The following is a 288,358-nucleotide window of genomic DNA, read 5'->3' as shown; positions in this document are numbered from 1 at the left end:
ATTAGTCTCCGGACTCTGAAACAGAGGGTCGTGGGTTCGAATCCCAACCATGGCGTAATTTCCTTCAGCAAGAAATTGATCCACAATGTGCTGCACTCCACCCAGGTGAGGTAAATGGGTACCTGGCAGGAATTTATTCCTTGAAACGCAGCGCGCGTAACAGCTGCACTGCTAAAGCCAGGGTAATTATGCTGCATATACTGTAGAGCGCTTAGAGACATCTGACAAAGTAAGTGTTAGGCGCTATATAAGCGAGTATAATAATTATTATTATTGGTTGATATAAATACAGTATGTAAGTGATAAATGCACGAAGAAAGATAGAATGTGAATATACTTGCTTAAGACGTTTGCCAAGAAACCAGTTTTCATTACGCATTAATAATTGGAAGCATTATGCTGACAAGCACTGAAAGATACCATGGTAACAGTGTCTCCTAGCCAATCAAAACCAAGCATTCAATAATTTGCGACATTTAATATCGCGCTTATTACAATGTCTATATTACCCCGGCTTTAGTACAGCTATCCTGATCGGACTCTCGAGCATTCGTGGAATTTCTTTCTACCTGGTACCTATTTACAACACCTGGGTGAAGAGTGGCAAATGAATTTTACTGAATTTGTGTATTTCACTGAATTTATGAGTGATTGACAACTTGTCAACTTTGACGAAAAGCTCCCCACAGGCGACAATAATTAATCCGACATAAGTCCGTCATCACTCTTCGTAAAAGCACACATCAGAAGAATAGGTATGTATGTATTGAACGTTGTATATGACGAAAAGCCCTCTTAATGGCCTTAAGGAGGCGACTAATTACTTTTTCCTCAAGACCTTGATAATCTGACACATTTGAAGATCTGTTCATAAAAAAATGACTTTCTAAGCGTACTCACTAAGGACTCTATTGTATTTAGGACATAAATGGAAGTATTCCCCTATAGGTCCAATTTAGCATGTGAAACGATCAAAGATTGCATAGAAAATATATAGTTATTGTTGCAATTTTTGTAATGAAAATATAATAATAATAATAATATGAATGATAATAATAATTATAGCAATAAAAATTATAATTATGATAATGATGATGATGATAATGATGATGATGATAATGACAACATTAATCATAGTAATGAAGAGTGAAAGAAGTAAAAAGGAGAAGAAGAAGAAGAAGATGAAGAAATGGTAGTAGTAGTAGTAGTAGTACTAGTAGTAGTAGTAGTAGTAGTAGTAGCAGAAGAAGCAGAAGAAGAAGAAGTAGTAGCAGTAGTAGTAGTAGTAGTAGTAGTAGTAGTAGTAGTAGTAGTAGTAGTAGTAGTAGTAGTAGTAGTAGTAGTAGTAGTAGTAGTAGTAGTAGTAGTAGTCGTCGTCGTAGTAGTAATAGTAGTAGAAGATAATACGGAGTAATATAACTTAAATTCTAATACATTTTAAAGAATTGAATCGGAATCGCTTTTTAATCTATTTTTTTCTTGTTACAGGGTCTCTTTAAAATGCCACTGCTTTTAAAGTCATTATTATCTTAATTAAGGACACGGGAAGGTTTTTAATAGCTGAAGACAATGGATTTTGATCACGCACGCACGCACACCAGTGCGCACACTAAACATTAATGCAATGTCTATTGATACTGAAGGATTTTTGTAAAATATTAAAATCTGACAATGCTCCGATTGTATCACCAGCTTAAATCACTCCCAAGGGCAGGGTACGCATGAAAGGCACTGTATTGTTCGGGGAGAAAAAGAAAGAGAAAAAAAGGTTGAGGAGAAAGGAAGAGAGGTGGAGAGGGATGGAGAGAGAGAAGGAGGGGGAGTGGAGATTGCAATTGGCTTATTGTTCTTAAAGTCAAGGGGATGGGAACTTGATATGAAAAGTTAAAGTCTATGGAAAAAATAAATAAATCGTATTTATTCTCGTGAAGGATGTCATTTCAAATATTCATCTATACTTGATTACAAATTTACGACGCAATACTCGAAGCGTGCCCTTTTGTTTGTTTAAACGTTAAGAAGAAAAGGGGAGGAGGGGAGGAGAAAAAGAGGAGAGGGAGAAGAAGAAGAAGAAGAAAAAAAGAAGAAGAAGAAAAATAAAAAGAAGAAGAAGAGGAGGAAGAAGAAGAAGCCCAGGATGTGCGTACTGCGTACATGCTTGAGAGAGGGAGAGAAAGAAAGGGAGTGATGGCGTTTCGACTTGTGATATAAAACTGAAAAAAAAATCTGGCTAATAAAAGATGGTAAGAGTTATAACTCCCCCGTCAATATTCTTTCCAACCTCTACCCCCCCCCCCTCTCTCTCTCCCTCTCTCAATCTTGATTGGTTAATTCTACCAATATTGCTCTTTTACGCCTAATAATTACTGAATGAGGAAAAAAATCACCCTGCTACAGATAATCACGTCGTCCAAGCCGCTAGAAAATATCATCATTGAGCCCCTTGTGCAAAACAGAAGTGCTCGAAATCAAATATATTTACTGGGGTATTTATAAAACTCGATTATTCACTCAATTGGTTAAATTAAGGGGTCTTTTGTGAGCGAAAAGAGGTGATTCCTATTTATATTTCATTCTAAGAAGTGTGCGGAGTATAAGGTAGTTACCTATACAATAGGCATTTAAAGAATGACGCAAATCATTTATCGTCAGAAAAAACAACTTAACGATGAATTTCCTTTTTATCTGTTGGTTCGTCGGATCTCATTCTACTTTGAACGAACCATAACAGATTACAATAGATGAGGTCATATTACTCTCGTAAAAAATATAGCTTATCGCAAAATATACGTGATGCGATCATAAAATATTTTGTTTGACGCAAAGTATATTTAGATTCTATTCTAGAAATGACACAATTCAATAACACTACAAACTAATTAAATATTCAACATACAATTTATACTCTGATTAATCTATCGAATTATGTTTTATTTATCATTTATTTCAGCTTGTTCTTATGAATGCAAGGGGAAAAGGTTTTAAGATTTATAGGCGATTGGTACGTAGTCTGGAGGCACAGACCCTGATTGAAACTTTGATCAACAAGTGGGTCTCCACGCAAAGACTAGCACATACAAAACTTGCTGTTTCAATTCGAGAGCTAGAGCGAGAGGGTCTTGAGAAGACACGGTATTAATAGGCTTCCCATTCAGACCCTTAACACGAGTGAAGGGTTTGCACAGCAGACTCATTCGTACACTGCTAAAATCTAGCCACAAATATTCTGCCACAACCAGGGGCGGATTCAGGATGTTCCAAAAGGGGGAGGGGCATATTTTCTCGCTGAAAATTTGACGATAAAAAAAAGGTTTTTAATTTTGAGTACTGCTCTCAAGAGGGGGGGGGGGGGGGGTGGTACGGGCCGGATGTGCCCCTTGGATCCGCCAATGGCCACAACAAATGAACGTTTAAATTGCTACAAAAAATAAATAAATCGCACAAAAGCTGTTCTATCGAATAGGCTCATACAATTAAATTTAAATTATTATAATACTAAAAATATCACCATTTATACCTGTAAAAAGGAGATATTTTGAGATAGGGAAGAGAGGGGGGGGGGGTGGCGAGTATTCAGGAAAGCAGTCTTACTGCCGACATCTTTCAGTGAAAGAAAAGGAGAAAATTACCAGTTATACTCATTGAAGGGATTTACAAGTCTATCTCTCTGCACTCACGTCTACATAAATTCTCTGTTCTATAGTCGCTTGGTGTTTGTAAATATTAACGTTACTGGAACAAACGAATAAGAAAAAACTCGTTAGGTCTGATCCACGAGACTAATTAACCTATACGGTTTGCGTCATTGCCATGGTGATGATAACACCCGAAACTACTAAAGATGCAGTCTTTCTTCATTGTACAAATTTGAACAAGCTTGGGGAGAAATTAACGACAAGATAATGCTTCAGAGATTAGAGGCGACTGGTTTCTTTTTATTCTTAAAAGTTCAGGGTTTCCTCCGATGGCTCCCCACTGATAAATGCTATTATGCAAATCTACATTGTCTAGAAACAAAATAAGATGATATGGGCGCAGCTTCTGAGAATGTCGTATGTCTACTGCTAAAAGTAGAATATATACAAAAAAAAACAACAACCGGCAGTTCATTGTATTATAACTGTAATTAGTCATCATGAACTCATCATTAAAGTGTTTGTCATAACTATCCCCATCACTATGGCAACCATCACCATCGTCATCACTATTATCGTCATTATCACCACTACCACCGCCACCACCTACTCCCTATACAACCAACAACAACACTTAACTACCATCATCTCATGGTCTTCATCCTAATTCCCATTTCCGCCATGGTACCATTAAATATACCATCATAACCATCATTTTCATCATGCTCATCACCAACGGCAATATCTCTGCCATAGTCATCGATTTCCCTCACTACTACTACAACATCAGCATCACCACCATCATGCACCACCACCACAGTCATCGCCACCAGCACCACAATAAAAAGCACTGCCATAATAATCATCATCATCGTCACCACCACCATCATTTTCACCACCACCACCACAACCATCATCACCACCACCATCCCTTTTACCATTATTATCATCGCCAACATCATCATCCCCACCTCCACAATCACATCCCGCACCACCACCACAACATCAAAACAATTATCCCCATCATCGTACTATTTACCATCAAATATATCTGAAGTAGATATGAACTTAAGATTATTATTACAATGTTTATATTTACTTGGTCTATAAGTAGTTTGTCTACATCTTATGGTCAATGGTACCACCATAACTACCACAACCATCATCGTCGTCACCACCGTCTGTCTCTTTTACCACTACCATCATCGCCAACATCATCACCACCATCTCCACTACCATCACCACCACCGCCACCACCAACAGTACCACCATAATCATTACGACAATCATCGTCGTCACCACCAGCGTCACCATCGCCACTGCCACTACCACAACCACCACAACCATCATCGTCATCACCACCATCTTTTTTTACCACTACCATCATCGCCAACATTATCACCACCACCTCCACTACCACAACCTGTACTTCCATCACCACCACCACCGCCACCATCACCACTACCAACACTATTACCACCTCCACCACCGCTACCTAAAGCATTATCTCCATCGTTGCACTGTTTACATTCCAATATATCTAAATTAGATATGAACTGAAGATTATATACCACTTAATGTACGTGTTCACTTGGACTACAAGCACTTAGTCTACTTTTTATGCAGATGGTCTATAATTAAAAAAAATGGACTAAACTCATTGGTCTACTATCGATGTAGTCTAATTGCTGTTAGGTCCACTGCACTTGGTCTTATACACGCTAGGCCAAACTGCCATCGATTCTAATACCCAGCTGGTCTAATTTCCACTTTGCCTTCTTGTTATTTTGTATTTTGTCAAATAAAAATTTGATTCATATAGACAGTTACTTTTAGTAGTGTTAGACAAGGGGATATTAGAATAAAGTAATATGGCCTAACTAGAAATTAAACCAACCGGCAAATAGACTAAATGGCAACTAGACCACACGGTTGGTAGGCTAACTGGTTGTAAACAAACCAGGATTTGTCCTTTAATATTATCTTATCTGTAGCATTTTTTGGAAACTGTAGAGATTTTATTTCTATTTGATATCATCTTTCCCTGTCACTCTTAAATTCACTTCACTGGCTTCCTATTAAATAGAGAATTATGTTCAAATTACTCTTGTTTACAAAACACTGAATAAACAGGCTCAATATAATTTGATATAACTGTTTGATGCTGTAACTAGTGTAGTTGGTTTAATCAGCGTCAAACATTTATTCAAATTATCTGGAGCTTGTTTATTCAGTGTTTTGTTGGAGCACTTCGGACGGCCCTCCCAGTCTCAATAACTCGTACATAAGCTGGTGATTGAACTTTTACTGCGTCAGTTTCAAAATACTGGAATTATTTGCCTCTAATAACACGACAGTCTCCATCAATAGAAATTTTAAAAAAGGCATTAAAACTCGTAGTTGTATAATTTCATAATTTTAGCATTATATAATTCAAAGTATTTTTCTTTGTAAGAGCTTAAATCACGTCTTATGGGAAAAGCATCGTTTTGAGACGGTTCTGTCGAATTTGATCTGCTGTTGTTGTTTTTTTCAAAACAATTATTGATACTATTTGCTGGTTTAGCAATGATGTGTGAAATTGTGTTTAATAGCTTTTATGGGCTTTAATAGCTGAGTTATATGGGCTCACCTTTGCATCGATTATTTGCAAATAGAAGCAACATTTTTATGGGAAGAATGAGAGAAAAATGAGTGATAAAAAAAGGATTTAAACATTCGAATGCATTTTCATGGTTATAACGTTCATCAATGGTCATAACGTCATGAAAATGACGTGCTCATTTGAAATATGACGATAAAAATAGGACAAAATGGATGAACTCGGCATTATATAATTGGGTTAGGCACAAAATCCATACTGCCCCCCCCATCCACCTCCACGAACACATTAGTGTCAATTCTAATAAAGCTACCGCCGAAACCGTCTTCGAAACAGAACATTATCTACATCGTTCAAGCAAACAAACTTGTTACATTTTAAAGACTCGTTCTCCTTGTCTCGTAGTGCAAACACTTGTACTGCTCGTAGCTCCGACAGGGGTTATAAGTATAGGTAATAATTACATTATATCGAACAAACCACAGATAATGCAATACAGGATCCACAGACAACGAACCTAATGCATATATGGCAACCGAAATAATTATGAAAGTTTTATTAAGATATTCATGTTTTTTATTACAAAATATTGCACCCTCTACGCTTGCTCATAAGGTCTCTATTCTTCTTTTTTTCTCCATGTTCTTCATTTTGGATCCTCTTTATTGGAGGCAAACATGCATTTCTTTTAAGTGTGAGGTTATTTAATTAATTCTATTAACACTTTATTTTGAAATTCGCGTCAGTTTATTATTGCCCATACCTTCATTTTTAATAACTTAAACAATCACAAACAGTGAAAGTAAAAACAAATCTTCCATCTGTATGTAGTCGCTCGAATTCCTTTATCTTGGATCCTCTATCATGTCTCTTAAAAAAAGAAATTTCTTTTTAAAGAACTTCCTTTTAACAACAGCCAGAAGCGATGTAGAGACCGTGAATATACACTCTAAAAAGAAATCAGTTTAAAATGACTGGTTAATAGGGTCAGCTGGGAGCAACTGTTATTCCAGTCATATTTGACTATTTTCTAGTCATATTTTACTAGAACAGAGTTATTTCTGACTAGAATATATGTCAGAAATGTAAATATCAGTGATTGTCATATCAGTTGCTCCCAATTGACTAATGGTCTAGTCAATTTGACTGATTTGTTTTAAGAGTGTAGGACTTCCTGATATGATTCTCTTCTTTTTGGAAGGCAGAAAATGGAAGTCACGTGATTTATATTGCCCCAAAACCAAAGTACTCTGCTACCGCCCTGTTTAGATGTATTAAACACTGGTATGGGCATTACAGATGAAAAGCAGAGTCGCCATCCACCCCCCCCCCCCTCCCACAGAAAATTGATCTCTGCAAATACTGACGATATGGAGCGTTGTGGCCCAGTGGATTAGTCTTCGGACTTTGAAACAGAAGGTCGTGGGTTCGAATCCCAGCCATGGCGTAATTTCCTTCAGCAAGAAACTGATCCACAATGTGCTGCACCCAACCCAGGTGAGGTAAATGGGTACCGGTAGGAAGTAATTCCTCAAAAAGTTGTGTGCGTTATGAACGCCTAGCTTGGCCGGGTAATATAGGAGCGCCTTTAGCACCTAACAAGGTGGATATGTGCACAATATAAATACCCTATATTATTATTATTATTATTATTATTATATAGACTGGATTGGTTTCCTTTATTTAGTTGGCTTAGATCCATTCGAATGTAAAATATCAGTTACCATTATAATTACTTTGCATTTTAAGAGATAATTGTCTCTTTCAACAACATTGAATTATATATATGATGACGAGGTATTATTGTCTATATAGGAGACTCATTTAAAACAAATCGCACACGTTTCGTTGTCTTCGCCCCCCCCCCCCCCATTCCCAGCTCGACCTTCCTGATTATCCATTGCCCCTGGTCATTGTGACGAGAGGGAGAGAGAGAATTTGAAACAAATGACGGAAAAATTTAACGTACAGTATAACATCATCATCATCCTCTGAGGGTATATTCTACTTTTCAAAGGGTATTCCTCCTCTTTGCTTATTTATTTTCGCTTCCTTTGTCTCTGTGTTTCCTATTCCAACACCGAGCCGTTGTTTTCGACGCTGATCGAGCATTGTATCGTGACAGTGGATTGTATAAGAACAGGACGGATGAGTCTGCTCAAAACGAAAGGCAGCAAAACAACTTGTCTATTTTGTTTATTCTATTTTGTGTTGTGCTTTTATTCCCAGTTGATTAATTAGCCTAGAAAGAGCACAGAGAGAGAGAGAGAGAGAGAGGGGGGGGGGGGGGAGATGGAGAGAGTGGGGGGGAGATGAAGGTGGAGATGAAGAAGGTGGAGATGAAGAAGGTGATGAGGGAAAAAGGGGTGAACATACCGCTCTCCTTGATAGAGGGAGAGAGAGCGAAAGCGATAGTCCGTTACCATGGCAATGAATACGTAAACGCAATAGAACCTTATTTTAAAATATGGAAGAGATCCTCAGAAACTGAGAAGAAGATAAAGAAAACGATGTCGAGGGTCTCTAAACTTTCTTCTGCACGTGGCTTGTATATAATTTTTACAACACGTGGCTACTGATTAGTTTTTATCTGGCCATCGTAGTTGAGCTGACAGCCACAATATAATTACATAAAGAATAACTTCCATTGCATTCGCATCCTGTAGTGTCTTTACAAAACTTATTAAACCTTTTTCTTTCACTGTTTTTTTTTTCTCAAAGATTATGTGGAATTAAGTCGTTAAATTCTTAATCCGCTAATGGGTCTGCCAATGATCATGTCATTAAAAATATTGCAAATTAGTTTAAATGTTAATTTAAATTAATGAGAACTTACAGTATAACGCAGAAGATTTCAATTGAAAGTTTTGTGAAAAGTATTAGATTTTCATGGCATATACTTATCCTCTCTCCCTCTTTCCGCGTCCTTATCCTCTTTGTTTTCACTTCTTTCCTCCCCGTTTTAAACTTAATACATTGTATTCAATCCGAAGCGCGGGAACTTTCAGTTGCTGCTAGTTGAACAAATTTGGCACATCGGGCATTTCGATCAAAATTATTCCCCCAGTTGTCATATAGACCAGTACAATATGGAACCAGTTGATTCCAGTTGATACTGGTTAATTTAACTTGCACACCAATCATTGTGGTACCACCTGATACCAGTCAATACCAGTTGAGCCAATTAGCACATCGACCAGTTCACTCTTTTCTATGGAAAATACATCGCTGTACTTTTTTAGTGGCTCAGTCCTGGAAATACAAGCTTGCCAATAGTATTTGTTTCAAATACTTGTTAAGGGTAGGGTTTCACACGCCAATACTTGTTAAGGGGTGCATTTTCAGAATATGGAAAATACGTGTTTAGGGTGCTTTTCAAGACCCCGGCGTGGTCGCGCATGGTATCCACTCGTCGATGGAAGTGCACCCCCCCCCGGGATAAACCGCCATATCGACCAGTACACTCTGGTAAATTGTTTAAACTTGCACAGACCAGGGGACCGATTCATGAAAGTTGTCAGCACTGACAGGTTGTCTTTCTCCGACAGTTACTATAGCAACAGTCACAGCCAGTGCCTTTCAGCCAATCAAAACAAAGGATTTCTCTGAAATTGTCAGCACTGACAATTTTGTCAGTGCTGACAACTTTCATGAAACACCCAGCAGTTCACTCTGGTACCGGATGCTTCCGGTTGATACCAATTGATAAAACTTGCACAAAGACAGCTGGGCTTAGTCGATTCCAGTTCACACCACGGGTCGTGTGGTCCAGTTGTTTGAGCATTGGACTCATAATCGCAAGGTTGTGAGTTCGAATCCCAACTCTGCCACTATGGCTGATTAACCTGGACGTAAAATGTTTCCAAGGTAACTGGTTATATACCAGCTTGGCGTTTACCAGCAAAAAATGCTGTCCTGCCGAGTTCCTACGGGAGTTACCACAAACAGAAACAGAAACCATTTGATAAAACTTGCACCCCTTCAATCTGCTACCAGTTAATTCCAGTTACTATAATTAAACTTAGACATAAACCCGTTCAATCTGGTACCAGTTGATTAAACTTGCACATAGAAGTTAAATGTGGTAAGTTAAATGTCGATTCCAGATGACTCCAGTTGATCCCAGATGATGAAACTGGTAAAAAGACAGTTTCAGTCGAATGGATTCAACTGTGCCGGCTGGTTCAGGTTATTTTAAAGATAATATTTAACCGGTAAATTACCAGTGAGAGATCCAACTGCTTTAAACTGGTTATTTACCCGGGATGGCAAACTCTTTGATACAAAGGTACATCCACATACATTATCTGTTACGCGATAATCTCTAGAAACAATCGTTTTTAAAAGAAACGTCTGCCAAGTAAAGTAAACGAAGAGTCCATATGTCATTTTATTGTGGCTGTGTGGGTTTCACTTTCATTTATCATTTATATTATATCATATTCTGTGTAATATTAACAAATCTATTGAAAGACTACTATGGCACATTCTTACTCTATACACGTTTTTTTTTCGAAACCGGAAAGATTTCATGCGTTGTTCTCAATTATCTCAATATTTTAAAAGGAGCCAGGAATGTGATTTCACCTTTCAGCTGTTCTATTATTTATGCTAAGACGGGATGACGAATGGCAGGGGATCTACGGCTGTAGCCAAGCTTACCCCCAACCAAAATAGTCATTAATATTTCAAGGAGACAGGATTTAGATTCCCCGAAGATGACAATGGGGTACCGTGTATCCTGACATCCAGAGATTCAGAGTAATCTTCTACTGCAAGTGACCATGATCATGACAGTGACGCGTGAAGAATCCATGGATTTCTTTCAAATCCTACAGTCGTGCTTCATGCGTACATGATGGAAAGGGAAAAGGTGACACGTCAAAAACCACAGATTTCCTTTGAAATCCAAAGCCATGCTCCATGCGTATGTGATTGCGAAAAAAAAATTAAACGAAAGGAAAGGGAGAATATATCTTATTAAAGTATTTTCGATTAATTTTTTTAATCTGACAGGTTGGGTGATCTCATTTCGAAAAAAAGAGGTCATTGGCATAGTCGTCTCGGTACTTAGGGTATAAAAGGGGTGGATGAAAATGTGTTTCCCTTTTTGGATGAGGGAGGGGTCAATTCCCCCCCCCCCCCACAATCCTCACTTCCCATGCGCCTGTTAAAGTTGTTCTCCGTTTGTAGAACTCGAAGTTGATCACGTTGCTCAAATTGATCTATTCACGTGGGAGGACAAAATTTACTAAACACCGCTCATAGCCCATGGATTTAACCCCATGATGTAGCCCTTCGAAGGTCAAGAGAGATTCAATATAAGAGGTTGCGCAGATTGTGTCTTAGTTAATCTAAAGTAAGAGGTGGCGCAGCGAACACTGATATAAATATATATATATATATATATAATGTTCGATTTTGCCCCTCTATACATCGAGAAGAGTGTATCTGCCCTCCCCTTGTCCCCCTCCTTCTCCTCACACACGCTCTCTGTGCGTGTGCTTATGACCCAGTCAGTTACACTACGTGTAAGGGTGTCAAAGAAGGAAATTACCTTATTCAAATATTTGTACTGACTTTCCCTGTCGATTTTTAAACGCCCTAAGAAGCATCGATTTTTATTCCCTCGCTCTCGTGGTCATAAAAAAATTGTCATCATCATCATAACATTGTGAGCAGTAATGAAATGAGCTCCCACCTCCCCCTCCCCCAAACATTGATCAAGCCAATGTTGTGATAGATTTTCACAATTCATTTAGAAAATAAAATCGTATTTCATCCTTTCCCTTTCTTTTTTTCTCCTTTTTTCTTGGTCGTGGGACTTTCGGGGCCGTGGGCTGCAAAATTAAGAACATTTCATCCAAGAAAAAAATTGACGAGCAAATAAAAAAGGTTTTCCCAAAAAAATTAAAGACATTTCGTCCTGATGATTTTAAAATGATTTAAATTGTATACGCGTTGCTATTGAAATGTCGGGGAAAATCAAATCAAACAAAAACTTGTCTCGTTTTTTTTTTCTTACCATCAGTCAGACAAGAAACGTGGCACGCAAACCCGTGGTGGTATAATTACAGCAACAGGCTCTGGTTGTTAACAGTTATACTCTTTGGTGTTAAGTTCAATCTCTAGAGTGTAATTATAACACCTCGGGGCGTGATCCTCTAGGGACATCACTGCTGGTGTCAATGTTAACACACCTCAGCATTTATGGTTTATACTGGGCTCAAACTAGAAAGAAAGGAAGGAGGAACTGAAAACGTGCTTGCTCAAAAAATGAATTCTAAGATCAGACTGATTGAAAACAAAGTGTAACTAGTAAAGAAAATTTCAAACTGCCATGCAAGCGGGTATGTAGGGTTTTATTTGTCCTTTATACCGATCTAAGTCTGATATGAACTGACTGCACTGCAAAAGGGTGGATCCAACTACCGGATGGATGGATGTTTTAGAGACACTCAAAAATCAACCGCTATTCTCTCTCTTCTCATCCCCATCTCCCTTTCTCCCCCTCTCTCTTTCTGTGTAAGAAAATGTTTACTTCGAAATTAACACAATTTCATTCTCATTTCCAAGGGGCTTGGGGCGCATGAGGTGACGCAATATTTTGCCTTCCCCGTTCCGCGTCTCAAACATGTCAAATTCCATAAGGTCAATATGCCAAGCACTTAACTACAGACGTGGGAGAGGAGCAAAGAGTACGCTACTTAACAAGGATGTATCCAGGATACACCCCAAAAGAAGGGGGCACTATAGGGTTCTTACCCCCCCCCTTCTCCTCGTATACTTGCACCTGACGGAGATTGACTTGATGCACGATAGATCTACATTTTAAAACGCCGTTCGTTCTTGCATGCTATGAATACAGTCTAATGAAAGCTCCAAACGCCGGTCGTACGTGTTTTTTCTTTTCTTTTTATTGTATACACATTTAGCTTTAGAGGAGGACTAATTAATTTGCGATAATTAATCCCATGAGTATCCTTAATACGAAGCTCGTGGGTATCATCGGTATCGGAGTATCAGCTGATCACCAGATTTCTAATTACTTAAGAATCCTTGTTCTGGGAATGTCCGTAACTAATTTCATTAATAAAACACAATTGCCACAACCACCAATCCCCCTTTAATAGGACATGTTGGAGTGGGTGGCAGTATTCAAGCCTGGAGTGTTTTTTTTTAACGAATATTTCTGATTTTATCGCTTATATACGACATGCCTAGGACATTATAGTCTGCAAAGTCATTAGATTAGATTGGGGCACGAGATAATAGAACCAGCCAAACAAATGGGTGAAAACCATGACAACGGATAGATCAAACTGATAGGGACAGGGAGAGTGGGAAAAGGGGAGCTCTCTCCCTTTGCAGCAAAGGGAGAGAGAGAGAGTAAGAAAGAGGAAGGGGAGAATGGGGGGGGGGGTCTGACATGATGATGGATATGTATAACTAATCTAAATATATATGCGAGCTAGATGTGTACATACATATAGGCTGTACTGACGATGTGAATGGGGGATGTGACAGGAACCTGCCTGGAACTACATAGGCCTTATCAATTTATTCACCGTGATAAGCAGGAGGTGACAAAGGAACTATTCCTTTTTTTAGTGAGGAGGGCGCGGAGGGGGGGGGGGTGCATGATCATGACGATGTTGATGACGCTTCCTAATGAAATATTAATTGCAAGCACGATGGTGCAAAATGTCATCATGGAAACAGTGATTATTGCGGAAGATGAAACTGAACATTTTCGAATAATCTCAATTATATTTAAATAAGATATTGCAAAGTAATTCATCCATAATTAATTTCAACCACGATTTGAATGAAAATGCATGATTATCATCAACGTGTTCCTGAGTACTGAGGGATCGCAGATTATTATGTTCTTTGAGGCAGTTGATAATCTTCCTAATATACCTTTCTTTATAGGGGCAAGAGTATTGTCCCTATTGTTAATTACTATAAAACAAAAAGGAAGAGGAGAAACAAAAATAAAAGGGGAAGAAAGAAAGAAGAGAATACAAAAGAGATGCTTTCACTTTAAAAAAAGGCGGAAGAAAAATGTAATAACACATCAAAATATTTTATAGAAATAATAATAGAATAATTCTGTAAATTGTTATGATAGGAATATTTCTGTAGTTTAACATAACAGGTCTGTTTTTTAAGTAAAAGGGGCTTTATTACAAGAAAAATTTTAAGGTTTCATAGTGCACCGAATACCAATTTTCTACAATTTACACTATACATATGCAACATTGTAGTAAGATTACTGGTGTTCCCGAGACTCTGTTGCAAGTACTTTTTTTAGGATAAATTTTCTAACAGTGTGGGTCATGCACTGTAAGCCTATATTAACCGTGTTGTTCAATCAAGGAAAAGGGTTGACGTTATTTTAGGTCGTCATGCCCCCCTTACAATTAGCAACCATGTCCTGGCGCCTCCCCGGTTTGACTCCAAATTACTTTCTTGATGGGAATGGGGTTGAACGCATTACTGAATATACAGAGAGTGATGTTTTCATAATTTATGCTAAGTTGAAAGAGGATGACACAATTTGATTAACTTCACATAGAAATCCGAGCACGAACGAATTTCTTAATTTTGACTATTTTTTAATACTCGAGTACAGTCCTGCTCGTAGCTTTTGAAAATCGATAATGGCTGTCGTATACGGGCAGTGCCGTGTTTATCGCCGTAACGGAAAAGATTTTGTGGTGTATACAAGAAAAAAGGAAAGGGGGGGGGGTCCGTGAGATGATGGAGCAGGCGGCTGGGAATACTAAATTATAAGAAGTATGATAAGAGGGAAAATATACTTTGACAAAAAATTAGAAGAAGAAGATGATATTGTTTCAATGCCTCTTCTATCAAACACAACGATATTTTCACTATGCTTCTATTGCCAACTCACACCACTGCCCCCCCCCCCTTCATCCGAGAATCATTTTCTAAAATCCAAACATGACATTGGCATGTTGTAATCTCATCCATTAATCGCGACTAAAATATCGCTACAGTATGCTTATTACTGAATCCGATGCTTTCCCGCCTCGACAATATACAATTTATTACATTTCCCCATTAAACCTTGGGAATAATATGTTAAGACTACTTTGCGCCCTGCTGATAAAAAGACCTGTAAAAAATGCATGCGTCCATGCCTATCGCTTTTAAATTGAAGGACCGGTAATGATTTTCTTGTTCAAAATTGATACAAATAACACAATAACTTGATCATGATAAATTCAATAGTGGCGCACAAAATGGGGGAGCTTGGGGCACTCGCCTCCGCAAATTTTTAACGACCAAGACCAAAAAAAAGAGAGAAAAGGGAAAGAAAGGGAAAAGAGAAAGGTGAAATAGAATATTATTTTCTAAATATTATATCAAAATCTATCACAAAATTGGATTTTTGTAATAAAAATGTCGGCATTTTTGGTCGCTGGCTCGCAATTCTTAGAATTTTTTTGACCAATACGCCACATCTGTTCCCCTCAAATTTTTTGGCTCATGACGCCTCTGAAAGATAGATAGATATATTTAATTATAAAGCTTACATATTTGAATTTAAATCTTTTGAAGTGATTTAAATGTTAATCCTCAAGTTCGAAAGTAAATCCAATATTCGGCTGGTCACAATCACAATCGATTTGAATTTATTTTCAATCTTTGAAATTAGAATGAGCCATGAATTCCTATTCATAGTTCCTTAGATTTATGTTTTTATGTTAGTAATCTATACATTTATTTTACATAGATATGAAAAAATATTGATACGAATATTCACAAAATGTCCATAAATATGAAGTTTAGTCCCAGAGACGTACTTTCTTCAATTTTGACGTAAGTGGGGTAAGTCTATATACAGTTTCGTATAGAGATGTCCTCTTGGTCAGTGGCGGTTATCTCATTTTACACTCGTTTTCAGAGGACTACAATTTTGGGGGGTTTTTTAAAGAAAACTAATGCAAAGGTCTTTATCATTTTTGGGGAGGACTGCGTTGCCGAAAGAGTTTCGATCACCATTCTGGAGACTGAAACTTTTTAATTAAAATACCCACGCCACAAGGGCTTGGAAATCTCAATATTGTATAACTAGCTACACATTGATTGGAATAATGTTCAGCGTTATGGCGGGAAACACTTTCATTATTATCACAACACCAGTAGATTGAGTTCGATTGCACGGATCATATAGAGTGTATGAAAATTTCAATATTGCATTATAAAAAATGGCAAATTTGATTAAATTTAAATTGTTCGTTTGATAATTGCACACAAAGTTGAGAAATATCGTTTGCGATGGCCGAGGTGCTGTGGCCGAGTGATCTAGAGCGCCTGACTCTACCAAGTCCGTGGTTCGATCCCGGCCGCGGTACCAATGCCCGTGAGCAAGGCATAGTAATTTGCAATGCTTTTTTTTATCCTGTATTCAAATGATAATGCTATACGCATTCTTTGTAACTCGGTGTGCACTTCTTATAAAAAACTACTACAGTAAGTAGAGAGTTTTCAAAGTTACTACGGTGCCGCTCTCTAAACTCTCTACAACGCACCAATTCATATGAAAGTGCAAGCCAGATCACAATGGACAGCTGAGAAGTTTTTGTCGAAAGTTGGTGGACCGGGGCAGTAGATCGTCTAAAATTGCAAATATGTCGTTTGTCGAGTCAGAGTCCAGGGGGGCGTTTCATGAAAGGACTTGTCGGACGTTTTATCCGACAAGTCCCATTTTATCCGACAGTTACCATAGGAACAGTGCCTCTCAGCCAATCAAAATCATGGAAAGATGTCAGATCTGACAACTTGTCGGATGAAAATATTGATGAAACGCTCCCCTGGACGACACTGCTGTTTTGATTCACCGAGCTTTGTCAGTGTATATTTTCTCATGGAAGGGCTCTTGACAATAGATTCTCTGTGATATGGAAAGCGTCTGCGTAGCGATTGCAAAAATGTCCTACTGTTCAAGACGAAAATTTCATTCAAGGCTATGGACGGCCGTGGGCCATGGATACCATGTTGAATGGCCCTGAAGCCCTTCTCATTGGCCTCAGAAAAATGAACGTAATTGAAAAGTGATTAAAAAACCGGCATTGCCTTTAAAACATTGAAGGGTTATACGCATAAGATGAAAATTTTCACAAACCCTACTCCCAAATACATGAAAATTAATCTTCATTAAAACAGAAAAATATCAGAAACAAAAAATGATGACCACCACAACAAGAAAGACAAGATCAGTTCGACTGTTTCGCTCACGCTATGACATTTTAACCATAATTAATTTTTATCCTGTGAAGAAATATGTCATAATGACAACAAATCCAGTAATCAGCTGGTAGATTGAGTGAGAACGATACATCTACATCCTTTCAAACTCTTAAAATATTTGAAACCTTACAAAAGGCACTTAACCACCCATCTAACTTGAAAAAAAAACACTTTCTCTCATGGTTTGGCCCAAAACATCATAACATAGGTCTTTTAAAGAAAAAATGCATAAAATTTTTTATTCATGTTTAGATCAGGGTTTCTTTGTCTTTTTTTAAAGTAAAGTAACTCCCCCTCCCCCTTTCTTGGACGAATACCCATTTACGCCCGTACTCATTATACTTTCACGTGATTCATGAACACGTTCGCGTCACGGAGAGACTGGTACTTATCATATCTCAGTGTCATAGAGGACATTATACTATTGATCTCGTTAGCCAAAACCAGATAACAGTTCATTATTTACAGTGATGGTGTGTGAGCTCTCGTATTACCGAGATTTGAAGAGATTTGTCGACATTCGATCATTTTTCATAATTTCATTTTGTTTAAAAAATAAATATATGAAGCCGTTGATCTATCGAGAAAAATGTCGAGAGAGATTTTCACACTTTTTTTAATGGAATAAATTGCGAATCTGGTCAAAAGAGGAATATATCGGACAAGGTAAGCTAATAAAAAGGAAACACCTGCATCAAGTTGTTTTATTAAGTAACATTTGAATTTTCTGTTCTTTTTATTCAGTGTATTCTGTAAGAGGAGCACCATTGCGTGCACCATAAGAGAATGAAGTAAAGAAAAATCGAAATAAAAATTCACACATACAGAAAAACCCGAAATAATATAGTCTTTGTTGGAATAACGAGCAATGATAAAAGGAAGATTTGTGGTTGAAATTTATATATTTTCCCCTCTTTCACTGTGAAAATATGAAGCAAGATGTGTATTTATTATAAAAAATAGCTTTATATCTTCGTTTCCAAATAGAATCATGATATTTTTATACAAATAATTTTTTTATAGTTCAAAATCCCAAAAGCCCCATGAATCATGTCGTAATTTTTCTTTTGTTGTAAGAAATTGTATTGTGTATTAATTATATAAATTAAGTTGATTATATTACATTTTTTTCTATCAGAGGACGCAATTTTTACCAGTTTAAATCCAATAAGATACGCTGATTGAATAGTGAACTTTTCACTTTTTTTTCATTCCACTTTTTAGTGCCGTCATTGGTCACTCAATTTGGGGTAAATTTAGAGTAAACATGCGAATGATTCAATGATTTTTTTTACTAAGAAAGAGTAAAATTCATCAAACAACAAGCGGAAATCACTCTAACTCTAGTGAAATTTATTCACTCCCCCCTGAGGAGTGAAGTATTCACACATTTTTTAGAGAGTGTTCACACAATTTTTAGAGAGTGGAGTATTATGTTTCATAAAACTCCACTATACACACTAAAAAATAAAGGTTCAAAATTGAACCCCGAAAGGTTGATGCAAAATCAGCACCCTATATGGGTTCAAAAATTGAAATGCGGTTGAGGTTCATTTTTGCACCCTGCGGGTTCAAAACTGCACCCCCTAAATTTTAAATTGAACCCCTAGGGGTGCAGTTTTGAACCCGCAGGGTGCAAAAATGAACCCCAACCGCAGGGTTCAATTTTTGAACCCATAGGGTGCTGATTTTGCATCAAGCTTTCGGGGTTCAATTTTGAACCTTTATTTCTTAGGGGGTATTGCAAGAAAATGTTTGCGATCAATTGCAAATATTCTGTTGAACTTTACGATTGATAGATCAATGTTAGTTATAGCAAATCAAATTAAACTCCTTGTTTCATGGAGCAGATTAGCAATCAATCACTAATTTACAATTAATTCCAAGACATATGATTGATTTAGGAACCAAAAATAGACTTGCAATTGATCGCAAGTATCTTGCAACACCCCATTAGTGTGTAAAAGGATGATTTTACTCACCAACAAATGAAATATACTCATAATCTAGTAAAATTAATTCACTCCCTCTCAGGAATGATCCGACTTGTAGAGAATGGAATTTATCACACGAATTTTTTCACTGCTATCGTTAAATCATCAACATAACATCATCATGATGGGTAATGAAATCTACACTCTAAATTCCAAGGATTTAAAATAAATTCAGATCGGCTGTGAATAGTGACCAGCCGAATTTTGAATTCATTCTAAATATTAAGGATTAAAACTCAAAAGATTTAAATTCAAATCTTTTAGATTTATGTTTAAATCAACAAAGTTTAAATCTAAATCTAATATTCGACTGGTCACTATTCACAGCCAATCTGGATTTATTGAAAATCATTGGAATTTAGAGTGTATGATCATCGGGGAACCTCTTCCCGGGGGCACCCCGTGGATTCGCCCTTGATAATCCCTCTTATCATCATCCTACCACATCGTACCAAATGAAGGTCAGATTTATCATTGTATGCATTAATCTTTATCAAGGTCGATATTCCACCGCTAATTCTGGGAGCATCCTCTCCATCGAAAAAGATCTCTCTGGTTTCCGTAAAAATATGAAAAAAACGAAAATTAAATCAATAAGCGGAGCGCTATTTACACGAGACATAACTCGATATTTCTGCAAATACACAAGCACACTCGTGGCATGCCTGCATCCACAAATACCCTGAGCATGTTGTATTGATATGTAATCATATTGTGTATAAACTGGTGATGTGTATTCCCTAAGAGAAGGTTAACGATAAATGAATTCATTCCTTAAACCCTGGACCTACATTTGACATAACTCCACTTTCCTCATACTCTACTCTTGGCTACCAGAATAAACGCCATCCGTGTTAAAAACTTACGATTTCACAATTTTCTTCTTCTTTTTTATTCCAGAGGAAAGCAAAGGAAACTTTCTTGATTACATATCTTTTCGGAGTCAATTCAACTTTTGGACGATTTAGAGAAAATAATTGAATTATAGCATTCTAAGAAACTTTTTTTACATTTTTTAATGTAGGCCTTAAGTGAAAAGTAATAGTGGTATGACATCGCATAAACCAAAAAACACGTAAAAAGAATGTCTTTTTCAAAATAGGGCATGTTGCGTACGTAACGTAATAAGGGTGTCAAAAACATTAAAATAATGAAAAAAGGTATCTATTTTCGATAGGAAAGCTACGTGTTTAGGGTCAAATTTGCGAGGGCATAAAATATTAAGACTAAAATGTTTCATAACATACTTTCTGCCCCAAGAGTCAACACTATACGTGTTTAGAGTACAATATTTGCGCGAGGTGTGGGGGTGGGGTTGTACTGTAGGTAAATGTAAAACCGACGACCGACGTCGTCCGTGCATGGCATAACAATTGAAATATCGCTGTACTTGTTTAGGGGTTCAATTCAGGGAATACTTGCCAAGAGTATCGTTTTGTTTTCAATACTTGTTAAGGGTAGGGTTTCCCACGCCAATCCTTGTAAAGGGGTACATTTTCAGAATATGGAAAATACGTGTTTAGGGTGCTTTTCGAAACCCCATGGTCGCGCATGGTATTTACTCGTCAATGGAAATGCCCCCCCCCCCCTCGGGATTCATCAAAACAAACTTGCCATACAGTATTTGGAAAAAAAAAGTGAATTGGGCAAATATGTGGGCACATGTCTCCCCAAGCAAACCCTATGGCCCGTTTTCTGAAGTCGGATTTGATTCAAACTCTGGTTTTAAATTGAGGATTAACTATGGAAAGCCAGTTGTTGCATGAATCTATAACAGAATAGAGGTTCAATGTATCTGTTTATTTGACTCCCAAAACAGTATTAACTACCTGGGAAGGATAAGTATGACAGTTGTAAAACCATTGTCTAAGTTAAACCCGACTTCAGAATACGGGCCTATGGCTGGAAAAGAGTGACAAGTGATTTTTTAAAGACTGATATTTATAAAGAGGATGGATGTAATAATTAAGGGAAACGATTCTCAGATCTATTTATTTTTTTCTCTCATCTTTCTAGCCAATTTCACTTCTTTTTTCCTTGGCCGGGGTTCCACTGAAAATCCCTGTGATATATTCAAATCTGTTGTATTGATGTTACTGTGATTTTATATGAATAAATCTCAACTCTCAATGTTATTGTGGTGTATTGAAGACTAACTCGTTTCGCAGTATAGGCCTATAATGAGTAAAAAAAATATGAATTTCCCAGGATAGAGAGGAGTTTATTAAAGTTGCACTATTATTAATAGCTAATATCAATTATTTGTATAATGTTAACATCTGATCACGGTAACTCAGTGCAGTCAAAAAGGTGTTTTAATTTGTTTTCTCATAATAACCATAATCCGAATCATAAATTCCGAGTTTGTCTTATTATTATCATTATTATTATCATCATCATTATTATTATTATTATTATTATTATATTGTTGTTATTATTATTATTATTATTATATTGTTGTTATTATTATTATTATTATTGTTATTGTTATTATTATTATTATTATTATCATTACTATTATCAATGAAATTATCATTATTATTTGTTTGGTGTCACCTGTGCCTGGGAGGCGAAAAGCGAACTAAATCACTGTGACCCGCGGGTCTCTCCTCCCGATATTTGGGGGAGTGAAGTTGGACCACTACACCGGGGTTTCCCCCTACTTTTATACAAATAATGCAGTGGGTTCTTAACGTGCAAAGGTGCTGACTCTCCTCTACACGGGGCCTCCATTTAACGTCCTATCCGAGGGACGGAGTGATTCTACTGTAACATTGCTTGCTTGCATCTATGAAACATGGGAGAGACGTTAACACAACGCACTGGCTTCAGTCATCCGCCCGGGGTGGACTCGAACCCACGATCTTTGGTCCGACGGGCAGACGCGTTACCGACTGAGCCAACTTCGCTCTCCATTATCAATATGCATCTATCAACATACATCCCCATTATGAACATACATCTCTTATTATCAACATGCATCCACATTTTTTATGTTCAGTCTAATTAAACTGTATCCATGGTGATTTCGTTTAGAAATATATTCGAGTAAGACTGACATTACCAAAAGCGACTGCATGGTGCCATTCCTGACGTCACAAATTTATTATACAGTGATCATGAAATATATATTACTGATTGATTTCAACCTTCACCTATGATGTTTTGTAATGAATTACATGAACATTACAGCGTATGAAAAAGTAGTGATATACGTTATGATATCCTGTGTTTGGATTGTATTTAAAAAAAATTGCTAATATAAGATGTATGTGGGCAGAACGAGGTTGTATAAACGCTAGTAAAACACTAAAACAATGTAGGATTTGTTGAAGCAAGAAGTATAATTATCTTCCAAAGAAAGGGTGAAAATGTGCAGATATCAATTAAGTTATTATGCTCTTATTGATTTGTTTGCTTAATTCATCTTATTTATTTGGTTTATTTCTTTTTTGTACTTGGGGCCCTGTATACAGTAAGTTAATACATAAGTTTTAAAAATTATAATGATATAAATCATAATAGATGAACCAATGAACATAATATATATTTCATATTATTCAAAATTAAATTTAATTTTAATTCCTTAAAATTCAATTTCCTTTAAAATGGTACCATACACGACATGTCTGTGTACCTTCAAATGAAGGTACACTGCCTTTAAATGTATAGGGCAATGTCAAAATTCAAAAGTTGCAAAATGAGATATTGTTCTTTTTTTCCGTGGTGATGGTTGAGTTTCTCAGCGGTTTATTTGTTTTCATGCACATTAACATCAATATTGACATGGAATCAAACACACCTCCGCACAAGCAAACAGCTAACAAACATGCATGGGTATTTCAAACCATCTCACAGATCCAAGAGGGGGGGGGGGTTCGGAGGAAACTTTTGACAAGCAAAAAAAAAAGTTTTCAACCACAAATTAAGGATATTTCGTACCCGGAAAAAAATGACAATCAAAAAATAAAAAGTCTTCAATTTCAAAGGGGCACACCTCTGTACTTTTAATGGCATTTTTACATAGCAAATTTTAATTTTGCGTCTCAAGGGGGGGGGGGGGCTCTGGATCCGCCAGTGGGATTATCAATCAAAGTCAGATTTTCAAACCTTTTTAAGGGTTTTATATATGTGTGTGTAGAACATAAGACTTTATTAGAAATATAAATTGAAAAAAAAAGAAAATGAAAGATCTCTCTGATAGAAAGCATATAGATCTAACCAGGAAGGAAAACTACTTTTGATAAAGTTCAGACATACTCGCAAAATAATACGCAACCCCCATTATACGGATAATCACACAATTATCACATGGATTTCAGGAAATGGATTTTCACTTCATCTGCCGACTATGTCATGAATTTTAAGTGAAAAGGCCTACGATAAACGCAACTGCGTGGTATGTAATGGTTTATCCACAGACGTGGATGCCAATATTTTGAGACATTGATGACATCATCATTATGCACGCGTCAAAGAAATGTATATCACGCTTGAAAAATTCGTTTCCGTCCTGCATTTGCACATGAGCAAAGTCATGCAAGTACCATTTTTATAATGTATAGCCTAGGTGTATAATACTTGCAAGATGATATTTCATTTACTTCTTCTTCTTTTTTTTCTTCTTTTTTTTCTTCTTCTACGTTTTTTCGTCTTCGTCTACTTCTTCTTTTTATTTTTCTACTTCTTCTTCCTCTCCTCCTTCTTCTTCTTCTACTTCTTCTTATTCTTCTTCTTCTTCTTCGTCTACTACTACTACTTCATCTTCTTCTCCTTCTTCTCTTCTTCTTTTTCTTCTTCTTCTTCTTCTTTTTCTTCTTTTTCTTCTTTTCCTCCTTCTCCCCTCCTTCTCTTTTCCATCCTCCTTCTTCATCTGTATCCGCACTATGTGGATTAACTTTATTGTACATGCATTTAATTAGTTTTCAACATGTTCAAAGTAAAGAATTAAGCGCTGAATCGAGTAGACAATTTGATTATGAAAAGTAGACTTTGGTAAATTGCTCTGCAACCCAAAGAAATATCATCGTGCATGTTCAGCCAGAAGAGAAATTAAAACTATTGTCATAAATTATAGTCTGGAATAGGCCTGTATGGATCGCGGGGATAAACTCCTGATTAACGCCGCGCCTGAAGGCGGCCGAATCTAAACATTCACTTAGAGCTGACAATCAAATTGAATGTCACAATGATTACTGGATAGACCGTTAATAATTGGTTTCAAAAGCAAGGTATGAAGTGCTGAATCGAATAGAATCGCTGGTGTGTTTATGATTGTGAATATACTGGTGGGGTGTTGAAAATCTGTCACAACTCTCACGGCGGTGAATTTGGCTCGCGGCTGTGAAACACAAGAACTCAACATCTGTTAATGAGGACTGTATTGTCCTTGGCATACTGTACCTTTCACCAGCATTTTGTTCATAAACTAACATCCACATACCACTCTCGCATCGTTAGTCGGAAATAAGGTTTAAAAGTGTAGCAATAATCGTCCATTGTAATCACTAATTTGGATGAATGAATTCTCCATTTTGGACTACTCCATCTATATTTTCTCGGGGATGGCGATCCCATTCGAGGTAGGTACATGGTGTTTATTTCCATTTTTTTTCACGTTTCTTAAACACGTCAGCCTTACATTTTCAGGTGCTCGTATTTGCATTTTAACGTAATTTTTTTTTCAAAGTGCATCCCTTGTTTTACGTTTTCGCTTTGGCCGCGGAACTTTGGGGGACCAAGTGTATGTCAGTGACATCTTTAAGGATGTTACTCTGGTACAAGTGACGATTTTATAGATGCATTCGGTGATAATTTGCACTGTTCGAGTTTCATTCAAAGATTACCATATACGCCTGTCCACAGGCGTATCCCTCCACAAACATGTGCTTCTAGGGACCTACGCCTCCCTCTGTACACATAAGATGTAAATATTTATATTCTTTATGGAAATTTATTTCATATGAATTCTTGTTAACAAAAATGCAGAAATTTTGTAAAATGGAGGAAAATGAATATTTATTTGAAATGAAATATATATATTTATAAATATATATATATATACATATATATATATATATATATATATATATATATATATATATATATATATATATATATATATATATAGTTATATATATACCTTAAAAACTTCATAAAACCTATATCAACATTCGATGAAATCATAACGTAAGAATATTATTAGTGAAATTACGAATTACAACATTCTCTTACAATAAAATAGAAATGAATTTGGATTCGATCGTTTATGATCAAAAGTTAAAGTATCGTGTCCAGGCCTTGGCCAAAAAGTGATAATCATTGCATCTATTTTCCATCTAGCAGTGTTTGTCACAATGATTGTCAACTGGGTTGAGAAATTTATCCAGAAAAGTTCCATATATGTATTATACATAAATATATACATTATGTACACATTGAACTTATTTTTTTCCACAATAAAACCTGACATCAAACTTTTGAATAAAGAACGCATGCTTAATATAGCTTAATATCTATCCATACAAAAATAATTAAGATAGCAGACTATATTATGGTTATTATCTATCTATCTATCATGTCATCTAAGACTCATGCATACAACAGTAGAGAGCGATATTGTAATATAAGTTGTGGGGATGAGCAGAGCGTCAATGTTGAAATAATCATCGTCCTCAATCTGTGCCAGGCCAATAATATCAATTTGCTAACCTATTTTTGCTTGACTTCTAAAGCCTGTCGAGTTTTATTGATAGTCGTTCTTAAGGCCTAATGGTATGACTAAATTTCAGTTGATACCATTAAAATACTGTTCAGAAAAGTACTCAAATTGATGATGAGTTCCAATGGTGCATGGCATTTATAGCATCGGTAAATTCATGAATGCAATGAGCCTCACCTCCCCCCCCAAAAAAAAAAATGAGGGGGCATAACATGGCGTATGGGTGAAATTCCTTTAAAATTATTTCACCAGCGACAAAGATATTTTTTTTTAATATAGTGATAGGTATTGACCTAATTATAATTAAATAATATCACAACTCACCCCTTTTCTTAGTCGTTACCCCCTCCTTTCATCTTTATGGGCATGGAAGGTCTGAATCTATTCCACTTATCACGGTGATGATCCTTGGAAATTATGTCATCATATTGACGCTTGTGCTTATGTTAAAGATAGAAGACTAGCAATACATCATTTTTTTACTTTGCTATAAATAAGGTATAACCACACACTTTCTAACGATTATAGGAAGACGCGACATGTTTAGCCGGGCCTTTAATCCCAAACCTTTGCATTGTCAGTCAAGTAATAACATCATTATCAACGAAAGGGTTTAACAAAATTCAATTTCTAATGTCCATTTAAAATAATTCACTATAAAATTTTATCTTCGGTAGATATGAAGTTATCAAGTTCTTATTTGACGAATGATATTTTCTTTAACATTCAGTTTTGCTTTATATATGCACCGTCACATACCATTACCGAATGGGGAAAAGCACACGAGAATGACAAGGAGATAAGAGAGAAATAAACAAACAAATAAATTAGTAATCACTCCAGAATAGGATTCGTTTTCTTCAAAATGGAGGTCTTCACTTAAAAAAGTAATTCAGTATTTTCAACCTGACTTCTAAATCAGGGCTCATTTTCTTTTTGTACACATTTGGATAAAAAAAGTGGGCCTGCGCCCCCTTTATCCCAGCCTACCCCCCCCCCCCCCCTCTTGATCGGCCTTCCTTTTTTTGCCTAAAGACAAAGCTCCCCCTCCATTGCCAAACAACCAATAATAATAATAACAAATAATAATAATAATCTAAAAGAGCGAAGAGAAAAAAAAAGATAAATGAATACTGAAAAATGAATAAAAATATGAAAAATAAGGTTTCCTAATTGACATTCTCTCAAATTTCGCTTCATTTCCATCATGGGCAGTAATTTTGATTGGTACATTTCCGATTGTATTTATATTCCTATACATTTTCAATAGGGGAGAAGTACGACGAGACAAAAAAATAAAACTATTAAAAACAGACAAGACAAAGAACAAACTGACCCCAAATTAGGGCAAAATGATAAATCACTGTTAAGGTATTGTTGTCCCCTTTTTTATTAGCATATCTTTTCGGCATGACATGACTTTACCCTATGCCTTTATACAACAGTTCAAGTCAATTTGCGTCATCACACAAAATGGAAGATTATTTTTTATTGTATTGGAAACGTTGTCTTGGTAATGATGCCACACCACAATCAACCGAATGATAATATCAGATCAGCTTTGGCTGGCTTACCGAGGTCAATATCATGCATAATTCATCACCATGTTGCATGTTGAGAGTTGAACAGATTTAAGACTAATTTGCTGGACGCCATTGCGCATTAAAATTTATACAAACGAAAAAGTATTTACCTTTAATAGGTTTGTCACATAAAACGTTGCCCATTTTGATTCGCAAACTTTTCTTACGAGTGTTGCAAGTTTTTACGTCGAATGTTTGTTCGTGATACTAATATCTATTTGTGAACTGCTTTAAATCGGGAAGAAATGTGTTTGCTTTTTTTTTCGAAGCACATTAAAAAGCAAATCAGTGTGTCTATGTTGTCATTTTGGTCGATATCATTGGCGAATAAGAGACAATTTAAGTTATATCTTCTTACAACAGCTTGGAAATTCTTATGACTGTTTTGCGAAGTAAGCAATTGTTTGGGGGGGGGGGGGAATTCGAATAGAAATTCGAATATGTTCAATTTTTTTTGCAACAAGAAAAAAAAGTTTGTTACAACAAGAAGACTACGTACAAACTTTTTTGCTACCTTTTATGAACCTTTTGCAACCTTTTACAAACCCTAGCGAAATCTCGAATTCGCTACGTTCGCAAGCATTCCCCGCACAGTGAAACTGAATGGTCGAATGCATAGCTTCCCTGGAAGATGTTTTTTCGTGATTTCAAGTATATTAAATGTTACTGCCAAAGAGTTCTTCTCCCTTCTAATACTGATTATTCATTTGTCCTCCTGTGGTAGTTTTCTTATTTCATTCACTATACAAGAATTTGTGGTTGCGAAATATAGAGTAAAAGCTATATGACGGCATTGTGGATAATACCCAATAGATAACTATTGCCAAGGTATGTTACTATCATTGTTTTGATTCTGCTTAGTGTTTATATATAAAAGTCCAATTCGCTTATTAATTTCTTTGTAATATTCTTTATTAATATCGACACAATGCATTTACAATTTATCATAATCAATTATACTCATCTTTTATGTTAAATAGTTCACATAGTTTGTAATTTTATAACGACATTCTTTTAATATACCTGATTTCCAAAGCGTATGAATACCAATGACTCTGTTAATAATTTTTCAGGCTGAGGATTCGGTTTGAATCTTGAAACATATCCGTTCATAAAGATGTTATTTTCTCTTCGTTATTTTGTCTTCATACACCATTATAGTTCTAAGTATTTAACAGTTGATATCGAACATGAGTTACAGTCTATCCTTTGTGTATAATGGGTTCAAAATAAATTATCTAAAACCATGAAAAATATGGAAGGTCTATACACTCTTGAGGCAGTTACATGATGCTCTAACATTAAATAGATGAATATAACGCACGCCTCGTCGACAGACATTGTGAAATAAAGAGAATATAACCGGGCGCTTTAATTAGGCCTTTCGGGGGCAATAAAAAGCTGACAGGCGACAGCATATTTATCAATGTATTTGTACGATTCGTGATAGTATTGTACGTGATAGCAGTTACATGGACATAAATCAACCTGGCGTCAGACTTCACAGAAACAAATTTTTGACAAAACTGTACAATGCCACAATTGTTCATCAAAACGGTTCTAACATTTTAGAGAAACTTCCCTTTTCCCTCATCACTAATAGTTTGATCCGAATTTTGTCGAATGATCAAGGAAAGTATAATCGCATGTGTAATGACTTGATGGTGGAATATACTTAGTATGCATTAAACTATTGTTACTTAAAACGTATTAATTCAACATATGCAATTTTAATGACGGTCAGTACTCCACGCTTCATTCGTATAATGTAATATACGGGCCGGTAGAAAGCTATGTTTTCCTCGAAATGAGTTTTGTTTATTCCAAAGCGACTTGGATGAACGCCAATGAATATGAGTATCCGCAGATAAATCGGCTCCTAGGAAACACATTCATTTGCAGAGTTTATTCGACTGCTTGTGGTGATGCATGTTTACTGGAAGCGTTGAGTCATGATTGACAAGTATTGTTTCCACTCTTTAATCGGAATTCTCAGGATTTGGAAATCACATATTCCATTAAGCTGTTAAGTGAAGCACGCAATGCAATGTGTGTCAGAATTATATCACTAATCTGTTCAAGAAAACTTCTCAATGTAAAGGCCTATGCATTTCTTAAAAATGACAACTTTAAAGGTCAAGTCCACCCCATAAAAAATGTTTATTCGAATGAATAGAGGAAAATCAAAAGAGCGAAATGCTGAAATTTCATCAAAATCGGATGTAAAATAAGAAAATCACGACATCTTAAAGTTTTGCTTATTTTTCACAAAACAGTTCATAATTATGCACAACTCAGTAACATGCAAATTTCAGAGTCGATGACGTCCTCTATCACAATTTTTTTTTTCAATTACACCATATTTCAATTTTCACAAGACAACGAGAAGATATTTAAAATATGTAATATTTTGCATTATAAAGTACAAAAGAAACAGTGAGTGGATGACGTCATCGGTGCCCTCATTTGCATACCGGACAAGATGTCCACATAACTATTTTATGAACTAAAAGTGCCATAATATTTCTGATTTTACATCCGATTTTGGTGATTTTGAAGTGTTATGCTTGTTAGATTTTTAAATTTTTATTCAAATCAACTTTTTTGTGGTGGACTTGTCCTTTAATTTCCTTTTATAAGTTTCATACTTCGAAAAAAAGATATATTGCCTGTCCATCCAGCATATACTATAGTGGAAATTCGTATTCAAAAGATATCAAGTATCACCCTAATCCTCATTAGTATATACCTGAAGGACAGAGAGCCCCCCCAAAAAAAAAAAAAAAAAAAAAAAACCACTACATTATGCTTTTCAGAAAACTTGGGACGGTAGCTTTCTAAAATGATCTATAACCTTTTATTTTTAACTGTCAGATATTTTCTGACTCAGAAGGGCATCTAACACTAACATTTTACATGTTTCAGTTGTCAGAAAATGCCCCCCCCCCCTCCCGACAAAGTTTCGAGATACGCAAGTCACCCGCCTTCGAATGGCCAGTTCCTCCGACATATTCGATGGCAACGTAGACATGCACGCTTCTGATAGATGTAGAAACTTCGTTTCTTGCATTTTATTTAGCGTGCCACGTTCAATGCCGGCCAGCAAGCCGACCTTCTTATAAATTGCAACCGTCCATGATATTGAAATGTCAAGAAAGCAACAAATCAATCGTGATATACCATCCCTCTCCTCTCCATTTGTTTACATTATCCCGAAGCAGAACCAGTAGCATATACTTTTGAAATAAATTACAAGTTTCATGACGAAATGCGATTTGTATCCCTTTATACCTGTGACTATGTGAAATTACGGAGGGGGGGGGGGGCAGGTGGAATAGTCACCCCGGTAACTTAAATGAATGAAAGGGGAGATAATTTTTAAAGGGTTAATATATATTTAAAAAAACAGGTCTGGATTGTATAAATCTATAATTTCACTTTTACTCAATTAATACCATGAGGGTTATTATGAGTCCATCCAACATTGGGCATTACTTTTGGGCATTTTTATTTATCCAGTGTGATGAAAATTTTGCCCATTCTAAAGTAATTGTTGCTTATTTTCTAACCTTACTTGACAATATGTTTCCCGCATTGGGTAAAATACTGCCCGAAATTGGTTGGATACATAGTTACCCTCCTGCTGGTTAAAATTTTACCCAATGTTAAACCAAATTATTATCCCCCAGCTAAGATACAACTTTGTAGTAATAACAAATGGAATTTCGAATTTTGAATGATAATCAGCATGTCATATAGGCTTGCCTTAAAAGTGTGATGAAAATAGGTAAGCCTATACAATATCCTGTCGAAAATGAAATGATTTGAAATATTTTGATTAAAGGACTTTCAGCTCCCTACTCACAGCTATCACTTTTGATGGAGTCAAATGTAGCATTTTATCGTTAGGAAAACTCGCTTGTAGTTCGTCTTTCACGACGTGCTTTCGGGGAACCTCCTTGGGTGCTCTTTTCAAGATATTGTACTCTGAATCAATATGATTATAATCTAACACGTTCGATAAACGTCAGATTGTGACGTTTGCATTAAAACGAGAAGGAACGGATATGGCATCCTTGACATTGAATGCAAAAATGTGAGTGGAAATGTGGGCGAAAAACTCCAATATCTCAGTCTTACCATTAAACGCAGGGTGGAATATACGCTTTTGAAAATGGAATGCAAATTATTGGTAGTATTAGTTATAGTAAATCGGAGTATTATTAGTAGTAGAAGTATTCGTACACTCTAAAAAATGAAGTGCTAATTCAGCTCTTAAAGAGCGTGTATAGTGACTGCACTTCGGAGTGCTGATTTTTCTCGTTCAAATTTGAACTAGACAAATCAGCACTCCGAAGTGCAGTCACTATACACGCTCTTTAAGAGCTGAATTAGCACTTCATTTTTTAGAGTGTATTATTATTATTTTCATAATTATCATTCTTATAAGTAGTAGTAGTAGAAGTAGTAGTAGTAGAAGTAGTCGTCGTAGTAGTCGTCGTCGTAGTAGTAGTAGTAGTCGTAGTCGTAGTCGTAGTAGTAGTAGTAGTAGTAGTAGTAGTAGTAGTAGTAATAGTAGTAGTAGTAGAAGTGGTAGCAGTACTAGTACTAGTAGTAGTAGTGGTAGTAGTAGTAGTAGTATAGCAGTAGTAGTAGTAGTAGTAGTAGTAGTAGTAGTAGTAGTAGTAGTAGTAGTAGAAGTAGTAGTAATATCAACAGTAGTAGTATAGTAGAAATAGTAATATTGTTATTTTTATATAGAATTATTATTATTACAACATAATATTGAGACTTGCCAATCGTTAGATTGCGCCGTATCAAAGCTATATATGTCAAGTAACTAAGATATGAAAATGATAAAACCTTATTACAGTCTTCTATTTTTTCTTCAGTAATCCAGACCGAACTAAACGTATAGGAGATTAAAAAGTCGTTATTGAGCATGTTGATTACGTAACTCATATTTCGGTATAATTAATGGTCAAGTATCTTCTGCAACAGAATTATATGCATGAGCCTATAATGGTGTGTTGCTTTTTAAAGCCTGAGACATCTGAAAACTAAAGGAACATTGCCATAGAGGATTCGATGATTTATCAATCAAATGAAAGTAATTTTCAGACCGAAATCATTTGTTATAGCTTGATTACATAACAAAGGTCGGTATAATTATTGCCAGAATATACGGTCGAGTGTCCTCACGACTATATAAGGATCTATATTTAATGTATAACAAAGTGCGAGTTGTACTTTTGTTTCTTTCACTTACTTTCCTGTCCCCTCACATTTTCCTCTCTCTCCCTCTATCTTTTGACATTTCTCTTCTTCTAAACCCTTAACCCCCCCCCTCTCTCTTTTCTCTTACTCTCTCTCTACATATTAAAATTTATATAGCGCATCTTTATGTGCAACTCACTTAACAATATAACATAATGAATAATTGTTCTCTCCAAGCGCTTACGATAGATAAATGTCTCTATACATGTATCAGCCTCTCTCTCTCTCTCTCTCTCTCTTTATCTCAGCTTTGTCATTTTCGGTTATACCCCCACCCCTTTCCCTCTCTTCAGTTTGTATCATTTGATATTCTGGCGATCATCTTCTTTATACAAGGCCTAATAAATTCTCTTCAATCGACAGTGTGACGTATTTACTTTTTTGGTTTCTTGAATAAAATTGATAGAATTATTGCCATTCGTAGAAATCAATGTCATGTGTAAAATGTGTTTATAAAGATTTCTCTAAATTAACCTAATATCCATAATTCATATGCTTAACAGCTTAATAGATTTCTACAGCACATAACAACACATCGTTGTTCTTGTATATACTGTCATCATTACTATATTTTTTTATATTTTGGATTATTGATATTCAATAAGTAAACATATTTTATACATATGTAATGTATATACTAGTATACTGTATATTTAGTTTGAATTGTGTATCAAAACAAAGTTTACACTTTGAAAAAATCATGTAAAACTATGCATTTGTAATATCCTGAAGATTTTCCACATTTAACATTGGTATAGATCTATTTAAGCAAATAAAGATAGAACTGTCGAAAAATATTTCCGCTTGAGTATTACTTACTTTCGAAAAATGATTTGCGCAGAACCTTGAAGTAGTTATGCGAATAAAAGTAGAACTTAAACATTAAGAACACGTGGTATTTAGCAAGTAAATTGATTTGAAGATATATTTTACCTTTTTAGACTTGTTTCCTTGCCAAAAACACTTCGAAGAGTGCATTGCGCCCTACCCCACTCCCCCGTAAACCGAGACCATCGTGACGATGTTTGCTTTACACTGAGCTGTGATTTACATGAAATGGCTTAGGCTTGATTTTCATTATGTTAATCATTGTAAGCTTGGGAAAAGTGTGGAGAAACAAGTATTAAAAGAAAAATGAAATATAAACCCAGCTGGCACAAAAAGGGTAAAGTTTGTGCTTACTAAATGTTGAAATTTCAATTTTGATGGCAAAATTGTTACAAAATGTTTGAATGTATCTGTTTTATTTCAATTGACTATAAGTGCAAGGGAAATGTCTGAAAAATGTTTCTCAGGGTAAGTTGGATTTCGCCCTTTCCCTTGACACAGCGTGAAAACAAGCATTTTTGCGCAAACAGATTTCTACGTGCTTTACAAAAATGGACAGTGCTCCATCAATTGTAACATTCTGTCAAAACTTTTCCCTTCATTGGATAGATGAGACCGAAACCCAATATTATATGCGAAAAAATTACTCACATGTTGTATACATTTTAATTCCCAGGGCTTTTTCAAAGTGTTAACTTTTTTTGATATGCACTGTAGAAGCAAAGAAAGATCAAATAAATGACCTTATACATTTATCTTTCATCTTTTGAATATTGCAGTACTAAGAGGAGGGAGGTGGAAAAGAAGCAAAGGAAACTCCATCAGGCGGGGGACCGCGCACTAAGCAACATGAGACGGAGGGCATACGACTCCTTCCTAGTCACATCGGGGGCCAAGGAGCACGACCTCCTATCCAAGGACGAGCTCAACTTCCTCCAAGCTGCCGAGATCGGCGACCTCCCCACCGTCAAGCAGATGCTGGAGAACGACGACCTCGCGCCCAAGTTGCTCAGGTGTACGGATTACAAGGATAGAACAGCTCTGGAGGTAAAGGCCGATACATACACTGAAAAAACTCCGGTGTTGATTTAACACCAGCCCGGAGTCTACATGTGTCCACACCAGAGAAGTGTTAAACAATACCAGTTTGGTTTTGGTCTAACATGTGTTTATACAACACTAGTTAGTATTAAAACAGCATCGGTTTGATTCCAAACTGGTGTTATGTCAATACTTCTCTGGTGTGGACATAATAGATTCCGGGCTGGTGTTAAATCAACACCGGAGTTTTTGCAGTGTAAGTGTGGAGTTTTAATTTTGCTCTCTTTGTATCTGTAAATTTACTTTGAAGGGACTCAACGAAAATCGGAGTTTGTGCTCATTGGGCTCCATTTTTTCAATTTATGCTCAATTTTATAATCCTTTTTTTTACGAAGAAAGAATGTTCATCCGTAAAATTGTATCTGATTTAATTTACTTTGTACACTGTAAAAAATGATGTGCTAATTTAGAGCTTACAGTGCTTGTATAGTGACTGCACTATACGAGTGCTGATTTTCTAGTTTAAATTTGAACTAGAAAATCAGCGCGCGTAGTGCAGTCACTATACAAGCACCATAAGTGCTAAATTAGCACTTCATTTTTTACAGTGTATTATGTTTTGAATGGAAATGGAATAAAGAATTAAATTGAAATGAACAAGTAAATAAATAAATAAATAAAATAAATTAATGAAATATACAGTGCGTCCCAGAAAAAACAGAAACCTAGAATTATCTATGATTTGTGGAGCGTTGTGGCCCAGTGGATTAGTCTTCTGACTTTGAAACAGAGGGTCGTGGGTTCGAATCCCAGCCATGGCGTAATTTCCTTCAGCAAGAAACTCATCCACATGGTGCTGCACTCAACCCAGGTGAGGTGAATGGGTACCCGGCAGGAAGAAATTCCTTGAATGCTTGAGCGCCTAGGCAGCCCAGCTAAAGCCGGGGTAATAATAACAGGGCCCACTGGAGAACAGTTTTCGAAACTGAAGTGGCTACCCTGGGTAAATATGTCTATATTATTATTATTATTTATCATAACTTATACAAAAACGACAAATTGTCTATCATTGTATAGCTTAGAATCTCTTCTTTCACCTGGTATAACTTAGAAGATTCCTCATTCACGCATGTGTGGGTACAAACAATTTAAAGAAAGAATATCATAAAGACGCTTGTCCTGGGGGTATCTATATCTATTATCAAATTATTGTTCTTAATTGTGACGCAATATTTTTATTTTTTCTATTACAAAGAGAAACCATCCCACCCGACACTTCATACTTCGGGCTGAAAATTTCTATCGAATCTCCGCTATTCTGATATTTTTAATGTATTTTTTTGTGTGTGTTGGAAAACTAGCTCATAACAAGGCATATTCTATCATTCCTTTTTCTAAACATGTTGTATATTAGTAGGCCTAATTGAGTAATGACTTTATTCCTTACCCAATCTCGCTACGTGGGCGTATGACGGACGTAATTCACGAATGATATGAATATCTGATAACCATTGATCTGGTTTCTGGCACAGTGACGTCATTTGGAGAGCTATAAGACGAAAAGATGTAGATATTGGAGAAATATCAGTGAATTTTCAGCCAGAGTGGGATGTTACCCATGTAGTGAAAAATTGCCATAATTATCATAATCACCTTGCATCCGATGACCATTACCGGGCTGGTTAAAGATGCCAACACTTGAAGATGTCATTAATGTGCTCACTACAAATTATTGCGTCCACTCGGGCAATGTTTATGATGCTATAATAAAGATGATCTTTTTTTTGTATATGATTATGTATCTTTATACATGTAAAAAGAAAAATCATGTTTATGGAAAAAATATGAATATGGTTGTGTGATTATTTTTCATGATTGCTAATAAAAAGTACAAATAATTATAAGCAAGTAACCAGAGGACCGACGGCTTAAGGTCCTCTCCGTGGGACCTGGTCATGAAGATAATACCAAAGGACACTAGCGCGCCAAGTGGGAATCGAAACCGGGTCACCGGGATACGAAACCCCGCTCTACCGACTGAGCTAACACGCCTCAAATTAGGTTTAAAAAATAGAGAAAAATAAATCAAGACGGTATACACTTCCTTTCATTCTAGGTTTCAACGGAAAATGAACATCTTGAGATTGTGGAATTCCTGGTCCAGAAAGGAGGCCGAAAGCTCGACATCCAAGCCATCCAAGAATCTCTTATGTTGGCCATCAGCAAGGGGTACCTACGGATCACACAAGCCTTGTTGAACCATCCCGTCCACCAGCGAAGCAAGGATAAGTTCAGACTAGGAAGTCTTACCAACTACTACCAAAGAAAGAATAATAGCAAGTTTGAGCAGGTAATGTCGGATAGATACATGCATACGCCCTTGATTGGCCGTGCTCATTAGGCCCGGGGGGGGGGGGGTAGTTGCCCCATAAATGTTAAAACTTACTTTTGGCAATACGAAAATCATAAAAAAGAGCACAAGATCCTTATTTTCACATTAAATTGCAGCCGAATTCAATCAACACTATGTATGCTCCGTCGTTTCATTCCCTCTCCCACTTTTTTGCGTATATTCTTGACCACATTTTCATACATTCTTGCACCTTGGGTATGGCCTCTGTGAAATACTAGGTAAATTTGTAGCATGAGAATGGGTGTCTTGCACAAATAATTATTTGAAAAAGTGTTGGCAACATACTAAGTGGCGTCAGGTTATGTGGATAGAAGACAAAAAGAGTGTGCACCCAAAATCGTAATTATACAAAATGTTAAACAACACTGGACGAGTCCGAACATGCACTAAAAACACTGAGTAAAGTTTTACCAAACATTGGGTAGAAAGTGAACATGCATGTTTGCTGGGTATTTTCTTTACCCCATATCGTGCTGTTTCAACGCAACATTGCATGTTCCCATTTTACCCAATATTGAGTAAACCGTTAGAATGTGGAAATAACTCACTGAATTCCGAGGTCGGGATGAGGCTTCTTCGAAAACTCCAACCCTATCGCGGTAAAAACTGGCGATAAAACTCTGACAGAAACAGGCAAATATAATTGATATCATAACTGGGTGTTTCGTATAGCAGTAAATAAGTTACGAACGACATTTTGTTGTGGTAAATGATATACAACGAATTTTCATTGACGTTGACTTAGCTCCAAGGAAAAGAAAGAAAATTGTTAATTGGCTTCATGACAATTATACCAAGTGGTTACATTATTGTTTATAATTGTACAAATTAGGAATAGGCCAAGCAGGTGGGACAAAATGTAAAGTAGACGTAGAAAGAAAGTGGAGATCAACCAGCAGTGAAATAATCTATCATATCTATGCCTTTACCCAATGACCCCCCCCCCTCCCCCATCCAGGACGTCACTCCTCTGATGCTAGCGGCCCACTGCAACGAAATCGACATCATCAGGTTGCTTCTCAACCGCGGCGACACCATCAAGAAGCCCCACAACTCCCTCTGTCAATGCACCTACTGCAGCAACAAGAAACAGTTCGACCCGTTGAAACACTCCCTGGCTGGGTTCAACACCTACCGTGCCCTGGCCAGTCCGGCGTTCATAGCACTCACCAGCCCGGATCCCATCCTCACCGCCTTCCTGCTGAGTCAAGAACTCGCATCCAACGCCCGGATTGAGAAAGAATTCAAGGTAAGGCAAGGGCCTGGGAACGATTTTCTAAGAGAAGGTGCTGGTTTGTTTAAAAAAAAATACCAAGCAAGAGAGAGGGAGAGAGAGGGAGAAAGGTTTTCACTCCCGAATGAACGTGATATTAGTCAGAGGTAACTCTTTCAAAATGGATATGACAGTGACTCTTGTCTTTGTGTCTCTGGTCACCCCTAGCACGTCACAGGGCTATGAGTGAAGGATGTCAAGAGAAACTCTAAGAATTGTAATAACAGAAACGCCGTTTTTAGACAACAATAATGTAGGGCATTATTGAACATTTACTGATGCAAGGGTGTAGAAAAATGTTGAAAAATGGGAATGATCTTAAACGTATCATATCAAGACTAATCGAATTCCTCATAATGTGAGGTACCCACGCCCCTCCCCCCCAAAAAAATATCTTTGTTAACTATTATCTATTCTCGGAACATCAGAGAGTGTGTTCGCCCGTATATGAAACACTGTTTTTCTAATATTCAATGCTCTTTGACCAGAATGAATATCGAGACCTTGCCCGACAATGCAAGGAGTTTGCCTCGGATCTTCTCGACATGTGTCAAAATTCAGAGGAGGTACGGACCATCCTGAACAACGAGGCAACAACCCTGGACGAGTCTGAACATGGAAGAGGAAACAACTGGTTGAAATCCGAGGTCGGGGATGAGGCTTCTTCACGAGCTCCAACCCTATCCCGGCTAAAACTGGCAATAAAACTCCGACAGAAACAGGTAAATATGATAAATGGGTGTTTCATAAATATGTTGATAAGTTACGAGTGAGTTTACGAACGACTGATAAGCATTTCCTGAGGTAAAATGTTATACAACTCATTATCCTCGATAAGTCTCTCGTATATAGCTTACGAACAGCTTAACATAACACCTAGCAGGAGCAACGTACGTATCTCTTTAGAATTCATAAGGATTTAGAGAAGTTACTCTCGGGCCTTTTCTTGTTTGGTTAAAGTGGAGTCAGTGGCAGAGCTGGGATTTGAACTCAAAACCTCACAAATAATAATGGGTCCAATGCTCTAACCAGTAACCACGAGACCACACGACCCAAAAGTTTGAATGAAATTGTTTCTAAAATACCAAAGACAAGAATTCTTGAATTTGGAGCTTGAGCTGAATCATCACCAATCTGTCTACCTCATGTATTCTGTTCCAGTTGTTATCATGCTTGATGTCCACTAACTTGTTTCACTCTATACGTCTACATGGTTACGACTGATTAATATTTAACTCATTTTTTCTCGCTTTAGTTCGTAGCGCATTCTCACTGTCAGCACGAGCTAGCTACACTGTGGTATCGTAATTTTCCCAGCTGGCGATTGATGAGCTTGCCCAAGAAGGTTTTTGTCAATGTCCTGATTGTTCTCGGACTACCGTTCTTTACCCTGTGTTACTATCTGGCTCCATATAGCAAGGTAGGTGAGATCGATTCATATCAGAGGGCCTATTCGCTGTTTCGTTGCCCTAACGTTCTGGACCAAGTAACACAAACCCTAACAATTGTATGCTAATATCTAAGATTGATCATAAACAGTAGCCAATGCAATCATCAATCTTATAAATTTGCCTCACAATCAATCGCTAAGTTTTATGCTACACAGACCTGGGCTCCGATTTTCCATGTCTACAGAATTGACAATTTTAAATATTATGGTGCTTCGTTTTTGTTTCCTAGCTTGGCCAGTTCGTAAGCAGTCCGCTTGTCAAGTTCATCCTGTATTCCGCCTCCTATTTCGTCTTCCTCCTCGTCATCTTCATCGAATCCCTCTACGCCCAAACCTACACCAACTGGTACCATGACCAGAAGGAAAAGAGACTAACCTCTCTCTTGCGAGAGCGACTCAACACAACCACCAATACGTGTCTCTCAATCTTCCCCGGTTTGGAAAAAGAGGATTACATTATTCAGCTTCGTTTCTTCGAGCTCACGCCCCTAGAAATTGTTATACTGATATTCCTCATGGGTATGTGATGAATTCATTGTCATCAATAATACTACCACTTTATGATTGCATGTCTTATTCAATTCCTTTTTACATGTTTTCCCTAATAAAGTAATTTATATAATTTTCATCAAACAAGGCATAATATTCCTCTGGGGGTATGCTAAAGTAGTAATTGATGGAAGACGTAACAAAAAAACCGAAGGAAAAGACTGTGATCAGTATTTCATTTCTCTCCTTAGAGACAGGGTTTTATTGGTGCGAGATTAAAAACAAATGACTGAGGGAATTCCAGCTTTATAATTTATGTGAATAGTTTTATTGATATAATTATTATATGAACACTAAATTGATGGTAGGGTGAAATAAATAACTGAAAATATGCTGCTCATCATTACACATCTCTCCATTGCTACGGGGTTTTCGTGGCGAGATAAAAAGTAATAATGGGCTGAGCAAAATCAGCTTTGAATTAATACAAATTTACATAACCATGTCATATGAACAATGAAAATGGTTGGATGACGAAATAAAAAACAAAAAAGTAAAAGACACTGATCATTTTTTTTTACAGTTCTCTCCATTGTAACAGAGTTTTACTGATGCGAGATTAAAGCAAATGGTAGAGGGAATTCAAGCTTGAAATTCATTTTATTGATATAACAATATACTTTGAACGCCAAAACGATGGTTGGGTAACGTAATAACAAAAAAAGAGAACGGAAAATACGCTTGTCATCATTACATATCTCTCCATTGCTACAGGGTTTCTATGGGGTGAGATCAAGCAGCTATGGGCTGAGGGTCTTCGCGCTTACTTGGCATCGATATGGAACTGGATCGATATCGCCATGTTGAATCTCTACCTGGCGTCATGCACACTCAATATACTTAGTGTGACCAGGGCCCGTCGGGCCATAGATTTCTTCATGACCAATGTCAATGCGCCTTGTTTGTATAAGCACGGTGACGACTCGGTAGCACAAGCGCATTTCTATTTCTTGCAACGAGGTAATGTTTTTTTTTTCTTCAATTCATACTTTTTCTGGCCCTGTATTACAAAGAGTCGCAATTGATCCGATCAACCACAACTTTGTAAAACCAGCAACGTCAAAATAAAAAATACATTTTTATTCAAAATATGTTCTAAATAGGATGTATGTTAAATCATCAATCGTTTCCTACATCACGCATTACAAAGGACATGTCCTGTAAAAAAAAGTTGTGACATTGATGAATTTTCGTATAGTTGAGGTTAATTGGATCAATCGTAAATCTTTGTAAGACGGGGCTCTGCTCTACCATTATGTATTCAAGAAGAAATAAGAAATGAAAGTGGGATATTGGAATATGTTTTGACATAATATTCTGATATTGTATCACACTTTCCATTTCCTTTACCGTCCTTTCTCCTTTTTCATTCCCCTTTGTCACATTTGTTGATATGTTTGATGAAGTACCCAAAGCTTCCCCATACGCCAGTGATTGTATTTCATGAAGTATTTTCTAGATTTCTTCTTTTCTTCTTCTAAGATTATTTTTCCATTGATTTGCCTGGAACCCGTAACTCTTGGTTGTGATTGGTCAAGTTGACTCGTTCAAGATTTCCTGGTCTTGTTTTCATACAGTATATCAATTATCTAATAACTCTAAATGAAGTATTTCTTTTCTCATATCCCTCAAAACATAAACTCAATATATCCATCATTATCATAAAATTCATATCTTTGCAAATTTCGAGATGGGATACTCTTTTTAAACAGATATTCTTCTAACAAATAAATGAAAATGCCAGATATACATGGTGATTATGATCCATGGTCTCTATGTCCTATAAAAGTATAAATATATTTTTTTGTGTAATGTATATAATTCTATTTTGTTCTGTCAGAACGTTCAATGTGGCACAACGATGATCCCGTCTTTGTCTCAGAAGCCCTGTACGCCCTGGCCAACGTGCTCAGTTTCTCACGCCTCTCCTACATCTTACCGGTCAGCGAGTTCCTCGGTCCACTCCAGATCTCCTTGGGTCGGATGCTGGGCGACATCCTCCGCTTCGCCGTCGTCTTCATCGTCGTCTTCCTGGCGTTTTTCTGCTCCATGTTCAATCTATATTACTCTTACGAAGATTCAAAGTTCGGCAAGTACGTTATCATGGGTTGTGATCACGTGACGTATGTCAGTCACTTAGCAACTTTACTATCAACTTCACTTTTCTGCATTTCCACCAAACGTCAGTCATTTTTATAAATTGAAGAACAAATGTTAATTATCGTTGAACAGAAAAATTATAACAAATTCTGAAATGAATGAGTATTATGGTATATTCAAACGACAGCGTTACTGACATCAGACATGGTCTGGGAAGTTGCTGATATTGAGAATCCCTGATTCATTCATCAGAATTCCCAGGACAAACTTCAGCATCTCAATCAATAATCAAAAGTTTGTTGAACATCTTGACACCTCAAGAAAAGAAAATTCCTTTCAACGTGATTATCTTCCGCATCCTTATCTCTGAGAGTTGTGTATAGGCTGAATCAAAGGGCAGGCTCTGTATTTTGTTAATTCTAAAAATTGCTTAGATATAATGGTATGATATTTTCTTCATGAAAACTCTAAATATGAAAAGGTGGAAATGGGTATATCATCCCTTTGGAGGGTCGAGGAGTTACAGCGATTTTAATAAGGTATTAAGGGCATGAACGGTGAAAAAACTATTACACCACATGCATTTTATACCTAGTTCCCCTTTTTATTTTTAGAGTGCATGATTTTCACGCGTAATCTTAATTTCTCCAACTAATCATGTCACTAATCAACCATCTTCTCTCAGTTTTGGTCAGGCGTTCCTGACCCTGTTTTGGGCACTGTTTGGCCTTGGCAACCCTGCAGACCCCAGGCTCCACCACAACAGCACCAGCAACGCCACGGTGTCGATGACGGCGGGCGGTAAGGGCGGGTACCTGATCACCGAGTCGTTTGGGACCATGCTCTACATGATCTACTACGTGGTCATGGGTCTTGTCATGCTGAACATGCTGATCGCCATGATGAGCAATTCCTTTCAAGAGATCAATGTGAGTTGTTTTGTTTCAATTCATTTTATTTCTCATCTCTTGAAATTAAAAATGATATGAATTATTCACAAAAACTATAATATAAATACATGTACTTGCTTTACATGATCAAGAAGCAAGAAAAAAAAGAACAATTTAACACATCAAAAATGAAGTTAGGCGGATATGAGGGACAGAAAGAACATTGGCCTATCGAGGTCGGTCCCTCTAATTAACATGAAAAGCGAATAATAAGTGATGAATTCCCCATTAACGGAGGAGTGCGGCAGGGAGATACAATTTCACCCAAACTGTTCAACGCTGCACTGGACGAAATGAATCGTAAACTAGACTGTGAAAGTCAGGGGGTGAACATTGAAGGAGATCGTCTTCATCACCTGAGATTCGCCGATGATATCATTCTCATGGAACGCTTTTGAGCATTTCAATGACATCATGAAGAGCAATTAATGTGCGTATTTGCCTTAAGAGAAATGTCTTTAACCAATGTGTTATTACCTATGGTTCTGAAACCTGTTATGTAACAAAGAAAATATAACATAAACTAAACACAGTGTGGAACGTACAATGCTATACTGATTTCAAAACGTGACAGAAAAAACATACAATGGAATAGGAGCCAGTCTAGAATTATAGACATAATCAAACAATTAAAGCAATGAAATGGAGAGGGACTAGCCACCTTGCAAGTTCGCATGATAATAGATGGACCAAATGCATCGCAGAATGGAGACAATGGCTAGGATCACGAAATCGGGGTAGACAAAAATTGAGATGGAGTGACGAGCTCATTAAGTTCATTGGCATGAAGTGGATTGCATCAGCACAAGACAGACACCTTCGGCACCGACCTGAGGAGGCCTTGGCATGGCAGTGGGCTGATATGATAATGATGATGATGAACAATTTTTCTTGAGGGGTGTGATACCATAGGAAAAATCAATGATAAAACAAAACGTATCATGTAGGTGTGATTTGGCGGCAGGCAAGAGTAGAAGTTGGAAAAGATCATATTCATGTTGCTGATACAGAAAAAAGAATATTCAATCTTCAGGCTTTTAGCAATCAGGAGCAAATTAATTCAAATCATTCACTATGCGCATAAGGAGTAAAATTGAGAGAAAAAATAAAAGGGCGGAGAAGAAAAAGCAAGAAAGAAGAAAGAATAGGGTTTTAAAATATGATGGGGCTGCAGCTACAGGGGCAACTGCTTCTATGATATTTCATGTAGTGGAGGAAAAAGGTGAGAGAAAGCAAAAAGGGGAAGTAAAGTAAGAAAAGAGATAGAAGATGGTTGACTCGGTATTGTGCCTATTATTCAATTGATAAAAAGGTCAACATTTGGTCTCCTTTTTGGTCATCTTGTTCCCTTCTAAACACACACTGGTGTCGCCCCTGATGTGTTTAATATCATTATTACTGTTTTATTATTTGATTCTTACCATACACTCTACGTAATGTATGTAGGTCGATATTTTATTTGCTTTATCTAGCAGTCTGCTTTGTGTTTCTGTGAAAGCACCTATTGAGGATCAACTATATGTTATTATCATACATATCTAAGGACAAATAATCTTAAATTACACAATGATGATAATAATGATGTAATGATAATAACAATAATAATAGTTATAATGTACATAACAATTAATACATTGTTTTAATTGCAATTGATATTACTACGGTCCTCAGATCTTGGCATGCCCTTTCCTTCATAATCTAATTTCAGTGATAGGTAATAATAATAATAATAATTGGAATTATATACCGCTTTTTCCAGAGGATACAAAGCGCTGTTGGTTGCATAAGAAAGGTTAAGGTTCATTGTTAAATAAGTATGTTAAACTGCGAATAAGCAAAAGCCGTTTCCTTTGATGAGTTTTAAAATTCTATTTTCTTTTAATAAAACTATAGAGTGAACAAGACGTAGAATGGAAATTCGCTCGGGCTCAGCTCTGGATGTCTTACTTTGAGAAGGGCGCCACCATCCCTGTTCCTTTCAACATTATCCCATCACCTAAATCATTCTATCATCTTTACAAGTGGGTGGTAAAACAGTTGGTGAGGTGTAGACGAGGCCCTCCATCCAGGGACAGTAACCAAGTACCATTAGGAGAACGGGTAAGGACAATTAGGGGCCTCGAAACCGGCCCCTCCCCCACTTTTTTCCAAGACCATGTGTACAAGAATGTAAAAAAAGGACCATCTAACTGCGATTTTTTTGCATGGTTAGCCCCCCCCCAACACTTTCACAACACCTGAGGACAAGAGCCCATATTGATGGTTGATTACACTCTGAATTTAAAAGATTGAACATAATTCCAGATCGGCTGTGACCAGAAGAATATTTGATTTATTATCAATCTTAAGGACAAACCTTACATTTGAATTCCAATCTTTTAGCTTTATGTTTAAATCTATACAGAAGCTTCAAATCTAAATCCAAAATTTGGCTGGTCACTCACTTTTCACAGCCAATCTGGATTGATTTTAAATCCTTGGAATGTAGTGTGTACCTTTTTGTCATTCATGTCATTTCTGAATATTTTTCTTTCTACGAGCCTATGCCACGTATTGATAGTCGTTTACATTTTGGCCAGTTATGACATTTCTGAATAATCATCTTTCGCCAAGCCCATGTCACATATTGATGGTTGATTACCTTTTTGGCCAGTCATGACATTTCTGAATAATATCTTTTGATTTTAAAGGGATTTTGAGCGTTTATGAATTCACATAATTTTTTTGTGCACTATAGAAAAGATATACAATGTATGACAATTTATATGACAAAAGTTATAACATTCACCAGAAAGAATACCGATTCTGACATATCTCTGAGAAAAGCTAAAATATCGAGAATCCGTGACTAGAGTTTTGGTGAGTTTTATAACAATCTGACAATTGCTAAACAGCAATATCTATCACAATTTTTCTAACAATTTTTACTTACTCAATTTGTTTCATTTGTGTATCATCACAGAGAAATGGTGTTTTCAATATCTTGAATAGACTAGAACTACGGCGAGATGAAAGCACACACGAGGTAAGAGATTTGTTAAAGAACTATTGTCATGACTAAAATATACAATAGTTATATATCTGATAAATAGGAATAAACAACAATCATATGCTTGGATTGCGTAAACTTGCAATTTTGTGAGTTTCATTTGCAATAAAGTATGCAATATATTCACTATTATTTTTAAATGCAATTAAAACTAAATCCAAATTCAGTTCAATCTTATTTGTTTCTTCAAATATTAGACTATATGTTATTGACATTGACATAAAATCAGATTGTTATAAGAATATAAAACAATAGTTACAAGTAAAACAGATAGATAAAAAGATCAATTTGAAGTAAGCAGAGCATTTGAAGTGATAAAGGCATGCATATGTTTTAATCAAACACGTCAGTGAATATAAAAGTGGACTGATAATCTCATATATACATTTAAGAACTGCCGAATACCTGTCATGTTTTCTTCTTTGTTGTAATGGAATGCTTAGTTGATTTTTGAAAATGTTTAATTCTAACATTAAAGCTAAAATTGTTTTATCTTATTTACAGAGTATTACCAAAGGCATAATCAAAAGATATCTCTTCAAATTACAGAGGGATAAAGAAAATGATGAAGTGAATGAAGGTACATTTCAATTTCTTGTTTCCCTTTAGTTAAAGACAGACCAATATTTATGAAAGTGTGAAACTGTGATTCAGGAATAAAACAGCTAGAATAAAGGGGGTGCCCATGAGCATTGCATATCTATGTGGGTGTGACGTTACAAAGAGGAGGGGGAGGTGGCAGCCCAGTAATTCTTTCTAAGTATTCAAAATGAGAGAGAAAGGAGGGAAAAGGAAAAGTCACTCATCATCATTACGCATCTCTCCATTGCAACAGGGTTTTTGTGCAAGACGAAATGAAGGATTGTTGTAGAGGTCTTGGTTTTGTCACCCCAATTGTTCAAATCGAGAACAAAATGACATCCCCTCCTATTACGTCTAGGTAGCATTCCCAGGTCATAGACAGAGCTGGGACCTTTTCCATACTGCACACTATAAGCTCCACTTTGGTTGTGGAATACTTTATTGTTATCTTATTCAATATTCAGAACAAAGAAAATGGAAACAATTTTTTTAATGTGTAATTCTTCATATTTCATTGTAAGTTTAAACTTTTGTCCTCAATTATTAGATTGATCAGAATCACCTGTGCAGTGTACATATGGTAACATGCTACAAGGTTTAAAGCAAAGCACATTTCACTTCGTACCTACTTTTGAAAATACAGCATATTTGATCAGTAACTTGCAGACAGTGTGGGAACGTCATTGTTTGTAAATTAAGTTTTTGCTATTCTTTGAGAATTACTAAAAACTCTGATCAAGTGATAGGAAACACAGTTACATAATACAAATCATTATCATGGGAGAGGGTCAGAAAAAGTGGGGCTGGTCTTGAATGGGCTGTAATTGATATTGTAATGATATTCTCATTAATATTTATCCCTTATAGGAGAACTGGATGAAATCAAGAATGACATATCAAGTCTTCGATTTGAGCTCATGGAGCAGCTACGGGCCCCGAAGACGCCCAGTGCGCCACTAGCTCCCTCCAGTGCTCCAGCATTTACCTTCTCATTTCCGAGTGCGACGACTGGTTCATCGTCCACAAAAGGTACAGACATTAGCCATGAGCTTAATGCTCTCAAGGCAAAGGTGACAGAACTGACTAAACACATAGAGACCCTTACCAATGCCACATTATCACAGCAAGTAGTTGCTTACAACAGTAGTACCAGAGGTAGTCATGATAGGATAGGCCATACAGATCTTGGTACGCGTTGTGGCAGCGCAAATAGCTTGAGGACATTGGATAGCGATTGCAGTAGGTTTGAGTACGACCTCCAAGGCAGACGGAACTCATCTCCAAGAGTGTTAGATATTGGGGACATCCCGTTGAGCTATGATGACAGTGAGCGTCAGCAGGATGTGATTGTCAGACGTCGGAATCGATCAGGACGAAGAACAAGTGCCGATAGTGGTGACACACGGCGCGAATCGTTGCAAAGGGCGTACGATGTGACCGACATTGTTGGGTATGGAGATCATGACAAGCAACATAACAATAACAACCCAAGACAAGGTTATGGTGGCAGAGGGGTAGGTCACACAAGCGACAATAGACGACAATCAAAACCAGCACAGAGTGGCAGGAGTGGGATGTCACATGAACCTGATAAAAGAAGCATATCCAGGACACTAAGCCGTGGTAGCATCCATGTAGGTTTCGACCTTGAGACACGCCATGACCCCATCTTGCGCGTTGTTGATGAAGACGCGACAAGGATGGACTTTGAACCTGACATGTCTTCATCCCACAATGTGATCCACACAGCACCTGACATGTCAGGGGGCAGCCAATCAAGGGACTTTGAGAGCAGCAAAGAGGTTGGTGTATCTTATGACTTTGATGAACACCATGCTGATGGAGGATTAAGAAGTGGTGTGAGGAATGGAAACACAAGGGCTCGTTACACACAAGAACAAGACACCCTCGGTGTGCCAACAGGACATTATAACATTGCATTCTCTTTAGATGCCTGAAACAAGAATTCTACTTAGCTAACACTGACTTTTAAGCCCTGTATCGATTCCACGGAACTGCTCATTTCATAGTTATCTGGCTTGAAGTGTGGTGACATAGTGGTTCCTTTGCACAACTCCTAGATCAAGGGTTTAGGAAGCTAGTCTATTAAAGCTGGGGTTATTTCATCGACCAACTCCACAACCCTTACGATACATGGCAATATTGATAAAGCAAATTGCCTCTGTCTGCAGGAATGACAAATTTTAGTATGTCAGTTTTTTGTACTCCAGATGATTTTATTTTTTATTACAGGCTGAAAATGAAATGGAATTTGTAAACAATATTGTTTATTATTGTAAGGCCAAGGAAATGGAAGTGACATTCTTAAGACAGTAATGTACTGCACAATTTACCCTGGTCACATTTGTTCTACGGCGGCCGTACGGCTAGTAAAAAACAGCCGTTTTAACATTTTTGTACCAGCTAAATATAGGTGGGTTTAATAAAAATGAATAAAACGGCTGTTTTCGACTCGCCGTACGGCCGCCGTAGATCAAATGTGACCATGGTATTACCTTGTAAGCTAGAACGTTATAAGGTGGGCATCAGAAATTTCAAGTCCGAAAGGAGAATCATGATTATGCGGCTCACCTTGATTTATAAGATAAATAACATTATTTTGGAATACATATTTATGACCAAAGATTATTATACTATAGTAGTCCAGGAATTACATATTCAATAGCTTGTCTATAGCCAATACAAAACAATGGGCTACGCATGCAGAACATATATGCACATTGGCTTTGTGATCACTTATGTTGAAAGTTGTATCTTATAAGCGGATCTTGCAATGGTATACATAATAAAAAAAAGGGTTTTTTTATTCTTGAAAATGATTTTTCAGAAATCATATTCACTGATATGGGTAAGAATAACTTCTATAATAAGCGGCTTGATTTATAACAATTCAAGATTGCATCTCTGGATTTGACAGCATGATGTTTCTTTTAGATGAGCCAGTAATATTTTTCATTTATATGTTGTTACATCAAGATTAAAAGATGTCATATTAATTACGCAAACAAGGTAACATCAATGTCTATGGTGGGAGAATCACTAAAAAGCATATAAATGGCTTATTGTCCATTCTACACCTATAAAAGATTTAGGCCAATATGGTCTATATAAATACTGTACACTATTTGTTAAAGTCTGGCTAATAGGTTTAAAAATTGCCAATCTATGGCAATTTCAACTTGAGTTGAATTATATTACCCTGAAGGTCAGAGCATTTAATTTTTTGGTGGGCAATAATTTACCAAAGTTAATTAGAGTAAATGGACTTCCTCTGGAATTTTTTTAAATCTAGAAATAGTAGGGGCTATGTGCAATTTGAATAAGAAACAAATCATTGATTTGTGGTATTGCGGTATTTTACATATAAAAATGAATATGTGCAATATCATGTTAGTAATATAATCCCTCAATCAATGAAGTGATATCATTCTTTGACAATTTCATAAATATGGCACAAAGCTTTTAACAATGTGATCAAGCATACTGATCCATATGTATACAAAGGGTTATGTAAATCAAAATACATAGATATTTTTTCCTTTTGATTGCACATTGAATTATTACATTTGATAATTATTTTTCTGCATGAAAGAAATATATGTATGTTCACAGCTGAACCAAATTAGACAAGAATAATATATAACATTATGTAGTATTTTTTATCAGAGACTGACTGAACCTAAAGATTGTTTATGGCAGGTGTTATTAAAAGCTATCTGTAAACTACATAAAATAGTGGCAGCACTCTGGGGTGGGACCGTGGGAGATGGGGGAATCGGTGAAAATGCCTATTTTAGAACCACCATCACCCCCCCAGTTGTCCCCACCCTAAAATGTTGAAAACTGAAAAAATAAGGAGAGTGAATGGTAAGCAGGCCTAAATATCATATATGCAGCCTGTTCAGACCATGAAGTGCTCTAAAGCCACTTTCAATTCTTTATCTAACTCATTTGCTGTAAGCCACCCTCACACATAAATGATTTTAAAAAGGTTTCAATTGGGGGGGGGGGGATACTGCTAATGCACTGCACATCGGCAATCACATAGCCTCTTTCCATTTGATATTGCTTGGAAGACATTTGGCTGATAGTTTGAAAGTCATCTTTCAGATGTGTGAAGTCCTTTTTATCTCAAACTAGCCCCTTGGGCTTTGATTACCACCTGACATATCACCAAAATAAGCATGTTATTTTTACTCTACGAGAGGTTGTCAGCTTTCTACCTGGTTTCCACTGATAATTCTCTAATTTTGTGAATTCTGTTTAGTGTGTCACAATGCCATGGTTCCCAGCTTTTCAAGAAAACTAAATTCCCTGATTTTTCCCTATTGAAGTTTGAAAATTCAGATAATTATTTAAACCAATTCCCAGTTTCGCCTGTTTTCTAAGTTGTTGAAGTGAATTACATGTATTTTTCATTATACAAAAAATAATGTAAAACTAATTAGTACTATCACACAGGGATGTTATGGCCTCCCTTCTCCCCTTACAGCCATCTACCATAACCATAATAACCAGTCATTCAATGGATGTTGTTAAAGGCATGGTCACACCGCCCGAGCGTTGTTGGAGCGGAGAGAAAAAAATCATCACCGCTCGCTACCATTCACCATTTTCGATTTCAATTGTTTTTTTATATTTTCGATTTTTTTGCAATTTTTTCCCACAATTTTGAAAGCGAAATTCGACCCTCTTTCCCCACCGCTCCACGACCGCTCCAACAACGCTCTGGCGGTGTGACCAGGCCTTTAGATATGCAACAAAATATAACAGAGCCTGACTAACTGCCATGCTACCGTGCTTTCAACTTTTGAGCCAATCAAAATTCCCTGATTTTTTTCCCCTCATTTGAGGCATTTTTCCCTGATTTTAGGTATTTTTCATCAAATTCCCTGATTTTTCCCTGACGTGAAAAAGTAAAATAATATTCCCTGATGGGTTGGGAACCCTGAAATGCAAATGTTAAGCCCAAAACATTTGTGCTTGGCTCTTACACACATGAAGGTAGCTTGTCCTAGGCAGTCTTCAACAAAAATCTCATTGTAAACACCTAAAATAAATGACTGGACCATTTCTAAGATGATTAATAAATTCTGACTTATTAAACACTCTGGAAGTCAAGAGAAGTGAGGATTGACTTTGAATTTTTTTACTAGAAAAAGGAAGAGTGATTAAGAGAGGGAGAGAGCTGGGGGGGGGGGGCAGGGGAAGAGAGTAGGGAGAGAGAACCAACTATTCTGAAATCAGAATTGAATCATATAACCACTGTTCCTTTTTTTTCCCATTATCGGTCCATCTATAAATCAAGGCCAACTTTTTACTCACAATGACAAATCAATTAATCAATCATCGAGAAAACATATAACCTTCAGTTAACTTTCGTACTTTATTAAAACTTCAAACAATAATAAAATGTCCTCCAAAACATGTGGTTACCCTCATTCATGTCAAGTAAAAATGCATCTCTGTATCATAAATATTGTCATACCACTATCACTGCCAATTACGATAATATTGTAACACGAAACGAACATTAATGATATAAATTTATTGAATCACTTTATTTCAAACAGTATACTCCAAGCCAACAAAACATAAATAGTGGACAATTACAGACAAGCCAATTTCATGCAAGCATATGTTTGTATCATATCATAGGTCACATAATTTTTTTAAATCAAAGTTGGATTGAAGTATTGTTGCTCCACTTAGCTCAGTATTACCACTGCATTGAAATCAAATATTAAAAGCATAGTAGACTTTTACTTCAAAAATACTTTAAACAATTTAAATAGAAGCAACATGTTCTAAGAATACTTTTAGTGCCCAATATATGAGTTGATAATGGGAGTGTAGATGAAGGAAAATTAACCTTGAACTTTTTTTACAGAAACTGAAAATATTAAGACCAAAAGGAAAAATTTAACAGAAAATCAAGAAATGTGAGTAAAGTTATGAAATGAATATTATCATATTAAACAGTGTTAAATAGGAGGGGGGAAATCATATGGAATGGACTCGTGCTTGGGTGAATACGATATATAAATTCAATAGAGTGCAAAACTGAATTTGCAAGAGCGTAAACCCCACTGGAATATGCCATTCTTTAGTGAGTAAAGAGATAAACATTGATTAGACATCACTATCATTAACTCACCCAGATACATTGTGGGTTCTTTGTAAATAGCCAAAATAGTAATGTGGTTTTGTGATGTGCATTGGTTGGTTAGGCTTGAAAAGGAGAAATATTGATGTTATTAAAATTGCTTGAACACTGTGGAAGCATCATGGTCAGGAGGTCTGGGTCCAGAAACACAAAGATTGTGATTAATCGTATGTTTGATTTTCACGATTGATTGTAAATCGTAACCAATGTAATAAATCATGAAAAAAAAATTGATTGCTACGCTTTTTGTGCGATTCGGGCCCGAAAACAACAAGACACCAAGATTGGGGAAGGCTAATGATGACACTAATCTTGTTGAACACTTGGCTGAAAGGATGTGCATATAATCTTACATAATTATCCTTAATCACTACTTTCCTGAAGTAATTGTGCTTTGCATTTCCGTTTTGATTTGTGATTTTAGCTTCATAGAAACAATTGAACACATTCTGAGTCTAATCAACAAAAAGTAATCTATTATTGCATTTTGAAATAATTGAGCATTACACATATTCAGAAAAAAACAATGAAGACACATAAAGAAACTAAGACCTACTTTTGCAAATAAATGCAAGAATCCAAATCAATTTACTAGCCTGAGTTTATTCAACTTTATACTGTCCAAACTTTCATTGAGCTTCAAAAATCTTAATTCTCATTCAATGCAAAAATCTGTTATCATAAATAACATTTTTGTAAACAATAGTTATTCACACTTGTACTTTGTGAAGGCCCATTTTTAGATAAAAACAAATATGTATTCCCTTCAAAAAGAGAATAAAAAATCAAATCATTAAACTTCATTCACCTATATCATATGTCAATTCTAATTTCCTTTAAAAATTTGCACAAAATAATCATGTATTATCAACCTATAAATATATTAGAAATACAATAAACTAAAGACACATATACACAAAACAAATAAGAGACAGTATGTATAAGTGTTACATTTTTTGAAAAGCTGACAAAAACCACATTTCAAAATATGAAGATTTTTCAGTATTGTTAGATGCTCTCACGCCTTCCCTATTTGATGACACCAAAAAGGCTATGTTTCCATACCTGAGCAAACAATAAGTGTAGAATAACACATTGATAAAGTGGACTATTAGAATTGAAGATAAAGCTATCTAGATTTTGCAGATTTCCTACATCATAAATGTGCTCATACATGACATCATTTGAATACCTCAAGCTCACTCAGCCTAAAGAAGGATTGCGATAAAATTGTTCCTATACAACCAGTTTTTAGTGACTTTGCACAAAATTATAATGCAAGTTGAATGATGCATTCTCTTTATCATAATTACAATTTTTACCTGAACTCAGATACTAATATTGGTGTATGTCCTAACAGACAAAAAAATGAATAAAGTAAATGGAAACGTAACGAAGAAATATTCACTTAGCCTCAACTGTATATATGAACTGAAAACTGAACCAAAACGGGTAAGGATTCTGTCATGCACGAACAAAAAGTAGTCTGTTTGGTGGCATCTGATAGAGAAGAGATTAGAACATCTTTTAATACAAACAAACTCTCCTTCATATTATGTAGAAACATGATTTCAACAGCTCATTAAAAAAAATGTAGCATTACACAGACAGTATACATGAACCAGATGGGTGTTTCATAAAGCTGTTCAGAAGTTAAAAGCGATTTTATGAACGAGTGGTGATCCTTTCTTGTGGCAAGTCATACAACCAAGATTTCCATTCGCAATGATTTAGTTCCTAAGAAAGGGTCACCGGTTATTCATTAAGTAACTTCAAAAGCGTTATGAAACACCCACCTGGACGATCCCACTCAAACAAAACATCCTGACACATGATCCAATATGTCAGTCTAATTTGTGGAGTATCATTTGTTGATTCAAATGTCACAAAAATCGTCCGCCTCGAAGGGAAAAAGAAGCAAGAGCAAGTTTCCCTTTGTATAACTTTACACTACAAAAATTTTTTTTTGTTGAAAATTTTGATGATAATTACTTATTCATAAACTTTGAAGAGTAAGAGGTACATGTAACAAAGATCAATTACAAATAATAATTTAAGTTTAACATATCATGGGCCCTGTCTAACAAAGATTTACGATTGATCCAATCAACCTCAACTATATGAAAATCCATCAATTTTTTTTAAAGAAAATTTGCACAATGTCCTTGGTAAACATAGAGAAGCACACTGAATTTTCAAGAGAACAATGAATGTATGAATAAACGTATCTATAATATATTTTGAACATGCAGTTGAGATGTTGACATCGATGGCTTTCCGTAGTTGTAGTTGATTGGATCAATTGCAAATCTTAATGAGACAGGGCCCTGATCTGAAATATTTGAAAAAGTTGATGAGCCGTGTCAAGACAGGAAGCAACATATCAATGCTTCTTTTTAATATTCTGGTGGGTGTTTCATAAAGCTGTTCGTAAGTTAAGAGTGACTTTAAGAATGACTGGTGATCCTTCTTACGCGCTAACTATCACCAACTTAACTGACCAGCAGCTTTATGAAACACCCACCAGGTCGGAGTGTCATAAAACTGTTCATAAATTACGAGTTTTATAAATGACTTACGGTCCTTGCTTTAGCGCTAAACCATCATCAATGAACATTTGGTGTATATTATTTACCATAAGAATGGATCACCGGTCATTCGTAAAGTCGCTCGTAACTTATAAACAACATTATGAAACACAGGTGGGTGTTTTATAAGGCTGTTCGTAAAGTTACGCACAACTTTACGCTCAACTGGAACATGATCTTAGGTGCTTACTCAATTACATAGGTATATATCACTTGGCATAAGAAAGGGTTATCAGTCGTCCGTAAAGTCATTTGTATCTTACGAACAGCTTTATGAAACACCCACCAGGCATCGTAAGGCAAATGGCCGACTTTGTCTAATCAAATCCCCATTGTACATTTCGAGTCAAAAGTTATGTATACAAATAGATAACATCACCATGACATCATAATGATGTCATCACGAGTCAAGTTTCATGAGTCCATTATGTCACAAGTCATTATAAATAATGCTTAAACATGTACTGTTGCAAGTCAAAGAGCCCTGGGGTACACCATTGCCCAGAGGTAAAGCAATCAATTCACAACCATCTATGCTCACAATCCGTTAAAAAAGAACACCCCTTTGCCTTTATTTTAATGAAAATATGGAAAAACAAGAGGGATACAGATATTTACTTATCCTAATTTTATCAGAGATATTTTAGACTAATAATAAGCGATGCATCATACATGTATCTCATCTCTTCTATTTGTAAGGGATACATCTGATGCAAGGGATACATCTGATGCATAAGACTATGAAAAGCAGAGTCTGCAAATCAGCCACAGACTATACATTCCCGTCTTACCTTTTAGTTGTTAATTATTTTATCAATCAAGATTTGTTCTTTGTATGAAAAACTGCCAATGTGACTGGACATTCTTTGATAACAAGAAAATGACGTAAGTTATACAGGAGAAAGCAGCCACTGCTCGCAATCTTCCGAATCAGATGTTTTGGGTAACTGCATTATTAGACTTGTAAACGCAAAGACAATAGCTGCAGACAATGCCTTGGTCATGGGCTGCTGTCTGCCCTGTATTATGTCAAGTTTGGTCATCATTGGAGGGTGGGGTATTTGAATAGACCAGTTCGGAGTTACATGTACCCCACGACCGTCAGATGGTAAAACGGTCTATCTCTAAAATCGCTGTTCTGAGAAAAATGACTTTAAAGTTTAGAGGTATGAGCTTTTTTATGAGATGGGAATAATGCATTTTTAGCAATGGGAAAGGAAGAAGCATGATATACACTAATAACTGAAGAACTTTTTGCTTATTTGGGGTTTTAATTGTGAAATAAATCAAATTTTTGTGTAGATAGACTGTATAACCACAGCACATGTCTACACTCATACTACACATCGTAAGATGGTAAAATGGTCCATCATCTAGAAAGACCATTTTACCATCTTACCCCCAAATAAGCACAAAAATCTTCAGGTATTAGTGTTATGCTTCTTCTTGTCCCTTTGCTAAAAATGCATTATACTTGTCTCATAAAAAAGCTAAAAACCTCGACTTTAAAGTCATCTTTTTCAGAACAGCCATTTCAGACCGTTTTACCATCTGACAGCCGTATGACGTGCCGGTAAACTGGTCCAACTCGAAGCTAGACCATTTTACCTTCTGACAGTGATGATTCAAAAATCCCAATTAAGGTTTTACCTCCGAACGATATTACCGACAATGGGCTAACTCAAATATAGACCATTTTACCATCAAATCTGAAGGAAAAATACAAAAAAGTACCAAGATAGTGGAAATTATCTCTAAATCAAGACATGATGGGATTTTCTCGATAGCAGTAGCAGTAGCACCATTGGAAAGAGCGCCCACACATTACCAGGAAAGTGAATTTACCTCAAAAAGTCAAATTTTCGAGTTAGACCATCTTACCATCTGACGGCCACCCATGGGTAATTTTGGTCAAATGACCTTTCATTTCTTTCATTATGACAGGCAGATTTCAAAGCAAGATATTACATAAGCATGCCTTACATAGCAGAATGCAGATATTGCATACACCAGGTGACTTACAGCCTTTTCACACGAGAATCTTAAATCGTGATGATTGCAATTCGTCTGTAGAATCATTGTACCAATCACACGTTCACTCAAAAACTGTGATTTGAATTCCTGAGTGAAGGCGGTACTGTGTCCTTAATGACTTGTCTATCAAACCAGTTCAAAGCACTGCATCGCAAAAAAGAAAATACGATGAGTGCATGACAACTGTGATATAGAAAGTGCTTAAAAGGTCACCTAAGCTCCGCCCCTCAAAAGATGATTTATAGGTCAACCCTTTTAAGACCTAAAATTTTTACCGTAATTAGAGTGAAACTGAACTGGAATTCACCTCCGGAGTAGAATTTGAGACCATGATTGTGATTAGCTTTCGTGATTCTAGTTTGGTTTCACACGTGAAAAAATTGTCATTAGACTTATTTTTCACTGAAATCATCATTCAAATTATAATTTTGGTACCGTGTGAAAGGACAGTAGAATAACACCATTAAACACTCTATGAAGGCATTTGTTACATTCCTACTTTGAATGCATTAGCATGTTGTTATGTACTTGGCCTACTACGGAATACCTATCGCCAGTGGATGCATTGTTGTTTTTTGTAGATCTAATAAAAAACACAATTCAAAAGAATATATGCATGATCAATTCATCAAAGTCTGTGCTTATCTCACTGAAAATTAAACCACCATGTCACTTATAAATCACATTCTCCTGATCATGCGCAGAATGAGATTCTGAACTGGCTAATTAAGGAGTTGAATTTCTTTGGAGGAGTCAGTAATTCATGCAGATGCTAATGATTTTACTACAGAACAAACATTGACATTTGGAAGCTGCATCCAGTGTGGTGGCTCAGATGGTAGAGCGTCCGCTTCACCACCAGGAGGAAGGGTGTTCAACAAACCAAACAACATTAAAAGATAGGATCTGGCGGTGCTCAGTGACTGCTGGGCCCATGATCACTTAGGCAAAGTGAATTTTTGGATGGTTTCTAATCCCGATGTACATATTTCAAATAACATATGAATTATAATCATAATGATCTCATTGTTAAATCTATCTATGGCAAGCTATAAACTTAAGATCCTGAAATCGAACAATCTGATTGGCTGAGAGCAAAGTCAATCATGAAAAATAAGCATATCTTTGATTTAAAATATCAATGAAACCAGGGGCACGTAACACAAAATCTTAGCAATCATCGTAGAATAATTTCTGACAACTGATTGCACTGACTACAATGTACAATTAATCAAAAGGATCAAGCATATAATTAATTGCTAATCTTTGTGTTATGGTACCAAGATCAAGGCAAACCATCTCTAACTCATCTATGCAATCACTCAAAGACACTCCCAGACAGAATCTGTCCCAATAAACTCTTGGCCTGTATTATGAAGTCAGGTTTCACTTAGACCACGGTCAAACTCTGTGCTAAAATTATGGGGAGCCAAACATTCAAAAATTCTTTTTATATTGTATATTTCTTATGTTGGCTATTTTGTTTCCTTTTGCTTTCATAATGAAGAAAAATACTCAGTTATCATTCCCAGACAATTATGAACAATTCGGGTGTCATATGATTTAATAATTTGAATGTGTACTGTCAAGGATTTGTACTCCAATTGGCTCTCCATAGATAAACCACAACTTTAAATCAGGGTTTAATGTAAACCTGGGTTCAGAATACCGGCCTTTATCCTTTGGCTACTGTTCAGAAGAAAGTAACATTTAAATGAACATTCCATAAGATACCATCACATCCATTCCCAAACACCAAAAGACACCCCTTTCATTCATGTATGAGCGCTCAAAATTTGGCACTCTGCAATGATCACTAAACGGCTTATACTCGCCTTGATGCAGAAAAAGTACATGGTACTGACAGTGCCAGCGGTACCAGTATTTTGAAGAAAAAAAATGGGGAGTGCAGATTGCTATTTTCCTAGATTCATCTATATCAATATCCTTGCATAATGGATTATAGCATCGGGGGAGGGGGGCGTATTCCTTGTATCCCTGCTTTTAATATGCCACTGGTACTAAGTTGCAATACTCCGGAGGTCAAAGCAGCCTCCACTCATCAGCTACAACTGTAAATTAATGCATTTCACGGTGACAGTCGGCAAATTTGGAGATAAAAACAGGCAACATTGTTGGCTTTGATATCCTTGCTTAGTACCTCTCCTGGCTCCATGTGACGCTTGGAGGTCGGTTCTCACAATGATCTTCCAAGACAGCTTGTTCCGGCATATCACACCCCAAGCTGTTTTAATCACTTATATCCTGAACATATAACATTTCACGCTGGTTCAAACCTGCATCGCCTATAGAGGGCACCATTTCATTTTCCTCGGTGGGTAAACATTGGAGTACCCGGCGAGGGTAGTTCGTTTGGAGCTGGAACTCGTCTGGCACTTCATCTTGGACAAATACATAATCATACAGGACCTGGAAGATCAATAAAAAACATTTATAATAATAACAATAAACTGATTTATAAAGCGCAGAAACTATGTGCATATATTCTACTGTGCTGCAAGCTAGTGAAATGCATGAGAAAAAATTTAGAAAAGGGGAAAAAGAAATGTATGGGAATTATTTGAACAGATACGTTTTTAGTTTAAGATTGAATGTTTTTAGTTAAAGTTTGAACGTTTCTACTGATGGACAGGATCTTATTACATATGTAAAAACCATTCCATATTTTTGGGGCTGCTCAGGCAAAAGGACGATCTCCCAAAGTTATCTTTGTATTATGAGTGGGGATATGAAGCAGCAAATTATTATGAAAACTGCACCCTGTTTGTCAATAATGCATGGTTTTACAGGTTGCTTATTAGCAATATTCAACAGGGACTTCACAACACGAAATAACTGTGTTTGATCACCTTTGTTTTCCATAATTAAATCATTGTGATGGATTCTGCGGGCTTCCTTTAACACATGCAACATGTGATTGCGTAGTGACTTATTCAGTAAAAAAAAACAATTGGCATGGCACCGCTAGGGTGACTTACTAGTAAGAGAGAGAGATGTACATCAACCAAATAAAAGGTTCCATGACATTTGCTCCATCAATAATCCTTTTGCTGTAAATTCCTCACACTAATAAACTGACTAATTTAAACCGTGGATGGAACACTACAGGTTTATCCCATTTTAAACCTGACCCTAGACCTTACATAAAACCATATATTGCAACCTTAACCATGCATCTTACATGAAATAAAGCCTAGAGCAATAGTCGCCAAAGCAAATTTTGTGTCACCAATAAAACAAATATGCAACACATGTCAAAGGTCAAGAACATACCTCTAATGAGCAAGTCTTCAGGAAGCTCCGTTCTAGTCGCCTGCCGTTGGGAAGTTTGAAAAGAATCTTAACAGCATCCGGGCTGCTAGCATCTGGCTCATCCGGCAAGAGAGAAGCTTTCTCTATCCTACGTTTTGCTCTCTCCTAGGCATTCAAGAGCATAGATAACAAGACATGTCGACTCAGAAGAAGGGGCACATACAAAGAAGTAACCCGCCCCCCCCCACAGACATAGACCAGGGTTCCGTAACACAGAGGTTTGCGATCAATCGCTAAATGAATTGACCAATCAATATCAATGTTACACAAGTATTAGGCTTAAAATACTGACCAGGGACCAATCAGTGCAGTTCTTTCATATTTGCAATTCATCACAAACCTTTGTGTTACGGAGCCCAGTGATGTATTTGACTCTCAGAAACTATCTAAACTAGAAGTATCACTGAAGGTGATCAATAACCCGCCATACGCCATTACCATGGCAACAGTTTTCAACACATGGAAAAATATGTCTTGCCTAGTATTACCCTAAGACATGCTAAATATCATGAGGATTGGTTGCATATATCGACCAGAACATGCATTTTACTGTTTTGTAAAAATATTAAAGCAAAACTTTAAAATGCTTTAACTCTTTTTAATATTATTTTACATCCAATTCTGATGAAATTTTCAATTCTATTCTTGTCTGAAATTTTCCCCCATTTGTCCAAACCAACTTGCTGTTGGTGAGGACTAAACCTTTTAACAAGGTCCAGTATTTGATATAACGTGTATTTCCGATTCTGGGCGACTAGTAAGAAAAGACTAATCATTCAAACCCGGGCGAACGAGCCATCCACTGGGCCTTCAGGAACCTGACTTGGATTTCTTATGTTAACCACTGTTCTTAGCTTGAATATGCTACCTGAGAGGTAGCAACCAAACAGCGGGCCTATCCTTCATGTCCATGAACAACGTATGACCCTGTACCATAGAAACAAACGTACAGGACCCATGATGTCATCAGGCATCAAAAGTGCACATTGGCATGCTCATGAATAATTCATAGTAAGCAGTGAAAGCCCGGTTCCAAAAGGCCTCGCGACTGACCTCGCTAACGCGACTCGATCTCGCATTCAGTCAGGTTTCGACAGCTCTCTTTACTTCATTGACAGATAGTCTTGTTTCAGCCACTACTTGACGAAGATCATAACCAAGGGAGAACTTGATCTTTGAACTCACCTCAATTTGTTTTTGCTTCTGTTCCTCCAGTTCTCTTTCCTCTTGCTCTAGCTTGCTCTTCTCCTCTTCCTCTTCCCTCTTCTTCCTCGCCTAAAATACAAAGAAAAACAACAGATACCAGGGGAGCGTTTCATCAATATTTTCATCCGACAAGTTGTCAGATCTGACATCTTTGAATGATTTTGATTGGCTAGGAGGCACTGTTCCTATGGTAACTGTCAGATAAAATAGGACTTGTCGGATAAAACGTCCGACAAGTCCTTTCATAAAACGCCCCCCAGGTATCATAAAGCCACAACAGGCATGCACATGGGGGGAGGGGAGGGCTTGGAGGCCATGCCATATTTGACATATTTCACATTATCTCCTCCTGACCTGGACATATGTAATGTGAATAATCTTTTCCCACGACATATGTTGTGCTCAGGAGGCAAGCTGCGATTTGAAAGATAATGAGAAAATCTGAAAATTTGTGTACAAAACAAATGGAGAATTGTCCACAAAATCAGCCATTTCGAAGCACGTTTGCCAATTCGGGGATCCCCATAGAAAGTACAACAAGACTTTTTAAACGTTCATAACTTTCTTATTTTACAACCGATTTTGATGAAACTGTTTTTAAACTTTTCCTCTCAATTTACTCTTTCCAATAAGACTGCTTTTCTTCTTGGGTTTTGGTTTCCTTTAGGTAAAGTAGTTTAAGTACATATTACTGATGAATAAGTCACTTATTTGCCTGGTTCATAGCATATCCGATTTAATGAGGCTGATTGTGTATTCATAGATCATATCTATTAAAGTTTTAGAGTAAAAAGACATTCATTTTAATATAAAAAAGAGAGAGAGATGATATCAAGTAGTAAAGTAAAGTAAACTTTTCATCATCCTTCAGAGTGTATACAAAAAGATTAACACATGATGGGCTGGCGTTGCATAACATGCACTAATGGTATCTACTTTTAATACTTCAATCAATACTGTCTGCTTTGATGTGAAGAAAACAAAAAGAGTAAAAAAATAAATCAAACTATATTACCAGGTAAAAAATTACAAAGGGGCTCAGGAATATTTCGCACTTGAAATGCTAATAGGAGCCCTGGAAAATCCCCATTCATTGCAATATTAAAGCTTATCTAATGTTGCTGATTTAGGCAGAAAGTTATGAGAAATAGCCCCCCCCCCCCTCATAAAAAAGTAATATTTTGGCCTGTATGTTACCTTTTCTTGATCTTGTCGGAGGGATTCCCGGTAGGCTTCATCTTGCTCCTGTCTCAGTGTGTTGGCAAGGTTTCGTTCCTGCCGCTCCATCCTCATGGCCACCAAATAACCCTCCGTCTCGCTCATCGTTCGTTGGACCCGTTCTATCAACGATTCACCACTGACGGCGCCCTCTATCCTCAGCACCACCGTCATCTTGTTGTCCCGTAGGACGATGAGGGCTAGGAAGGGTAGGTGTTCTCTCGAAGTGCTAATGATACTAGAGATAAAACAACAATGTGTATCAGAAGTCACATGGAAACAGCAGAAAGATAATTTCACAAAAATAATTAAAGGACAAGTCCACCACAACAAAAAGTTAATTTGAATAAAAGAGAAAAATCGAACAAGCATAACACTGAAAATTTCATCTAAATCGGATATAAAATAAGAAAGTTTTTAAAGTTTCACTTATGTTTCACAAAACAGTGATATGCACAACTAGGTGAGTCAGTCGATGATGTCCATCACTAACTATTTCTTTTGTTTTTTATTGTTTAAATTACAAGTATTTAATTTTTTACAGATTTAACAATTAGGACCAACTTGACTGAACCATATAGTATTAAACAATTCTAATACCACATGTTCAGGGAGGAAATGATCATTGTTTCACTTGTTAATGAAGAGAAAATAAAAAACTTCTTATTTCATATAATAAAATACAAAAGAAATAGTGAGTGGATGACGTCATCAGTCTCCTCATTTGCATACCGACCAGGATGTGCATATAACTGTAAAATGTCATAACTTTCTTATTTTACATCCGATTTTGATGAAATTTTCAGTGTTTTGCTTGTTGGATTTTTCTCTTTTTATTCAAAACAACTGTTTGATGGGGAGGACTTGTCCTTTCATAAAAAAAAGAGGCAGGCCTGATAGGGAGTAGTCTACACTCTACAGGCATAGAGTTTGGGTTTCTCATGGAGCATAATAGTCCAAGATAAGAGGCATAGCCTTGCTTTTTTTATATACAATATGTGATATACATTTGTAAAAATGTTGTTTTCTTTTAAAATCGAAAGTATTTTCAATTGTGGGGTTTATAAATGAGTATCAGATGCTGACTCTGCATTATAGTCCAGGATAGGCCCCATAGAAAATTGACCAAACCTTGTTTTTTATATATACAATTTTTTTTTTATGGTTTCTTGTCAATTCAAGGGTGCTGATTACGAATCTGAATGATGCCACACAAATTGGTAAAATCCAATATGGCCGCCAAAATATGCAAATTACCCATGAAAATCATAAAATTGTCCGCACATTGGCTATGAAATGCATTAAACTGTGTGGCAGGAGTGAAATACGCTCTGAAAAAATAATTTTTGACAACATATCGATTTTCCTGATATTCAAAATTGCCGCCATAGGCCATTGTATACTCTATTATGTACAATATGAATAGGGAAAACTAATTTTCACAAAAATGAGCACTAAACTGCAAAGAATCGTGATGTATGAAGGAAGTAATATATGCAAATCATCATTACTAACAAGATATATCATTTATTATATCATATATGTGAATATTGCTGTATTTTGACATCTAAAATAACTGCCATTGGCCCAAACAGTAATGTGTACAATGGCAATGGGGGCCAAGAAATTCACAAGAGTGGAAAGCTGACCAAAAACATAATTGTTAACAAAATATATTATTAATATGCCATGCATGTGATGAATGTTGTATTTTGATATTCAAAATGGCTACCAAGGCCCTGTTACAACGGAAAATGTCGCAGCAACGCATATTGTCACAGATTGCGACATTATGCCAAGAGCGTCCGAAGCATTATGTAGCAGTCAACGCATAATGTTGTAGTTTTTCTAACGCGTAACGTCACATGTCGCAACGCATAATGTCGCAGCAAATTGTCAACACATAATGTCACATGTCGCAACGCATAATGTCACAGCGGTATTTTCTTCAGGACTCGAGCTACAGATAAGAAATAAAATATGCTTTCACTAAGTATTTTGAGACACGAGAAAGAGAATTAAGTGATTTGGAAATCAGGTTTAGTCTTTGTATGGATATTTATCGGGTTATTGCCATTTCGTCTACTGCCCTTTTCCCCTCGATCGCATGGTCTGATATCATTTCGTCTACCATTAGTTAGTCAACTATCAACATAGTCCAATAACCATTTCGTCTAATAGCCAGTTGGTCTAATAGCCGTAGTATAGCTCGTAGTATGCGACGTCACAAAATCAAAACATTAAAAAATTTATAGCTGTTTATTCTTTAACAGAAAAATAATAATTGGAATTTGTATAGCACTTATCAATTAACGACTGCTCAAAGCGCTTCACAATTATTACCTGGTCACTGGATTCAAAGCATTTCAAGCAGCCTGTTAGGCGCACACTTCCTAAACCAACCACAATGACGGTTGTTTCCTACCGGTACTCAATTAGTACCTGGGTGAGAGTGACGAAGTGTGGATTGACGCCTTGCCAAAGGACGCTAAGCCATGGTGGGATTCAAACACACGACCCTCTGATTATAAGGCGAGAGTCAGAACCGTTACACCACAGTGCTTCCACCGACTGATTTCCATCAATTCCTCACTAATACTTTTCTCTAGTTTTTCTTTTTTTATTTTTTAATTAGTTTATTGTCAGACTGACCTTCCGCTTCAATGCTGCTGCTGCTGCTGCACTTCATTTCTCGTACCAATACAATGAGTCATGTGCACCACGACTTAATGAATAATGACAATGGAATTGGTGAGACTTTTGTACCAACAGTTCCCTGTGAAATGGGGCAACTGAATGTGCACTTAAAAAACATTTGCATATAAAAGCAGGGTAATTCAACCTGCTGGTAGTGTAGCGGATTACACAAATGGAACAACATGAAACAGTCATACAACAGACACAGGAAAAGAATTCTTACCTCTATACCCTTCAGGAGAGTTGACAGACGCAGCCCAAAATATAAGACTAGCATTGATAAACTCTATGACTTCAGCGTTACCTAAGGTATCTCTGAAAAAAAAAACACATGTACATGGTGAGGTGTAAAATTTACTGTGTAAATGTATAACTTTATGATGTATTTTATAATGAATAACAAAAAGGGCGTTCTTGCACCAACGTGACAAATTATGTCACCGAGCTCCTCAACAAGGAGTTAACCTCTCAAGATATTTAAGTTTATAAATGAAATTCATATTCTTTATCTCTAAAGGATTAGACTAGCTATTAAAAGTCAAGTCTACCACCAAAAATATTTATTTGAATATATGGAAAAAAAATTAAATTAGCATAATGCTGAAAATTTCATCAAAATCTGATGTAAAATGCGAAAGTTATGACATTTCAAAGTTTTACTTATTTTCACAAAACATGTTTATGCACAACTCAGTGACATGCGAATGAGATGATGTCCCTCACTCACTATTTCTTTTATTTTTTATTGTTTGAATTATACAATATTTCAATTCTTACAGATTTGACAATAAGGACCAACTTGACAGAGCCATATAATATTAAACAAGGCTAATTCCACATGCTCAGGGAGAAATTAATCATTGTTTCACTCGAAATTGAATGCAAAATTATTTCTTATAAGAAAATACACAAAAAAAATAGTGAGCAGATGACGTCATCACTCTCCTCATTTGCATACCGACCAGGATGTGCATATACCTGTTTTGTGAAATTAAGAGAAATTTTAAAATATGACTTTCTCATTTTACATCCATTTTGATGGAATTTTCATTGTTATTCTCGTTGGATTTTTCTCTTTTATTCAAACCAACTTTTTGTTGGAGTGGATTTGTCCTTTAATAACACATAGTTGGTAACTCTTATATTTTCTATAACATTTTTGGGGGCAGGGACCCCAGGAAAACTTGGTCCACTGACGGGGTTACCTTCCAGGGGTAAATAAAAATCAAATCAAAATAAATAAGAGACAACACATAAAGTTGGGCCAGTTCTCTCGCCCTTTAATGACCTTATTTATGTATTCCAAAATGAACAGAGAAAAAAAAACAAAGAAATTGTAATTATTGCATGGTACTTGAGAGTGGTTAAATCGACCAGTGTATCTAAAACCGATTGGCAATTAGACCAAAGTGATAGTAGACCAAAAGGTTTATTTCCCATTTGCCAACTCGTCGACTATAATTTGGTCTACCATCAGTTTGTCACTTACCTCATGGTCTACTTTAATTTAGTCTGTCATTTTGTCTAATAACTTGTTGGTTAAATAGCTAATTAATCCATATACCATTTGGTCTAATTAAACTTGAGTGGTAACTTTACAAAATGAATGAAAAGAAAATGGGTATCAGACCAACTGGTTATAGATAAAATGGTCATGGACGAACTGGTGATCAGACGAAGTGATGATTAGACAAAATGGTTAATGGACCGAAATGTTGATGATGGAATGGCATTGGACTAAATGAAAGTACACCGTGTGGTGAGTGGACCAGTTGGCAGTGGACAAATTGGCAATTTGCCGCCACATGGCCTGTTTTCTGATTTCAGGTTCAATTTAAACTCTGGTCTAAAGTTGTGGTTTAACTATGGATATACCATTGCGATATACAGGTAAATCTCAAACAATAGAGGTTCAATTTACTAGCTCATTTGACTCTCAAATAATGTCTGGGGAGGATGAGTGAGATGGTTGTCTTTTGTCTTCACCACTGAAGTATTAGGAAAGAGAACAGTAAACATACAATGTAATCAAAATTTTGACATTATCAGCTCCTCATAATTTTAGCACAGGATTAGACCATGGTCTATAAAGTTAAACCCGACTTCAGAATACGGTCCAATGGATTTAGCCCATGTGGTGTTAGACTATCTGAGATGGAGACCAACCACTTGTAATGTAGATCCCAAGTGATCATAAATCTTTCCATTTATCAAAAAGAATGAAGCATTATAAGACAATGGTACTCACCTACAAAACTGATCAGTGTCTTGATGATCGTTGCCATGGAGATATACTAATAAAAACTTGAGGTCTCTCTTGGCGTCACTTAATGCCTGAAGGGTATGATAAAGAAAATACAGGTAACTTTGCACAGGTCTGAGAAAAATACAACTTCAGGTCAGGGAAGAAATTACATAAAGACTCGGCGATTTTGTGACTGAAACGTTCAAAAGAGCACTGGAAACTCAAAAAGATCCTCAGGGATGTCCCGGTAAGCGGGGTATAATCTAAATATAATAATAAAGAGTGCTGGAGTCAAATGTTTATCCATCTGGTAAACGACCGCCCATGCCATTAACTGTTTTTAATTTGATGGTTTCCAGTAAACAGAGATTTACTGTCAGCCAGGGATTACACATTGTTTGTGTAGCTACTTGTAATATTTCAAGTTTTTCTGACTTAATTGTCATCATAAGTCAACTCCAAGACTGCCGATGCTGTGTCTTTACTAGTGATCTTTCTTAACGAAAAGTTTTTAAACTACGTCCGCTAACCATCGATAAGCTCATCAAAGAATCGGTCCCTCACGTCAATCGTATGTCGTGGCATGGACGTGGGTGAAACAGCACCTCCATACTGTATTTCACAAGTGATATACTAGGATACATACTACGCGCACTTGATTTGTTTACTGGCTCGCGATCGCCACCAACACATAAATATCTAAATTCCGCAAAAAGTACTATGAGCAGAGATTTCGAAGTCAATTTGAAAATCGGGAATCGCCCAAAGAGGTCGCCTAATTAATTGCTGATGTGTCCTATCGGCACATGTACTTTCGATGTACAGCAAAAGTATACTCTTTAAACTTTTTAAATTGAGAAATAAAAATGATTGATACCTTCAGCATGTATAAAAGAATGGCTACTTATGATAGGCGGCAACTTTGGCAAAAGTGAAATGTTTTCATTTATCTGAAAACCGTGATGATACAGCACTAATAATAGCTGGATTTATATAGCGCTTTTTGCCTAAGGATACAAAGCACTTGCTCAGTATTACCCGGGCTTAGGTTCTGGCTACTATCACCAGCGCTCAGTGCATGCAAGGAATTAATCTTGCCAGGTACCTATTCACCTCACCTGGGTCAGCAGTGTGGATAAATTTCTTGCTGAAGGAAAACACGCAATGACTAGGATTCAAACCCAAGACCCTCTATTTAAAAGGCGAGAGTCAGAACCAGTAGACCATGATGTGCCCACAAAAATACAGTGTTATCTGTGTGAGATAAACACAGATTATACCTCGCTAACCGGGACATCTCTCGGGGGATCTGTGTGTGGCTGTAAGAGATAAACACAGATTATACCTCGCTAACCAGGACATCTCTCGTGGGATCTGTGTGTGGCTGTGTGATTGACTGTTCCAGTCATTTAAAATTTTGACGCTAACTTCCAGAAGCTTCTTCATGATTAAGCCAATCACTAAACAGCCCATGAAAGACATGTATTTGTAATAAACTGGGAAGTTTGTTTAGTCCTATCTCATTTTTATTTGCCTTTCTTTTTGCCATTTTGTGACTTTGGATTCAGAAACCAATTTATGAGTAGGGCTACAGCCTCTCTGTGGTTGAACCAATCTCTTAATTATTGTCATGAGCTTAGTACAGACCTGAAAACCTACAACAAAAAAAGTATTCAAAGGTACTTTTGACAAAAAAGTGTATTTTTTAAAATTTGGCTGAACATGACAATCGCCAGCCTGTTGTAGTGAGATCAGTAATAAAACATGTGACATGACTCTACTTGAAAACTTGATAATTCTCCCTTTTAAACGTGTGCTCGTAGGCGAGGATTTACTTGTTCTTTTCATGCAACAAGTTACTGGCCCGACAGTAATTTTTACTGGTCTGGGACTGTTGAACCAGCGCTAGTGTCACGCGCTGTGTATTTTATAATACATAATCCATGATCAGAAATTTTAAAAAGGAATAAATTATACAAACAAGGCAAAAGCGATTTTGTGTCTCGCCCACTTATGAAAATCACCAAAAATATTGTGATTTGTGAGGGCACGCAACAGAATTGCATCGAAACTTCATTGTGAAATGACTGGGACGGAATAACACTCGTCATACGAGTCTTGCACCTAAAATTTTATGTTGACCTCAAAATGAACTTTGACCATACCATGTGACCTCCCAACACAATAGCATGCAGGTCCCCTAAAGTACATCTACCATCCAAGTTTGGTTGAAAAGTGATTTATGGTTGCAGAGTTGTGTCATAAGGGAGTCTTGCACGGAAACTTTAACGTTGACCTGAAAAAGACCTTTGACCTTACCATGTGACCTCCAACTACAGCATGACATGCAGGACTCATAACTACATCGACAATCCAAGTTTTGGTGAAAAGTGACTTGCGGTTGCGGAGTTAGGTGTCATAAGAGAATCTTGCATGTAAACTTTAATGTTTACCTGAAAATGACCTTTGACCTTACCATGTGACCTCCAACTGCAGCAAAACATAAGCGTCGCCTAAGTACATCTACCATCCAAGTTTGGTTGAAAAGTGACTTACGGTTGCGGAGTTAGGTGTCAGAAGAGAGTCTTACATTATGCAAACTTTAACATTGACCTGAAAATGACCTTTGACCTAACCGTGTGACCTCCAACTGCAGCATAACATGCAGGTCCCCCATTCCATCTACCATCCAAGCTTGGTTGAAAAGTGACTTACCGTTGCAGAGTTATGTGTCATAAGGTTTGTGACCGACAGACGACGGACGGATGACAGACAACGGACATTTGGATCCCTAAGTCTCGCCTTCACCTCTGGTGGGCGAGACAAAAAGTATTGGTGTATTCATAGCGAAAAAGAGGAACAAATATTCTAAAAGGGGAACAGTTGGCATGTCTCTTAGTATAGATTATTAAAGCTAGCCTGTGTAAAATACTTTGAGTGGAGTTTGCGCAGTGCCCTTGTAAAAGTTTGATCAGCTTCTTTGGAACCCAGTTTACACACCTCACTATAACTTCCCCTGTAGAATTCTGGATGAGCTGCTCCGTATCTCTCCTCGTACGACGCAATGAACGATAAGACGTCTCCGCGTGGATCCGTAACAATACGCCTGGGGTCGGGCCAAATCAACCTCAGTGTCCACCGAACTACATCGAAAATTGTGGAATAGAAAAAGCGGAAGGGGAAGAGGATCATCATGTAACTCCACTGGAACCAGGAGGAAGAAGGCCTTGCAACTGTGAATATCCTGTGATAAAAAAACAAAGAGTGAATTAGGCCTCCAGTAATGTTCTAACAGTCAGTGCATTCAATCAGTGTACCAACAGTTGGCAACCAAATACTACTTTTTACATGAATTTTTATTTTAATTGAATGTTCGCTGGATACTGATTTTGACACTTCGATTATCAAAAGTACAAGGCTATTGCATTTGAACACAAAGTGCAAGATAACAAATGAAATGTATGGTTTTGGAATTTTCATTCTTCTCAGAATCTTCTTAAATCATATAGATTTTGAATCTCTTTAATATCAAAATATCAGCTTGAATTTTGCATAATTTGAATACATGGGCCCAATAATGGTTGTGATACAAAACAAAAACAACAGCGGCACTGAATTTTTGGAAAATAACAGACGACTTGATACTTGATGAGATAATTCCTCTTGCAGCTCCAAAAGCTAAACTGGAATAAACTTTGCAATATGTCATGAAACGTTGGTGTCATAGTGAATAATAATAATAATGATTAACATTATTTGTACAGAGCTTATCACAACGTGTCTCTAAGCGCTTAGGAAAAAACAGAAAGAGAGAAGGAATTTCAGCAAAGTTACATGTAGTGAAGATCTATATTTTACAATGAAAGGAGAGTGCGTTGTTCGAGTAAAAACCTGGAAACATCTGAAAGAACAAGAGCTGGACGCTGCAGATTTCTAATAACCTTTATCAACAAGTGTAATTTACACCCCCAATAATCAACACCTGTGATCAGGCATGGCCAAAGCCAAGAAAATAGTCACTTGATAATGTGAAGTGAGCATTTGACAAGGGGTACTGCATCTGTGATTTTCACTGACTGGTTTGTTCCATGCCAATCAAACTTGTGTATATTTTCATAGTTAGATATTTTAAGACAGTCAGTGATTTTAATGACAAAGATATTGAGGGTACACAGACAGTGAGGTTCAAGCTATCATTTTATCAGCTTTTCAACATAAGTTTTCCTGATTTTGAAAAAAATAAATAAATGAAAAACAAATAATATATATATATATATTTTTTTTGGGGGGGATCGCATTTTGAACCTACCTTTGATCTGATGGGTTCATATTGACCTCCGGTGTGCGTACCGTTTGCTGGCTTGCCTGTATGGTCCTATTGTAGACCGTTGGTCGACCTTCAGATACATTCAATGTGTCTTGAACAGCAGTCTGCAAGAAAACAATTCAGAAAGTGTCCAGTGATGTTCTTTGGTTGCTAGTTAGACAAAAACAAACTGATGTATAGGAGAAACCCGCCCTACCCTAAATATATCCCTGACCCTATCCATTTCTTTTTCTTTTGTACTGTTCTCGATAGTATCAATATCATATATAATTTTCAAATTTTCCTGTCATGTCATGTACACGTACTGTATGTTCATTTTTATGAGTTACGTTCTTTGTTGTAGAATGAAATCATTTATGGTGGATGCAAAAACAAAAACTAAAACTAAAAATCAATATCTTATGTTGTGCTGACTTTGCAATCAAATTGAAAACACAGAATTGCTGTGGACAGGAAATTGATTTCCCTCAATCCTCAAAAAATTGTCAAAAATTGAAAATTCACTGTGATATGTCTTTTCAAAAAGCAAAAAAAAAAAAAATAAACAAATACAGTGTCACTATTTACTCTTGAAAATGTTGGTGTTTCATATCTTGGTCTGTTGTAAATATGAGGCGGTAAATAAGATATCTAAAGCTGGGGTGTATTGGTTACCAGTTGAAAAATGATCTTGTCTTCAGTGAAATGTATGCGAGAGTTTGGTGTGTGTAAAAAGTGGTACATGTATCATATATGATGCAGATTGGGGGACCCCAAAATGACCTGTTACTCCAATACAATTTTTTTTTCTCTTTTCTATATTTGGGGGAGGGGGATTATGCTGAAGGGTTGATTAGTTTGTGTGACATCCATGTATGCCAACCACAACAAATAAGGGGAACAGGAAGGAAGGTGTTACAGGAATACTATTAGACTGGGAAGCATTTAATGAATCATTTAAGGGCCGTCTGCACAAGCCAGAGTTTTCAAATTAGCACGCTATTTCTGATCCGGAAAACTATCTCGATCTGAACAATCTTGAAACTATTTGTAAAGGAGACGCAATTATCACGCTAGTTTGTAGGATTCATTTTGAGATTGCAATCCCAAGTCAACTTGGGATTATTTGCAAAAAAGCGAGCTTTTAAGAATTATCCCCCTAATTTGCAGGTGCAGACACTCTTGAGATTATTTATGCACGGCGTCAGACCATAATGCATCGATGCCTCGCTTGAGCAGTCAATCGCTCTTCTTGCAATGGTGGAGACGGGGTTTCTAGAATCTCGAGATTGATCGCGAAGAGGGCAGATCGAGCTAAAATCTCGAGATTGAGCAAACTCGGGCTGGTGCAGCACCGCCGAGTGTCACTAATTTTCACAGACTGTTGCTACAAGCTACAAAAATTCTCAAAACTGATTGGCTCAGAACAAATACTTCAGTGAAAGTCACTGTTTGGTTTGTGAAAGGAGTCTATTACATTACATTATGAGCTACATGTAAACACTGCATTTCTGAACAATATTGATGTAATGTAACATATAGTTCAAGGTAAAACCCAAAATCTAATACCACATAATATCATTGCAAAATGAAGGATAATCAAAATGAATCGTCTTGTACCCCAAATTTGATTTCCCGGTATGAAGTACCATGTCTTCAAAGTTGGGCTTCTTCTCGTTCAAAGCCTCTGGATGGAGATCACCGTTTTCATGGGGTTTTTAGTTCAAAATTGTGACATCACCCACAAACTACATCTCTAATACATGTACATATTTGCCAAACTATAGATTCCAGTTTACCAATTATCAATATGTAAAAAAAATCATAAAACATGTTTTATATGTGTATGATATTATATCATAATTTCAAAATATGATTTGATGAATTTTGATAAAAAATTTTGGCTAATAAGCTAAAATTGCCAATTTAGGGTTTAAAACTATAATAACAAATTTTGAATCATTTTTCCCCCTTGTTTTGTATTATACTTTGTTTAGATATTTCTTTCATGTACTATGTATATCTATTGTTTTTGTCACAGTGCATCACAAGCTGTGCTTTCTGAGTAGCTACATGTACCTCCATTGTTTTGATCAAGTTTATAAAATGTATTGTTGCTTTTATTATTGGAAAATATTCATTTGGGGGCTTCCATGTTATGAGCATATCACTGCTGAATGAAACCTCTCATTATTAGAAGCCCTATAGTTTCAAGTGCGATTGAAAGACCTAAGATCTGCTTTGTCTTTTCTCTCTTCAAACTTGCCATACTGTAACATACATGTACTGTTAATATTGTTTGTTAATTCATACTTTTTTAAGAGTAATAATTAATGAATCCTTTCTAAATTATGTACATGTATTTAACATCTTCCTGACTGACATGTAATGCACATTGCTCATTAGGAAAGGACATTTTGCATGCGCGATCATACAGCCGGGTTTATACAACTCCCAAGAATGTTCTGTATTCTGATTGGTCCAAATCGGATCACATGATATTCAGCGAATTGCGCTATTGCATCCAAAACGCACTGTCCTGCACTCTGACGTCATACCAAAATTACTATCCTGCACTTTGATGTCAGAGTGCAGGATAGTGCGATGTCTGGAATTATCTAGAATTTAGATAAAATATAGCATTTGGGGCAACTCAGTAACATGGGGGGTTTTATAAAACAATGCATGCATTCTTGTGCATAGAGGACCTAAATAATAAACTCTGTGCTCGGATCGCAAAATTGATATACCGCACTTGGTCCTGCAGACCTCGGTGCGGTATATCCAGTGGCTCTTCTCGCACATTGTTCATTATTTGGCCCTGCAGGCAAGTGCTTACATGCAATACTGCTCTTTAATAAGATTGAATAGCAAAAATTAAAGGTCAAGTCCAGGCTAGAAAAATTTTGATTTGAATAAATAGATAAAAATCAAACAAACTTAATGCTGAAAATTTCATCAAAATCGGATTTACAGGAAAATAAAAAAATCTATGGCATTTGGAAGTTTCGCTAATTTTTCCACAAAACAGTGATATGCACAACTCAGTGACATGCAAATGGGTCAGTCGATGATGTCCATCACTCATTATACCTTTTGTTTTTATTGTTTGAATTATATTCAATGTTTCATTTTTTTTACATATTTGACAATAAGGACCAACTTGACTGAACCATATACATGTAGTATTCAACAATGCTAATTCCACATATTCAGGGAGGATCTAATCGTTGTTTCCCTGGATAATGAAGAGAAAATAAGAATATTTCATATCATGTAATAAAATAGAAAAGAAATAGTGAGTGGATGATTTTGATGAAATTTTCAGTGTTATAAATGCTTGTTGGGTTTTTCTCTTTTTATTCAAATCAACTTTTTGTGGGGTGGACTTGTCCTTTATTGATAATATAGCTTAATTACATTTCAACCTATTAATTAGTTACAACTTCTCTAAACTACATGTCATCATTATGAATTATCAATGAAAGTTAATAATAGCATGATGAATGGTGGGTGTAGTCCATTAGTGTGCTCCTCCTGGGGGGTGTTTCACAAAGATTTAAGTATGACTTAGAGTCGCACTTAAATGTCTAGTTGCGCGCAGTATAAAAGGCACGACAGCATTGGTCAGATCATGCCAAGAGGAAGCGCACTACTGCGTATTGATCAATAAGATTGCGCGTTGCATATCATGTACGCGTCTACATTTAAGTGCGACCTAAGTCATACTTAAATCTTTGTGAAACACCCCCCTGATCACATGTTGCTAATTAAGAGGGGATACAACATTACTTTTGAAGTTTGTTTGGGTATGACTGTATTGCTCTCATCAAAAGCTTTAACATTAGGGGTCTGTTGCAGAAAGACTTCACCGTAGATACTGTGTTAGTATCTACCTGTCTATAGCAGCCAACTGCCTGTAGTGACCACTAAATCTGATTCCTGTGGAGGCAGATTATGTGTATAAAAAACCTGTCAATTATGGTTGCAAAGGCCTTGGAAACTTTCCAGAAATTTTGGAAAGTTTTGGGAATTTTCAGCTGCCCGGACCATCAAAGGGAAACACAAACAAGTATGGCTTTCTTAGACACATGGCTGATATTGACAGTAGGGTTATAAAATTCCTGGGAATTTTCACCGTAGATAAACAGGATTTTTGTGGGACTTTTGTGAATTTTCAGGAATTTTTCAAAACACATTGTTATATATTAATATTGTTATATTAACAATGTTATATTAACAGGCTAGAACATAAATGGAAGCTTGGTTCTAACCATTCCAAGTCTCGACATTTGCAGTAAAATGGAAAATAGTGTAATGCGATGTTTTATTTTTTCATGTTGAATTGATAAAGCATCATTTTGCACATCATGCTCCATCATGTTACACAATACTGTAATGTACATTTATGTATAATGCATGTATACATGTATACACTTTGATGAAAATTTTATACCCTAGGCAATTCAAAGAATGAAGAACAGTTTTATACAAATTAAAAGTATATTTGAAGATATCTGTATCACTTTATAAGTTTGTATTTAAAAGCACCACTTGAGTTTTTGTGAAAAAAAATGAAAATTCCTGAAAATTGTCATATTCCGGGCAGCTGAAAATTCCCAACTTTCCGAAATTTCTGGAAAGTTTCCGAGTCCTTTGCAACCATAATTGACAGGTTTTTTATACACATAATCTGCCTCCACGGGAATCAGATTTAGTGGTCACTACAGGCAGTTGGCTGCTATAGACAGGTAGATACTCACACAGTTTAACTGTACAAATGGCCGGTTCCAACTAGTGGACATTCGACCAGGGCCAGTAACACAAAGCTTAACGATTGATCATAGAATAGAATAAAAGCTTGCAATACAATTGACCACATTGACCACAGTGTAAAATCAATCGTGAAAATATCAAGCTCATAATCATTCGCTAAACTTTTGTGTTAAGGGGCCATGAAGTATTTCTTTGACAAGCAGAGATCTCAGCATCTCACCTCAATATTCCAGTCATGCTGATCCAAAATGTTGCGACATCTCACCATATCCTCAATCCCAGTGAGATCCTGCAGTCAAAAGAATGAACCAGATCATATTATAATAGACATAATAATAACATCGACTTGCAATGCATGTGATACATTAACTCTTGCACTGCGCACACAATAGAGTGTTTTCTGTTTAAAAAAATCTTCCAGGGGTAAAATCCATGATTGCAACCAAGTGATTGGTCTGCTAAGAAACCTGTTACTCATTTGTAAAAAACTACATGTACATGTACTTCTTAAATCCTGTATATGCCTTAGGAGTACTATAAAGGTGAAACAAATGGAGCGCTTCTGGCAGTCTCATCTGCCTCAGGCGATTCAATATAGCAGCAGTGCTGACTTTGAAAACTACTATCAAATAATTATTCACAAAAACATTAATATAATGTTAAATACTACGTTCATAGACAATAAATGACATTTGACCTTGATCATGCAACCTAAGACTTGTCAGGGATACTTAAATACTCTTTTGTCCAATTTTTATGAACTAGACCAATACACTTACAGAGTAATGAAGGTAATTCAACAAATACCCCCAACATGGCCAAAGTTCATTGACCTTAAATGACCTTTGAACTTGGTCATGTGACCTGAAACTTGCACAGGATGTTCAGAGATACTTGATTACTCGAAAGTCCAATATTTATGAATCAGATAATTAAACTTTCAAAGCTATGGTTATTCAACAAATATCCCCAACTTGGCCAAACTCTCACAGGATGTTCAGTGATACTTTTCAGTGATTACTCAGTTTATATCCAAGTTGTATGAACCAGACCAATAAACATTCAAAGTTATGATGGTAATTCAACAAATACCCACAACTTGGCCAAAGCTCATTGACCTCAAATGACCTTTGACCTTGCTCATGTGACCTGAAACTCGCACAGGATGTGCAGTGATAAAGTTTATTACTCTTATGTCCAAGGTTCATTAATCAGATCCATAAACTTTTAAAGTTCTGACGGTAATTCAACAAATACCCCCAATTTGGCCAAATTTCATTGGCACTAAATGACCTTTGAACTTGGTCAATACTCAGGCAGGATGTTCAGCAATACTTGATTAACCTTATGTCCATGTTTCATGAACTAGATCCACATATTTTCTAAGTTCTGATGACAGTTCAAAAACTTAACCTTAGGTTAAGATTTTGATATTGATTCTCCCAACATGGTCTAAGTTCATTGACCCTAAAATGACCTTTGACCTTGGTCACATGACTCAAAACTCAGGCAGGATGTTCAGTAATACTTGATTACCCTTATGGCCAATTTTCATGAACTAGGTCCATATACTTTCTTATGCTGTCATTTAAAAAACTTAACCATTGGTTAAGATTTGGTGTTGACGCTGCCGCCATCGGAAAAGCGGTGCCTATAGTCTCACTCTGCTTCACAGGTGAGACAAAAACAGGATTAATCGCCTTTTTTTTCAAAATGAATGTGGTATGTGGATTTCCTTGGGAAATTCATAATTGTTAACCACATAAAACACACAGGTCCATAGACCCCGTGTCAAGGCTCCGTGATGACACAACAAAGAGAATCTTATGATAAAAATACCATTTCCTCTAGGCTAGGGGTGCATATGGTCAATATGGAACTCTTGCCAGGAGGACTGCGAAAAAAAGAGAAAATGTTCGAACAAAAAAAAACAGAACAGCCAATTTTCCAATCTTGATTCTTGTCTATGTTCTAAAGACTAAAATAAGTTTAGCACTAGCAAAAGCATAGCACTGCACTTTAGAACTTTAGCAGCAAATTTAAACAAAGAAAATTAATTGGTCTCCAAAACTTGGAGACTGTCTCTAACATTGAATACCAAAATCAAAATGATTAGTCTCTGATATTGGAGATAATTTCCAACATGGAAGACACTCATCCAGATTGGCTTTAGCCAGCCCTAGACCCTAGCCTAGGGAGTCAAGGTACCATTTGATAATTTGTTTGGATGATTTCAAAATGGGGCAAATTCATCAACTATTTTGTACGTCCGACCCCCATTTTTCTCAAGTCTTACTTCATTTCATAAGCTGACCAAGTTATGGTCAACATAACAGACTGTCAAAAGAGCAAGAAATCAGAGACAGAAAATTTCATGAAGGTCCCACATAAAGGGGGCCGGACGTACATATTCTGTGGAATTGTCAAATGGTAAAATCAAAAAAGAAATATTGAGTGAAAACTGATTCTATTTTTGAGATTTAGAAAAACGGTTGTCAATCAATAATTTCCTATCAGAAATGTAAGAATGTTCAAATTTTTCCATTGATCTGTTTTTCGTATTTTACATTTTAGTTTTTCTTTCGACAAAACAGAAAATTGCATTAAAATTCTTACTTCCATTTTCTGTCGGTTTAGTTTTCACTTTGATGAACAGAGAACTGAACTCATCTTCTTGTTTCCTTTTTCTGTTTTGAAATCAAAAGAAAAAAAATTATCTGATCTTATTGCTGTCATAGTACATTCAGATAATTTTTTTTGCTTTGGCAAAACAGAATAATGAAACCACATGCGTGTGCGCGGACATTGCATAGGGCAGCCATAATTACAACTGACCAAAAACAGAATAAGAGAAAAGGATGAACAGGAAGAATAGGAAAAAGAAGAAAAACAAAGAAAAAGAATGAGAAGAACAAAGAAAACAGAGAAGCAGATGGAAGAAGAAAAAGAAGAACAAAGAAGAAGAACTACAGGTAAAGAGAACACGAATGTGAGCAGAAAAATGAGAAGGAACAATGAGGAAAGGGGAGGGTTTTTAAAGTAATCAATTCAGTTGAAAAATTTGAAAAGAGGGTACGACAAGGACAGGTTTAGTTGTGTGTGTGGGAGGAGGGTTATCGAAAATTCCACTCCCGCTCTGAACTCACATTTATAGCTGATAGAGAATGCAGTGAGTATTGCTGATCAACCCCACCCCCAATCGTCCTTGTTGTGCAAGAGGTAGTGCACTCCAGTCAGTAGGCAGGTCCCAAAAAAGTGACTTCTTTCATCCAAGTGATATTCATGACTAGAGTAGAGCAGTTTTGAATATTTAATGAGCTTGATGCGGACCAAACACCTCTTTTCATTCGGTCATTGCTGCTCTAAATATACATCAAATTTTATTATTTTGGGATCATTGTATTAAGAAAAAGAATCATTCCTTTGAGTCATGTGTTTGAATTTATTCAAAGATTTTGTAATGTAGGTGAAACTTTAAATCTAAAATATGCTAAAAATCATTATTTTCGCCTGACAAAAGTCGTTATTATATCACACTGAATATCTATGCTTTAAAATGGTATAGGTTTCAAAATAAGAATAGGTTTAATCGGGTCAGGATCACACTTTTCATTGGCAAAGTACATTAGGCAGCTTGAAAACAAGAATAATGCACTCTGATTGGTCAAAGAGACCACACACTCAACGGTTCCAGTGCTGGGTTTACAGCAAGGTCACACTTCCCATGTGGTAATCTCCTAAAATTTCCCGCGCTTGTTGTTTTGAAGCCTTATCCAGCCAATCAGAACTCTAGATTTTATGCTACTCCAAAGTTTTTGAAATCTTGTCTTGTTCCTTGGTGGGAAGAGTGATCTTGACCCAATTAAAAGGTGCAGCATATTAAGAGTGACATTCTGAGAAAGTACAGAAATTAAGCTAAAGGTGATACAGATATCTTCGAGGCTCAAAATAGAAAGCTTTTGAACAATGTGCAAATGAAAACAGAGGGAGAAAATTCAGTGTTGATGCAAATTTTCAGGCCTGACATTAACTCTATTTATCAAAATATTTCATACAAAATGAAATGACCAATGGTATGATAAAAAAAAATTTACTTCGTCCAATTGTGAAGAGATATTTAATTTGACTTGAGGAATAAGTAGGTAAATTTTTAGAGAAAGAAAATCTAATGAATAACAAGATTTTGCAGGGATTCAGCCTGGATTAATCTGGCCTAATTTGCTCATTAGTATAGGCATAGGGACCTCTTTGTTTACTTGTCAATATCCTTTCCTTGTGTTTGTGTTCCTTTTTTTCTTCATTCTTCTTCTTTTTCTTCTTTCCTTCTTTGTTCTTTTTCTTCTTATCTCCTTCCTGTTCTCCATTTTCTCTTCCTATTTCTGCTTTTTGGACACCATGATAATTTATAGCTGCCCTATGCAATGTTGGTACCACAGGCACACGATTTCATTATTCTGTTTTGTCAATGCAAAAATAATTATCTAATAATCGTACCATATGGCAGTGGTATGATCAATTAATTCCTTTTTCTGATTTCAAAATAGACAAACTAAAGGAAACAAAAACAAGCTTAAATTTTATGTTTCATGAAAGCAAAAAAAAAGCAAAAAAAAGGCAAAAAGAAAGAACTTTCTTTTTAATTGAAATATGGAAACACAGTAAAATGGAAAAACAAACCATTTTAAACTAGTGTTAGTCATTAAATCTAGCAATAACCATGATAACAAGTAATGTATCTAACACAGTTAAAATGCTAGTAGTAGACACTCATCCTACGAACGAGGTTATAATATAACCTCGTTCTCGACTGTATGCTTTCCAATTGTGGAAATATACATTGCTAATTCCCGCGAACTTGTGCAATTTTATAAATGTGATACTCAGCCAACATCTTTTCATAAGAAGGTCATTCTAATTGACCTCACAACATCAAAAAAATGAATAAAAACTTACCAAAATTCATGCGTGATGGAGATTGATCCTCTGGGTCACTGCTATGTTCAACAGTGACAAATCGAAAAAGAAAAAAACTCTCACGAAACCACAGAGGTTTATCCACCCGTATGGATGAAACTCGGCTCATGATGCAATTCTGGTATAGTCTCGATAACCTCTATCAAGACAAATTGGCAATCTTGTTTTGTCTCGATATCACTTTAGCAAAGAACACTAGGAAACAAGATGGCGGCGTAAACATCGGGCAAGTCTCTTCCATCTTTTCACAATATTTTTCTCATTTTTTTGATGAATTCTTGTTCAAAAATAACGAGAGCATAGAAATGTAAGAAATGAAGTTTTATCCCATGTACATGATTTGGGGCTAGATCTTTAAAAAGGAAAGTAGAAATCTCAGGGGTGAAAGTTTCAGGTTTTGGCATCCTCAGGGTGACCAGATTTCACAAAATGAAATACAGGACAATTGACAAACAAAGATCAACAAAGAATCCCATAAACAGTGTTAAACTTGTGAAAAAATATAGAGAATTGAAAGGGAGGGTGAATGAAAGAATAAAGAAGAGAAAGAAAAGAGATGAATTGAGAAGAAAAGAAAATGAAAGAAAAAGAAAAAAAATAACAGAAAGTTAGAAAAGAAGAAGGATGAAAGAAAGAATAAAAGGGATAAAAAAAGTTTTCCGTCATTCTTTGAAATGAACAAAGAAAGAAAGAAAGAATAAAAGAATAAAAGAAAGAAAGAGAAAGAAAGAAAGAAAAGAAAAGAAGGGAAGATGAATAAATGTGTGAAAGACAAAATAAAGGAGAGAATTAAATAAAAAAGTGAGAAAAAAAGAGGGGGAAAGGAAAGAAATATGTTTCCTTCATTCTTTGAAAGAAAGAAGAAAACAGGGAGGGAGGAAGGGATGAAGGGAAAGAAAAAATAAGGGAAAAGAATTAGAAGGAAAAAATAAAATAAAGAAAGGAAGAAAGAGAGTGAGTGAGGGAAGAATGAAGGGAGGAGAGAACAAATTAAGAGAAAATAATGGAAGAAAAGAAAAAACGAAAAGAAACAGGAGAGGAAGAGAGAAGGAAGCCAAGGTGATTTGAAAGAAAACAAGAATGAAGGAAATAAAAAAGGAAATTTGATAAAGAAGGGAAGTAAGAGAAAGAAGTAAAAAAGAAAAATGAACAGCGGAAAAAAATGTTCAGGAAAGAAAGATAGGAAATAAAGATAGATGGAACAAAAAAGGGCAAGCAGGAAGGATAGGGTAGAAAAGCAAGAAAAATGAAAAAGATCAAACTTCAAGCAAACAAAAATCCAATCCTCTAATAAAATTCATAATGTTATTTGGTGTTTCTTCAATGTATTTCAAAAAATTTCAAAACGTAAAATGTTTTAGAAATGAATAAATTTCAAAGTGAAACATATTGTCAAACTTAGAAATTAGATATAACATCGCAGCATCGTACACACCAAGACTCAAAACGAAAGCTAAAACAACTAGATCTATGAAAAGTCAATAACTTGTTCCTCTGATTACATCTCCAAATCATTAACTCTGAGAATACAAAATATAATTATAGGAATTTCCTGCCGATTTTGTGATTATTTTGGTGGAAAAACGGTTTATCATGTGAGATTGTTTGCACCATTGAGAATTTGCTTCGATCCTACTTGCCTTGTATATACACAGGCAGGAGGCCAGTTCGTTTGCAATATTGGCTTAGCAAGAAAAATAAACAAGTGGAATGCCTCTGGCCGTCTCACCTGCATCACGCAGTTCAATATAGCAGCAGTGCTGACTTTGAAAACTACTCTAACTCGCACAAGATGTTCAGTGATACATGGTTACTCTTATGTCCACTTTTTATGAACTAGACCAATAAACTTACAGAGATATGATGGTTATTCAACAGATACACCCAATATGGCCAAAGTTCATTGACCTTTGACCTTGGTCATGTGACCTGAAATGCGCACAGGATGTTCAGTGATACTTGATTACTCTAATGTCCAAGTTTAACGAACTAGACCAATAAACTTTCAAAGTTATGATGGTAATTCAACAGATTTCCCCGATTCGGCCAAAGTTCATTGACCCTAAATGACCTTTGACCTTGATCATGTGATCTGAAACTCGAACAGGATGTTCAGTGATACTTGATTACTCTTATGTACAAGTTTCATGAATCAGATCCATAAACTTTCAAAGTTATGATGGTAATTCAACAGATACACCCAATTCGGCCAAAGTTCATTGACCTTTGACCTTGGTCATGTGACCTGAAATGCGCACAGGATGTTCAGTGATACTTGATTACTCTAATGTCCAAGTTTAATGAACTAGACCAATAAACTTTCAAAGTTATGATGGTAATTCAACAGATACCCCAGATTCGGCCAAAGTTCATTGACCCTAAATGACCTTTGACCTTGATCATGTGATCTGAAACTCGAACAGGATGTTCAGTGATGCTTGATTACTATTATGTCCAAGTTTCATGAATCAGATCCATAAACTTTCAAAGTTATGATGGGAATTCAACAGATATCCCCAATTCGGCCCAAGTTCATTGACCCTAAATGACCTTTGACCTTGATCATGTGATCTGAAACTCGAACAGGATGTTCAGTGATACTTGATTACTCTTATGTACAAGTTTCATGAATCAGATCCATAAACTTTCAAAGTTATGATGGTAATTCAACAGATACACCCAATTCGGCCAAAGTTCATTGACCTTTGACCTTGGTCATGTGACCTGAAACGCGCACAGGATGTTCAGTGATACTTGATTACTCTAATGTCCAAGTTTAACGAACTAGACCAATAAACTTTTAAAGTTATGATGGTAATTCAACAGATACCCCAGATTCGGCCAAAGTTCATTGACCCTAAATGACCTTTGACCTTAATCATGAGACCTGAAACTTGTACAAAATTTTCAGTAATGCTTGATTACTATTATGTCTAAGTTTCATGAATCAGATCCATAAACTTTTAAAGTTATGATGGGAATTCAACAGATATCCCCAATTCGGCCCAAGTTCATTGACCCTAAATGACCTTTGACCTTGGTCATGTGACGTGAAACTCATGCAGGATGTTCAGTGATACTTGATTAACCTTGTGTCCAAGTTTCATGAACTAGGTCCATATATTTTCTAAGTTATGATGACATTTCAAAAACTTAACCTCAGGTTAAGATTTCGATGTTGAATCCTCCAACATGGTCTAAGTTCATTGACCCTAAATGACCTTTGACCTTGGTCATGTGACATGAAACTCTAATAGGATGTTCAGTAATACTTGATTAACCTTATGGCCAAGTTTTATTAACTAGGTCCATATACGTTCTAAGTTATGACGTCATTTCAAAAACTTAACCTCAGGTTAAGATTTGATGTTGACGCCGCCGCCGCCGCCGCCGTCGGAAAAGCGGCGCCTATAGTCTCACTTTGCTTCGCAGGTGAGACAAAAATCACTGCAGAACTCTTAAAAGTTTACAGTTATCGATTTAATTATTGTCTCTGCTTCGTCATCTGTTGGTTATTTAATAAAATTTGTCACTTTTAAATGTATTAACTATATTTTGTTCAATATTCTGAAATACAGGACAAATAGGCGTCCCGGGAAGGGTTTGTCGGGACACCGGGACAAAGGAGCAAAATACAGGACAATCCCGGGAAATACGGGACGTCTGGTCACCCTGGGCGTCCTTCATGTTGTAGGTGAATGAGAAGGAAAACCTGGCTTCATTGAGAGAAAGCCTACGTTAGTAAATGATTTTTACTCTCTAACAAGTTAGAAGCCGCCTGGCTACCCTAGACAGCTGGCAGCCGTCTGTTTCGAGGAGTTTTTTAACATTTTGTTGTATTTCTCCAGTCCTCGTACACAGACGACTCGCTATCGTGCAGCCCCTATTAGGGGACTTGCAATGCAAAATCTTCCCGTCGGGGCTCTTCAATTTTTGTTTTTAATAAATGAAAATTTTGAAAATTAAGGCGACCAAAATGCCAATTAATATTCCCTCTTGGCATTAATAGCCAAAAAACAGGGAAAAATCAAGTTAAAAGGAACAAAAACAGTGACTTACCTCGGCTGTCGCGCAAATTCACTTCGTGTTTTTCCAAACTTATGGTACACAAACATATGGCCTTTGAGTCCCCTGTACAGATCGCGCTAGAACTTCAGTCTCTGTATTTGGTGAGTGAATCTAACGGAGTTCAGCTGAACAACTAACATAACAGAGACCAAAGCTTTTGGTCTAGGCTACCCCAGCCTAGTCAGCTGGCAGCCGTCTGTTTCAAGAAGTTTTTAAACATTTTTTTTTTTTAATTTCTCCTCGTACACAGACGGCTCGCTATCGTGCAGCCATCATTAGGGGACTTACAATGCAAAATTCCCCCATCGTGGCTCTTGGAATCAATAGCCAAAAAACAGGGAAAAATCAAGTTGAAAGGAACGAAAACAGTGACTTACCTCGGCTGTTTCGCAACTTCACTTCCTGTTTTTCCGAACTTATAATACATAAACATATGGCCATTGAGTCCCCTGTACAGATCGCGCTAAAACTTCGGTCTTTGTATTTGGTGAGTGAAGCCAACTGAGTTCAGCTGAACAACCTACTGTACATGACAGAGACCGAAGCTTTTGGTCTACGGTACCCCAGCCCAGCCTAGACCAAAAGCTTCACAGAGATGCCAAGTTCAAAAACCAGCTATGCGTGAGATTTTCTGTGAATCTGAGTGAGATCACAGACATTGTGTAATGTATATGGGGATAGGCTGTGATAGTTGCAAGAGACAGAGATTTGAGGGGGATGAACAAGAGTCCAAAATGCTTGAGTCTCACGCATTATGCGTGAGACTTGCTAGCTTTTTGGACTCTTGTTATTCCCCCTCATAATCTCTGAGACTTGGTAGCTCTGGTTTCAGTCTCTGTATTTTGGTTGTTCTGCTGAACTACGTTGGCTCCACTCATCAATACATAGACTGAAGAGCTTGGAGACCCATAAGTACAGACAACATATACATCTAGTGAACTAACGTTTTATAGGCAAGGCTCGACATTAGCGGTGGCCTGGGGCCACTAGAAATTCACCTCGGGCAACCATTATTGAAAAATTTTAAGTTTTGGTGGCCCGAATCGGGCAACCAATCATTTTCAAAGTAGCACAATTTTTCTCCCAATTTTGCACGCATTTATCAACTTTCTACAGTTCGAATTGCAAGCCAATTCATCATGCACACTTCTTTGTTAATCTACACACAAAGATTGCATAGTCATGACAGTATGTAGGTCTACCATTATAGCATACAGTAACTATTATTCTGGCGTGAGCTTTGCATGCATGAAACCAATGCAGCTAGCTGTGCGCTAGCAGACTATTCTGACTCGGGGAGCTGCGATATGAAATGTTACTGCTAAGAAATCTTCAACAGAACTTTGAAAATCTACATGAAAGTCACATTTTACACCAATGAAATGCCCTTCTACAGTCTATATACTAAAACCTGATTATTTGCAAGCATTAAAAAGAAAATTTATGACCTCTCTTTTGACCTAAAAAGACTGATTTCCAAATGCATTAATACACATAAAACACATAGGTGAGTACATCACAGTCCCACATGTGCATTTGTATGTTGATATTTGGTTTCTTTCGAAGCTGTGTCTTTTATAGCCAAAAATAAATAGACAGCTTCTTTCTTTCATGTTTATAAATGACTTCTTAAACCACTCTTGAGGAAGTAAATACTTTGGGAAGGCATATCATTGGTATGAAATGTGAATTTTTCCATCATTTTGTCAAATAGAGGGAAGGACCTGTTTTCTTATTATTTTCTTTCATTTTTTATAGTGGTTAAACCATTTATACCCCTTCCCATTGAATATGCCTGATAACAGAATGTTTCTACTGAATAATAATAATGATTTTCCCCATTTTTTATCAATTTTGTTATATTCATTTTTCTTTCATTTTCTTTTGTTTTTTTTCTCTAATTTTTTCCCCTGTTCTTTGGGGGTTTTTTCTTCATGTTTTTTATTTTGTTTTATTTCACTTAGGCCTATAATGTATATATTTTATAGTTTTTGTTTACTTTTTTTCAATATACTATTCTAAAGATTATTTTTTATGCATTGTTCAAATTTTGCCGCATATTTTTCTGTGATTTTCTCCTGCTATAATATGCTGGAAAAGAGAAGATGAATTGGAGTTTGGGCCTGCATAATCTAGGTTTTAGGATCAAAAAGAAAGGAAAAATCATTGTTTTGTACATCTATCTGAGTTTGCTATGCACTATTTATTTACTCTATCATTATGAGTGTATGTCTATACGGAGATTTAAAAAAGAAGTCCACACAACCTGGGAACAATACCATTCTTTTATTCTCTTTCAATCATTTCATATTTACAATGATACAACAATTTATATAGTACCACAAATCAATTAGCAAAGTAAAATAACAGGAGGAAGCAAGATTTACATACAAGAGGTACAAAATAATGGAAAGTTACTTATTGGTAGTGGCTGCAAAATTAATATTTCAGAAGTTTGTTTTATCAATTTTCAAAAGTGCTAAAATGTCCCGCTTCGACCACTGAACTAGAAATACGTGTTTCTAGTTCAGTGGTTGAAGCGGGACATTTTAGCACTTTTTAATCTAGCACCGCTCATGATTTTGCCGCCCTCTATACGCATCACGTAACTAAGTTGCATTAACAATGGATCAAAGATGGCGATGACAACAAATGTGAGTAAACTCTCTTCTACTTTATTTCTTCATCGCATTTGTGCGATATTTTTTAAACATAACTATCCTTTTTTTGCCAAACATTGCCAACCGATATTTTTATCCATGTGCAGAAGTCCTCAGATTCCACTTGTTCACTGCTACCACCTTGCCTGCGGTGAAGGACGCACACCACTAATAGGATCCGGCAATTTCGGGAATCCCCTTTAGACCCTTACCTAAAATGATGTAATGGTTGGAAAAATATTCATATAAAATCAACGGTGCATATCTGAACAATTTTTTTCATATGGGCATAGAGAGGGATTACTACTGGATCTGTTCAGTCCCATGGGAGAGCAGTAATTTGTCAATGCTGGGTTTTATGGGAACTTGATTAGTTGCCCAAGAAACCCTGTGAGCACTGTGACTGCAACCAAGTTTGTACGTAGTCTTGGTTTGAGCCCCTGTAGTGCGAAAAAATCCTGAAAAACACCTTTTCATATATTTAGCGTTTGAAGGATATTGAATGAACTACCAAATGATAAAGGTGTGGATGATGTGATTATTAAGACCTATTTTTGGCGATTTTTTCAAATCTCATTTTTAACACATGAGTCTATGGGGAAATAGTTAGTGGTGTGTGCCCTGAACAGGTGATGTGCAGTAAAGAGGCCTAGTTGGATGTAATTGCTGCTGGAAGGGAAACTGATTGAAAAGAAGGGGTGCAAACACTCTGAATGAATGCCTGTCATGTTGTTCTATCTGGAAAACCCAACTGACAGCTAACTAAGCACTTTTTTCTTTAAATCACTCAAACAAATATAAAAATGCCAGTTTTGCCATTCACTTTGTATGTAATTTTGGCACTTGCCTATATTGGGGTCTTAAATTCAAGGCTAGCATGCGCGTAGTAATCAGAAATACGTGTAGTTTGTAGAACAAAGTGATAAACAGGCCAGCATCTAGCTTATTGTAAGTAATTCTCTTTTAACATCTTCCCAAGATAGGATTTCAGTTAAGTTAAAGGGAATAACATGACAAGGTAAAATGTGAGGTTTTTAAATCGAATTTGATAGCAATGATCGTCTGGGTACTTAATTAATTATTAAAGGCAAATCTCGTATTTATTGTTAATGTCAACTGTTGGGCCTAACTTATTGTTAATGTTAGACGTTAGGCCCAGCCCCTAACGTTAGACCCCCTGTTATAGTGTGGTACGGTATGTCGCTGACACAGCTCCCGTAGGACTAGCGTGCCAAAATTGATTTTTGTTTGTTTTGGCTTCAATAGGGTCCCCTTAGACCAAAAACGATGGGGTTCAAATTTTCAGACCCCTCCTTCCCTTTGTGGGGGGTCCTTTTTGGCGCAATATTGGCCTGTACAAAGCCCAATAGGATAATCCATTGTTTTCAACCTTATTTCTCACTTTGCTTCGCCAATTATATTTTTAAGTTGTCTGAGGTGTATGAGAATGAATATTTGATGATGTTGTGATGTCAATGTTTTTTAACTTTTACCATATGGGGGCGGACTTTACGAAAAATGCCCCAAAATTGTAAAATAATGCCCCCAAAATATTATTTTTCCCTTTTTTGGCACTAAAATTAGGACAAAAGGATTGCAAAAATGAAATGAATATGTCTTGTTATACAATCCAACAACAGAGGAATATATCACATGTAATGTTTATCATTATTTTTGGTCAATTGATGTAAAAATCATCCCCATTTCAGTATTTTATGCAGTGAAAACCTTACTACGACACTAGAGGGCGCCATAACTTATGATAAGCACTTCCCTAAAAAAAATCAAATTCTAGGCACTGTAATTTTATCAATAAATTTGAAAGCTGACACATTTCAAGAACAATTATTTCCAATGCCGATTCATAGTATGGGCATCTAATTTGTTTTGATTCTACCCCCAAAATGGCTGCCTTAGGCTAAAAATAAAAAAATCCTGGATTCTTTTTTTTTTTGTTACTTAAGTGACCTTAATTTGGGTTCTATTCAAAGATTTTTAAAGGTAAAGTATATCGGGAAAAGTTACAAGGACCCAGGAATCCAAGATGCTTCCAAAAATGGAGTTTAAAATGGCTGTTGATACCTTAAATGGACACAGCACATTTTATATACCTGAGATAGATGGAATCCCACCGCAGCACTAGCGTCCTTTGGCAAGGCGTTTATCTACATTTACCACTCTCGACCCAGGTGTAGTAAATGGGTACCCGGTAGGAAGAAATTCCTTGAATGCTCGATGCGCCCGATCAGGGTAGCCGTGCTAAAGCCGGGCTAATAGTATGCAGCGCTTAGAAACATTTGTATAAAGCGCTATAAAAGTGTTGCATATTGTTATTATTATCATTAATCGGTGTCTAGACCATGGTTTCAATGATCAAAATTGGGACAAGAATACCGTTTCCTCTTTTATTTAGTTAACTGTTGGAGGCCATCTTGGACTCAACATACCGGGACAGTCGGTGGTCCGGTATGTTGAAAAATTCAAGATGGCTTCCAAAAAAGGAGTTTGAAATTGCTGTTGCTGCTTGAAAAACCGATATTGATTGATTGATTTTATTTGTCAGGTAACTATGAACAAGTACATGAAAGCCGAGATGGCTTATTTCCAATGGGGTCCTTAAATGGTGATATAGTTTGTTCAATATCCGGGAATATGAATGTGTGTGACTATTATGGAAAAGTGAGTCTAATAATACATTAGAATAAGTTACAAGGAGAGTCGTTGGTCAAGTATGTTAAACATTAGAGTATAAAGTAGCCACTGTTAAGTGGAAATGTAATATCCATCAAGAATATGGTTTGATGTCTAAACCATGATGTTTAAAGTCAGAAAATTAGTTACAACCGTTCGAGTGTTGTGGCCCAGTGGATTGGTCTTTTGACTTTGAAAGGGTCGTGGGTTCGAATCCCAGCCATGGCATAGTTTCATTCTGCAAGAAATTTATCAACATTTTGCTGAAATCAACCCAGGTGAGGTAAATGGGTACCCGGTAGGAAGAAATTCCCTGACTGCACGAAGAAATTCTTTGAATGCTAGAGCGCCTAGGCAGCCCATCTAAGACAGGGGTAATAATAATGGCAAGGCCCGCTGGGAGAACAGTTTTTAGAACTGAAGTGGCTTCCCTAGGAAAATATACCTATATTATTAATATTATCATATCATAACAAGGACAGTCATTTGTCTATGTCGGAAAATCCAAGATGGCGTGAAGAAATCTGAGTCTAAAGTGAATGCTGTTACTTAAAAATGGACATAGTTCAATTAAAATTCACCAAGGACATATAATTTTGGTGTCCACTCAATGGTTTCATGATTATAATGATACTTTCGACTAGTTACAAAGATATGCACTTGTCCATTTTGCCTAAAAATCGAAGAAAGTTTTCAAAATGGCATCTAAAATGATTCCTAAAACTCATTAATAATGGTCAGAGTTTATACAATATTAATATGTGAGGAATAATTTGGATGTCTACATGGTGGTATAAAGGGTCAGATAATACATTCAACAAATAACATGGATATTTAGTTTTCCATTTTGTCTAAAATCCATGGTAGATTAAAAAAATTCATCAAATGGGTGCTATTACAAACTCATGAATCAATATGATAACTTATCCCATACATTTAAGTGTAGGCACCAAAATATTTCTCACAGGTTGGTATTGTTTCAATAATGTCTCCACTTTTAAGTAACAATAGTCATTTTGGAACCCATTTTTTAAAGCCAACTTGGATTTTAAGGCAAAATGGATAACTGCATAGTCATTGTAGCAAGTCCTTAATAAGTATTTTTAATTTCAACTCTTGTAATACTAGTGTAGACACCAAAATAATATCTCCAGGTGTATGTTTAATGTTCTATATCCACTTTTAAGTAATAGCAGTCATTTAAGCAATCTTGGATTTTTGATAAACTTGACATCAGACTGTTCTTTCAACTTGAAACAATACTTGATCCTTTAAACTCTAGTGTAGACACCAAAATCAAATCTACAATGTGCATTTCTAATGAACTACGTCTACTTTTAAGAACCACAGTCAATTTAAATCCACAATGTGCATTTCTAATGAACTATGTCTACTTTTAAGAACCACAGTCAATGTAGACCCTACATTTTGGAGGCCATATCGCATTTTTTGACATACCAGACCACTGACAGCCCTTATATTCTTATCCAAATGTCTTATTTGACCCTTGAAACCGTTGGTTTAGACACCGAAATGATATCTCCCAGGCCGATATGAAGTGAACTATGTCCGCTTTAAGTATCAGCAGCCATTTTAAGATCATTTTTTTGAATTCATCTTTGATTTTTGGACATACCAGACCACTGACTGTCCTTGTAAATGATCCTTATATATTGTCTTGACCAAACCAGTGGTTTAAAATTAAACATCGAAATCATATTTCCATGGACGATATGAATCAGCTATGTCTGCTTCAAGTTTAGCAGCCATTTCAGAATAAATTTTTTGAAGCCATCATGGATTTTGGATCCACCAGACCACTCACTGTCCTTGTAACTTTTTCCAATTTACTACTTCACCCTTAAAATCATTGAATCAAAGCCAAATTGCGGATTTTTAGCACACGGCAGCCTTTTTTGATGCCATCTTATATTTTCCAGGTATCCTGGGGTCCTTATATTCACTCTACCCTGTGTCAACAAATTATTTTAACTCCTAGACCATGGAGTATGAAACTAATTAGGATTCTAGGGTGGATAATGAGTGAGTCGTATTCATTAATTTTAAGTGAATGATGGCCATCTTGGATACTATCTTGAAAATAACCACTTTCCCTGATGCAGATTTTGGTAGATTTTCAGTATATTATTCCCGAGGTCAATAAGTACTAAAAACTGTTGAAAAACAATGTAAGTTCGGAAGTTCTCTAAACATCACATGTTATTTCAATAATGATTATGTGCATGTGTGTGCGTGTGTGGGGGGGGGGCTAAAAATATATTTTATGGGTTTCTTTCTGTCTATCAGTAATTGGAAATTAGCCGAGAAGTATATAATTGACAATTCGAATAGAAGTCCTTTCGTAAATTGTACTCTAGAACGAGTGGCCGAATGGTGAAAGTTGTATGCCAGTCAGTTGGGGGGGGAGTAGGGGATATGGTTGGTAGGATGCTCGTCTAACTCGAAGCCTTCAGATATAGGCATTCTAGCTGTCTAGGGATGATAAAATACCATAAAACAATTCATTTTTTTAACCGGGCGCAAAATTACTAATAATCCTGATTTTAGTGGGTCTTGAAATAGGTGACCCCCCTCAGGCAGTGGGTGAGGGTGGGGAAAATTGGAACCCTATCATTTCCTGATAGATTGGACCCAAGTGAATCCAAAAAAAAAAATCCTGCAGGAGCTGTGTCATGATATACCGTACCACACTAATATCATCATAAGTTATGGCGCCCTCTAGTGTTGTAGTTAGATTTTCACTGCATAAAATCCTGAAATGGGGGTGACTTTTACATTAATTTACCAAGAATAATCATATACATTACATGTGATGTATTCCTCTCTTATTGGACTGTACAATAAGACATATGCACTTCATTTTGTAACCTTTTGTCCTTATTCTAGTGCCAAAAAGGGGGGAAAATTATATTTTGGGGTAATATTTTACAATTTTGGGGCATTTTTTTCGCTAAATCCGCCCCCCCCCCCCTCCCCCCCCCCCCCCAAAAGTGAAAAAATATTGACATCACAACATCATCAAATATTCATTCTTGTACACCTCAGACAACTTAAAAATAAAATTGGCGAAGAAAAGTGAGAAATAAGGTTGAAAACAATGGATTATCCTATTGGGCTTTGTACAGGGCAATATGGCGCCAAAAAGGACCCCCCACAAAGGGAAGGAGGGGTCTGAAAATTTGAACCCCATAGTTTTTGGTCTAAGGGGACCCTATTGAAGCCAAAACAACCAAAAAATCAATTTTGGCATGCTAGTCCTACGGGATGACACACCATACCGCACTATTAGTGTTGTGTTCCAACTTTGTCAAAATTTTAGACAGTATGACAGACACAAAAGGGCCAAGATTTCACCACATTTCTTAGCTGTGTTTTGGAAACATCTATCCAGTTGGAATTTGGAATATCATTGCTGTTGTAAACAAATGTTAGAATCCTGCTTGCAGCAGTGTTTGAAATAGATGCCCCCCCCCCCCTTCTTTTTTGCTAGCCCCACCTGTCATGATGTTTGGTACAGCTGTTTTCTCCTGATTCCGTTTTAACTATCTCTCTGGAAAATGTTAAAGCAGGCAGTTGATTCAAATTCACAATTCATGCACTTGAATAATATGGTAATAACTGCAATTCCTCTTTATTTTCCCCCTTTTTCGTCAGGAATCATCCACTACATATTTGAACACCAGGTCCCAGGCCAGGGCTAAATGTGTACGCTTGTTGGCAAGCTTCATCATTGATGACCACGGTATGCTTCTCTACATCAACAATCCGATGGCCGACAGTGGGACCATCAGGGGTACAGAGTCTTTTGATGTCTTTGGTCTAATGATTGTCGTGAAAATTCACCAATATGGTTTATCATATTGGTGAATTTATCATGCTCATCAAGGACAATTGTACGCTCCAACCAAGTCCTCTCATGTTAGACATACATATTTCAGCTTTAGAATACTGTTGGGATTACCAAGCTACCCACTTCAGCTCCATGCATGTTCCATGCACTGTATGGCCAGGTACAAAGAAGTTCTTTTACTTGTCAGATAGTTTCTTGGGGGCCCATTGTTACTGCATTTGGTTTGATTGGGGAAATTTCCTCTTGCATTTATACACTTTTCTAGTGTGCATCTGAAATGTCATAATCACCCCCCCCCCCCCCTTAGTCAATCAGAAAAAAAAATCACAAATTATGTCATGATTTTTATAATACCTTACAGACAACCCCCTTTTTTCATCCCAGAAGGGCAGCAGTAACATACTTGTAGCATGGATTCCCTGAGTACTTTCATGTCCTTCACCTAGTTTACATGACACATTTGATATGGTGACAGATTGATGCTAATTACACACTGACCATGCTGACCAGCAATAAATTATGTCCCCTTCTTGTACTACTGAACCATTGCTGTGTATCATGATAAATATCACAATTTATTTAGCTCTCATTCTCTGTCATTTTGCTCACCCCCCCCCCCTCTCTCTCTCTCCCTCTCCTCTTTCCTCCATTTCTCATCCCTTTCTATATCCAACTCATTTTATCTGCCTCCTGAAAACCCTGAATGTGATTACACATGATACACTTATTTTTTTTGTATTTCTTTTGTTTTTATTGTTTATATCCTGAATTGTGCTATCAGTTTCAATAACTCATGACTTAGACAAATGAAATAGTACTATTGAAATGTATTCATAACAAATCAAACACAAGGATCATCATTAAATTTCAATTCATGAATATGGATTGAGCAAATTATCTCTTTAAAGTGCACTGTTTAAACTGTGTGTATTCTGTATGTATTATGCCCCTGAAGAGACAATGTTTATTCCCTGTTCGAAAGAGAACAGGGTCACGAAAACATTATGCATATGATACCCTAAGGTTGTGCCAAAATTTTTTTTTCCAAGTTCAGTGCAAATCGCACCCTCTGAAGGACGCACACCACTAATAGGATCCGGCAATTTCGGGAATCCCCTTTAGACCTGTACCTAAAATGATGTAATGGTTGGAAAAATATTCATATAAAATCAACGGTGCATATCTGAACAATTTTTTCATATGGGCATAGAGAGGGATTACTACTGGATCTGTTCAGTCCCATGGGAGAGCAGTAATTTGTCAATGCTGGGTTTTATGGGAACTTGATTAGTTGCCCAAGAAACCCTGTGAGCACTGTGACTGCAACCAAGTTTGCACGTAGTCTTGGTTTGAGCCCCTGTAGTGCGAAAAAATCCTGAAAAACACCTTTTCATATTAGCGTTTGAAGGATATTGGATAAACTACCAAATGATAAAGGTGTGGATGATATGATTATTAAGACTTATTTTTGGCGATTTTTTCAAATCTCATTTTTAACACATGAGTCTAAGGGGAAATAGTTAGTGGTGTATGCCCTGAACCTACAGGTAGGTCTATGGTATGCCAATGCTATACATAGCACACACTTTAAAAAATCATTAAAATATCACTTTTGTGACCAAAATTATTAAATTCCATACAGTTGCAAATTATTTTTTCATTAGTAACTTGAGAATAATTTTTGTATCCACCAGAGCGCTCAAAAACTTGAATTTTGGGCATATTTTTGTGTACGCCCTCTATTGGTGGAAAGTAATATGGCAAGAAAATTTTCATTTGTTGATCTTTATTTTTTATTAAGAAAAAAATAATTTGAATAATCAAATTTAAATAAGAGCCAAGATTTAAAAAAAAATAGGTGTAATGAAAACTGTCAGTGTAAAAAAATCAAGCATTTGTCCCAAAGAAAAAGAGAAAATAAGCCAAACATTGCCACCCTTATTTTGCCACACATGAAGATATAACTGAGATCAAGGTTATATCATAACCTTGTTCATTGAATGAGTGTCAGATTCTAAACATAACTAGCAGTTTGGTGCATTTGTATAGTTGCCTTTTCCCTCGGTGCGTGGGAAAGTATATAGACCAGGGCCAGGCGTTAGGGGAGTAAAAGGTACGACAGTACTTAGGGCTAGACCAAAAGCTTCAGTCTCTGTATTTTGGTTGTTCCGCTGAACTACGTTGGCTCCACTCACCAATACATAGACTGAAGAGCTTGGAGGTCCGTACGTACAGACAACGTATAGTGAACTAACGTTTTATAGGTCGCGATTTAAATTAAAACTGTTTTTTTTAGCGAAATTTACAGTTTCATGGTTTCCATTATCAGGTAAATATAAGTAATTGCGTACCTCGGACCGGAGTTATTGATAAAAATCCTCTGGATGATCCAGACACCTTTCACCTAAGACATTTTCACTGGAGCTGACGGTTTTTCTCGCAAGTTGCCATCTTGAATGACGTCATTATCGTTAATATCTCGATATATCGAATGTTGTCTGCTACCTGTGATCGTAGCGGTTTAGCTCGCATGTGGAGCAGATCGCATTATAGTTAATATCGAAAGCAATATCGATATCACATTCAAAATTGTCGATGCACTCTCCGTTCGTTTGTTATTTTGGCTGCTATTTTGGGAATGATTCTGGCGTCCAAGTCGCAAGAAAACATCGGTAAAGTACCATTTTCATACTTTTTGATATATATTTTGTCATTTTTTCAGGGTTGGCGGATTTAAATCACGTTGATTTAAATCGTGATTTAAATCGCGATTTAAATCACCATGATTTTTTTAAAAAAATCATTGATTTAAATCACTTCCATTGAAACATGTACAAATCATGGACAAAGTATTTGTTCAATGCAGTTTTAATTCTTCAAGTCAACTGAAAAACTTTGAATTAACTTTATATCAATAAAAGATCAACAAAGACTTCATATCTACTTAAAACAAATTAAAACAAATTAATAAAATCAGGTAATTCCTTAAAAACTACAGATGTATGTTGTCAATAGGTACTCATTTTTTGTAAATTATGTCGAGTTTTTCTTCTGAAATTTTACATTCTTTGTCAGTTATTATTTGTCAATTTCTTTCTTAACGTAAAGTTTTCACATAATCCAAAGACTTTTCAGAGAGCAGTTTGTAAAAAAAAATATAATATATAAAAGTCGATGAGAAAAGGTTTGTTGGCAGTTTTCCAGTTTTGATCCTTCGCCTACACCTAACTACTTCTGTCATGTAAAATAAAAAATGATACCTGCATGTAATCAACATATTTAACATGCCTCTTATTTCGTATTGTTACATTTATCATACATTTGATGTTTTGAATAACATAATTATAAAAATCACATTAACATAATATAGTACAGTCATAATTTGACTGTTGAGAAAAGCTTTCTCTTATAAACCTTTTAAGTCACTGCAGCCCATTTTATGTTCAGTGCTACAAATAATGGAAGTTTTGTATCTGCATGTAATAATGGAAAGAGCTCTATAACAACAATTTGCAAAACTCAGAATAAACATTTAACACTGTATTTTAACGTTAAGATGCAGGTACTTCAGTTACAATCATTGGCAGTTGTAAGCTGTGTCTCATTTAAAATAAAATACTTCTTTTTGTAATACATATGTTGTAATTTAAGCAGTTTTGCAGTTTTTATCCTTTAAGTTAAAAGTAAGTAGATTTTTTTTCATACTTCATGGATCAAACAGATTTTTTTGTAGAGAATATGGGAATAAAAATTATAGATTAATTTAAAAAAAATCACAGTAACAGAATGTAGTATAGTCACCCTTTGACTAAGCTATCTCCTATATTGTTCTCCAAAACTGAGAGTTTTGCATCTATATCTGTAGCAAGAGAAGAGCTTTTTATCAAAAAGATCCTTAACATATACAGTTGTAGTCTCTCTTTGACTATTGTAAAGCTGTGACTAATTGAAAAAAATCATTGATGAGAAATATTTCTCTTACAATATACATGAATACTAGTAATTGGCAAAGGGTTTGTTGGCAGTTTTGATAAGGGATTTTTTCTCTTGGATTTTTTTAAATATTTGAATGAAAAATCCCAGAGGGGAATTTTCTCTACTCACTGGGAATTCTCTATGGAATATTCCTTCATAGGCCTATGTATGATAGAATTAAGTTCAGATACATGATTCCTCAAATTTATTTTTAATTGTCCTTTTTTACTGGATTTTAATTACAAAATATGTGGTTAAGAACAATATTAGGGGTGAAATGTATGACATCAATATTGATGTCATTGTAAGAGTAAGGGGGGGGGGGATAATTACCCTTTTTTTCGAAGGAACTTTAAAAAAATCAAAAAAATAAAAAAAATCTGATTTAAATCAAAAAAATCTGATTTAAATCAAATCCGATTTTTTTGATTTTTTTAAAAAAATCAAAAAAATCGCCAACCCTGCATTTTTTCATTTATTAGATATTATAAATTGATATCTTGTAGTTGATAAATCCTTAGAGTGTAACTTCGATGTGTAATATAGCCCAAAAGTTTTGATTCTGGATTGACAAAAGTGCTGGTGTTAGGCCTATACAAAGGGGAGCCCACACGGACACTTTACCGTCGGTGAATTGGGATGATAGTAAAATGTCAGAAATTGTTGAATAAATCCCCAGAAACGACGGTTATTCCTGTCTATATTAGGGCCTACTCCTATGATTTTTACTTCCCAGACGCCTCCAGGCTTAGTCTGACGAGTTGAGTGGTGTCTTTCCAAGCCATTCTAAATTCTTAATCTTCGTATCGCCCACTTGTTCCCTGCTACCACCCTGCCTGTGGGGAATCTACAGGTAGGACTATGGTATGCCAATGTTGTACAGAGCACACACTTTAAAAAATCATTAAAATATCACTTTTGTGACCAAAATTACTAATTTCCATACAGTTGCAATTTATTTTTCATTAGCAACTTGTGAATAATTTTTGTATTCACCAGAGCGCTCAAAAACTTGAATTTGGGGCATATTTTTTGGTACGCCCTCTATTGGTGGAAAGTAATATGGCAAGAAAATTTTCATTTTTTGATCTCTATTTTTAATTAAGAAAAAAATAATTTAAAGAATCAAATTTGAATAAGAGTCAAGTTGTATGAATAATAGGTGTAATGGAGACTGTCAGTGTAAAAAAATCAAGCATTTGCCCCAAAGAAAAAGAGAAAATAAGCCAAACATTGCCACCCTTATTTTGCCACACGTGGAGATATAAGTGAGAACAAGGTTATATTATAACCTTGTTCATTGAATGAGTGGTATCGCCCAACTCTAGCTCGGCTTTGACTTTGTGAAACAGTTGAGCGATATATCGTTCTTACGTAGCATGGTTCTTCTATGAAAGACCATTTCATGCAACAGGCTCCTGGCTTCAATGAGAGTAAAGCCTACGTTAGTAAATGATTTTTAAATTTTACTCTCAAGAAGCCGACTGGCTAGCCCAGCCAGGCCAGGGACCAGGCCTGGCTTTGGCTGTTTGGCCTTTGCGCAGGCGGCGCCTTCGGCTTCGCCGCCACCGTCACCGTGGTTTACGCTTGTCGCAATAGCATATTTGTCGTACCACAAAATGGAGAACTACTGTGAATTAATGGCACCGAATTAATTATACAATAGAATAAAAAATCGTCAAAGATAAAAGATTTACCGTACCTGGAATTGCAATAATTTTTCAGTTTGCTCAGTGTTGAGCGTTGGCTCTTCCTCGGCCTCCGCCATATTCCCAAAATAATGTACCCGGTATGGAAAGCTAGTAGTAATGCACGAGTGTTCCATAGATAGGGATTGTTTCACTTTTCTCAAACTCAGATAAAATATGTTAATGAGCTCATGTATTTGTTCTAGGAAACCTTAAAAATCATCTTTATTTGGGATGGAAAGGTGTTAGTAGGTGGCAAAATGTGATTATATTGTAAAGCGTATAGACGCTTATTTCGCAATAAACCGATACTTCCCTATAAACGAAATTTATATAAATACAAAATGTGCTACTAATAGGCCTACTGAATCTAGTAGATAAAATAAATTCTCTATAATTATGTGGGCCCCATTTGTGCCACATTAATAGTATAGTACTATATAGTATACCCATGGTATACCTATATGCCTATTATACTTTATATCCTACATTAATTAAAACATGTATGTTGATTGGTTTAACCCTAAAAAGACTGGGGGGCTGATCACCCCCCCCCCCCCTCGACATTTTTCGCGATAAATCCGCCGCGCAAATTTTTTTGACCGCGTCGCTCGCTGACATTTTACTTTCAAGTCTCGCGCAACTTTTGTGAAACAAAAATCAGCATTTCAGGGGCATTATTTTATCAATTAGAGGAAACTTATGATTTTTTGCACAAATTTGATGTTATAGTTTTGTAGATAATGCCATGGGTAACGCGTGTGCCAATTTTCGTCGCGATCGCGCGATCGACGGCCGAGATCATAAGGGGGGGGGGGGAGCTGAATCAGCCCCCCCCCCCCAGTCTTCTTAAGCGTCGAAATAGCCCAGTCTATTTAGGGTTAAATAGCATCATGTGCGTTCACACTATTTTGTGATGATGTTGAAAATGAAACGCCCACTGAAGAAACATTGCTATTCCGTGTACGTCAATGATGGAATAGTGCCCCAGAGAATAGTGCACAGGGGCGGATCTATAGCTTTCGCCAATATGGCCGGGGGCCGAAAAATATTTTCATCAAAATTTTTTCTCGATTGGCTGCTATAATCTGATTTTTTTGTTTTTTTTTTGGGGGGGTTGGTTTTTCATCAGGGGTTAGTCGAGGGGTTAGTCCTAACAAAAGACTGAAGTTTTAATTATATGTTAGTTTTTGTCTCACCTGCGAAGCAAAGTGAGACTATAGGCGCCGCTTTTCTGACGGCGACGGCGACGGCGGCGGCGGCGTCAACATCAAATCTTAACCTGAGGTTAAGTTTTTGAAATGACATCATAACTTAGAAAGTATATGGACCTAGTTAATAAAACTTGGCCATAAGGTTAATCAAGTATTACTGAACATCCTATTAGAGTTTCATGTCACATGACCAAGGTCAAAGGTCATTTAGGGTCAATGAACTTAGACCATGTTGGAGGAATCAACATCGAAATCTTAACCTGAGGTTAAGTTTTTGGAATGTCATCATAACTTAGAAAATATATGGACCTCGTTCATGAAACTTGGACATAAGGTTAATCAAGTATCAATGAACATCCTGCATGAGGTTCACGTCACATGACCAAGGTCAAAGGTCATTTAGGGTCAATGAACTTTGGACGAATTGGGGATATCTGTTGAATTCCCATCATAACTTTGAAAGTTTATGGATCTGATTCATGAAACTTGGACATAATAGTAATCAAGCATCACTGAACATTTTGTGCAAGTTTCAGGTCACATGATCAAGGTCAAAGGTCATTTAGGGTCAATGAACTTTGGCCGAATTGGGGATATCTGTTGAATTCCCATCATAACTTTGAAAGTTTATGGATCTTATTCATGAAACTTGGACATAATAGTAATCAAGCATCACTGAACATTTTGTGCAAGTTTCAGGTCTCATGATTAAGGTCAAAGGTCATTTAGGGTCAATGAACTTTGGCCGAATCGGGTATCTGTTGAATTACCATCATAACTTTGAAAGTTTATTGGTCTAGTTCGTTAAACTTGGACATTAGAGTAACCAAGTATCACTGAACATCCTGTGCTTGTTTCAGGTCACATGTCCAAGGTCAAAGGTCAATGAACTTTAGCCGAATTGGGTGTATCTGTTGAATTACCATCATAACTTTGAAAGTTTATGGATCTGATTCATGAAACTTGTACATAAGAGTAATCAAGTATCACTGAACATCCTGTTCCAGTTTCAGGTCACATGATCAAGGTCAAAGGTCATGTAAGGTCAATGAACTTTGGCCATGTTGGGGTTTTTTGTTGAATAACCATCATATCTCTGTAAGTTTATTGGTCTAGTTCATAAAAAGAGGACATAAGAGTAACCATGTATCACTGAACATCTTGTGCGAGTTAGAGTAGTATGCAAAGTCAGCACTGCTACTATATTGAACTGCGTGATGCAGGTGAGACGGCCAGAGGCATTCCACTTGTTATTGTTATAAGTTTTTATTAACAAGATAAGGTATCTCATGTGGTCTTAATATATAATGCTAGCGCAAAGCGCGAGCAAAAATTCTTTGATATAAGCTAAAATTCTTTGATACTTTATGTCCTAGAACTGGAGATTCTGATTATTTTTATAATCATGAACAAAGATAAGTAACTAAACAATGCGAGCGCGAAGCGCGAGCCGAAATTTTTTATATAGTACCGCGAAAAGGAACTCAATTAGGACTGTTTTTAGTGATTAATGAAGAGGATACAAGTATCACCAATTAAATGAGAGTGCGAAGCACAACCTCATTTTTTTTATATTCCGACCTGAAAATGGACAGTAGGCTGGGTCTTTGCTGTGTGTCTCAAACAATTAAATGCGAGCGTGAAGCACGAGCTTAATACTGACATGATAAAGGAGCATTTTGACAAATTTTGGAAAGAATTTCCAAAGAGAATAGGTAACTCACAAATCAAACAATGAGAGCGCGTAGCGCGAGCTGAAAATTTTAATATAACAATAATTTGTGTAAATCAAACAAAATAATTGGCGCTTGATGTGCGAGCTAAAATATTGTGTGCAAATTGATCTAGAATGCGATTTTTGTATAAAGTCTATTCCAGTTCTTCCCTTCAGCTTTTTCTTGTTTCCTTTCGGGGTCTGGCCGGCAGCCGTTACGAGGCTGTAAATTACACACCATGGGTATAATACCTCTCTCTTACTTTTCTTTCTGTTTTTCGTAGTTTCTATCAAGTTAAAGAGTACACTTTTTTGCAGCTTGTCAAAAAATAGGGGGCCGGGGCCGGCTCGACACCCTCCTGGATAATAAAGCTTCGAGCTCGCATCATTTATGTGTGATCTTTATCCACTTCATAATTTCCCTATGCACAGTGCTTGAAATGTTGATTTTTTTCAGCTCGCGCTTGCATTATTTATTTTCTTAATAAAAGAAATGTATAAAAATGCCCAGATTCTTGGTCTAAATGTAAAACACGCGCACGCATGTCTATTGAGATACGAAACATTTTTTGTTATTTAAAACATACTTTATTATCCAGTAAAACGTACTTTATTATTCCAGTTATTAAATTATCCAGTTTCAGAAAAGAATATAGAAAATTCTGCTCGCTATTGCGCTCTCGTTATATCAATATATAGGAAGATACCGACTCCTCATCCTTTTCATGATTTCGCAAAGCATGAATATAGTGTCCCGTTTTTAGGTCAAACTTCCGCGCTCGGAGTGGATACCATACGCGACCCCCCCCAAAAAAAAAAACACGTAAAAAGGATGTCTTTTTCAAGATAGGGCACTTTAACTACGTAACGTGATAAGGGTGTCAAAAACACAAAAATAATGAAAAAAAAAAGGTATCTATTCTGCTAGGAAAGCTACGTGTTTAGGGTCGAATTTGCGGGGATGATAAAACAAAATGAAAATGTTTTATAAAGTATGTCCTTTTTGCCCCAAACATTACGTGTTTAGAATCTTTGCGCGAGATGTGGGGCTGTACCATACCAAAATTAATGTGTAAAACCGACGACCGACGGACCCGTGACATAACAATAAAATATCGCATGTATATACTTGCCAAGTATTGTTTTGTTTCCAAAACTTGTTAAGGGTAGGGTTTCACACGCCAATGCTTGTTAAGGGGTGCATTTTTAGAATATGGAAAATACACGTTTAGGGTGCTTTTCAAAACCCCATGGTCTCGCATGGTATCCAATCGTCAATGGAAGTGCCCCCCCCCCCGGGTGGGGGGGGCTCGCGCTTTGCATCGATTTTGTTTAGTTATTATCATGTGCCCGATCAGCTGAATAAACTCCCTATGAGCCAGTTTATGTTTTTAAAAAGTGCTATGTCCCCTTTTTAAGGCAGAATGTCAAACATTTTCAGCTCGCGAGCCCGGGCTCGCATTACTATTGTTGAAATCGTCTTCATGTAGGTCACTGCAAACAGTGGTTATAACAGGTCCTTTTTAGATAAGGCCAGAACGTGCAAATTTCTGCTCGAGCTCGCAGTACTTATTTACATAAATTGCTCAGAATGTTGAATTTTTAGGTCAATATACATGAAATTTTCAAAAAACAATAGCTCGCGCACGCACTATTCAATATCGGTATGCAAATGAGACTCATGACATCATTCACTCACTCACTAATTCTTTTGCATTTTATTATATGAAATATTCAAATTTTCTCCCTGTTGTCGTGTGAAATGATTAATTCCTCCCTGAACATGTGTAATTAGCATTGTTTAATACTAAATGGTTCAATCAAGTTGGACCTTATTGTCAAATCTGTAAAAAAAAATATATATTGATAACAATAAAAGAGAAAAAGTGAGGGACATCATCGACTGTCTAATTTGTTTGCCACTGAGTTGTGCATATCACTGTTTTGTGAAAAATGTAAACTTAATAATTTCACAACTTTCTTATTTTACATCGGATTTTGATGAATTTTTCAGCACAATGCTTGTTTGATTTTTTCTATTTATTCAAATCAATATTTTTCTGAGGTGGACTTGGCCTTTTAACACGCAGTGTTGGGGCAAAAGTATTTTATTTTTTTATATCCTCGCAAATTGGACCTTACACATGTAGTTTTCCTAGCGAAATATATACATAGGGGAAGGCGGGGTAAGTTGAGCATAGGGGCAAGTTGAGCCACCAGCCCCAGGCCAATAATGAATGAGTCAGACATTGTGGTGGTGTCATGTATTGATGACCCATAGCATAACCCCTAACCCCACCACATTGTTTCCAACTTTGAAACAAAAAATAGTTTTTTAGAGGGAAAAATATGAATTTCAGCCAAAAAAGTAAAAAAGAGTGTGAAATAGATTAGTGCTTTATAAACACACACGTCTTTAAATATAATAAAGACATGATAACAACATCATTAGTCCAGGTATGGATCTTCATTCTTGTCATAGTCTTTTATATGATGGATGCATAATGAATGTGTGGATACAAAATTATCGCACTAAGTTCGGACTGGGGTAAGTTGAGCCAAACAGCATGGGGCAAGTTGAGCCATGGTAATTCCTATGGTGATGTATCTTAAAAAACAAACAAACCATAAAAATCGATTGAAATGCAGGCTAAAAGGAGCAAATTTACATGACTGCTCTTTTTCTTTTACAGGATGTTAGTATTTATAGAGAATTAGCAAGTGAAAAGACTTTAAACAAAAAAATGACATGCTGGTTCTCCCCCATACATTTTGTACATAGTTTTTGTGGCTCAACTTACCCCAGAAGGTGGCTCAAACTTACCCCATATATGGGGCAAGTTGAGCCATTTGACATCGTTTTTTTCAAAGGTCACGATGACTTTCAGTGTGGGGATAGAAAGTTATATATAGGTGGAAAATATTTCAGAAGAATCAAATTTCAAGGCAACGTACTTATTTCGACAAGATTATTAATCATATCAATTCTAACATGCAAAAAGCAAAAACTGTCACAACTTACCCCGCCTTCCCCTACCTTTCTTATTCATTTTAGTATTTTTGACACCATTACATTGTTACGTACATAACGTGCCTTAATGAAAAATGAGATCCTTGTCAGGAGTTTTAGGAGTCACAAATGGTATCATTTCGTCAATGGAAGTGCCCCCATCCCTCCCCCGATCCCATTTATATAATAATCTTCATCCTTGTTACTCAAAAATCTACCGTACGAGGAAAGAAAACCTTCACAAATCTCCATTTAAAGGTCAAGTCCACCTCAGAAAAAAGTTGATTTGAATCAATAGAGAAAAATCAGACAAGCACAATGCTGAAGATTTCATCAAAATCGGATGTAAAATAAGAAAGTTATGACATTTCAAAATTTCACTTATTTTTAACAAAATAGTTATATGAAAGAGCCAGTTACATCCAAATGAGAGAGTTGATGTCACTCACTATTTCTTTTGTTTTTTATTGTTTGAATTATACAATATTTCAATTTTTACGAATTTAATAATAATAATAATAATAGCGGCATATTTACCCAGGGTAGCCACTTCAGTTCCGAAAACTGTTCTCCCAGCGGGCCCTGTTATAATTTGACGATTAGGACCTCCTTGCCTGAAGCACAAAATGTTAAAATGGAATTCTCCGCGTTCAGGGAGGAATGTAACTTCATTTCACATGACAATGACGAGAAAATCAAAATATTTCATATTTCAAACAATAAACAAGTGGAATGCCTCTGGCCGTCTCAGCTGCATCACGCGATTCAACATAGCAGCAGTGCTGACTTTGAAAACTACTATAACTCACACAAGATGTTCAGTGATACTTGGTTATTCTGATTTCCACGTTTTATGAACTAGACCAATACACTTACAGAGATAGGATGGTAATTCAACAAATACCTCCAATGCGGCCAAAGTTCATTGATCTCATATGACCTTTGACCTTGATCATGTGACCTGAAACTTGCACAGGATATTCAGTGATACTTGATTTCTCTTCTGTCCAAGTGTCAAGTCAGATCAATAAACTTGCAGTTATGATGGTAATTCAACAGATACCCCCATTATGGCCAAAGTTCATTGACCTTTGACCCTGGTCATGTGACCTAAAATGTGCACAGGATTTTCAGTGATACTTGATTACTCTTATGTCCAAGTTTTATGAACTAGACCAACATCCTTTCTAAGTTATGATGGTAATTCAACAAATACCCCCAATTCGGCCAAAGTTCATTGACCCTAAATGACCTTGATCATGTGACCTGAAACTTGCACAAGATGTTCAGTGATACTTGATTACTATTATGTCCAAGTTTCATGAATGAGATCAAAAAAGTTTTATAAAGTTTTTATTGTAATTCAAAAGATACCCCCAAATCGGCCAAAGTTCATCGACCCTAAATGACCTTTGTCATGTGACGTGAAACTCTAATAGGATCTTCAGTAATACTTGATTAACCTTATGGCCAAGTTTCATGAACTAGGCCCATATACTTTCTAAGTTATGTCATTTCAAAAACTTAACCTCAGGTTAAGATTTGATGTTGACGCCGCCGCCGCCGTCGGAAAAGCGGCGCCTATAGTCTCACTCTGCTATGCAGGTGAGACAAAAACAAAAGGAATAGTGAGTGAATGACACCATCAACTCTCTCTCATTTGGATGTAGCTGGCTCGTTCATATAACCGTTTTTGTGAAATGAAGCGAAACTTTGAAATGTCATAACTTTCTTATTTTACATCCGATTTTGATGAAATTTTCAGTGTTATGCTCGTTGAATTTTTCTCTTCTTATTCAAATCAAGTTTTTGTTGGGGTGGACTTGTCCTTTAATGAAAAAAAAGGTCATGAACGCAAAAATATAGTTGGAAAGAGTATCTTCTAATTAATTTGATACCATATTTACATGTGTGTGGTATTTGTTAACGCTAAGGTAATTATTGGGTATTCATTAGTAATGTAAATTTTGACTTGCGCCATAGTAAGGCATGACTGCAGTCATGAATCCAGTTGCCAAATTTTCAATGTCATAATCCTTCAATTTTAACTATATTTGCAAATCCCTTTGCAATGAAAATAAACTGGAGAATCAATATTATTAAGTGTTATAATAATGTAAATAATTTAAAAAGTTGTTTCAAAATGGTTAATTTAACCATTGTAGGATTATGACATTGACATCTGCATTCATTAATTGCAGTCATGCCTAACTTTGGCGCAAATCCAAGCGTTAAAACATACCACATGTTATCAAAGAATTTGGGAGAACATTTTTTCACGCCATATGTGTTCACGACATAATTGTTGTTCTTTAAATGGAGATTAGTGTGAGGTGTTAGTTTTTTTTTTTTACTTCTTCTCACACAGTATATGCATACTTTGACCAATTCTGAAGTTAGTATGCAAGTGATTATTTAGTTTCATTGAAAATGAAACAACCCCAAAATATGCGTCCGGCGATCGCCTACATTGGGCAAGGCATTAAAAGAACTTACACTATTTATAGTTCTCACAACAGAATGAAACAAGGTACACAAGTTTCCAGACAACAGACATTATAATTGTTTAACTGTGTAATGACAGTTTCACAGGATACAATGTTAGGATACCATTTTCTTCAGCTTAAAATGCATGCATTTTTCATCGTTAATACATGTAGCTTATAGCCATGATTAGCATTTACTGTGAGTTTATATTTTTAATAACTGAACCGAGATGGAGTTGTGCCAAAACAACAACCTATCTTTATATTGCCAAGATACATTGTAGAATCAAGAAAAAAAATATTCTCAATATGGTAGTAAGTCGAATGGGAAGCAATTCTTTCAACTGGACAAAAAAGTAAGTCTTACAGATTGTTAGTAATTCACCTATGTTTTAACAAGATAGACTACTGAAATAACTTTTTTTTTGGGGGGGGGGTGGTAGTACGATTAGAAAGAACTTCCAAGTACATGTTCAGCATCTGTGCATGGCTAACATCCCAAACCACTGATATGCAAAGTATAAATGCAAATGGTTTGACATACACATTCCTATCATCAGACAATGCATTCTAATTTCTAAAATTGTCTAATCTACAGAGTTTGCCTGTTTAACAACCTAACATCTACAGCAAATGGGGGAAATGAAACAAACAAAACGCAAACAAATAAAATGAAAAAGAAAAAAAAATGTCCCTGCAGGAAGAATATATCACATATTACTTGACAAAAAAAACATAGTATTCAATTTATAGTTCCATTACACGTTTCTAATATCTGTTATCACAATAAAAAAATGCATAAATGCTACGTTTCCGATACACATTGAACCAGAAATATTCACGACGACACAAATCTTAAATAAACATGTGATCCAAATGCAACATGACTTGTAGAGAGCTATTAAAGAAATTTTAATCTATAAATATATCTGTCAACTTTTTTCCTCCCCCTTGGAATACACTTGTCTATCGCCCCTTAGGTTTTGAATTTGAATGGCTGTCTCATGGATGAAAAGCTTAGGACCATCCCGAAGTATTCCCAAGTTTGTTCAAGTGGACCCAGCAAAAGACAAGTGCAGCCCTACCTCAAGTGCAAAGCATCATCAGTAAATCCTAATGTGTATAACATGTGAAACACAGAAAGATGTGCAATAGTACAGCATAAACAAACTTCAACATTCGAAAATACACATTTCCACCTTTTAAATTATTCAACATGTAATTTGATGACTTAAAGGGCTATAAAATAAAATGGTCACCTCAGACAAATGCAGTTACATGTATATGGTATCTTAACCAATGATACATACATGTACTGCACTAAAATCACCTTACCAAGGTGTGTTCCTTTTAAACATAAGGGAAGTCAAATCATTGTTTATAAACCTATGACATCTCAAAATTTATTAGCTGCAGGTTACCAACATCAATTTTTTTCTTTCTTTCTAAAAGCATAATGTGAAACTGCTACATATCTGGTCAATTCTAAATCATAAAAATGTTGTAGTTTACTTGACCTACCCACCTCTACATGTAGTGCATGGTTCTGGGTTATTCAAAGGCAATTACAAAAGGTGCAATGAAACGGAAATAAAAAACATCAATTAAATGCATCATGGAATCCTTTAAGTTCAGTTTCATCAAAAAAAAATATCACAAAATAATCTATCCAGCAATAACATAGACATGTACAATGTAAATAGATTGCTAGAAATAAATAGAAAATTTTCCCTCACACTCGTCTCTGCTATTTGGCCAGATCCTTTTTTTGCAAACAAAGTGTTAAATTTGAAAGTTTCACAAAGGCAAGTACTTTATGCATACCTATTCAATTACTGGATGTTCTTTGACATTCCTTCCCTTTTTATAACATTACTTTTAAGCTGAACTATGGTAAGTTAACAACATTCAAAATATGCAGTTGGACATGTTATCGAGTCAGTGACATAGAACACTGAACTAACTTTATTGTACAGTACAGAAGTAGCTACTGAAACAGTATGATTCTATGGTTAACGGTTGATTTACAGTTCTTCCTACATAATATATTTTGTGACACAATTTGGTTGCAAAAGAAAGTTACACCATAGACTTTAATCCATCTGTCACATACATGTAAATAATAGGTGTCTTAAATGCGTAAACATAAGCACCCTTCACCCTTGAACACTCATTCACTTTGTTTTTAAGTCACCAAGCCCTATCCATTCTGTCCTTGCCATCTCCAGAATTGGTAAATAAGACATCAAAAGGTTAGGATGCTTCCTCCAAGCCCTTTTTGTTTGGATACACGATTTGTTATTATGGGAACATTTACGGCACACCTATAATTCAGCATCAATCAAGTTTAATTTTGAGCTTCTTCCTGGTCTGCTTGATCATCTGCAGAATCTGACGTCCACAACTGTTGACAAAAAATAAAAAAGAAAATATCATTTACATGTAAGTTGGTAGGAATAGATGATGGGCTGTAATGAAAACAAGTGGAATGCCTCTGGCCGTCTCACCTGCATCACACGGTTCAATATAGCAGCAGTGCTGACTTTGAAAACTACTCTAACTCGCACAAGATCTTCAATGATACATGGTTACTCTTATGTAGACTTTATGAACTAGACCAATAAACTTCAGAGATATGATGGTTATTCAATAAAAAAAAACACAACATGGCCAAAGTTTATTGACCTTTCATGACCTTTGACCTTGATCATGTGACCTGATACTTGATGTCCAAGTTTCATGAATCAGATCCATAAACTTTCAAAGTTATGATGGTAATTCAAAAGATACACCCAATTCGGCCAAAGTTCATTGACCTTTGACCTTGGTCATGTGACCTGAAATGCGCACAGGATGTTCAGTGATACCTGATTACTCTAATGTCCAAGTTTAACGAACTAGACCAATAAGCTCAGCCAAAGTTCATTGACCCTAAATGACCTTTGACCTTAATCATGAGACCTGAAACTTGCACAAAATGTTCAGTGATGCTTGATTACTACTATGTCCAAGTTTCATGAATCAGATCCATAAACTTTCAAAGTTATGATGGGAATTCAACAGATACCCCAATTCGGCCTAAGTTCATTGACCCTAAATGACCTTTGACCTTGGTCATGTGACATGAAACTCTACTAGGATGTTCAGTAATACTTGATTAACCTTATGGCCAAGTTTCATGAACTAGGTCCATATACTTTCTAAGTTATGATGTAATTTCAAAAACGTAACCTTAGGTTAAGATTCGATGTCGATGCCGCCGCTGCCGTCGGAAAAGCGGCACCTTTAGTCTCACTCTGCTATGCAGGTGAGACAAATATTAGGGGAAAACTGAATCACCCAATTAAAGAGCAAGGTTGTGAATTCAGCAATTCAAATTTTAGGGACTATGGGATTCTCTTCCACATTTTTTCTATTTTGTTTTATTAGTTCATGCATTTCTCTGTTGTTTTTTTTTTAACACTATTTCAATCATAGACATAATATCAATGAAACAAATTTCGGGTTATAAACTAGATTGTCATTGCCTTCTTTCTTTAAGGGGGAAAAAATGTTAAAAACACTTTTCCCCATAAGTTGCTGAAATGACTATTTCACATAGATTTTTACGTCCTTGAAATGCTGATTCATTTCCCATTTCCTTGAAATAATCTAGATTTAGTTTATCGATGAAGGACAGGTGATTTATACCCTCGCCTATGTCATTACCATGGTAATGAAGCTCACAAAACATTTATAAAATGAATCTTGCATTTCTTTACCCCAGATTAATATTTGTCCCAACTTTAACCAGCAGTGGCTAAAAGCTAGGGAAGAAGATTACCAGACTCTTTCTGGATTTTTTGCCATATGTGGTTACCATGGATGGAAACACAATTTCTGACAAATGCAAAATATGTGTCTTGTGTATCTTTAGTTTAAGACCTACGTGCATACTCCTAAATTTCATGATCATACAGTCAGTCTACAAGTCCCCATGTTAATGAGAAAGATTTATCCTAGTCCTCTCGTGGCTGAATTCATGTCTCTGCAAAATCTTGTGAATTGTGAGATTTTCTCAAAGAATTTAACCACTTTCTCCTTGAGTAAAATTGATTAGTTTTGTACACAGGAAAGAGTATTTACTATTTGGGCACAAACATTATTTATATCATCAGAAAGCTCAAAATATACTTTATTACAATGTCATTCATGATATGTGGCATCTTTTAGATGGGGCAGCAGCCAGCTTTTTCCATCAAGATGCAAAAAGAGATTTCTTAAATTTCTGAGTAACATAAAATCCAGAGTTTTGTAACCGATTACCCGGACGTCGCAAATTTGGTCTCAAAAGATGCGCGAGACTTGAAAGTATAAACTCTGGGTGGCGCAGTCAAAAAATTTTGCGCGGGGGAATGATCGCAGAAAATGTTGTGGGGGGGGGGGGGGTGATTCAACCCCCCCCGGTCAGTTTAGGGTTAAATGTCCAGAGAAATCAAAGAGGATAAAATAGACGCTTAACAGATGATAACGGACATAGAGCATTTGTTGCTCATATGTGTCACAGGTTTATAGTCCTTCCTTCTTTTTTAGGTTCAATTTATTTTTTCTGCAAATTGGAATGGAATACTGCCCAAGTAATTTTGAAAATATTGTACTATTGAGGGGCCCAGTAGAAACACTTTGGGATAGAAAAGTGCAGTCACGGAAAAAGTCATTGAATATTGATGAAAACGGTCTGCAAGAGGAAGAATGATTACTGGAAAGTGGAAATATCTTTGATGACATCACCGTCATTAGAAAAACAGCGCCAATAAAACAGGGTTAAGATTTTTCATTAATTTTCATCGATGGACAAGTCCCAATAGAATCAAATCAGACAGTATTAGTGCTGTTGTCAATACACCTTATATCGACATTGATTTCGACAACAGATTTTCAATGTTTTCGACATGTCGACATGCACGCACCCAAATTGACATGTAAACATGAAAAAAAGGGGCCTAGCCTAAAGTCACAAGTGTAAAGCTAACCTGAAAAGTTGGAAGAATTTATCCACGGTAATTGGCGCAATTAAAAGGTTTATTCAGCTTAGCCTTAGCAGTGCATTAAATAAGCCTGCGACTGCGAGCTGCACGGCAGCAGAAATACGTCTGCGGTGCAGGGGCCCTAGCCTGGCCCGATGATCAAATCATAGACCATGCAGCCTGCTAGCGAGCGTAGCATGCAGCATTCACCTTGCTTGATAATACTCTGCTCCTCAATGTATGAATTTTCACATAGACGTGAGCAGCAGCGAACACGTTTTTGTCGAAGTTTTTTATGATCTCAAAAGAGTCCAGACTCCAGCATAGCATGCACGTCCCCCAAGTCCATCTACCATCCAAGTTTGGTTGAAAAGCGACATACGGTTGCGGAGTTAGGTGTCATAAGAGTCTTACACGTGAACTTTGTTGACCTGAAAATGACCTTTGACCTTACCCTATGACCTCAGACTGCAGCATAACATGCAGGTCCCCCAAGTCCATCTACCATCCAAGTTTGGTTGAAAAGCGACTTACAGTTGTGGAGTTAAGAGTCTTGCATGTAAACTTTAACGTTGACCTGAAAATGACCTTTGACCTTACCATGTGACCTCCGACTGCAGCATAACATGCACGTCCCCCAAGTCCATCTACCATCCAAGTTTGGTTGAAAAGCGACATACGATTGCGGAGTAAGGTGTCATTACATGTTTGTGACGGACGGACGACACTTGGATCCTTAAGTCTCGCCTTCACCTCTGGTGGGCGAGACAAAAACTTGATTCTCCGGACTTCAGAATAAATGTGGATTAAATTGGTTATTTTGGAAGTGAATTCACTTTAGCTTAGTTTAAATATGTTTCCCTAAACTGAGCCTGTATTATAGATCTAGACCTAGTGTGGGGATATCACTTGTGTCAAGGTGAATACATTTGATTGAGAGAGTGTAAATGCCACGATTGAATGATGTTAGGGAGACTAGGCTAAATTACAGTCTTTTTTTCATGTCGACATTGTCGATGTCGGAATTTATCATTAAGTGACATGTTGACATGTATTTTTGTTCCCGACAACAGCACTAACTAATACAGATCCAAATTGAATGGACATGTACATGAATAGCCATTTTCCCATACTCACAGTTAAATTGTCTCTCAGCAACTGCATAATTAGCGTGCTGTCTTTGTAGGAATCCTCCTGAAGTTGATCCAGTTCTGCAATAGCATCATCAAATGCCTAAACACAGAGAGAAAAAAAAAAAAATTTAAACCTCAAATGTGCACTGAAATTTGAAAGGTGTTTTAATAGGTTGAGTTGCATTAATCAGCCATCTTTTCAAGCAGACGTATTGACAGTGATTTTCTGTTTTAAAAAAATGCCTTTCCCGTTTCAGAAAATCTCAAATTCTGTTTCAGCATGTCAGAAAACGGAAATTCCGTTTCCCCATAGACTTTGTACACACGGAAAAGAGACAATTCTGTTTACAATTGAATAGCAAAATCACAACATGTACACTCGCGCTGGTCAAAATTTGTATCTGCTACTGTACCAACAGCACAATAGAATCCGTTCTAATCAGATCTATGCGGGAGCATAAAATATTTTTACGTACACATTTAGCATGCATACATCCTCACCTTCCACATTATTAGCATTATTTCACAGTGAAATGATATTTCGATAATTTTGGGTTTTTTTGGACATTGTTATCATCAGTCAACGGCTTTTGCCAATCCGCCATCTTGGATTTTAATAATGACATCATCCACACCTTCATCATTTGGTAGTTCATATCCTTCAAACGCTAAAGATATGAAAAAAAAGGTGTTTTTCAACATTTTTTTCGCAATACAGGGGCTCGACCCAAGACTACATGCAAACTTGGTTGCAGTCAGTGCTCACAGGGTTTCTTGGGAAACTAATTAAGGTCCCATAAAATCCAGCATTGACAAATTACTGCTCTCCCATGGGACTGAACAGATCCAGCAGTAATCCCTCTCTATGCCCATATGAAAAAAATTGCTGATATGCATCGTTGATTTTATATGAATATTTTTCCAACCATTACGTCATCTTAGGTACGGGTCTAATGGGGATTCCCGAAATTGCCGTATCCTATTAGTCGTGCGTCCGATATCGTGCTGTTACATCTTCAAACGTAGAGGGCAGCAACACACGACCATGTAGTTGAACGATATGTGCGCATGTCATTGTGAAGCCCAACCTAGCCGGGTACCGGCACGGGGTACAATTGATGTGCTGATGTTGAGTGCAGTCACAATGTTTTAATTGTCATGATAGTAGCGAAGTGAGATCGTGTTTTCTGGGGTTTTGTGGCCATTTAATATTCTCATTTTGTTGTGATTTTAGAGTTATTTCTGTCACTCTTCTGTGTATTTTGAGGGAAAATACGTTTTCCCTGATTTTCTGTTTGAAATGCCACTTTTTGTTTCAAAAGGCCCTTTCCGTGAATTCTGTCTGTTTCCGCAATCGCGGAAAATCACTTCCCTTACAGATGTCCACTTGTTTGTAAGCAAAACTCACAAAAAATGCAGCTACACTGTTGGCATTTTATTACGATAAACATGTAGATTGTGAATAGCTAATTTTCATCCAATAGAACAAACAATATCCAATGGTTGTTTTCTCCTTGTATGGTTTTTGTATAATACCCCTATGTCCACATTTCATGAACTATATCGATAAACTTTTTTAAGTTATGTTGGCAGTTCCACAAATACCCCCAATATGGCCAAAGTTAATTCACCATAAATGACCACTGACATTGGTCATGTGACATGGAATTCATGAATACGTTTACATCCAAGTTTCATGAACTTGGATCCATACTTTCAAAGTTTTCGGCCGTTGATCAAGAAAATTGGCATGGGTTACCCATGGCATAATCTTCAAAACATAAAATGAGAAGTTTTCTCTAATTAATATCCCTAAAATGCTAATTTTTGGATCACAGACTCTTAATAGGAATATAACCAAATACATTTAAATAAAAAATCCATCATAATTCATTTTTTTATGTATTTTATCTTTTTTAAATTTCTTATAAGAATGTATTTCTTTTTTCTGACATTTAATTATTGTTTCTTCAATGGAAATTGTTGGGGACTTTATTTTGACCATAAACAAGATGACAAGTGGAATGCCTCTGGCTGTGTCACCTGCATCACGCGATTCAACATAGCAGCAGTGCTGACTTTGAAAACTACTTTAACTCGCACAAGAAGTTCAGTGATACTTGGTTACTCTTATTTCCACGTTTTATGTACTAGACCAATACACTTTACAGAGATAGGATGGTAATTCAACAAATACCCCCAATGTGGCCAAAGTTCATTGACCTTTGACCACGATCATGTGACCTGAAACTTGCACAGGATATTCAGTGATACTTGATTACTCTTATGTCCAAGTTTCAAAAGTCAGATCAATAAACATGCAAAGTTATGATGGTAATTCAACAGATACCCCCTTATTACCAAAGTTCATTGACCTAAAATGCACACAAGATGTTCAGTGATACTTGATTACTCTTATGTCCAAGTATTATAATCTACACCAACATACTTTTAAATTTATGATGGTAATTCAACAAATACCCCCAATTCGGCCAAAGTTCATTGACCCTAAATGACCTTTGACCTTGATCATGTGACCTAACTAAAACTTGCACAGGATGTTCAGTGATACTTGATTACTATTATGTCCAAGTTTCATGAATCAGATCCAAAAACTTATAGTTTTGATTGTACTTCAACAGATACCCCCAAATTGGCCAAAGTTCATTGACCCTAAATGACCTTTGACCTTGGTCATGTGACGTGAAACTCATGCAGGATGTTTGGTGATACTTGATGATTAACCTTATGTCCAAGTTTAATGAACTAGGTCCATATATTTTCTAAGTCATGATGACATTTCAAAAACTTAACCTCAGGTTAAGATTTTTATATTGATTCCCCCAACATGGTCTAAGTTCATTGACCCTAAATGACCTTTGACCTTGGTTATGTGACCTGAAACTCTAATAGGATGTTCAGTAATACTTGATTAACATTTCATGGTCTAGGTCTACATACTTTTTTTACGATTGTGATATCTTAAATAATTAACCGCAGGTGAGATTTCACTGTTGACGTCGCCTCCACAAAAAAGTGGCGCCTAAGAAGTCTCGCTCTGCTTTTTAGGCAAGAAATAAAATTTTGAAGAAAATTTTCTCCTTTAAGGCTTTAAACATCAAAATAGCCCAGTCTCTGTACAGTAGGGTTAACCATGGTTAAGATTTCAATGTTAACGTTGCTGTCGGAAAAGAAGTGCTGAAACTAGTCTTGGTCTGCTGGTGAGACAAAGTGGCTCACTTACTTGTTTAGCCAACTGACAGGCTCTATCTGGTTTATTTTCAATTTCATAGAAGAAAACTGAGAAGTTCAGTGCCAATCCAAGTCTGATGGGATGTGTTGGTGCCATACGTTCACTGGCTTTATCCATTGCCTCTTGGTAAGCTTCACTGGAGCATTTAACAGAGTCTAGAAACAGAAGGGGAAAGTACCAAGATTAATTTTAACTTAAAGAGTATAATTCGCCTTCTTAAAGGGATGATCCAGGCTGAAATATCTCAATAAATATAGTAAAACTCAGAGCAAAATGCTGAAAATTCGATCAAGATCAAATAAAAAAATAACGAAGTTATTGAATTTTTTTAGAATTGCATTAATCCGATGAACTAGACCAACAAACTTTCAAAGTTATGATGGTACTTCAACAAATAGCCCCCAACAACTTGGCCAAATTTCATTGACCCTTAATGACCTTTGACCTCAATCATGTGACCTGAAACTTGAACAGGATTTTCAGTGATACTTGATTACTCTTATGTCCAAGTTACATGAATCAGATCCATAAACTTTCAGTTATGATTTAAGTCAACAATAACAGATACCCCCAATGTGGCCAAAGTTCATTGACCCTAAATGACCTTTGACCTTGGTCATGTCATGTGAAACTCAAGAAGGATGTTCAGTAATACCTGATTAACCTCATTTCCAAGTTTCATGAACTAGATCCATATATTTTTTAAGTTCGGATATTTCAAACACTTAACCTTGTTAAGATTTTGATGTTGATTCCCCCAACATGGTCTAAGTTCATTGACCCTAAATGGCCTTTGACCTTGGTCATGTGACCTAAAACTCAGGCAGGATGTTAAGTAATACTTGATTAACCTGATAGTCAAGTTTCAGGAACTAGGCCCATATACTTTCTAAGTTTTACTGTCATTTCAAAAATTTAAACTTTGGTTAAGATATGGTGTTGAAGCCCCGACGCCGTCGGAAAAGAGGCGCCTATAGTCTCACTCTGCTACGCAGGTGAGAGAAATATGAACAATGTCTATTGTCTAACGTAACTTTTACTTTTTGAATTATATTCCCTCAGTGAAACAGATTGTCATTACGATGCCTATATGGGGCCAGTGCGTGGGACAAAAGCGTGTGTCTGTCAGTGACTGTGAGTTGACCGAGACTGGTTCGGATTGACTCTCTGCGTGATACGTTTCATTTCAAACGTAAATGTTGTCATCTGCAAATATCATTGTTTTGGGAAGAATTCTGCATGGGTTCCTTTTTTGTGATCACGGAAAATTCAAACGATCATGACTTTGTTCTGTCATCTGCTTGTGTACGGCCCTCGCATATATGACAGAGCAAAACGTAGACATAATTTTCCTGCCTTCAAAATTTGATGCATTAATGTTTGATTTTGATTGAATCACAGCCGTCAAACACCGGTTTACAAAATAATCAATATGACTCGGGCTTAAATTTACTTGAATTTTGGTCTGTAAAAAAAACAGTTTGAAAAATATCAGGATGGAATAAGATATTCTTACCCTCTTTATCACTTGATTTCTTCATCACTTCGGCCAAGTATCGGAAGTAGTCTCCTTTCATCTTCAGGTAGAAAACATGGCTATCTGATTGTTGACTATCTTTATTTTGCTTGTCTTCGTTGCTTTCCTTTTCCGCTTTTGGTATGAGGTGTTTGTCAAGCAAGCACTGAATAAAAATTGAAAATGGGAAGAAGAATAGTAAAGTCATTGAACATGAAACATTGGATGAATATAAACCCCTCAAAAAAAGTTCTGCAACTCAAGTTTGAGTGCTAATAAATTTCTTAGTGTGCCATCATCATATGGAAAAGTGGTATCATTGGAAAGTATGATTACCGTAAGTAACGGTGTATTAACCGCACCTTTTTCTCGGCGGGATAGAAGCAAAAGTCGGGGGTGCGGTTTATACACGGTGACGGGTCTGAGCCGGCCCGCCGTAACCCTTCCCGTACATGTACGATGTCTGCCAGTTCACAACACATCCAGTGGCCGGGCGTAGCCGCCCAGGCAATGTCGTTTAGAGGGGTATGAGCCGCGGGTAATGGGAAGCGATTATTACGATCTTAAGTAAATGTTGTCCATAACAAACGCACCCACCTTCAAGGCACTAATTTTGACTTTATTCTCGATTCAAAGTAGTGAAGTTCCCTGGCTAATTTAAAAGAGACGCCAAGCATACTCGGTAATATTTTGTCACCGATAAGCGAGAGTTGAGTGAGCTTAGAGATTGCGTTGTAATGTGGTTATAGTGCGACTTAAGCTGGCGCTATTCAAAGTCCTGTTTCGCGCCAGCTTTTTTTTTTCCTTCCTGTTTGCTTTTCATAAGATACCATGTAAACCACGCACGAGGGAGACGGCATGAAGCCGTAAAAAACAACTGGAAAAAATGTCAATTTCTTTGTTTCTTGAACCTTCCTGTATTCCCATATCCAAAATTCATGCTAAGACATTAAATTTCTGAAAATGGTAGTGAGGTTGTGATGCAAGAAATGTGAATGTTTCTTCCTCCTACGCTGGGAAAGACACATCATAATTTGATGTACTGGCATGACTGGTACTGTATCGTAGTTTGCAATGTAATAGCAGTGCTGTGTGTGTGCGTGTACACTGTGACTGTGAGGTGAGTGAGTGTGTAAGTTGCCAATATTGTCGGGATTGTTCTTTCTAACATTTGTAGATGAATTGATAAAGAACAGCAGATTTCCGCATACCGGTAATCTCTTTGGATACTTTGAAATCTTAGATTTTGTTTCTTCGTACCTCAAATATGCATGTAAATGTAAGATTTTTTTTTTTTTTTTTTTTTTTGTAGTCCAAAGTTGGGGGTGCGGTTAATACACGGGTGCGGTTAATACACGGGTGCGGTTAATACACCGTTACTTACGGTATTCCTCTTTACGATCATGTGTCATTTGTAATGCTAGTGTTATCATGAAATACACAGACATGATCAATATGCAGCAATGTAAAAAATGAAATGTTGCAAAATTTGTTGCCATGTCATTGTCATGTTTGAGTTCTACAACTCAAACTGCAAGTTTGAGTGCTAATAAATTTCTTAATGTGCCATCATCATGTGTAAAAGTGATATCATTAGAAAGCATGATTATTCTTCTTTACAATCATGTGTCATTTGTAATGCTAGTGTTATCGTGAAATACACAGACATGATAATACGCAGCAATGTTAGAAATGAAATGTTGCAAAATGCGTCGTTTCCAATAGCGAATTTTCAATTGTTTCGAGGATGGACCGAGTGCATTCACTGTCACCTGCATGGTGGAAATTCTATAGAAATGGAGACTTGTTAGCAATCAATGCATTTTGCAACATTTCACTTGTGACTTTTCTCAATGTTCAGGGTGACTGCATATTCCATGATTACATAATCACAGCAAATGGCATGTCATTGTAAAGAGGAATAATTCAGCTTTCCAATGATACCAGTTTCATCTTTTATACTTCATTAACCAAAAAGATATCATCCCCCAAAACTGAGTTGCAAAACTTTTGAGGGGTTTAGAAATTTGGACAAACAAAATAAAGCAATCTGTCGTTTGTGCGAATGTGAAAAAATTGTGCACAGACATTCCAAATTGCGTTTTCACTTTCAGATTGCAATAACTTCATCAGATGGGAAAGTTACAAACATTGCAACTGCCCTTATCCAGGGCTCATTAACACTAACAAGTGGAATGCCTCTGGCCGTCTCACCTGCATCACGCGGTTCAATATAGCAGCAGTGCTGACGTTGCATACTACTCTAACTCGCACAAGATGTTCAGTGATACATGGTTACTCTTATGTCCTCTTTTTATGAACTAGACCAATAAACTTACAGAGATATGATGGTTATTCAACAAAAAACCCCAACATGGCCAAAGTTCATTGACCTTACATGACCTTTGACCTTGATCATGTGACCTGAAACTGGAACAGGATGTTCAGTGATACTTGATTACTCTTATGTACAGTTTCATGAATCAGATCCATAAACTTTCAAAGTTATGATGGTAATTCAACAGATACACCCAATTCGGCTAAAGTTCATTGACCTTTGACCTTGGACATGTGACCTGAAACACGCACAGGATGTTCAGTGATACTTGGTTACTCTAATGTCCAAGTTTAACGAACTAGACCAATAAACTTTCAAAGTTATGATGGTAATTCAACAGATACCCCCCGATTCGGCCAAAGTTCATTGACCCTAAATGACCTTTGACCTTAATCATGAGACCTGAAACTTGCACAAAATGTTCAGTGATGCTTGATTACTATTATGTCCAAGTTTCATGAATCAGATCCATAAACTTTCAAAGTTATGATGGGAATTCAACAGATATCCCCAATTCGGCCAAAGTTCATTGACCCTAGATGACCTTTGACCTTGATCATGTGACCTGAAACTTGCACAAAATGTTCAGTGATGCTTGATTACTATTATGTCCAAGTTTCATGAATCAGATCCATAAACTTTCAAAGTTATGATGGGAATTCAACAGATATCCCCAATTCGTCCAAAGTTCATTGACCCTAAATGACCTTTGACCTTGGTCATGTGACGTGAAACTCATGCAGGATGTTCATTGATACTTGATTAACCTTATGTCCAAGTTTCATGAACTAGGTCCATATATTTTCTAAGTTATGATGACATTTAAAAAACTTGACCTCAGGTTAAGATTTCGATGTTGATTCCTCCAACATGGTCTAAGTTCATTGACCCTAAATGACCTTTGACCTTGGTCATGTGATATGAAACTCTAATAGGATGTTCAGTAATACTTGATTAACCTTATGGCCAAGTTTTATTAACTAGGTCCATATACTTTCTAAGTTATGATGTCATTTCAAAAACTTAACCTCAGGTTAAGATTTGATGTTGACGCCGCCGCCGCCGTCGCCGTCGGAAAAGCGGCGCCTATAGTCTCACTTTGCTTTGCAGGTGAGACAAAAATAGTGCGGAAGCCGAACCGAAAGTTCATCGAACTTAGCACTTCAGACCCGAACGCCAAGGCTTCGTTTGATGGTTCAGTAAAAAAAATAAGGCACATTAATTTCACCAAATAATAACATGAACAGCTGGGGCTCCATAGATTCAAGTATAAAATAAGCATTTTTAATGGTGATTGTGCACAATAAGAATTCAAAAATATTTTCGAAATCCACTATGAAAGCTCTCATCTCGTCTTTGGTGGAATTGACATCAACTTCAGATTTTTGTAGGAAACATGAATATATTTTTTCTTCATAAAATAAGGGGACATTTGAAGCTAAACTGTATAAAAGTGGTTGAATTATGTATTGCCGTAAGCGATCGTGACTGTAATCATTCCGGTCCTTCAAGTTAACCCCGGTATAATTTCGTGGAGCTCAATGAATCATCGCTCTTATTTTTTTGAAAAGCTCCATAGAGCTCTTCAGAATCACTCTCCTTGAGGAACTCAAATCAATTCAATACAAAACATGTATGATAAATTATATATTTTTCTTAAAATTGTAAATGCAATAGCTGTGTAGCTATTTATTAATCTGTGGTATAAAAATTAAGCCTGGGTCATTATGTTTACAAAATAACACGCTCTATTTTCCATTATTCCTTGAAATTATTTAGAATTGGTTGATAACTATCAAGAAAATGTAGAATATTCAGCTTTCTTGACTGATGTCACAATTGGTAAATATTGTAGTCCCACATGTAGACTTCAATGGTGTTGCAACATTAACTGAAAAAGATCTTTGTTTGTTTTCCACTTGGTCGTGTTTGTTATCGTAGCCTAGCTACAAGATATATATATATAAAGGGAGACAATATCATGATCATCTTCCGATAAATATGAATCGTACGATTCTTGATATTTATCAGCCGATGCAAGTATGATCGCTTTCTATACTAGGGAGTTTGTTGACTCTGAAATCTTGAAAGAATACCAAAAAATTTGATACCATTGAAAAGCTAGTGAAATAAGAAAAACAATGGTACTTCAATCAGCTCGTTGTCTAATTATATTGGAGATATTCCAATTTACAGGGGAAAATATGCAGATTTTGTCCTGTCAAAAAAATATTAAAGGCCTGTTTGAGTGGGGAGACAGTGACATTTTAAAATCTTGAAGGGTGAGTGCAAAATTGGTACCATTGGAAAGCTTGTGAAAAAGGAAAATGGAGCTTGAATCAACTCATGTCAAATACTGACAGATAGTGTTGTTTAAAGGGAAGAATGTGTATATTTTAACAGCAAAAGTAGATATACATTACTGACACAAAATGCTATCAATGGGACAATGAGGCAAGGCATACCCTTGAATTATACACCATTTTATTCATGAAACTTCAAAGATCCCCATGGTATAGGTTTCTAGAGGGTTTTACCTCCTCCTTTAATGGCTTCATATTCTGAAAGTGGCATTTCACCGAACTCCCTATCTATATCTATAGCAAAGCCTTTGACAAGGTCCCACATAACCGCCTCACCCTGAAGTTGAGACATTATGGGATCCAAGATCGCAACCTCAAGTGGATACAGAGCTTCTTAACTGATCGTGAGCAGTCGGTAGTTCTTCAGGCTTAACATCTGAAGCATGCATCGTTGCATCGGACATCCCCCATGGGACTGTCCTCGGCCCCCACTCTTTCTGCTGTATGTTAATGATCTTCCCCAACAAGTCTTATCAGCAACCCGGCTCTTTGCCGATGATTGCATGCTGTATCAAGAAGATGTTCCGGAGTTCACTCAGAAAATCTAGGGCTATCCTGAAACGTCAGCTTATCCGCAAAGTGGAGCATGCCTCTGCTAGAGACAAGAAACTTTTCTATGAGATCATTAAAAGGAATAGAAGTGTTGGTGGTGCAAAACCTTGTACTGAATCCCTGCTGTACAAAAATCAGCAATATGATGGAGACCGCATATTGATAGGGTGGCAGAAATATTTCTCAGACCTATCCAGTAAATCAGATGATAGCAAAAATCATATAGGTCAATCAACTCTACTCCAACACTCCAAGCAAGAACATTGGACTGAGGTATGGCATGCCAAGTTCACATCAGAAGACTTAGATTCGGCTATTGATAAGCTGAAATGTGGAAAGGCAGGAGGTACTGATGAAATATCTCCAGAACATGTGAAATACCTTGGTGAGCATGCACGTCGTCTCATCCTACTTCTCCTCAACACATTCTACAAGTCAGCATATTGCCCGCATGCATTCCGGAATGGCCTCATAGTACCTATACATAAAGGAAAGGGGAAGGATGCTGAAGATCCAAAGAGCTATAGAGGAATAACTTTATCATCAGTCTTGTGTAAGCTCTATGAACTATGCCTGAAACCACAAGTACAATCCCAACTCAGCAGCAGCGACACCCCAGATGAGCTGCAATTTGGGTTCAGGTCTGGGTTCTCTTGTATACTGACATCTTTGTCCTTGGAGTTGATCGTCGAACTCAATAATGCAACCAAAAAGCCATCTTATGTTTGTTTCCTAGATGCAGAAAAGGCATTTGACACTGTGTGGCATGCTGGCCTCTTCCACAAGCTTAATTCTACCAACCTTGAACCTGAGATCCAAGAAGCTGTCCAGTCTCTGTACAAGGACCTCGAAAGCAGGGTTTTGTGGAAAGGCAAAGTTAGTGGGACAATTCCTGTCACACAAGGTGTTCGGCAAGGGGGTGTCCTCTCACCTATTATGTATACTGCCTTTATTGATGGTTTAATCAAGACTCTTAAGAGCAAGAGATTGGGCTGCTCAATTAACAACAGGTACTCAGGAATTATAGTTCTGGCTGATGACGTGGCACTAGTCAGTAATTCTGAAGCAGAGATGAAGGAAATGATTCAGGTCACATCGTCATATGCTAATGAATGGAAATACCGCATCAATCCATCCAAAAGCGCAGTTGTTGTTTTCACTCCTGGAAAGAAATCTATGGCGAGTACCTCCTTGGAAATGGATGGAGAAGTGATTCCTCAAGTTGGAGCATACACTCATCTTGGCATCAAGAAATCTGGAGCCCACCTTGATCCGACTGACGATATCATCAAGAAAGGACTAAACACCTTCTATGCCATGTCAGGTACAGGAGCTTACACTGGAGGTCTTGTTCCACTGCTCGTTGCCAAACTCTGGCTGACATTCTGCATCCCACGAATGCTTTACGGAGGCGAAGTTTTGAAACTTACAAAGGCAATGTTCCAGAAGCTAGATAAATGTCAGTCTCATCTATTTAAGAGAATCATTGGTGTCCCATTGACTGCACCAGATGAGATAGTCTTCTTGTTGACTGGCCTCATCCCTATTTCTCGTCAAATAGAGTTAAACAGACTCCTTCTACTAGGACATGTAATCAACCTGAGCCCTGGACGTTTTGAACTCAAGACCTTTCTTCATGCCTTTGCCCTCCTCACTCCTTCTATAAGAGCTTTGAAGGATTTACTACTTAAATACCAACTGCCTGACTTGAACTCACTTCTTGAATCGACTCCTTCATACCAGCAATGGAAGCAGGTGGTCAAAAGTAAAGTTCATGCAGCTGTGAGAGAGCAAGTGGTCGGAAGTATATCCCAGAAATCCTCCCTGAAGTTCTGGATGGGAAAATCAGAAATCAATGTAGAGGTACTCTATCCTCCCGGTCCTGTCAAGGATGGCTTGAGGCAAGCGTTAATATATCGAGCACAACTTCTTTCTGGGACATATCTAGTACAGGCTAGAAGATGTAAGATCGGAAAGAGCACTAATACCCTCTGTCCTCTTTGCAAGCTTGAAGATGAGACGACCGAGCATTTCATAGCATCTTGCATCTTTCTAAAGCATATTAGAGATGATTTCATACTAAAAATCAAGGAGATACTACAGGATCATCAATGGTATCTGGAGCATTCTTCTGACAAACCAGCTGTAAACTACAATTTCAATTTCACCCAAGATGTTCTTATTGCCTTTGACTCAAAGCTCCCCCTGGATATCAATGCCAAGCTATTAAAAGCGACTTTGATATATATCACAAAAATCCATAATAGCCGTTCCAGTGCTCTCCTGGCCTGATGAGTCACTATTATTCAGTCATCAAGATTCATATACGTCACATGCGGGTTGGACCCGACGATCTCCGAACCAAGCGGAGGGATGAGAACAGAGAGAGAGCTGTATCGAGAAATCACAAGTTCTGATGCTCGGATGTTACAAATCGCGCGATTTGCGTGCTGGACGCCAAGCAGAAGACAAAGAAATCAAGATGGCGACGTAAATGCGGCCGTAAGCTCTTCCCATCTTTTCATAACATTTTTCTCGTTTTTTAATGAATCAATAATCATATCAATATATATAAATTATTTATGATCACGAAATAAATTTTAATATTTGTTAAATAAGAATTGTTATCTCTAAATTGTTCGTTAAGACGGCATTGCTTTCCGGAACTATGTCATACATAAGCAGGTCAAGGGTCGATGCTATTATATTTCCCTTGTTTACATGTGGAACGAGGGGTCTACGCGGCATCAGTTAAGTAAGAAATCTTCATTTTTTTATATTTTTATATAATAATATTTGAAACCTTCCTACGCATTAGGTGTAGGAAAGTGTAAGAATGAATAAAATTAATAGAATTTTCGTGATTTTGTTTTAAGAAGATGGATTTCCCTAGGAAATCCATCTTTGTTTTGGTCCTTCGCTTAAAACACTATGGAGAAAGTGTCAAGATGTCAATGAAGTATATGACATATCTAAAAAAATCATCATTGCGTCCTCAAGACTAGGTGAGGCACACTAACACACAACGCTATTAATAACGTTATTAGGCCTATACCGGTATAATAGCATAATTTCTTTTTAGACACATTTCGGCATGAGCAGAACTCGAAACCCGGCTCACATTGAGATCTACGATCTTATCCGAAACATGCACTATAAGTTACCGACTGAGCTAAGCTGCCTCTCGAGCAATCGCATCCCATCCCATCCCTGACTCCGTGGAGAGTAGGTCTAAGGCTAAGCCTAGAATGATTTTCACTCTCCAAAAGCCTCCTGGTTAGGCTAACATTAACAGCTCCTGTTTTATGGACCCACGCCCTGGTTCCTGGGACTTTGGAGAGGAGAAAGTTCAAGTTAGTGAATGATTTTTACTCTCATTTTGAGTCAGATTTTTTAATGAACAGTGATGTCGATGAATATGATCATGAATTTTTTTACGAGAATCATGCAGAAAATGTGTAGGCCTAGCCTACAGTCAGATTGTCAGACGTTAAGCCCCGCTAGGTAAGGGGGAACTGGGCGCTAATGCAGTTTCGCACCGGTCGGTTACCAGCATACCTCATCACAAATATTTGTTCCCAAATGTCATGACAAGTCTCTCAGTCACATTTCGATGTCAATATATCCACCACTTTTCAAAATATCGTGATCGGGAATGGCTGTATTTCGGCTTCGATCCAACGTCGTTGATCGACACGGCGTAGACATCGCTTCGCGGATCGCTTGGATATCATTCACCGTGCACCGTAAATAATGTTGATATGAACTAAAGTTAGCAACCAAATCATGCGAACATAGATTCGCATGCGGCATGCTGGCAGTTTGTTCGCCACATTTTCGCATGATTAGGTTGCTAACTTCAGTTCATATCAACATTACGGTGAATCCAAGCGATCCGCGAAGCGATGTCTACGCCATGTCGATCAATGACGTTGAGATCGAAGCCGAAATACAGCCATTCCCGATCACAATATTTTGAAAAGTAGTGGATATATTGACATCAAAATGTGACTGAGCTGAGAGACTTGTCATGACATTTGGGAACAAGTATTGGTAATTAGGTGTGCTAGTAATCGACCGGTGCGAAACTGCATTAGCGCCGGGGAACTGTACAGACTTGGGGACTTAACATAACTTAACTTACTTAAGTTAGGCCCTTAATTTATTTTAGTCATGTTAGTTAGGGATCAACTTACCAAAACCTCCTTGCAAATGCCTGTGAGCTCTTCTTCCACCTTTTCCTTGTACTTCTGTGACAAGGCCTTCCTCTTTTCACTTTGTGCGTTTGCCTCGCCGCCGGTGCTGGCACTCTCCTTGGCTTCAATGCTACTGATTACTCTCCACGATGACCGCCGTGCTCCAACGACATTCTTGTATGCGACAGACAACAGATTCCTCTCTTCATTCGTCAATGATGTCTCCAACTCGGTCACTGCCTTCATTGCCTTTGCCATGTCGTCGTACCTCTCGGCTTGCTCCGCAAGCTTTGCCTTGTGAATAAGTTCTTCTTTCCTGCTGGTGTCTTTTTTACTGTCAGTCATGATTGCTTGACTTGGCTGCTACTTGATTTGACTTGTAATTGTACAAACTTATTTTACTCTGACGCTATCGCTAGCCTCGATCCTCGGCTCAAACTAGGCTTTCAAGCTCGTCGTCAGTCTAACGAGACTCGACTCCGACCGGTATTGAAAGTTAAAAGTCTAACATTTGAGAAGTCACAAATCTTACGGTTTCAACGCACACTATCAAAATAAGGCAAGTGTCATTGATCTTCTCCGAGCCTCTCAAGCTACGTTGACAAGCTGGATCTTAACTTGGCAAATCGTACTTGGTCTTGGTGGTTCTTTACGTAGCCTTTCGATAGAGTCACAACGGGTACCCACTACAACATGGGATTCTTGTACGTCAGATACATTATCTTCGCGCGAGATTTCGGGCGTCGTCTCATAGACTGTGTACACTGCATGTAAAAATGGCGGCGAATGGGGCCGGATCACTCAAAATCATTACAATAAATTATTCCGCAATGCTCAAATCCGAAGAAACTCTTTCATTCAGGGCACTTGTGATAACGATTTTACTTCTGAAATTATGATTTTGATTTTGAATAATACTAGATGCTTAATTAATATATTAAGCAATATTATTTCCGATCATTTAAGGAAGTATATCTAAGGATCTTGTTCCAGTTGACCAGTTTACCGCTATCTACATTTTTGCCTTCACTCGGTGAGGGGTTTCCTTTTATTAGAATCAAGGTGCTTGACGTTTCTGTAACCAGGCGATCGGGGGTGGGGTACGTACATCGAAATGTACGAGAATGAAGGTTGTACTACACCGGCCAAACGTAAAAAAAGGCTCTAGATATTGGCATCTCGGCCGGTGGGGGGGGGGGGGCAATTCCTTTGACGAGTGGATACCATGCGCGACCATGGGGTCTCGAAAAGCACCCTAAACACGGATTTTCCATAACCCTACCGTAAAAGGGGAACCCAGCCTTGGTCATAAATGTTGTGTTGGAAAAGAGAATGGTGAACATTTGAAAGAAATCGGACAAGCGATAAGAAAGTTATTGCTGCTTTAGATCCCTACAAGGACAACTTTCCCATTTGTGGTTTTCTCCTACCCATTCCCCTGGGGCAGTAATCTACATAATATAATCCAGGTAGTATATTGTTTTATGTCCCCATGAAAGAAAAGCATAATTTGAAGTATGATTTTGAAGAAAAAGAAATTTTAATCATTTTATGTATTAGTGCCTTACGACATCACATATGCGGCCAATTTAAAGTCTCTATGTCTATAATAGTGATTACCATTTTTTACATCTTTTAAAAATTCATAACTTTCTTATTGTTTGTCCGATAGGCCCTATTGTTCAAACTTTCACCTGTCAACATGTGTGATTTTTCTTTTTCCACTAAAACAAGTTTTTATTTGGCTTGGATTCCCCTTTAACAAACAAAACGATACTCTTGACAAGTATATTCCCTGAAATGAACCCCTAAACAAGTACAGCGATATTTTATATCACGGATCCGTCGGTCCTTTTGGTTCACGGTACATGGCCATCTTGCATCTTGCGAAAGATCGGACTCTAAACACGTAGTGTTGGGGCATTAAGACGATACATATTTCAATAATCAAAATAATGCGAGCCAAAGAGCGCGCTGATTTTTTTTTAATAATTCGACCTAAAAAGAAATGGCATTTTAACCCGGGGGGGGGCCACTTCCATTCACGAGTGGTATACATGCGCGACCATGGGATCTCGAAACGCACCCTAAACACGTAATTTCCATATAAATGCACCCTTTAACAAGTATTGGCGTGTGAAACCCTACCCTTAACAAGTATTGGAAACAAAACGATACTCTTGGCAAATATTCCCTGAAATGAACCCCTAACCCCCCCTAACCAAGTACAGGAATTTTTATTGTTACGGGTCCTTCGGTCGTCGGCTTTACCTTATTTGGTTTAGTACGACCCCACCTTCTACACCTCGCGCAAATCGGACTCTAAACACGTAGTATTGGGGCAAAAAGGACATCCTTTATAAAATATTTTGATTTTGTTTTATCATCCCCGCAAATTCGACCCTAAACACGTAATTTTCCTAGCGAAATAGATACCCTTTTTTCATTAATTTTGTGTTTTTGACACCCTTATCACGTTACGTACGTAACGTGCCCTATCATTTAAAAGACATCCATTTTACGTGTTTTTTGGGGGGTCGCGCAAGGTATCCACTCGTCAATGTAAGTGGCCCCACCCCCCCCCCCCGCCCCGGGCATTTTAAGCGCTTTTTGTGAGCATTAATGGTATATAGGTATAAACTCCAACAATAATTCATTTTTGAATAAAGATCAAGCTGCGTATCTCAATACACATGACGTGTGTGTGCGTGTTTTAGAGTTAAACAGAATCTGGGCATTCTGAATACATTTCTTTTAAAATCAATTATGCGAGTGTGAAGCGCGAGCGGAAAATATTTGGTATTCCGGTTTGAAAAGTGGTCAATTTAAGCACTTTCTAATTAAGCATCGTGTAGGGAAATTGTGAAGTATATGGATAGCATTTAATAAATGGTAAGAGTGCGAAGCGCGAGCTGATACTTTTATTATTATTTTGATCCAGGACCTGCACATTCTAGGCCTAAGGACATATTTGTCATCATTAATGATGACTATCTTCCAATTCCTCTTTGTAAGCGCGACGTGAAACTTGTCGATATTCCTTTTTGAAAAAGGGACAATTTAGTTACTAGGAATTCATAAAAAAAATATTGTAATAAGCCTCATGAGTGAGTGAAATTTGTTCACATTGAGGCCTAAAAAATACGAGCGCAAATAGCGAGACATTTTTGATAAACTGTCATAAGGGGATTTTCGGTAGTTTGTTATAGAATGTATATAAAATAATCTTATGGAATAAACAAAGATAACATAGGCCTACTTGGCAAATCAAATAGCAAAAAGAAAAGTGATATTCACTCATAAAACGGACATTTTACAGAGCACTTAGGAAAAATCAATTTGTAAATGAAACAAAATAATGAAAGCTCGCGATGTCCGAGTTAAATGCTTTGTATATTGACTTAATGTTTTAAGCTACATAACAGCATATTGAGCAAGATATGTATCTCATCGAGAGCGATGCGCTGGCGACACTTTATGTAGTGACATGAAATATATTTTTTAGTAATTTTCCAAGTCACCCGCCCCTAACCTTATTTTATTCACTCGTCTCCCTCCTTTTATTTTCATTTCCTTCTTTTTTTTCATTCCCCGCCTTCTTTTTCTTTTTTTCTTTCCCCCTTTTTTTCTTCATTTTTTGCTCCGCCAATAGGGGGGAGGGGCCGGGCGGGCCCCTCGCCCCCTGGATCCGCCTATGCAGGGGTGGATCCAGTTTTGATCGCCAATGGGGGGGGCAATAGAAATTCATCCACATTTCCTCCGATCGTTAACATTGGTTTTGACTTTTAAAAAATCTGAGCTAGAAGGTGACACTTGTCACCTGTGTCTGTGATATGTTACAAAAATGAAGCCCAGAAAAAATTGCGTTTGAAAATCATTATTTAGTGCTTCAAAAATTGAAATATAAAGTGACCGGAAACACCATCTTAATTTCATCCCGTACACTTATGTGTACTATTTAGGTGTCTACAAGACGCCTATTTACAAAATCGGTGCTTGCCTTGTAGTTTTAGTTTTTCATTCTCAATAATGGTGGTTTTCAGGGTTTATTAGTTCTAATACATGCACTTGTACACATGTTTCATCATGGTTTGAGAATTTTTTAAATCGTGCTCACAAAGTTAAACAATACCTTTAAAAGCTGTTACTACGAGGGCGTAGCTCGATCTAAACTAATACACTGGCCTAATGGAGAAGGGACATGTTTGCCGTTACCCATGAAGACGATAAATATTTCAACATCAAACATCGTAGCGCGAGCTGAAAAATTGCTACAATCTGACCCGGGAATCCGTCCTAAATATAGTCCACATTCTAAGCACTTTTCCAGCATTTTCTTTTTTAACCGTCATTAAAATTGCTATCATCATTAACAATCGATATATAGTTTTCTTAATATTGATATTCTTTATCATCATCTTTGTTATGATTATCGTTTAGTATTATCGTTATTTTCATTACCAGCAGAAGCAAGTGGCACCCCCAACAAAAAAATCCCCTTGTCTGGAGGTATATTCACACGTGACTAACACACAATCCCCAGCATTCTTAATCCATTCGTTCAGGCAGCAATTGCTCAGATGAACTAAAAATCAAGATGCTTGATCCACGCCCGGGGGGGGGGGGGCATTCAGTATATAATGCATATGTGCCGCGGAGGGGACCCCCATTTTTACACTCAAATTTCCGTTCCAAGGCATAGCATTTTTGCCTTGTTGAGAAAAAGAACAAAGAAAGCCGCTCCAAGGCATAGCATTTTCTTCTTATCGAGAAAAAAAGAAGAGAGAAATCAGCTCCAAAGCTTCGCATATTTTTCGTTACGCCGCTCCGATCGCATTGAATGAGCTGAAATTTGGTGAAAAGCGGCCGTAGAGCTCCCCGGCGGAGGCCGCGCTAGCTGCATCATGCACGCATGGCCGTTCCATAGGGATGCATACGCACTCACACGCTGGCGATCCGTTCCAAGGACCCCCGTTTTCACAAACATTTGTCATTCCGAAGCCCGTTCCGAGGACCCACCTTTTTACAATAAGCCCGCTCCAATTAAGGCCCCCGTATTTTGTCTCGCCCGCGGCACACCCCCCACAACTTTTTTGGTCGAGTGCCCCCCCCCCCCCGGGGATCCACGCCAATTCTTGATGCAATACATGCTATGGCCACAACAGACCATGTATCATTTTCGCTGAAACTGCTATTAATTTATAATTGCAAAACCACCTTGTTACTTTTGATTTCATTTCCGGAAAACGAACCTCATTTCATTTTCGGATCAACGAACCTTCAGAATAACTAACCTTATTTCACTTCCGGACTAACGGACCTCCGGAATCGCGAACCTCCGGAATAACGAACGTTCGTAATAATGAACCTTCTGAGTATCGAACCTAATTCGGAACGCATCCCTGTTCATTGAGACGCGCGGCTTTTTCTGTATTTAAAACACGATGCTTTAAATTATTCAGTTTCGGATCAGAATGTACACTGTTGGAAAATCGACAGTTCATATTCGAAAGCCTACGCGTAGACAAAGTGGTAATTGAGTGATTACATGTTTCCCTGCCATTACACAGGTGACACAGTCAAGAACAATGACTCAACTTTGATGCAAATTTGTCCATGAAATCACACAAAAAAAGAAGTCATCTGGAAAACTGAGAGATTGAAAATAAATAGGCCTACCTTATGATCCTTAATTTACTGTCTATTGTCGTCATTGTTGTTCTGTGCTCATGACATCCATTGCTTGGGACATAAACTTGTAAAATATCACTGTCAAACGTGTGTAAAAGGCAGAATAATAAAGAAAAGTGGTTATCATGCACCATAAACGCCATATTCAAATCATGTTGTAATAATTACGCTGTGAAAATTTGGTGAAAAAAAATATTCCACCTTTATGACCAACAGTGTATTTATATGAAAAATCTACTCGAACTCGCGCTTCGCGCTCTAATCACCCATTCTTTTCATGATTACAAAATATGAATAGAGTGTCCCATTTTTAGTTCTAAATCGATTTTATTCAGTGACACGAAAACTTTTTTTTTCAAAAGCCTTACCCTTTTTATCAGGGCCGTACCCCCCTCCGCAACACTGCCCTTCCGGTTTTCCCGGCTTCGCCACACATTATTTCATTTTCGGAAAAACTAACCATCGGAATATCGAACCTTAGTTAATTTTCGGACTTACGAACCTTATTTCGTTTTCGGACAACGAATTTTCGGAATTACGAAAATGAAATAAGGTTCGCTTTTCCAAAATGAAATGAATTTATTTCAGTCACATAAATGGGTATTTTAATTAATAAATAATATTATATTATAATCGTATTATAATAGCAGTTTCAGCGGAGGATGATACATGACATGTTGTGGACAAAGCATAATGTATTGCATCAAGAATTGGCATGGATGGCATAGAAACGCGAAGCGCGAGCTTGATTTTGGTGGGGTAAATTTATTGATCTAATGGTTACACTTTAGTACGGGAGCCAACAGGGGTCAGCATAGCTGAAAAGGTAGACAATTTTCATGTTAATGACGTGATTCCCCATATCGCACAATGCAATGAATGGGGCGTCTGCCGTGTCCCTGCATGTGGCCGTAAGGGCCCTAAAAAGAGGCCCCAATTCAGCTGGAAAGGTAACCGTCTGAAACCAACAGGAAAATGTTCGGCATAGTTCACTTGTACATGAATGACACTTAACTGACATATTAAGTGGTGGGGCGCCCCCGACAGACGCCCACAAAACCCCAACCCCTCAAATTGAGCTAGATCAGCTGGAAAGGTAACCACTTGAAACCAACAGGACAATGTTCGGCATAGTTCACTTGTACATGAATGACACTTAACTTACACTCTAAGTGGTAGAGCACCCCTGGCAGATACCCTAAAATCCTGAACCCCCCCCAAAAAAAAAAAAAAAAAATGAGCTAGATCAGCTGGCAAGGTAACCAACTGAAACCAACAGGAAAATATCCCCCCCGCAGACGCCCCCAATTTGGGGCTCCCATAATCGGCTAAGATAAGCTGGAATTAAATTTTTACTTGTCCCTATCCTTATTTCTTTTTGTTCTTAGAACCGTTCCATCTGTGTGCTAGTGATATGCAGGTGGGATCCTAGGGCGGAATCTTTGTTAACTCTTTATATTAAGCCATTTTAAACCTTAGAGAACAAATCACAGGTATACCATTTACACAATACATTATATACTTCAACGCAGTTGCGTAATAAACCAAATATTTTGAGGTGGCACATATAACAAATGAGGGAAATTGTGGCCAGCGAGAAAAGCGAGCCAGAAAAAAAAATGGCCAAATGAAATGAGATTCTAATTATGTGATAGTTTTTTTTACATTATCATAATTATTTATTATATATCATAATTATTTCATTTCCCCCAATTCATTTTCTGTCCTTGTCCCGGGGGGCCACTTACATTGACGAGTGGATACCATGCGCGACCAAAAAAACACGTAAAAAGGATGTCCTTTCACGATATAGGGCACGTTACGTACGTAACGTGAACAGGATGTCAAAAACACAAAAATAATGAAAAAAGGGTATTTATTTCGCTAGGAAAATTACGTGTTTAGGGTCGAATTTGCGGGGATGATAAAACAAAATTAAAATGTTTTATAAAGGATGTCCTTTTTGCCCCAACACTATGTGCTTAGAGTCCTATTTGTGCGAGGTGTAGAAGGTGGGGTCGTACTAAACCAAATAAGGTAAAGCCGACAACCAAAGGACCCGTAACAATAAAACATTCCTGTACTTGTTTAGGGGTTCATTTCAGGGAACATTTGCCAAGAGTATCGTTTTGTTTCCAATACTTGTTAAGGGTAGGGTTTCACACGCCAATACTTGTTAATGGTGCATTTATATGGAAATTACGTGTTTAGGGTGCTTTTCGAGACACAATGGTCGCGCATGGTATCCACTCGTGAATACACTTTTTCCAAGCTTGACAATGATTAACAAAATGAAAATCAAGCCTAAGCCATTTTATGTAAATCACAACTCATTCTAAAGCAAATAACGTCAAGATGGCCTCAGTGGTTGGGGAGTTGGGTGGGGTGCAATGCACTCGTCGAAGTGTATTAGTAAAGGAAACAAGTTAAAAAGGTAAAAGATATCTTCAAATCAACTTTACTAGCTAAGTTCAACGTGTTCTTCATGATTAAAGTCTACTTTTATTCGCATAACTATTTGAAAGTTCTGCGGAAATCATTTTTCACTAACTTTTCAAAAGTAAGTGGTGCTCACTCAAGCGGTAATATTTTACGACAGTAATATATCGTCATTTGCTTAAATTGAACTGTACCAATGTTAAAATGTGGAAAAAATTCAGGATATTACAAATGTATAACTTTACAGGATTTTTCTGAGTGTAAACTTTTTTTTTGATACCCATGCACTGTATAACATATATAGAAGGATGTGTCCTTGTGTCCTTGATACCCACTGTATAGAAGGATGTGTCCTTGGCGTAGCTAGGACTTTGTTCGTTCTGGTTGTGACCATTGCTGCATTAAATTGATTAGTGTATGATGTTTATTATACACTTGATCAATTTAATGCAGCAATGGTTGTGACCATTGCTGCATTAAATTGATCTAGTGTATAATAAACATCATACACAATGGCTTGTATTTTTCCCCCGTTCTTTGTTTCTAATCCTCGACAGACCCGTCGCGTTCTCTTTTTTTTCTTGTCCCTTTTCTTTATTTTCAAATTTAGCTTTTGGCTCATTCCATTTACCTTCATTTTCCGCTTATTTTTGCCTCTTTCTTTCCTTTTATGTTCACTTTTGTCATTCATTTGACTTTTTTTACCAAACATGCTAGTGAAGCCTATTAGTATTTCACGATGATTTGTTTTGTCTCATGAGTTTTTCTTTCCTTTTCCTGATTTCCTTTCGTTTCCACTTTTTATGTTCTTGCTTTCCCTTCTCTCCTCTTCCTCTTTTCCACCTTTTCTTTCACTTTCCCTCCCCTTTTCTTCCTTTTCTGTTTTTCTTCTTCCTTTTCTCTTCCCCCTTTTCCTCCCCGTTGAAATCCGCCGGGGGAGGGGGGGGGTCGACGTTTGCCGGGGGCGTCCCACCACTTAAAGTGTCATTCATGTACAAGTGAACTATGCCGAACATTTTCCTGTTGGTTTCAAGTGGTTACCTTTCCAGCTGATCTAGCTCAATTTGAGGGGTTGGGGTTTTGGGGGCGTATGCCGGCCGGGGGCGCCCCGCCACTTAAAGTGTCATTCAGGTACAATGCCGAACATTTTCCTGTTGGTTTCAGACGGTTACCTTTCCAGCTGATCTAGCTCAATTTTGGGGCCTCTTTTTACGGCCCCTACGCGGCCACCCACCACTTAGGACATGCTGGCAGACGCCCCATTCATTGCATTGTGTGATATGGAAAATAATGTCATAATCGTGAAAATTGTTTACCTTTTCAGCTATGCTGACCCCTCCTGGCTCCTGCTCTTATTTCCTAATTTTGCAGAGTCGTAATTCTAAAACACATATACATTGCATACCTCGAGCGATGTTCGTTAATCAGAAAACTAGAAAAGGTTCGTTCATCCGAACATTTGTGGCGTTATTCAAATGGTTCGTTAATCCGAAAATATAATGGGGATCGGTATTCCGATCGAAGGATCTTTTTTCCTAAATTGAAATAAGGTTCTTTATTCATAATACCTTGGTCACATTTGCTCTACGGGGGCCGTACGGCGAGTCGGAAACGGCCGTTTTATTAATTTTGATTCAAACCACCTATATGTAGTTGGACAAAAAATGTTAAAACGGCTGTTTTCAACTCGCCGTACGGCTGCCGTAGAACAAATGTGACCATGGTATAAGGTTCATTAGTCCGAAAAGGAAATAATGTTCGTGATTCCGAAGATTCGTTTAAAGCTTGTGTATAGTTTTGGTAAATCCACCAAAATGCACTTATCACTATTCCAATTCATTGCTAGCTAATATGAATGGATATGCCCCATAACAGTTATGATGTGGAGGATATGAAATGAAAATGTGTTTTACAGGATAAATTTTGCGATTTTTCATGGAAATTTAACTTGATCGGGTCACCCGATCAAATTAAAATATCTGTGTGTTTTTGTCTTTCAATTAAATCCTATTCCAAATCATGGAATGGGCTGAAACTTTCAAGATATGTTCTATTAGTCTGTAACTTTTGGATATCTAATCACTAAATTTATAAGATAAGTGCTTGAATGCCCATTTTTTAAATTTAAAACAAGCATCGCCGAGAGAGGGCGCTATATATCCAAGATTTGAATATTTGAAATTTTCTCAGAGAAGTGCAGTTGGAAAAATATCCAACGGTCTCTACGCTTCAGTAAGACTGTCATATTAGATGATATTCGATTATCAATCACATTATTGACCCTTTACCAAAGCTACACACAGGCTTTAAGAGATGGTCCAGGCTGGGAATATTCAAATCTCAATAAACAGTGAAATTCACAGAGCAAAATGCTAAAAATTTGATCAAAATCGGTTCACAAAAAAAAATTACCGAAATTGTTAAAGTTTAAAGATTTTTATTTGCATTATTCAGGAGGAACAGTTCTAGGCATGTCTTTTAAATAGTCCCAGGAATATTTATTAGGTGGGCTGATGATGTCATATCCCCAATTGTTCTTTTGTATTTTAATGTTATATGAAACTAGGTTTATTATAAAAATATTTCAAGAACTAAAACAAATGGATTGACATTTGAATAAGTGCATTATTGCCACAATTTATTTCATCATAATGGACACACACAATTTACACATGTAAGAAAAATGAAACATTTATGATTTCACATTATAAACATAACAAAACGGAAGGTGGGGATGTGACGTCATCAGCCCACCTAATAATGCAGTTACCCAATTGGTTCCATCTAGGATTTCCAGTTACTCAACTGGTTCCAGTTAGAAATCATTTCCAGATGGAAGTCATTTCCAGTTACCCAACTGGTTCTAGTTAGGATTTCCAGTTGCCCAACTGGTTCCAGTTCGGATTTCCAGTTGACCAACTGGTTTCAATTGGTTTAAACTGGAAATGGTTGAATTCCAGTTAAAACCAATTGAAACCAGTTGGAAATCCAACTGGTTTCAATTGGATTTTGGTCCTGGGAAATAATTATGACCATGTACATATAACTGTTTTCACAAAATATTGATAAACTTTAAAGTTCAATAACTTTGTTATTTGTTAATCCGATTTTAATGAAATTTTCAGCATTTTGCTTTGTGAATTTTACTCTATTTATTTAGATATAAAAATTTTCATCACCGACCATTCCTTAAATCCGAAAACGATCCGAAAGCGAGATGGAAAATGTGTGATAGTTCAACCTGAAAACTGGACATTCAAAGCATTTTAATAACCAGAAAATGGTTAATACCGGGGGGGGGGGCACTCGACCAAAAAAAGTGGTAAGGTGTGCCGCGCGGGCGAGACAAAAACGGGGGCCTTCGTTGGAGCGGGCTTATTGGAAAAAAGGAGGGTCCTCGGAACGGGCTTCGGAACTACAAATGTTTGTGAAAACGGGGGTCCTTGGAACGGATCGCCAGCGTGTGATCACGTGCGTATGGAACGGTCATGCGTGCATGATGCAGCTAGCGCGGCGCTCGCGCAGGGGCGATGGTCGGACAGCGCTCTGCGGCCGCTTTTCACCAAAATTGCAGCTTAATGTAGCAGATCAATTCGACCGGAACGGCGTAACGAAAATATGCGAAGCTCAGTTTGGAGCAGATTTCTTTCTTCTTTTTATTTCTCGATAAGAAGAAAATATATGCCTTGGAGCGGTTTTCTTTGTTCTTTTTCTCAATAAAGGCCTGGTCAGACCGCCCGAGCGTTGTTGGAGCGGTCGTGGAGCGGTAAGGAGAGAGGGTCGAATTTCGCTCACAAAATTGGGGAAAAAATCGAAAAAAAAAAAACACATTCAAAATTGAAAATGGTGAACGGTAGCGAGCGGTGCATGATGATTTTTTTCTCTCCGCTCCACGACTGCTGGCTCGCTTCGCTCGCTGGCAACTTTTACAGATTTTTCCACATTTGCTATGTTGTGCTCCTCAAAATATTAGATTATACTATCTGCCATTGCGTTGAAGTTAATATGTGTTGTGTATGTACCCGCGATTTGATAGAACAGTGGCCTGCAAAGGCAGCAGGGGAGCCACGGGGGGGGGGGGGGCATTTGCCCACAGTGAGTTGGCCCCACCTCCGAAATTTTGAAAAATTAAAAAATGTATAGTAAATGTTGTCATAAGCATCCTACCAAAGCTGCAAAGTGCTCCAAAACAGCTTTTTTGTTCCTTAAATTGTTAATTTTTTCTCATCCATTTATTGTTAGCTCCCGTAAATTGTTGTCAGTAACATAAATCTTTCAGGTCATTATATAAAATTCAAAATGTCGCCCGCGCTATACACGCTCGTAGTAGCTGTTGACTGTGATAAGTAAATTGTCTGTTCAAATGGGACTTAAAAATCAAATGTTCAAGTCAATACGCTTCTCGCGAGTTTTCATTATTCGTTTTTAGCGAGAAACTCATCTTGTGTACTCATAATATTTTCATAAATCAAAATCAGCTCGCTAAAAAGTTTAATTAAATAGCCATCAGGTTCATGATTACAAAAAGTGCTTATAGAACGTCCAGTTATCATCTGAGAATCATAAAATTTCAGCTCGCGCTTCGCGCTCGCATTATTTATTATTTTCTTCATGACCCAATGCCAACAAGCCTAGGGTCTACTTTAAAAAAATAATAGCTCACGCTTCTTGCTCGATTTTGAGAAATTGGTAAAATATTGTGTGTTGACCCGCCCCCCCTTCCAAATGTTATTTTGCCCCCCCCCCCGAGGTTTAAAAATCCTGGGGCCGCCATTGCCCCGGACCCGATCCGCATAGCACTGGCCCCAACGGTTCTATACAACTGAGAACAAAAAAGAAGAGATAAAAGAAAATGAAAGGAAGATAATTTCTGAATACCATGTCAAAATAAATCTAAAGTTAGATTATCGTGCATGAAAAGCTTTTTTCTTCGCTTTGCTCACTCGGGACTTATAAGCAACTCGCACGCTGCTCGCGCCACGCTATGCCCCCTCTTTTTTTTGGGGGGGGTACCCATTTAGCTTCGCCCTAATGCTCGGGGCATATGCACAATCATAAAGAAAAAAATCCTGTTCATACCATGATATAACCGGGAAATTTTTGGCTCTTGCCCCCCCCCCCCGGCCACCGAACCGGAAAAGTGACCCCTTCAGTCCTGCTCTGATATGCAGGCGAGACAATAATTAGGTGTTGCCATAGCAATGGCCTTTTTAAAATAGATTTTGATCATCCAATAACTGAAGTAATAGATTGAATGAGTAGTCTAAAAAAATGTTAATTAAATCGTGTTATTCATATACATTTTCTATGTTTTGGGATAACTACACAACAAAAAAAGTAAGTTTCCCCCTAATGAATTTGCTGTAATTTTTGAACGGAATAATTTTGAAATATGATATTTCGTAGGTGGTTTCCTGCCACTAATATATGAAGCAACTCCTGATGAAAAATGAGATTGATCGGTTGAGGCATGCGTGAATAATCATAGATTGAATTAAAAAGGACCATTTTTGAAAGTCACAAGAGTCGTTTTTCATTTCAATACAAACTTGGGCAAAGTTTGTTTTTAGATGAATTTTATGGAGTTAATGCTGTTTTACTATCCATCATTTAGCCACTTCACACAAAATTTTGATATCGTAATGTTTATGGTTGAGTGAGCACAATGTTTCATTGGAGCCTATGGCAGTATCCAACTTGTTAAACCATGTTAAAATTGGAAAATGTTGGTTACTCCCTATTTACTCGGCCCCTCCCCATTTTAAAATTCTGGATCCACCACTGATTTTTCTATAAATTCAACTGATCCTGAGAAATTGTTAGGGAAAGAATACATTCATGAGGTAAAGATTATTCATTCCAAAGTTTTCGAATGTGCTTGCTCAACCATGAATATGTAAAAAGTTCGGAAAGTGTGTGGTGATAAAACTGATGAATGATAAAAACAACAGCAATTAAGTCACATTTTGAAACTGAATTTGTCCCCAGAATTATTCATTTTATTACCCCTTAAAATGAGTCTGTGACATTGAAAATGCCCCTTTCCCCACTTTAATGCATGCTCACTCATCCATAAATAAACACATCGATTTCATTTTTGCACAGGATTCTGCCCGTAGGGTGATCAACATAACTGCCAAATGACATTGCTAAAGAAAGCCTTGGAAAAAAAGTTCCACTATATTGATTAAGGGGTCACTTATTTTTAAACATAATACCGGTATAACGCACTCATACTACAATGTCTATAAGAGAAGAAGTAAATATTTTAACAAAATGAAATGAGGGTTTGTTTCATGGACGGTTTTTGTTACTTCTGACTTCTGATAACAATTTGTTCATGAAAACTTTGCACATGGCTTTATATAAGCACTATTCAAAAGGCGTTCACACCGAAATAATCATTCAATATACGGCACAGAGTGGGGCCAAAGCCTTCAACTTTCTTCTCATTTGCATAATTTTCGAATACTGTGTGCTCACTGAAGCATTAGACATTGGGATTTTCATAAAAGTCAAATCAAAGTAACTATATGCAGGGAGTTTTGTGACAGATATCCATAGTTAGCAATTGCATTTTTTCCAATAACGTAAAAAATTAGAGCTAATTATCACATTCCACATGTTCATTCAAGTGTGAATGTTTAATCAAACGCATTTCTAATAATTGAAGCATGTTTTTTTATTATCATTATAGATTTTATTGCTTCAAAATAAAATCACACATTAATAATATCAGCAATATAATAAATCATATACATAAGTAAGCACATTTTTGGTTGAGAAAAGTTAATTTCAGATACCAAAATGAAACTGTACCTGTCCATGAGTGTTTTCATTAAATGTTCATTGATCCGTGAACGATGAATATTGTTTAAGATATTCTTCCCCTAATAATGTCATCATATTCGATCATTCTAATCGATAGAAATGTGTAAAAATCTAATCATTGCAAATTTTAGTTTGTGTTTATTCAACCGTGATATTTAACCAAAAACCTTTTAAAAAGACTTTTAGCCGAGTTCGGGGCGACTTACATTGACGCCCGGGGGAAGGGGCACTTACATTGACGAGTGGATACCATGCGCGACCAAAAAACATGTAAAAAGGATGTCCTTTTCAAGGTAGGGCACGTTACTCACGTAACGTGATGAGGGTGTCAAAAACACATAAATAATGAAAAAGGGTATCTATTTCGCTAGGAAAGATACGTGTTTAGGGTCTGATTTGCGGGGATGATAAAACAAAATTAAAATGTTTTATAAAAGATTTTTCCCCCAACACTACGTGTTTAGAGTCCGATTTGCGAGAGCTGTGGAAGGTAGGCCGTATACTAAACCAAATGATGTGTTAAGGTAAAACAGACGACCGACGGACCTGTGACATAACATTGAAATATCGCTGTACTTGTTTAGGGGTTCATTTCAGGGAACACTTGCCAAGCAGGGGCGTCGATCCATTTTTCAGATTGGGGGGGGGGCAAAATCATAAATCAACATTCTAAAGGCGCTCGATCACACAAAACGAACAAACTCACCAAAACACACACACACACACATAGGCCTATATATATGACTCTTGGGAAAGAGACACATATCTCACCAACAAATTAATATGCGAGCGCGAAGCGCGAGGTGAAATTTTTTAGTATACTGACCTGGAAACATGAAAAGGTACCTGTTAAGGACTGTTTGTAGGACCGTCTTAAAAAACTCCTCAGAACAACAACCTCAAATTTCCAACCAACCAAATTCTTCCATACTCTTTCTAAACTCGCCATACTCTCCTCTTTTTCGATATTCTACGCAAGAAAAGAGCGAACTTGGGGGGAGGTACGTCACTTGGACCCGTAACCATCCCTAAGGGCCCAAGATGATTTACTTGACTATGTTTTTTTTTTTTTTTTGCGTAAGGCAATGTACTTTACATATTTTACTTTCAATTTAGGAAATTGATTAAGTGTTTTTTTTTCAACGTGATATCAACGACAGCTTTAACTAATTATTTCCTACATTTACGTTACTCTCAACAATTTTCTATTTGTATACGCATTACCTGTTTTGTAATCTATGTAATATCTGACCTGCCAACCGTTTGGAATCGAAACGATGGACCTGGTCTCTTCATGTATATATTTTGTATTAGTGTCTTTGAACTTGAATAAAGTCATGATGAAACAAAACTCATGAGGAGAATTATATACATGACCAACAGATAATGAGAGTGCAAAACGAGTTCCCCCCCAATATTTTCATTGGTGGGGCGATCGCCCCCCCCCCCCAGGATCGACATTTCTGTTGCCAAGAGTATCGTTTTGTTTCCAATACTTGTTGAGGGTAGGGTTTCACACGCCAATACTTGTTAAGGGGGCATTTTCAGTAGTATATGGAAAATACGTGTTTAGGGTGCTTTTCGAGACCATGGTATCCACTCGTCAATGGAAGTGGCCCCCCGGGATCTAGTCCCTACAGTGGCGTACCTGGCATATTCGTCAGGGGGGGGGGGGCAGGCGGCAAAAATTAGCAAGGTGGGGGGTAGTAGGCATGGACGTATAGGCACAATTTTTCAAGGGGGGGCTGTTAATCATTACCCAAAAATCAACTTCACATTTTTTAGTTTTTCGCGCGAGAGAACATTTTTTTTTAATTATTATTTAGCCTTCTTACATGATATGAAACTTGCAGAAATTGTACATTCGGTCATCAAATTACCAATACACGAGGATATTTGGGCACCTCGTAGTCCTCGTTGCCCTGCATTTTGCAGCTCCCCCCCCCCCCCTATGCAAGTTTGGATGCGTAGGTCTGGAAGTGGCACTGAAGGTGGGAAACTACCCAGGGGATGCCCAAATAAAATAATTGGGATCTTGCTACTACTGATATTTGCTATCGGGCGATTGCACTTTATTGTCGAAATTATTATTTTTTTTGTATATCATTCCAGAAATGAAATGTATTGGATCGTGATCGATATATTTCTACTCGAGTGGTTATTGCAATGTTTATATTAAAATACTTCTTTTATCCCTCTTTGAAGGTGTTCACAATATGTTCCCAATTCTGCTAATTTGGAGAATTTATGAAATAGGTATTTGACAATGAAATCAGTTGTATTCATGTATTAATTTGTTTAATTGCATATACCAGGGGCGGATCCAGCCTTCGCCAATAGGGGGGGGGGCGGCGGAATTTTTTTCAGCCATATTTTCCCCGATCGGCCGCTCGAATATGATTTTTGCCGGGATTTTTTGTTTCTTTGAAGGGCAGTCCTAATGGTCACTTTTTAGCTTTATTCTTATGAAACATAAATGTATAATACCATAACCCTTATTTGTATAAAGCGAGCGCAAAGCGCGAGCTAAATTTTTTTGGAAATCTTATTTACTTTTTCCTAAAATTGTGAACATTCTGGGAAATGTTTGTTTTCCTGAAAAAAAAATGTGTATGCAAGTTAATAATTACTACGAACGTAAAGAGTGAGCAGAAATGAAGTGGTGGAAAAGGTACTGTTAAATACTTGCTTGCAATTAGCTTAGAAGACGTTACACATTTTCAAAATCAAATAATGCGAGCGTGAAGCGCGAGCCGAATTTTTTTGACATTTTCACCTATAAGGAATGGAAATTCTTAGCACGTTTTGTAACTTAACAGAATAGGTATGTAATTAAAGATGCGAGCACGAAGCGTGAGCAAAAAAATCGAGATTTAGACCTACTGAACAAGACACTCTATTCAATTAGTTTTATAAATCATGAAAAGGATGAGTAAGTGGGGATCTTCCTTACATTAATAATGCTAGCGCAGAGCGCGAGCAGAAATTTTTTGTATACGTTTTGAACTGCTCGAAATTGTACCTGTTATGGACTGCTTGCATTTAGCCATAAAGACGTTACATATATCAACATTCAAATACTGCGAGCGCGAAGCGCGAGCTGAAAAATTTTGACCTTTTTACCTGAATAATGAAATGCTAAGCACTTTTTGTAATCTTGGAAGGACTCTAAGTATTTTATTGATGCGAGCGCGAGCGGAAAAATTCTGGACACTCTATTCATGTTTTATCATGAAAAGGATAAGTTATTTATCCGCGAGCAGACACTTTTGGATATTGTGATCTGAAACTGGATAATGATTTAAATAGAGAACAATCTGCGTATCTGAATTAACGTGTGTTTTAGATTTCGACCTAGAATTTGGGTATTCTAAGTACCTTTCTTATCATGAAAATCAATAAAGCGAGCGCAAAGCGCGAGCTAGAAATATATGATATTCCGATCTAACAAAGGGTCAATTTAAGCTCTATATTGCAAACACTTTGTGTGAAAATTGTGAATTGTGATGGATCACAGTTAAAAAAGAACTGATGTATTTTATTATTATTACTTTGAGTTTTTACATAGGACTGGGACATTCTATGAGGGCATTATGTCATCATATGAAAATGATGACTATCTTCCTATTTCTCTTCCTAAGCAAGAGAGCGCGAAATCTGTTAATATTTTGGCCTGAAAACTGGACAGTTAAAGCACTCTGTAATTATGCATAAGAGGCATTATATCTATCAATGCGAGCAGAAATCGCGAGCCGAATTTTTTTATAAAACTGTTATCAAAGTAATTTGATTTAGAATTAATATTGGGATATACATAACCCACTAATCAAAATGCTAGCGTGCAGCGCTAGCTGATACGTTTTGACAATCTGACCTGAATAGGGAACTTTTAGAGAACTTTATGGAATACAGGAAAATAATAGGTACCTGAAAAATCAAATTTTGCGAGCGCGCAGCGCAAGCAGAAAATGATAATGTTCAGACCATAACACAGACATTTTTACAGAGCACTTTTTTTTTAATCAATTTGTAAATCAAACAAAATAATGAAAGTTCAATTTCCCAGCTGAAATATGTTTTGTATATTGACTTCAAAGTTTAATATTTCAAGCTCCATATTGAGCAAGATATGCAAATAGCCTAAAAGACAATAAGAGCACGAAACGCGAGCGAAAATTTTATATCCTAACAAATAGATTTTTCAAAAAATTATTTTCAAAGTCTTCCCCTCATGTTATTTTATTCAACCATGTTCCTCCTCTTACGTTTGCATTTCTTTTCTCCTCTCTTTTCCCTTCCTTTTCTTTTTTCCTTTTTTTTTCCTTTTTTCTTTTTTTTTTTGCTCCGCCAATAGGGGGGCCCGGGCCCCCTGGATCCGCCTATGTATATACAGTTAAAACAAAAATAGATACATGCATTCACTCATAAAAAATATGGACGTGAAAATATATGTGACAGTAACATGATATATTACTAGATATGGGGAAAATCACCCATTCAATGGCAGGAATGTCAGAAGGTTGAGGGCATTGAAATTGGAAAATGTAGATAGGCGGATGAAGGGATCAGGTACATAGGATAGAAAGGGGGACGGTAATAACCACATGAATGTGTATAAAGCATGGGTATAGTTAGGCCTTACCCGACAGATATCAGTAACGATTACTGACGTCCGACGAAGAGTACTCATCTATATCCAACGCAGGGGGCAGATCCAGGAATTTCAAGGGGGACATTTTGTTAACAAACATTTGACAGCCCCACCCCCAAAAAGTCTTCACTTTCAATTGCACGTGCCTAAAAATTTACACTAAAATTATATAAAAATAATAATTGTGAGCGCAAAGCGCTAGCTGAAATTTTCTAAAAATTTAGACCTAAAACGATACATTTTTATGCTATGAATAGGATGGGTATCTTCCTTAATGAATTATGCGAGCGCGAGCTAAAAATTTGATATTTCTAACTGGACACTAGGCATTCTACTTAGTTTTACAAGATGGGTATCTAAAGAGTCGTGCGGGCGCAAAGTGCGAGCTAAAACTTTTGATATTCTAACTTAAGAACTGGATATTCTATGTATTTTTGGTAACCATGAACAAATTGGTTTCTAACCGAATAATTGATTGATGCGAGCGGGAAGCGTGAGCTGAAATTTTCTAGAAATTTAGACCTAAAACGATACATTTCGTGCATTTAGCTATGAATAACATGGGTATATTCCTTAATAAATTATGCGAGCGTGAAGCGCGGGCTAAAAATTTTGATATTTCTAACTAGACACTATAGACATTCCAATCAGTTTTATAAGATGAGTATCTGAACAGTCGTACAGGCGCAAAGCGCGAGCTAAAACTTTTGATATATTCCGACTCAAGAACTGGATATTCTAAGCACTTTTCGTAACCATGAACAAATTGTTTTCTAATTAATCATTTGACGCGAAAGTTGTTGATATTTCAACCTGAAAACTAGATATTTATCTTAGGTACCCAAAACCACCCAACTAAAAAAAATGATGCGAGCGCGTAGCGCGAGCGAAATTTTTATTGTTATAATTATATTACCTAAAAGTTGTTCTCTACCCTTTTCCTGTCCCTGGTCAGCCCAGTCCATGCTCAGAGAGCTCTAAAAGTCGCATTGCGTAAAAATCACAATTTACCAATAAAAGTTTACAGTTAAATTGACATTTACCGACAAAGATGGTGGAACTAAAAAACCGAATCAGTTGGAACAGCTCCGTGTGCTCGACAGTTTGTAATTTTTTCCCACATTCTGCAATCCACTTTTCGTTTTCCGTTTTATCTTAACCTCTCTCTTCTTTTTCCCCTTCCCCTTTTTTCTCTCTTTCCTTTTCCATCTTCTTTTTCTTTCCTTTTTTTTGCTTGTGACTCGTCAGGGGGGGCAGTCTGCCCCCCTGTCCCCCTTCCTTAGGTACGCTAGTGAGTCCCTATTTTTTTTAAATTCAATTTCGTTTAAGATGTCAATATAAAAAGTGATCGTCAAGCGATATTCTAAACCTTTAATTTTTTTTCGTAAATTTTAACGTGATTTTTTTTTTAGTTTTGCTCTTTCACGGGAAAATGCCATTAGGCCTATTTATTATCTATAGATCATGTTCATACTAATTCCCAAAATTTAATTTTGCTTGTTATTTGGTTCCGCTATATTATTTCTATTTCAGATGTCTTCATTTTTACCCCGTATTAAACTTCCAGTACGATCTCCCATATGCAAAACTATTAATCTCAATATGAGCTCCGGCCGGCCTGGTCAGGAGTGATAGAGGGTAAAATTTCTGAACTTTTCACGTCTTTTTCCAATTTCGAGGAGATAAAGATCAGGGGCCGCCGAACGAAAGAGGGGGGGGGGGTGGGGAGGCTGACCATGCTAAAATCACAATCATATGGTCATTTTTACGTTTTTTGTACACGGTTTTGGAAAAAAGTGGGGGTGGGGACTGAAGCCCCCCCCCCCAGTTCCGCGGCCCCTGAAGACAGTGTTGTAGTCAAGGCTCAAACCTCCAAGGCCAAGGCTTTAATACCCAAGGCCAAGGCTTCAATACCAAAGGCCAAGGCATGGAAACCCAAGGCCAAGGCCTGAAAACCTAGCTCAAGGCCAAGGCATTTTAAACTTACAATATACAGAACAATGAGCTAACAATGCTTAGGCGGCAGACATCACACATGGCAAAATGCATGTGAGCGAGAAAAAAAAATCACCCTTGTACATTAAAACAAAAACAATTTCATGATAGATTTAGACATACCTTTGTAAATTATTTTAATACATAATTTTTCTAGGCGATTTACATTAATTAGCATTTCCATGGTCATCTGATCCTGACAGGGGCGGCAGAATCATTTTTTTTTATTATGAGGGGATGAAATGCCCAAAAGGCACTCATATATCAAAAAGGGCATATCGGTGCAAACATAATATTTTCAAAATGAGATTATGAACTGCGTGAAGTAGTTGTGTGTTATGCAGAAATTAAGTTGAGAAAAGCCTTTTTAAAGGGATTTCTAATTGATAAGCTAGATATTTTGATTTAGGTTTTACTTCTCAGCGAGAAAGCGTGGCGAGCAAGTGTTTTGAAATTTTTTTGTCAATTTTGAAGTTGTAAAACTCGATTTTGGTCAATTATTATGGGACTAATGACTGTTAAAAGGGCATCCTTGCGTGATGTTACCAGCGAGAACCGCCAGCTCAAACCTCTGGACATGTCGTGTACTAAGACATGAAAATTAAATATTCTGAACCGTTTTTGTAACCATAAAAAAGATGTGTATCTAACTAAAAAATAACTTTGCACTCGCTGAAATTTGTAATATACTGACCAGTTTAGGAAGCAATCAAGGACTGGATTTTAAACAGGATACATAACTCACCAATCAAAATAATGCGAGCGCAAAGCGCGAGCTCAAAATTTTGTGATATTCCAACAGGGCGCAAATTTGGGGGAGGGTGAATCTTAATTATTTCTTAAAACAGTAATCAATAATATTTATAATTATTGATTATTTAATTGTTATTTTGTATTATTTCTTGAAACTATATTAACACAAAAACAAATACGTTGTTTGTTTCCTTAAAATTGTAGAGAAATGAAATTCACTGTCGAACCATATGATTTACAAGAAGTAAACATTTTTTCCCTTTTTTTCAATCTGAGACACTAGACCCAAAACAAATGTATACAATTTTGATATAAGAGAGAGAGAGAGTGAAGAAGAAGAAGCCTTCCACCACCAAGAATATAAGAAAAGATAAGAAAGGAAAGGAGAAGGTGGAGTAAATGTGATGTTATTTTCTAAACATATTATAATGTCATCTATCACAAAATTAGCTTTTTTATAGCAAGAGAGTGAAAATTTTTGTTCACTCACTCGCTTCAATCGCTTTCAACTTTTTTGGGCAGAAATTTTGCTCTATATGCAATGATTAGCCCCTCAAAGTTTTTGGCTCATCATGCCATTGACATAGCCCCATTTGGATATGACAAAATTGAAGACTGTGAGTTTACCCAATCTTTTCAGACTCACTAGGACTTAAACACATTCTTGTTGGCCACATGGGAAATCCTAATGGAATAGAAATCAACCTTGTTATCATTCTTCAGAGTTAGCAATTATGTTTAAAGTATGAAATTTGTTGTCAAAATTGCAGTCAGATCTGTCAGAATTATTCATGTCATCAAATCACTATAATCTTCATCATAATCATCATTCCCATCATTATTATCATTTGTCATAATTACAAGACATTACCAATAAATTATGTTATTTTTCATCACTGCTGTTTTCTTTGTTACATATGTGATGACAATTCTTGGTAATGGTGATTTAATAATTACAATTGATGACACTGCTAGTGCACTTACTACTACTGCTGCTACTGTTACTGGTGACTGGTAGTATCGACCATTAGTGTCATTAAATATACGGAATGATTGAAACATTCATAATTACTTACTTAAAACAAATGAAAGTACAAAATATAAAATGCCTTGAAAATAGGCCTACCTTGAAATTTCAAGGCTCAAAATCCTCAAGGCCAAGGCTTGAAAGATCAAGGCACTATAACAATACTGACTTAATTTAAATTTAGCCTATCAAGAAAATCCACCAGACCACCAATGAGTCTCTATATCTATTTTCAAAATATTACTTCCACCCATGTAATCTAAGTTTCGATTAGTAGGAATATTAAAATCTCCTCCAACAATAAGGGAATATTCTTGACTAATTACAGAAGATGAAATTTTATATCTTTACTTTATTGGGGGAAAATAGCGCCACCTAAGTGCAAAGTCTATCCAATGAACGAAGTCCTTTTCGACTTGGTCCAACATGGCAGATAGGTGCGAAAGAGTACATCCCTTAAATAATCTCCTCGAATCTAGTTAATCCTTTAATATTTTCCAGATTATACCATTGGTTCTTATGCTTGATATGATCATGACCAATGCACTCGAAACATTTCCATTGATGTTCAACTATATTTTTCTAAATTTTGTGTTACATGTTCACACCAATTAGCTTCGGGCGAAGATCGCCCGTACCCATGAACGATGCAGTGTGTGCACGGTTCATGGGCAGGCATTTAAAAACTTTGTCCGGCCGGCACCACAAATTTGATTTTGACACATTTCTTAACCTTTCCTGCAACTGATATTTGAAAATTTATTTTGATAAGATGTGAAGTAATGGCCTTGAGGCATTATCCTGGTTTAAGTCACCAGTCCATCATGTTCATTGCTGTTCATTTTGTCAGTGATGATCATGATGATGCCGGTGACTTCAAAATAAATTCAACTCCAATTAATTTAAGGCAGTGTACCGGTATACAGCCACACGCGTGTGTCTTTACCATCCAGCCACACGTGTGTGGTTATATCCAGAACACCTATCTGTGAATACCGCCACACGCCGCCAGTAATAACAGTGTCAGTAAAACACGTACCGGTATGTAGGTAGGTCTGACCGTCTATATCACGATCAAAATAACCTCATTTCTTCATTAAATTCTTACATTCTAAACCCCTTTGATATCCTTAGATCGTTTCAATTTCATTCTCACCGTCTTCTCTCCTTGCTTTTCTTGTCTTGTTACAAACGGTCGTCTGTTTAACAGCAAATTCTCTTTTTCTACTTGTGTCGATTCTGGCTTCCTTCGCGGTGGCAGACCCATACAGCGTTAGCGCAGCGCAGTAGTAGACATACACAGTTCATAATTCGTACTAAACGTAAACCCAAACTGTGTAGGCCTATGTCTACTACTGCGCTGCGCTAACGCTGTATGGGTCTGCCACCGCGAAGGAAGCCAGAATCGACACAAGTAGAAAAAGAGAATTTGCTGTTAAACAGACGACCGTTTGTAACAAGACAAGAAAAGCAAGGAGAGAAGACGGTGAGCAGTAGAGGCGCACGGCCAATATTGGAGACTGTCTCCAATGTGGGAGATTATCTCCAATATCAGAGACTTGTGAAGAATTTGGGTATCCAATTTCAGAGACAGTCTCCAGTTTTGGAGACCAATTTCCTTTGTTTACATTTGCGGCAAAAGGATTACCTTGGCGGCAAATAAAAATGTGATAAGCAGATTCCTCATGAAAAATTACCCCTTTTCACCGTCTACTTTAAAAATTCACCGTCTACTTTTGTTTTGATAAGGATTTTTGTTGTCAATCACACACAAAACAAATGGGCTTCTGACCTCAGTGAGACAAAATTTTGGTGGAAAAAATCATGCTTTTGTTGGTGTTGTTTCTTTTGTCCTTTTGCAAAGCAAGTCTCCAATGTGGGAGATTGTCTCCCCTATTGGAGAGAGTCTCCCATATTGGCCGTGCGCCTCTACTGGTGAGACTGAAATTGAAACGATCTAAGGATATCAAAGGGGTTTAGAATGTAAGAATTTAATGAAGAAATGAGGTTATTTTGATAGTGATATAGACGGTCAGACCTACATACCGGTACGTGTTTTTCTGTTATTACTGGCGGCGTGTGGCGGTATCCACAGATAGGTGTTCTGGATATATAACCACACGCGTGTGGCTGGATGGTAAAGACACACGCGTGTGGCTGTATACACTGCCTTAAAGGACAAGTCCACCCCAACAAAAACTTGATTTGAATAAAAAGAGAAAATTCAACAAGTATAATTAAGACCGAAAATCTCTATTCAAATCAACATTTTTCTGAGGTGGACTTGATCTATAACATCATTCCGTAGATGTATTAAATGCCAATGCCTGGCAAAAATTGGGTGGTTTCAAGTCATGCAAGTAGACTAGGCCTAGTAGAATTGAGTAGGCCTACAGGTAGTACAGGCTTGAAATCTGATGTTGGTGTTGTCACAACACCAGTCAATAGCCAGGCGGCTTCTTGAGAGTAAAAATCATTGATTTACCAGTAGGAGGCGCACGGCCAATATGGGAGACTATTCTCACATTGGAGACTTGCTTTGCAAAAGGACAAAAGAAACAACACCAACAAAAGCACAATTTTTTTCCACCCAAAATTTTGTCTCGCTGAGGTCAGAAGCCCATTTGTTTTGTGCGTGGATGACAACAAAAATCCTTATCAAAACGAAAGTAGATGGTGAATTTTTATAGTAGGGCCTAGACGGTGAAAAGGTGTAATTTTTCATGAGGAATCTGCTTAGGCCTATCACATTTTTATTTGCCGCCAAGGTAGGGCCTAATCCTTTTGCCGCAAATGTAAACAAAGCCTAAGGAAATATTAGTCTCCAAAACTGGAGACTCTGAAATTGGATACCCAAATTCTTTACAAAAAGTCTCTGATATTGGAAATAATCTCCCACATTGGAGACAGTCTCCAATATTGGCCATGTGCCTCTACTGTTTACTGATGTAGGCTTACTCTCAATGAAGCCAGGTATTCCTATCCATAAACGTGCGTGTAGGCCGCCAAAACCTTTCGTCCTGAAACTTTCGCCCCCAAGATTTCTACTTTCCTTCTAAAAGATCTAGGCCTAGCCCTAAATCATGTACATGGGATGCAACTTCATTTCCGACATTTCTGCGCCATCAATTTTATCTTTAAACAAGAATTCATCAAAAAATTAGAAAAATATGACAAGACGGAAGAGACTTGCCTGATGTTTACGCTGCCATCTTGTTTCATGTTCTTCCCCATCGTTACAGACGTGTGCGTCGCGTAACGTTGGCGAAGAACATTTCTACGCTCGTTATTTTTGAACAAAAATTCATCAAAAAAATGAGAAAAATATTGTGAAAAGACGAAAGAGACTTGCCCGATGTTTACGTCGCCATCTTGTTTCCTATCGTTCTTCGCCAATGCTACAGACGCGTGCGTCTTTTCACAATATTTTTCTCATTTTTTGATGAATTTTTGTCCCACTGAGGACAGAAGCCCATTAGTTTTAATGTGTGAATGACAACAAAAATCCTTTATAAAAACAAAAGTAGAGGTCTAGAGGGTGAATTTTTAAAGTATATGGTGGAAAAGGGGTAATTTTTCATGAGGAATCTGCTTATCACATTTTTATTTTCCTTTGCAGCAAATGTAAACAAAGAAAATTGGTCTCCCAAACTGGAGACTGTCTGAAATTGGATCCCCAAATTCTTTATAAAAGTCTCAGATATTGGAGATAATCTCTCTCATGGAAGACAGTCTCCCATATTGGTCGTGCGCCTCTACTGTGTAGATCCTGTAGTCTCTTCTTTGTAATTTTTTGCATGGTTTGGATCCTCCCATTAGGAGGTGCGTAAAAAGAAAATTTGGGCCAATTATGATGCCCCTTCGTATTTATAAACTTTGTTTCATCTTCATTTCCTGCAGTGCGCCTAAGAAGCTGCCAACGGCACCAGAATCCCTTCTGAAGAAGAGGAAGAACCGACAAACTGAGAAGGCTAAGAGGGCACAAGCTCGCCTCCTTGCCAAGAAGGTGAAATATTATATTTTGTATTTTTCAGGCTTAATGAACTTGGTTTGCCAAATCTGTAATTTCATTATAGTCTCAAGAACACTATTTTTTGGGCTGCATTGTATGTATAGGAGCGAAGTGGTTTTATATAAAAAAGTAATATTCATTTTGATTGGGTCACTGATCAAAATCTAGAGTCCTGTAACACAAAGGTTAGTGATTAATCAAATGCTTGATTCTATGATTGATTGTACATTGAAGCCAATGGAATCAATTGTAGAACAATGTTCTACTATCATTGCTTAACTTTTTGTTATCCTTCACATCAACTTTTTCAGGGCATCCATGTTCATATAATCTAGTCTTGAATTGAAATAGTGGAATGGGATTTAAAGAAAATCAAAGACAGGCTTTAAATTAAGGATTAAAAAATCTTTAACTTACAGGAGAATGCCAAGAAGAGACGCGTGATCTTCAAGCGTGCAGAAGACTACATTAGGGAGTACAAGAAGCGTGAGCGTGACGCTGTACGTCTTCATCGCCAGGCTCGCAAGCATGGAAACTACTATGTTGAAGATGAACCCAGACTGGCATTTGTCATCCGGATCAGAGGGTGAGTGTCCTCACACTGTATTGATAACTATAATATGATGAATTATATTTCTCACAATTCATGGTATGTTGTCAAAACTTCATAGAATCCTAACTTTATATCACTAACTGTTTCTCTTTAAAGTATCAATGGCGTTAGCCCCCGTGTCCGCAAGGTCCTCCAGCTGCTCCGCCTGCGACAGATCCACAATGGAGTCTTTGTCCGCCTCAACAAGGCTACCCTACAGATGCTGAGGTTGGTGGAGCCCTACATTGCCTGGGGGTAAGTCAGTTGCTGAAAAAGAGTTACCTAGGAGAGAATATAGGAATCAAAAGATGCCCATTATAGATGAACATTCCAATTTTTATGTCTCTGGATCACACAAATGCCAGAGATACATCATAAACTTGAAATCTGGAGAATTACTGGATAGGTTGTTGTAAAACTTGGCAGTTCCCAACATGGGAACGTGCCGTCATCGACAAGTGGGATCTAGGATGGTTGCCAGCGCTGTGGATATGATTATGAAGCACTTAATCAGTTCTCGGCTACGTCAAGCTAAGCTAAGTCAATGTCATGCTTTCCATGATTGCTTGTCCATATGGATTGTATGCTAAAACTAAGTTATCAAATGTAATCCGTAGTTAACTGGGGGAGGGAGCCAATTGAACTAGCCCTAATAGTCCAGTCATTTTAACTTTTCACTTGGAACAAATTGCAACAGAATTTATTCCAATGCAGAACATTTCTTTGAGGTCCATAGAAGACATACTAAAAGTCCCAGAAAATCCGAATAGGTGAAAGTGTTCTAATTTGCATAAACATAATGGTTAATTTTGGTCATATTCGCTCATTAAGTTTACGTAGCAGACGACGCTAGTGTATACTATGTACTCAGACCCGATTACAAATCATATCAATTCCGGCCTCGATATACTATAAACATTGAATTCCTCAAACTATTGCTGTATCATAAATATCAGTAAGAAAAGATTTATACTACAAGAAAATCGTTACTATTAACATTAAATACATAAATTCGATTCTGTTTGGACTGTTTTAGGCACGGAAACTATCATATGCTAGTCACGTGACATTGTACACCAAAATAATGACATTTTCTGCTTGCTTGATCTCAGAGTTCAAGAGAAAAATAAGATGTAGCTATTAGACCTGCCACATCCTATTATACTACTATTTAACTATATACCGAAGTCACACTTTTTCCGTATTTTGCCAGTTTATGGGAAAATCTGTCAATTTGGAGTCCCTGAAGAGGGAAGGGTCGATGCGCTGATAGACTAAACCTACTCATCTTTAAGTTTCAAATAATAAAAGTAACTAAACCATATAGCAGAAATGCCTTTTGCCCGAATAGAGGGGGGGGGTCAAAAACTGCGATTTTGTTTTAAGAAAGAGGAAAAATAAGCAAAAAGGGTGGAGAGACTTCGGGAACCCCTAAGGGAGGTAGGCTTTGCTGAGCCAGCACTTCTTTATTGTAGTTGATAGAGGAAAATCTACTATTTTATCTCCAGGTGGTTACGAAACAATGAAAGAGGTTTGCTATAGAGCAGAAACAACGTTTTGCCTTAATCATGTTAATTGGCAGATTTTCCCCATAAATTATAAATAAAATAAGGAGGGGAAAATAGGCAAAAAGGGTGGGGAGACTTATAATAGGGAACCCCTGAGGGGTAGGCTTTGCTGAGCCAGAACTTCTTTATATGTAGCTGATAAAAGTTTTTTTATCTCCAAGTGGTTACGAAACAATGAAAGTGGTTTACTATACATGTATATATAAAAAAAAACATTTTTGCATCAATGAGGGCTCCGAATTGATAGATTTTCCACATAAAGGCAAAATAATAAGGGGAAGGTTGACTTCGGCAAACCCCTGAGAGGTAGGGTTTGCTGTGCCAGCACTTCTTTGTATGTAGCTGATGGAAGGAAAAAAAATATAATTTTGTTATCTCCAAGTGGTTCCAAAGAATAAAAGTGGTCTACTGCAAAGGGGGAAACGCCTTTTCCCTCATCGGGGCTCCAAAATTTTACAAGAAATGGGCAAAATACGCAAAAGGGGTGGGGTGATTTCAGCAGCCCCCTAGAGGATTTAGGCTTTGATGTGCCAGCACTTCTTTATACGTAGCACATATAGGCTACTCTTTTGTTTCCAAGTGACTTACACTGTAGCAGAAACAACTTTTTGCCTCAATGAGGGCTCCGGATTTATAGATTTTTCCATAAATGGTGTTCAGAAATGCGTTCAACTATCTGTCAGGCTGTCTCTCCGATGTAAGACCCGTCACATCCCTGGCAAGGAATGTTGTATACTATGCCATCACGTCTGTGATCAGGGATAGGGTCTTTGGGGCGTACAAGCTGTTTAGTGCTGTAGCTCGGAGCCTTCAACTCGGCCCGAAATCGGCTCGGAAATTTTATAAGAATCAAAGTCCGTCTCGGTTCGGTTCGGTAACCCGGACCAGTTTAATTTGATGTGCGTTGTGCAAAAAATGTAATGTTTTGACCTTTTTGACAGTAACTACTGTGGCTGACATCACCCCTCTGACCTTGTCCTCAAAAGAAAACACAACCCCGAAAATATACGCCACTTGATAATTAATCTATCATCAAACTCTACTATACTGTCAACACCGTATTCGACTTTTTTCCTCATCCGCTGCGCACCTGCGCTCCCGCCCTGGCCCTCGCTATGATAGTCCAACCATCTCCGTTCATCAGCCATTGGCCAGTAGAAATACGACCACTCCCATCCGTGATCGCACCAACACACCCAGTAACGGTTAACTTTAGTCTTTGCGAGCTGTGATTGGTTCATTCATCTGTCAATTACAGGAGTCACTCTCTGGCCGTAAGCACATGGTCTTGAATGAAAGGCCAACATGCTTGGAATGTGTGAAAGCCGAAACCACATTGTTTATAATACCAGGCTGTCGAAATTATTCTTCGCGGTGACCTAATTCCAGATACTCTCCAGACATTGTTTTTGTCAATAAATTATAAACAAGGGCGATGGAAATTCCAGTGGAATGAAGCCAAAGTTGATTAGAAATGGGTTTTGGCTTTTGGGGTACTTCAATACTTTATTAATAGCTATTAGTGATCAGAAAATTGGAAAGGGGATTTTTCATCGTGAATTAAGTCAATGAACTAAACCAATCACAAAATGATTGAAATATAGTTTGAAAAAAAAATAAGACGAGGAAGAGCATCCCATTAATGTTCAACATGTATTCCTATTTCTTTTGTATAGGTAATATTTATTTGTTCATTTTGTTGCAATATTCTCCACGATATCAAAATAAAATGAGATGGAATAACATTCATATCTTTTGAAATCTTGCCTGGTCTTCTTTTTCTTCAGTTTCTTTCAAAACATTCTTGTACAAATTTTAAAACTTTGCATGATAATTTTTCTCCCCTCCTCTTACCCTCACATCTCGCTCTCTCTCTCTCAAATTCTTGATTTCAATATCCATTGCTTTCTTCACTCCGTCACACTTTAAATAAACAGAAGCCGTAAATGTACCATTGTAACGCAGGGGAGGGGGGTGGGGAATTTAGTTACTTCCGGGCACAACATCGAAACCAAAAAGTCGATAGTGAATGAGAATGTTTATTTTGATGAAAGAGACATCTGTGGGATGATTGGATCATTGAACAAAGGGAAAGAGACCTCACTTGTTTTTAAAAAGGAGCTATTTGATTTCCTTGCTTTGTATGCCTTTTTACAATTAGCCTCAGTCAGGATTCTTCCCATCCCCTCTATATTAGAACCTGTCATTCTCAGACTCAGAATTATACCAAGTTCACTCTCTCCCTTTTTTTTCATTCATTCGAAGCTATCCCTATAGCAATTTTAACCACCTCTTTCAATTTCAAAATCGCACACCAACTTGTAATACGTCCCACGCATACACACAAACGTACTCGGGGCACTTCATTAAACTCATATTCTGAAAATTCGTCTATTATATTGATTTTTTCTTCTGAATTTGCATTTTAATAGCATGCCACAAATGATTAATAACGAAAGGTAAAAAAAATCAACGAAAAAAAAATTACAAATGTAAACAAATTGTGTTGTTTGTTGCGTAATAATTGTGAAATAAACTGTTATACACTTTATAAGCCTTAATATTGGCCCCCTACGAAAAACAGCATGTGCAGATAGGGTGTTCCATCCCACAAGTGGTAAATAAATAAATAAATAAATAGATAAATACAAAAATAGATAAAAATTGGCAATCATCACAACACTAACCAGAACTCGTCCAGTCCGCTCCCCTCCCCCTTAAAAAACACACTCACAAGGGGGGGGGGGGGCGAACAGATTAGTATTCACCCTTGCACAAAAAAGTCATTTGTTTGTCATCACAATCATCTCGAAGGAAACATAATTCTCATTCGGACTTCTTTATGGCCACCTCTGATGACAGTTACATGTAGCTCACAAAACCAAGAAGATTAATGTCAACATGACAACCGGGCCCTCGATCATGCAAGTGAACCATTCCTGACCAGGTGATCAATCACATGATTCCATACACACGCATTCAACATGCACTGCGCACTACTAGTATATTATATGGACACACACATTTTACAGTGCAGCCGCACAGCCACATGTACACAGAATAGACGCAGGGCGGGCTGCGCAGGGGCACGTGGCTCGCAAAGATTGATTTTCGCTGGATTATCTCTGGCTGAGAAACATATGAGAAAACACAGCTACATAGAAGTACAAGGGCCAATCGTCATGCATGGACAGACCGGACGATCTATTTAAAGTTATGAATGAGCGGTAAGGCTTGGCTTGAGTCTGCCTCTAACTTTGAAAGGCGTTGCAGGTGAATAGATGGCTTTTTAGTTTAATCGCGATGACGGAAACAAGTTGTATAGCATTCGGGTTAATTTTCCGGGTTGAGAGAGCTTGGCAATGAAGCCCGGTTCGTATTTTCCGAACCGAACCAGCTCAACCCGGCGGGATTCAGTTCGGAAGGTGATCCGAGCTACAGCACTAAAGCTGTTTAACCCTAAAAAGACTGGGGGGGGGCTGATTCAGCCCCCCCCTCGACATTTTTCGCGATAAATCTACCGCGCAAAATTTTTTGACCGCGTCGCTCGCTGACTTTTTACTTTCAAGTCTCGCGCAACTTTTGAGACCAAAATTGTGACCCCGGGTACGCGGTTCGGAAATTACGCAACATTTCGTAAGTGCATGCAGACCCAAAATTACTCAAAAACGTGAATTTGTGTACAAATCCTATGCAAATAGTGTTTTTAGCCAAAATTCATAAATGTATCATTATTTTTCCTTTTACTGCTTAAAATCAATTAATTTTATCTTTTTTATGGTCAAAATGAAGTCCCCGACAATTTCCATTGAAAAAACAATAAAAAACAAAAAGTCAAAAAACAAAGAAATACATAAGAAATTTAGAAAACAATAGAATACATAAGAAAATAAATGTGATGTTGAAATTTTTTAAAAATAAATTTGATCAGGTGCCTATCTAGAGTATGTGAAACAAAAATTAGCATTTCAGGGGCATTATTTTATTAATTAGAGCAAACTTATGATTTTACGCATAAATTAGCATAATTAATGAAACGAGATTTTTTGCAGAATTTGATGTTATAGTTTTGTAGATAATGCCATGGGTAATGCGTGTGCCAATTTTCGTCTTGATCGCGCGATCGACGGCCGAGCTTCTTAGGCGTCGAAATAGCCCAGTCTATTTAGGGTTAAATGAGACCAAAGCTGACCGATAGTTGAACGCATTTCTGAACACAAGCGCGATGTTCGGTTACAGCGAACCGACACATCCGCGGTGGCAGAACATGCTTGGGAGAAGCAACACCACCCAGATTGGGAGGGTGTACATTGCATTGCCAAAGAAAGACATTGGTATACACGCAGGATTAAGGAGGCTATTAGTATACGTCTTTGTCCTAACAACTTCAACAGAGACAGCGGGATCGACATCCCCGATTTCTGGATGCGAACCATCCGACAGCACAATACCCCCTTACCTGGCAGTGCACGCCGACCCGATCATTCCCGGCCCCGATCGAGGGACCGCTCAGCCAGTCAACCCCCGCCCACGGGAAACTAGCGAGCCCGCCAATTTTGGTCTCATTTGCATATTGCCGACCCACGGCGTATTTGCATATACCCCCGGCTTATTAACTCCTGACCAATCACACAACGGATCAGTGCCCACCTATTGTTCTCGCGTTTGTGCGTACGGTCTTGGAGATTAGTATAAATAGAGTACGATATCGGACAATCTTTGTCACTTGATAAAGAGTTGCAGCGGCACTCGAAAGCTTGTGAACTTGTAAGCTAGTGAACACTTTTTGCGAGAGTGATCACGAATTTCCTAGAAAGCCAGTGAACACTTTGCGAGAGTGATCACGAATTTCCTTGTTGACCATAGTAGATTGCAAGACAAATGAATACCCTCTAGCGAATATACACCTTTGCATCGCTATACGTCATTGTATTTACGCGTGTTAGTCACACCAACAAAGGCGAGGCAAGACCGATTTAATATATTGTACTATCTCCAAAGGCATCCAAGCAATCGCTTTGTAGTCGATATAAAAGAATGACTGGGACACGGAGGTTGGTTTTTGATGTCACTTTATCGCAATATCGCATAATACATTCGGATGTATTTGCCCTTATTCTAAGCAAGTTAAGACACATTAATACTGTTATGAAGCATATCAATTTTTTCATTGATATATCCCCTTTCTTGTCGAATGCTGATACAATAGTTGTTGATGCTAATGATAAAACAGAAAGATTTCAACGCACATGCAAATTTTTGACCGAAAACACAGAAATTTGGGCACAATTTCTCACATTTTTGAAAAATATGAACCGGACAGTCCCGGAAACGATTGCAATCGAATTATGATATCTTAATCATAGTGAATTGCGTATTTATTTCAAGACTTTCCATGATCTGTACAAAAAACATTAAGGATAACGCATATCAATTAATTTTGGCAGCCATCTTGGATTTGTGCAAATTAGATGCCTTTCCCCTATTTGGAAAGTTTGGGACTTTTATACCTTGGTCACATTTGATCTACGGCGAGTCGACAACAGCCGTTTTATTAATTTCAATTCAAACCACCTATATGTAGTTGGTACAAAATAAAAAAATGTTGAAACTGCTGTTTTCGACTCGCTGTACGGCCACCGTAGAGCAAATGTGACCATGGTATTAGTATGTTGTACTAGGGACCTCACAGAAATGCATTGTGATAAAAAAAATTCTGTTGCAATTTGTTCCAACTTCCAAGTTTGGTCAAAATTTGGGCTAAAATGACTGGGCTATAAATGAATTTTAACATTCACTGCGAAAATGAGACACACTCCTGATTCGTGTGTCAACCCCAAAATTGCTCAAAAACGTGATTTCTTATACAAAATCACTTCATATTGTATTTTCATGAATAAATCATGATTATTTTTATTTTTGGTAGTTTAATCTGATTTACGCATGTAATTTGATCACAAAAGGATCCCAGTGTTGCCAACCGTTAAGTTTTAAACTGAATTGTCCAGTTTCTGTCTCACCTGCATAGCAGAGTGAGACTATAGGCGCCACTTTCCCAACAGCCATGGTGGTGTCAACACCAAAGCGGTTAAGTTTTTGAAATGACAGTTTAACTTAGAAAGTATATGGACCTAGTTCTTGAAACTTGTACATAAGGTTAATCAGTAAAATATTACTGAGCATCCTGCCAGTTTCAGGTCACATGACAGGTCAAAGGTCATTTAGGGTCAATGAACTTAGACCACATGGGAATCAATATCAAAAACTTAACATAAGGTTAAAGGGGAAGTTCTCCCTGAAGAAAACTATGTTGTAAAAATAGCAGAAAAAAATAGTAAAAAATATTGGTGACGGTTTGAGGAAAATCAGTTAAAGAGTAAGAAAGTTATTAGAGTTCAAAGTTTTGGATTTTTGACGCCTTTTACGAGCAGCTGCTCCATGTGTTATGTAATATAAAATGCATGAATTTCAAATTGTGTATGGTTCCTGATGACTTCATTTTGTTTTCTTTTCATGATCAGGTGTGAAATGATTTGTCTAATGATTTACAAAAGGTACAATGAAAACCATTTTCAATTTTCTGAGAAAATGACATTTCATTGATTTTTACCATTTGCTATGTAGGAATGCTGCTTGCATATGACGTCACAAATCAAATAATTGAAATTCTAATAACTTATTAATTATTTGATGAAATTTTCTCAAACCTTCGGCAATATTTTTTATTATTTTTTCTGCTATTTTTACAATAAACTATTTGTCAGGATGAACTTCCCCTTTAAGTTTTTGAAATTTCCTCACAACGTCGAGAGTATATGGACGTAGTTTATTAAACTTGGCCATAAGGGTAATCAAGTATTACTGAACATCCTGCCTGAGTTTCAAGTCACATGACCAAAGTCAAAGGTCATTTAGGGTCAATTAACTTTTACAAGGTTGGGGTATTTGTTGAATTACCATCAAAACTTTGAAAGTTTATGATCTGATTCGTATAACTTGGGCATGAGAGTAATCAGGTATCTCTAAACATCCGGTGTGAATTCGAGGTCACATGACCAAGGTCAAAGGTCATTTAAGGTCAAAGAATTTGGCCATGTGGGGGTATTTGTTGAATAACCATCATAACTCTTAAGTGTATAGATCTAGTTCGTAAGACTTGGACATCATGACAGTAATCAAGTATCACTGAACATCTCGTGTGAGTTTTATATCACATGACCAAAGTCAAAGGTCATATCAGGTCAGTGAACTTTGCCCATGTTGAAGGTAAATTATTAGATTGCTGTCATAACTTTCAAAGTTTATGGATATAGTTTATGAAATGCAGACATAGGAGAAATCAAGTATCACTGATAAGTCTTTGGTCACATGATCAAGGTCATATATCATTTAGGGTCATTGAACGTTGTATTGTATCACTATATAAACAGTGTTTTTTGTGAATAATTATTTTATAGTAGTTTTTAATGTCAGCACTGCTGCTATATTGAATTGCATTATGTACATGTAGGTGGAAGTGCCAGAGGCGCTCCACTTTTGAATAAGAATTTCCTTTTTGTTTTGTTTTCCAAGTCAGCGCTGCTGCTATATTGAATCATGAAATGCAGGCAAGACTGCCAATGGTGTTCCACTTTTTTTGAAAATTCTGCTACAGTCTTGTACGGTACAACTGGCTCCATGCGCTTGCAATTTTTTGCTGTGATTGTGCGATTAGCAGCCAAGATCTGAAGGGGGGGAGGGTAGAATTTACCCGAAATATCCAACTTCAAATAGAGTTAAAGGAGAATGAAACCATGGGAACAAGATAGCTTGTGTAAAAACAGAAAAATCAAAGAAACAGATCAACAAAAAATTGAGAAAAATCAGACAAATAATGAGAGAGTTATGAGCATTTGAATATTGCGATCACTAATGCTATGGAGATAGCAAATTGGCAATGCAACAAAGATGTGTGATGTCACTTGTGAACAACTCTCCCCATTACTTTAGTATATATTTCACTTGAATTGCCTCTTTTATCACATCTATCCATAGATCATGTGTTCTTTCTACATGAGGGCATGTAATACATATTTTATAAGAATACATCATGGATAGAGAGTTTGTATCATCATAAGAAAAAGCAAAAAGAGACATTTTGAGGGTATTTTAAAGTCCACCAAAGGGAAAGTTGTTCATCAGTGACATCACACATCCTTGTCGCATTGCCAATGGGAGGATCTCCATAGCATTAGTGATTGCAATATTCAATTGCTCATAACTTTCTCATTATTTGTCCGATTTTTCTCAAACTTTCTTTATTCTTATTCTTTGATTTTTTCGTTTCTACACAAGCCTATTTGTTCCAAAGGTTTCATTCCTCTTCGGGTGCAAATAATGTGAATGCATTTTGTGTTTTCTTCAGCATTTCCATGGTAGTACAGTCCGACCTCTCTTATCCGGCCTCCCCTTATCCGGATCTCTGTATTATCCGGACGCACACTTGCCGAGATTTTTTTTTTTTTTTTTTTAATCTAGTACAGGTACGTGAGGAAATGAGATTTCAATCTAAACTCAATCCTATATATAAACTCAATTTGATTGCATATTGATTACATAGTCACCCTACACCAAACATATTTTTCATGAAAATATCTCACCCAAATCACCAAAAGAACTTTAGGAATGATGATTTCCAGTAAATCAGGGCGCAGCGCAAAACATTTCATCAGGTTTTGCTTCTCGGGAAAAACAACACATGTCTTGCCAGCTAACTTTAGGCCTCAATACGGACAGCGCCATCTATCATGTTTGAGCCTACAGTCAGTGGAACAATGGCTGACATTGCGAAGCTGCGATACCCGCCGCGACGATCTAATTTTAAAACTTGGTTTCATCGAATCATTCACTTTCTTTCGAGGTATGCTCGATGTATACCTCAGTCATTTTAGCAGGTAAATTATCCAAGAGATTTGGCCATCGATCGATTTCATTTCAATATAAAACACTGCCTATAATTTGCACTGACTCTGCAGTGAATATTGTCTTTACCGTAATCCAATAGTGCAGTGTAGCTACCGCCGGTGGCCTGGGGAGGCAGCCGGCAGCGCAGCTGCGTGTATTTAATATTGGGTCTCCCAGATCCGGATAAATCCCTTATCCGGATTGGTGCTGGTCCCAACATGTCCGGATAAGAGAGGTCGGACTGTACATGTAGGTGTGGTAAAAGGCCAAATCTTTTGCAAAATCTTGTTTTCATTATTTATTCCAACTTTGATTTTGTAGTTACCTATTAGAATTAGTATAATTCCTGTAAAATGCAAGGCTTTTTTTTCAGTGAACATATGTTTACCAAAGTGGAAGGAACTGTCTTGAGAAGTGTTACAATATAGGATGTTTCCAGGGGGGGTTCAGTTGGTCTGAGGAAAAAAAAATTTGGGGGGAGGGACATGGTTTTGAAGATTAAACTGTAAGGAATGCTGATACAATTTTGTTGTTACTGTTCTAAATGTAGTTCTGCAGTTACCTTGACTAAATGTCAGTCCGGACGGTACGGGTGTATTCATTTAAATAACTTGAGTAAAAATTGCCTGTACATATATCCCAGTTTCATCGCAACGAGAAACCAAGAGCTGACTCATGGTAAAGGTTGTTCAGTCAAGGGATGAACATTTTGATATAACAGAACAGAATTTCTGGCAGAAAGATTATTTCAAATTTTAAGCCACCAGGTACCTAAAACATTCTCAATACATTCAGTGAGTTTACATGTATTTTGTTTGGTACTGCTCACAAAAATGCATAATGAGCAGGATTGAATAATCCCTGAAATAAATGACGGGCTGTAATTGTTGCAACCTTGTAACGATGGCTGATATTTGGTGCTTAATTTGCAGGTACCCCAATCTGAAGTCTGTCCGTGAGTTGATCTACAAGCGTGGATTTGCCAAGGTTCAGAACGGTAGCCGCATCCCCATCACTGAAAACGCCATCATCGAGGGTGCACTTGGTAAGTCTTTTGGACTATAGAATATTGTAGCATTGAACCTAGAAGAGGGAGGACTTTGATGTGCACAATTGCTTCACTGCAGTGATTGACTAGTTCTTTTGGAACAGAGAAATCTGTTCGATTTGGGGAAACAAACTTTGAAGAAGAAATATATGGCACGTTTTGCATAGTTCGGTCTTATTATTTTTTTTTACAAATTTTAACAAGTGTGCACCTAGTCAGCAAGAATGCATAATTTCCATTTATATGAATGCAGGATAAAAGAGCTTTGTCAGTTTAAATGCCTTGCTCACAGACATAGGTGCAGCAATCAGGGATCGAACCCCGGACTTTCCATGTATAGTGAGGTGCCTTAGACCATATCGCCACGACACAGCAAGTGGCCTTTAAAAATGCTTCTTGGACGAATGTTTGACTCATGGAAGGTCCACCTATTCAAGTTTAATACCAGTATGCTTATTGATATGTCACTTTAATAAGGTTTTATTTGAGTATTTGGAAAGTCTTGAACTTAACATCTTGATTGAGTTTCAAGTCACATGAGCAAGGTCAAAGGTCATTTGGGGTCAACAAACTTTGGCCATGTTGGGATATTTGTTGAATTGCCAGCATAACTTTAAAAGTTTATGGATCTACTTGATGAAACCTGGTCATAAGAGCAAGTTAGTGTCACCCAACATTCTGTGCGGCTTTTAGGCCACATGACCAGGGTCAATGTACTTTGCCCATGTTGGGGAAATTGTTAAATTGCCATCATAACTGAAAGTTTATGGATCTAGTTGATTAAACCTGGATAAAAGAGTAATCAGTATCATTGAGCATCTTGTGCAAGTTTCAGGTCACAAGATGAAGATCAAAGGTCATTTAGAGTCAACAAACTTTTGGGGTATTTACTGAATTGCTGTAGAACAAATGTGACTGAGGTATACAATGAGATGGACTTGTAACAATTCTTTTATATTTTGTTACCCTGTGACTTTTTAATCTGTTCTAATCTTCAGGCAAACTTGGTATCATCTGCGTGGAGGATCTAATCCATGAGATCTTCACCGTTGGCCCCAACTTCAAGCAAGCCTCCAACTTCCTCTGGCCCTTCAAACTCAGCTCGCCCCGCAACGGCTACCGAAAGAAGGGCAATCACTGGGTCGAGGGCGGCGACTATGGCAACCGTGAGAAGTTCATCAATGACTTCATCAGGAGGATGAACTAACATGCCATACATCACCACAAACACACACACACACAAGAACTATGAATAAAGTACATTGTCACATGCAATGGATGATGGTCTTAACATTGTACTGTTTTTGGAGGTCATTGTTCTTCAAATTTATTTTAATCTCTTGGAATTTGTAGATTTGAAATGATCTTGAGGTCTTGAAGTGATAGAAAATAGCCATGATATCTTAATTTATATGTGGAAATATATATTTGGGGTAAGAAGTTTTGCACATTAGATGTATTTCTTTGTGTGAGATCTCTTTGGCAAACAATTCACCTCCAGAGCCCAAGACCAGCTGGACATGGCTAAATGGAAGCAAAAGGTTTGGTTGTACCAAAAAACATACGCATCTATCCAAATACAATCCCAAGCTTCAAACCTGACCCCAATCTTCACATTTTGAACCCAAACTCCTATCAAAACCCCAACCCTCACGTTCTGTATGTAGCAAAATTAGTAGAAGAGCAATTGCTACATGAACGCAAAGTATTTTCCGCTGACTCCAGGTTAAAGTTTCATTTTCCCCTAATTCTACCCAACATGCAGGTTAGCCAAATCGTAGCAAGATGCTGTAGTGGAATGGCCATTTAATATAAGTCCTTCCTGGCATTACAATGAAATGCTATTAGCCAGATTAATGAATGAAGTCTATCCTGTCAGTCATTGTAAATGGCAAAAGATGGAACATGAATGTAATATATTCATCCATGGAAAATTGAAAGACGTGGTTGATAAAGAGAAGTACAAAAAGATATCAAAAGAAAGTGTAAGAGATGGACAGAGAGAAGGATTGAAAGAAAGAATAATTTCAAATTATGATGAGGAATTTGCTGTGTTTGTAATCACAAATTCCATTTATTTCGGGGGGGGGGAGGGGAGATGGTGGAGAATGTGTCAAATGGGCCGTTGGGTGCAAACATATTTTCACCAAATTACCTTTTTGCTTGAAGTAGCTGTGTAGTAATTTCATAGTAATGTAAGTTAAAGGTCAAGTCCACCCCAGAAAAGTGTTGATGTGAATAATTAGAGACAAATCAAACTAGCATAACGCTGAAAATTTCATCAAAATCGGATTTAAAATAAGAAAGTTATGACATTTAAAGTGTCGCTTATTTTTCACAAAACAGTGATATGCACATCTCAGTGACATGCAAATGAGACGGTCGATGATGTCCCTCACTATTTCTTTTGTTTTCTATTTGAAATATACAATATTTCATTATTTACAGATTCGACGATAAGGACCAACTTGACTGAACCATATAGTTTTAAACAATGCTAATTCCACATGTTCATGGAGGAATTAATCATTGTTTCATTTGAAAAAGAGGAGAAAATTAGATTATTTCATATTTCGTCCAAAGAAATACGAAAGAAATAGTGAGTGGATGATGTCATCAGTCTCCTCATTTTCATACACACCAGGATGTGCATATAACTGTTTTGTAAAATTAAGTAAACTTTGAAATATAACTTTCTTATTTTACATCCGATTTTGATGAAATTTCCAGTGTAATGCTTGTTGGATTTTTCTCTTTTTATTCAAATGAACTATGTGTTGGGGTCGACTTATCCCTGTCTAAGGAAATTTCTGATTATTGAAAGTATACATCTGGCGAAGCGAGCAAGTGGTGAGGAAATTGTAAATGGTGCTTGTTACACCTGAATGTTGTGTGTTATAGAATATATATATATAGAACATTTTGTGTAGAAAAATCTGATGGAATCAAACCTCCATAGGCGGATCCAGGGGGGGGCCCGGCCCCCCCTATTGGCGGACCCAAAAAAAAGAAAAGGGAAAAGAAAGGAAAAAAGAAAAAGGGAAAAGAGAGGAGAAAAGAAGGAAGGCAAGCATAAGAGGAGTGAATAAAATTAGATAAGGGGAAGACTTGGAAATTAATTTTTTTTAATCTTTCATATCGGGATATATATAATTTTCGCTTGCGCTTTGCGCTCGCATTGCCTCTTATGTGATATCTTGCTCAATATGGACCTTAAATATCAAATTCTGAAGTCAATATACAAAACATATTTCAGCTGGGAAATTGAACTTTCATTATTTTGTTTTATTTACAAATTGATTTTTTAAAAGTGTAAAAATTTCTGTTTTATGGTCTGAATATTACCAATTTCTGCTTGCGCTGCGCGCTCACAAAATTTGATTTGTCAGTTACCTATTATTTTCCTGTATTCCATGAAGTTCTCAAAATATCCCTATTTAGGTCAGATTGTCAAAACGTATCAGCTAGCGCTGCACGCTTGCATTTTGATTAGTGAGTTATGTATATCTCAATATTAATTCTAAAACAAACTACTTAAAATCACCATTTGATGACAATCATAAATTTCTGCTCGCGATTTGCGCTCGCATTGATAGATTTTAAACTCGTGCATCTTATGCATAATTACAAAAGTGCTTTAAATGTCCAGTTTTCAGGCCATAATATTAATAGATTTTGCGCTCTCATGCTTAGGAAGAGATATAGGAAGATAGTAATCATTTTCTTATGATGACATAATGTCCTTATAGAATATCCCGGTCCTATGTCAAAACTCAAAGTAACAATAATTGAAAATATCAGCTCTGTTTTAACTGTTATCCTTTTTCGCCTCACAATTTTTCCACAAAGTGCTTGCAATACAGAGCTTAAAGTGACCCCTTTTCAGATCTGAATATCATATATTTTTAGCTCGCGCTTTGCGCTCGCTTTATTGATTTTCATGGTAAAAAAGGTATTTAGAGTACCCAAATTCTAGGTAGATATCTCAAACACACGTTTATTCAGATACGCAGCTTGTTCTCCATTTAAATAATTATCCAGTTTTAGATAACAATATAAAAAAATTGTCTGCTTGCGCTTTGTGCTCGCATTATTAATGTGTGAAAATTTCCAATAGCTCAACCTTTTCATGATTTACAAAACATAAATAGTGTCCAGAATTTTTCCGCTCGCGCTTCGCGCTCGCATCAATAATGTTCAGTTTTTGTCTTATCCTTTCCACGATTACAAAAAGTGCTTAAAATTTCCATTATTCAGGTAGAAATGTCAAAAATTTTCAGCTCGCGCTTCGCGCTCGCAATATTTGAATGTTGAAATATGTAACGTCTTCATGTTCAAGTAGTCCATAACAAATACGTTTTCGATCAGCTCAAAACGTATATAAAAATTTTCCGCTCGCGCTCTGCGTTCGCATTATTAATGTAAGGAAGATCCCCACTTCCTCATCCTTTTCATGATTTACATGTCTCGTTCAGTAGGTCTAGATCACGAAATTTTTTGCTCACGCTTCGCGCTCGCACCAATCGTTTAGTTATATACCTATTCTGTTAAGTTACAAAAGTGCTTAGAATTTCCATTCCTTAGGTACATGTCAAAAAATTTCAGTTTGCGCTTCGCGCTCGCATTATTTGATTTTTTTAAAATATGTAACATCTTCATGGCTAACTGCAAGCAAGTCCTTAACAGTACCTTTTCCATCAGTTCATTTCTGCTCGCGCTTCACGTTCGTAATAATTATTCACTTGCATACACATCTTTTTTCAGGATTGCCCAGAATGTTCAAAACTTTTAGAAAAAAAGTACATAAGATTCCCCCAACAAAAAAATAGCTCGCGCTTCGCGCTCGCATTATATAAATAATGATTATGGTATTATATATTTATGTTTATTCATAAGAATAAAGCTAAGAAGTGACAAATAGGACTACCCCTTTAAAGAAACCAAAAATCCCGGCAGATATCATATTCGAGTGGCCGATCGGGGAAAATATGGCTGAAAAAAAATTCAGGGCCCCCCCTATTGGCGAAGGCTGGATCCGCCCCTGACCTCCCCCCCCCACATAGGTTCATAATGAACAATCATTCAGTTGCTTTGTCATATCAGATGGTCAAATGTCGTTTTGGGTCAATGAAACTTTGAAATGCGACAACTTATCACCCTATTTTGCTAAAAAAAATTTAGCGTCGTGCTCGTTGATTTTTCTCTATTGATTCAAATCAACATTTTTTCTGGGGTGGACTTGACCTTGAATAATTACAGTTTGGGCCTTTTTAGAATGAAAATGTATTTTTGTGGTAGTTATTTCACTGTCCTGTTTTCCCCTCATTTTTTCCCTTTTCCCATTTTAGATTATTTTCTATTTTTCTTGGTCATGGGACTTGGGGGGGGGGCCTCAAAAAAAGGTGATAAATAAAGAGATAACCTCAGTCACACTGCAAATTTTGTGGAATGAACATGAGATTGGCAGGGGCGGGGCCAAGAGGTCCTTCCCTCATCCGCCCCCCCCCCCAAAAAAAAAGGGGGAGATAACAAGATGAATGAAAAGGAGAAGTAGTGGAAGGGAGAGGGAAAGGAATAGAAGGAAAGAAAGAAGCAAAAGAATGGAATAGGAGAGGGGGTAAAACGAAGATATGGGAGTACCGAAGCGATGCCGTCGGTTTTCATTTCATTCGTTTATTTCCATTTTCAACAATTACAGTTTCTTCTGTACATGTTGACATATATAAATAACAAAACATATTTCAATTATTCCTGTACAGAAAATTATATTCAAGATTATTACAAATCAGGTTGAAAATGGAGGAGGCTGCTAAAAAGCGGAGCTTGTAGAGTGCAGCCTCCTAATAAATATTCTTGCAGTTGTTTAGCATATAAAAAAAATAAGGTACCAACTTGAGCATGACCAGTTGAATTAAAAAGAAAAATTGGAAATAAAAATAGAAAAGGAAATAAGAAAAAGAGAGATTAAAGGTCTCCAGAATCCAGCCCTAGCACTCACAGACGGACCTCGCCGATCAACAGGAAAACGAAAGATGTATAAGTGTACGTGACATGATAAACATGTTTGATTAAAAAAATACAAGAGCTTGAGTGATGAAGAGTTAAATTCAATGGTTATCTTGAAGAAATTTTTTGAACTTATATTTGAAAGAATTAAGGCTTGGAGATTCTTTGATGTTACTATTTATAGTTCCCCAGAGTCTAGGGCCTTCAAAAGTAAAAATTGATTTTGCAAGGATGGTCCGGGGTAGTGGTAAATGAAATTCATCGGATTGACGTGTGGGATATTTGTGAAGGGTTTTGTTTTTGTTAAATGAAAAATTAAATATGGGTGGTAACATATTATTGTTTAACTGATACATGAATTGACCTAAATTATATTGGTACAGTGTTTTTATTTTTAGAATGTTATTGTTTAAAAACAACTCATCTGTGTGAGATCTCCAGGACAAGTTGAAAATAACACGCAATGCCTTCTTTTGTAAAAGCAATATTCTATCTAGGTAGGTTGAGTGTGTGTTTCCCCAAACTATTGCACCATAATTTAGATATGGTAAAATTAATGTTGAATAAAGCATTTTTAGGGAGGAAGTTGGAAGAAAAAACTTAACTTTGTTGATAACACCAATTTTGCGTGAAATTGTGCGACATAATAGAGTCAATATGCGATTTTCATTTTTTGTTGTCTATTATGAGGCCTAAAAATTTAGTTGTAGTAACAACTTCAATGTCTACATTGTCTAATTTGATATTAAATGGCAATTGTTCTAAAGAATTGCTAAAAAGCATGCATTTCGTTTTTTGAACATTTATTGACAATTTGTTAGCCTTAATCCATTGTACCAATTTATCCAGTTCAGTGTTCAGTACATTAATTAAAATATTGGGGTTAGGATGAGAGTAGAGTACGTTTGAATCATCTGCAAAAAGGACATAAGATAATATTTCAGAGGAGTTCTGGATGTCATTTATATAGATAATAAATAAAAGAGGGCCCAGGAGGCTACCTTGGGGAACACCCCAGTTAACATTTTGTAGAGAAGAATTTTGTTCATTTATGCTTACGAATTGTTTGCGATTTACAAGGTAGTTTCTGAACCACTCCAAGGCCTGACATGGTGTCGTGGCGGCCTGGTTCTAAACTAATGAACTCGCCGAATGAAAGTGTGTTTTTCTCATCGGAGAAAATGGCTTCTATCGGAATGTGATCTCTTGCAACCTATTTTTCAGACGAGGCAAAGTCATACAAATATGTACAGACGATCGTCAGCTGCGACTCTGCTTAGAACCAGTCCGCCATGACGTCTAGGCAAGTGGCAACTGACGTCACACTTCGGTACTGCATGATCCCGGGGGGGGGGGGGGGAACTTACATTGACGAATGGATACCATGCGTGACCAAAAAACACGTAAAATGGATGTCTTTTAAGATAGGGCACGGTACGTAATGTGATTAAGGGTGTCAAAAACACAAAAATGATTAAAAAAGGGTATCTATTTCACAAGGAAAGCTACGTGTTTAGGGTCAACTTTGCGGGCATGATAAAACAAAATTAAAATTTTGTAAAGGATGTCCTTTTTTCTCCAAACATTTAAGAGTCCGATTTGCACGAGGTCACGTGGGGCCGTAGTATGTGTAAAACCAACGACCGACGGACCAGTGACATAATATCGCTGTACTTGTTTAGTAGGGGTTCAGGTACTTACCAAGTGTGTCGTTTTTTCCCAATACTTGTTAACCCTAAAAAGACTGGGGAGGGGGCTGATTCAGCCCCCGGCCCCTCGACATTTTTCGCGATAAATCCGCCGCGCGAAATTTTTTGACCGCGTCGCTCGCTGACTATTTACTTTCAAGTCTCGCGCAACTTTTGAGACCAAAATTGTGACCCCCGGGTACGCGGTTCCAAAATTACGCAACATTTCGTAAGTGCATGCAGACCCCAAATTACTCAAAAACGTGAATTTGTGTACAAATCCAATGCAAATAGTGTGCTTAGCCAAAATTCATAAATGTATCATTATTTTTCCTTTTACTGCTTAAAATCAATTAATTTTATCTTTTTTATGGTCAAAATAAAGTCCCCGACAATTTCCATTAAAAAAACAATAAAAAACAAAAAGTCGAAAAACAAAGAAATACATAAGAAATTTAGAACACAATAGAATACATAACAAAATAAATGTGATTTTGAAATTTAAAAAAATCAATTTGATCAGATGCCTATCTAGAGTATGTGAAACAAAAATTAGCATTTCAGGGGCATTATTTTATTAATTAGAGCAAACTTATGATTTTACGCATAAATTAGCATAATTGATGAGACATGAGATTTTTTGCAGAATTTGATGTTATAGTTTTGTAGATAATGCCATGGGTAACGCGTGTGCCAATTTTCGTCGCGATCGCGCGAACGATCGACGGCCGAGATCATGAGAAGACTGGGGGGGGGGCTGATTCAGCCCCCCCCCCCCCCGTCTTCTTAGGCGTCAAAATTAATAGCCCAGTCTATTTAGGGTTAAGGGTAGAGTTTCACACGCCAATACTTAAGAGGTGCATTTTCCAGAATATGGCAAATACGTGTTTAGGGTGCTTTTCGAGACCCCATGGTCGCGCATGGTATCCACTTGTCAATGGAAGTGTCACCCCCCCAACCCCACCATGGTAAAATCGGTCTGTGACAATAAAATGCAACATGGTGGAATTGTGCAGCAGACGACGTCTTCTTTCAATTGGCGTAGCCTTAGCCTTGGTTTACAAGTATGTCTTTTTTACGGTCCTGATCTTTCTGCTGTGCACGCAGACAGGAGGTCTTGCAACAGGCGAAATTCATTACAGAAATGAGTTCAATAATGGTAAGAAGAAGGGCGGAATAAATATGTTGAATTAAGCTGGAGCAGCTGCGACCCTTCGTCACGTCTCACTACCCGGTTGTAAGGCATTGCCCCACATACTCAAAACAGTGTCGGCTAATTATCACAGCCACACTGGTGCGCGTGCCCGTGCATTGCTTTGGTATTAGACGTTTCCTCCATCTTTATCATTAATCCGCAGTCGGTTTAAGCTCCCTTTCCACAGGTTTCCACCAGGATCAACAAAATGTGTTCATTCTTCTCTATCACTTGGAATGCTTTAAAGGAGAATGAAACCATTGGAACAAGATAGTTTGTGTGAGAACAGAAAAATCAAAGAAACAGATCAACAAAAGTTTGAGAAAAATCGGACAAATAATGAGAAAGTTATGAGCATTTGAATATTGCGATCACTAAAGCTATGCACTCATTCAATGAACAAGGTTATGATATAACCTTGTTCTCAGTTTAATATTTCCAATGTGTGGCAAAATAAGGGTGGCAATGTTTGGCTTATTTTCTCTTTTTCTTTGGGACAAATGCTTGATTTTTTTACACTGACAGTTTCTATAGTATTACACCTATTTTTCATACAATTTGTCTCTTATTTAAATTTGATTCTTTAAATCATTTTTTCCTAATTAAAAATAGATATAAAAAATGGAAATTTTCTTGCCACATTACTTTCCATCAATAGAGGGCGTACCCAAAAATATGCCCAAAATTCAAGTTTTTGAGCGCTCTGGTGAATATAAAAATTATATCCAAGTTAAATGAGGAATAAATTGCAACTGTATAGAAATTAGTAATTTTGGTCACACAAGTGATATTTTATTGATTTTCTAAAGTGTGTGCTCTGTACATTGGCACACCATAGTCCTACCTGTAGATTCCCCACAGGCAGGGTGGTAGCAGTGAACAAGTGATGCTATGGAGATAGCAAATTGGCAATGTGACAAAGATGTGTGATGTCACTCGTGAAAAGCTCCCCATTACTTTAGTATATATTTCACTTGAATTGCCTCTTTTATCACATCTATCCATAGATCTTGTGTTCTTTCTACATGAGGGCATGTAATACATATTTTTTTAAGAATACATCATGGATAAAGAGTTTGTATCATCATAAGAAAAAGCAAAAAGAGACATTTTGAGGGTATTTTATAGTACACCAAAGGGAAAGTTATTCATCAGTGACATCACACATCCTTGTCGCATTGCCAATGGGAGGATCTCCATAGCATTAGTGATTGCAATATTCAAATGCTCATAACTTTCTCATTATTTGTCCGATTTTTCTCAAACTTTCTTTATTCTTATTCTTTGAGTTTTCTGTTTCTACACAAGCCTATTCCAAAGGTTTCATTCCCCTTTAAGTTGTTACAGTCAGTTACTGAGTCTAAGCCAAGGCTACCGACTACTGGTACATGCTACATAAAAAAAAACTAGACCCTAATTAGGGGATAGGCCGAACTTACAAGAACAAAACTGGATGCCCCCAACAAAAATCTAAGACTATTTGCTTCTCAAAACACAGACGAGTATGCCACACAGTCTTTCGTTGTTCTCTTTAAAGTTCAAGTCCACTCCAGATAAATGTTAATTGAACAAATAGATCTGTCATGCCTGTAGTAGAAAAAAATAAAACTAGCATAAAGCTGAAAATTTCATCAAAATTGAATGAGGAAGTTATGCCATTTTAAAGTCTCGCTTATTTTTCACAAAACAGTGATATGCACAACTCAGTGACATGCAAATGAGACAGAAGATGATATCCCTCACTATTTTGTTTTTTATTGTTTGCATTAGACTATACAATATTTCATTTTTTTTCAGACTTAACAATAAGGACCAACTTCACTGAACCCTTTATTATTAAACAATGCTAATTCCACATGTTCAGGGAGGAATTAATTGATGTTTCACTTGGAAATGAGGAGAAAATAGAATAGTGGATGACGTCATCAGTCTCCTCACCGTTTTGTGAAATTAAGCGAAACTTTAAAATGTCATAACTTTTTTTATTTTACATCTGATTTTGGTGAAATTTTTAGTGTTAATGCTTGTTTGATTTTTCTCTTTTTATTCAAATCAACTTTTTTTTTGGGGGGGGTGGACTTGTCCTTTTATAGTCAGCAAATTGAAGACTCGGACGACAAAATGTTAAAAGTTTTTTTCTGTAGCAGGATAAACTTTGGTTCAATGAAATTGAATGACAGGTTCTTCAGAGTTCAGGAGTTCATTTGGTTCTGAAGACAAAGAAAGAAGAAGAAGAGGGGGTGGCTAATACTCTGGAACGTCGATAAAATTTTTGCAAGTGCAAATAAGAGGAAAGGGAAAGCATCACACCACTAGTCCAGAAGATTTCTTATTACTTGTTATTATATTTCCATCCCATGATAATATTTTGGTCACCTGATGATAACTTGACTGTCACTCAGTGGTGGACCGTGACCTGAAGGAGACCAATGATTGGAGGGGCAGTGTATTCTTTGTGAACAATACTGTGCCCCTCCAATGCTTTGTCTCCTCTAGGTCACGGTCCGCCACTGCTGTCACTGTTTTGATGGACAGGGCAAAACATATTTCCATTGGTAAAAATTTTAATTCAACTCAATTTTTAAATTCCAAAATCATTCTTACTCCCTAATTGGTCGTTTAAAGGGACAGGACTTACTCCAATCAGCATGGTTACACTGGACTCTCTCCATCCCATACTGTCAAGTACCTACTGACAGATTTTAAAGCTCTACGGAGTCAATTAACTAGTGACAGACCGACAACTGTCCAACAAATATGTAACTAAACATTGCCATTTATTCTTCAAACCATTTAAAACTGTGAAGAAAATGTTTTATGTTGGTCCTAAATCCCTTAGAAATCCTTCACCCTGAAACTGCCCCTTTTCTTGCATTAAGTTGCATTTTGGTAGGCTCACACTCAAATTAATCTTCAATATGCTACAGTACCATAAACATAAACATGAAAAGAAACCGAGGACCAGGAGAATATTAAAGTTGCACTGCTTCAAACATGTCAAAGAGGGTAAAAAAGGTGTGAAATCTATACTTTAGATTATTGAGAAAAATACTATTTGCAGGGACAATGCTAAAAATGACTAGATGATAATATGTACCCCAAAACCAACTCAATAGCATAATATGCTATGATGTGAATAATTTGATGTATGATTTGCTTTTTCATATCAGTTCTGTTGTGCCGACAATGTGGTCATGACGTGGCCCATGCTTCAGACTTTGTAACAGTAAGCTCTTCCCAGGCTTTATATCAGAGAAATAAAACCATTCTTGGAAGAGAAGACGTTCTTGTTCAGCTCCTCAAAAATCCACATGGTATGTAGTTCTGCTTGCTCAAGTTTTTGTCTCACCTGCGAAGCAGAGTGAGACTATAGGCGCCGCTTTTCCGACGGCGGCGGCGTCAACAACAAATCTTAACCTGAGGTTAAGTTTTTGAAATGTCATAACTTAGAAAGTATATGGACCTAGTTAATAAAACTTGGCCTAAAGGTTAATCAAGTATTACTGAACATCCTATTAGAGTTTCATGTCACATGACCAAGGTCAAAGTTCATTTAGGGTCAATGAACTTAGACCATGTTGGAGGAATCAACATCGAAATCTTAACCTGAGGTTAAGTTTTGGAAATGTCATCATAACTTAAAAAATATATGGACCTAGTTCATGAAACTTGGACATAAGGTTAATCAAGTATCACTGAACATCCTGCATGAGTTTCACGTCACATGACCAAGGTCAAAGGTCATTTAGGGTCAATGAACTTTGCCGAATTGGGGATATTTGTTGAATTCCCATCATAACTTTGAAAGTTTATGGATCTGATTCATGAAACTTGGACATAATAGTAATCAAGCATCACTGAACATTTTGTGCAAGTTTCAGGTCTCATGATTAAGGTCAAAGGTCATTTAGGGTCAATGAACTTTGGCCGAATCGGGGGTATCTGTTGAATTACCATCATAACTTTGAAAGTTTATTGGTCTAGTTCATTAAACTTGGACATGAGTAATCAAATATCACTGAACATCCTGTGCGCGTTTCAGGTCACATGACCAAGGTCAAAGGTCAATGAACTTTGGCCGAATTGGGTGTATCTGTTGAATTACCATCATAACTTTGAAAGTTTATGGATCTGATTCATGAAACTTGTACATAAGAGTAATCAAGTATCACTGAACATCCTGTGCGAGTTTCAGGTCAATGATCAAGGTCAAAGGTCATGTAAGGTCAATGAACTTTGGCCATGTTGGGGTTTTTTGTTGAATAACCATCATATCTCTGTAAGTTTATTGGTCTAGTTCATAAAAAGTGGACATAAGAGTAACCATGTATCACTGAACATCTTGTGCGAGTTAGAGTAGTATTCAAAGTCAGCACTGCTGCTAAATTGAACCGCGTGACGCAGGTTAGACGGCCAGAGGCATTCCACTTGTTGCTTGTATGCATGCTCAAAAAAAGCCTTTGATAATAAATGCATATCGCGCCAAATCCACTCTGTAGAGTGCTCAAGGCGCTTTTTAGGTTAAGTGCTTTGTTTATTCCACACATCTTTACCCTTTTTGTTTTTCAGGACGCCATTTTGAAGTCATAACAACTTCTACTGCTGATGTTACAAAGCAGCCTCGTGTGAGTAACTGTAATCAAGTAAACAGTGTTAAGAAGAGGCAATTTTATACCTTTGTCTTTCCCTCCAGTTTGCCACTTTCACTGTAAAACGCTCAACCCTTCAGTTTCACATTGGGTAAACAAAGGTCATATTCCTTGATAAGTGCAGGAATATCGATCATTACATAATTTACATTAAAGGAGAAACCTTTTGAACAAGTTAGCTTGTGTAAAGCAGAAAAGTCATGGAAATGATCAGTGAAAGTTTGAGTAAGGTTGGACAAAAAATATAAAAGATATGAACATTTGAACGTCAAGATCACAAAAAATGCTCTGGAGGTCCTTTCATTAGCAATGCAGACAAGTTCTGTGATGTCATGCATGTCAGAACTCTCCCTTGGGACACTGAAAATATATCCCAAAACTTTTTGTTGCTTCTAATGGTTTTGATCAAAAATTCATCAATGATTTAATGTTGTGAAACCTGTATCCTAAATCCTCTCTCAAAAAAGATAAGAGATATGTATTACAGTTGTGGGCAAGTTGTACGTGTGTGACTTCATATATTTTTGTCACAATGCCAATGGGAGGGTCTATATAGCACTAGTGATCTCAATATTCAAATGCTCATAACTCATATTATTCATCTAATCTTCTCCACACTTTTATTGATCTGTTTCTTTGATTTTATTTTTCTCTTAAATGACTTCAACAAGTTTCAAGGATTTTATGCTCCTGTAACCTTACATAACATTTAAAAAATATATATAAACAAATAACTTCTAGTGGTTTCCATGGTTGAGAATACATTTATTTGGAGGTTTCGTTCTTGAAAAGAACAAATCAAATGCCTAAGAAAACAAAATGTTTTGATTTTCATTAGGATCCACAGGAAGTTTATCATCAAATTGATGAAATGGAAATTCAATGTGTGAAGGTATCAAACCCCCATTTGCATAATTTTGTTATTTGCATGATACCATTGTGTGCAAATATGAAGCAATAATTTCAAATGGCATAATTCTTATTTGATATAAGAAGAATTGTCAGTGCTACGCTTCTTTTTTTTATTGTATTCAAATAAACTTGATCTTTGAATGGACTTTACTTTTTTAATTCATATAGGAAAAAAATTAATAATGTTCACAAATTTACCATCTCTTCATTTTTGATAATTTTATGGCTGTCTGGGGAGTGTTTCATGAAAAGTATTGTCAGTGATTTCCACTGACAGAAGTTACAAGCTACTACAAGTCCTTGCACCTGATTGGCCGAGAGCAAAAAAGTCAGTGAAAAACTTTCTCATGAAACCCTCCCCTGATTCTCTGTTATCTCCTGCTTCTTTTTAGCTTTATAAAGAACACAGCTGGTTTGAAGGTTATGACTGGAAAATGATAACGTGCCCACAGTGCCGATCACACTTGGGATGGTAAGTAGAGTAAAATAATTAAAAATAAATAATATAGCGCACGTATCCACCTTGCAAGGTGCTCAAGGCGCTCCTATATAACCCCGGCTAAGCTAGTCTACCGATTCTGGAGAGCAAAGCTTTTTGAGGAACTGAATAATTACTTCCTGCCGGTACCCATTTACCTCACCTGAGTCGAGTGCAGCACAGTGTGGATAAATTTCTTGCTGAAGGAAAACACGCAATGGCTAGGATTCGAAGCCACGACCCTCTTGTCAAAGAGAGTCAAAACCACTAGACCACGATGTACCCACATAGTAAAGAGACCAAATTTTGGTTCCATTACGTTTGCCCCTGATTAAAAATCTGCACATAAGCCAAACATAAAATCTAACTCTCCAGGACTAAATAACCCCTAATCCTTATTGTCAAATTATTCTGAACCAAAATCTCTATTTCAATTCTAACTCTAATAACTTTACCCCCTCTGAAATATTAAGACAGCCTAGGAGCAAATGTTGCAGGAGCGTATGTCACTTGTCGTGTCACCAAAATTTCACATACTGGTATGTGTTTGTAATTGCTTTTAATGTGCGTTACACCATAGAGTTTCAAATAATTATACCCAATATTTGGAATGTTGAAGCTCTTATTAAATTTTCAAAGTTTGAAATTCAATGTAATATAAAATGAAAGAGGTTATCGCTTCTCAGTGTGAATGATGTGGTGTCTGGTGTTTCTAGGGCTTTGTTTGATTAACTTATGAAAAACTTATTAGTTGGCTGTGTTGTTCTGAATAAAGTTACATATTAGTGAGATGCATTCATCTATTGAATAACAAATAGCTGGGGTAAAAAAGTATCCAGCACTTAGAAGTACATTAGTACATTGCATTAGTATTATTATTATTAATGAAATCATGTATTCAAGATTTTTATGTTTTTGTACTGACGTTAATACTATGGATTAGAAAGCATATTGACATGCTTATCTCTCGAACTGGGACATCCTGTTCGTTTTGATAGAAGGAAAGTAATGTAATGTAGAAATGATATCATATCTCGTTTTCAAATTGAAATTGATTTGATTTTCTTTATTTGTGATGTAGGTACTTTGAACCTAGGGAGACGCAGAAACCAGAGACTTGCCAAGAAAAGGGCGATGATGATACATGCAGTGGGGATAGAGATGATGAAAACCCATTAGGAGAGAAGAAAAATCCATTCCATGCACTCATACTGGCAAATCTTATTCATGAAGAATGTGAGTAGATATTGTCCCTACGGTGGTGTATAATATAATGAGCAAACAGAAAATAGGAATATACTTCTTAGGATGATTATTAAAGCAAAATTACTAGAGAAGGAGGAACCATTCCCTGCACTCATACTGGCAAATCTCATTCATGAAGAATGTGAGTAGATATCATCCCTATGGTAGTGTATAATGAGCAAACAGAAAATAGGAATATACTTCTTAGAATGATTACTAAAGTAAAATTACTAGAGAAGGAGGAACCATTCCCTGCACTCATACTGGCAAATCTCATTCATGAAGAATGTGAGTAGATATCATCCCTATGGTAGTGTATAATGAGCAAACAGAAAATAGGAATATACTTCTTAGAATGATTATTAAAGTAAAATTACCAGAGAAGGAGGAACCATTCCCTGCACTCATACTGGTAAATCATGTTCATGAAGAATGTGAGTAGATATCATCCCTATGGTGGTGTATAATGAATAAACCAAAAATAATTTCTTAGTTTCTTAGAATGATTGTTAAAGCAAATATTCAATTATTTCAATTCAATGTTTATTCCTCATGAAGTATAAAACATAAAGTATATGGTGAACATGGAAATTATACTATCGGCGGAATTTCCATGTAATGAAAATTGCACGACTTTATCGACAAAATACTTTACATGTATATAACATTAAAGTTACAAGAACCGGTAAGTAAACAGTAAGTAAGAAGAAGAAAAATTTGAACCTATTTTGCACAAAAGTTTGGGACATGTTTCAAAAGTCAACATGACAAAATGTATGATAAAGTTACTTTCAAGTAACAATATATTGGGGAAATAGAATGGTACAGAAAATCAAAGGACTATTCCATTTCAATCTCTCCTTATGTGAGCTCATCTGCTTATCATTTCATAAAGACTTGTTACAAAAACAAACACACAATTTCTATATCAAATGTACACTCAGCCAAATATCCCTTTTGCAAAGTTTCAGTAGCTTTAAACTCTATTGCAATTTTTTAAGATTATAACAAGATGAAGTGGGGCCCTAGAAGTATCCTAACAAGGCTATGTTATCTCTCATTTGTCCATTTGCAGATGCTGAAGCTCTGGTGGTACAACCGAAGATCTTTGGAGGATAGATCTCCGACAACAAGATGTTGGTTTGGTGCAATATGAGTAATTACAGTGAACCCCGTCTACGAGGACCACTCAAGGGAGACATTTAAAAGTGGCCTTCATAAGCAGGTGGTCTTTATCATACATGTGTCTTTTTTCTCCTGGCATTTTATTCACCCTGGATTATTGTTAACCCTGTACCACCCTTGACCTGTACTAAGATTTTTCCTTTTCTCACAGGCCAAATTTTCTGCCTAACTCCAGCTATTATGAGGAAAAGCATGTACTCCCGGACTATTGGCAGCCATTTATGAGTCTTATCTCTGATTGGACAATGGTGCTGGCTCCGTTGCCTCTAGTGCACAGATCGAGCACTGTCATTGGCTTGGCCAGGTTTGTTGTACGGGGACTCTGATCCTCATACCACAATCGCCCTGCTAAGCCTGCTATTCTGCAGAGCCAAATAATCCTGTAGTATAGGTGGGGTTAACCCATATTCAAAAACGTTGTGAGAAAAGAAATTGGGCTAAGCTTGACCCCGGACCTTAGGCAGGACTAACCTGCCATTTAACCCCCATACAGTACAGGGTTAAGGAAAATTTTGCCTGTGTGAAAAGGGAATTAAATGAGTATAATATATGTTACACCGGGGAATACTTTTAACGTAAACAAAACATGTGGTCTTTATGTACAGGTAATCTTATGTGGTTGCTATGAGAGGTGGATGTTTTCATAAAGCTTTCAGTAAGTAACAAACAATGTTACGAATGGCTGGTGGGTGACATGACATTTGGTTTGATCTTAAAGGGATGCTCCGGGCTGAAGATATTTATATCTCATTAAATACAGTAAAAATCAGAGAGAAAAATGCTGAAAATTTGATCAAAATCAGATAAAAAATAACAAAGTTTTTGAATTTTAAATATTTGCATTATTCCGTTGAAACAGTTCAAGGCATGTCTTGAATATAATTCATTAGGTGTGCTGATGATGTCATATCACCACTTGTTCTTTTGTATTTTATTATATGACATTGGGTTTATTCATAATCTTTTCCCAAGAACTAAAACAATTGAATTGACAACTGATCAAGTGCATTAGTTATTTCTTGCCGCGACTTATTTAATCATTATGGAGACACATCATTTACGCACTTATGAAAAAATGAAACAATCATGATTTCATGTAATAACATAAGAAAAAGGAAAGTGGGGATATGACCCACCTCATGAATATTCATGAAGACATGCCTAGAACTGTTTCACCGGAATAAATCAAATCTTTAAAATTGAATTACTTTGGTATTTATTATCCAAATTTGATGAAATTTTCAGCAGTTTGCTCTGTGAATTTTGATTTTTTTAGTTAGATATAAACATCTTCAGCCCAGAGTTTCCCTTTAATATCTTAGAGAACATAATCGTCGCAGGAGCAAATGTCATGGAACCAGCTGGTGATCCTTTCTTGGAAGTCAAATCGATACTACTGAAAATTTGGGGTATATCGTTTACCTCAAGATAGGGGCACTGATCTTATAAAGTTGCTTGTAGGCAGCCTATTGAAACACTCTCAGGGCAATGTGACATGCAGTTTAGTGAGTAATTGTAGGGCAGATTATTACGATTGTCATACACAATAATCAATGTAATCAATTGTGGGAAGCAGTCCTGTGATCAATCGCTAAGCTTCATGTTACGGGGCCCAGGTTTGGCTGTAACTAGTGTTGATTCAAAGGGAAATCCAACCTCTAGCTTTGGGCCTTACTTTACAAAACAGCGGTATTGAATGTAGATTTCATGAATTTACGCTGTTTTTAGAAATCCTGTGCTGCATTTTTAAGTTTTAGCAGGATTCCAGCTAAAGAATTTTCCTTGTCAAATTTGATGGAAAGTACCATTGACTTCAGTAACTATCGGATGGTGAGTTTTATGTTTTTGTACATGGTCTTTAAAAAAGATAGGGTGGGGGGGGTGAAGGGCCACCATCTTCTCCCCACCCCCAGTTCTGCAGCCCCTGAATTATAGTGGCTGTCCTGCATTCACTATCATTTTGTCTTTGATGAAATGTGAGTATCACGGATTCTCTGACATTTGACATGGTAACTTAGTGTATATATTGATTGTGAGTGTCTTTGTCATGTCCAAGTTTTCTCATGCATGATGTACCATCTTCGCTTATCAAAGGATCCTTTTTCACACATTGAGATGTCATCATTCCTCACGCAAGGAGTCCATCAAAAACTAATGTCCATTTTGAGTGGATTCGAACTGGCTCCCCTCTGGAACTGCCCCTCTTACTTACTTACTTGCTCTACATGCATTTGTTTCCACATTTCTGCTCTGCCCTTACATCCTATGCAAGAAGGGCATGTTTGCTAGTGTTCATCTTTCGTGTCATAGTTTGGATGGCTTACCAGAACAAAGACCCCTTGCTCCTTCTTCAATACTTGATAATTGTGTTTGCACTTCCTTATGTTTCTTATCCTTGAAAGGAACTGAAGTTTATCTTGTCTTGGCAACAACAAGGTCATCGCTGTGTTGCTGTAGGTGCGTGCATTGAGAGGTCCTTTATAGGTTGCCCACAAACAAAATAATGGGCGATTTTATCATACTTTCATTTTCTAATTTGAAAATACTATTTCAAGTGAAACAACAATAAAGCATGTTTTAGTAGAAAATTTCACTGGGGCTGCTGAGTGTTGTCTCAGCACCCCCAGTAAAAACAGATAATCCTCCATGGCCAGGTCCATGACTTCCACACAGTTGCGGTTAAACGATTGTAGACTATGACTTAATTGGTCACATCAACATTAATGAATTGTCATTATAATCATAATCAAACACATTCTTCTGGGCAAAATAACCCACTTCTTTGACCTCAACCCCATGTAGCTCCTCAAATGTTTGTGTCTGTGCTGGAATTTCAAAAGGCATCCTCTTGTACTGATATCAATCAAATAAGATGGCAAAGGTCATCAGGTAGCTACTATTCTTATCCATCTTCACCTTCTCTAGGTTCTCGTCATGATCAGCAACTGTTTTGCATCACCTGTACCAAACACCAAGAAATCATCGGCTATGACCTCTATGCCATGCAGTCCTTCGATTATTTTATGTTGTCTGTGATGGAATTCTTCTGGGGCTGGTGAGATCCCAAAAGGCACCCTCTATTTTTGTCCATCTTCACTTGCCAGAATCCATCCTACATGTATGTGTCCATTATGGTAAAGGCTTTGGCTTTGGCCAAGATAGAGAGGATATCATCTATTACTAGCGTTGGGTAGTGCAGTCTATGAATCACCCAGTTTGATTCTCTAGTGTCCAGGTTTCTTGATGATCGCCATACTACTGATCCATTCTGTTAGCTCAGAGACCTTTAATGATTCCTCTCTGTTCAAGTTCAGTCAAATTTTTCTTTAGCTCATCCTTGATTAACAAGTGTGACATCCTTATCAATGTGGTTCCAGAAGTTCAAATATCAAGATTCTTTGGTGGTTTTCGAATCTTTATGCTTGCTTCAGTGTAGTGTGCAGTCTTCTTTTGACGTTGCGTTTTTTTTTGTAGACTTGCCGTTTGGTGGTATTTCTGTGTGCTTCTCCATCTTGTGAAGATTGCAGAGTGTAATCTGGAACGTCTAGAGGTTCTGGCGTAGCAGAATGAGTGCCCTGCGATTCCTTCGAAGCATTCCTTCGTCTGTGGCTATGACTAAAGGATCTTGGAGTGTTGGCTGATGTCACCACTGTGCCTTCCTGCTAGGATTCTTTGTGCCACTCCCTCTCTCTCCTAGCTGTGTTGCCTGGATAATGTTTATTGCTGTAAACCTTAGTTGCATCCAGCTTTGAGAGGATTCTTGATCCTGTAAGTATAGTGTGTTGTCCACTGGTGGTAAACGATGTACTTGTCTCTTGACACTTATTCAGCTGTGTCAGGTCAACACAGATTTGGATCTGTCCATTTGGCTGTGGGACAACCACCATTTCTGCAAACGGGCAGATCCAGAAATTTCTTAAGGGGGGGGGGGCATAGGCCCCGTAACATAAATCAAAGGTGCGTCATTATGCATGTGGAAAAATTAACTCCTAATAAGTTATATGCGATTTCAGCATTTCTGAGGTCATTCACTCTATGTCAAAATTTATCGATTTAATAAATAAACTGTGCATTTTGATGACCTAAAGTTGACGCTAGGGGCTTGACTGAAATAGAAAAGTGAGATTGTGGTATGCATATGCATGTAGATATTGTAGAGTAGGCATGACTTACCAAGTCTTCTTCTTTTTATCCATGCATGCTGTCAACCAGTGAATTATTCCAATGCAATACTGGTTAAATCCAATAAAGTCATTTCATATATAATGTCTATAATTCTAAAAAACATACGCTTTTAGTGACAAGTAAGTTGTGTTTGTATATTACCGGTTAGCTAAAAGGTGTCAGTATATTCATAGCATCCTGGGTGCATTGTAAGAGAGATCTATTCTGCTGAGAGGTGATGAGTGAATAGCATCCATCTCGGATGCCTAAGAGCATACTTGTCAAATAATTTGCTGTAACCCAAATGAATATACTTGTGGATGAAAAGTAGCACAAGTGCATGAAACCCGTCTTCGCCCATTGTGTAACTGTAGGTAGGTTTCACAAATCTCAGTGCGGAATTGGTTTGCTCCCCAGTCATGCTTGTTGCAGAGAAGGTGGGTGTTATCCTGAATATTGTCACAATATTCAGGTACCGCTTCTCCAGCCTAGCTTCCTTCAGCTTCTTTAGGGTGTCAGCAGGGGTAGAGGGGAGTTTTCACCAGGAACTGATGACTAGTACTGGCGCCAAAGGCGGAATTCCTGTCTGGCAAGTCATGCTCATAGCGATAGTATTTTCTATCTCTTCATCCATCTTGTGGAGGTTGTTGGGCAGCAGGAAGAGGGCCTTGATTGCATCAGTTAATCAGCTGACGAATCTGTCTTTAGTTGTGAGATGAGATGATCTATAAAAGGCAGGAATACCAATTGGTTTCAATTGGAACAAATGGCTGTTTTGTTTTTCTTGAGTACCCATTTTTCTTTTTCCATGTACTCCAAATTGAAACCAATTGCCAATTGGTATTCACTTGGTATCCAAGTTGGATATTCAATTTGCAGCTGCCAGTTGTTCATTGATATTGATATACTTACTGCTTGCTGATATGGCCTACAGAGAGATGGACCAATGCCCACTTTTGGACATGGTGATCCTTGAACTAACACTAAGCTGCTACTTTGCAGAAAAGTTGGGAACAATCCTTTTTTGTATGAAAAACTGCGGAAAAGTGCGAGCTGTTGCTTCCCTTTTTTTTGCCATGCCGAAATCAGGCTGCTAGTATGCCTTTGTCTTACGGCCTACTTGAGCACATATGGTAATCCTCCTGTGCAGAGCTACTTGGCCTTTGATGGCATGCAGGAAACCCATGTGCAGGAGAATGTCTTTGATGGACGGGCAGGTGCAGAAGCGTGGTATGCGGACATGTGAACCAACAGAATGCGGTGCCACTGCGAGTAGGCCTATGGAGTCAGGCTGGCTGTTATGAGGCCATAAATTAAACATGCGTATAATACCTCCTTTTTTCTGCAAATTGCCCCCAAATGGCTGGGTTGGCCCCTCTTGGATCCGCCCCATCTGCACGTCAAATTTTTGCCTCCGTTACTTGACATTATTCCTATTCTTGCAAGTTCGTCTCTAACTTTACCCATAAATATGTGATGATCTCACCTTAATTAGGACATGAATAGCACAGAATTTTGCTTCTGGTTTTATCTCAATGGACAATGACGGACCATGACCCAGAGGAGACAAAGCAATGGAGGAGCACAGCATTGTTCACAAACAATACAGTGCCCCTCTAATCATTGTCTCCTCAGTGTCACGGTCCGCCATTGTCAATGGAGCATTGTTTTTCTGTCTTTCCAAGACCTTTTGGTGCGCATATGTGACTGAGCACATACAGCATACAATTCAACACACAGGTTGGATTTCCCTTTTATAATTAAAGAAGTTTGATATAGGAGATTATATGACACCAAGATAGATCCTTGCCATTTGATTGGTTGTTGATGTCAGTCATTCAGCCCATTTTACAATGTCATCATAAGTGCAATTTTAGCTCCATATGATTTTGTCCATTGCTCGCTGGTGCCAAGACCACTGGCACTACACCTGAAAACATTTGTTAGCAGCGTGTATTACTGTTTATGTACATGATGTATTCGACAATCAACAGACCACACTTGCTCAGCTGCTTGCACTGCAGGAACTTTAATTTCAAATGACAAGGATCTATATTTAGGTGTCATGTAAAACATATAATGATTTTGTTTTCATTTGTGCAATGGACAGAATATTTCATTCACTGAAAGATGAAAATCCATTCAGCTCAGCTGTGTCGTTGAATGGGTCATCTTCTTTCACTTCATGAAGTAATCCATCAAATGCACTCCTAAACTTTGATTGTTTGTATAATATTTGTGGGTGTTGTGGAGATTGAGAGGTATATTACAGTACTCAACCTTGTTACTTGGTTACTCGGGGGGGGGGGGGGGGGGGGGTGCATGTTCCATGTGCATGATCTGACCAATGTGGTGATGTGTTATATACTGCAGGCAAAGGTACACTTATTTCTTGGTGAAACACACCCAGGATTCTTTTATTCATCTTCTTAAGGATATATGTATTCAGCTTTTTAAAGACATGTCAGCTTTAGTTGAATCTCCATGGAATTATTTTCAGCAAAGGCAAAATTTGACTTAGAGGAAGAATTTGCTCCAAACATGTGCCATTTCTGGCGCATGTTTTGAACAATCTGGGGCCCTTTTTCACAAAAAATGACAACTATGGTAACTTATGGCAAATACCATGGTAACAGGACTCGCCAGCCAATCACAATCAAGGTTTCCACGGTAGTTACAATAATCGCAATGTTATCATAGTTGTATTTAAGACCCCCATTCTCAGTATACCTTCTTGAACTGAGTTCTCTTCAAGCAGTTTAGGAAGCCAGTTTAGAAGATTGCTTCGCTAGTGTCTGCATCACCCTCTGGATTCCAGAACTACTTCACGTAGAGTGGTCTGGTTTCTATGGGAACAATCTCAGTGGAGTGTTGGAGTCGCATGTATTGCCCGAAATTCGAAACACCAGCATAGGCATTCTACGGACAGTAGCACTCCAACAAGCACACACTCTCATACCCCCATGCGAAGACTGCTTGAGAATGGGGATCTTAAAAATTGCTTACCGGGTATATATTACATGTATGGCAATTACTTATCATGGTGAAGGTTGGCTTAATTAATAGACTCAACTGTATTTTCTATATAGTATTGCAAAATTTCCAGTTATTTGCCATATATGGAAGTTGCATGTTCTTATAGTACAACTGTAGTTTATTTTTATACATCTATTCATTTTTGTGGTTCAGGGAAACAGTACTTATGTCGAGAGATTATGTGTAATTTTTGTAATGTTTGTATGTTGTAAACTTATTCATACACTTACATTTGTATATGTATATGAAATTAATTTTCCATTTCACTACAGTGCCTTTACATTAATAATTCTTTTATGTTTGAATCAAGCACAAACAAATTTTGAGGGCTACCCTTCACAACTTACTGCCTAAACCTTTAACATTGAAATGAATGAGAATTTTGGTTGGACAATAAAACAATATATTTTCAGGGGTTCCTTTGTTAGATTCCTGGGCTGAATTGCCCCGAGCCCCCATGTAATTTTTCCCTGGTTTGAACACTCTGTGCCTTCTAGATGTATCTTAAACACAATTCAATAGATCGAAACGCAACAGAGATCCTATTCACCTAATTTAGATAGGAGCATTTCATTTTTCTTTGAAATTTTTTCACTATCCCAACTTGCGAGCCACAATTTGCCTCATTTGTTTTTTTTTTCATATTTCAATTTCAAATGACCCATATTTTTTTTTTTTTTTGGGGGGGGGGTTGGTTGACATTGCTGGGGACATAATTTTCTCTGAATAGGAGGTTATATTCTTCATAGTGTGATATCGGTGTAGGGCACTCTATTTGGTCTTAATTTCCCACACTGCTAATTTGGACACCATGCACATGCAATGGATTTTCAAAATGGACCCTAATCAAGTAATCATCCTTTGAACTCATGTGATGTACAGTAATTTTTCATGATTTTTCCATCATCCTAACTGTGCCTCAAATATTTTATTTCATAATAGGGTGAAAAGTTTATTTACAAAAACACTTCACCGTACATCGCCTGTCCATAAAAATGAACCCATTTTTTTTTTGTATACCAGCATGGATTCCACCTTGTAATCGCAGTGTATTAAACGTTAGAATCTCTATTTTTAGAAAAATTTGAATTCTTCTTGCTTTGAGGTGGTGGGTCGCAAAATCAAATTGTTTATAAAGATTATAGATCAGTATCAATTTCAATCACTTACTGTAATAGTTGTATGGGAAGAAGATCATGCTTATTATGTATTAATAAATACCACAGATACAGCAAACCACTTTTCTTTCGTTCTTGTGTGTTGGCAATGTACATTTATTTGTACACATACTTTAATTTCATTACTCCACATAAGAATGGTTAAGTGAATGTACAGGCATTGACATCAATATATATTTAGTACTGATATATACAACACAACAAAGAATATCTCGGTCAACAATCAAAGTTGATTTCCAAAATACATCCACACAACAATTAGGTATTATAAAATACATCAAGTTTCTATTCCTTAGATTGCTTGTCCATCATAATTAGTGACCACATTCTATATGTGGCCATTCCTGATGGATTAATTATGCTTTCAACAAGTACCGGTATACAATTCTCTCATTACTATTTTGAAATGGACGATTTTACACTCTGGGGTTCTGGACCCTATAATGTATTATACACCAGTGATTGAACGAATTAATTGATTTCTAAATCATGCTTTATTCCATAATTTAGGAAGGCGATTCCATGCATGATAAATTGTAGAGACACATAAATATATAAAATATATTTAACGTTATGAAGATTCCCTGATGAAGACTGGACAGGTTTCATTGGTCATGAATACATGTGACTGTGCATTTTATTTAACTTCAAAGTTGCATAATTTTTTCATGAAGTGGAAAATACAAGCACTGGCGGATCCAGGGGGAGGGTGGGGACTGCACGTGTCCCCTTTTGAGAAGCAAAATTAAAATTTGTAATGTAAAAATGCCATTAAAACAGAGGTGAGCCCCCTCTTTTGTAATTGAAGTCTTTTTCTTTGCTAGTCAATTTTTTTCGGGTACGAAATATCCTTCATTTGTGGTTGAAAATCTTTTTTTTGCTTGTCAAAATTTCCTCCAAAAAATTTGCCCCCCCCCCTTTGGAAAATCATGGATCCGCCCCTGAATAGAAGAATCTCTGGTTACATGAAACCTTTCGAAGCAACTCCCTTCAGTCAGTGACATTTTTTGCCACAGGTATAATATTCCACATTAGACCAACTTTCAGCTTGTTATATTCATTAATCCTTATTCACAAAGATACACAGTATCATTCCATAAATTGGTTATTCTTGTAGATTTAAGACTTGTCAGAGGCTTTGGTAAAGGGTAAATAATGTGATTCATTGGGTTACCATTCTTACATTCAAATCTGGCATAAGTTCAGTGACAGCTTTATAATTTTCCAAAGAATTTGAGGATTGTTCATATATGCCCCCCCCCCCCTCTCTTGTTTTGCAGTAAAGTAAATATTCAGCATGATAATAACCTTCAAATATTTCTTTTTAAAGATTTAATTACTTTCTATCAGAAACTTTACATTAAGACAAAAGGTATCCTGTCCTGAAGTTTTCATTCCTTTCAATACTAGAGAGGTAGGTTTATGCCAAGACAATGAACTATTGCCTGGCACCTGGTTTCCTTTTCCGACACTTTAATTGTAAATTTTTCGCATATCAGATTTTAAATTGAATCTTCCATATACATGTATTATTTTGTATACGCTCTTACAATTTTATCAGGCAACAAATCCAACTTTGAATTATGTTTCGATTTACTACAATTCAATACAGGCTTTGAGGCTCTTACCATGAGTTGGCGCAGAACCATCAAATTCTTAAATATATAACAAATATGTTATATAAAAAACAAATCATAGATATGATATATTAAAGATTGGTTAATTGGTTATAGGGTTGATTATCACTCAAATAAGGAAAATTCCACTTTCCTTAAAAAAAGGTAGAGATTCCATGTTGCATATCTTAATTTTGAAAGGAAGAGTTATAAGAAATTGCATAGAAAAGGATCTCTTCATTACAATAGTCATATATTGCTTAATAGAATCATACAAAATACAACACATCTCTTATAATAATGATCACATAAAACATATACGATATCGGTATTTGGAACTCACTTGAATACATTGTGCCCTATATGGTAATGGGTATTTTATTACAATAACAACAGAAGAATTACAGATACTATTGCAAGAAACATCTTACCCGACGTTAGTATAATCATGCTACATTACAGAAGGAACATTAAAATTGAGTTGAATTACAATAAAGTTCACAATTAACAAAACTATATTCTTGATATTCAGAATTTTACTTATGGCAGCATTATGAGAACACACATTGTAGGAATCCAAGAACCAAATTATATGTCTTACTGAGAGATAAGATGATTGGATGCTAGTCACATTTATAAAATGTATAATAAATACTTTACTTATACTTACAAATGTAAACATAAAAAACCACCCACTCGAACCACTTTGCGATGACATACATGTCGTAAAAGGGAGTTCAAATGGTGAATATAAATTAGACCATGCCAATGTAATATGCCTCGTATAGACCACACTGTTAACTATGTACAGTCAAAGTTAATGCAGATTCCTATTATGAGCTGCAGGATAGAAGCATATGTATCATTTTATCAGTATCATTTATTACACTGATTTCATTGATACAGATCAAAATATTTTTAAAACATCTCAGACAATGAATTTTAGAGAACTGCATTTCTGTAAATGCTATGAAAGCATGTTAGGAAGTGTATTCTGCCCAAACGTTCTGGGTTACGACTTCAAAGTCATTCTAAGAGTATAAAATATGTCTGTGAAAATGACTCCTATGACTTGTTTAATAGATGCGACCATTTACATGGCTATTTGACATCACATAATTTAACTAGGGGCTAATACAATAGTTATCCCATACAGATCAATAAAGGGGCTAATACAATAGTTATCTCATACAGAACAATACATTTGCTGCTTGAATCTATTAAAAAAAACATTGCCTATCATTAATTTTGTAAATATACTGTATAATGAATACATCTCAAATTCAGTCTCAACTATAAAATGGACACAACATGGTTCATAAAATCAAGATTGGACGGTGGATATATAGATGTCACAAGTGTTGTTAGATAATAAAATTATTAATTACTTCCTGTTTTATTCATGTTACTTTCCATAAAGGAACATGATATACCAGTACATGTTTATAAGATATTGAACATTTTTTTAAAGTAATGAATCAAATGCTCAATATCTTTCAAACATGTCATGTTCCTTTATGAAAAAATATAATGAATTGAAATTATAATCATATAAAGGTATATTAGTTACATATACATGTATGTACTACATGGAAATCATGATTTTAATTTCATTGTTCGTTTTTTCCTTTATATGAGAAAACAAATTCTCAAAGCAAAGTGAAGCTTATCTTGTTATAATGTTATTAGACTTCATATTGCAAAAAAATTGGAAAAATACTATCTACAAAAAGGTAAAATAAACCTCTGATATCAAAGTAACCCACTCCCTCCCTTTTCATCTAAAATCGGGGGAGGTTTGGGTTTTTGTACATTTTGGTAGCCTTGAAATAAATCCTACAAGCTTAAAAATCTGAAAAGAAGATAGATACCATTCAGAATTAAAAATGGGCTTCTGAAGATCACTGACAATATAAAACATGCAAAGGATGTATTGCAGTCCATTATCACGATGGGATAAAACAAAACACTAATGTAGAATGCATAATAATCCTGTTGGTATTGACATGTAGACACCGGTGTCTGCATGGGTAATGAAGCTCTTCATTGAAGGGCTAGCCTTCCCAGCCGTTCCATAGTTCTCGACTGTGGTGTGTGAATAAAAAAAGGAGAGATTATTAATATAATAATATATATAGGGTATTTATATTGCGCACATATCTACCTTGTTAGGTGCTCAAGGCGCTCCTATATTACCCGGCTAAGCTAGGCATTCATAGGGCAAACAGCTTTTTAAGGAATTACTTCCTATCGGTACCCATTTACCTCACCTGGGTTGAGTGCAGCACATTGTGGATTAGTTTCTTGCTGAAGGAAATTACGCCATGGCTGGGATTCGAACCCATGACCCTCTGTTTCAAAGTCCGAAGACTAATCCACTGGGCCACAACGCTCCACTTATTAGCATGTATTGCATGTATAGCAAAAGAAGTCTTTTTTTTTTAGTGTTTAACTCCCAGAAATATGGCAAATAAAAAAATACTTCGGGATCACATCAGATATGTACCTAGTGGTGATAATGGTGATGATGATGGTGGTGGTGGTGATGATGATGATCATGATGGTGGTGATGATGGTGATTATGATGGTGGTGGTGATGATGGTGGTGAAGGTGGTGATCAAGATGATGATGGTGATTATGATGATGGTGATGATGATGATGATGGTGGTGATGATGATGATGATGGTGGTGATGATGATGATGGTGGTGACAGTGATGATCATGATGATGATGGTGGTGATGATGGTGATGGTGATTATGATGATGGTGATAATGATGATGGTGGTGGTGAGGATGATGATGGTGGTGATGATGATGATGGTGATGATGATGGTGATGATGATGATGATGGTGGTGGTGGTGATGATGATGGTGGTGATGGTGATGGTGATGATGATGGTGGTGATGATGATGGTGATGATGATGGTGGTGAGGATGATGATGATCATGATGATGATCATGATGATGATGGTGATTATGATGGTGATTATGATGATGGTGAGGATGATGATGATGGTGGTGATGATGATGATGATAGTTTTGGTGGTGGTGATGATGATGCTGGAGGTGGTGGTGGTGATGATGATGATGATGGTGATGATGGTGGTTGTGGTGGTGATGATGATGATGGTGGTGGTGATGATGATAGTGTTGGTGGTGGTGATGATGATGGTGGTGATGTTGATCATGACTGTGATGATGATGATAACAATGATAGTGATGAGCATTTGCCTCTTAACTCACAGAAACAAAATATTTTCTTTTATTGAAAGTTTTAAGCTTCTTTTAAGCTTTTTCAAACCAGTGAAGTATTCACAACATTAACATACATGTTATCATGGCACAATTTTTTTTAACAACAGCTCTTGAGAAAAGCAGCTCACGAAAAAAGAAATGTTAGGAGCACTATTCTGGCAAGATTACTACATAGAAGATCAATGCAGAGGGGACACATTAACAATTGAGTGTATGAATAAAAGAACTACCCAACTCAACAGCAGTTCATTTAATGTAATTAAAGAAAAACAAAATTACCTCCAATGAGGATTTTGATCAATTTTCCATTCATTTTGTACACACCTGGCTGAAGTTCCAAGATATGCATATGCAAATTACACACGAGATTAATTCACATATTTGAGCAACGATTTCCCATCTTTATTCAACTTGGCCAGAAGAGGGACTTGGCTCATAATCATCATAATCATATGCTCAACTCATTGACTGTTACAACAGCTAAATGCCAAGGCATTTATTTATTTCATTGCATTTTTACAATTTAAATCTAAACATTTAAATTGCAATATAAACATAAGAAAGCAAGATCTAACGTTCACTTTAAAGATGATTTTTTTTTACGAAGAAATAAACAGCATTCAGCACACAATATGGAAAATCTGGATGGGTGTTTCATAAAGCTATTTGTAGGTTACAAACAAATTTACGAATGACTGGTGATCCTGTTTTGAAAGCTAAATCAAACCAATTAAGATGGGGGTTATATCCATTAACAATGACCAGAAAGGGCCTTGTCACTTGATAATTCATTCGTAATTTACAAAAGCTTAAAAAAATGCCCGCGTGTACAATTTTTTATCATTTCTTGTTTTAGGGGTTGCTTTTCTAATGACCAGTAATCAGGGTCTTATCTAGTTGAATGCAATTGATTCTGGTCAAGACATGCTTTACTTTGCTCATAAGAGGAGAATCATTGTTAATGCTAACATTAATCTATTGGATTCATTATAGTAACTGCTATCTATCTATTTATCTATCTATCTTTATCTATCTATCCATCCATCCATCTTTATTTATCTATCTTTATCTATCTATCCATCCATCCATCTATTTATCTATCTATCTTTATCCATCCATCCATCTATCTTTATCTATCTATCTTTATCTATCTATCTATCTTTATCTATCTCTATCCATCCATCTATCTTTATCTATCTATCTCTCTATCTTTCTATCCATCCATCCATATATCTTTATCTATCTATCTTTATCTATCTATCTATCCATCCATCCATCCATCCATCCATCTATTTATCTCTATTATTATTGCCAAGAAAACAGGGCTAGATAGCAATTAGCTCTTTTCACAGTGAGCAGAACTGCACAAAATGGGCAAAAATTTCCTGTTTTATAGCTGTTTCATGTACTATAAAGCCTACATATGGTGAAAACTAAATTGACAAAAGTCACAAAATGGAGTAGTTTTTTGAAAGGGCTACACAAAGGATGCAAAATAGGTACAAACAGGAAGAGAAAATTGTTACAAAACTGCTACATGATGGCAAGATGCTCATAATCTTTCTAAGACTAAATAAAGCATGCACAGATAAAGCAAAGTAAGCACCATTTTTGGTTAGGTTAGGCATCAGCAGCTTGAGCAGTTTTCTTTGCGAGGGTTACGGTCGATACCTGCTCGTCTGGGGTAACGTCTGCCAGAATGATGTAGGCTGTGATACACCTGAAGATGAATGATAAATGTGTTTATCAATACATTTACATTAGATGAGATGTTAAAATGTAAATTATTATATCATTAATGTGAATTATGACTGCCTACATTTTAGACTTAAATTCTTGCTCTCTGAGTTTTCTCTTCTTTCCCCTCCTCGTTCCTCCCTCTCCTCCCGCCACTCTTCCCCTCTACTTCTCTCTCTCCTCTTTTTCCCTCTCCTCTCTCTCTCCTACTCTTGTACACTCAAACACCCTAACACCCTCTCTCTTTCTCTCTCTTCTCTATTACAACAAAAATAATCATTGTAGAAGTGATTTCATGTAACAGAAAGCAAATGAAAAAGTGAAATCAGTTTAACTATAAAATCTGCAATTTTTTTTCAAGCAGTACAAATTCCTGGTTTGAAGGAAAAGGATGATTTTTCATTTTCAGTATGTAATTTGCTTGATCGTTGCATATCATATAGAAATACAATGAAATATTTACAAAAACCTATAGTCTGGTATACTTACAGTTGAGGCCAGAAGTTTACATACACCAATGAATTTCAAACAAAAGTTGACACTTGCCAAACATTATAAAATTTACTGTACCTTTTGGAATATTTGTGCTATCATGACAAATTTTATATCAAACAAAAGAGTATGTCATGCCCCTTCATCACATTGCTTTGTCATCAGGGGCTGACAAATATTTAGGTATCATTTTGTCCCCAAGAATCTTCATATTTTAGACAAACTAAAAATAAAAACTTGACAAAAACTTTTCATATTTGTAGTTACTTTTCAATGTCTCACAAACATTTCAGATTACAATTTTATGTTCAGTGGAGACATATCATGATAGAAAATGTAATATAAATCATAGATTTGAATTTATATATTTCTATGAAACAATGTTTGAAATCATAATAACAAACAATAGAATACTTATGGCATGAATATTAATTTTTTCCTTCAAAGAAAATTTCACCTGAAATATACTTTAATCCCAATGGCATCCCATCATGTGAAAGAGCTTAATATATGCTCTTTCATTTGATACCAAATTCGTAATGGTAGTATTTATATTTCTGAAGACAGTAAATTTTGGCAAGCGGACAAATTTCACAGAATTCCATGGATGTATGTAAACTTTTGGCCTCAACTGTATCTAACATACATAAAGACATATATAAAGTGATTATTAATTTATACAAAGAATTAAAGCATATTTACCATTTTTTCTTGATCCTTTTCTCCTCTTCAATGATGGTGAACATTTTTTCCCTCTACACGTCCTCAATACATCTATTTGGTCATGTAGTTCTGCCTGCATTACAGGATCTAGACTGGACACTATGTTGACAAGCTAAGAATTGAAAGAAGGAAAAGGATATTAAAGTGATTGGTTAACATTGCTTTGACTTTTAAAAAATCTGAGCTAGAAGGTCACACTTGTCACCTGTGTCTGTGATATGTTACAAAAATGAAGCCCAGAAAAAATTGCGTTCGAAAATTATTATTTAGTGCTTCTAAAATTGAAATATAAAGTGACCAGGAACACCATCTTAATTTCATCCCATACACTTATGTGTACTATTTAGGCGTCTATAAGACACCTATTTACAAAATCGGGGTTTGCCTTGTAGTTTTAGCTTTTCATTCTCAATAACTGTTGTTTTCAGGGTTTATTAGTTCTAATACATGCACTTGTACACATATTTCATCTTGGTTTGAATTTTTTTTAAATCGGCTGGTCACAAAGTTAAACAATACCTTTAAAGAGCATTGTACTATTGTACATCAAGAAATCAATAAACATTTCATTTTGATTTTATTCTTGTCTTCTACTGCATGCATCCATTATACAGTTCATTTCATAAAAAGCAAAGTATATCCTTGGGAGGGGAGGGGGTGTTTTACTGACAGTTGAGTGTGACTTAATATCAAAGTCCTGCATAACTGCCAATACAGAAAAGAGAGGAGAAAAGGGGGAGGTAAAAGAATCCGGGAGAGCATTTCATGAAAGACCTTGTCGGACGTTTTGAAAGATTCAGCCCATTCCATGCTTTTGAATATAAAAAAAAAAACATGCAGATATTTAATTAGATTAACCACCCGATCTTAATAGATTTTCATGTAAAATCTCAAATATATGTATTAAAATACATTTTTATTTTAATGTGTTTTAATGCATATACTCATTCATACTGGCTAGCATAATGTGGATTTGCAAAATTAAAGACATTCTTTAACCCATTGGGAAACTGGTTGATTATGCTAAAACACACATTTTCCATAGACCTTAATCCAAATACATGCAGGCTCAGTCTCAAATAGGTAAATGGGATTCTCAGTAATTACTTGATAATAAAGGGTCACATGATCACTTGATGCACTTACCTGGTGTGGATCTACACCGAGCCTCATATCAAAGTACTCGACAAAATCTGTGACATATTCACAATATAAGAAGTTATGCGTTGCGTTGATAGTTCTGACGCAGTAGTAAGAGTTGTTCATGGTGTTGAGGCAGGCACAAATAGTGCCCTCTATGGTGAGATAGTAAAGGAAGATAAAGAAATGATATCATCCTAAAAATTATGGAATTTTTTGGAGGAAAAATAAAACAATAATGATGGATCTCCTTTGATTATATGGAATTCTAATATCAGTAACAAGATGATATAAAATATTTTGAAATGACCTTGCATAATGTACAAATAAAAAATAAATATGTGTATAGTAATACCACATGACAAACTTCACCATCTCTACCCCCTCCCTCCTGGTATCATTCTTACCAGTCCAGAATGGAGGAGTCTTCCAATGATCATTGTCGAAATGGAAGCAGCTGAGCCTGGATTGCTTGCAAGGTTTCCTCTCCTGTATGATGACTTTCCTCTTCAGCTTCTTAGCTCTGGCTTTGGCCTTTAATCTCTCCGACTTGGTCAGAACTTGGTTTTGGTCATCCCTTAAACAACAACAACATAAGAATGGTGAAAATATTCATAGAAATCAGCTTCTTAGCTCAAGCTTTGACCTTCAATCTCTTATATTTTGTAAGGACACAGTTTTTGGTCACCACTTTCAAAGAAAAAAACCCCACAAAATTGGTTGATTAGACTCATACATATGACTGTCCTTTTCTCCTTTTTGGCTCTAGCTTTGACCTTTTATCTATCCGATTTGGTCAGGACTAAAGTTATTTGGTCATCCCTTTTTATAGAAAAGAAAATAGATGATTCAAAGGGTCTACAAATAAGGAGAAACGAGGAGGAGACCATCTATTAGTAGCAGTGATGGTATGGTAGATGGATAAAGACATATCTACAGAGAGAATTAACACCATAGATAAAGAGAGAACAATTTGTAGGGGGATGATCATGGAAACAGATGCGCTAGGGCCCCGTTGCATAAAAGTTCCCATTGTGGCAACGTTTATGCAACGATATGCAATGGTATCCTTCATGGAATCCTTGATTTTGACTGGCTGATGAACATTGTTACAATTGTTACCATTTGATGGCAAAGTTACTCTAATAGTAACCTTTATGCAACGTGGTCTAGGACTTGGCTACAGTCATCCCTCTCATAGAAAGAACAAAACTTGAGTGATTATCTTTACAAACAGATATATGGTGAAGTAAAAAAGAGGAGGTATTTAATTGTGGCAGCGGTGGGATGATAGATGAAGACACATGCAGAAAAAGATCGATACAAGATACATATTGAGTGAAAGTGGAAAAAAAGAGATATTGGGAGGCAGGCAGCAAGGGGGAAAGATGATACCAAGGAAGCATTTCATGAAAGGCCTTGACAGACATTTCATCCGCCAAGTCTTGTTTTATCCGACAGTTACCATGCTTGTTAGCCAATCAAGATCAAGGAAAGTTTCAAATCTGACAACTTGTCAAACATCAAATGCTGATGAAATGCTCCCCTGATTTTGGTCATGTAGTTCTGATTGGATCCAGTCATTTGATGTTTAAAAACTAGTACCCACTAGTGGAATACTATAAAATTGAAAGGTCTTTCCACTTTGTTAGTAGCTCATGTATTAGATAAAAGCAGGGTCACACCATCTTGTCTTTACTTACCTCTGCATCTGTAGCAATGGACTCTCAATATAATCCTCCACATTGTCTTCACCATCCTTGGAGCCGTCATCATCATCGTCATCCTCCTCAGGATCAACGATGTCCTCCTGATCGATCATGGGAATCTCAATCTCTAGATCCTGATCCTCTGCTTCTAACACCTCAACATCCTCACATGTACACTCCTCCCCGAGGACTCCAACTTCAGGATCCATTGCTGGCTCTTTTTTTCCATTAGGACGCCCTCTAATGGGGTCTTCCACTCTAGTTCTGTCTTTGTTCTTGTCAGGGCCTGTCTCTCTTTGTTCACTATCTGCTTCCACGTCCTCTCTCTGGGTGTCTGAGACAGTGTTTTGTCCAATGTTCTCAAAGTTTCTCAGGACGCTTGATGAAACAGTTCTTTCTTGGGGAGGAGTTGCTGTACTCTGAATCTGACCTCTTGGCATGCCTTCACCAACATCTGTGAGGAAATCTTGCTCTTCTGAAAGCTCGATGCTGAAGGCCGTTTTCTCCCCAGGGAATGTGTCCAGGAGCTCCTTTTCTGGGCGGTAATTCTTCAGGAAAGTCTTGATTTCCTTGAGTTTGTCCATGTAGCGCCTCAGGTATCTCAGCTGGTTTTCTACCGATTTCCTGTGCTCCTTCCAAGCCTGCCTGGAAGAAAATACCTGAAGGGAAAAAGCAAGAGAAAGACTGATGAAACCAAAAGATAGGAGGAAGTGCTACTGTTGCAATTAGCCATGAGGTAGCCTAAAGGATGAATATTACGATAAGGAAGGTATAGGTGGTCTGGTACATGCTTCTGACTCTCATGTTTTAAGAGGATTGGGCTCAAATCTCATCAAAGGCATATGTTTTCTTTTAGCAAGAAATTTACCCATATTGTGCTGCACTCAACCCAGTTGAAGTGCCTGCATGGGTTCCCAGCCAACAGGATAAATTTCCCTAATACTGTCATAATTTTTGCAAGAGCTTAGAGAACGGATTCTGCAACACAGTAACTCCATTGAAAATGCCTGTCAAATCGCAATGAACAGCTTATTCTAGGTCTTTGTCGAAATTTGGTGAACCGGGCTAGCAGATCAACCTAAGATTCATAGCTGATGAAAAATTGCAAATATGTAATTTTCTAAGAGTCTAGAACTACACTGCTGTTTTGATTCACAGATCTTCAACAAAAGCTGCGTTGTCATGTAGGACGTTTCACAATAGATTCTTAACGCTCCAGAAAACATCTGGGAAGTGATTGCGAGAACTCCCTGCTGTAGAAAGGAGAGAACAACCATGTTACGCAGTTTACACAGAGACATATTACACAGTTTAACAAAAAATGAGAATACATGATAGGTTTGGGACCCCATAGAAGCAGAGCTTGTGAGAGGGGCCCTTTATATAGAATATTACAGCAAGAATGAGATAAAAAATATATACAATGATATTGTACAAATGGACATTTGAGTTAACAACAAATGCATCTTTTAAAAATGAACAGTTCTGAGAGGATTGTGATTTGTACATAAATATTAAACAATTGAAGGAGACTCTATCATCAACTTTACCTCATTATCACAGATGATTGTCTCATTCTGCAGGATCTCACACATAGTCTCCAGACCTGCATTGTCAATGACCTCGTTGTTGATATCATCCTCTTCATCCTCTGCAGGGGTATCTCTTTTCCCTCGTACAGAACTCCTGGATTTAGAACCACCTAAATTTCAATCAAGCATTCATTCATTTCTAGTTCTGAATTATTTAATATATTATTTGTAAAAAAAAAAAAATTCTCACTGAAAGGTGTAATAGGCATATTATGTCTTCTTCTTCTTCTTCCTCAGCTATAATCTTCAAAGAGCTTTGTAGCCTACCTTGAAGATGAAATTAAATATAGATTTAAAGAGAATTGCCAGTAGTTGCAGTAAACACTGATTTCATGAGAAAGTCTGTAAAACCAGGCTTAATCGTCAGTATATAATCGAAGATCTAGATCTGGTACAATTACATACCGGTAAACTGAACTTTGTGAAATCTTGAAACCTACGCTGAAAAATGATCACACTGAAGATCACCAACACAGATAGGCACACGTGGGACAGTGTATTAATATTGCTGGAATAAAGACCCGACGGAAGTGACCGAATCCGCACTTATTTTGCTTATTTCTCAGCAATTACACAATTTCTTCCAGAATCCGTTGGCACATATTTTTTATTCATACAAACAGACACATGGGTGGTCATTATATTAGATTCTGTAAAAAGTCATTTTGAGATCGTTACCAAAACTGGAATTTATCTTTAAGTTATGAGGAAGAGTGAAGGGTATGCAGTTTCGCAAAAGATTTTGAAAGCTGTCTAGCGAAACTGTATTTAATATTTGATGAGGGAGTTTATTCCATTGATTCAAATTTGCCATTGCCTAATAAGAATAGCAGATTTTATTGTTATCATTATTTATGATTAATAAATATAGCCTGATTTGTGGGTTGAGGGCTCCTCCTTCACCTACCCTTGTTGGAGTTGCTACGGAGCTTGAGGATCTTCCTCTGCTGTCTCCTCTCGGTCTTGGACATGTCCTTGAAACCTCCAGTCACCACAGGGGGCGGGGTACAAACACACTTCTTCTTACTCTTGGAGCGGCACTTGCGCAGATGGAGGGAGCCGTCCGGATCCTCGACACACACCTTGGACTGTGGGATGGACAAGAGAATGGGCAGTACTGTCAGTCACAAAAACAAAATCAAGGAAATCATTCTGCGTTTATAGTCCCCAAAATACCTCCTTTCTCTATTTTTCCCTCCAATTTACAACTTTCTAGGGCAAGAAATGCATTCTGGCTCAATTTTAGGTCCTGGATCCAATAAAAATTACAAATCTTGCAAAGTGATCACTTGTCTGCTTCTTAAACAGAAAGTATCTGTTTATTTATCTGCAATATTTATCATTTGCAAAATGGATTGCAAATATTCTTAGAAACACTTCCTCACATGGATATGTGAACTACATTATGCATGTAGAAAAACATTAGGATAAGGGTATTACAAAGCTACCAACTATAATATTCATGTTTCAGGAAGAATTTACTGAGGAAGAAGGGAGAGCTTTCTCAATTACACACAATCCATTGAAAGAAATCAATGCATGAATCAGGGGGCTGTTGAAAATCTGCAGTTTTTCACTTGAAAATCAGTCATGCAATTTTCAGGGAGTCTCTCTAAATATCAGTTAGATTTCACAGACCTGGGAGGTGTTTCACAAAGATTTAAGTGTGACTTTAAGTCATGCTTAGTGCTCATGCACACATGACTATGTAACATGCAACTGCATTGATTAATACAAAGTAATGTCAAGCCTTTTATTCAGCATGTAACTGGACACTTAAGTATCGACTCAAAGTCATACTTAACTCTTAATTCCATGCTTTAGCGCCTATTAATATGGTGGCTTGGCTAAAGCTGGGGTAATAATATGATACCAAGTATCAAAGCGCAGTTGAGTTTATGCACATAGTAACTGTGCTTTATAGATGGACATATCATTATTATTAATGAAACACCCCTCCCCTGGTATTACAAAGGTATCAGACCTGTCCCCATTTGCATGGTGGTTGGAGATCTGGGTTTTCACACTCTTGTTTAAGTAACTCTGCTTTGGTGGGTCTGTTCACACGTTCCATATAGCGTCCCATTTCTTCTGGTGATCTCCTGTGTAGTACAATTAATAACATGATGCAAAACAACATTAATTCAGAGATCGAAACATGTATAGAAATAAATGATTAATTTTTGATAAAAATCAAATCATCATAGCTGCAAGGCCAATTTGTGATATAAATATACAAGGTAATAATGGCACAAAAATTGTTCGAATTTAAACACCTATAATCGGCAAACAAATAAATAAATACATTATGGTTTGAATGAGCCTGTTATTGTGGGATTTTAAATACGACACACTAACAACCCCCCCCCCAAAAAAAGGTCAGAAATGGGTATGATATTGCATCACATTCGGTTATGTCTAAAGGAAAACCGATATATTCAACAGTTTCACATAAATATTAAACAATCCTTGCAGTATATTTGAGCCTATAGCTGCAGTGTTATAGCATGAATAATTTGAGCGATAAGTGGCAATGGAATAAAATATCTGAAAAAGGTGGAACGTTTTCTTTTTTTTTTATTATATGGTCAAATCTAAAGAAAATGTGAAAGGAGTTGAAGAAGAAAATGTGTACTCACGTTTTCTCCACTAGGAATGACTCTCTCCAGGGCTCATTCCCAATATATTTCCATTTCTTGCTTTTCCTGGCAATTTTGTAGCTTGAATGTGGAATAAAAGCAAGATAAAACACATACAGATTAAATATTCTGGACTTAATTTGAATCATCATTCAATGCACAGAATATTTATGTAACCTGTGTCTGTAATCTGTTCAAGATTTGGTTTATTTCATTATTATTTGTTTTCTAAACAAATTTTGTTGCTAAAGATGACTGGGTAAATAAGGCATCTGGGCCTTATCTTGTAAAATTTTTAAATTATTCAGCAATGTCAATAACAAGGAAAGTCAACAACACAATTATTTGTTATGTAAGAATATTCCTTAGCAAAAAGAAAGGCCTACACTGATTGATAAAATTGTAACTCATTCACTAATGAAGTTCTTAATATTGACCATGTGTAATAGCTTGGAATACAAACTGAAGATGACTTCTATTTTTTAGAGTTTGCTTATAGAGATTATAGATGTAGATTGTAGAATAAAAGGTAAAAAGTTAATTTTAAAACTGCAAGAAACTTTAAAATGATCCACTCCGGAAAATGTTGGTGATACTTACTTTGATATAGGTTTGAATAATTTCATGATTGATGTTCCATCCATGTGCGGTGGAATATTCACCCCCGCCATATCCAACATGGTAGGTGCCAGGTCTATGTTCAACACTATATTTGGAACTCTACATTTTGAATAAAAGGGGACAAAAATGATTGTTTAATGTATTATCATCAAACACTTCCATGATGAATATATAAACATAACAAAATAATAAATCAGTTCAATTCAAAATAGAAAAAATACAAGTTAAGAAATGAAATCACAATCATGTACTTGGTATGTGAAGTATATTCTAGACAGTCAATGTGAAGCTGAATAATAAGAGGTCAAGAAAACTATACAATTTGATTTTCATTTTACCAGAACACTTGGTCTTCAGGCAAACAACAAGTTTTTCATTTTCATTTCATTTATTTCATTTCCAACAAAACACAAATCTGAAAACACAGTTTGATCAAAAGAATTAAGTCATTTCAATAAAAAAATATGTATTATCGTTACTTGAAATAGCAATTTGAATTAGTAAAAAGATTGATATCTTTGGTACATTGAGTCTTTAGATATGAGGGAGTCAATTGTTAAGAACTAAAAACAATCAATAACGTGGTAAAATTGTTGTACAGGGACTGTGAATTTTTTTTTCCTTCAAAGCTCTCGTTTTTTCAGAATCTAAGTCCAGTTTAACTTGCATAAATTGACTTTTCATAAGTTGGATATTAATACAATTTTAGACCAGATTTGTTAATACACCTTTTCTCATTTGAATTTGTCTAAAAGTTTTACATACCTTTTCTATTTTGAATTTGTCTAAAAGTGTTATATATCTATGTAATTTGAATTTGTCTAAAAGTGTTATATACCTTTTCTAATTTGAATTTCTCCAAAAGTGTTATATACCTTTTCTAATTTGAATTTCTCCAAAAGTGTTATATACCTTTTCTAATTTGAATTTGTCTTAAAGTGTTATATATATACCATTTCTCATTTGAATTTCTCTAAAAGTGTTATATACCTTTTCTCATTCAAATTTCTCTAAAAGTGTTATATATCTTGTCTACTTTGAATTTCCCCCAAGTGTTATATACTTTTCTAATTAGAATTCCTCCTTAGGTCAAACAGTCTTTTGTGTTCCCAAGAAAGTCAACTTTGTCACAAAGTTACCTGTATTTTTTCCCCCATGGATATTGCATTCTTCATGATTTTCATACCAACAATTACTAAAATTTATAATAGTGGAAAGTTGCATAAAGTATTTAATGATAAATCAATAGTTTCAGCGGGCTAAGTCATAAAGTTCTCTGAAAAAAAAGGGATCATAATCACATATTTATTTCAAAAATTATCATAAGAATTGGAGAACAAAAACAAACGTGAGAGGAAAACTGGAATATTCAAGGAATATGGGGAAAACTACTAAAATTACCTGATACCATGGGGTACGTCAGGACCTCTGATATAAAATGGTACTCTGATATCAGTATCATATGCATTGGATTTCCCTTTCAGCATGTTGAACTGACCAAGATGATAGCCATGATCAGAAGTCATCAGTATATAGGTATTATCCAACTCTCCTAACAATTCCAATTCTTGACAAAGCTGTATAAAAGAAGCAAAAGACAAAACTTACAATTGATGCATAGATGATTAGAATGAAGAAAGGTAATAACAACATGAAATGCAGATCTGGTAGGAGAACAGTTCGTAGGAGCTGAAGAAGCTACCCTGGGTAAATAAGAATTATCATTATGTTTTTTATTTGATATAAATCGTATTATCAATTCTATTTATATAAGCATATAATACTGGGCCACCTTCTTTTGAACAAGAATGGCAGTTTATCTAGAATTTAAAAAAAGGGTATTTTGGGGAATTACTACATTTCCAATTCTGTGCAAAGCCGAAAAAAGAAAAGCAAACAGAATGTATGATTAAAATTTAAAAAAACACTGTTTTATTTCAATCAACATTAGCTTAAAACCATTACTGAGCAAATTTCCTTGATATACTGCTAGGGTTCTGATGTGAAAAAAAGACATCTCTAATTGATTTCAACAAGCATTATTCAACTGATTTAAGAGCTGATGACCTTTTACACGACAGGGGACTGTTTCACAAAGAGTGACAACTATTGTAACTTTGCAATTATGGCAACTAAGAAGGTCAGCAGCCAATCGCAATCAAGCTTTCCAATAGCTCTAAGTCTTTGTGAAACTGATGGCCTCGGGAGCACAACATTATGTATTACTTCACAATATTGACACCTTTGATCATAAGAATAATGTAATCTTATGAGCATTCAACAATGATTTTTTCCCCTCATTTCCACGACAGATTTTTAAGTAAGAATTTCCTTGACAGAATTTTTCTTTTGACAGCAGATTTGAAACTCTACAAAAAAAGGAAAAAAAGGATTTGAAACTCTATCCAAATCGTCTTTCGAGAGAGATCTTACTCCCAAATGAACACTGTATTCCTTCTTGCATAAAGTAGCCATTGTTGGTACCCTACAAATTTGTATTCCTGCGCAAATTGTTATCCCCTTTGAGAGACCACAAACGGGGGTACTGTAACCGTCCATACCCTTCTTATGAATATTTCTGCAGAGTTTACACAGAAATTGTGCTTTCCACAAAAAACTACTCGCAAAATACGGATTAGTTCTTTGCATCATTTTGATACCTTCCCACAAGGTTGACCGAATTACGCTGTGTTTGCCCAACTGCTTATTAAAGTTTCGAAACGGGGGAAAAATGACAGAGTGTAATCCTATTGCTGTACACCTGTGAATATTTGTGTGGTCTTAGCGGGACCAAACTTCAAAGAAACTTCCACAAACTTTTCCATCAGAAGTATCAAGCTACATTCAAAAGCATGTTCCCAGTTATTATCACCTCCCCTGGGGTTCAAATAGGCCAAAATACTGGGAATGATTTCAAAGATATTGTGTTGGGAAGGTAAAAAAAAAAAAATCCAGGTAAATTTGCCTGTTTGAAATATGACACAAGGTAGGCACATAAAAAGAAATTTTGCAGAACTGCTCAAACGTTTTGCTACAATTCCAACAAAGGAGATGTGGGGACATGTCCTGAATATCAAAAACGAGAAACCAATGGATTGAAGCTTGTTCTTTGAAAAGAAATCCATGATTTGGATAGAAAAATATTATATTTCTGCAATAAACTTGACACAGTAGTATCAAGGAGCTCCCAACACCTTTGCGGTATACACTAAAGAACCTATGGGTCATGGCCAAAATATACTTTGACCATAGATATGTAACATGTATTTTCAGTTGTAATTCATCATAAGGTAGCAATACCAAAGAGTGCAAATAACAAAAGGTAGGCTTAATCTCTCAAAATAGCAGGTGTTTTCAAATGACTGTAACATCGTAATATTGCCTTTTCTTCCATTATTTGTACATTCCACATGTATTTCCATGTCAATACAGCTGCATATAATTTACATACGTTGATGGAAGTGTCAAATGAAAAAAAAGAATGAAGGGAGAAAAAAACAAATTCCAGTCAATAAATTCAATTTCTATTAATATTGTGTCACTTTACAGCTCAGAATAATGTTAAATTATTACAAGGGAGAATGCTGAGATAGTGAAATCATGTAGGATAAACATTAAAAAGATATGAAAATGAATTCATGAGATGAAAAACTGATGCAAAATCAGTATATATGGATGCCTACATAATAGAAAGGAGAGAAAAAAATGAAAAGCTTTTATAAAACATCATAATAATTTTGTTTAAAATGGCTTTCTATCATTTCAAGCAACAATTTTTTTTTATAAAGTCTGATATAAAAAGCAAATAAATATGGGGCCACAATAAATGTGATGGAAAGTCAATAGTGGGAAGAGCATGCACCTGTATACCCCCATAAAATGCCCCCCCCCCCCCTCTATCTAGCCTTCAGACACTGAACTTGAGAGGTACTGTTTCAACATGGATGCCTTTAAATCACTGCCCATTATTGAAATTGACCTCCATAAATTTTAGTTCAAAGAAGGTGGCCTTTTCTGTCCTTTTTATGCCTCCCCAGAGGTTAAACAAATATCAATAACCATTCAGCTTGACCATTAAAAATTAGTATGGGAGGTTTCCTTTACTCTGGACATCTGACTTCTTCCTGCTCAGCTACTTTGTGAAAGTTTACACATCTTTTATTTTTTCAAAGACAGATTATTCATAAAGCTAGTCTATATTGCATAATTTGTGGTTCTGAAAATCAACTTTAGTATTGTCTTATTTTTCTGAGGTATTAGTGATTACAAATGGAAATAGCTGAAAATTGCAAAAGGCCCTAATTCTTTTATGCAAATGAAATATACAAAAAGCTGAAAATCATTTTAAAAATAAATCAGTTAAACTCTCATACCTATGTATTTTTTTTACTTGTTATCAATTTAGATTTGCAATATTGGGGCAAATCCAATTACTTTTTTACCAATATGCTTTTTATTCAACTTACTTTATTACAGTTGAATTGGTAACGAATGAACAAAAAGGAAACACAAGAATAAAGGCGTATCAATCAAGACCCAAAAAGGGTAAAAATGAATAAAATAAAATGAAAATAAATGTTAAACCAATTTCAGATCTTAATGGAAAAGACGTATTTCTTCAATACCCTTGAAAGGTGAATTATGGATGTATTGTTAGTTATAACCTTTTTAGCTAGGTTTCAGAAACCTAGCTGAAATATGGCCTACAATGTACTTCATGGCTACAAGATTTCATACAAATTGCCTTGCTAGAAAACAAACAAAATAAACTACCCTCTCTTGGCTCCTGCAAAACACAGGCTAATATCATAAATCTAGGCTTAAAGCTTTAAGCTTTCCCACCAATATATTCCACTGTTCATAACAATATTTTAACCTAGCAACAAACATGAAGGTAGATCCTAACTAAATATATTTTTATACTCCATATCTTCCCCTTCGAAGCAACAAATAAAAACATCTCTATTAGTCTTTTGAAATACAATTTCATGGCTTGCATTACGTTTTGATTAACCTGCATATTTCTTTTTAAAACTTTGAAATCATTGACAATGATATTTCAATATAATTTACATTACTGAACATTACCAACATTTCAGGCAGAATTAAACAACAATTTTACAACAGGGTGCTTATGCTCAGTCATTTCTATCGAATTTATAATTTTCAGACCAAACTCTCTGATCTCGCCTAGATCCATAGGGACAAGCACATATCTGGGCCGTTTGTCATCTTTCTCCATTACAAACTAGCCATTTTATAATCTCTCCCCATGTGAATAGCAGCCAATGACCCCTACACTGTCAATCACACGCTTTCCCATATATTGAAAAAATTTTCAGGCAAAAAAAAAAATTCTCGCCATCGATTTAGCCTTGATTTGGAAAGGAAATCACATTAGTTGGGAATAATAGAAATCTAATTGGATTTATTCTGGCATTTCAACAGGATTGTGGACTTGGTATTCATGCCTACACGAAGGCAACAATTATATCAACTGCATGGTGGTCAAAGTTTGATTTGTAGCATGGGTCCCTATGGCACAATTGCTTATGTCCATGGCAAAATTTGGGAGCAATGTTCGGTAGACATAAACAAATTTTATAATAATTACTATTTTGAGTTTACTGAAAAGGAACCATCAGACCTCAAGTGCAATACAGAATATTTTCTTCTTTTTTCTCCTTATGGTCCTCTTGAGATTATTAACTACATTATAACTAAAAATATTAAACTGGTTTATAACCGAGTGATAGTTTTTTCATAACACTTGTGATAAATAAACACCACCTTAAAGTGAAGCAGATCATATGTTGTATTTCCTGTACTTTTCAGCACTTCTTTAATCTATCACACATTACCTTCCAATTTCAGTATTACACTTTTAGATGTTTGTACATGTTCCATTGATCAACAGATTACATTTTAAAATGAATTTTTCTTAGATTTTTCCTGGAACATTTTTTCTATGTTGCATAAGTTATTTGATTTGATATGATATTATTTGTTGTTTGAAATTTACTGTATTCTTGTACTGATGTACCTGGATTTTTCAGTCTTCGGACTGTCTTTCCATTTTTTTTATTCAATAAATACTGAATGCTACGACTACTATTCCCCTTTATTCCTATTCACCTTTTCTATGGCATCATCTACAGAAAGCAGCGTGATCAAACGTTTTCTCTGCAGTGCATCAGTGAAATCTCTCTCCACTTTTGTCATCGAGCTTGCCTGACGTATGATCCAATGTTTGTCCTCATTGGGACCATAGTTCCAAGCTGGTGTCCTGGATGTAACAGAAAAAAAATTAAAATATTACCAACATGCTTATATAGTGCGTATCACTGCCAAATATGTCTCTATGCGCTTTTGAAGGAGACAGAAAAGGCAAAGAAAAATTTATAGAAATTTGCTGGCAATCATGGCACTGACTCATTTTTTTCAATATGTTATAATTAGAATGATGGAAATAATGAAAAAGAAGAAATATTTATTATTCAATGCGATGCCATTACAGATCCTAAGTGCAACAACAATAAATTAATACTTTTACCAAAATTAGAATCAATCAATCTTCTTTGTATAAAGATATCAGGTAGAAATATTCACAGAAACGTATATATATTTGCACATTGCTTTTCATTTAATATCTTCAATCTTTGCCCATGATATTTAAATATTTATTTTGCTTTATCTTCATTCAACAACAATAAATGAAACAATACCAAAATTCATATTAACAAATCAATAATTTTTTTCAAAAGATATCAAGAAGAACAATTTTTTTTTAAAAAGGGTATACATTCATACATTGCTTTTCATTTAATATCTTTTAAACTTTATCTCTGATTTTTAAAATATTTAAAAAATATCTATCTTCATTTCATTTCATCCACTGAAAAGCAACAGAAGAAAAAGAGGGGCAAAACTCTACAATTTTCATATCAATATTACGAGAATTAGTGGAAATATTATGTCAGCGAGGTAAACATTGTAGCTAGGTTCTTGAACAGAAGATAACTAATAACATTGCAATGAATGTACTCATCAAATCCTAGAACAGGAACGAATGTTTAATAGCGAATGTCAAATATTTGATCGCCCACCACAAATGGATATTAACTACACTGGTGTGTTCTGTGCAAATTGACTTGTTAATTTGAGGTGTCAGTCAGATGTCACCGAATAAAAAATGAATCGCATAATTGGTAAGGTAAATATTTCATTAGCATTGATTTGTGGTGAGTGTTTTTTGTCAGATTTTAAATGTACACCCTTGAAGCCAGGCAAAGTCAATTGATTTGTGTGCAAGATGGGGGGATTTGGGTACATATGAGATCCTAAAAATGTTGAATTTACACCAAGGAGTATGCTGTACAGCATTATATGGGATAGTTAAATGTGATAGCACCGATTAATTGCTGATATTAAAAAAGCATAGAGAAAGATAGTAGCTAAATTCATATTCTTCATAAAAAACTGATTTTGTATGAATTTATGTTTACGAAAAATGTGGAAATTTGTGAAATGGAAGAAAAATTTTGAATTGAATGTTGATTGAGAACTACAAGACAAGTGTATAACAATGCTTTTATTTCTTGTTGTATCTAGCAGTACAATTTACAGAGTTATAAATGATAGCTCCTAAAAATTGCTAATATTAACATGAATTTATCTCTGATGGTACTATTAGTTGAATTAGTAGATTCTACAAGACAAGAACACTATCCCCTTAAAATTTCTTGTAATAATTTCCTGATATATATCTATTATCTACTCTAATCTCAATTTTAACGTTCTACAGTAAATACAGCAGTACCTACAGTATTGTGCATATCCAGAAAAGCAAAAAAAAAGAACAAAAAAAACTGAACATCCCCCCAAAAAAGCAAAAACATTCAGTGGCTTTGGAACATTGTAATCCAGACCCTGAAATCTAATGGTTGCCAATGGAAACCATGAATAACAAACCCAGGAAGGCAATGTACAATTCATGATGATATTTGCATTCAGAGAGGATTCATTTAATAAGTAACATTCAAGGATATAGGCTCTGAATAACTATACAAAAAATATTCATAGCTCTGCTTATGATGATGGTGAGAGAGAAAAGGTGAAAGAGTGACTGAGAGAGAGAAGGGGTTCAGAGTGGATATTGAGGGAGGGGTTGGATACAGGGATGGAGGAGGGTAGGGAGAAGGAGCGAGGAGGCAGAATGGAAGAGACAGACAGAATGACAAGGAGCAACAGTTCAGAATAAAAACCAAAAATAAAATAGGAAATAAAAAGATAAATGAAGAAAATACCAGAGCAAAAATAAAATGAGTTACCTAATATAACAGGAAATTTGAAAAGTTGGAGTATTTCCTTATGATAGTAGGATGTATAAATTGAAAGAATGCAAAATTGCAACAATATTTACAAATGAAATCCAAATAAAAGATAAAAGTGAGTCTTGTTTTTCTCTGATGATTCTGTGATATTGTTCAAATCCGAGAGTACTTTGTCACCCAGCAGGATATATATTGCCATGGCAACAAGCCAGGAGGTTCGGAAGGTCAATTACAAGGGCAAATGATTTTTAAAAAAAATTGGTGTTTCATCACAAGAGAGCAAGAATAAACATCAAAACTATTTCCAGAGGTGCAATCCAACTTATTCAGAACATCGTGTCTCTACAGTGATAAAAGAACTTCCAATGTCATAATTGTTGTATGGGCATCTCTATACCCCCCCCCCCCAAGTCTAAAGGTACAGGGGCCCGTTGCAGAAAGAGTTGCAATCAAACGCAAATCTAAAAATCATGCGCAACTTGATTTTCAACCAATCAACAGCGCATATTTGGGACTTGCGATTGATATTTTGACTTGCGTTTAAACGCAAATCTTTCTGCAACGGGCCCCAGACCTGATTGCATTTGATTAGCAAGTGGGCCTTCACACAAGACACCTAGGAAAAAAAAAACTTGCCGTTTGATTTCAATTTCAGTACACAAATCATCACCAGATACTTTAGGCTGGATATTCAGACCACTTTCCTTGAGTCAAGGGGTTAAACAGCAAACTATTACCCCCCCATCCTCTGTCTATCTTCCAGGGCTTCTATCTCCCCATCCCCCATCTGCCTTCATCTCCCTCCCTGCCCTCTTCTCTTACCCCCCTCTCCCACCCCTACTACAGTCCTCTCTCCTGACCTACTAAAGAAACAATGAATGTTCTCTTTTAAAGTATGTTTGCACATGAGTTACAGCCATAACTGGAGCACAAAACCTTGGAAATTTTTTGTAAATCCATTTTTTTTTATTCACAAGGGAAATACAAGAAATCCAGAGATTCCTTATCAAAATCAAGGCTAAGCCCCAAGTCAACTCAGTAAATGGAACATGATTCGGATCACAAACTCTTGAATTTTTGAAATATGAGTGACACAGAAAAGTGAGACAGAGAATATCAAATTCTGAAACATCCAAGTGTTTTTAATACTTAGAGAATATTATCCAAGAATGTAACTTTTACAACATACCCTGACTTGCAGCTTTGAGAGGGGAGGGGTGCAAAATAACTTAAATCATTGAGAGCGTTTTTTGCTCCGCAGACTTGTTTATTTCAAAGTATTTTGTTAAACATGGCAAAGTGCTATTCACCAACATTTCTTCTTGGTTGTTTAACCAAACCTGAACATACCTAAAATGAGATGAAGGAAGATTAAAATTAGTTTCATCTTATCCTCCACAACATAAAAATTATAGGACATACAAATACTTGTAAAAAGGAATAGCAACATTCACTTTGGGATGATTTACCAAAACTAATAGGCTTTTGTTCAAGTTCAGGTTTATTTCAATTCAACAAAACATTATACAGTGCGTCCCAGAATAAACGAAACCGAGATTTAGCGATCATTTATCATTACTTAATCATAAATAAAATAGACAAATGACCTACCAATTTAAAGCTTAGAATCTCCTCTTTTATCTGATATTACTTAGCTTATTTTTTATTCACGCATGAGTGAGCAAAAACAATTTGAAGAAAGGATACCAAAAACTCATTTGGCGAGGGGTATCTTGGTTTCAAAAAGAAAACCACATTTATGAAAAGTTCAATATCTGCTCTTTAATTTGGTACCTCAATTACAGAAAATGGTCAAGAAATAAAAAAGTTCTGGTCATTTGAAATAAGGCTTGTATTTCCATAATTTCATGAGATAAACGTGTTTTCACCGGTTTCCCACAGAAGCTTTCGCATGGTGAACAAAAGATTTAATGCATGGCTGATCGTCAACAAAACGGAGTGATGAGTGAGTTTGAAAGCCAGCCTGGAGAACCTCTTCATTTTATGAAATTATTGAAAATCAAGCCTCATTTCAAATGACCAGAACTTTGTTATTTCTTGACCATTTTCTGTAATTTAGGTATCAAATTAAAGAGGAGATATTGAACTTTTAAAAAATGTGGTTTTCTTTTTGAAACCCAGATACCCCCCGCCAAATGAGTTTTTGATATCCTTTCTTCAAATTGTATTTGCTCACTCATGCGTGAATGAGAAATAATGTAAGTGATATCAGATGAAAGAGGAGATTCTAAGCTTTAAATTGGTAGGTTATTTGTCTATTTTGTTTATGATTAAGTAATGATAAATGATCGCTAAATCTCGGTTTCGTTTTTTCTGGGACGCACTGTATATGTTATCAATGAAGTAACAATGAATTAAGAATAATCCAAATGCAGAACTGAGGTGATCTATTAAAAAGCACAGCTTGTAAGACATAGATCACCTGTGAAACATATATACAGTGCAAAGATACATATAGGCCTACATCATGTAAGCAAAGAGAATAGGAGAGAAGAAAGTGTAGATCGAGAGCAGAAGTTTAAAGGGGAATGAAACCTTTGGAACAAATAGGCTTGTGTAGAAACAGAAAAATCAAAGAATAAGAATAAAGAAAGTTTGAGAAAAATCGGACAAATAGTGAGAAAGTTATGAGCATTTGAATATTGCTCTGGAAATCCTCACATTGGCAATGCGACAAGGATGTGTGATGTCACTGATGAACAACTTTCCCTTTGGTGGACTGTAAAATACCCTCAAAATGTCTCTTTCTGCTTTTTCTTATGATAAAACAAACTCTTTATCCATGATGCATTCTTTAAAAATATGTATTACATGCCCTCATGTAGACAGAACACATGATTTATGGATAGATGTGATAAAAGAGGCAATTCTAGTGAAATATTTACTAAAGTAATGGGGAGGGTTGTTCACAAATGACATCACACATCTTTGTCACATTGCCAATTTTCTATCTCCATAGCATTAGTGATCGCAATATTCAAATGCTCATAACTTTCTCATTATTTGTCAGATTTTTCTCAAACTTTCGTTGATCTGTTTCTTTGATTTTTCTGTTTTCACACAAGCTATCTTGTTCCAATGGTTTCATTCTTCTTTATGAATTAGAATGAAGAAAAACAGCAGAGCTAGGAGGTGAAAGTGGAGACAGGAGCCCCTCCACTAGCAACAAAGACAGATGGGAGTTCTTCATGGTATATTCTGTTTGGCTGAATGGTAACCAAAAAAATATCTTATCTGAGATAAAAATGGATCTCAGAATACCACTCCTGCATGGCTCCACTCACTCCAACTCTTTTTCAAAGGTCACATGCACTTTGCCCGATGACATTTCTGTCAACAAATAAAACACAACTGTTCTGAATCAAATTCACACCTTTGCCACATCAACCTTCAAAAACTCAGGCAGGCAAAGTCAAAACTAGGCACAGAAATGACAAAAGCACACACTGAATCCAGGAGCATCACCACTAGCAGCAAAGACAGATGGGAGTTCTTTATGGTATATTCTGTTTAGCTCACATGATGATGATAAATTTCTAGTCTTTTTGCTCTTGAAAATAAGGGAGATTGTTTTGAAAACAGGCATAAGCCTAAAGCAATTAAAGGACAAGTCCACCCCAACAAAAACTTTATTTGAATATAAAGAGAAAAATTCAACAAGCATAACACTGAAAATTTCATCAAAATCGGATGTAAAATAAGAAAGTTATGATATTTTAAAGTTTCACTTCATTTCACAAAACAGTTATATGCACATCTCGGTCAGTATGCAAATGGAGGGAACTGATGACATCACTCACTCACTATTTCTTTTGTATTTTATTACATGAAATATTAAATATTTTGATTTGTCGTCATTGTCATGTGAAATGAAGTTTCATCCCACCCTGAACATGTGGAATTTCCATTATTTTAACATTTTGTTCTTCGGGCAAGGAGGTCCTAATCGTCAAGTTCATAAAAAATGAAATATTGTTTAATTCAAACAATAAAAAACAAAAGAAATAGTGAGTGAGTGAGTGACATCATCGGCTCTCTCATTTGGATGTAACTGGCTTGTTCATATAAATAGTTTGTTAAAAATAAGCGAAACTTGTGAAATGTCATAACTTTCTTATTTTAGATCCGATTTTGATGAAATTTTCAGCATTGTGCTCGTCTGATTTTGCTCTGTTGATTTAAATCAACATTTTTCTGAGATGGACTTGACCTTTAAAAAAAATAGCACAAAATATGTTCTTGCATGAACCTCAAACTGTATATAAATTGTCACCTATGATTCACAGCTTAAACCTGGTTGTTAATTGCATATACAGAAGATCTGAAAGGAGGAAAAGTTCTTAAAATATATCAAAATATTGAATCTCTTACCATTTTCCCCTCTTTTGTGTCTTTTTGCCAGCTAAAATGTTGATGTGGATGCATTTTTGCCTACAAAAGCTTTTAGATGGGGAAGCGGTAGTTCACATCCGACCAGGGAAAGGGAACAAGGATTTTAAAAAGCCCCAAAAGTGAATGGCACACTGCTAGAAAATTTCTCCTTAAAAACCAAAAATCCTGCAGCAGAGTCTCGAGAACACCTGTAATCTTACTGCACTAAGTTATCTTACATGCATTGTTATTTGGTGTTTGTCACCTTACAAATTTCATGTAATAAAGCATTTTTCCCCTTTTTAAAACATACCTGTTTTGTGAAATTGCAGACATATTTCCTGTTGTAAACAATTTACAGAATGATTCTGTTATTTCTCTCTGTAAAATCTGTTTTTCAAATTTTCTGCTGTAAAATCTTCTGTTTTTCTTCTCAGAGTGCACCAGCTTAGTTTATTAGGAAATTGTATCAATGATCAACGTTTTTTCCCTAAAATTGGTAAGGCATGGAGGACATAAAATTGTGTTTTATCAGATATTCAGTGGAATTATATTCATTGGAATCTTTGTAATGGCTGATTCTTCTTCAATAAAATCAATGTAAACTCAATGTGGAAAACTTTACTTTGTGTTTTATTTTCAATGAATCATTTACTTTCAATGCCTTAAGACAAAAAATCCGATGGGACTTTCAGAGAAAAAATGTAAAGGAACATTAATCAGCTACCGGTAGTCTATAATGAGTGTTCCATTGTTCCCTTAATCAAATGTGAAATATAAACAGGATGTGTCACGTTTTCTTACGGAAAGAAGAAGAGAATGCATCATTTCCATGTCCAACAGATAAATATGATCCATTGTGGTGTTTCATAAAGCTATTTGTATAAAACTTGAATATTAATGTGTTGTGCATATAACCGTTTTGTGAAAAATAAGCAAAAGTTTTTAAATGTCATAACTTTTACTTTCATTTTATTTTGATGACTTTTTTTCTCAGCATTATGCTTGTTTGATATCTGTTTTTATTACCTTAAAAAACAGCCTTTCTGATTTATTGCAAATCCATGAAATTTTCATAGCACCGTTGCAGTAAAATTATTACTCCTTATTTATTTATAGTACAACTAACAATTTCAATAAATCAATCTATGACATATGGTATCATTTGGAGTACAGAGAGTTTTGAAACCAAGTAGTGAAACATGCTGTCTATAATCTGAAATCCATGCCCTTAATATATCTTATTTTTTTTCCATGTCAGACCTCATCTTCCTTCTTTTCCCCATCTTCTTCTCATTCACTTCCTCCTCCACTTTTATCCTCCTTCTTCTCGTACTCCATTAGCTCTTTTCCTCCTTCTCCTACTCCTCATTTTCAACAGTGTCTTTCTCCTTTCCCTCCCTTACAGAAATCTACAGGACAAGTCCACCCCAACAAAAATTTGGTTTGAATGAAAAGAGAAAAATCCAACAAGCATAATTCTAAAAGTTTCATCAAAATCGGATGTAAAATAAGAAAGTTATGACATTTATGACATTTTAAACTTTCGCTTAATTTCACAAAACAGTTATATTAACATTCTGGTCGGTATGCAAATGAGGAGGCTGATGACGTCATCCACTCACTATTTCTTTTGTACTTTATTACATGAAATATTCTAATTTTCTCTACATTGTCAAGTAAAACAATGACTAATTCTTCCCTTAACATGTGGAATTAGTATTGTTCAATATGGTTCAGTCAAGTTTTTCCTCATTGTAAAATCTGTAAAAAATAAAATATTGTATAATTCAATAAATAAAAAACAAAAGAAATATTGAGTGATGGACATCATCAACTGACTCATTTGCATGCCTCTGAGTTGAGCATATCACTGTTTTGTGAAAAATAAGCGAAACTTTAAAATGTCAAAACCTTTTAATATTTTACATCCACTTTTTATGAAATTTTCAGCATCATGCTAAAAGTTGTTTTTTCTCTATTTATTCAAATCAACATTTTCTGGGGTGGACTATACCTTTAAGTGTGTTGCAAGTTCCAATAGCCAGCAACTAGTTGGTGCACAGGCTCACACAATAAACTATTGTAAGCTAGCAAACAGTACTTGCCAACTAAAAGATTTTATTTCCTTTCATTTCTATTACAAGCTTATTAAGATATTAACTAATAAAATAATAATAATAAACAACTGTATAGCGCATATCACATTATACATCATAACATCTCTAATACCCTTTTTAGACAGGCTAAAATTTCCTTAACCCCGTACTATTGGTGGGGCTAAATGGCAATTTAGCCCCACCTATAGTACGGGGTTAAGCTTAGCCCACTTTCGTTTTACACAGCGTTTTTGCAAAGTGGGCTAACCCCACCTATAGTACGGGATTATTTGGCCCTGCAAAAAAGCAGGGTTATCCCACCAATTGCGGTGCTAAGAGCAATAGTACGGGGTTAAGATCGCATGTGTAAAACGAAAGTGGGCTAAGCTTAACCCCGTACTATAGGTGGGGCTAAATGGCAATTTGGCCCTACCTATATAGTACGGGGTTAAGGAAATTGTAGCGTGTGTTAGCGTACGAGTGAAGCACTTGTACTACGAATGATCGACAAAAACCAATAGTCCGGGGTTAGCGAGTTTCGTGTGTAAAAAGCAAGCATTCCTTATCCGGGGTTAGCAATAACAATTTGGCATGTGTGAAAAGGAAAAAAAATAGTACGGGGTTAAGGATAGTACGGGGTTAGCGATAGTCCGGGGTTAAGAAAATCCTGTGTAAAAAGGGCATTAGTGCTTCCAAAGGACTAGGATATTATTACCCTGGGTGTAGCTTATTGGCAGCCATAATTACTCAGATTACAGTGCACACACATTTCCAAGAAATGAATTCCTGTCAGATACCCATTCACCTCACCTGGGTTGAGTGCAGCACAATGTGGATCAATTTCTTGCTGAAGGAAACTATACCCCATGGCTGGGATTGAACCCACGACCCTCTGTAGTCCAGGATAGGCCTCATAGAAACTTGACCAAACCTTGTTTCTTTTATATATACAATCTTTTTTTATGGTTTCTTGTCAATTCGAGGGTGCTGATTACGAATCTGGATGATGCCACTCGTGTAACCTTGAGCATTTTCAGCAAATTGGCAAAATCATATATGGCCGCCAAAATACGCAAATTACCTATGAAAATCCTAAAATTGTCCTCACATTGGCTATGGAATGCATGAAAGCGTGTGGCAGGAGAAAAATACACTCAGAAAAAATAATTTTTGACAAAGTATCTATTTTTTCCTCATATTCAAAATGGCCGCCATACTCTATTGTATACTCTATTATGAACAATTATGAATAGGGAAAACTAATTTTCACAAAAATGAACACTACACAGCAAAAAATCGCGATGTATGAACGAAGTAATATATGCAAATCATCATTACTAACGAGATATACCATTTATTATGTCACAAATGGAAAAATTTCTGTATTTTGATATCTAAAATGGCCGCCACTAGCCCAAACAGTATTGCGTACGATGGCAATGGGGGCCAAAAAAATCACAAAAGTGATCACTGAAATGCATGTTATTAAGATTTTAAACGAGTTGAATACTGACTAAAACATAATTGTTAACGAAATATAGTATTAATATGCCATGTATGTGATGAATGTTGTATTTTGATATTCAAAATAGCTGCCAAAGACCCTAAAAGTATTATCCACAATGAGAAAGTTGGTCAAAGAAATCACAAGAGTGATCAATAAAATACATGTATGTGATAAATTAATGGGATACTGTTTAAAAACTAATTTTCTAACGAAATATATCATTCAGGTATAAATTTTGTGTTAAATACTGTATTTTTACTTTCAAAATGGCCGCCAGAGACATTGATCAATTCACTCATCGTGGATCGCAAACACGCTTTTGTAATCAACGATCCAGCTCGCACGCACGGAACAATGGAGCTGTTCGAACTTGTTGACATGGTCGGCTGATCAATCTCGTTTGGGGTGTTAGAACCTATTCTAGTGATCTATGAGTAAAATATTGTCTGAAAGCATAATTTCTATTAAGAGATATAATTTATATTTATTTTATTTATTCACTCATGTTTTCAGACGATATTTTACTCATACATCACCATTAGGCCAAGCAAAGCCAAATTCTGTTGAAATAATTTGTTCCCATTCATATTGTGCATAATATCGTAAGGCCCGTAGCGGCCATTTTGACTTTCCAATAACAGTATATATCACCTAACTGGCATAATAAATTATATCTCTTAATAGAAACTATGCTTTCAGACAATATTTTACTCATAGATCACTAATACTTGCATTTATGGTGCTCATATTGGTTTCCCACTTTGCATTGTGCATAATACTGTTAATGTCTATGGCGGCCATTTTGAAAGTAAAAATACAGTATTTAACACAAGCTTTAAACCTGAATGATATATTTTGTTAGAAAATATGTTTTTAAACAGTATCGCATTTAGTGACTACTCTTGTGATTTCCTTGCCCCTCTTTCTCATTGTGCATAATACTTTTAGGGCCTTTGGCAGCCATTTTGAATATCAAAATACAACATTCATCACATACATGGCATATTAATAATATATTTCGTTAACAATTATGTTTTAGTCAGTATTCCACTCGTTTAATCTTAATAATATGCATTTCAGTGATCACTCTTGTGAATTTTTTGGCCCCCACTGCCATTGTACGCAATACTGTTTAGGCCAGTGTCGGCCATTTTAGATATCAAAATAGACAAATCTTCCCATTTATGATATAATAAATGATATATCTCGTTAGCAATAATGATTTGCATATATCACTTCGTTCGTACATCGCGATTTTTTTGCAGTTTAGTGCTCACTTTTGTGAAAGCTAGTTTTCCCTATTCATATTGTACATAATAGAGTATACAATGGACTATGGCGGCCATTTTGAATATGAGGAAAATAAATATTTTGTCAAAAAATATTTTTTCAGAGAGTATGTCATTCCTGCCACACAATTTCATGCATTTCGTAGCTAATGTGCGGACAATTTTAGGATTTTTGTGGTTATTTGCATATTTTGGCGGCCATATTGGCTTTTGCCAATTTGCGGAAAATGCTCAAGGTTACACGAGTGGCATCAATCAGATTCGTAATCAGCACCCTCGAATTGACAAGCAACTATCAAAAAATATTGTATATATTAAAAAACAAGGTTACGCCTCTTCTATCCTGGACTACTGTTTCAAAGTCCCAAGACTAATCCACTGGGCCACAATGCTCCACAACTAGTTAGATGCTAGCTGACCGCTAGCAACTAGCAGGTAGCTACAAATTTCTTTGAGCAATTCTCATAACTCCTCTCTTATGATCTTTCTTTACCTACATACCTACATATTCTGACTTACTTCCGCCCTTCATCAACTTTATTATGATCATAATCATATCAAAATAATAACAGCCACGAGGAAATGTTAAATGACAAGGTTAATTTCACACTGATCATGATATATAAGCCTGACGATATTGATGACCATGCATGGAAGTTTAAACCAATTTGAGTCTACATCCTCATGCCCTTGGACATAAAATATTTTCAAGGCTTATCTAATCCCTTTTTAGGTATTCCCTGGGTATTCTTCACTGCAGAAAAGATTTTGATCCTGCAAGAAGGATCTTCTCCCATTAGCAGACATAGGAAATTACACATTTATTTGAAGCATTCTAACATTGAATCTGTCCATTTGATGACTAAATGTTCTTTTGTTTCAACATATTCAAGCCCTTCGACCGTTAAGGGTTTCAGGAATGGGAATTCAGGCATTTTGAAAAAAAAATAAAATAAAAACAAAACAAAAAGGAGCTGACAGGTTATAATGAAGATGAAATCATTACACAATTAATTATAGAGTAGGGTAGGGTTTCACACGCCAATACTGGATAAGGGGTGCATTTTCAGAATATGGAAAATATGTGTTTAGGGTGCTTTTCGAGACCCCATGATCGCGCATGGTATCCGCTCGTCAATGGAAGTGGCCCCCCTCCCGGGGCTTGGTCACATTTTGCGAATTTCTCTTACTCTTAAGACTCCCTTCTTTGCTAATTTCTGTTAGGAATAGATTTGCAATTAAATCAGAGCATTTCCAAGTTTGTATCTCAAATTTTCTTACAGTGTAAAATGCTACCATGTGTAATTTCTATGTATTCGTATATATATTCCTTATTATCACTATTCCACATTTTTTACAGATGTTGAACTACTTTTCAAAATCAATATTTTTTATGTTTTTTTTTAACCTTACATCTTAACCTTACACAGTTATTAACAGATTGATAATAATATCATTTCATTTTCACTTCCATTCATTTCACTTCAATTTCTGCTATTTCGCAATGAGTTAATTACAATTTTATTTTTGCAAAATTGTCATTATACTAACTTTAATCAAATATTGATGTATATTCATTCCATGATATTTGTGCTAAATATTATTCAATGTTATGTATTTCATTTTTAAAGTATTGATTAATGTTGTCACAATTCCCTTTAGACGCCATGATGTATATTTTTTTTTTATCAAATAAACCATTTATCTATCTAAATGCATACATTTTAGCTTTTTAGTTGTGGCATGCATTGTATTTAGAAGTAAAACTTAAAGTGATTGATGGATAAGAGGATGTCCACACATACCGTGTTTACACAGTGACACGGCTCGGGTGTTCAACACGCGAGCCGTGCTCAACACGGCAATTTTATGCTGTGTAAACGCGATCAGTGTGATCCGCGAGCCGTGTCGAACACGGCTTTTTTGATCCGCCAAAATCGTAGGTTTCAACCCGCGAGCCGAGTCAGACTCGGCAATTTTTTTCGTGTGTAAACAGAAAGCCGTGTCGAACTCTCTTGACCAGGTCACTGCGCGCGCTTTCACTTTTGGCATTGTTGTTGTTCGCACGGACAAGATTCGATTCCGGCGGTGAATTTCCCGCGTTTAATTTGCGACGTCATAATTCTTCTTCCGTTCGAGATCCGCGAGCCGTGTTGAACTCGCCTTTTTATATGTACGTATAAACGCGATCTCTGATCCCTTCTTCGCAGTGTTCAAAGGATTCAACACCCGAGCGGATTCAACACCCGAGCCGAGTCAATGTGTAAACACGGTAACAGTGAACAAGTATGACTTAAATGTTGACTCAGAATTTTATCAAGGGGCCTGCCGATATTATCTCTTACAAATCTATCACACGTTTCCAAGGAGTTATCACACAACCACTCCTTGATGATCATATGTTTCCATGGTAACTTAAAGCTCTGAATTCAGTTTCACATGTTGGAAGAGGGTATTGATTACTTCATCAAAGACATTTTCTAATGACTGGTGTTCTTCACATCAATATTTAATGTGCAGAGTCAATAGCTCTAGTCAGGGGGTTATCATACAAATAATGCATGTTTATGAGTGCAATGGACAGAATATTTCATGAGGTGAAAGATGAAATGATCATTCTTTCAACTTTCACTGAATTAAGTATTCTGTCCATTGCATGAATGAAGAAACATTCATTATTTGGTTTATATGACACCTAAAAATTGATTTTTTTTCATATTGAATTTATGAATTTCGATGCAAAACATGCTCAAGCAGTGCGAGTTTGGTCTGTTGATTGTTACTTCATTACAACATGCACATTACTGGTGCCTGCAGCTGCAGTCTCTGTGCGCGCGTGCAATGGACAAAATTGTGTGGATCCAAAATTGCATGGTTGATGACGTCATTGCAAAATATGCTGAATGAACGATATCCAACCAATCAAATCACAAGGATCTATCTAGGTGTCATATAATTTCTTCTATATGCCTGGATTTCATTCTCACATTTAAACTTAAGATTGTACATACTTCATCTTAATGATCAGCTATCTCTATGAAATATATAATATTATGATTCCATGACATTTGCTCTGCTAGAAATTCCACACATTAATGAAATGTAAAAATTTTAACCCTGGATTAAACACTATACCCTATCCTAAAACTAACGCTAAAACTAACATAAAACCCTGTTGCAACCCTTACCCTTTATATTTTGAGACAAAATAAGAACCTATAGCAATATTAGGGCTGTCTGCACCATCCCAAGTTTTCAAATTAGTGCGCGATTTCTGATCGGGCAAATTATCCCGATCTGACAATCTCGAGATTATTTGCAATGGAGACGCAATTATCGCGCTAGTTCGTAGGATTAATCTTGAGATTGCAATCCCAAGTCAACTTGGGATTATTTGCAAAATAGCACGCGATTTTACGAATTATCGCGCTAATTCGTAGGTGCAGACACACTTGGGATTATTTATTCACGGCGTCAGACCATAACGCATCGATGCCTCGCTCGAGCAGGAATCGCTCTTCTTGCGATGGTGGAGACGGGGTTTCTTGAATCTCGAGATTAATCACGAAGAGGGCCGATCGGGCTAAAATCTCGAGATTGAGCAAACTCGGGATGGTGCAGCACCGCCTATTGTCACCAGAGTAAATGTCATGTCACCATAATTATCACTGAAACAAGGTGGACAAGAGTAAGATCGGACATAATGCAAGATAGGGATTGAATACTATAGAATTTTTGTTAAGGGTGGGATAATACGAGGGAGTATAAATGTATATTTAAATCTCATGGAAATGGTGCTATAGTAATATCAATCATTATTATTGAAAGGGGTTCAACCATCTACATATCTACACCATCCAACCCCTTTCTGATCTTAGCAGAAGATATTTCTTGGATCTGTTTGATGATGGGAAAATAATTCCACTCTTTTCGACGAAATGTATGGCAACATGTACGCTGGTGATTATGAAGTTTCTAAAAGAAGTGATAACAAAGGTCCATTGATGTGACTAACCCCTTTAACACCATTTCCATTCTCTTTCATGATGAAGGCAAAGATACACAAAGACCCAATTTCTCAAATTGAATCAAACTGATAGACTGGTAAATAGCAATGTTTGTGCACACTCCTAGCCTTTCTCTCATCACAGTCACAAACCTACCAAGACTTGGTTTGCTTAGAGTTTAATCTAGGTAGAAAGGAGCACAGTCTTTCTGTTCCCAACCCCATGAGCCAATGATAAGCTTAACCCATTTTCTACCAAAATACATTTGCCAGATTGTACAAGGTGTCACTTTAGTTTTAGTAATATCATTTAGGAAAAATAAACTATGGAAATGCTAAGGGATGTATAAAAGCAGTTTGGTTAGAAGGGGCTAAAACAACATTTAAGACTTTTTTTCATAAGGTTGAGACCCACTCCAATGTATACAAAATACTATCAAAATAATTAAATGAGCAGGTGTAAAATGTTACGAAAATGTCAGTCTGAACATTTAAGACAGAAGATTCAAACTAACTCATCCGTGGAGTTACACTCTGAATAAAAATTAAATAGCATGATTTGAAGACATTATTTCTTGTATACATTTCTCTTAAATGTATACAACTTTACAGTAGAACATACATACTATACATTGAAAGTACAGCATGAACTTTCGATCATTATATACCAGTAAATTCACCAATCGAAACCCCAGACCCACATTGTCTCGTTTCTTGTATTCAAGAGGTTAAGATTCAAGCATCTGGAGCGGTAGAAAGATGTAACCCATCTCCCTTTCCGATCTAACAATCCATAGAATAAAGGATAACAGTCAATGTTTTGATCCTGTCTCATCCTCCTTGTCACCAGTCAAGCACATGTGAAGGGGATGGTTTACTACAAGGGGATTTAACCCAAGAAATGAGTACAGTCTGTCAAGTAATGTTATACTGCCATATGAGGGTTTCTATTTCTTTTTTTTTTGGGGGGGGTGTACAGTGCTCATCATAAGGCACTAATAGTTGTAGACAAAAATGAAATATTCTTTGATTATAGGTCATTTAAATGTACTTTAGATGTCAGCTAGAATATATACGTAGTATTGCGTTTAGCTGGTTCCTAATGGTTGATGCTCGGGAGACAAACTAGACAAGATATGTTCTGCTTTGATTGGAAAACGGGAGGGGGAGGGGTTACATTATTTTTTTACACAAAATTAGAATGTAGGCCTGAATACTGATTACCAGGACTATTACCGTTTTTCCCCAAACCCTCAACAACAAAAGTGTCTTTTTTTGGTGACCATTAAGAAATCATATTTTTTTATAACGATAAGTAACAGTTCTGATTATTATTCATTATTTGTTTGACTATAAACCAATAATTTGATATAAATGTATTTCATGATTAATCTTAAAATCCAAGCCTTTTTTATTTAGCGGAAATATGAAATATTCCCTGCTTGGTTGCTCTCTGCTATTAAAGCTGCAGAATAGTGTACATATGGCACCAACATGATCCATCTATATACCTTCAAATAAACACCTCAACAAAGAGAGATTCATGATTCTGCTGATGGATCACAAGTAAATATTGACTTGTCTGTGACATGCTGTTTAGAATATAAATCCTAGAAATGGTTTATGGTCTCAATTTTTTTTCACCATGGTTCGAATATGTGCTGTATATTTACACTTGCTGCAAAGAATCCACCAAGGAAAACTTCATCAATAAAAAAGGAATTAATGTTTGATCTGCCTCCAGGAGAATAACATAATTTTTGACAGATATTTTCATTTTCATGGCCTAACATAATACTGTACATTCATCCTAAAGCATGTAGCATAACAAGTATACTTTTGAATATGGAATTGAATGCAGAAAACGCAAAGTTTAAGAATCTAATGCAGACGTAATGAGCACAAGAGGATGAGTAACGGGACTGCAATCTCAGACACAACAACTTTAAAAGTTTTTTTTTATATAAATAACTTGCTAAAAAGCCATGCTCATCATGGAGAGGATCCGGTATTAGGCCCACTAATATCATGACCATACCAAATAACATTTTTTCTTGAACAAATAGTTATAGCAGGGAAGTGTGACTGTTTTAGTATTTCCAAGGGCTATCTATGAATATTGTAAGCACATTTCCCTTTGCCTCCCCCTCCCCCACCATTAGCTCCACAAATTTATTTTTCCTCTTTATAATGTAATTTTTTTACTCAATCTCTCCCTCTCTCTCTCTCCATTGTACTTCTCCTTTTTTCTCCTCCCTCCCCCCCCGTCTCTCTCTCTATTTAATAACACACATACACACCCACACACACACTCTCTCTCCCCCCCTTCTCTCTCACCATCTCTCTCCTTGAAGTGCTAACATGCATCCCACATTGACATACTCACTACCAAATTCACAGCACCCTATGACCTTCCTTTATCATTCCTGCCGTTTTCAAAATTCATTCCATATTTCTCCAATTTCATCTCAAAATTGATAGTCAAGGAAGCCGACCCAATCACAAAAGCTAATCATGGCACACGGACCACGTTCTGTCTAAAAACTACCTCAAAAAGACAAAAAGACAAGAATAGCAAATCATTTTTATCAAATTCAATCATGGAAATCAATTTGTTAATTGAGGTTATTTGCAATGGTCTTATACATGTATGTGTTTTATGATTAACCCCTTAATGAAAAACATCGATATTATAAATCCTTTCCTCTTTTTTTCCAGACAGTTTATTCATTTCAAAGTAAAAAGCTCATTCTTCCATTGTTCTCGATTTATACAGACATTCCAAGGAAGATTTCAAAAGCTTTTGTAAAGTGTACAGTATAAAGTGGAGCGTTGTGGCCCAGTGGATTATTCTTCTGACTTTGAAACAGAGGGTCGTGTGTTCGATTCCCAGCTAGGGCGTAATTTCCTTCAGCAAGAAATCTATCCACATTGTGCTGGACTCAACCCAGGTGAGGTGAATGGGTACCCGGCAGGATTATTTCCTTATATTCATGAGCGCTGAAAGCAGGGCTAATAAAAATAATCGCCTCGGAATAGAATATTTCTAGATAGATGGCGCGATATAAATGCCTATCATTATTAAGGAATAATGAATTCTAGAGCAACATTTAATAGAATTGATGAATGTAGGGCAATTTCTGTCAATACCTGATTGCAACGATGAAGATTATATAAGGAGAAAAGAAAATCATTTAAAAGGGAAACAGCCTCAATTAGTTTGGAGGGGCTTTTTTAATTAAAGAAGCGATATGTCATGTATTAAATTGAATAAAAAAAAATAAAAGAGAATTGAGGTAACTATATAGCACTTTCATTATTCTTCCAAAAATATTGCTCAATCAAGAGCCTCTTTGCTATGTTTATTGTAAAATCTACAAAATAACATAATACCCAAGAAAGAATGTGGTTACCATTTACATATTTTTCACCCTGCTGTGCCTGCTGCTGTTTTGCTAAATCAAAATGTTGATGAAAATTTATATGATGCTGTTTACTATATGAAACTAACAGTAGTTGTTTAACAGATTAAACAATCATGCTTAATTTACTGTAAACTTAATAAAAAAATTAACTCTGTATTTTAAAGATTTTAAAACACTTACTGTTTAAACAACTATTTTACGGTTCGTATAGTAAACAGCTTTGCATTAAACAAAATTTTATAAACACATTTACTGTGTCTGCTAACTTTCTTATTTTACATCCAATGTTTGTTTGATATTTATACTTTTCAAATATACATATACTTTCCATCCCCCCCCCCCAAAAAAGAGATTTGTTAGGTGCGTTAGGATGGGCTTGATCTTAAGAAGAACACTTTATCTAGTGATAACCATCCACCTGCCACAGCACCAAGCTATCTTATTCCATTCATCATAAAAATATGGATACAGCACTACATCCAACCCAAACTCTTATTTGCTCAGTGTTATATGAATGATGGCTTGATGACAGATATGTAAACAATTCCCAGACAGCTGATAACAATTTGCCATGAATTTGTGTCATCAAATCGCCATGTTTGTGAGATTTACACTTGCATTTGGAAACAGTCGAAATCAGAGTTGATATTCAAAGAAACAGAGTACAAACAAGACTGTTCAAAGTGATATTAGAACATGACAACACAAATAAGAGAGAGAGAGTTTTTAAAGGGGAATCCTACCAGGCCAAATAAAAACTGTTTTTTTAGGGGGAAAAAAGCTGGCAAGTTGATAGGTAAGTTGTAAATATTGGTAATCGCTATACCCATGGAAACTTCAAATTGGCCGCATATGTGATGCAAGGCAAGGACTACTCTATTCCAATGAAATGGATAAAATGTTATTTTTCCCCAAAGTTTTATTTCGAATTATATTTTTCTTTCATGAGGACATAAAACAATATACTCCCTAGGCTATATTTAGATTACTGCCGCAGGGGAATTTGTACTTAAAGGAGAATGAAACCATTGGAACAAGATAGCTTGTGTGAAAACAGAAAAATCAAAGAAACAGATCAACAAAAGTTTGAGAAAAATCGGACAAATAATGAGAAAGTTATGAGCATTTGAATATTGCGATCACTATTGCTATGGAGATAGCAAATTGGCAATGCGACAAAGATGTGTGATGTCACTTGTGAACAACTCTCCCTATTACTTTAGTATATATTTCACTTGAATTGCCTCTTTTATCACATCTATCCATAGATCATGTGTTCTTTCTACATGAGGGCATGTAATACATATTTTCTAAGAATACATCATGGATGAAGAGTTTGTATCATCATGAGAAAAAGCAAAAATTGACATTTTTAGGGTATTTTATAGTCCACCAAGGGGAAAGTTGTTCATCAGTGACATCACACATCCTTGTCGCATTGCCAATGGGAGGATCTCCATAGCATTAGTGATTGCAATATTCAAATGCTCATAACTTTCTCATTATTTGTCCGATTTTTCTCAAACTTTCTTTATTCTTATTCTTTGATTTTTCTGTTTCTACACAAGCCTATTTGTTCCAAAGGTTTCATTCCCCTTTAAGGAGAAACCACAAATCCCTTATAATTTAGTACATGGCATATATGGGAAAGTTGTCCTTGCCCCTTGTCATAATTTACTTACCCAGTTGCCAATTTGAAATCTACATAGCCATAGTGATCTCAATTCTGAAGCCGCTATAAGTTTCTTTAATATTGCTTGTCTGATTTATTTTCATCTCTTGCCCCCCCCCCCACCAATTTTTGGGGACAAAGATAAAAAAGAGAAAAGACAAGTTGATATTATTTTCTAAATGTTATGTAAAAATCTATCACAAAATTTGATTTTTGTAATAAAATGTAGACATTTTTGCTCGCTCGCTTGCAACTCTGTATATTAATTTAACCCAATACATCATATCTAGCCCCCTAAATTTTTTGGCTCATCATGCTACTGACTTGACTGTTACTGGTGGACAACTCCTCAAGTGGTGGATATCAACCATGCATACAACATGAATGTGTGTTCGCAAATTAAATCTGATTTTAGAGTACTGACATCATTTTTTTTGCATTTCATTGTCTTTTATCATATTGAAGTTACTGTTGGATAGAATATATCAACAACCCAAATTTGGAAGTAATGGGTTAAATTTGGGCCTGATTATATTAAAATTAATATTTATTTATGTAAAAATTAATATGAAATTAGTATGGATATCTATCAGCCTCAACTGAAGTCAATGTTATTGATCTGGTTCTAAATGCTTAGAATCAGGCCAAAATACATTGACAATACAAATTTTGTGTCAACAAATAGTCACAAATAGCTTTGATACTAACATTTACAAATCTGTAATAAAATAATTGATGAAGCAAATGAAATTTTCAACCCCTTCTTTAAAACCAACACAAAACCAGGCCAAACTAAACCAGTCTTCCAATATTTGCCAGAAATTTTCAGTGTATGTTTTGCTTTCAATAAATAACTGGGGCAAGAATTTGATATTTCAAATAACCAGTGTTTGCTATTAGATGTCAAAATGAATTGTATCAACAAAGTAGTGGCATGGTTGTGAATGGATTAATGTAAACAGTCAACTCTGGTCAAAAAAACTAGACTGAAGTTCAATCTTTTTGTTCTCTGTATTAGAAATGCCCTTTATGTAATTCTGATCTGGGTTTAGTATAATACCCAATAAAATCAATTGGATCTGTAGGTTTTTGAGGCTGGAGTCGAGCAATAGCTTATTTTGGCAATAAAAAACAGAAATATATTACCTATTGCTGCAGTGTTTATGTTAATATATTCTAAAGCCTTTTGAAATTACAGAGATTTGTATATAATATTGTAAATTATATTGGGATATCATCATAATAGAAAGGCCGGTACTATAAACTAAATTTAGAAAAAAAATTGTTCAATATGGAATTCAGCTTTACAATTATCTCTACCTCATCAAGAAAATGGAGTTAAATGGGCATAAAAATATTTACTTACTCTTTCATTTTATATCTCTTAGTTCTTAAAAACTAAAACTACTATGAGCTAGACAGAGTGCTTGACATAGTTGACTGCTTTACATGTATGTATGTTTTCCCTCTTTTCTAAGACCTATGTACAATTAATTCAAAGTCGAGGTCTTTATGGCTATCAGCTGACAATATAACAGGAGCTTTCCAGAAAGCAATTGTCAGAACTTCTTTTTACCAAAGTCAGCTTTATCGGACAGTCACCATGGTAACAATCAGATGCCTGTGTATCTCAGCCAATCAAAATGAAGAAAATTTGTCTCTGAAAAAATTATCAGACAACAAATGTTGATAAAAAGCTCAATATGAAGAGGGTCCATAGCAAAATAATGGTTTATTGCGTTCAATTGATTTAAGATTCCAAAGTTCTGTAGAATCGACACAGAGTAAAACACACACTGTTCAGCGTTTCATACTTCTATTTGCATTTTGGAAGATGTTTACTTTTCAAACCGACAAAAACCTGCTTGAATGTAACTATGGTATGAACTAAATATCTTTTGAAAACCATGTTGCTAGGGTTTTAAAATATTGTTTGAACCCAGCCCAAGTATGATCTGGGTGTCGTGCAATATTCAAAGCCATAGATCTAATAGGAAATCACAGGACATTCCCTGTGGTCCTGTAGCCCACAAGGGACCTAACTTCCAAATCAAAGTAGTTTCCAAACCATAATTTTATATTTCGATGTTGAACAGGGAAACACATTTATTAAATTACAGAATATTTCCCTGTATAAAGTAAAGAAATTTTATGTATGCTTTTTAGAAAGATATGAGGCAATATCTTAAAAAAAATCCATGTATCATTGCTTGATAGCAAAGCTCAAAACACCTGGAGCCCTGTTTCATGAAGGACACAATGGTAACTTTACCAAGGTAACTAGTCTCACAAGCCAATTATTAGGAATGCATCAAACAACCTTTTTGGATATCTCTCTGCAGTAAATGTAACATGATCTTTGTGTTTTAGAAACAAACAGGAGTATTTCATTGAAAGTGCATGGGGTCAAAGGTCACAGAAGATTTGATAAGGTAATGTAGTGGAGAAGTCTTGTTGATATTCTCCAATTACCCACAAAAACAACAACTAAATGAACTGTGCCTCCTGCATGGAATGTTAATTTATGAGCTTTAGTTATGGCCATTAAAAACACTCATATGTCTCCAATATTGATGTAGTTCTGGCATTTTAAGTCAATTCTATAAGCCTGCATAGGGGCAAGATGATATTTTATCTTTCTCACAAAGATGACATAGGCCTAACAGCTTAAATGTGGAATTCACAGATTTTGCTAAATTGCTTACCCTCCCCCCCCATTATTATTTGAACCAAAGCAAAAGATCATATTGATAATCACCACACGATGCATACACTCACAGACAAATCTGTGCTCAGGACAAATTACTATCGTAGTACTTTCACTGTACATTTAGGTAACTTCATATTCACGGAGAGCTCTCCTTTTTTGCTTGAAGTTTCTAAATTTCCTTATAGACTATCCCCTCCCCCAAACCTCTCCCCTTTTCCTTTCCTTCTTTCTCTTTTTCTTCCCCTTTAAAGGTCAAGTCCACCTCAGAAAAATGTTGATTGAATCAAAAGAAAAAAATCAGACAAGCACAATGCTGAAAATTTCATCAAAATCGGATGTAAAATAAGAAAGTTATGACATTTCAAAGTTTAATTCCGTTATTTTTAACAAAATAGTTATATGAACGAGCCAGTTACATCCAAATGAGAGAGTCGATGATGTCACTCACTATTTCTTTTGTGTTTTTTATTGTTTTAATTAAACAATATTTCAATTTTTACGAATTTGATGATTAGGACCTCCTTGCCTGAAGCACAAAATGTTTAAATAATGGAATTCCACGTGTTCAGGGAGGAATGAAACTTCATTTCACATGACAATGACAAGAAAATCAAAATATTTCATATAATAAAATACAAAAGAAATAGTGAGTGAGTGATGTCATCAGTTCCCTCATTTGCATACCAACCGAGATGTGCATTAACTGTTTTGTGAAATGAAGCGAAACTTTAAAATGTCATAACTTTCTTGTTTTACATCTGATTTTGATGAAATTTTCAGTGTTATGCTTGTTGAATTTTTCTCTTTTTATTCAAATCAAGTTTTTGTTGGGGTCGACTTGTCCTTTAAGTTCTCCTCTACCTCACATATCCCCCCCTGCACTCCCTCTCTCTTCCTTTCTCTCTTTATTGATTGTTTCATCTCCTCCCCCATATCTCTATTTCTGAAAGATATCGTCCACATCACTCACTCATGTTCCACATTTTGAGTCATTACTATTCCTGTACCCCTGGGCGGATATAGATCTCAACTGGCCCTTTCTTGCCCCATCCTTGTCACCCACCCCCTTCCATCTCTTTCTGCCTCTATCTTTCTCTCTTCCTCTACCCCCTCCCCTCTATCCATCCATCTCAACTTTCTGAAGAAAAAAAAATCATCACGATTTGTCACTCATGAATGTTTCCATTTTTAGTCATTAGTAGGAGTATATCCCTAGGGGGACCAACCAATCACACTTCTGTATTTCCATGTTATCTATCAAAACAACAACACTTCTGAGCTCAAGCATGACACTCCATCATATCTCCTTTTTCCAGACCATGGAATAGCTTCCAACCTCTCTTGGAATATGCTAGAGTGTAACATAGCCTAGGTACTCAAGCCATACAGGAATGTACTCTTTACACAGTTATTGCGATTTTCTTTCAAATAGTGAAGTGGTTTATTGCTACTTAATAATTTTATCTTCTAAGAAAGTGGAAACCACCCCCCCCCATACAAAAAGATGAATAGTATTATTTTATGAAATTCAGGTCCAAGAGAACAAGGGACAAGGGATAGGTTCATTAAAATTTTCTTGGTGATTTTCACTGACATATTTGCTCTCTGCCAATCAGATGCAAGGATGTACAGTAGCTTATAACATCAATCACTCAAAATAAATGACATAACTCTTTATGAAATGTTCCCCATTGCTGATTTATTTCATTCAAAAGATGAAAAAACAGAAAATTAACCAGACTGATCAATCAATCGTACCATTCTAAAATGATCAGAAAGTTTTATCCATAAATCAGGTACCAAAGCAACCCTAGCCTTGGAGAATTTTACAGATTTTTTATTCATGCTGCTTCCTCTTGAAAAAGGTGTGCCAGACAAGGGGGAAGTTTTATCAAGGATATCAAAACAGGGAGCTTTGAAGCTCCTTGGTTTGATAATAATAGACAGTTCTTGTATATAGCGCATGACAAATTATGAATAACATCTCTATGTGCTTCCAAAGGTCTTGGATATTATTACCCCAGCTGTAGCTCAAGCAGCCTTCCAGAGCTCCGTGCATTTCAAGGAATAAATTCCTGCCAGGTACCCACTCACCTCACCTGGGTTGAGTGCAGCACAATGTAGATAAATTTCTTGCTGGAGGAAACTACGCCATGGCAGGGATTTGAACCAACGACCCTCTGTTTCAAAGTCCGGAGACTAATCCACTGGGCCGCAATGCTTCACTGATGAAGTGATTTGTCAGTTATTTTCGCTGCTGCTGCTGATTATAATAATACTACAAGTAGAATTATTATTCTTATCAGTATTATCAGCAATGATAAACTAACTATGTTATTTTCTTTAGTTGCCCTGACTATAATAGCTCCAAGTCATATCAATCAAATTTTATGAATATGGCAAGAAGGGAGGATGCCTACTACTTTCACCTTAAAACTTTCCTTAGCACCAGTACTCAGTCATTTATTTAATGAAAAGTTTAACAATGCAGAAATAAAATATATGGTATTTTGGGGCTTGCACATGTTCCCGTATTAAAATTACCATGTATTAATGTGATCTAGTGGGTATAAGAGCACCTGATAAAGAGCTACTAACTGATGACGTGAACCTAACGCTTGGGGCACACCTCTGACCATAGGAAGTAGACTGATACTAGAGAACCTTATTTCTTATTATCTTTGAAGGGTAGGATTGCTACCTTATGAATAAACCTTTTAATCGGTTTTGAAGGGGAGGACGTCTTCATTAAGCAGGGGCATCTTCTTCTGAAGGCTGCATCTGGGGATCATTAAAGATTTCAAGTATGCCATGTCCTGATAGGTGTTCAAAAAGAACTGAGAAGTTGAGATGGAAATGATCTGAAATTTGCCTTTAATACAGAATCATTACTTTGAAAGGGAAAATTTACTTTCAAATTAAGTTAGTTGACTTTGAGTCTGTTGTGTAACAGCTGTCTGATTTCAGCTATTTTACCTAAATCAGAGACAAACAGATGAAGTCACATCATTTATCAAGTTTGGAATCATATCATGAAAAAGTGCTTATCATGATTTTTTTTGTTATTTCCTGTAATAAAAACGAAATTTGAGCTGTTTCAACAGGTGAATAATTTCCATGAGGCAGATGTCATGCATATCACAGGTTCACAAAGCCATAGATGTGGAGATACCAGCACCTCTATGAAACAATGATAGCTTTCACTGTACCCATTTTAAAAATGAGATTTGATTATTTTAACTCCCATGCTAAATCGCATACTGTCCCAGGGTCTTGAACCCCAAACCTACCTGTGTAGCTTGTTACCAGCAAACATGTTCTGATACTGAGGGGCACCATCCTCGGGTCCATGTGGAGATGGGAACGACAGCACCATGGCAACAGGTAACCGTGGATACGCCCTCTTGGAAAGTTTGAAGAATGCCACGCTGTCATTGGCTATAAGATCTGGGAGGTAGTCTCTGGGAACGAAATTGAAGAATCATGGTCAGATTTATGAAAAAAGTGTAAGAGACCAAATAAAAAATACATCTATGAGGTGTATCACTTTCATAGGCACCTTATCAAAAGTTGGATCCCTGTCTTCAACGCAGGAGTTAATCCTACAGCAGCTTTTCGTTGATTGTTCCCATACTCATCATACCGTAGATAAAACAATAGGAATGCTAGAAAGCCACTGCGAAGAGATGCATTACAGCGGGACACCTACTGACAGGACGCCACACCGTCTTTTGTTAAGGTGCCGTCTTGATTTTTTCATTGTGTTCTGTGTAACTAATCATTAATAAGTGATCTGATGCATCAAGACAACGCAACATGTAATTGAATATTACCATGAAAACTTTACTGTAATGAATGAACAAATCATAGACCAGAAATAGCGCAGAAAGACAGCCAAGAAAATTTGTGTTTCTTGACAAAATAGAATTTCGAAATAATTTTTGTATAGAAAAAATCATAAAAGTTGAAGGATATATCAATTATCAAAAAAGGGGGAAATTATGAGCAAAAGTTGTGTTCACCCTATTCTGAATGCAGTCAGAAAAGCCAATTCCATTAGGTAGGACTAACAAAACATACTCAATCCACAGACATAGGAACACACCTGGTTCATTTCATAATCCATTTCAAATGCCCATTTTTTATTCTCTGAAAGATCACCATAAGTTACAGTGCTCTTAAGGCATGGTCACACCGGCCGAGCATTGTTGGAGCGGTCGTGGAGCGGAGAGAAAAAAAATCATCACCGCTCGCTACCGTTTACCGATTTCGATTGTTTTTTTGTTTTCAATTTTTGTTTTTTATTTTTTCCCCAATTTTGAGAGCGAAATTCGACCCTCTTTCCCTACTGCTCCACGACCGCTCCAACAACGCTCGGCCACTGTGACCATGCTCTTAAGTCACATTCATGAAAAGCCATGAAATTCCTTTCCGACCATATTTCGGCCCATTCACCCTATGGTCAGTGAAATTTATGTTTCACATACCTGTGATAGTTGAATCCATGTCTCATCAATTGACCGTTCCTACACAGGGTATAGTTGTAGAACTTAGAATTCTTGACCAGTCCAACCCACTCAACCCAGCCTGGTGGAATGTAGTCACCCCTGTACTCATTCAGATATTTGCCAAAGTACCCTGAAAATGGACAAAGAAAAAGAAAAAAATTTAGAAATTGATTCACAAGTGAGCAAATTGTATTCATATTCCAATTCCATCTTGAAAATTAATCTAAAATCAGTGGAAAAATAGTGGATGATTAACAGCCTTTCACATAGCTAAAGAGAGTAGAAGAGCTTCATCAAATCGTCGCCCACACCATGAACCGTCCTCTCTGCGCAGATACAGTGCGCTATCGCGCCTCGCGATTTCACCACGAACCGTGCTCTCTGTTACGATCATGATGCCCACTGTGGCGTAAATAATGCACTTCAAGAAAATGTTAAGATACGGGATGAAACTTTGGAACCTGAACTATCGAACAAAGACACCAGTAAATAATTTGCTCTCCTTGTAGGTGCACTTATTGCTGGTTTTAAAAACCTTTTTTTAATGCGTTCTCTGCAAAACTAACTTTCGCATCAAAGTACGCAGAGAGGACGGTTCGTGGTGCGTGCAACGAAATAGATTGCTGGACAATTGGAAACGTTTCCTGCATTTTCATATTTAAGCAATGCATGAATAATTTCATTCGTTCATACATTTATTCACATGTAATCCTTTATTTACCTATTTAACATATTTGTTGATTTGTTTTATTCAAACTATATCTATTTCATTTCCAGTGGTAAAATGAATGCATTCATTCATATATTTCTATTTCTATCCAATGATATGTGTAGCACAATAAAGGATAGGAAACATGTGAAACAAAATACCACTTCCATTTATTCCATGATAGTCATTAAAACCCCCAAAATAAAAATAATATAAAAATAACATAAATCATCACTTAGTGCTCAACCAGACATGGGTCAAGAGCATCAAATGTGGATAAATGTTCTGTTCCTGAACATTGATGCTAGGAATCCATTCCTCACTGTTATTACACTACACATATAGACATATAAATGGCATCATGACATCCCTGGGATGATTCTTAAACAAAGGCCGTTCTCAATACGCTTTCTAAAACTAGTTTACTGGAAACCAATTCAAGAAACCAGTTTGGAAGATTGTTTTGCTAGCGTTCCCTCTTGACGCGAAAGTGGTTTTCAAAATCACTTCACGTAAAGCAATCTTGTTGACATGGAAACGCTCTTAGTAGGGTGACACCTTTCGTGCGAAATTCAAAACTGCAGCATAGGCATTCTACACCTATCATGTTGAGTAGCGGGCTCAAAATGTGCGAAGATCGCTTCCCGAAGAATGGTTATGTCCTCACGTATGCTAAAACCAGTTTAACGAGAGCAAAGCAATCTTGAAAACTACATCGCGAAGTGGTTTTCTGAACCAGTTTGGAAGATCAGTTTGACCGTTCTCACAACATGTTAACTAGTTTTAGGAAGGTAGTGAGAACGGTGTCAAAGTTTTTCTCTTTGTGTGAATGTTTGGTTTTCTCCAGTGTGAACAGGTAATAAATATTCTCCCGGTCTCAACATATTCCTTTCATTGATCGTCTCAGTGACTCGGTCAACAATCCCTCGATTCACAAAATCATAGCAAGACCCGGTCTTCAATTAGATAAGGGATCAATAAATGTGCCACAACCAACACTCTGCAGGGGCTGATATGACCTGCAAACCATCATCATTCGCTGGACGGCCGGTGGTATGGGATATGTTAAGGGGATGTTCAAAGTATTTGTCTGAATGAAAGTGACATACCCAGCCAAACACTTTTGAAATTGAAGATTTATTCTTAAATATTACAAGAAACAATGTCATATTGGGGCCAGCCTTAGTACATAGTGAATCTGGTCTTACTACTTCAGACTTCGAACTATGTGAATTGTGAAAACCCAAGATTCTGTGTCTGCTGACTAGGGAGAGGGGTGCATGGGGATGCACAGGAGGCAATAACTTTGCCCAAGAAATGGCAAAAAAGGTTACTGGAAAGTTAAAAAGAGCCCCTGAAAATTTACAAAGGATATAATGTAAATTGAAAATGTAACATAGCAAATTCAGGCTTGTGAGCAGCTTGGGGGGAATTGACAATCTTCCATACACAATGAAACTGTTTGAGCTTATTCATAACTACATGCATGGGAGTAGGTCCATGCTGTAGCAGGAGAGCAAGCACTTCTTTCAATATTATTTGAAGATATTTCATACAGGATGGTTTAGAGATTGTGAGGATAACAAGGGTTATCATCACATTGTCAGCCTGTAGGCATAAAGGAAATCTGCCAAGAACAGACTGGTCAACACGGTTCTTTGGGTTCTTTCGTCACTAGCACTCTTGAATGGGATAGATTGGATATCATAGAAACATTTGTATATTCTTTGTAATATCCTTCTGTGTTTCATCCATATCATCCACCTCTTTCTTTTATACCTTCTATAATATTACCATCCTAAGGCCTGTCTCTGTTCAACTTCAAAATTCTTTTTCTGATTCTCCTTAAGCCACCTCGCCCTTCTCTTTCTTTCCCTTTCTCTCTCTTAATCAAACTACCCCCCTCACTGTTGCTCTATATACAGTATATACCTTTCTCTATATCTTTTTTCTATTTACCTATTAATGTATGATCTGTCTGTCTATCTATCTATCCATCCATCCATCCATCCATTGATATATCTCCATACCTACCTATCCATATACTGTATATCTCTATCTATAGAACTTTCCCTTCCTCACTTTTATATTCCCTTTTTTAGTCTTCTGTTGAACCAAGTTATTTTAGTCAAATTTCATACTTGTATAATATTATCTATAATAATAGGCAATTGATTTTCCACATCCTTTCCCTTTCCTTCTCTAAAACAACTCCTACCCCCTTTATTAATTTCTAAATGATTCCAGCCATGATCCGTCCCCTTATCTTCATATACATGGATTCATCCTCATGAATACCCATCTATACTTTCCCCCAACTTGGCTTGATAAAGCAATCAACGTTTCAAGGAACCCAACTGCCCACCATCAACAGGGACAGGAATTTTACCCCGAAGAGATGAAACTTGCGTGATCATGGCCTGTCAAAATTAGGTCATCGAGTGGTACGATTTCGATATGTGCTCGGAGCTAGTGTAGTGCGGTGATGACACCGGTAATAAAGAAGGAAAAAATATATATATCTAGGGATGATTCTTGTCAGCTTAAAGGAACAAAAATATCTGTATAACCCGAGATGTATTCAGTAGTTTTCCCTGCTTGTTGTTTTATATTATTTCCTCATTAATTTTTTCCTCTATCTGTAGGCAGAAACATTTCTATGCCTCCTTCCTTTATACAATCTGTATGTTAGGTTTGTGAGGTTTTTAAAAATTTCTTCATCACACTTAAAGTTTCTTGGGTTTTGTTTTTTCCAAGATATTTGGTTCAAAACATGGTAGCCACCAATTTTCTGTCAGTCATAAAATCAATATCTTTTCAAAACGTAAACCAGTAGTGTCCGAAAAATATGTTTTGAAATGCAATTCTGCATGCCAAACTCCCAACATTAAATAAAAGACGATTAAACCCAACAGAGACCCCAATCGGGAGCTTTCGTCCAGTTTGGACATGTAATGCAGGACCTCAACTTCTGCAATCTGCATGACCTTTACTTCCCAGGTAAAATCAGGGATTTGGGAGTTCCCTGTTCATGAGGGAAAATAGTGCAAAATTACTGAACGCTTTTTCCAAAATAAATTGCGTTTTAGTGATTACATTCTGATTTGTATTTTTTGTTTGTGATTCTAGCCTAAGAAATTGGATTCAACGCATCCTCAGTGGCTTGTATCAAGTCGCCCACAAGACCCTACAAGATACTCCCCCTGGATGCATCACTGTCGCAGACCGAAAGGAAGCATCGGTTACAAACTAATCATAAGCAGATATGGGGTTTCCTAATGACTTCATGCCTCATTTTGAACACTCCCAGAGGTGTATGTCACGATGGAAAGGTGGGGTGGAGGGAGGAATAGGTATGACTTGAAGATTTTGAGACAGTTGAAGGTGCTTGAGATTTCACTGGGGCTAAAGTTGTTTGGAATTAGGGGCAGAGGACATAGGTTCTTCCTTTTATCAGTTCAATTTCTTTTTCTTTCCCTTTTTTGTCTCTTTCTCCTCTTTGCATCTTCTTTTCTTCCTTAATCTTCTTTCTATCTTTGCATGATTGCATCCTTTCCATACCTCTCCTCTTCCTCCTCCTACTTTTTTATTCTTCCTAATCATCATCATTCTATGTAGTTCTTAAGGTATAATTGATTAACTTTGTTTTTCGAGGAAATAAATACAGTATACTGTATCTTTCCTAGAGTAAAAAATAAATAAAACTTCAAAGTTCTTACAGACAAATGGAAGTCCTTAACTTTAAAAAAAAAAGAGAGAAGCAAATAATCAAGGTGTTAAACTATACCTAGAAGTGCATAGCAGTTAGAAATTTAGCACCACTGTTTGTACGTGGGCCAGTTTGGTCTGCAAGACTGAGGGACTTCCTACCTGGCAGAACCTATTAGAAACAAGATCTATGTGACATATGGATATCATTACACAAGCCACTGTTTGATCTGCAAAACTCAGGGTATTGCAACTGGAACAAAGATTATACTTTTTTATAGTTCATTTTCACACCTGGACAAAGGTGCCAACTATCTTTAGGATAACTTTCCTCTTCATTCTATATTACACTCAACAGTTTTTGTGGAAACCAAGAATTCTGAGAGAAAAAAAAACTGAATGGTTTAATCGATGCCTTGGGCATCTTAAAAAGAATGAACCGATACCATCTCATCACTCACCACTCCATCAAGTTTGGAAGCATTGAATCTTTCAAGTCCAGGGGATGTGTCATCCAGCCCCTTTCCTTTATAAAGGACATGGATGAAATATTATGATCAAAATCACATCCTTCTCCCATATCTTGTCTTTCTTTGAGGAAATATAATGATCCTTATCACATACTATGTGAAACTGACCATATAGGAAGGTTTGGTTTTTTTATTGGAAGAATATAAAAGGGGTGAATCATTTTTAGAGGGTCTCTAACAGGTTCCTCCTGTCCACCTACTTCCCCCTGGCCAATTATGGCATTGTCTGAAAGAAAGCAGAGGAAATGTCACGCAATACTCTGTGAAGTCCATGCTTTCTGTCAGAGAACCACTAAAAGTGATGTAAATCACATGAAATGTCCAGAAAAAGAACTGAAATTACCCATAATCATCATATTCATAATTAACTTAGTGATCTCAGTGACTCAATATTCAAAAGGGTAATTAATGACAAACAGTCTATTAGGTCACCTCACAGGCACTTTTAATAGTATACCTCATCTTCCTGTATTTTTGAATGAATTCAATTGTTATTGTTATTTCTGATCAGGCAAATCATCATGATCAGGACTATCATAAGATTCATTTGTAGTAAAGTTGCAATAACTGGGCTATTTCATGTGATTCTTTTTTTTTAGATGATAACTGCGAGTCAACTGAGTTGGTGAATTATCCAGCTAATTTGCAAGAGACAATGCACTATGATTTTATCAAAGTCTAATATAATTAAGATATAATTAAGTTCTCAGGCTATGAAGAATCCCACTGACAACCTCCCCTCCCTGTCCACCCCCCCCCCCCCTCCCTGTCCTCATAGATGCTTTCAAGATCAATATTAAAACGTTGTTGTTAAAGGACAAGTCCATCCAAGCAAAAAAAGTTTTGTTTGAATGAAAAGAGAAAAATCAAATAAGCATAACACTGAAAATTTCATGAAAATCGGATGTAAAATGAGAAAGTTGTGACAGTTTAAAGTTTTGCTCAATTTCTCACAACAGTTATATGCACATCCTGGTCGGTATGCAAATGTCTTGAGGTGATTGACGACGTCAACCACTCACTATTTCTTTTGTATATTATTACATGAAATATGAAATATTCTAATTTTCTCCTCATCCTGTGAAACAAAGTTTTGTTCCTCCCTGTACACTCAAGTTTATCCTGATTGTCACATAGGTAAAAATTAAAAATATTGTAAAATTCAAACAATAAAAAACAAAAGAAATATTGAGAAAGGGACATCATGGGCTCTCTCATTTGCATATCAATGAGTTGTGCATATAACTGTTTTATGAAAAATAAGCTAAATTTTAAAATGCCAAATTCTTATTTTACATCCGATTTTGATGGAATTTTCAGTGTTGTGCTTGTTTGATTTTCCTCTATTTATTCAAATCAACATTTTTCTCGGATAAACTTGACCTTTAACAACAGATCCCTAGTTTGAAGAACAATCCAATAACTCAATTTTCATCAAGAGGGGATGCAGACCCTTTAATAGCCGAGGTCTTAAAAATGTGCAAACCGACGTCATATTGTGATTAGATCATTGGAATATTCACTCATGGAAATGCAATCCCATGAGAAAATGGGAGAGTAGTATATCGCCAATCAGAAGATGATAATGTATTCCAAACGTTTGAACTTTTTTTTTCAACAATCTATATCCTATTACTTCCTGAGCGATGAGTATTTCCCTTTTAAAGACACATAAGTTTACTGGATGAATCATAATATTCAAGGATTTACACATGATATCGTTTTGTACAAATGACAAATTTGCACAGAAAATAAACCAATAAAATTACATATTTAAGAAAATATATTGATTGAGGTTAAATGGATAGTACTAGTCTTTTTAATATTACAAATGCCAAAGATAAAGATTATCGTTTTCAGATTTATAATCAAAACAAACCAACAAGCAACAAGCAAAATGAATCACTATTTGGCAATTTCAAGCTAAATACTTGCAATCCCTTACTTAAATGCTTAATGACAAGAAATATGGAATCACTTTAATCCAGTAGGACCTATATATTGTTTTGTGTTTTTATTTGCCATTTGGTTTCATCTAAAGCAATACAAACATTTCATGTCATGACTAACTTTCATTTAAATTGAACAAATGTTTTCAATTTCATGGACTGTACGTTACTCTGCAAATATACAATGCATTTAGAATTGAGAATATTAGTTGGTATGTCAGCAGCTAATAACTATTTTGATATTTTTTTCAGCCTATAAATAGTCAATGAATTATTCTGGAACTTGAAGTATACTAATTAGGCGGTGCTGCACCATCCCGAGTTTGATCAATCTCGAGATTTTAGCCCGATCGCCCTCTTCGCGATTAATCTCGAGATTTGAAAACTCGGAATGGTGCAGACGGCCCTATGGTTTTGTAATCTTCTTTTTATGGTATTGTATGTTTGTCTGAGGGAAAGCATTTAACATTTTCTTCAGTATTCTTCTTCCAGAAGATTACAGAAAAACTTGCCACATACATGTACTTCATCCCCACAACATATCACACGAGTCTTAATTCTATATAGAATCCAAACGAGATGACATGATTGACATGGTGTATTTTCTCAGGCATTGACAACTGATGCCTTCCCTTGCGGAATACAGTATCAAACAGTTGGTAGAAAGCTCTAGAGATATTAAAAGCTCAAGGTCATATTATTATTAAGGTTAATTCATAGAGTCAAGATTCTTCCCAATTTGGGGAGTTATGCCAGGGATTTGGTATAATTTGGTTCAGCTTCAAAGTTAATGATTGTCTGTGGGCCTGTTTTTATAGCCAGAACATTCTATTTTGAGAACATTTTTTCACAAAAATTATTATTTTCAAATAGTTCTTTCAAGATTTCTTATTAAAAATCAATTTCTAAAATTGAATTTGATTATCTTGTAGACATGCTTTACTGCCTTCTTATTATTGACAGTTCCTATATCTTGGAAGAGAAAACTGACAAGCTTTTCATTTAAGCAAATTGAAAGAGAAATGCAACATTTTATATTTTAATCAATCAAAATCTTCCCCCGATAACTAATATGGTTATCCAGGCAAAAGATGAAAATTTCCTTCTAGTAAAGGGGTATTCCCTTCAGGACATTAAAAGGGGAACGGTTAAAGAGAAAAAGAACTATTCTGAACAATTGCTTGAAATAATTATTTCTACATGAACATAGAAACAATAATGAACTAATACATTAACATCTGAGGTAGATGTTAAATCACTGGTACTTTTATCAATAACCTGTCAATCATTGAAGTTATTCATAATTGTATAAGAAACAGATTAGGGCCTTCATATATTACCTATTTATTTATTCATTCACACAAGAAGGAAGATCACATTTTCAGGTAAATTACAAAATAGTGTGGTAGATCCAACCATCCACATTATGGAAAGCAAGGAGAATCATAATTCTTAGTGAGCACATATAGATGTACAAATGCGCCTTTGCAAACAAGAAAGCTCCCAATGATGTAGCCAAAACCTTTTTTATGATACAACTTATACCCTTTTCATAAACCTATCCTCCAATTAGCCGCCTAAGAGTAATGCGGATAATGCAATAAAAATTGCGTTCATAAACTCCGAAAAAAATCTGCATTATTTTTACGAGCGCCCGTCCTGAAAAAGGCGGATAATCGCCATGACAACTGGGCACGCCCCCTCCGATGCGGTTGTGTTGGAAAAGGGTGACCTTGTGACCACTCCATGGCAATTATCCGCATTATTTGGATATGCGTTCATAAACTCAAAATCTTATCCCGATGCCGCTATTATGCGGATAATAGCAGCATCAGAGTAATGCGGATAACTCTTGTCCTCCTCAAATTTTACGACCAAATTATGCTGATATTAGCCGCCTAATTCATAGTAATTGGGTTTATGAAAGGGGTATTAGGTATTTGTCATATTTAGAGTCCAACATGATTTAATTTGGCATATATGTTTTCTATATGATGGCATTGCTGGCTTTCCATAGTTGAGACTGATGAAATGATCACATTATCTTTTAGGGTCATGGTGAAAAAATATGGCCTCAATGGTGTTAGATAAAGCTGTTCATAAAGCTTTGCTCAACTTTTTGCACAACTCTAACTATTCAGTTACATTAATCAAATCAAATAAACAAATAAATAAATAATTCTGCAGTAATGTTAGATAAAACTTTAATCCAGCAAACAAATGGGGGGGTGGGGGAAGTTTGCACTGTCTTTAAATGTGTCGCAGGAAAGAAAGCTAGCGTGGTAGTGTGATCACGTCAATCAACAACATGCATAAACATGACGATGAACAAACTCGTAGCTATATAAGTCATGGTGATGATCAATGCATCAGTGACTTTCTAATATCCAGGGCCTCAATCATTTTACCAGCAAACGGTATTATGTTCGTGTCTAGTTTCATTAGATGTAGAGAACCGTCACATGTTTATCCCCAATTTTATTCATTGTCTGGGAAAGCCTACAAAGATCTAATGCCTATTGTGACAGTTTGTGTAGAGAAATAGCAGCCCAATAAATTACCTGGAAAAGGTCTTTAAATGGTTCATACACTTTTTGGTGGCACATGAAATCTTGACTTGCAAAGCATATCTTGGAGAATATTTAACACATTTCATCAGAAGTTGATCCAATTTTTACAGTCTTGAAGAATTTTTTTCTTCATGCATATAATGTATATCTATATGATAAGAAAATGAGTAAGTGGGGATTTGACATCATCAGCTTCCTCATTGCATATTCATGACAAGACAACTGTTTCAATGAAATAATGCTTATTGGATCTTTGGATTTTGCAATAAAAGTCAGTGTTTGATTATCTGATTTTAATCTATCTGCTCAACTTAAAAATAATAATGTTAGCCTCTTAAAACTAGATCTACCTAATTGAAAGAATTACCAAATTCCCTCCAAAAAGATGCCCCCATTCTCTCTACTTAAATTTTGGTTACATGATGTAGATAAAAATTGACTAATTCAGATTCATATGCCTTGACCAGACCTACCATCCTCTGGGCATAAAAAAATTGTATTCTGCGATTAAGAAAAACTTGCATTTTCCCCAAAAAACCTGTATTTCAATTTTCATAATAAAATGCATGGCATGCCTCGCAATGCTCAAGCTGTATGTATGCAAGCTAAAATGCACACTGCTCATGCAGATGAAAAAAAAAACATTGAAACCTGTGTATATCTCACCCTGGTTTGAACAAAATGATTGAAAAAAAAGTTACCTGAGATAACATTGATCCATTAACCATATTTGTGTTATTTTTAAATATTTTTTTACGAAATCGTATTTTTCAAAGAAAAAACATACTATCGTATTTTGGTTGCAAAAAAAAACATACTAAATACGCCAAAACGTACTGGTTGGCAGCTCTGCTTGACAAATGATATTGAATGTACAACTCTGAATCAAAATAAAACAACACAAACCTTACAAATTCTCATGTGCAAATAAAGCCTTTTCTTTAATTTTTTTTAGTTTGTTCATTTTCCCATCTCCATCCGTCCTTCCTGCTAATTCTACAAATCCACCCAGCTCACGTAGGCATCAATCCTTCAAACTCATTTCACACTCAAATTGAATGATATAACAATCCACCTGTCAAGGCCAACATCGTTACCCTCATCATCGTGGCATTCCATATGATGATTCCGTGGAAAATCGCACCAAAAACATATCATCAGGAATGAATTTCACAGATGACGGTATCATGGAAATATTAATTGTATTCCTCGTGTCTAGACCCTCAATTAACGGTTTTTCGCCAGTATTTTTGAGTCTGTAGCGGTTGGATCTAGGGTGCGTTTATGCGCCACTCTTTTACCCTAGAATCATGATTTGATACATGTTTACATTTCTACAGAATCAAGGTTGTGGAACAATAATAATAGACATGTTTCAAATCACAAACACAAAAAAGGGGCTTTGGAAAGATGATTCTGCAGAAAACCTTTTAAACAGGTAACATAAATGTATTAAACATAATTTTAAATCATGATACTACGACACCATTGTGTTGGCCTATATACTCCCGTGTTCATGCCATACTGCACACTGCTGGTGTTTTCTTCGCTTCACATACTACACATGTATTGGAAATCAAGCTTGTGCATCTTTCGCAATGAGAACCCTCACAGAAGTTTAAAGTAGATAATATCTGATCGATTTTAAATCAATATTTTTTTGCCATCAACAATGCCTATTATAAGCTGTCATTTTAGAATGTTCCAAATTGGACTGAAATTTCCATTACTAACAGGGCAAAAACTTACATTCCAACCCAATTTTTTTTAAACAATGTTGTTTTAGCAGTGGCATATAGATGGGTGGGGGGTTGGTGGCACTTGCACCCCCCCAAAAAAAAAATAACAATAATAATAAATTAACGACAGAGAAAAAAAGAGAAAAGGAAAAAAGGAAGAAAGAAGAGTAAAATATGATATTATTTTTCAATGAATATTACATGTCAAAATTTATCACAAAATTGAATTTTTGCAATAAAAATGTCAATATTTTTGCTTGCTCGTGACCCCTTTGCTCCCTCTCAATTTTTTATAAATATTGTTTGAAATGCCATATGTATCTACAGTACATACAAGGGTATTCTTGATTAGCCAGTGTCAATTTCACTTCAGTTTTAACAAGACTCAATCATATCAACTTCCCTGAATTAATTTCATTAAAGAAAATCACACTTGTCAATCATGCAATGTTTATTCATTAACTTTATGAGCATGACAATGTACTAATTAAGCAATTCAATGTCACTTTTTCTAACTCCCAATCAGGATTTATTTATTGTGACCTTGGTCAGTCTGACATTGTACATCATTTATGTATTCCGTCATCTTTATTGATGGGCATGTGCAATAATATTATCCCAGTTGGCACCTGTACCTATTAAGTCTACTGCAAATTCAGAATAAATGCATTAACAGGAAAGGCACATGAGATGGAGGAGTTTTGCTTTTAAAGATGTCAAGATTTCTTGTTTTTATATGTTAATAGAAATCAGGGGGCCGTTAAGCTAAGAGTGACTTTAAGAACGACTGGTGATCCTTTCTTGTGGGAAATAATATTCACCGTTAAATTTTCATTGGTAACTATTTAGCATGTAAGAAGTTCAAGTTTTATCTTCATTTCCATCATTAACATTATAAAATAACATTGTGGTGAAGGTATGAGTAGAAGAAATAACCAGTTGTCTTTACTATGTATCAAACGTAGATGAGACAACTGGTTATTTCTTCTACTCATACCGTCACCACAATGAACCTCTTCCACATCATATATCATACACATAAACAAATACAAATCAAATATGATTACAATACAATGATTACAAATAAACTGCAAATTACAAAACATTGGTAAAATAACAAAATCCTGTATGGAAATAAGGTGGAGAAAGGTTCACAGGTTGTTGTTATAGTCACTCCTAACTTACAAACAGCTTTATGAAATGGCCCCAGGTCTCTTCACATTTGAGTAGATTGGGAGTTTATAGTGTATCATCTTGAATATTGTAGAAATCATTATATTTCTCACTACTCCCCCCCCTACAGAAATTTCCAAGCTTGCGGGAAGCGTGCGACTAGCTTGCACAAGCTTGCGGCATGCTAGTAACTAGCATGCGGCTAGCTTAATAAGCGTGTAATATGCGTGCAGAGTAATAGTTAAGCGATCTTTTAGCGAGCAGGGACTGTTCGCTAGCATGCACTCGCTTATTAAGCGAGCGCCCTGCTAGTCGCATGCTAGTTACTAGCAAGCGGCACGCTTAAATTTCTGTAGGGGCCCCTCCCCCTTCAAAAAAAGGTCCTCACTTGGGTTCTATAAATCATTCAAAATGTGATTTATTTTTATCAAATGGATGATTCAATGACAAAACGTAAATAAATCATATCATATTTTCAAAATAAAAGAAAGGAAATGTAAGACATGGAATCATCAGCTCATCCATTTCATAATATCTGTTGTTTTTATGATATAGATGAAATTTCAATGCCTTTTATTAATTCAAAATTGACTTCATCTCGTGATGGAGAAACCCTGGGGGGGGGGGCACATCCATTCACGAGTGGATACCATGCGCAACCATGGGGTCTCGAAAAGCACCCTAAACACGTAATTTCCATTTTCTGAAAATGCAACCCTTAACAAGTATTGGCGTGTGAAACCCTACCCTTAACAAGTATTGGAAACAAATCGATACTCTTGGCAAATATTCCCTGAAATGAACCCCTAAACAAGTACAGGAATGTTTTATTGTTACGGGTCCTTTGGTTGTCGGCTTTAACTTATTTGGTCTAGTACGACCCCACCTTCTACACCTCGCGCAAATAGGACTCTAAACACGTAGTGTTGGGGCAAAAAGGACATCCTTTATAAAAAAATTTAATTTTGTTTTATCATCCCCGCAAATTCGACCCTAAACACGTAATTTTCCTAGCGAAATAGATACCCCTTTTCATTATTTTTGTGTTTTTCACACCCTTTTCACGTTTGGTATCCACTCGTCAATGTAAGTGCCCCCCCCCCCCCCCGGTGGAGAAAACACCTTTACAAAGGCATTTCAAATAAAAGAACAAAGTGAGACAATTATGCATAAAAGCTTCGTTTATCAATTTGAAACAGAAAGATTATGTGGATACATTTCTAAAAATGTAAACCAAATAAAAAATGGTAAACATGTTGTAAAACAGTGTTTTATCATGTCCCTTGCCGCATGTATTGCAGTCTCATGATGTGGACAATTGTCATTTTATTAGATTAGATAATGGCGAATACAGAGCATTGCGTGATAATTTTATGCCCATTGCAAGCTAGTTCAGATGAGAGGCCCTCAGGCTCACTTACTAATTGTATACAAATCATATGTAATGCCATGCAAATTGAGGCTTCATTCCTGGCTTTAGTGATATTAATGTGATAAATGAGAGGGAAACACACTGCAAGCATCCTCCCTCAAAACAAATCAGCTAAAATGATCATTGGTGGGAATCATACTGAATATTCAGCAAAATGGGTATTATTTATCAATGCCAGTTTGACATCGGTGATAAAATCAATTCAAACAAAATTCAACAAAATTACCTCCCAAGTATCTAGGCTAAATATTTCTGAAAAAAATCAGGAGAAAAACACCTAATTACTGAGAAAGAGGCATTAGCATGATGGGATAATGTCAAATTGACTGGTCTTTTCCCTATTAAAATTAAATGTATTATAATACACAGTCATGTCCTTTAGTGTGCTGAATATGAAGTGGTATAGAACCTCATTTTTTTCAAACACTTGCTGACCATGGGATTTTAAAAACATTCATGATTTTGCAATATTTTAGTCAATTATATAGGACTACATGTATATTACTTTGGGATCTACATCATGCCAATTTTCCTTCGAATAGATCACTTGACTTTAATACTTCAAATTAATCAAAATTCACATTACATTTTGTAGGTTCTAGCAATGTTTGTTTACTCTGCAACTCTTCTGAATGTTGTAGATTGAACATCAAATTCTTGTCACTTCTATATCTTGCCTGTGTTGAGAGTGGTGTCTCTTTTTATTTTTCTCAATACCCATTCATCTAAATTGCTTAAAGTGATTGGTTAACATTGGTTTGACTTTTAAAAAATCTGTATCTGTACCTGTATCTGTGATATGTTACAAAAATGAAGCCCAGAAAAAATTGCATTCAAAAATGATTATTTAGTGCTTCAAAAATTGAAATATAAAGCGACCGGAAACACCATCTTAATTTCATCCCATACACTTATGTGTACTATTTAGGCGTCTATAAGACGCCAATTTACAAAATCGGGGTTTGCCTTGTACTTTTAGCTTTTCATTCTCAATAATGGTTGTTTTCAGGGTTTATTAGTTCTAATACATGCACTTGTACACATGTTTCATCTTGGTTTGAGAATTTTTTAAATCGGCTGGTCACAAAGTTAAACAGTACCTTTAACTTACATGAACATCATTGATATTTCAAACTTTCCAGGCTTCAACAATATAGGCCTATAGTGTTGTAAAATAATTATTTTGTTCCAAAATCCAGACTTCCATTTCTATCATCATTCTCTCTCAATATCCTGCCAACCCAACCCCAAGATGCGACCTGTTTAGAATAAAGATGTCACTCAAGAGAGAGATAATGTCCGACTTGGGTGTGGAATGCCACAGAACGGGCCAGAAAATCTTGAACATCGTACCATCCCAAACTTCAAATACCCTGAGCACCCTTTCACAAACAGTATCAATCCACAATCCATCATCCCCTATCCTTCCTAAATCCACGCTCGCCTTCTCCCCTGAACCAGTTACCAAACAAAAGTGATCCATTATTTACCCTTAAATCCATTATTTACCGCCAAATCACTCGCATTATTGAATACCAGGACTCTGAAGGTGAAGACCCCATGAACCCTTTCCTCAGCCATCAATCGATGGTGATCATTTATTTATATGATTTTCCTCAATCTTCATAAGCAATACCAACCCTGATGGACTTCCAGACTGGTTCTGACAAAAAGTTTCTTTTTTTCTTCATTCTTTCTCTCACATCACCTGCTGTCACCTTTCACCTACCGGGGTTCAAGTTTACCCCCCTGGGGCACGAGAATGCACCCCTAATGGCACCTTTGCAGTTTCCCCCCTATTGCCAGACCATTCTGCACCCAAGTCCAAATATTTGTGCCCCGGTGTTTTCGTAGGCGAGACCCGCAGGGGGACTTTCCTAGCGAGCTGGAGGAGAGTCAGTTCTGGAGATGGATTTAACGAGACATCTTAGCAAAGTTCATACTTCAAAAGATGGCAGAAATGTTCAGCAAACAATGTGCCTTCTGAAAAAAAGTCTACAGCATGCTATGTTGTGTCTTTCTTGTGCGGGTTTTTCTTCCATGACTTGTCAGTCATCTAGCACAATAACAGTCCAAGAGATTATTTCTGGAAAATGAAAATTTGTAACAGGCTTTTATCCTCCATAAATCACTATATTCACATTTAATAACAGATTTTTAAGAAACATGCCAATGATCAAGTTTTGAAGTTGTGCAAATTTTTGTAATCTAAATATCATTGATTTAAAACAAAAGTTTGAATTCAATGTACAACTAGATGAAAGATCATCTCAATTATGTGGAAGATGTGATCCAAAAGACTGATACAATTAGAAACAGATAAAATGTAATTGTCTAAGTTGAAAACTGCAAATCTACATTTTTTAAAAAATCATTTCATTTCTTTTTGGTAATTGGTATTGAAACCATTTAATCTGCATGGAATGGAAGCGAGATCTCAGGATGTGGTTACCAGATAAGACAGTTGCCAATGGAGGTTCCAGGCCAAGGAACAGGCGGGCAGAACAGCAATTAGCCCAAATCAATAATAGACCAAATGGGTTCAGCCACAGTGGTACCAGACAATGTACTTATACCCTTTTTACACAGGCTAAAATTTCCTTAACCCCGTACTATAGGTGGGGCTAAATTGCCATTTAGCCCCACCATTTAGCCCCACCTATAGTACGGGGTAAAGCTTAGCCCACTTTCTTTTTACACAGCATTTTTGCAAAGTGGGCTAACCCCACCTTTAGTACGGGATTATTTGGCCCTGCAAAAAAGCAGGGTTATCCCAGCAATTGCGGTGCTAAGAGCGATAGTACGGGGTTAAGATCGCTAGTGTAAAACGAAAGTGGGCTAAGCTTAACCCCGTACTATAGGTGGGGCTAAATAGCAATTTAGCCCCACCTATAGTACGGGTTAAGGAAATATTAGCATGTGTAAAAAGTGTATGAGTGAAGTACTGATCGACAAAAACCACTAGTCCAGGGTTAGCGAGTTTCGTGTGTAAAAAGCAAGCATTCCTTATCCGGGGTTAGCAATAACAATTTGGCATGTGTGAAAAGGAAAAAAAATAGTACGGGGTTAAGGATAGTACGGGGTTAGCGATAGTCCGGGGTTAAGAAAATCCTGTGTAAAAAAGGATATCATTAGACCAACTGGTGGTTGGCTAAGTGGATGTTAAAGTTACATGAGTATACTGCACTTTCTAGTAGGGTACCCATTACCACATGGAAGCCAATTAGAAACACTGTTGTGAGGATCAAAGCTAATTTCACCCCCAGACCAGTTAAACTATAACATTTCTAGGAACAAGATAGGGGTGTGAACAGGTGGATTGGGCCCATGCTAATTCAATTGGTGACCTCACTGATGATGACAGATTTCAATGTCACGTTCACACCGGGTACTGAAGGACGTTAAGAATTGAATGTGGTATAAAATTGAATCAAGAGGGCTGTAACTATGCCACGATCTTATATTGTTTCAATCCAACTTGAAGTGCAACCTTTTGTTCTCTACAACTGCAGGTATATGGTTTTAATTAACATTTCGAAAATATCAACAAGAGTGTCACAAGGGCGAGCACATGATACGCCTGCCTGTAACACTGAAAATGGACTTATTGGTAAAGCAAGAAAAGTGAAAGGTGGTGACTTGACCCTTTGACTTCAAAATCGATAGGCTTCCTGGAATCCTTGCTAGTATCATACACGCCAAATTACATGAGCCTAAGTTAGGTCAAACTAAAGTTATCACATTTCCAAGGAAAAATTAACAGACGGACAGACGGACAGACACCGAATGTAATACAATAATACGTCCCATCTAGGAAGGGCATATTAAAATGATTAGATTTTAGCTAAATGGTGCTATGAGCTCTATATAATTTTCTTAATACATCCAAGGAATTGATCTGCTATATTGGCAGCTGAAGATATAGCCAGAGTAATAATATTTGCACTTTGTATCCTTTGGAACTCTGGAAAAGGCACTATATTAAAATCTAGCTGTCATTTAATCATTTTCAATATTGTTATTTACACTCCCAGTTTTTTAAGAAATCATTTGATAGGCCTTGATTCCCATTTGTTGCAGAGAAAGACAGCAATTAATCAAGTTATAAATCAGGGACCTTCTAAGACAAAGACGCTCTCAGCCAATCATACATCAACATCTACCATCAGACTAGCATGCAACAAGTTTCACAAAACAGGGTGTCTAAAAGGCAGTTTCTAAACTGTATCATAAAACTTTTCAAACATGTTAAACTTCCACATCAAAGATGATCTCAGCCAATCATATTCCACCATTCACCATAAGAGTAGCATGAAGAAAAGTTTCATGAATAAGGCATCATATCTAAAGACAATATCCACGTTGTGAAATAAGACCCTGTATCACAAAACTTCTAATAAAAAAGCCCATGTGAAACTTCAGATGTCAAAGATGCTCTCAGTCTCAGCCAATCATATGCCACCATTCACCCTATTAAGAGAGTAGCTTCGGACTTTCATGAAACAGGGAAGCTTCCTGCCCTCCACAAGGTGACTCATCTGTCTTTCTACACTCCTCTAATCAATGAACAAGATCATGACGTCTTTACCCTCACATACTGGTCATTTGTAATGGATGTAATTATATGCTCTCACCTTGCTGATGGTCATTAGTTCAAGGCTTTGAATCTAAGCTGTTAATGAAGAAGTTGATCATACGAAGTAATCCCATTGATGTGTCACAATGAATAATGATGGGGCTTTATTGCATTGAGGGGAAATACCTGTCAATCACAATTTATTGTACTCTTTATTATGTATGGAGTCAGCCAAAAGTCCAGAGTCATACAACATTCTTAGAATTATAATCAAATGATTTAACATATCTTGACAAGATAGTGTACAGGTCTTTTGAATTTACAGAGATAAAATTCCTCTGAAGGCAATTTTTTATCTTTCTTTTTAATTTAAATCTTCTAATTTTCATGATTTTCTCATTTTTTAATTCACATATTAGTTTGATATTTCATTTTGTTCTTTATTTTTCATTAATTTATTTTGGGGTTAGCCAAGCCGTCTTTGCTTTTATTTCTCAAAGCAGTATCACTTCCAGGGGGATAAACCTCAAACTTTGTATTACTTTTTTATCAAAACTAATATTCTTGCTACATTATTAATATTTTATCATAGACATATTTGATGATGGATAGAAAGATTCGATATAACCTATACAGGCATAACTTTATTTTCAAAACTATTGATGTACTTTCAAGTTCTAAAGGGTAAAATCACATGCACTTTAATCAATTTATTCATTCCCCATATATCCACTAGCACATGTATTTTCGTAGTAGTTCTTCCATAATGATCTGCCTGGCAAATCCCTATTCACTATATCCTGAAATTCCCTGATAAACTTGAACCATTTTAATGTCAATCAGGCTTAGATGGAAATGAAGGATCCATTTCATACCAGACTGTAAGCGATAGCTTCCAGTCACGCACCTGACCGCGCACATACTAACAGGCCACTGTAACAAATGTAAGTGATAGTCAGTCATTGACCAAGCCTACTTTCAACATCTTGCCCAAAAGCCAAGACTTCTATAAAGAGTTCAAGAAAGTGCTCTGTTCTACTTTTTAAAAATTCTTTTAAAGCCTACTTAGAGGACTATTTCATCTTGAATGGTATGCAAAACATGAGCAATTACACAGAAAATTTTGAAAGAAATGAAATGCATATAACTTCATATATATCAATTAAAGAAATTACTAAGAAATTTCTAGAATCTATAAAGCCTATTTTTAGCTGTGGTAAATCCCCTAATGATAATAATAATAATAATAAAAATAATCAACATTATTTGTATAGCACTTATCACAAAACATGTCTCTAAGCACTTAGGAAAAAATAAAAAGAGAGATGGAGTTTCAGCAAAAAAACTAAAGTGATTGTATAGTTTACAGTAGACTGTAGACAGTTGAGGGGCTCCACATGCCCTAAAATGCACTATTTAAATTCATTACTAGATTATATGAATCATGAATGTGCACGTTCTAAAGTTATGATGTGATAGATATGAAATGAAAATTTGTTTACAGGATAATAAGATATTGTGATTTTAGTATGCATGAAAATGCATTTTGATTGGCTGCCCAATCAATATCTATTTTATTTTCCTTTTGATATAAAACTAGCTATTCTCAAGCAAGGAATGTGTTAACAATTGCACAAGATTACATTAAGGCCTGCAGCTTTGTGATATACAATCATTCAATTTGTAAGAAAAGTGCTCACAGTACCCTTTCTTTAAAGGAAAATCAAATTATCACTGAGAGAGTGTGATAAATGCAGATATCTAGATTTCAATATTTGACATTTTCACAGAGACGGAGGTTGAAAAGAGATTAAATGGTTGCTTCACTTTTGTTAGATCAGAATGTTATATGATACTCCATTATAATTTCACACTGTTGACCCTTAAACAAAGCTTTATCTGGGCTGCAAAGTACATGTAAATTGAGAACATAGACAATACATTTAAACATAACACAGAAATTACCAAATAGTTCAACAACAAGGTTTACAGCCAAGTAAATTTAGTTTGTTAGCTTTGTTCCTACACTTATTTGCTAACTACTTTGTGAAAAAGATACTGATCTGATAAGTTATACATGAATAGGCAAACGATAAGTGGTAAAATGTTCACTGTAAAAAATATTGGGTAAAACTTTCACCAGCACGAGGGTAATTATGTGTCCAACCAATTTGAGGCAGTATTTTTACCCAATGCAGAAGCATATATTATCCAACAAGGATGTTTTATAAAATAAGCAGCAATGACTTAAGAATGGGCAACATTTTCATCACACTGGATAAATAAAAATGCCCAAAAGAAATGCCTAATGTTAGTTGGACACATAATTACCCTCATGGTGCATTTTTACCCAATATTTTTTAAAGTGTTGTTGAAAAGTTATGACATTTTGTTTTAGGAGGAAGCTATTTTATGTGATGTTTAGAAAACCATACTGTACATTAAGTGTATAGAGAGAAATTACTTCAGTAAGATATGTTTCAAATATTACTTTATTGACTTTGAACTCACATTCAACTTCTCCCCTTACCTCTAGAGGCAAAAGGGAGTAGGTCACAAATTAATCATTTTTGAGATACTGATAATACTTTTTTGAAAGAGTGCTTCCTTTTCACCAAATCTTATCAATAACAAGGAGTATACCAGGCAATCATCATAACGTTACAATGACATCAATGAAATGAAAGAAATACATGTATTTCCAAATTTTTACAGACAAGATTTTCTCAATTGCTGCCTTCTTGCGAGTGTATAATGGTTGATTGATTGGAATTTAAATGTCACACAATAGCCTATCAGCTTCGCAATCAATCACTCCGAACCCCTCTGCATTCCTCCTTATTCAAGCAATCTGAACAGAATGGTATTCTTTCTCCTGGTCTTGAATGTGAAATCAATAGATTTGTAAGTTTGGGAAGGGAGGAAGAGTGGTAAGCTTCACAAAAAGTTATCCTATGAATCAAGTTGTCCATGCACATCATACAAAAAGTAAACCAACAAGTTTGAAATTTTGTTTTATTTGAATAAGCATAATTTTTTAAATGAGTTTTTTACTTTGATCCTTCTTTGTTTGTAATTTTTTTTTAAATAAAAAAAATCCTTATATTTTCTTTGCTTTTTCATCATTAATTTCTTTTTTTCTATTTATCTTTCTCTCGTCTTTTTTCTTCTCCCTCCATCCTTCTCCTACTATCTTGCTTCCTTACTTATTTAATCAATCTTGTCTCCATTTCTCTGATTTTTCATTCTTTCTATTTATCATTTTGTCTTTCATTCATTTCCCCTTTCTCATTTCCTTCCTTACAATTTCTTTAGTATCCTTTATCTTCTTTTCCTTCCTTCCTTCCTTCCTTCCTTCCTTTGGTCTCTCTTTTTTTCTTTCTATCTTTCATTCTTTCTCTCTTTCTTTAGACTTTACAAACCCTCTTTCTATATGCATGTATCTGTCTAACTGTATCTATCTGTCTTATCTCTCTTTAAAATCTCTAGTAGAATATTCTGTTTCAGTGAATGAAGTTGCTCAACAATCTGTCCACAACTGAACATATGCCACTGAGTCAAACTTTTCTTACAATATCCATATTGAGTGTTTACACTACACTTTCCCTCCCAAACCCAACTAACCTGTTCTATAATTGGCCCCTTGCAAGTAAGTTCCAAAGTTAGCCATCTCCGGCCCCATCCTCCATTCGTCTGAGCCACAGTACTCCCCTATGTTTGAGAACACCTGATGGTTGTGGACGTACTGACCGGTCAAGATGCTACTCCGAGAGGGGCAGCACATGGGCGTGGTCACAAAGGCATTGGTGAACTCCGCCCCTCTGCTACCAAGGTGAAAACGAGTCTTGTTCATAGCTGTCATAGAACCTGAATGATGTCAAAGAATATTCATCATGATCACAAAATCATCAAGACTATAATGTTAGATTTATTTAAAGCTTTGGTTTTCTAATTATCTAATGCATCACACAACTCAAAACTGACATTTTACATCCTTAGATTTCAAAAGATTCCTAATCTTTAGAGGTTTTAGGTCCAACTTCAAATTGGTAAAAAAAGAAGGTTGAATTTGAATGAGGTTGGGGTACAGAAAGCTCAAACTTTAAGTGATATAGCTTAAGTTGAAGGTAAATTTCCTTAGTAAACCAGGGTTGTCTTTAGTGTCTCTCACAGCTAACTTCAGTAGGATATGACAAAACCTTGGTAAACTTTATGATCATGATATTAGGTGCCAACTGGCTTCCGGATCACCAATTTATTTCTTCATCTACTGACAACTGCATGTCACCTTGATGCTAAAATGGCTTTCTAAAGTGCAATGTCATTAAATTAGCAGGATATGATAAAACTTGGAAACTCTTTGTTGTCATAGATCGCAGAAGACAATTTAATTCCCATTAAAGCATCACCAGGAAGAAGTGTGGCACCTTTGTATTCCCAGAACATCGTTAAGTGTCAAACTAGAAAAAAAAACAAGGATGTCACTGTAAAATTGACATCTCCAGAATCAGAAGATGATGTGTGCTTACCTAATACAACATCCTGATCATCGGTGAGGATCAGGATGATGTTGGGTTTCTTCGAAGACCCAGAGACGGGCGGAAGGAAGCTCAGCCTTTGATGTCCTCTTGATCTTGACCCGTCTTTGACCTCTGACCTATCCCTGCCCTTTGACTTTGACCTACTTTCCACTTGAGAGGTCATGAGGCATAGGAAGGCAGCTAGTAGCCACATAATATTGTTCACTTCCATGTTCTTAAAAAGAGTTTGTGCAGTCAAAAATGCTTGGTAACACTGCTGATGCTTTCTTGAGTTGAGACAGCTCAGTTGTACTGTACTACCAAGGGTGTGAAAGGAAGGTGATTATCACTCAGTCAACAATCATTGCAGATCTGTGCTACTTCCTTCACATTTAATTCCAATAGAATCAATCACTTTTCTACAATTAATCATTAGTACACCACTAGTAGTTTACACGTTAATCAATAAATGAAGCAAATCTGATGCTGATTAGGATATTGCAGGATTTGCTGTCAAGATATCAGGTCATCATCATGCTGTTCTTAAAAAGACAATTTTATGCAATTGATGATCATCCTGTAGGCTTTCCATTGTTCAATTGATAAACATAATTTCGACCATCAATCAGTTCTTGCAAGAAGTTTTGAACAAAATGTTCCAAGCCAAGTAATCAATCCAGGAACTTGCAACCATCACCACAATGATTAGGGTTTCGATGTTGCCGTGTCATTCCTAGTATTCCACTTCACTATCAACAGCAGGAACATTTAAGAATCTGCAAGATAAAAAGGAAATAACAAAAAGATTTTAGAATTAGAATAAAAAAGATACATTTTCAAAGAGCTTCCTTTGTTGCATACATTAAGATGGATGGTGTTATATTAATAACAATATCAGTGCTTATATATATACTAAATTGAAACACAAGAATTACATTACACTGTGCATATTCTTTGGAACAGATGCAGCGATTCAAGAAAAATCCATTTGTTTTCATATGTTCTAAATCCAGACAGATACAGGCCATAAACTTTCCATTAATCATCAAGTAATTCATATCCAGACTTTCGCCTCCTCACTGCTCATGAAATTTATTTTTAACGAGCAAATTAAGGGTGTAAATCCTCTTGAACGACTTCAAAATTTTGCTACTCTGATAATTCAAATAATATTTTTCTCTTTCCTTCAAACCATGATTTGTGTTGAAAAGGACAATGGTCAATTTAATACCTCAGTTTTCCATCATATTCATAACACCATAGTTTATCAGAAAGGTATCTTGGTGAGTGTCATAAATTTGTCAGCATGTTAACCTGCAAGAAAGCAGGGAGGTGCAGCAAAAGATGAACCCTGTGGTTTACAGGGGAGGGGGATTCCTCCTCCATCCCTCCCACCCCCCCCCTACATCTCTCCCCTCCCCCTTGCAAGACCACAGGGATATGCAGCATGATGAATCCAGAGGTTAACAGACCCTATGAAGTGACTGCATTCACCCCCCCATCGGCCCTCCTCATGTGAAAATGAGAAATATTTATTCTTCATTAATTTTCTGAATGGTCTTGGAGAACTTGCTCATCTTTCCCCTTTTATTTGGACCTTATCTCTCCATTGAATGGGTTGCGACAAAATCAGGAGAGAGAGTAACCTTCAGTGCAATTTGATGGTTAAAGCTGTTTTATGGGGGGGCATTCCAAAAATTGTGGAGGGGTGGCATGCGGTCTACATGTAGCCCAACCCCCCCCCAAAAAAAAAAAAAATAAGGAAAGACAATCCAATCAGTACCTCCGAAAAAAGCAAATCAAACTTTGGAATATGGATAAAAGCAGAGTAAATTAGGTGCAATAAGAAGGATAATGTGGAAAGGGAGACAGTAAAAAGAGAAAGGGAATGAAAAAAGGGAGAGGGGAAGAAAGTAGAAAAGAACAAGTGGAATGCCTCTGGCCGTCTCACCTGCATCACGCGGTTCAATATAGCAGCAGTGCTGACTTTGAATACTACTCTAACTCGCACAAGATGTTCAGTGATACATGGTTACTCTTATGTCCACTTTTTATGAACTAGACCAATAAACTTACAGAGATTCACAAAAAAACCCCAACATGGCCAAAGTTCATTGACCTTACATGACCTTTGACCTTGATCATGTGACCTGAAACTCAAACAGGATATTCAGTGATACTTGATTACTCTTATGTACAAGTTTCATGAATCAGATCCATAAACTTTCAAAGTTATGATGGTAATTCAACAGATACACCCAATTCGGCCAAAGTTCATTGACCTTTGACCTTGGTCATGTGACCTGAAACGTGCACAGGATGTTCAGTGATACTTGATTACTCTAATGTCCAAGTTTAATGAACTAGACCAATAAACTATCAAAGTTATGATGGTAATTCAACAGATACCCCTGATTCGGCCAAAGTTCATTGACCCTAAATGACCTTTGACCTTAATCATGAGACCTGAAACTTGCACAAAATTTTCAGTGATGCTTGATGACTATTATGTCCAAGTTTCATGAATCAGATCCATAAACTTTCAAAGTTATGATGGGAATTCAACAGATATCCCCAGTTCAGCCAAAGTTCATTGACCCTAAATGACCTTTGACCTTGGTCATGTGACGTGAAACTCATGCAGGATGTTCAGTGATACTTGATTAACCTTATGTCCAAGTTTCATGAACTAGGTCCATATATTTTCTAAGTTATGATGACATTTCAAAAACTTAACCACAGGTTAAGATTTCGATGTTGATTCCTCCAACATGGTCTAAGTTCATTGACCCTAAATGACCTTTGACCTTGGTCATGTGACATGAAACTCTAATAGGATGTTCAGTAATACTTGATTAACCTTATGGCCAAGTTTCATGAACTAGGTCCATATACTTTCTAAGTTATGATGTCATTTCAAAAACTTAACCTCAGGTTAAGATTTGATGTTGACGCCGCCACCGCCGCCGCCGTCGGAAAAGCGGCGCCTATAGTCTCACTTTGCTTCGCAGGTGAGACAAAAATGGGAAAGCGGAGGAGGGAAATGGGAAAGAAGCAATAAAAAAAGAAGGCTAGATAAAAGGATGAGGAAACATCGGCATTTATACCCCTTTCATGCTGCTCTCGCATTCCTCACTTCACCGGAGAAGAAAAAAATGTACCATTTCGCAGTGACATTTCTTCCCCGGTGAAAGTCAACGGGCGATTGCAGAACAACACGAAAGAAAATTGTAAACATTACTTCTTACCTATTACAAAAAGGTATCAAAAAAATTAATTACAACATATTTTGGAAGTATTACGAGAAAAACAAACAATATCACCTTATTTTTATATTTTAGCACATTTTGTGCATGTAAAAAGTGCTTTTTAATAAATATTGTCAGTAAAAAAAAAATATGTTTGAGGGTATCTACTTGGCCATAGCATTCAGCTGAGCTTGCAACTTATCGTGCGCGGAATCTCAGTACAGGGGACTTCGGGAGAGAAAAAAAATTAACTTCTGACGTCATTCAAGAAGAGAAGTTCTCCGGTTTGCTTTCATACTGGACACTTTCACCAGCGAAGTTCTCCACCTCTAGAGGTGGAGAAGTTCGCCAGCGAACTTCACCGGTGAAGTCTCCTGTTTTGCTTTCATACTGGACACTTTCCCCTTCGCTGGTGAAAAGCGCAATATGAAAAGGGTATTAAAACAGACATACAGACATTTTTCTCTATTGAGAGAAAGTGAAAGAGTCATGGTTTATATTTTTAGGGACAATTTGTATAGATGTCACAAATGTAAGCTGATATTTTCTGTGGTGGTAAATTCAATTACCACAAAGGTACTTCATACTTACCCCCAATCCTTAATATCAATTGTCACATCTTAAACGAAATCCCCCATCACAACCCTTACCAACTTCTTCAGAGAAATTAGGACTGGGACGATTCTCACAAAAGTAATCTTCAGATCACCAAAGGAAAAGGCAAGAAAAAAAGAGAAATAGGCATGTGAGCAACCTCATTGTAGATATTCATAGAAAGAGACAAATACAGCATCAGAAATTGAAGGAAAATAATCCTAGCCCGAGCACAAAGTACAGAATATGGTTCAAGTACATTAGGGTCATCCTTCATTGCAAAGGTATGCAAACCTTTGCAAGGGTCACAGACACAAATCAAGCAGATATCCTTCCAAAATTGACAATCCCTCCCACAAACTTTTTTGGAGCAAAGACAGGGCACAACTACCACTTCCACCTGTTGGCGGATTACTTCCAAAGTCTGACAAATGGCCTGGCAATATCAGGTTTGTCTTGTCAAAACAATCATTACCAAGAAAGCTATCTAAAAGCAAGAACTTGACCCTAACAAAGTGTACAAACTTATCAAATATGATGAATATTAAAACAGGAGAGAAACAAGGCAAAAGTCAAGAGTGTCAATGGCAGAGGGAAAGGGAGATAAATCCACCTGTTATAAACAATCAAAATATGTTCCAAAGTCAAGTGAAATTAGGTGAGACACAACTAGACTGTTGCTGTTTCCTTGGTATAGCTGATGTCTGTTCATGAATAGAAATCTGATCAATAAATCAATGATAGTATTTTAATGCTAGGTACATTCCTTTGCCCTCAAGAATATTTTTGTATCTCTTGGTAGCCTGGCCTAAGCTAGCTTCTCCTCCCCTTTCTCCTTTCCTACTGCCGAAGATGACCCTCCAACCACCTCTTTCTACTGCACATTTCCCCCTCCTCCCCCTTGTCCTCCTGCCTTCTCCTTCTTCTGCTTCTTCTTTCTCCTCCTCTCCCATCTCCTCCTCCTCCTCTTCCCCTTCTCCTATACCGTTTTCATACTGAAGGCGAAGTGGAGTTACTCCGGAATAACTCCGGATTGAGTTTATACGCTTGTACTGCGGACTGACTTTAAACGCCCTTTCATATTGGCAAGCACCGCAGCAGTGTATCCGCAGTCGTTGCCATGGTTTCCAAGCGAGTTCGCACCATACGTGTGGCGAGATCACAGCGATAAGCACATACCGCATTTCCGGTGCGGAGTAACTCCATTTGTAACCCTCTTCTCGAAGTGGGTTGAGTACTCCGCTTTGAATCCAGATCGAACTAATCTCAGAATTTTCATATTGCCCTCCAAAGTGGTGTTACTCCTCCTGGACTCCGGACTAACTCCACTTCTGCTCTCACTATGAAAGGGGTACTAGACACCATTCTCACCATCTTCCTAAAACTAGTTTCCTGGAAACTAGTCTAATGTGTAGTAAGAACGGTCAAAGCGATCTTGGAAGCAATCTTCCAACCGGTTCAGAAAACCACCTTGCTATGTAGTTTTAAAGATCCCTTTGCCATGTTAAACTGGTTTTAACGTGAGGACACAACCGTTCTTCAGGAAGCTATATTCGCACATTTTGAGCGTGCTACTCCACACGAAAGGTGTAGAACACCTAAGCTGCAGTTTCAAATTTCGTGCAAAACATGTCACCCAACTGCGAGTGTTTCCATAGCAACAGGATCGCTTTACGTGTAGTCATTTTGAAAACCACTTTCGTGTGATCAAGTGGGAACGCTAGCAAAGCCATCTTCCAAACTGGTTTCCTGAATCGGTTTCCAGTAAACTAGTTTTAGAAAGCGTAATGAGAATGACCTCCTACTCCTCATATCCATCTCAATCCCTTCTCACATCCCCTTCAGACCCTCCCTCTGATTTTCCTTGGTTTGATAAAACAAACTAATCAAATTTGATAAGGAATTTCTATTTTAAAAAATAATCAATAAACTCTATCACAATCTATTCATTTTTCATTAGATTCAATTCATTTCCAGCAGAAGCTATCAATGTTTCAAAAAAAACATCCATTCAGGAGAGACCATGTATAAAACCTTTCATTTCAGACAAGATCATAGTGGCATTTGATTGGTTTGCTTTGGAAGCAAACAATGATCTCCATTTCTCCTCAAACTTTGTGACTTCACAACCTCACCTTATAAGTCAAAACAATGGAAGATCAAGATACTTCAAAGAAAAGACAAATGATATTTATCATTCTCAGAAGTCATCACTTCCAAAAAGTACCATCATCACTCAGTCATGATAGGGGATGCAAGACAAACAGGCTCCCTACGATATAAGTGCAACCTTCTATGCAGATGTCTGTTTCAAAAATAGTCTTCTATTAGCTTTACTTTTTCTTGCATTTTAAGTAATAAACCAAGTAAACAGCAGGTATAGATAGTGCATAAGCATTCATCCGGTGTGTTCACATTTTATTTTATACCAATCAGACAAATGATCCTAACTCAGTAGAACTCGTGCAGATGATGTAGGACTCTAATTTAAATACCAAATTTGGCACATTCGCACTTCACTGAACTAGATGAGGGCAAAAACAGAATTTGCATTTAGAAAAGGACAGATTCCTCATCCTTGCCTCATCTTCCTCTCATAATTTTCCTAAAGATTAGTTGTGTTCACTTCTATTCAGATAATTATCATGTATGATAATTTGCTTTCATATTTTATCATGTTTACTCATGGCAAAATATACATCTCAGTTTATAATTGTTTTTATGATTTTTTTCTCACTGTTGGAAATGAATACCAATTTCAATTTGAAATTTGAATACATGTTACATTATATTTTTTCAATTTTTTGTGGGGGGCACAATTTAAAAAAAATCCATGTAAAAGTTTGCTTCAATTTAGATTTTAAAATTACCTTCCATTTTGCAGTTATTTTACACTTGGTATTTTGTGACTGGTGAATAATTTCTGATCAGAAAATACTAGGCGTTTTTCTAAATTTCTGAATGAGTGGATAAGGTCTAATACATCACCATTTATCCTGTCTATCTTCCCCTACAATCTATAAATATTGAAGAATAAATTCTTCTTTACTTTTCAATGGAGTGGAACAATTTCATTTTTAACAGCAAATTATTGTTTTATAGTTAATTACAAAATTACCAATGTCATGGAACAGATTAATCTACACAGATCATTTGAATTCTTTGGATTCATTATGAATGATGTTCAACAAATGTGTTTCATCCATAAGTGCACCAGTTTAAGGTCAATTGCTTCATAATCCTTAAACAAATTGGTAGGTGAAGATATATGCATCTATTGGGGGAGGGTTACTGACTTACAGGCAAAATGTATAAATTTTGATTAATAACCCGATAAATTCATTATAGATCTTCAACACTGGTGTGTTTTTTTTTCACCCATGGGCACCACAGTAAATCTAAAGCTGAAGATATACATGTATGTGGGTTATTTGGAGTAACAGGCAAAGAAATCAAGATTAAAATTGAAATGTAATTAGATTATTAGACCCATAAACTATCATGAATGACATTGGATATTCACATTTTTCACAATGGGAGCAACTGTTTATATTTTGATAATCTTACTCTTGAAATAAGAAAGTGTAGATTTTGCTCCATTTGATTTATGTTGAATATTTATTGGGACCCTTTGAGGTAGTCCTATAAATTCAATCATGCGTGATATTTGCCACCTTAATTTTTCACCCATGAGAGCAACCGGTTAAGATTCAATATTTTGATAAGTTTCTAAACTCAGAAGGTGAAATTTCAAGGAAATCTGGTAAACATATCAATACTTCCACAGCTGCCGCATTTTCTTTTACAAGTTTCACGGTCAATTCCTATTAAGGGTAGGTCTATTGAGGCATATCAATTGGCCCTCACATGTCAAATCTCAACACATTACAAAAATTCATTTGGGTCGAATGAAAGTCAATAAAATTTACAAGGAAAATAAGGGGGTGAACTTCACATACGTACAACCAGTTGGATGGAAATAAGGTGATTCATGAATTGAAATGATTGAAGTGATTGGGTTAGGCCTATATAATTACTTTTAGATTATACAACTTTTATTATGGTGTCTGAAAGAAACTGTTATGAAAACATTCCTGAGTTGTATTCTGGAAAAAGTAAATAACAAATAACATTTATTTTCTTCCACTGGAGGAAAACTCAGAGTTGCAAGTGCAAATATAGATGAATATATATATAACAATCAACAAATGTTTGGATTCACAAACAACAAATGCATAATTCATCTTCACACTAAAAAGTAAACAGAGGGTTATGAATTAGAGAAGGAATATGAATTTCATGGTTAGCAGCCTAAAATTCAAATTCCAGTCCATTTAACACAGGTCTAGGACTAATTGAAAAATTCACTCTTTTTGGAGCTGATCTCCTCGCTATTGATCAACTGAAAAAAAAGTCGCCTGCTGATCCGGAATTACTTTGATCATATTGTCTCATCGCGACAAGTTCTGAAGTCTCCACAAGGGATAATTTATACAAGAAGGAATATTGTTCGTAAATGTTGTGTTTTGGGTACATTAACTAAATCATGTCAATAAGATCAGAGGAGGTTGTTTGATGTTATAATGGAGCATGATAATGGGGAGAAACCTATGAAGTGAAACATTCAACAAATAAGATTCTTGCTGGCAAACACAATAAGGTGCTGGGTTTTCAAATGCAGATAGCGTAACATGAAGGACATTTGTTCTTTTCACTGAAGCTATTACCCTCATTTTCTCAGCTTCAATAATCAATGACTCCGAAGACAGCTTTACACCTTCCATAGATGAAGAAAACTTGTTTGTGACCCTAAAATTTAGTACACTTCAAAAGAAAGTTTGAGGAGGCAGAGGCATTTTCATTTCTGTGCAATATGAATGTATTTTCAATGTGCTACACTCTAAATATCAAGGATTAGAATTAAATCCAGATCGGCTGTGAATAGAGACCAGCCGAATATTAGATTAAGATTTAAACCTTGTGGATTTGAATACAAATCTAAAAGATTTGAATTTAAATCTTTTGAGATTTAATTTTAAGTTAATCCTTAAGATTTAAAATAAATTCAAAATTTTGAGGGTCACTATTCACTGCCGATCTGGATTTGACATTTACATGTAGCCTACTATGTAGAGTGTACAGTCTTCAATGAAATAAAAGTTCTTATTATCTTGTAAATACAGTACTTCATGAAGATTATTACAATTTTCAATATTTATTTTTTTTGGGGGGTGGGATATTACAAGAACTTTTTGCAAATTTGGCAAATTACTTCCTGAACAGTGGAATACCAATTCTGAAAATACCAGGTATATATTTTGCAATTTGGAATGTGTAAAAGCACCTCTCCTTGTTGACAAATTATGATAATTCCATTGAAATATATACAGGTCACAAGGACCCATGATAATTCATGAATGTTAAATACTGTACGGACAATGGGCAAATACAATTTCTGAAGAATAAAAATAACCAGATTATAACAGACAATGTTTCCAAAATAAATGTGTTGGTCAAATTCTTTTCTGGAAACTTTTACAATGGCACAATTAAGATCAATATATCTTTTGTCCTTTGAAAGTGGGATTTTTAAATGACAGAATCACCAAATTATTTTAATAATTAAATAATTATTGGTATTCAAACACAATTGTGCAACAGAGACAAAAATGAGTTGCAAGACTTTACTAGAATGTGATTGGTACTCGGGACCTTCAATAAGGTCATAACAGCCTTGGTCCACAATAACAGCAACAAAAACAACAACAGCACCAGAAATCTGGGCATGGACCTGCTGATTCTAGACCCCTAGGGAAGAGGGGGGGGGGGTACTCAGATTTGAGTTTGATAGGACCAATGAACCCCCTCACACAGGATCCATTGAAGGGTAAGGGTCATAGAAAGTATATTGAGAATATTTAGACTTTCAGAGTACTTTATGAATGCTGCATTACTGTAGATCGATTAGAAACTTCTGATAAAGCAATATCTAAGTGCTATATAAGCAAGTATATATTGTACAACGCCTACTTAGCTTGTTGTACGCGATCAAATGGGAGGCTGAATGTCACACATTCGTACCGTTGCACACAAGACGTACCATCCAAAATGTACCGTCCAAAATGTACCATTGCACGGCTTTAGGAGGTGACGTCACAATGCTATTTCACTGAATAAGATGACAATGCGCGTACAACCCGCTGGCTAAATGCGCAATGCTGTCCAAGATCATGTGCGCTTGTGGGCCCGGCTTGTGGGATTTTGCTTTTCGCTTTCAATATTTTTGCTCCTTTTTCATAGATTACTGGCGGGAAAAACTCTTCTTTTTTCATATTTTCGCTAGATTCCGAGGCGTTGTACAACACAAATAGCGAATATTCTTATTCGTGCAATGGTGCGAGATTTCGCATGAGGTGAAAGAAAGAAACGCTCTATTCAACTCGGCTAACGCCTCGTTGAATAGAACATCTTTCTTTCACCTCATGCGAAATCTCGCACCATTGCACTCATGCCTATTCGCTATTTGTATACCATTTCATAACTTCCTCATTTTGTCTTAATTGTGGAGGAAGTGAAGTCTGAACACCTTTTAATTGTTTCTCTCTTTCCTCACTTTTCATTAAATATGATTCCCTGGGGTTTAAATTCTCCTTTAAGCTCCCATCACATATCAATCACATATCTCTTCATACATGCACAATACAAATTTGCATCTTTATAGTCAGAGTTGGTAACTTCTGCTATCATCAGTCTGATGTGACAGCTATCTTTCCAAAAAGTCACTTCTACCAAGAATGGATAATCCCTCTCCTGAAGGAAGCCAAACTACTCAGTAAAGCTTGAAGATGTTCCATTTATTTATCTACTTTGGCAACAAAAGGGGCATTTCTACGGCTACAGTGATGATACCCAACTCAAGATAAATCATCCATGAAATCATTCGTTTGCAATGCTTTATTCACAACAAGAAAAGCCAGTCCAACTATTGACAAATAACAGTTCACACGGGGACCAATCTTCAAGTAATATTCCAATAGAAGAACAACACAAAATTTCCTTGAAGACTAAAATGATGAAGAGAACATTTACATTTTAAAGAACGGAACATGTTTCAAGATTTAAACTTCCTTATCAGCCTGAAAACTATAAACAGTCATTGAAACATGATCCGTTTGTTAATTTAAAGGGGGGGGGTATTCATCAGACAGTTTTTTTTTCTCTAATATACACTCTAAATTAAAGGCAGTTTTATCCAGGTGGACTGTAGTTAGGGACAAATTGAATTCTGAAACTAAGTTAATCCTAAAGATTCATTTTTAAATCTCAAAGGATTTAAATTTGAATTCCCTCAAGATGTAAAAATTAATTTTGAGGATTAAAATTAAATCCAGAATTCAATCAGTCCCTATTAACTAAAATCCCTTCAATTTAGATTATAGAGAACATAAAAGGGAGTGTAATACAAGTTGATACCTCTATTCCTCCAATGTTCAAGCATGTTTATTTTTCTGCAGACCACATCTGCAACAGGTTAAATTAGATCTGCATCGCTAGTGTTGCTATATCTGACAAGCCTCTATCGATCATTTTCTCAAGTTGGCAAAAACAAATTTTGGTGTAAGATTCATGCATACAAAAAAATACAGGTACAATGTGTCAGTAATCAAGTTCATCATTCTAAAAATTTCCAAGTTGCTGTGCTCACTGTTTAGAAGTAGAATTCCGCTTGATAAAGAACAAAATGTTTGCGTGTGAACACAGGTATTGATTTCATGTCTTCATTCGTTTTCCCAGCACGAGTTTCAGAGCCTGACTGGGCAGGGTCTCATCTTGAAGGGGGTAGCACTTTATTTCACAGCTTCTTCACCAGCAGGGATTAACTGTGCTATAGGTGTCACATTTACAGTATCCAACAGCTCTCTTTGTGAACCCCCTTTGTTGGAATTTTAGTGTGACTGGATAGCACACCTTTTCTTGATTTTCCATTCTTCTCTCCTTCCTCACTTTTTGTCTCTTATGAATTTATTGCTCCTCTCTTTTTCTACCTATCTATCTCTTTTTTCCTCTATATATCTATCTATCCATCTATCTATATATCTCTTTTTTCCCTCTATCTATCCATCTATCTATCTATCTCTTTTTTCCTCTATCTATCTATCTATCCATCTATCTATCTCTTTTTTCCTCTATCTATCCATCTATATATATCTATCTATATATCTATCTTTCTTTCTTTCTATCTATCTTTCTATCTGTCTTTCTGACTGTCTTTCTGTCTGTCTATCTGTCTGTCTTTCTACCGGTCTGTATCTCCCTCTCTGTTATACCCCCCCCCCCCCTTCTGCTCCTCTAAAATGATTTGCATTTTGCAAGGCTTCTATACCCAGAAACAAGCATCTTTTATCATTTTTTTCTGAATAATCTTTGATTCCTTGCTTTTTTTTGCCAATGTTTACACCATGCACTTGACACATTAAAACGCAATAGCTAGCATTTTTATATGGTGCTTTGATGGTCTTTTATTCACTTTTTTGAATTTTGGCCTTTTATTCAGTTTTTTAAATTTCAATACATTATGGGGACTTTTTTTCCAGTAATACTCTGGCCTTGATATTTCTTGACTTAAAAGTATAAACCTAAAATTTCTTCCTCAGGCATAAATATTCCTCTCAGGCTTCTTACCAAAGCCTCACAAGAAAAAGTGAGCAAAAAAGTAAATGAAGATAAAGTTCAGTAAACTTTGTACAATATCTAATTCTATCCCTGTGAGTAGGCTTAACTCTGGTGTTTCTAAGACTTCAGTGGGAACCAAAGCAACAATGGAAGGATTTCTACTCCTGAGGAGCTAAATAAAGGAGAGAAAAGTTGTTAGAATCCCATAAAATCCGAGCTTTTGCACCATCTAAATCAACCATTAACAAGTCAATCTGTTTTTGATGGAGATCGGTATATTGATCTGGTGTGAAGTTTATAGCCCTCGTTGGCAGGTCAATTTTCAGATTTAGGTTATGCCATAGCTGTGATTAATGACTCCCACAAGTCTTGGCTTGGTACTCTGAAGCAATGACATACATGTATGGATAATTGAGATGAATTGGGATTGCATCTCATGAATGGAGATAATGTTTGCCTACATTCATGTTGTTAAACATCATGAAAGGCTTGAAACATACAGGTTTTACTCAAAAGATTACAGCAAGGTTCTCATGATGGACCGTTCAAGGCCCCATTGCATAAATGGTAGGCCTACACGTAGCTTTGCTATCCATTGGTAACCTCAGTGGAATCATTGATGTTGATTGAGCACTGTTACCATGGTATAGTTTGTAACAGAAGGCAAAGTTAAGATAAAGCCAACTTTTATGTAACAGGCCAAGAAACATTCTTTTCCACTCCTCCTTTATCATCACATACTTGGGCAAAGCCAAAACAGATGAGCTACATACATGCATATACATGTATAAATCTATTAGAATTATTATCAAATTAAATGAATTAACGATTGTAGAGAGATACAATTTTTAACTTTTAAACTAATCAATATTACCAAAAAAAATCGAACTTCAATTAAAATTCTCCAAAACAAGTCAAATATTATCCATGCCAAGTATGGGCACTTGATAAGTTTTCATCTATAAAATTGAGTCAACAAATCATTTATGGAATGACAAAAAAGATCACTCATAAATTTCCTCCTTCTAAAGTTCAAACAAATCCAAATATTTATAGTTGACTTGTAAGTTCATAATACTAACACATTCATCATGTACAGTGAGCGACAGCTATGAAGGTTATTACCGCAAACTTGTATCTCACCACAAATCGGCATGTACATTATATATTTGTAAGTGAATTATTAAGAAAAGAAGAATTTGTACAAGCCAGAATAGGCAAGCTAAGCCTTTCAAAGGAATTAATGAAGCTCAAACGCATGATGACTTCCACCCAGACAGTCTAAATAATGAACAGTCACTTTGAATTAGGCCGCAACTTGGCACAGAGAAAAACAGCAACACAAATGCTCGAGTGCATACAAGCGGCATGACCCCCCTTTGTGTCTTGGGCCGGAGAGCCCAATTTTTTTCCTCTTACAAATTAGAGGCCTGCGCTACGGGACCTCCAGCTCGTGCAATCAGGGAGATAAGATCTCGGTACATGATGCGCCCCAGGGTGCGAAACCAACGGAATGCGTTGAACGACAAGCAGCTTGTTCTACTCTGCTACGTACAGCTCCTGTTCTGGGAAGATGTAATAGTTTGGCCTGGACGCATTTTTGAAATAAAAAAAATCAGGCTCTCTGAAAAAACTAATTGATATTACATCCTACCTCATTACATACTGTGCATGTATAATGTGTCTTATATTGTACTCTTGTAAAGTGACTTATTGTGAGCAAAATTAAGATTAGACTTATCCTACACTTCAACTTATCATTACAACTTATGGGGAAACAATCATCTTCCTTCATAAAAGGAAAGAAAAAACTTTGCAAAGTAATTGGAATATCATAGCACTATAATGTAGGTAGGCCTACATTGATTATTGCAAGTTTTTTTTTATAAAGCATCAACTAAATCTGAATCAAATATCATTACAATAGCACCAGTGTAACAATTTCTGAATGAACAAAGTATTAAATGTCATCTTCAATCAGAGAAATACAAAGGAAAATGAGCTGTTCACCTCTTAATGAACTTAAGTTTTCTGGGGCAGACCAATGGAGTTGCTGTGGGATGGGAGGTGGAATGAATGAATAATAGGTAGTGATATAGGGATATCGTCGATATATGAAGAATAATTGAAGAAGAAGAATGTATGAATGGTTACTCCAAAATATCACAAAGAGAGCAGGAGGGTCATTCATCTCATATAGATCTGTTATCAATAAAACAAAAGGCTTTAAAAAAATGCCCTATTCCTTCGATATCCAGACTATCTGACCCTGAAGATAAAACAGTGGAGGGGGGAAATTTAGCATTTTGCTCTTCATTGTGTTTTGAAATTCTTGACATATACCTGACTGAAATATAATGGACAGATAAACTAAACACAAATCAGACTTTTTTTGTTATTTTAATTAATTTGGGATCCTACAACGATGTATACACCAAAAAAAAAGTATTGATAGCCCCTAAAAAGTAAACATCTCAATCTATATTCTAATAATCTAGGATTCAAAAGCAACCAAATGTATCTCTGAAATTTAATGTCCAATTATAAACTATTAAAGGAGACATAACGCATCATTGCAAAGCAAACTGCAATAGATCTATCTACATGTCTTTGACTCTGTGTGTATACACAAGTAAAATTCATTATGACCTCACACCCTCCATCCCAGACTACATACAGCATTGCCTCTTGTTTGAACAGCACCTTTAAGCCGAAGCCTGCCTAAAGCAGAATTTTAATAAAGCATGCTTCTGACTTGATTTGACGGCAGCCAACAATTAAGTTGTGTTTGTATTTACAACCCTCAATGGAAGTATTTGGCAAATTTCAATTGCAGTATTCATGCCCATTTTTCATGTGGCTACTGAAAGAATGTAATAAACTATTATAGGAATAATAGTATGCATTTATGCCTGTCCCTCGAATTCCAATGAGCTGGCTCAAGGCTGGTACAGGAGAAGGGATTAAAATGTAATAGATGTAACCTTACTCTGCTAGATCTAGTGTGATTGCATGTCTTGATTAATGGTATACATTTGTATTGTCAATAACTCATGGTAATAGGTTTGTATTGTATCATATAATGCTAATAAGCAATGCTCTTGACCACTGATGGAGTATGACCCTTGAAATGTCTTAATTAAAATCTTATGGTTGGCATATTGTATGAAGCGAATCTTCTTTTAAGTGCAGAGTATGTTACATAAAATACAAGGTTGCAGCAAACAATAATATTATTTCATGAGAAAGTATTCAAATCAAGGTTAATTGTCACCATCTTATCATCATAGATCTAAATTTGGTTCATTAATGTAACAGTAAACTTACATGTATCTTTGTAAAATCATGAAATCCTACCTGAAAATTGATAATTCTGATATTAACTAACACAAAAAGGCGTATTAGTAACACATTTTTTCCAGAGCCAATTGGCAAATACTTTTTATCGTATACAAACTCTCGAGTGGTCATTTTATTGGATTCTGTTCAAACTCATTTTTAGATCATTACAACTGGTATTTATCTTTAGAATGTAATAGATTTAATGCTCTTGACCGCTGATGGAGAATGACCATTGAAATGTAATTAAAATTTCATGGTTGACACGTAGGCCCAGTATGACACAGATCGAAGGTATATAATAAAACAAGAACAAGATGAAAAGAAAAGGGAAAATACACAAGTGGGGTGGGAAATAAAAGTGGTGATGGTGGTGGTGGTGATAATGATGAAGGTGGTGGTGGTGGTGGTGGTGATGAATCAAGCAAATAACACTGCACAAGCATACATGTAGGCCTATACTGCATAACCCTGTCGCTCAAAAGGGAACTTACTACATGATACAAATATGTATTTTCACTCGCACACTGACCCAGGCTGATTGATTTTTCATTTCTTTCTTGTACCCTCACCAGTTATCAAAACAGCAGAGGCCACAGGAAAATTCACCATACAAATGCAAGAAATATATAAAATTAACCCAACTTCATAAAGTACATATGCAATAATGCAATATAGCTCCTTTGGGAGTGGGGGGGGGGGGGGGCTAGAACATCAGAACAGTACTTTAAGCTTTTAGTGGCAAGTAATTTAATATGAAACCTCTGAAAATGTACATTTTCCTTTTTTTCTGTTACTTCAAAACTGTTGCTTCCCTCAAGCCAACATCATATGTTTCTTATTCTGTACCCCTTTAATTCCCTCTCTCAAAGTTCTCCATCCTCTTCTCTACAACACCTTTCATCTTTCTTCTTCATCTTGTCACTGTTTTCTTCCTCCTTCTCCCCAGCCGACACCCTACGTGTCTGATTCTGTTGTTGTTTTAACAAATGTCATGTGTAAGGGCATCTCGTTGGGGACTCCCCAGACCATAATTGAATTTGACGATGATCCAGGGAATTTGGGTGTATGGATCTATGAATTATGATGCAAACTCGGCAACTCATTCAGCAAACACGCCTCTGATGTTTGTTTTAATAGTGGTTATCATGCCATGCAATTATACATGGAAATATGAATATGGCATTAATACTTACATGTAGGTTAATAATATGCGCCCTTAGTTCTATAATAGTCCAGATATAGCAGTGTGGGTTGGCATTATAACATTTCAAAGTGGTCAAGTCTGAAATTTTAGAGGGATAGTATGAGACCAATGATTTTACTTAATTAGGCTTTTTAAAAAAATAATTTCCTTTACTTTAATAGTGCAGTATGTATTAACAGGAGTGAAAAATCCTGCAGTAGATTGAATAAAACACTATGTTAGGGGTTTAGAGGTTTGCTTTAAAGGGGAAGTTCACCCTGAAGAAAACTTTGTTGTAAAAATAGCAGAAAAAAATAGTAAAAAATATTGGTGAAGGTTTGAGGAAAATCTGTTAAAGAGTAAAAAAGTTATTAGAGTTCAAAGTTTTGAATTTGTGACGTCATAAACGAGCAGCTGCCCCATGTGTTATGTAATATAAAATGCATGAATTTCAAATTTTGTATGGTTCCTGATGACTTACTTTTTCTATTCATGATCGAGTGTAAAATGATTTGTCTATTGATATACAAAAGGTACAGTGAAAACTATTTTCAATTTTCTGAGTAAATGACATTTCATTGATTTTTTACCATTCGCTATGTAAAAATGCTGCTCGCCTATGACGTCACAAATCAAATAATTGAAATTATAATAACTTTTTAATCATTTGATGAATTTTTCTCAAACCTTCGCCAATATCTTTTATTATTTTTTCTGCTATTTTTACAATAAACTTTTTGGCAGGGTGAACTTCCCCTTTAATAGCAAATGAGCAATCACAAACTAATCAGCAATGTATATTGCTATATTTATAATGGCAGCCTAAAGGTACATGTAAATGTGACGGATTATTTGAAGATAGGGATTTCATAATTAAAGAGGAAACAACAATATACAGGCTGGATGAATAGACTTCTGAGAAATAAAGCAAATGATTATGGCAATTATGGTAATAATGGTGGTGGTGGTGGTGGTAAATGCTGTTGATGTTGCTGTTGGTGGTAGTGGTGGTCATGACTGAGGGGGTGATAATGAAATTGGTAATGATGGAGATGGTGATGATGAATGATGAAACATAGTTGTGGTGGTTATGATGGATATATAGTGATGATGATGATTGTGATGATGATGACGACTGTGATGATGATGATGACTGTGATGATGATGATGATGCCAATGATGAAGATGATGATGAAATTGGTTATAATGATGATGATCATCATCATAATAAAGTTGATGATGCTGATGATGATGCTAATGATGAAGATGATGATGTTGGTTATAATGATGATGATGGTGACGATGATGATAGTCGTTAATATGATGGTGATGATGAATGATGGCAAAAGCAATTTTCATAGTGGAAGTAGTAATAGTGGTCATGGTGACAGGGAATTGAGGGAAAGTGATAATGGTGATTGTGATGTTTATGATAAATGAGTATTGTGGTTATAATGGAATGGTTGGCAATGATATTGGTTTATCTGCAGTAGAATTGCACTCGATGGTGGTGGCAGCAGTAATGATGATGACGGGTGATGCTTGTTGGTGAGGACGTTGTGATGGTGATAATTTGCTAGTATACGATAACAATGAATGTTAATGATGGGGGGGTAATGAATGATATAAGCTATGTTGATGCTATAATGCTCCTGAAAATCTCCAAAGAAGAATCAATGTAAAAGGAATACGGCATAGACAGAAAAAATGTTGATTGCTGCCTGGCCTGGGCCATACTCATGAAATCAACCCATCAGAAGCATAGTCTGCCTACAACTAGTCTTATATGAGATAGCAGTATAAAAATGACAATTGAATTACCCTTTCACTTATAATAAGTTATCTAAAAAAAATATTGATGATCTCCCTATATATCAAGTACATTGATATTGCCGTTTCTCCGAACATCACCAGACCGGAAACCGCTGCAGAAAGGGTGCCTAAACTTACCCGTCTGCATCCGTCTTGGTTCCAACAAGGGGTCCAACCCTTCTTTGGCTTTGTAAAGAATCCAGTATTACTATTAGCAGTCACAAAATCAAATTCGCAAAATTTTCAGGTCATTAGATGAGCATTGTTGGCTTGGTCAGAAGATCACAGACTTTAATACCAGAATAATTAGTAACCTTTTCTAAACCTCCCACTCCCAGCAAATAGTAGCCACTTTATCAAACAAATACCATCTCGCAAAATTGTATGGAGCTCATTTTCAACTTCAACTTCAAGGACTACTCCACTCTCGCCCCCTCTCGCCGCAGATTTACTGTGATAAAAAGACCTTTTGTTATGCGATTTGCAGTATTAGCTTACCCAAATCTTTGCCCAGCAATGAAAAGTTCAGCGTTGCGACGAGAAGTACACTTTGTAATATTCCACTTGGCAGTACAATAGTAATGAATCCAGAATTGTTGAAAATAATGTGTGCTCTGCAAACGTTGTCGACTCTACCAGGATCACAGCAAATGCTGTACCGACTCTGCTCCCTGCAATCTCTGTCGATGTCTCGCTGCCGCTTGAATTACTGGCAGATTCGTTCTATTAGTGCTTCATGTGTGTACACAATCACGTGTGGCATTTTGTGTACAAATCTTGCTCGTCCTCACATGATATGAATATTCATACCTTACTTTTACGAACAAACGACCAATCGCAATCGTGAGATTTTCCGCAAGCATGCGCGGAGTACACACGACTTCCTTTCTCATGATTATGTATGACCACCTTTAATTAGTTCGCTTGTACTTCGGGCATGAATCAATTTGCCAGGCACGCTATCCAAATACGATTGATTACGAATTTATTCTTAATCAAAATTCTACAAATTCTGGATGCAATATTGCCCCCACGGCACATGCGTGTGAAAGGGACAAACAACGGTGGGGTCACTCACCCGCAGAGGGGGACACGTATGACCGTTACCACAAATGCACGTAACCCCCTATTGCAGTCAATTTCAAGGACATTTTGCGAAATTTACCCCCCTGTTTTCACGCAAAACAAGGACAAAATTGCGGTAAAATGGAACCTTGAAA

General features: G+C 36.5%; 6 protein-coding genes across 7 annotated transcripts; 3 read left to right on the top strand and 3 right to left on the bottom strand.

The window, feature by feature from the left end:
- Nucleotides 1-34,707: 34,707 nt before the first annotated feature.
- On the top strand, nt 34,708-49,676 carry LOC121416199 (short transient receptor potential channel 3-like). The gene is made up of 13 exons (XM_041609695.1): nt 34,708-34,970; nt 37,081-37,314; nt 38,336-38,626; nt 39,139-39,372; nt 39,906-40,070; nt 40,331-40,619; nt 41,364-41,609; nt 42,490-42,742; nt 43,435-43,678; nt 45,593-45,799; nt 46,662-46,724; nt 47,253-47,328; nt 48,198-49,676. The coding sequence occupies exons 1-13, from the start codon at nt 34,773-34,775 to the stop codon at nt 49,286-49,288; spliced, it is 3,591 nt and encodes a 1,196-aa protein (XP_041465629.1). The 5' UTR covers nt 34,708-34,772; the 3' UTR covers nt 49,289-49,676.
- A 10,226-nt stretch (nt 49,677-59,902) lies between these two features.
- Nucleotides 59,903-101,945, bottom strand: LOC121416190 (FAS-associated factor 2-like). Its single transcript, XM_041609685.1, is given in 11 exon segments — nt 59,903-60,569; nt 61,434-61,577; nt 62,658-62,747; nt 63,876-64,102; nt 64,105-64,134; nt 66,817-66,908; nt 68,842-68,927; nt 71,839-72,082; nt 73,148-73,269; nt 78,141-78,209; nt 101,862-101,945. Coding segments are annotated over 11 exon segments (1,350 nt in total). The 5' UTR covers nt 101,928-101,945; the 3' UTR covers nt 59,903-60,389.
- Nucleotides 101,946-110,324: 8,379 nt separating this feature from the next.
- On the bottom strand, nt 110,325-131,401 carry LOC121416183 (14-3-3-like protein 2). The gene is made up of 5 exons (XM_041609671.1): nt 130,629-131,401; nt 121,180-121,345; nt 119,655-119,818; nt 116,415-116,510; nt 110,325-112,675 (listed from the first exon to the last, which is right to left on the bottom strand). The coding sequence occupies exons 1-5, from the start codon at nt 130,971-130,973 to the stop codon at nt 112,619-112,621; spliced, it is 828 nt and encodes a 275-aa protein (XP_041465605.1). The 5' UTR covers nt 130,974-131,401; the 3' UTR covers nt 110,325-112,618.
- Nucleotides 131,402-154,377: 22,976 nt separating this feature from the next.
- On the top strand, nt 154,378-171,392 carry LOC121416174 (60S ribosomal protein L7-like). The gene is made up of 6 exons (XM_041609660.1): nt 154,378-154,452; nt 157,916-158,021; nt 158,447-158,613; nt 158,737-158,874; nt 170,063-170,175; nt 171,177-171,392. Exons 1-6 carry the CDS (start codon nt 154,442-154,444, stop codon nt 171,383-171,385), a joined length of 744 nt encoding a protein of 247 aa, XP_041465594.1. The 5' UTR covers nt 154,378-154,441; the 3' UTR covers nt 171,386-171,392.
- A 7,460-nt stretch (nt 171,393-178,852) lies between these two features.
- LOC121416165 (protein cereblon-like) lies at nt 178,853-188,654 on the top strand. The gene is made up of 6 exons (XM_041609649.1): nt 178,853-179,031; nt 182,238-182,381; nt 183,637-183,692; nt 185,021-185,100; nt 186,188-186,342; nt 187,427-188,654. Exons 1-6 carry the CDS (start codon nt 178,872-178,874, stop codon nt 187,468-187,470), a joined length of 639 nt encoding a protein of 212 aa, XP_041465583.1. The 5' UTR covers nt 178,853-178,871; the 3' UTR covers nt 187,471-188,654.
- An 8,519-nt stretch (nt 188,655-197,173) lies between these two features.
- LOC121416153 (extracellular sulfatase Sulf-1-like) lies at nt 197,174-287,919 on the bottom strand. 2 transcript variants are annotated; one of them, XR_005970106.1, is made up of 18 exons: nt 287,637-287,918; nt 268,296-269,062; nt 267,391-267,633; nt 245,360-245,510; nt 244,163-244,333; nt 217,575-217,725; nt 212,841-213,016; nt 211,419-211,538; nt 210,819-210,899; nt 210,164-210,281; nt 209,087-209,267; nt 208,138-208,289; nt 206,582-207,246; nt 205,286-205,455; nt 204,885-205,033; nt 203,718-203,850; nt 202,393-202,506; nt 197,174-199,615 (listed from the first exon to the last, which is right to left on the bottom strand). XR_005970106.1 is itself a non-coding variant. In XM_041609632.1 (18 exons), exons 2-18 carry the CDS (start codon nt 268,516-268,518, stop codon nt 199,585-199,587), a joined length of 2,964 nt encoding a protein of 987 aa, XP_041465566.1. In that variant the 5' UTR covers nt 268,519-269,062; nt 287,637-287,919; the 3' UTR covers nt 197,174-199,584. The 2 variants fall into 2 exon arrangements, 1 of the variants encoding a protein (XP_041465566.1); XM_041609632.1 differs by having other exon boundaries at nt 202,458-202,506; nt 287,637-287,919.
- Between the last annotated feature and the right edge of the window lie 439 nt (nt 287,920-288,358).

The sequence above is a fragment of the Lytechinus variegatus genome, chromosome 1 (genome assembly GCF_018143015.1).
Source record: "Lytechinus variegatus isolate NC3 chromosome 1, Lvar_3.0, whole genome shotgun sequence".
NCBI lineage: Eukaryota > Metazoa > Echinodermata > Echinoidea > Temnopleuroida > Toxopneustidae > Lytechinus > Lytechinus variegatus.
Note: the sequence above shows the minus strand (reverse complement) of the source record. Positions and strands in the feature narration are given on the sequence as shown.

Excerpts from the sequence above, each read along its gene's own strand:
- LOC121416183 (XM_041609671.1), bottom strand. The coding sequence starts at position 130,973 with ATGACTGACAGTAAAAAAGACACCAGCAGGAAAGAAGAACTTATTCAC. Across the intron at positions 116,511-119,654 it reads CCTGTCAGTTGGCTAAACAA|GCATTTGATGATGCTATTGC; the intron begins GTAAGTGAGCCA and ends CTCTGTGTTTAG. Across the intron at positions 112,676-116,414 it reads TGCTGAGAGACAATTTAACT|TTGTGGACGTCAGATTCTGC; the intron begins GTGAGTATGGGA and ends TTTTGTCAACAG.
- LOC121416153 (XM_041609632.1), bottom strand. The coding sequence starts at position 268,518 with ATGGAAGTGAACAATATTATGTGGCTACTAGCTGCCTTCCTATGCCTC. Across the intron at positions 217,726-244,162 it reads GCTGGTAACAAGCTACACAG|GACACCAGCTTGGAACTATG; the intron begins GTAGGTTTGGGG and ends TGTTACATCCAG. Across the intron at positions 211,539-212,840 it reads GACGTACCCCATGGTATCAG|AGTTCCAAATATAGTGTTGA; the intron begins GTAATTTTAGTA and ends TTCAAAATGTAG.
- LOC121416165 (XM_041609649.1), top strand. The coding sequence starts at position 178,872 with ATGGTGGAATTGTGCAGCAGACGACGTCTTCTTTCAATTGGCGTAGCC. Across the intron at positions 185,101-186,187 it reads TGCCGATCACACTTGGGATG|GTACTTTGAACCTAGGGAGA; the intron begins GTAAGTAGAGTA and ends TTTGTGATGTAG. Across the intron at positions 186,343-187,426 it reads AAATCTTATTCATGAAGAAT|ATGCTGAAGCTCTGGTGGTA; the intron begins GTGAGTAGATAT and ends GTCCATTTGCAG.
- LOC121416199 (XM_041609695.1), top strand. The coding sequence starts at position 34,773 with ATGAGACGGAGGGCATACGACTCCTTCCTAGTCACATCGGGGGCCAAG. Across the intron at positions 40,071-40,330 it reads ATCTGGCTCCATATAGCAAG|CTTGGCCAGTTCGTAAGCAG; the intron begins GTAGGTGAGATC and ends TTTGTTTCCTAG. Across the intron at positions 42,743-43,434 it reads GAAGATTCAAAGTTCGGCAA|TTTTGGTCAGGCGTTCCTGA; the intron begins GTACGTTATCAT and ends ATCTTCTCTCAG.
- LOC121416174 (XM_041609660.1), top strand. Across the intron at positions 158,022-158,446 it reads CTCGCCTCCTTGCCAAGAAG|GAGAATGCCAAGAAGAGACG; the intron begins GTGAAATATTAT and ends TTTAACTTACAG. Across the intron at positions 158,875-170,062 it reads GAGCCCTACATTGCCTGGGG|GTACCCCAATCTGAAGTCTG; the intron begins GTAAGTCAGTTG and ends CTTAATTTGCAG.